We start from the raw sequence: 288,358 nt of genomic DNA on the forward strand, positions 1-288,358 counted from the left end.
AGATCTAACAACTGGCTTTCCACCAAAGATAAAATATTCCTTAAATCAGCCTCCCTAACTCATAAATGGTTACATATGGCCGCCCCGCAGTACCTTACTTCCAGATTCCGGAAACAATCTACTAATCGCCCTTCTAGGACAGCTAATACTAACTTACTTCAAGTGCCCAGATTCAAATGCTCGAAGTCTGGTGGTAGTAGCTTCCCGGTCAAAGCTGCCCAAAACTGGAACTCACTCCCACCTTCTCTAAGGGAAGACATGCCTTACTTGCGTTTCAGGTGCAACCTTATCCAACGGATTAAGGAGCACGACATCTGACCTTCCACCTTACCAACACACCACTGTCCACCTCTGTGCATAATTGTATATGTGTGTATATATATATATATATATATATATATATATATATATATCTGTATCTGCTCAATTGTATATTTTGCATTTAACTGTTGCTTGACTCCCTCGGTATCCTATGTTCACTTGTATGATTTCATTCAATCTTTTGTATGTTGTATGCCAACACTGCTTACCATTATTTTGCACTGTAACGCACAGCAATGTAACCCAAGCTGAACAATCCTCTTGTCCTTCCTTGCGCCCTAATACCCTTGGGTCTGGTGCGCATTAAAAATAAATAAACAAACAGTATATAGTATGGTTTGGAGTGCAGGGAACGTTTGAAAGTGCATATAACCCATCATATCACACCACCACGCTTACTCTCCTCTTTACACCACCACTCAACTAGAACACAGAGATACTATGACACCATTCGGTATAACTGTTCTCATACCAACATCTGCTGCACACTCCCCATCATTCTAAGTAAACACGGCTGGTTACACCCCCCCCCAGCCGGGCGTTCTCCTGAGGACTAACGCAGCCACATTCGGTCTGGATAAATCCTGCCAGAACGAACACATACTCCTGATCTCTCAACCGCCACACCTATCGCTAAGAAGCAGCTATCACACGAATACCGCACCAGCTGCACACATACCCGGTGCTCACACGCACCTTTGACTCTCTCTACTGATCTGAACTTCAGTTCCCAAGGGGGTTCAACCTACCAGCACCTTCAGACCATACCAATGGTATATAAGGCGCTATATAAATGCAAAATAACATATCTGGTGGTGATAGGGAAACGCGCACTAAGAGAAGTGTGCTTAGCACACTGGAATTATTAAACACGGTCGGGGAAGGAGTAGATCTGCCCTCAGAAAATATATGGTATGGGGGAAAGGAAGAAAGTGGGATATTGCTGTCTGTGCTCACTGATTCCACACCTCACAGGAGTGCCAAAGCAATTCTTGCCACAAGAGGTGACAGCAGAAGAGGGAGGGTGTCTGGTACATCTGGCCTTGTGCAGAACCAGGGGCATGTTCCAGGGACACAAGGTAGAAGTAAAGTGGATTGATGAGGGGGGAGAGGTATGCAAGGACAACTTTATACAACAGCAAAGCATGGCCCAGGAGTACAAAAAAAAGCACATGTTCTGGAATTTGTAACAGAGGGGGCCCAAAAGGGAAATCATGTGGCCACTGTCCACAAAAGAAAATATACCTCCACATGGTATCTATGTTTTAGGGTCAACAGATCAATAATGCTGGGGATGAATACTGGCTTCAGGAGGACAATGGACATCACATTGTTGCAGAAGGAGACCGCTGCTATTACTGACACTTGGTGGGCGTGCAGAACATACGCCCAACTACCACCATATCAGAAGGTAATTTGTGCATTGGTGACTCTTCATAAACCGACATTAGTGATGCCCCGTGCAGACTTGATACCGCTCAATCGCTGTCCATAGCTAAGGAGAAAATGGAAGCAGAAAAACAAACAAACCAACATAAGGTAACAAGGAAGAAAAGGTCCAGTAGTAACTCCATCTCGGCAGAGTCCACCAAGAGCTTAGAGAACATTCCATCTCATTTGAAACTGTTCAGTTCAGCATCTGTTTTCTTGTCTTCTCTTCTGGTACCTGGGGTGCAAGCTGCAGTCAATGCAAAATGTCTGCAGATCCCCCGCTACAAACTGCTCCAACTGGCAAATGCAACTGAAAATGGACTCAATGTGGTGATGGAAGAACTACAGGCTCTACGGTTGATGACCCTCCAAAACCGTTTTGTTCTCAATCTTATGACGGCAATGGAGGGAGGGGTGGATCATAAGATAGGCAGTTCATGCTGTACTGCAATTCCCACCACAAATGGAACCATCACTGAGGCGGTAGAGGAAATAAGAAGAGTATGCGAGAGAATGACAAATGAGACGCATGACATTTTATCAGAATCCTGGTTGCATTCATTGTTCGCCTGGGCACACAACTGGCTTGTGGCTATGTTTTAGATAACTGTTCCTCTGCTCGTCACGATCCTCATCGTGACCTGCATTGGTCGTCTGATCATCCAGTGGTGTAAATGGCACCAGCACAAGAAAGGGTATGCAATGGCAATGCATAAAATGCAGGTCAAAGAGGTATTGGGTGAGGAACACGCCAGCGTGAATGAGAGTGAAGAAGAAATTATATTCAGCACCACCACTAGAGTTGGTGAATTATCATGCATTATTGGGGGAGTGTTCACCTGACAGACCAAACATATTCATTTTAGCGTAATACTTGGATGGGTATGAGGAAGAAGGGGACATGACCAGGGTAACAAGGGTGTGGGTGTGTAAAGAAAAGGAGATGAAAGTGACAGAAGTATCGATCGAGAGATCGATCTATGGGGGAAATGTGTTAAAGATGTTAATTCAGCGCCAGATAGGCAGAGGCACCCATCAACTGTGGGAGTAAAGAAGATGCACAGTAGGGGTAGCCATATGGGGAATAACACAAATATTCTGAGTCAAAGACACAGTGCATACAGGACTTCACCTGGAACAGTAGGGGGTAATGATACAGTGGATGTACACTTGGTCCAACACACTGCTCTATGATTAGCTAAAGGAGGGGAGAGACAAAAAAAAAACACAATCACAAATACGCATAATGGGAAATCCCTTGCGGCTGGGCTCGGTCTGGGAACATTTCAATTTAAAACACAGGACCACAACAACAGGGATGTGCAAAGGGGGAGGAGACTGAAGTTACTTGTTATATGGGAATTAGATCAACCGGAAATGGGTGATGCAACCGCAGGGTGGTCAACCAAACAAGCTGCCCTGCAAAGTAGCGGGGAGGTTCTGTTCCAGTATGCTGGTCACATGACCACTGATGCCTATCAGCAGGCGGCAGTGGGAAGGGAACACTGGACGGAGTGGTGTTCGTGGGAGGACCAATCGAATAGTACGTTCCAGCCCTCAAAGTATCTACCACAGAGTCAGTGAAGGTCATTATCTAACAGGTATTGTGTCAATGTCCCCCCCCTTCCCACCAGCTGCAGGGTGTCTTGTGTCCCATCCTCAATGGTGCTGACTAATATCAGTGTATTAAAGTTCTGGTGGTCAGCACAAATGTTGTTTCATTAATAGCAACATGTTCTGGGGTTGGTTGTGAATAAAATGTGGCACCACATGGGGAGGTGAGGTGATGGGGAAACTATTGAACTGTCCATTCTAATGACGCTGTCACTAATGAATGTTATTATCGCGGAAGAGGAGATTGAAAACCAATCAAATCCCTGGGAAGCACAGAAAGAACAAATCCTCCAACTTGCATGTGCTGCTCCTGACTTCTGACTATTGTATTTCTTGTTATAAAACTACTGTTCATAGTCCATTCAGATGTCCACCCCTCGATCAGAGCTAATCCACTGTTCTGTTTGATTTGTGCTAACCCTGCTGCAATAAACAGTGTTGCTTCTTGCCCGGTTTGTGCTCCATTTTTGAGTATGTGCTTTTTATTATGTACTAATTAGCGGACTGCCGACTACATTTTTGGAAGCCCCCAGCGAGATGTCTCAGTCCTCCCCAGACTTCTGAGGGTATCCTGACTGCAGACCTATTCACAGCGCATCATTGAGGAGGCCCTGCAGACGCAGAGTTCACAAAGGTCTGCCAGGTCCCGAAAGCCATTCCATGTTTCCGTGGATGCGAGCCTGTGGTGGAGGCTCAGTGCTGAGGGGACTCGAGAGTTCCCAAGACGCGAGTATAACCGTGCAAAAAGATGCTGCACAATAGGTGTAGCAGAAGGGGGAGGGATAGATTGTTTTTATGGTCTATAGGATGTATCCTTGTGAGAAAGGAGGACGATCGGCTGTAGTAGTGTAGATATTAGAGCATACCACCCAATAGGGAGTGGGTGCAGGTGTGGGCACACCTGCAGTAGAGCGGGAGGGGTGTGTGGCGAACTCCGTTAGACAGGAGTGGTGCGTAGTACAGGCAATTGCATAGTTGCATCATTGGGGTACGAGTTGTGTTGTATTTTTCTTGTAATAATGATTTGCATTTATATAGCACTAGGAACCCTCAGGCATCCCTCAAACCCCCTTGACTACAGACCCTAGACTGATAATCTTAGGGGACTCAGGCAATGAAGATATATGCACCAAATAAAGGGGCGTCTGCTAAAGTGTTTACACAGCTCTTGATGGCTGTCAAGCTGACCTTGGCCGCATAAGGGTAATTACCAGGGGGTCCCCCAATGGCAGGTTAGCGCATGGATAACGATAACCATGGAAAAAATAACTGCAATACTTGACAATTCGTTTCAAGCTTTTTGTGGTGCAGGGTTCCCAGTGATGCAATCCCTAACTGTCCGAGAACACTTGACCCTCAAACCGCAGCTGTTGAGAACTGTGGGTTTGCTGCAAGGTGTGTTGTTACAGCCACTGCAATATTGATGGTCACTATTTTGGACGTACTCTATGCCTCCTCGACCCTCGAGACGCTATATCCACCTCACTCTCCCATCTCGGCTGGCTCCCATTCCTCTCACAACTGAAATTCCAATTCCTCTGCCTTGTCTCCAAATCTCTCTACGACCTCGCCCCCCCTATCTTTCCTCGCTCCTCTCATTCTACTCACCCTCCCCCTCTCTTCGCTCAGCTGACCTATACCTTCTCATTGTACCCCCTGCACCTTGTGCCTCCTCACGCTTCTGCTCCTTCCAACTCCTGGCCCCCCCCTCCACTGGAACTCCCTACCTCTCCCCATCTTTCCACTCCTCCCTGAAAGCCCTTCTTCTACACTCTCCCCCCTGACTCTCCTTCCCTACCTCTTCCCCCCCAAAACCCCTCACCCCGATCCCCTTTTATTGGCTGCTGTAACTACCCGTGAGTGTCACAACCATCTGGAAACACCCCCCCCCCCCCCTCCGCTCCTTTTGAGTAAATTGTTCTTCCTTTGAGTAAATTGTTCTATGTACTGCTCCACTGGCTTGTTTCAAGTGTGTAAATATGCTTCTTTCTCTTGTATTGTTGTTGTTATATTGTAAAGCGCTATATAAACCTAATAAACATAACATAACTTATGCTTACGTGATGCGTTCGGGCTCTATGATATATTGATTTCCAGAAAATGCTAAAGTTTGGCAAACAACAAAAGGTTGAGATCCATTACTCTACACATCTACCAACAATGATTCTCAGTGACAGTACAATGCCTTCTGGGAGCTGGCAGTACCGTGCGCCCAAATATTAAAAAAGGCCAATTTTCCATGCTTGCACATTCACTTTTTTGTTGATTGTTTTTAGAGCTTCTACCAGGTTGGAAATACGTTCAAAAACTACTGATGAGCTCTTAGCTAAAAACAGTGTTTTTGTGACTACAGGATCCTCCTGTCTGTGGGCGAAATCTCCAACGTTAATGTAATCAAGGAGGACACAGCGGATGGAGAACTAGAATTACAAGCGACATTTCTTCACCATCGTATCTACTGTACTACTCACCCATAGTCTGCTCCATGTAATGCTGATAAAGGGGAGAGGGCCATGTATGCTGCACCCCCTTCCAATTCTGGAGTATGGATGAAAGGCGGCACACTAGGAGCACTGTAGAGTTCTTCTGCCCGCCTGCCCCCTCCCCTGATATCAAAGTGTCTCGTGTAAAAGGGCCCTGCCTCATTTCTGTTCAAAATGACACCCCAACACAATATAGTAAGGCAATTGGTCTTATAATTTCCGTAGCCTCTTCCTGCAGGGCCCTTGAAAGTGGGAGGTAAGGCTCGTGCTAATCCCGAAGTACCAGTTCCCTTTAGGGTGTTCGTTTCCTGGCGAGTGTGCATCCATAGTAACTTCTCATTTTAAAACTGACGTTCTGGACCAAACATCAGGCTTGTTTGCATATGTGGCCAAAGGTTTGGAGTTTGCATATTCTCACCTAACAGTTGAGGTGCTGGACCATTTCACGAAATGTTGTTCTTCAAAACACAATGTAGCCTACATATATCATTTTAGAAATGTTTGAATTCAGTTGAGTTCATGACCTTTTGTCCATGAGCGTTTAGCACCATGCAATGACAGCAGCTAATGATTGTGCAGTGAGCTTTCTAGAAGGAAAAACAGCCTGGGCCAATTTGAAAACATACTGTAATGAAAAGAACACTTGAAATCATGAAATGGTAGGACAATACACATAAGAAACCAATTTCTGAAAGCTGGCTAGTTTACATAAATAACAGTCTTTAACCAGCACAGTTTTTGCATATCCCCAAACCAGTGTGGCCAAAGCCTCAGGCCTCTTCCTGGCTTGAAATGACGAATAGGATGCCAAGAATTTGGCTGCACTCAGTTTCATTCGGGAGCCCCTGCGTCCATCTGCAGGTTCCTGAGGGCAGGGCATGGTGGCTCTGAATGGACTTCGCAGTGCTGGCTGGCATCCGTGTGAAAAATGGCATATTGCACCTTGGTAACAAAGGATCAGTGAACAGGTGTGTGCACCTGCCCGCAAAAAGATTGGCAACCACCTTCTCATGAGGCTACAATTTCTAGATTGTCCCAACAAACCTGTGCAGGGTTGTACAGGATTTTAGTTGCAGACTCTTAAATCGGGCAACCGACCTTGAGTTCTCTGGAGCTGTGAGTCTAGCAAGAGCCTTCAGAGCAGGAAAAACCTAATGGGTTTTCATCCCCAACATGTCAATTGCAGGTGATGGCTCTGTGCTTGCGACCTGTCGTAGATCTTGGAATGTAGGTTGCTCCCTACAGTCAGTCACCAATTATGTAAAATTGTTATCATGGCCAAGACAGAAACTGGCTGGACCCCACCAATGGGCCCTTGTGTCAAAACTGGATTGCCTCTTTCAATTCTACAGGAGAAAGATCAGCTGGAACAAGATTCACAGCCTTTAGAGGCCTCGCTAATTAAGATGCCCCCACAAGCCTTAATACTGTCATTCTGCACCCAATGCCATATGGTCCACTGGGACAGTAATACAATTATCTTGTACTCAATGAAATGTAATTCAGGACGTGCTCGAGAAAATAGGCCATCTCCCGGTCTTGGAATGAGCAGAAACATGGCAATAAAGGAGACATTCCATCAGTGTAACATGCCCGCACCCCTTTGGCAGGATATACACACGTGATGGCCCCCCTGATGACCACATTTAACCCCACTGCTACAGGAAAGCTTTTCCAGGCCCACTGCGTGATGGGCCCAGAGGCCAATAACCAGTGTAGTTTGCAGAGCCCTCCATCCAAAGCCCTCATTTCCCTGTAGGATACGATACCCTGGATATTAATGCAGGCAGATATTAGCCATGACCACTGGCAAGTTTACCACAGGGCAGGAATGTTCTGGGGCATTGTGTGAGTGTGTTGTCATCATAACACTAGACAATGGGGAGAGAAGCCCCAAAGAGGCCAAACTCAGATGGTCGCAGGCTACTTAAATGATAGTACATGTTACAGAGGCCATCGCGTCTCTAATCCCACTCCTGAGCATTGCGGAGGTTGGGGGGTGGGGTTAAAGAATAGGCCACACTCCATAACGAGGCAGTGCAATGGGTGCAGATGCAATCAGAACACATTGTATATACTTTGAAGCAAACTAAAAACAACTGTAACACAACAAAACATGAACTCTGAGTAGAACCTTGCAAGTTACACAACAATATACTAGTAAATGCAAAAGTAACTATCACTCAACATAGGAACTCTTGTACTGGTAAATTCTTGCCCCCCCTTCCTCCAGACTACTGGAATATCACACCCAAGGTACTGAAAACTGAGCATGCGTGCCAATCGTGAAAAGGAGAAAGCCTGTGTACATGTACAGCTTCACCAAGACTTGCCTGCACCTCCCCCTCCCATGTAGACAGGTTGTTCACCAAACCGCAGCGCTGGCTCCATCAATGCCTCCGAGAATGGGAGCATTGCAGCCGAGTGTTTACCTATTGGAGTCTTACCCGGTGGTTGGCGCCTATAGTTTTTTCTGGGAAGCAGTTGTGTCCCGACAGGAAGAGGAGGGGCACTACCATAAAAACCCCATTGAGCGCGGATCACACGCATGTGGTCTCTGGGAGGCGTTCTGTGCTGCGAGTGGAGGGTTTCATTTGCATCCGCTAGCTCAGCCCCCTCGCTATTTATATATCCATATTTGGCAGCTATAAGTGTTTCATTTAGGTGCTTCTGTATATTGTTATTGCCGGGCTTTCTAACTGATGTCTCCCCCCACCGCCTTCATATAATCTCTGCAGCTCCAACAACTCCTCTACCCCGGATCAGCCTCCAGCGATATCGGGAGAAGCCGTTACGGCTCCTCAGGAATTCTTGTCCCTACCTTCTGTGTCTGAGCCTCCATTTGATCCAGCTCAGGCAGTGATTGACAAAAATGGAAAAGCTCTGGTTTATGATCAAGGTTCCGACCCGGATCACCGCTATGGCATCTGTGCAAGTGGAACGGGATGATTCTATTGTGTTAGCTGAATCGTTTCTTCGTATGCATCGGGTACTGGGGTGGGGTAAAACTCTAGATCCATCATTTTCCCACCACCTATACAATCTGTTATATTACAGAATGGATCCTTGTCAATACAGGCCTCACCCCAAACTCCTTCCCACACACAATCTGCTAATTTAGACTAGTTCACGCCTAGAAACGTCCAGCTGTGTAGGGATTCCAGCATTCTTCCCGAATTGGGTACTCTGCAGTAGACCTAGTTTTAGAGACAATTCTGAGACTCTATGATAACATCAAAGGCAAGACATTATGCAAGAAAAATTAGTGGGAATTGACCGGAAGTTGGCAGCCGTATTGGAGTTTCTTCCTAAGTCTGTGAATAACAGGGAATGTGGAGGGGCCGCTTTTTAAAAAAAAAAAAAAACTCAGTGGTCAACCTAAATGAGGAGGGAGCGATGGACAGTCCTACTCCCTTACTAGCATGCCAATCTAAGCTAAATTGTTCACCTGACATATTTGGCACAACAACACTGGCGATTGTAGTCTCCCCTTGAATCAGTAATTCTATTGGCTCATTCTAATATGGCAGAGGAGGCGAAGGCTCCATTGAGAAGGAAAAACGAGAATGTAAAAACAAAAACGTCCCAAGCTGACAAAAAAAAAAGTCAAAAAATACATTGACTACTAATCTCAACAGGAAACTATCATCACGGAAATGTCTCTGCTCATTACCTTTAGTGGATGAAATTATTGATCTTAATACCCAGCTGGAAGGAACTACGGGTCCAGAGGACACTACAGAAGTATTAGAAGCAACTCTAGCTGTCCCATCCCCCAATACTCCCTTAAACCTGAAGAAAAACTAACTGGGCAATGAGGCCCAAAAAAAATCTCTTCTTTTAGGATCCAGCAAGATTTACATTACCAGCGTACATCTACCGCTACATCAGAGTTAGTGACGGTCATTTAGGCTCATATTTGCCCAATTCCTGCAAGGGCAGAACCGGTTGCTATGGGGAACATGGAAAGAATGGTGCCCGATGCATCTTGCCCACGAGTTTCTATTCATGGTTTGGACAGCAGGGGGAGCTTCTTTGGCAAACACGGATCTTGCATACCAACAGTCTCTTAAGCAAAGATCATTTGATGACAGAGTCATCGGTTTTGAGAATATGGAACAGATTAATGGCGAGATCCAACAGAACCGGTCAAAGCTACTGCACGTTTTCTCTAGCTAATACATTCAGGTGATATAGACTTGGTTGAAATCCCTGACAGTGTCTAGAACACATTAGTCATGATCTTCTCTTCTAGCTTGGGATCAGCAGAACATTTTTAGATCCATGGGGTTTGATATGATTTTCAAAAGTACAGGGCATACTAAATTATTTTTGTAGTCGATTTGCTGGCCCCGCTGGCATGGAACAGCTCCAACCTCCATTATTCATTTAAAAAAAGGGACTTTAATACCACGCTTAGATCTGTCTCCAACAACTGGTCCCATGACTTTACTTTGCGATTGGTCTTGTCTTGCAGCATCTTTAAAGTCAGTCCCTTGAGAGAAGGGCTTGTTTTCCAATCTTTAGCGCTCGTCAGCTTAATATTCTGTCGCGGAATTCCTGTGCTTTGATGAATAAAGCCAAAGCGTCATCAGTGTATTCTATCTTTGTAGAAAAACAAATGCTGTTTCTGCTGCTGCAGGAAACAATGTTGATGGTCCCTCTTAAAAATAGAGGTTTTTTTCCCCTATTCCAAAATAGCTACTAGAGGTGCCCCAGGCCAGCCATCATTGGCTGCCGGGGGGCAGGGGAGAGGGGTCTTGCCATTGCTATGGATTTGAACCTCAAAATACATTAATTTGCAATTACCTCATTGAGTGCAGGTTTGCTGGCGATGGGGTTACGTTTGGAAGATCCACCTACTCAGTTGTCGGTTATACACCTACACTGGAACGCAGATACAGCATCTGTTATGCCATTAGCATTAGATGAAATTATAGCGGAAGGGCTAGGCTTTGGATATGCAAATAACATCCTTATTGGAGGCTATTATAACGCTTCTTGCGCAGCAAGCTTGTGGTCTGATTTTGTGTCAGGGCGGTTGCCAGAGGTAAGCTTCGAGAGGATTTTATAAACACCCTTTGCTCCTCATGAATTGGTCTTATTGCCTTCCAGTTTTTACTTGGAAAAGGGGGGTTCTAGCTGCTATTGGACAGATCATATCCATGTATCAGCAGACCTTTTGACAAGTTGCTAAATGCTTACCATTTCCAACCTTCATTTTAGCTATCTAGCATTCTTTGATCTCGAGTACTATACACATTCGAATGTGAAAACAGGAGATTTAACCTGTGTTGGCGTTTGGGACTCCAGATTTTGGGGATGGAGGTAGAGGGGGGGGGAATTGCCCGTTAATCAGTTTTCTTGCAATAAGTGTACAGTTATAATATAGGGCACGCTGGTGCCTGCCAATTGTGAGAACTCCTACAAAGCCTTTTCTGCCAAGCTCTTTAATGAGACCACACTGAGCTGCTTTAAGAAAACAGTGGCTAAAGGATGGTTGATGGTATCTAAGCGACATCTAGACACTTGCGACAGCAGAGTGGTCGCTGCTAAGAGGACAGCTCAGGCAAGTTACTAATAGCACGGATTTAGGGTGAGGCTTATAACCATAGATGGAATAAGATTCTACAGAGATATAGATATTGTATGAAGGCCCTAATAGCCCAGCTACCTTGATTAACACTAACAGTTCCAGATTTTGGGAGCTGCCAAATAAGGTAACCGAGAAAAACAGCCAGAGTGATTGAGGAAAACGGGTTACATTTTATGGGGCACTATATGCAAAAACGGGGGAAAATAATCATCCGATAGATTTTCATTGTGTAAACTGTCAGAGTTTGAGGGGTGGCAGTAAGCTGCTCTTTCAGTTATTGTAAAGCCTCTAGGGGCCCGGGGCCCAGGGCCCGTCCTCTATAAGAGCAACCCAGAATGGTGGTCGCTTACCTTGCATCGTCTATTGACTACACTTGACCTTTCCGCTTCCTGGGTGTTATGGTACATCATTCCCATCTTTAAGAAAGGTGACCGTGCACATCCTGCCAATGAGAGGCTGGTCACCATTCCAGATGCTTCGTTCTTTTGGTTCTGAAAGGGTCGGGAGACTGGGCACGTTGTCCCCTTGCCAGGTCAGCTGTAGACAATCTTTGGGACCCTCTCTGAATGTCACTTTCTGCCATTTTCTTGCAGCAGCGAAGAGAGCTGCAATAGGCACAGGTTACATTTCACCCATGGACAGAGTACATTCGACCTTCCAAGCCCAAGTGTTGGGGTAGCCAATGCCCATGTTGGGGGGGGGGGGGGGGGGATTTGGCACTGTCATGGGCAATTCCTATACACAGGCTTCAATTTTAATATACGGTTTGCCAGGCATGCTCTGTTGGTGGTAGGTGTTGTACAGATATTCCAGCAGTTCCAAGGGTAAACAGGCCACCATTACATAGAACTAGTTCTTTCTGGCAACCATGCAGGCAGTAACACTGATGTGGTCTCCCATCCCCGCCCCCCCACACACATACACACAGCAGTGGGCTCCTCTATAAAGGACTTAAAAAAAATATACAAGATATTTACATTTAAATAGAAATTTGCCCTCTGAAGTTATCAAAATATATCTTTGCAACATTTGTTTTTAAAACCAGAAAATATGAAGGGGCACGTATGAAAGTTGAAGCTGGTCCTGAACACGCAAAGCAATCACACTCCAGGTGGTCTAAAACCACAGACTTTGCAGCTCGGCTCCTAGATGAACCGTCGACATCTCCGAATGCACTTGGCGATCCCACAGACTTAGACATCCAGAGCAAGTCCATATTGAAGTCGCTAGTAATGCACAGTGTCCTCTTTCCTGAATAAATACATTTGTGCGCAGACCCAGTCCTGAGAGTTTCTGTGCCCAGCTCACAAAACCTAGCCGCTCATGCTGCACACTGGTCACAGGCACACACTTCAGTGTCACATGCTACATAGACACCCACAACGCTGGTCATGTAGGTGGTCGAGTGATAAGCAATCAGGTCAGCGCCAAGAGCACAGCTCACAGTGGCTACAATACCACGCAGATGTCCTGGCATCAACTTTGGCAAATGAGTTATGGAAAGTGTTAAATTCACGTCTAGACTTCCAAGCAGGCTCCTAGAAGCTCGATCCTTCTCGTGATGAATTCCTGATGAAGTTCTCCTTTGCACTGGTCCTTTTTGGCTTACAAGATCTTTGCTTTTCATATGACAAATGAGGATTTGTGCCTAAAGTCACCCTGAAACAAGAAAGAGGTGTTAGAAAATCAGCAGGTAAAGCACTTACAACATGAGAGGGGGCAGAGGCACGTGACACAGGTGGGGAGACTGACAGCGCTGCAGAGTAGGGGAAGGATTATTCTAATTAAGGGCAATTTAGGGCTGGTGCGACTAACACTCCCATCCGCCCTAGCCAGCAGTCAATGGTTATGGATAGAGCCCCCCCACCACCTTACATATTATTTGAAACTAGCTAGGCATGTGAATCAGTGCAGGACACAACAGGTACTACCTTTCTGATTCAAGTTATTAGGTCACGATTCTCCCTCTTGCAAAACCTACATAGAACTCTACTCAGGCGAAATAGACACATGGTCTTCACATGAAAAAGAATGCATCATAGCACCTCCTTCCCTCCCCACCAACCCACCCACCGTTTGGTATCTTGAGCTAGGGTACACCTGGGCCATGCACCTTTTAGTCTGAATAGCGGGATTTATGGAATTTCTGGGCATTCCAGAGCAGGTCCATTGGACAAAGCCATAGTAGGCAGCTCATATAAAGCACCCAGGCTACATTTACAAAATGAAGGCCTACCAAAGGATCACAAGATTAGGGAAGAGTACTAGTCAGCCCATGCGGTCAATAGGAGGGCATCAGGTACAGGCCAGTACAGTGTAACACAGATCAAACATCAATGGATGCGGTCATTGTGTGGAACAGACCCTTGTCCTGGACGCGTTTACTTGCATGTTCTAATCCCTCCCATCAGCAACAAAACACATTGGCACTCAGCTTTGCAGGCTGGGGCCACTGCTCTTCTGGCAAGAGGTTTGCTGAAGCAGTAGAAAGAGCTGCCTGAATGGGAGACTAGTTTACCAGAATATAAACTTATTGGTTTGAGGGAGGAAAAGACATTCCCCCACTGATCTCAAATGTGGAGGAAAGGGCGGGGGAAGTGGAGCTCATTGAAGGAACCACGTTATTAGTGCAGCTAGTAAAAAATAAACATCGTCTTTGACAAGACGCCAGTTAAACTCAATCACAATGAGCTTAACAGGCGCGAGGGGTCAGCAAGCTTACATTAATGCATGAACTTCATGAAGTCCACTCCACTGCAGGCAGCAATCCAGCCTCCAGCGATGGAGGTGGTCCTGCTCAGAGCAAGGCTCACGCTTCAATAACACTTATGTCCACACACAAAGATTCCGACAGACCCACACACAATCCTTTTGTTCTTCCCCAAAAGTACTTTTAGGTGTTTTCACTCATCCCTGTGCCATGGAGGCAGAGCTGAAGGGCTGTCGTTCCATACGACGACAACCCCATTCAAGACATCCATCTTGCAGCTTCCTACAGACCAGCTACCAAACAGCTTACCCTCCCACCCTCATTTAAGGAGGTCTTTTTGTCTTGCAGAAGAAACCTCTTTATACACCTGTATTCCCCAGCCTCACTATGGCCCCTCCTCCGACTCCACCTCCTACAGTACCCATAAGGGAGCCACACTCTTCCCCCAACAAACCCCCGTCCCTCTGTCGTCTTTCCGAATGTGCAGGAATTGGAGCGCACAAACCCACAGCGAAAACCCAGCACCTGAAGCTAGTCACCCCCACAGGGGCCAGTGGGCGAATGCATAAAAGCCTCCACGGGCCCGTGTCCACTATGGAGCTCAAGGAAAGACTTTGAAAACTGGAACCAGTGGCACAGCTCTGGCCTGCTGCCACTGGAGACAAAACCCAATCTGAAAATGCAAGCTGGGATTGGCAGGGCAGGTAGCACTGTCCAGCTCACAGGCTGGGCCAGAGAACAGTGTGCAGGCAGAACCATATGTGAAAATGAACCAGTGCAGGCAAGAGCACTGCAAAGGAAACACCCTGCCACATGTGCGGGTTCAAATTTAGGCTTGTGTAGCGTTTCAGGCATTGGTGGTACTCCTTGGTACTCTAGTAAATGACAAGTGGCAGTGTGCTTGCAGGTTAGATGAGAGGCACAGAAGCATATGTTACTTACCCCTGGTAACGTTCTTTTGACTGGATGTTCCTCATTTTATGATATCTTCCAGCTTCAGAAATAGATTTTCACAGAGGGCGATGTGTGTCAATGCCCCGCCACCCCCCCTCACTCCTCACCATTCCTTGCTAGGGTGAGGTGACAGGTAGAAAGTAGGAAGCACCATTTGTTTTAGGCTAAATGGAAATGAGACAATCTTTAGTAAAAAAAAAAGAATGCTTAACCACAAGGACAACCGCATCCTAGTAAAAACTGGTAAATGGAGCTTACTAGATAGGGGCTGCAATTCACTCACCCTGCGGTCTGATGTTAACGCAACTAACAGAATGGGTTTAAATGTAAGCAGTCTGAACGGACATGAGTGAAGTGGCTCAAAAAGGAGCATACATCAGGAAATTTAATATCAGATTAGGATCCCAAACAGGGACTGGAAAAGGTTCAGGAGGGAACACATTAGTGAGCCCCTTAAGAAACTATGCTCAAATGGCATTTTTAAGTAAGATACCTCGTGCGAGGTGCAATTGAAAGCACTGCCAAGTATCCCTTAATGGTCCCAATCCAGAGCCCCAGATTAGCCAAATGTAACAACAACAAAAAAAGACAACACCATAGGTATACATTGCATTGCAAAGGGTCCACATCATTTTCCCCTACACCAGCTGCAGAATTTGTTCCAATGGCAGCAGTATAAGGATGTTGTTGCTGGCCTCCTGGCCAAAAGCAAAATCTCCATTACGTCGTCCAGGAGGTCCCAATCCTTATATCTCAACCTCTCAGAAACCACACGTAAAGGAGGATTGTCTTGACCTCTGGATGGAGAACCCAATACTGTTCTGTACTCTCTTTGCAGAAGACGTACCACATCCTCCTTGCCCAATCAGGACCATGAGTTTCCCGAACTTTCTCAACCGCCTGATCATGTGAGGAGCGACAGGAACTGAAGGAAACACATACAGGAGTGGAAACACACAGTCCACTACAAACGCATCGCCTGGAGGTCCTCTTGGGGGAAGATTCCCTGGAGCAGACCAGTTCGCAATTCCGGTTGACTCGGGTCACACCCAGATCGACTTGAGGGGTTCCCCAAAGGGTGAAGATCTCGTGAAGGACTTCCTGAGCTAGTTCCCACTCGTAGGAGACTGTGCTCTGCCTGCTCAGAGCGTCTGCCGCTGTGTTCTCCTCTCCGGCTAGGTGAACTACGGATAGGGAGATTCCTTCTTTATTTGTCCAGAACCAGAGCTGCATCACCTCTCTGCACAGTGCCAGTGAACCTACACCTCCTCTCTTGTTGAGGTAGTACATGGCCACTGTGTTGTCATTATCAGGACATTTTTTTCCCCATATAGAGGGCAGAATGGCTTCCAGCGGTAGCCTGATAGCCCTCAGATCCAAACGATGGATGTATAGTTTAGACTCCCATGGAGACAAACTACCACGGTTTGTCAATCATTGTCATTGGCTCCCCACCCCATGAGTGAGGCGTCCGTCACTACTGTCATCTACAGTCATGGTTGCCAAAAGATTTCTCCCTTCAGATTGTTGTGCTTGCAGGCCCACCAGAGAAGATCCTGAATGACCCTGCTCGGAACCTGAAGGTGGTCTAACATCTTGCCTGAGAATTGGGACCACTGTGTCCCAAGAGCCCCTTGGAGGGATCTCGAGAAGTGAGCCTCTGCCACTAGGAAAATGTAGGATGCCATGAGACCAAGCAACCTCAAAAAAGTTGAAGGCCGGAAGACGCTGGGCACTCTGGAACTTGGCGACCATCTGCAGAATGTGTTGAGCCCTCACCTCAGGTGGCGAGACATTGCCCAAGGAAGCATCCAGGAATCACTCTGATAAACTGGAGTCTTTGAGATGGTATCACGTGGGACGTCTTGTAATTGGGGGAGAAGCCCAGCCTTTGGATGGAGTGGCAAGTTATGCTGAGGTGTTCCAGGGTCTGTTCAGGAGAATGTGCTTGGACCAGCCAATCGTCCAGGTACAAGTAGACATGAATCCACCCCCGCTCCTCTACTCTCCTGAGAATCACTATCACCATCAGCTTGGTGAAAACCCTTGGGGCGGAGGTCAGCCCGAATGGCAGAACTCGAAACTGATAACGAGAATCACCAACAGCAAACCTCAGGTACTTCCTGTGCTTCTGATGGATAGGCACATGAAAGTAAACACCCTGAAATTCCAAAGACAGCATCCAATCCTGGAGCTGGAGGGCCTGAAAAAGTGTGACCATCTTGAACTTGTCCTTTCTGAAGAACTTGTTCAAGCATCTCAAGTCCAAGATGGGTCTCAACTTCATCTTTGGGGGGGGGGGGGATTAGATAATAGGGATAGTAACCATCCTTTGACAGGGACAATAGCACCTTTCTCAAGCAGGCTCAAAATGTCTTGCACAAGGAACAGATCTGGAACCTTGAAATAGTGGCTCTCCGGTAGATGCTCCTGAGGCCTTTATAAAAGGGGAGGCAGTAACCCTGGGCTACTTTTTCCAATGCCACACCATTCTTGCAGATGCAGTGAGTCTGCCTCCCACCGAGGTCTTGTGGCTCAAAACCTCAGGTTTTGAGGCAGCTGAAGCAGCAGCTGATGCTAAAGTAGCAATTGGTTTAGCAGCCTTTGCACCTCTCCCTCGTCCACCATGATCAAATCTTCTCCAACTCCTTTGACAAGCCCGTCCTCTCACCTTTCCAACTGAGGAGTAGAAGCAAAAGGACTTACCCATCCAAGATGATCCACTGGGGTGAGGGTTGGTTCTATGTAATTCCACCCATTGTTTTCACAAACAGTTTTTGCCGAAAACACATTTAAAAATTATTTTTGGGGAGGGAATCCTCCCTCAAAACCCCTCCTCCGCTACCTATTTTTTGTTATTACCAACCCCCCCAACCCTTTACATACCCTTTCCCCACCCCCCAAAAAATTCCAATTAGTTTTTTCAGCAAAAACACCAGTCGAAAAAACAGATGTTGATGAAAGGGCGTTGTACACAATGGTTGTGGCTGTGATGGCGGCTAAAGGGATTTGGCTGCTACCTTTGAGGTCTACAGCTCCTGCAGGCTTTCATCAGCCTTGCTGCCAAACAGCTGGGTGTCATCATAGGGCATGTTGAGGAGCCTGGACTGCACGTCCGGTGCAAATTCTGAATCTCAACCACACAAACCTTCGTATTACCTTGCTCGCTGCCATCGCTCTGCTAATGCTATCAGCTGAGTCCAATCGTTATCGCAGTCGCATATAGCTTGCCATCTCTTTCAATGTTTCTTTGCTCGAGCCACTGACCATTCCTCCCCCCCTACCCCGAGCTGTAAACTGGAGAAGATGGGCTCCCCATCCTAAGAGGGATGCATCTTTGGTAGGAGTGGCCTGAACTGTGGGGGTGGTAAAGGATTTCCCTTGCAGGAGGTTTCCCTTTGACCACCATTGCAGTGATTGAACTCGGTTTTGCAAAATTATCACTAAATCATCCCACTGCCCGCTTGCCCGAGACCAGCGTTTCGCTAGCCACTTGCATAGGATGCATGCGCAGCCGGGCGTGAAGTACTATGTAAATGCAGGAAGCTATCATGCCTAGAAGGCACATGGGCCTTCCGTACAGTTATCGACCGCCTACATATTGTGGAATTTGCATCTGGAAATTTAGCACCCTCTCATTGGAGGGGGAAGACTAAAGTGCCTTTTGTCCAAATTTGGGCCCCAAGAAACTGTTTTGTTTGTTCTGGGGTGAGACCCGATTTGTTCTCATTGATTGAGAAAACTAGACTGAAGAGTAGGTCGATGGTATTTTTGGGCGTGAAGAAGACATTCCTGAGGAGTCTTTCCCGTGATTAGTCAGTCGTCTAGATAAGGGTATACCGGGATGGACTGCCTGTGCAGGTGAGCTACTGCCACCACCAGTACGTCGGCGAATACCCTTAGCACACACCAAAGGGCAGCACTTTGAACTGGTAGTGGGCTTTCCCCACTTAAAATCGGAAGAACTGAGTGTTTGTCATTCGAAACTTTTTGACACTGTTTGTCAGACAAGGTCTTTTATTAAAACTGTTTTTATTGGCATTTCAAACAGAAATCAAACACATTACAACTGAAAGTAGGGCAGTCACGCCCACATCGTATGCACCCATATCCCCCGTAAAGACAGCATAGGCCATTAATATGAAGCTACATCCACTTCACCACATGAGACAGTCTCTGTTTTGGGGCATAGACCTCAGCTTCAGGGTATCTGTGCAGGTACAGTATCATTTATTACAGATGGATAATCATTAACATCCTGTAACATTTATTAGGTGCTCCTTGTAATGCTTCACAGGGACGTGATTCAATAAATACCAAACGTCGGGAGCGTGAATCGCCACCAGGTCACCACAACAGTGTAGCAATAGATCAATTCTAGGGCACACTCTGTAGGGGCATGGGAGTTCTCTGCTCCTGTGAGCATATATGATCAAAAAGGGCCCAGATAACCAGTGGTCTGCTGTTGGCAAGAGGGGGGGGGGGGGGGGGGGGGTGTTCTGCGCATATTGTGTTTCCTTCTTCTTGCACATCAACATGTAGTTGAGCCATTCGTGGTAGCTAGGGGCCCTGGCCCTTCCCCATGTATTAGTGATCTGCCCACAAAAGTTACCATTCCTACTAGGCGTTTCTCGGCACAGGACCCTTGTTCCTCCACCAGCACCAAACAGCCACAAATCAGGGAATAACGTACTTGAGTATTCAACATTTGGGAGAGTAGCTGGGCAACTTATTCCAGAGAGCCTGCACTCAGGGGAAAGACCAGGCCACACGATAGAAGTCTGCCACGTTCTCACAGCATCTTTTACAACTATGGAACCTTTCCGTGTAAGAACTATGCAGGCGGGCTGGGGAATAATACATCTGGTCAAAAATGTAAAATGTATCAAATGAAACAGATTATTCATCGATATGGATCGGGTTTGTGTACATACAGTTTTCCACTGTTCCGTGGTCAGTGTCTTTCCTAGGGTGGTTTCCCACGTACTCGTATTTGCCAGCATGGGTGCGTCGTGACTGGATCATTTTATATAAAGAGGAGAACAGCTTGCCTGTGGTTGCAGGAGAGGTGACCTGTGCCAACAGCCTCCCTCCTAATGCTGTGTTTGGAAAGTCGGGCCATTTGGATCGTAGTACCTCACGGAGCTGGAAGTACAGAAGCATAGTAACCAGTGTTCACTCTCTATCCTTTAGGTCCTCCTCCCATGAGATAAACTGCCCGTTCGGACCAGTCCCCCAGAGTGTGGACCTTCAGTTTTACAAAATGTTGTTGGAAAATCTCCTCGTGAGTGTTATACCGCTGACTCGGTATATAGCCATCAGAGGGGAGTACTATTGCTCCAATCCCTCTCAACACCCCAGTTGATCCCAGACTCTGCGTGTGACAGCAAGGGGTTGCACCTCATTACTTGAATGTCTCTCCAGAGTGCTCCACAACAGCCCTCTTACGTCATCAGGTTGTAAGGTCTCTTTCTCGAGGAGGGCGTGCGGGAGGGCCACTGAGGAGGACCACCACCAGATTGAATATTGAATCTGCACTGCCATCAAGTACCTGTATAGGTCCGGCAAATCTAGTGCCTGCCCCCCCTCCCCCCTCCCCTATCATACGATATCCAGGCCTGTCCGCCAGCCCATATTAACAGCATCATTAGGCTCCTGAGCCGTGACCAGAAGCCCGGCTGAGGACACATCGGGAAATTATTGAAAACATCAAAAGTTTGGTAGGATCACCATCTAACCAGCAAGATCCTGGCTGCCTGAGCAGTGAGCAGGCGGATCCACGCGTCCACCTGGTGCTCCAGCACAACCACATTTTTGTCCCCGTACAACGCCACTGGGGGATCAGGACACCCGTATACTCAGGTACCGAATACCATGCAGGCACCATCCGAAGGCCTCACCAATGTCATGTCGATCAACACTGGGCGTCGGGGAGAGGACCTTCGATTTAGCCCGGTTGATCCGTAAGCCTAAGAGTTCTCCAAAGTCAGAAATCTCTTCCACCATAGAGGTTGTGCATTTTTTTTTAAATTTAGGTTTTTGACATATAGCATTCAGCGAAATAATGGAGTTGTGGGAATTAATCTTCACACCTCTATGGGCGTGTTATACCACTGCTGTGCGTTTTATAAAGGTTAATTATAAATTCACAGGCCAAAGGTTCGGCTGCAAGAGCAAACACTATGGGGAGAAGGGGCAGCCCTGCCCGTACCTCGTGACGGATATATAGCTTCCAATTGGTGTACGCTATGGCTTTGGGGGCAGTGTATAGGAGACAAATCCACTGTAGGTAGGAGGTGCCTATACCCGTACAACGAAGGACTTCGAATAGGAATGGCCATTCCACTGACTCAAAGGCCTTCTCGGCAGCTACTACAATCGGGATCACTAGGTTCACGTTGTGCATTACCATGAACAGTCTGCGTAGATTATTTTGGGTGGCGCGCCCAGGAATAAAGCCGGCCTGATCGGGGAGAACCAGGCTAGGCATATAAGGTAGAAGCCTATCTGCCAGGATTTTAGCTAGGATCTTATTATCAGCATTAAAGAGAAGGGCCTATATGAGGAACATTTACAAGAGTCCTTGTTGGGTTTCAACAGTACTGGCACTAGGGCAGTCCTAGTGGATTGCAGAGGTCCTAGCCACCTCGCACATGTCTCGTAGATATGGGGGGGGGGGGGGGGATCAGGGTACGCTTTGTATAGTTCGGCCGTGATCCCATCGGTACCCAGGGCCTTACCATTAGGAGGGGGAAGGATCACTCTACTGAACTGCTCGTCGGAGAGGCAGGGGGAGGGGGTCATTCAGAGATGCACCCTGGGCTGGGTCCAGCCACCCCAGGGCTAACCTGTCCAGGTATTGTGTTATCGAATCGTGGCCTGCAGTTGTCGGGGTGGTATGTAGCCAGGCATAGAACTTACAAAAGATTGTGCTGATCTTTTCGCTGTCCCTGGTGGACCCCTCCCCCTCTCATCTTCAACCTTTACTATAGTGTCTAATCATCACTCTTGTTTAATGGCCCAGGCCAGTGTCCGGCTTGGGCAATCTCCCTCCCCATATGTAGGTGTTGCTATGTGCCGCCCCCCCCCAGAAATCTCTCCTCCCTGGCGGTTAGAAGGCCCATTTCTTCCAGTTTTTCCTCACAGTAGGGTCTGCACTTCCAGGAACTCTTGGAGGCCTTGTTGGACCTTCAACTTCTTGAGGTTAACTTCTAGGGTAGAGACGGGCCTACAGATGCATTTCAGGACACCCTCATTCCTTAGCCATGCAGCAGCCCCAAACGTAGACCTTAAAAGGCCTCCCACACTACCCTTGGGTCAGGGACCAATCCCACATTAATTTGAAATAAAGTTGAGATGTCTTGTCGGATATCTTCCCAAAAGACTGCATCCTCTAGGGATGGCTCAGGCCCCTGACGTGTACTAAGACTAGGGAGTGATCAGATAAGGTCCTAGGGAGGATCTGGGTGTTTACAGAGTGACAGGGCCAACATGACAATCTATTCTGGAGGAGCCGCCATGTACTCCGAATAAAAGATGAATTCCCTGCAAGTGGGATGTAAGAAACACCAGGTGTCGATGAGATCATGATACTCTGCTATGGCTGCCCACTTAAGGGCCACCCTCGAGAGAGAGCAAGCTGGGTGGAGGAGGATCTATCCAGAGCTAACGAGAGCGCCATGTTAAATCCCCCAGCCCACACCACCTCAATTCGGGAAGGTGCACAGATGGTCGGCACAGCACTGGAAGAAGTCTGGACAATAAATATTCGGAGCATACACGTTGATAAAAAGAACCCACCATCCCACTAGTTCCTGTGCCACCAAAAGGTATCGCCCATCAGATTCCCCAATCTGATCATGGAGCTTGAACTCCAAGGAGCGATGAATATACATAGCCACCCCATGGGAGTGTGTGAATAGGAGGAGCAATGCCTATGGATCCTCCACCCTCCTAGGTTGGGGAGCCAGCCGCCCTTGTCCAAGTGTGTTTCATGCAGGCACAGAACATTTACCTTACGATTCCTAGCGTAGTTCGAGATCAGGCAGGCCTTTTTACCATTTGTGAACCCCTGAATGTTCTGTGATGCCACAGTCCAGATCACTCGCTCTCCCCTGCGCACCCATTGCGTACAGTAGAAGTCCTTTCGAGAAGAAGTACTTGTGGTACCCTTGGTGACTGTGGTATCATGTGCGGGACAAAAAAGCCCCTCTTCAAGGCCTTGGTGTGTATATTCTGAGCCTATCGTGTCTTGATGTAACAGAAACCCCTGAACCCGAACAACATTTCAGGTACCATTAACCCCAACAGACCCATATGTCCCATTAAAACCCACACTAGAAACCATAACATACCAGCCATATAACTATAACCCTCTCCCCTCCCTTTAATACAAAACAGTGTCTTTTGTCTTTGTAGCCACGGGGGGAGAAGGGTTTGAGGGGGTCATCAGGCTCCAGGATATCCATGGCAAACTGTTCTGCAGTCTCTGGTGTCGTGAAGATTATATTTTTGACTGTCTGAAATGTTTTCCTCTGATCCTGGACCCGAGGACTGAAGTCAGGGACCAGGCATATAGGGAATCTATTTTTGCCCCAGATTGTCAATACTGGATTTGAGAGACAAAAGTGTCTGGTCTAAGACAGATGTCTAGCTGAGTTGGTTCCTGCATCAACTCAGGTGGGGTTGGATTATGATCGATCTTTGCAAACTGGTCCATCTTGGCTTGCTTTTTTTAACGTTGCCCATGATGGTACGTGGGGGCGGGAATTAGAGCTCCTTTTTCCCCCCGGTGTCATGGCACACCCCACTGGAGTCTCCGCAAATATGGGTTCAATACTAGTTATTTGGATGCCCAGTATGAGCCACAGGGTGCTGGGTAGGAGGCCCCGCAGAGAGTGGACAATGCTGTGTCTTCCCCAGTTGGTATCAGCAGGCCTCATCGTCGCCAGTGTCAGTCGAGGCATCTCCGTGTCGTTGAATCGTTGGGATCCTTCGTTGCGTCGAGATGATGGTTGTTTGTCAAGCGCGGTAAAGACTAAATGAAATGGTCTATGACAAATATTTTGAAGACCGAAGTGAAGACTCTACGCATGAAGGACCATGGGTACGACGGAAGTCACAAAGGGGGTAGTATAACAAACACACCTAGTCAACTTCCCTTTTCAACTTTCGAAAACAAGCTTTGCAATACTCACACATACCACTAGATGGCGGCCTATAAAAAGCATGTGATTCAAAGTAGATTCAAAAGCCTCAGAAGTACAGACATATAGACACAGACTTTTATTCAAAGTACCCAACTCCCAAGAGCCTAGTTCATCAGGCAGCCTTTGCAGGAGCAAAACTGACAACCTTTCAAACATTTGCCCTCGCTAAAGACAGGAAGGCGATGAACACTATAGTGAAAGGTTTTTTGCCTCAGGGAGCAAAGTCTCCAAACCATTAACACATACCGAACCCCTTCCAAGTATTCATATATTTTGTGGGCAGCGATTTGCAAGGCTAAATTGCATATACCTGAAGCAGACAGACATTAAACCAGACTTAATGGCCGATGGGAAAGTCTCCAGGCGGGGCTGGATGCTACAGATTGCACTACCAGATCTATGGGCACAAGTTCAGTAGCCAGGAGGTTCTTTTGGCTTAGGGTATCAGGGTTTGCCCCAGATGTCAGGTAAATCTCTGACATGCTCATCAATGGGGAGCACTCATTCAGCCAAAAGGAGGAGGACTGCCTCGATATATCTGGCTGGAGAAAGAAGACAACGCTATTACAAAGTCACTTGGAGGGAACCTTGCTGCATTATACCTCAAACAGATGGCCACTGGTCACATTGCATATTCAAGGTGAAAGGAGTAGACCCCATGTCGTGTCCCACCTTTTTGTTGGCCACAGCCAAATCAGGCCTGCATCTCGGCACGGTGAAGGGGTATCTGACGGCTCTTTCACCTTTTTAAAAAAGTAAGCCAGAACAAGGTTCCTTCTTTACCATTCTGGTGGTGGCCCCAACTCTTTCCCTCCTCCACCTTTTGTGGTCCCTGGTGGGGATCTGAACTTGGTTCTCACCTTTCTGATAGCGGCACTATTTGAGCCTTTCCATTCAGGTCACATCAGACTTGTTACATTGAAGTAGCAATCCCGTGCACTAGAAGGGTCCGTGAATTGCAGGCATGCTCCCTGAAAGTGTGCCCTACATTTTTTTGACGTGGTGTCAGAATTTCATCTGGGACAGAGCATCAACCTACCAGCGTTTCACCCTCCAACTCCATGCTTCAAAGGACGAGGAGAGGCTCCACAGACTGGATCCCAAGAGGGCGCTGAGTTTTTACCTGGCAAGAACGGGCTCCATCAGGAAGGATGACCAGTTTATTGTTTGTTCACAATCCAGGTTGGGCGAGCAGTTACTAAGCAAACTAACTCTTGCTGGACAGTGCTATGCATTTCTGAATGCTCCCAGACTGTGGGCAAGGAGGTTCCAGCACAGCTTGGGCTCACTTTACCAGAGGGGTTGCGCCCTCCTCGGCTCCTCAGATGGGGGTGCCGGTTAGAGATATTAGTCACGCGTCTTCTTTGCACATGTTTGCCAAGCATTACACTTGGACTTGACTCATGGGGCTGACACACGCTTTGGTTTTTCTGCGCGATTTCCAACCCTCCTGCAGCATGGTTACTGCTTGTATCAAGATGCAGAATCTGTGGGAGAATACAATCTATTGAAGGACGCATCACTTACCAGTAATGTTCCTTCTACGGACTGCAGGGGTTCCGGAAAGTGGGCAAAGTATCTACTAAGTTGAAGTTTTATAGGCCCATTAGTCAACTACTCAGGAAAAGGAGAAACTACACGCCCCCATGCCGCCTATCCCCCTGTGTCGTCTATTGTTGAAAGATCCACCTGTTGTGTAAGAATACAAATCAAGGTTCTCGCTCACTTGCGATACTTGAGCCAGAACACTTACAGCATTGGCTAGAGAGTTATGGTTTCCCGTTAAGTAGAAGACTTTCACAGCTATTCTCCTTGACCCACGCAACCATGTACTCTTGTGGAAGCGAAGATATGCCAAACCTCCCACTCTCCCCCATCATGTATGGTCTATGGGTCGTTGCTGTGATGCCACACAGAACCAGCACATTCACCTTTTTGTTTGCATAGAGAAAATACTATAGCTAAATGGGTGGAGTTCAGTTCTAGAAGCCGAATATAAGGCAGTTAACCCTTGTCAAAGCGCAGCATTCACTAGCACTGCTACAAATCGGTCTCGATGTGACGCAAGCTAGCTAATGACAATTCTGTCTCGATGTGACGCAAGCTAGCTAATAATGACAAATCTGACTAGCTAGATCAGTTAGAGTGCCGGCCAACTAGATGTTAGATGCCGCTAGCTAACAGTTCTCCTGGATGTGAGACATGGCCAGACCACACAGTTCACAACTTGGTGCGTCTATATGGCGGGGGTGTTGCGGAGGGGCAGTTGCTAAATGAAAATGGGTACATGCCCAGTTTGTCGTTGCTGGATGACGGCTGGCTGATTGCCGCTTCACTAGCAGACACCATGTGGAGCTGCTTCTGTAGATCACATCGCTCGAGGGTGGTGGGGAGGAGGGATGGCGGCAGCAACATGGGAGACGGGAGTCAGAAGTGCGCGCTGTAGCGCGGGAAGGAGCCAAAGCGAATATATAGATTTTAAACAAAGGCGACGCCAGAAATCCCAGCCTTCACAGCTTGAAGAGACATTTTAACACCTCAACAACAGGTAAGCTCTTCACCAAACATCTCCAACTGGAGTCAGAAAATAGTAACCACTACGAAAAATGGTCCCCATTCACAGATTGCAACATGTGTCTCTTCACAATAAAGGGCAGTCATTTTAGGGAAAGTTAATATTGGTTAAAACTGGAGAATGCAAAGTAGGTCATAAAGTGCCCATATTGGCACAGAAAACTGACCAGTTGGACAGGCCCTTGGGGCATTACTGTATAGTCCAGCCCGAGACAGTCTACAACAGAAAAGTTCTTAGCCACTACATCTCCAAGACGGAACATGTGTGTTGAATATTTAAAATCGAATACGGTGGGACCAGTCACCCAACCAACCACATCTCACTGGATCAATTCATGCGCTATAAGAAGAGTCCGAAACTAGGGCGTCGAGCATCAGACAATTGCTCCTCCAGCAACTACTGCTCCGTTCCAGGAAATGGACATGAAGTCTATAGATCAGCATGGCGTGGTCTGACCATATGAGTGGGCGAGGTGGTTATGCGGTCAGGTGATCAGCATGGTCTTCCAGACTTCCTTTTACAAGACAGGTTTTAACAGACTCAGGTCACATTTAGCACTGCTCAATATTTTCATGCCAGCTTTCTCTCACTCCTCCCAATCCAACTCTAAGGGACCGCTTGGGTAGAGACGGAAATTACCCATTACAAGACTTCGCTGCTTGCTGATGGCTAGTACGCTACCGCTGCCGGTACTTTAAGCCACCCTATATCCTCTGAAACCCTGGAAAATGTGTTATCATGCAGTTGGGATTAAAGAGTCAGGTAAAAAGGAGGGTGCCCCAATTGCAACACAGATAATGGGCCAGATAATGCCGCGCCACAGCGTACCACCTGAACTAGTTCTAGATAAATTACATTTCTAGAATTCCACATTACCATGTTGGGAGACATGCAAGAAAGACAACACTTAAGAAACTTCAATTCTTTTGCAAATCTTTCATGGAGTGAAACGCGTCTAATAGTCGCCGTCGCCAGTATCCGTGAATCCAGAGCATCGATTTACCAATGCACTAAAAAAAGAACTGCAGCATCTCATTTCAAACACTCACCCTGCTCCCAATGAGGCAGCAAGACCTTAGCTCTACCCCTGCAGGTCATCCTTGCATTCCTTATTGCACATCATAGGAAGGGTGTCCTCAGGACACTGTCCCATTGCATACTTGTCAACATGACCCATTCCAATCTGTAGGTGCTCATCTAGTACTGTTTTTTTCTTTGCAATCTGGGACTTGTAGTCTGAGTTTTATAATGGGAAAAGTGAAACTATTAAAAACAGGCAAAGATAAAAACAGGACTGGCCAAGGGACGATTTTGAATCAGTTTCTAGAGCTATAGAAGAGAAACATCAGAGAATACTTGCATTATAAGAGGCTGTGGAGCGGTTTACTGCCAGGGGTGGACTGCCCACTTCTGGATAGTGGTCACAACCTCCCCTTGTACCGCCTCCTGCAATATTGGTGGGAGTTGGGACTGCTACTGCTATGGATGTACTTGTAGACAGTGTCATCAATTACTTCACTTTTAGAGGCTCAAAGACCATCACACGTGATTGCGACCCCCCCCCCCTCGCTTTCGTTACCTCATCCTCTGTCCGCAGATAATTTACGCAATCTGGTTTTGCTGGCGTCTTGTAGCTGCAACAAAGGAAGGACAATAGGATTATCTGATGGAATTAACAAGAAAAGCCAACGTTGACAATATCTTCCTTTGATACGGACATATTTTAGAGGTGGGCCAAGGGCAGGGTGTGCTCTAGACTAATAGCCACTGCATCCAAGGCCCCCACTCATTTTGAAGGCGGTGTGGTTTTACTGGTAAAACATTTAGGGTCACTTATTTTTTCATAAGCAATAGTATGGCACCAATGCGCAATAGGAGTACGCCACAGCCGAGCTGACTCCTACCTTCACAAACATATCTGGTAGAAGCCTTTACATTTAGGTGTTTGGAGCGCAAAAGGGGTTGGGGCACCTCTGGGAGTGGCATAGTGCAGAGGAGTGTATGGTGCAGGTAGGTACATATAAAAACCCTGAGGCAATATCATCAGGTGGGGGAAAAAAAAAAAATAGGCCGTAAGCTTTATTTTATCAAACATAATAATCATAAGAAGAAAATTAGCAATAAAAGAAAATGTGCTTTTGGACATCATGGGATCAGGGGCCCTGCTCCATCGTAGGGCCAACTCGAGGCTGATCCATGCCGTTGTCCCATCCGCGTACGATTGTTGCACATCGTTGAGCTGTGTATTCCATTTCACCCCCCCCCCCCATTGGACCCCTCCAGGCTTTTTGGGTAGGGTGGGTGTTTTTCCTGATCCTTTATCCATCCAGGTGCTGCCTCCCTGGGCTGCAGAGGCAGAAGAGATGTTTGGGATGCCTTGCACCCTACATTCGTATAGACAAAAAGGTTGCCCGAGGGCAGTGAGATACCTTGGCGCACTAAATTGGGAGACTAGTGGTACCAACCTGTCCATTTGGCGGCCATCGTTTGGTCTCTTGTTCTGGGGATGTGTGAACCCCATACAGGTAACATCAGCTGTTCAGAGCACTGCCGTAGCACCAGAGTGCTCGATTATGCCCCTCAGGTCCATTACATGCCACGAGGTCCAAGGAGAGCCTAAGATGGCCGCCGCCGTGGTTGCCATAGGAACCAGGAATCAACCTACAACTGAGGCCCGCAATTGGTCCCTTGGCCCAGTCAGCCCCTCCCCTCCTGCCTTTAATGGAGGGGAGATACACCGCCAGGCGAAGCCGCAGAGGAGCAAAGGCCAGGAGAAAAGGCCAAGCTCACTCTCTGCAGCTCTCCGTTGCTCGAAGGCGCAGAAGGCCACCAACCCATCCCCATCACTAGGTAAGCACAACCCGAAAGCCCTTGATGCCTGTATCCCTAGCATAACCCTGCAAAACGACCGACTGCGTGCGCACACGATCCAGTCACCAGCTAGTACATTCTGCCCGAGCAGTCTGCTAAGACTATACCGCCTCAGGGAAAGACTTGATAACCATTCAGGGCCATGCCTACCCCCCTCCTCCCCCAGTCGCTAGATAACACTTGCCTGTACTTCTCTGCACGTACAGCGCTCACCAAGGCCACCCACACTCACCCCTGGACTCCACCTCCCACCAAAGGCTACACCCCCCTCAACCGGCTCCTTCCCACGCCCAACAGGCCGGAGCACAATAGGGTAGGCATCCGCCCGGCTGCCCTCAACATACCGTTGCTCCGCCCATGGGTGAATCTTTAGCACCGCCTGTAAACTGGCCGCCTCAACACTCCATCACTGACCTCCTGGAAGACACGGAAGCACCCAACATCACTCAAGCAGAAATCAACTATTCTGCCCGTAATTATGTATCTCTTACCTGTAATACACCCACCAGTGGCTTGCGCGCCACACATCTGTGTCCTCTAACACTTCCCTGCCTACTTTCATTATGCCATGTACCATTGCCACTTTCACTGCCTTACCATCTATTGCTGCTAACACCACTTGCAATGTACCCACACCTACCTCAAGCGCCCCACTGCTATGCAATGCTCATCACGCTATCCTGCCTACTGCTAAGGTGCCCTGTATTGTTCAGCCTCCATGCACTGATGTTCCCTGTATTAAACATGCCACTATGCACTGATGTGGAAACTGCCTGCAATGTACTCCCACTTGTCTCACACGCCACGTAACAACTTCGACCCCTTAAGTACTACTGCTCTGTCTTCTCCCAGCTCATCCTCCCTTTTCCCACACCCTGAAGCCAACCTCAAATCTGTCCCGATTAACTCTCGATCCCTACCTACCCATGCACTAGATATACATGACTTGGTCACCAGCAACAAGCTTGACCTCCTCTTCCTTAGCGAAACATGGCTGTCAGAGTCCTCCGGACCAGCCCTCACCTTGGCAGTACCCGAGGTGTACATTAGCTACAGACAAGACCGCTCCTCCCACAGAGGGGGTGGTGTTGCCGGCATCGCCAAGGATTCCCTATCCATCATGACCATTGAGAACGATTATCTCCTACTCAAACTCAAGCGCTCGGACAACTGCACCTATACCATCCACCTCATTTACCGTCCGCCCGGGCCCCTCAAATGACTTTCAATATGCTCTAACCCACTCCCTCTCTAAAGACCCAGAAGCCAAAAACCTCAACAAATCACTGCGCACCTTGGGGTTCATGCAAGCCATCTCCAGCCCCACTCATATCAAAGGACGCACCCTAGATTGGATTGCCCACCATAACTGTTTGCTAAGCCACCCTGTGATCACCCCACAACCCTGGTCTGATCACCACTGTATTCTGTTCCACATCCTCACCTCCAGAGGTCCTCCACCGCCCACCATCACTCTTCCTGCATCCATCGCCCGCAGCTCCAAACTGCTCACCCACGACAACCTATCTAAGCACCTCAGGGTACCTGCTCTACTACCTCCCTTCACTGACGACCCTGATCACTTTGCCAATGACTTCAAGAAAAGTCATCACCCAGGCTGTTGACCTGGTGGCACCTCTCACCCCCAAAAAAGCTATGAAATCCAAACATTCTAACACCTGGTTCACTAAGGATCTCCTAAAATTATGTGGTGAAAAAAGGACTGCTCTCAATACATGGATGAACAACCCCACCGAGGCCAGTAGAATCGCCTTCAAATCCATCTCAAAACAATACAAAATTGGCATCACCAATGCTAAAGCCTCTTCCTATAATACCAGGATAGCTAATGCTAAATCTGGAAGTAGAGAAATATTTGCTATTTTCAGAGAACTCGAGACTCCCCCATCTCCAATAGTGAAGGATGAAGTCTGGTGTAACGCCATTCAGTCTGCCATGCTAAGCAAACTGGAAAACTTGCAAGCCAAAATCCTCACACCAAGAACTCACTAAACTGAAGCACTCAAGTTGACCTCACACCAGGAGACAAGCCCACCTCCCCCTCCCCTTCACGACCTTGCCCTTGCCCCTCCACCCCCCCTTACTTATCATGCAGAATCACCAAACCCGCCACCCTCAGACCGTCCAGATCCCCTTACTCTAACCTATCGGTTCCCAGAACCCGTAAGGTACGGGGAGGCAGCTCCAGCTTCCCTGCTGTCGCCCCCCCTACTCTGGAACTCCCTACCGCCCTCACATCAGGATCATCGAATCCCATTCAGCATTTTGCAAAGCCATCAAACCTAACCCCTTCGTCTGACTGCTTTAACTTGGATTCTTTGACAAATTGCACCTGGATGTATTCTGTGATACTCTGTAAACACTTTCTCTGAACTGTAACAAGCACTCTTGGACGGCTTCCTTGTAACCCTTAATCAAGCCTTCTTAAGCTCTGATATAGCGCCTCGAGGCCTGCGGGCTGTAGTGCACTCTACAAATTAAAATACATTTCCACTCTTCCAGGTCTGGGTGCCAGTAGTCTGCTACCTCCGTTCATGCCCAGCAATCTCCCTGCATATTTTAAAGCCCAAAGGAACTGGGCCATCTGTAAAACCCCTTCCCTTTGTAATGGGAGCAGAGAACACCACCCTTCATTTCCCCTGCCAGGCTTAATTGCCCGGGCTCTTTACCTACGGGTCCCAGCGAATTACTGTAGATACTCTTATGTCCTGTCCCCTTTCCTCCACACTCTTGGGATGGCTCCTGGAACAGGACTTGAGTGTGATGTTAGGCAGCAACTCCAGTTTACTCCGCATGCGGGAACGACCTTAGACAGACCCCCATCGACGCCCCCTCTCTTCTGCGCAACCGTCAGTCTCTTTCTCTGAATCAGACAGGACAGCTGCACGCTGCATCTTGGTAAAACTTCAAGGTATATATATACCCAACTGCACATAGTTTCTCCTCCGCGGACCTGCAGACTTTGCTTGCTTTGTTTGGGGGCAGGCCCATGTGTGGCTCCCTCTCACTTCGGGCTCTCCTTAGTAGGCAATCGTCACAGTGGGGGAAGTTTTGGGCGAGGGACTTCCAGCAGAGGAAGAAGACTTAATCACATCGAGTAAGTGACTTACTCTTTGAAAGGCCACGTTATGCAAGGGATACCTTACTGGGCATCACCCAGCAGGGGAAGGGTGCAAGAGGCCCTTTTCCCCTCCCCATTAGAGGGACATACCGGGCACGGCAGCACCCCACTCTGCAGCACCAATGGCCCACCAGACCGGGAAACCCCTAGTAGCGCCAAAAATTCACTGGCATCCTGTGCCTGTTCAGACTAGTTTGAACACAGGATATGATATGGTATTCATAACGCACCTATACACAAGTGTTTCAAGGTGCAACGAGGCAAGGGAGGGGGACAAAGGGAAGACAGACAATCTTACTAGGCCAGGTGACATTGAGATTGCGCAAGTGCAGGGGAGGGGGCAGTGCAATACACAGGATCAACAGTAAAATAAATAAAAACAATAGGTAAAAGTGCCACCAGCTTGTGCCAAGTGCAGGGCGACAACCAAGGTACCCAGTGTGAAAACGGCAGGGACAGAGAACCTAACCAATGTCCATGGTATGGGAATTATTCCCTGTGTGCACACTGTAAGACACAAAAGGGTACAACACGTGGAGGCCCGTGGACTAAGCCACTGTGCACACGACATCTGGAGACCCCCCCCCCCCTACTACCACAGGCACTGGCAGCATTTAAAAAAAAAACTAATGTTATGTTACTTGGCATTTATATAGCGCCTTTTGTAGAGAGAGCGAGAACCGGATATGTGTGCAGCTGGTGTGGGTGTTGCATGATAGCCGCTTCTTAGCAGTAGGTGTGGTGCTGAGGAAATCAGTTGGATGTGTTCAGTCTGGAGGGTGGACACCCAGACTGAGTTCTGACTGCGTCAGGTCTGAGGAGATGCCTAAGCTAGCCGGTATGTGCGCAGCTAGCTGGGTTTTATTAGGATGATGGGTTCTTGTTAGTATGAGAACAGCTAGGCCAAATGTCTCATAGCATAGCTGTGTTCTAGTTGAATGATGGTGTATAGGAGATAGTAAGCGTAGTAGTTTGATATGGTGGTTATCAGTAAAGCGCTTGTGACCAAACACGAGAGCAGGACGAGGGTGTACATAGCGGCATACGTATATAAAGCGACAGGATGGATAGGGTAAACATGTGATACATGTACATAGCATAAATAGGAGATACAGAGATTCAACTATACTACAGTGACGCTATTTTGGGGACGGCTTGGCAACGAGACGACCATAAGGGGCCAAAGGGGACTTCACTGGCCTGTGCCTGGTACGGGCCTCCCCGTTTGGTTCACCACAATGTTAAAACCACCCAGGAAGGAGAGCACTAGGACACAATACAGAAGTAAATTGTCATTGGTGCTGAGAGAGTGGCCCTTGCAAGGCGATACAGGATGAAATATAGCTTTCGGGCCTTGGTGAGGGTTGGGTGTTACCTGCCTTGGCCGCTCCCCAACGCGGGGGTGAAAGCCATTCACACCCCGGGGTTTATCCGGGGTGCCAATTGTATCTTTGTGGTGGCAGATTGGCTGCACTTACTGTGTGATGCCAAACTCCAGAGGAAAGAAAGAAAAGAAACATTCAATGGTCGGCGCCATAGGGATAAGGAAGCAAGTAAATATTCCATTTCTATGGTGGCGGCCAGGACGGGAGCGGTAAGTGGGGAGGAGGTGGGGGAAGGGGTTTTGTTTGTTTGGGGTGGAGGTGGACACAACTGGGAGACTCCCTGTTGCCTCCCCACAAACAATTTTTTTTTTTAATAAAACACTGCTGTAGAAGAGGTCCCAAGTACGGCATGCACTCCAACCATCCATTTTGAAGTACCAGGAACGTTCACGTCGAAGTATGTGATGTATGATGAGCAAATAAACCAGCAGAGCCGCAGTGGGGACCTGTCCAGTACCCATCAGAAGAACAGCACCTATTGAAGTACTGACACCAAAGAAAACATGGACAGCAAGGTATCCATTGAGAAAACCATATCAACAAATGAAACGGAATGAAGATCATCCGAGTACAGTCCCTGAAGAAGCCAAAAAGGTCTTAATGGAAGATGAATGGTGATGCCACAAGAACCCAGACTGACTCACATATAGAACATATGACGACCTGAGAATGATAAAAAGACGAAACACCATGAATAAGGAACATCACGAACCTAAAGTAAAAGGACAATGCCAAATGTAAGAAGCTTATGCCATGCGACCAGCTTATGCATGTACATATGCTTGGAACCACAAGAAAGCTAAGAAAATCATGCGGCTTGCTATGCTTAGTAGTAAGATAGATTGCGGCAAGCGCCACCTATACATATCTACCTCAAAATAAGCATGTTATAGAAGTATACTTCCACTATGCAAAAGAGCAGAATCAACCAAAGGTTACTAGAGGCCGCATGTGGAGAGCTTCATATTTAACAAATCAAGAATAAAAAGGCAGAAGCGAAACTCAGCAGAGACACATTGTGCCAAAAAGCCAAGGTCTTATCAGCTAAAATAGATGAACAGTAGCTACAATTAATGAAGCAAGAAACAGAATATCCTGCTCAGAAAGGTCAAGATAAGAAGCAGAAGGCAGGTGGTGGGCAAAACTAAAATCAAATACATGAATTACATGGAGAAGGCGGCAAATTTACGGTGTCTGAATCACGTGACCAGCCGAGCGAGAAGAAGTGAGACATTCACACCTACCCATGGCAGAGTGTCATACAAAGATATCAGAACTTTTTCCAGACAGAGATGCAGTCTCAAGGCCAACCACACTGAAATAATTGACACATGACCCCTGAAGTGAGGATTGATTTTAGCAATAATTCGAAGAAGGCCGGGGGAGCTGAAGGGCACCCTGCACCTGGCCGACTATTCTGCATGCTGCTAGGCAAAATGGAAAAGTATGAGTGGGACCATTTAGTGGACCAAGTAATCTAGGGTCCTATAGTTAGTAGAACCAATGGGATGTCGTACTTTTAGTGACGTCTACAGTAGCCATTTTTAAAGGTAGGGCTTGGATGTCCCACCTGACAGTTTTTACCCAATCCCCTTACTCCGTTACCATATACAGATATAGTACCTATATTAAAGTTACCTTCCTAGAACAAATAGAATTTCATGCAACAGTTTAAGCGTTACACATCAGTGATGAGTTTTTAGTATAAATGATGTGTTTTTTTATGAAGCTCGTTGAGTTGTGAAGCGAGAAGGAAGATCACGCAACCGCGGATATTCATGAAACGCCCCGTTTTTTTGTACTCGTCATTAAACCGACTCCCTTTGCCAAACCAGTTGTCATTATTGATTAGATGCTCAAGTATTAATCTGCATCCCGATCCATCTCACGGGTGCAGATATTCCATCTTAAAGTGCTATTGGGCAACCACCAGCTTTATGGGCCGGTTGGGATCCTGGTGCACACTGCCACTCTGGGAAGCGCCCTGGGTGCCTGGGAAAAGCGGACAAAGAACGCAGATTCTAATCTGCTGTTCCAGCTAGCCGATTGGCTGGGCGGCCTTCCCTAGGTGTGAATATCTTATTGCAGCCCTGGGTTAATCATGGGTATCAATTGACTCCAGCAGAACATACAGCAGTCATACATGCCTTTCTGAACAAGGAAGACAGTAGTATGTTCATGGGCAACCCTATGGTGAAAAGGAGTTTCAATGGAGTTCTGAGGCTCTGTACCCAGAGGAGAAGAACTCATATTCTTTGGGATCTCAACATTGCTTTATCAGCACTCGTGCACAAGCCTCTCAAGCCACTGGGCTCAGATTTAAAGAGGGTAACCCTGGAAATAGAGACGCCAGACCATAGGCATCTTCCACAAGGACAGGGCATGGTTGTGATAAAAAACAAACCCTGGATGCTTCCCAAAGATCCTAAGCAGCTGCAACATAAATGAGGAACTTTCACTTCCTGTCTTGTTCCCTTCTATAAACACAGAGCCAGAAACTTCCCTGCACACCTTGGATGTGGCCAGGTCATTGGCATTCTAGTTGGATAGGCAAAGGGCATGTACTGTGGCATCAAAGGCATCCATATCATGCTGGAGGGTCTCAACTGTTTTGGAGGCATACAGGTTGCAGGGGAAAATCTCCCCTCAAGGGGCTACATGCTCATATATGAAAAGATGCATCTTGAGCAAACCCACACTCTTCTGTAAGTATTACACCCACGACCACAGCACGAGAAGCGATGCAGCTTTTGGCAAAGCCGCATTGATGACTTTATGCAATTCAACTTCCAGGGTAACCCCCCTGCCCCCGCACACCCAAAAAACGAATACAAAAACAGGGACGAAAACAGCAAATTTCTTTGATTGAATAGTTCGATGTTTTGGCACCTCTTTACACAAAAAATAAATGGGGGGGGGGTTGGGTTAGGGTATTAAAAACGGTGGGGGATCTTGAGGGGGCAGGGGAGGTCTACCCCAGCATTACAAAAAGTGCACAAAAGGAAAACGTTTTACGAAATTCAACCAAAACACATAGTATTTCAATGTAGAACAAACTTCCAGACGCTCTTTTTCTAGGGTGCTTTGAGTTCTCCCAGAGTATGGGGAAGGGGATGGGGCGTAAGAGTACTGAAATGTTACTCACTGTAGTGACACTTCGTCCATATGCCCTCCAGCATTGCCCACTCACGAGGTGTTAAGTCTTGACTTAATGAACGGACTGGTGCCTGGGTGAGGTGCGCGTAGGAGCTGCCATGCAGGTCGTGTACTGGAACATTCTATTTATACTGGTTTGCAACACGCTCCGGTCCTGTCCCCAGATCCATGGGACATCCCAAGAGTATGAAGGAAAGGAGACTATGGATTAAGAGTGCCAGTGTCCCTTCAGGACTATTTCCCAATTTGAATGTGGGAATTCCAGATTAGTCGATCAACCAAGTGCCTGGCTGTGGTGCATTTAGTCCACCAATGCAGCATGGCTAGTCTCATACTGCCCATCAGTGACAAAGGTTGCAGCGATGGGGGGGTTAGAGGGGGGGTAAGAGATAAGCTTAAGGTTGGGGCCAGAATCAGTTTGGCAGCAGAAAGGGGGGGGGCATGGGAGGTGACCCCCCCCCAATTAAACAAGGAGGGGTGTGGGGGCAGGGGAAGGTAGGTGGGTGGGTGGTTATGAGGGTCAGAAAGGTATTGGGAGAACCTATCCCCAAATCCCCTCACCCTCTCAAGAGAATGGGAAGATACATGTTTAGGGGGTCAGCAGCACCTGGTAAGCGGACAATTCGGGACAGTGTAACCAGGCAAAGGGGTGCTTGATATGAAAAGCTGGCAGGTTGGGGAGCAGGAACACGGCTAGAAACCGGCCCAGGGAGGGTGTGTTTCAGGGAGATCATGGTCTCTCACACCAGACTGAAGCTAGAGTTGCTCTTACCTTGTGCTCGGTTTGCTGTTTGCAAAGTAACCTTTTCGGTACGCAAAGCACAGCCCCATTATGATCAGGGCCAGGATCAACACCACAACAATAACACCGCCCACGATTGCTGCAATGTTCAGGTCATCTGGAAAAGAGTGAGCAGTGTTAGCAAAAATTAAAGAGTCAAAGATCATAACCGGACAAGGGACAATATATGTAAACCTTCTTCTCACCATAATGAGGAGCCTCCAAGTAGGAGTACTGAAGGCCCCTGCAGCACATTAATTCAAACAGTAATGAACCGGCTAGACTGGGGGAAAGTAACAGAACAGCAGGAGGGACATTGGAGACAGTCTAGGATGAGTGTAAAGAGAAGGAACATTCATCTGGAGATCCTTCACCTCATGAAGTCTAGGCTTCCATTTTACAGCAGGAGCTTTGGTCCATCTCTAAATGGCGGTCCTGCTCAGAGCAGGACCAACACATCCTCTCTTCCACGTCGGGTAACACAGGAATGGCATGAGACGGATCTCTGTACAGTCATTGTTCAGGGGATTCAGACCCCGACCACTCATCTAATCAATGGATCTGAACATAAGCCTCCGTTTGCTGCTCCCAGAAAGTAAGACGTGTGGAAAAACCCTGCAGTCATCGCATCAAGGATAAAGAGAATCTAGCTAGCAGTATGGCACCACCTTGACAAACATGATCCTGGTACTAAGTGAAGCGCTCCCCTGGTTCTAGATTACAAACGCGCAATTATCAGCGACACCGAGCGAAGAGTGGCCCCCACCAGACCTTGACTTGCGAGCCAGACCCAAAGTCTTACAACTTTTGAGAAAATGTATCTTGCACCAGATCCAGTCCTTTCAATCATGTCACCCACTGCCCCCTTTAAAGCCTCTCTAATGAATAACCGAGTTTGGGCATTGCTACGCCATTCGTGCATCAACCCTGTAGGCATTCACACTAGATTCCTTAAATCCACACGCATTAACAAACGATGCAGAGACACTTACAGACTTCCATTGAGTGACCTTCACATTTGGCCGATCCTGCTTGGTTTGTTGCGATGCAGTAGTAAACTCCTGTGTCTGCTTTTACCACAGATGTGAACGTCTGTACAAATGGAGAAATTGATCAGGCAGGCAGTATAGCAAATGCAAAGACATCAGAGATGGAGACCGCCAGGCAACAGGGCACATGGCGTGCAGTAGAAATCTGAGCAAATTTACCAGCGTGCCAGATTTGGGATCCACTTTGAAAGAAGAGTTCACGTATTTGGGATGGCTCTTGGATTCCTCTGGCAGGGGCTCGCTATTCCAATACCATCGGTATGTGGGATTCGGGAAGCCCTCCTTCTCGTCGCAGTAAAGAGCAGCAGCACTGCCCACAGGCACTGATTTGGGCACAATACATCTTGGAACTACTGGCTTCACTGGAGATGGAAGAGACACAGTGATGGGTTATTCTGGGCTTTTTCAGTTCAAATCACACCTGATACTGCCAGAAATCCATACACAGACGAATCCACCACTTTTTCACTAACAATAGTCCACCCCAGATTTTCCACTTGCGACAGCGATGCCAAAGACATTTCAATGGTGTTCCGAAATAGATCAATTAATCAAAGTATGTAGTCACTCGTCTCGTACTGCAGAGGTGTTTCATGGCATTGGGAGTAGTTTCATTAGCCCTGAGTTTTGGGTGCGATAAAAGCCCCCCTACAAGCATGCAAAAGGGTTAGCCTCCCCAACTCTCCCTCCCCCCCGACCCTCCCAATGGAAACATGACTGAGCAGCCAAGGCTAAACTTTGAGCTGTGCAGTTAAAGGTACAGAAAAGCACTTCATAGCATTAAATAAGGGAGTGGACATGCAACATATCTGTCGAAATATAGCCATACCACTAAGCAGGGCGGAAAAAAGCAATGCAGGTTTTTATAGGCAAGTAACTTTTTAAAACAGATGTTGGCATAGTGTCCTCCCAGATTCGTCTTCAGATATCTCCCGACTGGTGCACCCATTATCAGGAACGATGTTGGAGACGAGGAGTCCTCGGCGCAGAGCAGGTCCAGTGGTCAATTTAGCCTCTGGAAGGGACAGTAGCCATTGCACATATGGGGCATTTTATGTTTGTTTGTTTATTTGGTATAGCGCAGAACCAAACCCAAAGGGGTAGCTGGGCGCAGACAATACAAGGATACTTGAGAACTTGGTTACAGGAAAAATACAGTTATACAGTTCACATTAGTAACAAGGTGCATGTACAAGAAAATGCGACACTACAGTTCAAGCTAGTTAACCAGAAATCAATGTATCTAGTTACAGTCATCTAGGGTCTCTAGAGCAGGTGGCAATGGGACGGTCGAGCTAAGTGTCATTGGAACGTATCCAGGTGAGGACTTTCCGCCTGAAGCTAGGGTAAGGTTGGTCCATTCTGAGATCCAGAGGGAGTTTGTTCCAAGTTTGCGCAGCTATGACCGGAAAACTGGAACCGCCAGCTGTACTCTTTTTGTATCTAGGCACCACTAAAGTATAGGCATTGGTAATTCTAGTGGGACGGTTTGAGGTTCTCTTGTTGACTCTGTTTGCCAGGTAAGGGGGAGCTATGTTGTTAAGACATTTGGAGGTGAGGGAGAGTATTTTGAGGGCAATCCTGTCTTTGATTTTTAGCCAGTGGATATTTTTCCTCGAGGTGGAGATATGAGCTCTATTAGGAATATTTAAAGCTACTCTAATAGCGTTATTTTGGAGAGTTTGGAATTTATCAAGGATATACTTGTTCGATCCTGCATATAGAGCATTACAGTTTATGACCCGTGACCTCGGTTCTGTTTCCATGAGCTCATCACACTGCCTTGGGAAGATGTCTCTACCTCAAAATTGTCCTCTGCGTCATTTCAATTACAATGCCAAGTTCTTCTAAAGCTTTGGGTTCCAAACAGATTGCCAACCCCCATACGATATGCGTATGGTGTTTGGGGATGGACCACAATGTCTTATTGTGTGGTTCCTCTCAGGCAATTTATCCCCAAGATGCTCAGGGATAGTGTCTCCCACCTAAATCTAGAGAGACCACCTCCAGAAGGCGATCTTTGGTGGAGGGGTGTTTTCCACAACTAAAAAATGTCCTTCACGAGAAACGGATGTTAGGATGAAAGGGAAAACCACAAGAAACACCACAAAAGATCCTACTCAAGGGACAGGTTGTGCTAATCTTGTTCCTCTTCAGACTCCTCAAGAAATTCCGGATGGCAGCTTTAACAACCAAAGAGGTAGAGAACTTTAGGCTGAAAAGGCTTCAGATTTTAATCCCAGGCATCAGTGGCCCGTACACCTTGATGCAGACTGGTACAGAGGGTCCCTCCGCACCTACACGTGCAGACAAAGAACCCAAGAAGAGCAGTGTCCACACGCCTCAGTACTTGACACCGTACCAGGAAAGAAAAAGCACTGCTGCTTGAGGTTTTGACATGGGCCACCAGAATTTCAATAAACAAACCGCCTGCAGTTGGGGCAGAGGCACATCGGCCTTGTTGTGATACCCTCCGATTTGGTGTGCTGTGCTCCGGCCTCCAAAAGCCAGCATTTGCAGGTCATGCAAAGAATTTATGGGGAAAGTGACCAGATACTTTTTCACCTCAAATCCTTGGGGTGGGCCCGCAAGTGAGAAGTGACCATAGGCCTACAAGATTTGGCACGCAATCTGATCTTCGCAGAACCAGATCTCTTGGACCTTGTGGCCAATATTTAGAGATGTAAGCAGACTCAGCACATCCACAGACCGAGACATAGCAGAGACCTCAACATATAATCATCCAAACGCAGCGGTCCGGGAAACTATCCAAATGTTGGTTGATGGGGATTTGAGCACCATCTAAGCCAGTTCAACACTTAGCTCACAGACATCTTGGAATATCGCCACAAAGAGAAACTGAACTTCCATTTAGGCTGGCTGTCGCCGACCCGGTAATCGCCTTGTGGCAAACCCATTATTCAGCACCAACTGTTAACAGACCATGCAGAAAAAATATAAGCCAGCCTAGACTGACCAGATACACCTCTACATGCATCGTACTCATGAGAGCCTGGTGGTTCGAACAGCGACGCTCGGCTACAAAAGGAACAGTGTTTGCTTTGCTTACCCTGGACACAGTAAAACATTTGACGCCTTTGGTAAGAAGATCTGTGGGGCAGGTAGTATGCCCCTCAAGGCTAGTAACTAACTTGCGTTGGCAACATTCTTGCACTGTCTGTGGAAGTTGGTGTCAGAGGCAGCAAGCTATCTTCGAGGTCACGATAAGAGACTGGTTCAAGGAGGTAGCATGTCCGGTGTTGCCAAGAAGGCTGGACATGGCACATTTCGTGGCCAGGGCCACGGGGACTCCCCACAATTAACAGGCATTCATGGACGAGGACCGCCGGCTTTGGTGATGTTCAGTTATTTGGAGCGAAACCAATGAATCTTGGGAAAAGATTAAAGTTTCGAAAGCCACAGCCAAATCTTCAGGGTTGGCAGCAGTGCTCCAGATAATATTTTGGAGTGGGAGTATTTAACTCCCTATTTTGGGCGTAAAATACTTTTCTGTGGAGTAATAATGCAAGTACTTCCCATTGGGAGTATTTTATAAGCGGGTAACAATGTTTTAACTGGAGGAAAAAAACGATGTTTGTAATAATGGTTTCATCTCACCTAGTTATTCATGCCCATTAACAGATCCACGTGTACTTCTTCCGATTAGGCAATAAGTGCAGCTTCTTCCTGTGGCACCACATGCACCACTGGTCCAAACATATCCATGAGCCGTCTGGGTGCAAGCAGGGGCGAGTCGCTTTTCTCTTTTGTTGTGAACATTTTTAATCCCTTTTTTATTTTATTTTTTTATTTATTTATTTTTTTTTATTGGGACTAAAAGTGGCCAATACACCCCTTATCTGTAGGGCTGGTTGGCGGTGCTGCAGCCAACAAGTCAACCCTTTGCCTTCACTGCCTCGGCTTCCAAAAGAGGTTTTGACTTTAGACCTTTGCAACCTTTCGCACAGCGAGGAAAATCTTGCATTAGAACATCTACAGGGGTCCAGCGACTACACAAGACCAGGAAGGAGCATGCAAATCTCTCACAGTTGAGGACCTTTAGCATTTGGGTCAACCCCACAACCTGCCCCAGAAACCTCTGCAACTGGTGGGTGATTTGGTGTGGAGGGGGTCTCTTGGTTTGTGTGCACTTGGGAAGGCATTACATCGGACTCCCGGGTCATTGAGGTTGTTTCTTCCGGGTATTGCTTCCATTACATTCGAAGGTGCCCCAGGTCGCCTCCATCCCAAGAACCGTTGCTGATTGAGTTAGTTTGGGTCCCGCTCCTAAATGCAGTGATGTAACTGGTCCCAGAAAAGGAATGGGGAAAGGGATGCACTCTCCCCATTGTCTGGTGCCCAAGAAAGAGGAATACATTTGCCCTATTTTGGATAAGATTTATCAACACATTTCTGAGAAATGACAAGCACAAGATGGTGACATTGGTCCAGGTCCTAGAGGCCCTGGCTGATGGCCTTAGACCTCCATGACGCTTACTGCCACCGAAACCAAGCACTAAACCAACAGTCCATAAAACAAACAAAAATACAAAAATACTGCAAACCAGTAAGGGGACTTGGAGCTTGCAAAAGGAGTCAAAACCGAGTTTCTGACCCAACAGCTGGGGTTACATATTTCCATGGTTTCCTTGGCTTGAAAGGCCCCCCCATTTTTCACAGAATCACTTGGGATTTGGTGCTTTGCTGCACCATATAGTGCATGAACCTATGAGCTGCTGCTCCATTCCTCATGCCCTGCATTCTACCGCTCTTTATTGGGCGTTTTCATTTTGCAATATCAGCTTTCCTCCTCCCTGGTTGGTTTATGGGAAATGGAGTGCAACACGGTTCAACGTGAAAATCTAATGGACATTGCCCTTAGCGAAAGGGCCCTTCCTAAAGTTACAATACATGAGACCAAGGCCCATCCCTCCCACACTACTATGCCTCTTGCTGGGCATTGATCTGCAACCACTACCTTTCATAACCATTCCGGGGGATCAGTTATCCCTTTACATTCTGGGGCCAATTTTCCCGTTACAAAAAGGTGCCCCTTAGGAGGATGACAGTACCTTTATGTACATTGGGCCTTTCCTCCCACCCAACGCAAGAGTGATTACCAGGTTACAGAGACGTGTGGCTCGCCATATATGCCAAGCTCCAAATCACACCAGGTCACCTACCTTGGACTGTGAGTACAATTTTGATCTCATCAATGGTCTTCTCATCACTTTTGGCGACCACCTCACATCGGTAAGTGGCCGTATCTGTGCGAGTTGCGTTTTTGATCATAAGAGAGGCTCGATTCAAAAGATCAGCACGATTCTCGAAGGCACCTGAAAATAGAAATAAAGTAGACAGGTGAACCGGCATCAAAGCAGGTCTCGGTGCTGCCATGGTGGCCAAGAGACTCTGGCAAGGCTTCCCACTTCCCTTTAGCTCTAGTAAAATAAGGAGCCTTCCACTAGATACTGGCATAAACGATTGAACAAGTGTGACAGAAAGGGCCTATGGCGTACCGAGACCAAAACTAATAAGAAGGCGCCCCCAGCCCCTCAGAGGGACAAGGGATGAATAAAGGAACCCAGAACTGGACAGGGCCATGTGTCAGTTACCTGTACGCTCCATAACTAATCATTATGCCCGCAACGGTTTGCTGCATCTGGCTCATTTTTCAGCCTGAGCTATGAAGCCCTCCCTCAGTGATCTGCTCACGTTAGTTAGGCCACGGTTATTGAGCTCAGCCCACACTATCTATTGCACACTGCCAAAACAAACAGTAAATAGAGATCCGTTTGCTCTCCGCACTCTTGCATTCCATTTTGACTTAGTGTGGTGCAATTGTTCGAGGGCAGTGACTGCGACCAGTGTTGGGCTTTTGGGGAAAGTAAACTCTGGGAAGATAAAGCTTACGTAACGTATAATACCAAAAGCAAAACTTAGTGCTACATCTTGGCTCGCCCCGTTAGAATCTGCAGAAATTCTAAAACATTTTAGGCAAAATCTCTGATGACCAGGATTGATTCACCAGCTGTACTTGGAACAGACTAATCATTACTTACCCATAATACCCCTCAGTCATTCACTACTACCACCGTTTCATCTCCAAAACCACACACAACGGTGGAGACTCAATGGGGGGGGGAGGGGGGGGAGATGATATACTTCATGTATGCAAAAACTTGGAAAGAGGCCGGCCTCAGTCCAGCGGGCTCTCTAAACCCACCAGAATTATTGGATACATCCTCCCCCAAATCTAAAAATGGAACATTGACATATGGGAACAATCTTGAATGGACCAAGTAAAGATAGTTTAGATTCTTCATGAAATAACTTTTCACATTTGTAACAGGAATTAAATTAGATAATATTCTGTTATCAGGCAGCTCTGGGTCCTAACGAGCTCCGCATTAAACTTAGTATTAGTCTCTAACCATGACGGCATCAGTTGGAGACTAAATCACATTAATAGATTAAAAAAAAATAAAAAATAAAAAAAACAAGAAAAAAGACTAATTAAAGAAAACACAGCAATTTAATCACTCCTTTTAAGTCAAGGTTCAAATATGATGGTTTTTTTTTTAGATGTATTTATTGCATTTTGTAACAATACAACCAGCAGGGCCTCAAGGCGGCCTCATATAACTCCCTTAGAACACCCTCCCACCCTTCTTTACCTCCCTCCCACCCTCCCGCCCATCAAGACCGTTGCAAACTACACCATAAGTTATATATGTTTTTTCAATCTGGAATGATCGTGCTTTCACCCGAGGAGTCCACCATTTTGGGGCTGAATAGCGTCACTGTGAGCTCCACCCATTGCAGTAGATCGTCGGAGGAATCCTGTCCTTGTTGACGTTGGGCGATCTCCCAGGCCCCTGTTTCAGCCTGTGTCCATTTGCGGAGGTCTTCCCACCACGTTGCTAAGCTCGGGGCCTGGGGGCGTTTCCAACTCATGGCGATGCGTCGTTTCGCAAGTATATACATTAGGTCCTTTAGACTATTCAGTGGCCTATTTTTCCTCTTCCTGGGGTATCTGCCCAGAATACATGCTGTGGGTGTTTGCACCTCCAGGGTGATGTCGGCCTCGGCAACTTTGGTTTTGATTTGTGCCCAAAAGGACAGTATAGTGGGGCACCCACAGAACATATGGGTCATGTTCGCCTGGGGTTCGTTACACTTGGGGCATCCCGTGGTGCTGGCTCCGCTGAATCTATAGATGATATCTGGGGTGAGGTATGCTCTGTTCATTATGTAGAATTGTATTAGCTGGAACCTGGCGTTTCTAGATACTTTTTTGTGGTATCTAGTGATGGTTTCCCACTCTGTGTCCTCGAATTGCTGTCCGAGTTCCGTTTCCCACTTCGCCTTGCACTTGAGGTCGTGCTGTGCAGTGTTGTAAAGCAGTGTTTCGTAGATCCTAGAGGTCTCATGGCCCCCCCTTCTGCTGCCGCTAGTAGGCTTTCGATCCCTTTGTGTCCGGTGTCTAAGTTTTCCGTTGATGGCCAGCGGGCAGCTAAACTTTTTACCACAGCGTTGTGTAGTAGGAACTGTCCCGTGTGTATTCCCGAGGCTTCATGTAGTTCAGCAAAGGTCAAGATGCCCTGTTCATCCACCAGGTCCCCCAGGGTGGCAACGCCGCATAGCTCCCATGTGTCCCTTATTATTTTCCGACTCCCCGGTCTGTTTGCCATGATTGCAGCTATCGGAATCTGTGGGGAGTAAGGGTCTTTTAGGTCCATAGCTTTGCAGGCTCTTTTCCAAATCTCGATTCCGAGTTGGATCAAATGCGGATACCGGTGTTTTTGGCCTGACTCAGCCCATAGCAGGTCTCTTAGCAGCATTTGGGTGATTCCTGGCTGCAGCAGGCGGGTGTCAGTGGAGGCGTCGTCTGCCATCCATTGAATCACATGTTTCAGCTGTCCAGCCAGATAGTAAAGTTCAAAGTTGGGGACCTTTAGGCCGCCTTTGTCATAGGGTCTCTGCATCGTGTCCAGGGCGACTGTGCCTTCCTTCTTGCCATAGGAATTTCCTGCAGAGCTTATGCAGGTCGTTAAAGAATTGACGTGGTATATTGTATGGCACGTTGGTGAAATGATAGAGCAGCCTGGGTAATGCTACCATTTTGAGCAGTCCCACTCTGCCAGCCACCGATAGCGGGAGCCTGCCCCAGAAGTCCATTGATTTCACTAGGCCTTCCTTAGCTCTGAGTGTGTTAAGAGCGTGTTCCATATTGGGGTCTCGATGGATCGTGATACCCAGATATTTGAAGGAGGTGGGTTCCCATTTTAAGGCTAGTGTGGGGAGCTCTTTGGCCCCAAGCCCGCTCAGGGCCGCTTGGGGGAACAGGCAGGATTTACTGTGGTTGATTTGGATCCCCGTAACTCTGTGAAACCCTTCTAAAGTCTCCAATATATAAGGCAGTATGTGTTCGGGGTTTTTCAGATAGAGGAGCATGTCATCTGCATACATAGAGAGTAAATGGGTTACCCCGTCTATCTCGATGCCCGCGTCTCCATATTCCTGCCTAATGTATGCTGCAACAGGTTCGATGGCAATAATGTACAGCATAGGTGATAGGGGGCAGCCCTGTCTAGTGCCTCGGGATAACCTCCATTTGTCTGAAAAGGTGTTGTTGATGCGCACCCTGGCCGCTGGGTCGGTGTAGATGAGTGTGACCCATTTAATGAAACTGGGCCCCATTCCCATTTTGGACAGGGTAGCTAGTAGCCATTTCCAGCGCACCAAGTCAAATGCTCTGGAGGCGTCTAGAGACGCTACCGCACATTTCTCTTGTCTACCTTCGGTGCTGTGAATGACATGGTGCAGTTTCTGTAAATTTTCAGTGATAGTCCTGCCTGGCACGTACCCCGTTTGGTCTTGGTGGATTAGGATCGGGATGGCCCTGCACAGCCTCATAGCTAGCATTGCCGTCAGGATCTTGCTGTCTGCGTTTAGTAGGGACAGGGGTCTATATGATCCACATTCTGTGGTATCCTTATTAGGCTTTAGCAGTGGGATGATGGTTGCTTCGCCCATGGTGTCCGGGAGGTGGCCTAATTCATATGCCTCATTGAACACTTGGGACAATAACGGGGCCAGTATGTCTACATAAGTCTTGAACTCTCCTGGGAGTCCATCTGGTCCTGGTGCCTTCCCGGTGGGTAGTGATCTGATGACGACTGCCACTTCCTCTGGGGTGAGGGGGCCTTCTAGGGACTCTGCTATTTGTTCCTCCAGGTGTGGTAGCCTTATGATATCTAACACGTCCTCTATTGCCATGTCAGTGGGCGGCAAGGAGTCTGCGTAGAGGGCTTGGTAGTACGCTGTAAAGGTGCGGTTTATGTCTACTTGTGAGTGTATGTCTAGACCGTCTGCATCCCGGATGTGGCAGATGGGTTGTCTAGGGGCTTCTCGCTTATACAGCCACGCTAACAACTTTCCGGGTTTGTCACCTAGGGCATGGCTTCTTTCGATGTGTTTGGCGTAGCTGAGCCTACCGAGCGCCTCCCAGTGTTGCAGGCAAGCCTGCTTTAGTTCGACCGTTCTGCGTATGTGGGCAGGGTCCGATGAGGCGGCAGCTTCTAAGTGTTTTAGCTCGTCTTCAACAGGGAAGTGATGGATTTTTGGGCTCCCCCTGCGGCGGCTATCATTTCCCCTCTGATCACCACTTTATATGCCTCCCATGCAGTGCTGATACGCTGGACATTATCAATATTTATCTGCCAGTAGGCGGATGTACATTGTCGTATTTGTTCGCAAAAAGTATTGTCTAGCAACGCCTCGCTTCGGAGCCTCCATGTGGGTATAGGGGGCCTGGGTGCGGTTAAGGACCATGTGGTTGTCAAGGGGGAGTGGTCCGATAGACACGTTTGAGGACACACAATATTTGGCTAGAGTGCTAAGTGTTCATCACTGACTAGTATGCCATCTATTCTGGTGTGTACTGCGTGCAGTGGTGAGTAAAAAGAGTAAACTCTACCTTCAGGGTGCTGTGCTCTCCAGAGGTCGCTTAGGGCGTATTGTTGTGTGAGGGCCTTTAGTATTTTTGCAGGAGGGGAGGGCTGAGAATGTTTACTGTCCGATCTATCTACACATGGATCCAGGGTGCAGTTGTGATCTCCTCCCCATATTAATGGGGCATTCCGGCATGGACTCAGCCGGGTGTACAATGAGCGAAAGAAGACGGTGGCGTCATAGGTGTTGACCAGGCAGAGTTCTCTACCCTCTATGGTGCATCGTATCAGGACCATTCTACCTTCGTCATCAATGTTGGTGTGTATCACCTTTATGGGAATGGTGGGGGCTATCCATATTAGCACTCCCCTAGCATAGCTAGAGTATGTGGTACCTATTAAGGTTCCTCTCCACGCTCTGTCCAACACTGCTAATTTCCGTGCGTTCAGGTGGGTCTCTTGTAATAGGGCGATGCCTATCTTGTGGCGTTTAAGGAAGGTGTGGACTCTGTGCTGTTTGATGTAGCTGCTCAGCCCTCTGACATTCCATGTCATTATCTTGATCGTAGTAGCCATGAGTGTGGATTGGGTAAAAGTTTCTGGGTGGGTCGCGCAGTGGTGCCGGGCCCCGAGTCTGTTAGTCTGCCATGCGGCGAGCGGTCATGGTGGGTTCTCTTGGCATCTTTTGCGCGGATTAGTGGTGTGTAGTGGCTTTGTCGGTCCTGATATTCCCTGTCCCAACAAACAATAACCTTCAACTGAACTTGTAACATAACACGTCTAGCGGGGTATCCCCCGTTCTGACATTCCCGTTTCTGCCCCATGGGACTGAGTCCCTTGGTGCCCTACGGGCGGGAAATTACCCAAAAAAAAGATAGTCTTAGGGCGGGTGTGGCTTCACTCCTGATGTACGAATGTAAGGTATTCCGTAGTTGGCGTGGCTCCGGTTGCATCTGAGTTACCGCATATTGTCCAGTAGTTTGACTGAGCGGTAATGGCCGCCTGGGGGTGGTGTAAGCGAGCCCCTATGGCTCTGGCTGTTTTGGCTTGCACTGTTTTGGTACCCAATCAGGGATCTGTGCTCTGTCCATCCACTCGGTCACTTCAGCAGGAGTTTCGAATAGATGGGTTTTATTATTGTGTAGAACCTTTAATCTGGCCGGGTATAGAATCATGTATCGCAACCCTGCATTTTTTAATCTGGCTTTGGTGTGTTTAAACATGGCCCTGCTTCTTTGGACCTGCAGGGTGTAGTCGGGATAAATGGCGATCTTAGCGGAGTCTCTTTGTATGGAGCCGCCCAGCCTAGAGAAGGTTAGGATAGCTTCTCTGTCCTTGTAATTCAACACTTTTGCTATGATGGGCCTGGGTGGATTTCCTGGGGGCGGTCGTCTGGCCAGGGATCGGTGGGCTCTTTCAATAGTAAAACTTTGTGATAGCTTCCCCGCGCCAATTTCTTGTATGAGTAGGTCTTAGTTCGTGGGGTCATTGCCTTCAATTCCCTCAGGTAGGCCGACGATTCTTATATTACTTCTGCGGGCCCTTTCTTCGGCCTCCTCGGCTCTATCCTCAAGGTTCTTTACCTTCTGTGCTAGGGCAGCCACTTCTTTTGTGAGCTTCGCTTTTGACTCAGTGTTCTCGGATTTGGGTCTCAAGGGTGTCTGTCCTATTGGCGATGGCACGCACATCCTGCCGCAGCAGATTCAGGTCTATGGCTACCGCATCTATCTTGTGTTCCATGGTTTTCTGGAGCGTCTTGATGGCCTCCAGAAGTTGTGAGTTAGCTGGTTCGGGTGCTTCTGCATTAAGTGCCTCGCTGCTGACGTCTCCGTTAGCGTGGGTGGCATCTCTCCCAGGAGCGCTCGTGGCGGTAAAGGATTTCTATGGTGTTCTGCCTGTGCTTGCTTCTAGCGTTTTGGCTGACATTGCTAAAGTGGTGATGGCAATCCACCGTGGCCCTTAGAGTCCCCTTGTGTTGATAGGGGTGGTGTGTCTCTTGTGGGTGCAGTGTTGAGTGGATCGCGGTCCGATGTGGTCCGAATGCGTTGTCCACACACCCCTGGGGCCATGCAGGGCAGGTTGCGTTAATCCAGGGCGGAGGGCCGCCACGGCGCCAAGGTCCGGCAGGGAGGACTTTCTGCAGGCGTGTTTTTTAGCGCTGCTCAGAAGTTGTGGCCGACTTATTGAGCTGTGTGCTTGTATCCAAGATGCAGAGTGTCCCTGCGCCCCGTTAAGCTCGGGGTGCGAGGGGGAAGTTCGCTTGAACTGGGTCCATTTGGCAGGGCACTGAGGGGGGCGTCGCCTCTTGTGTGATGCGTAGGAGCTGTTATGGTTGCTGGACCCTACCCTGCTGGTCGCTTCCGCCCTGGACGCAGGCCTCAGGAGCGGTGTAGGCCCTCCGGGTTGTCTCGGCGGGTTGCTTTTGGTTCTGGGTGCCGACTATGGAGGCCCCAGCAGGTGCCCCGAGCCTCGTAGTGCTGGAGTGAGTGTGGCTCTCCACCTGGCGCGGGCGAGTCCGGCCGGGGGGGGGGGGGGGGGTGGGGGATTACTGGGTGTCAGAGTGCTGTGGTACCTCAATGGAATGAAGCGACCCCCGAGCCCCCGCCCCCCGGCTCCTTACCGTCCGATTTCTGGCTGGCCCGCCCGCTCCTCCACGTTCTCAGTCCGGGCCGCCCCGGCGCTCGATGCCCCCCGGTCGAGTCCGGCCTCGGCAGTCGCTGCAGTCCGCGCGCAGCCCAGCGCCAGCACGGCCCCCGGCCCGAGAGTGTGCGCGTGTGTTTGGCCTATGCTCCACGCGGGCAGCGCCGCTCAATTGTCCGTCAGTGGGGTGATGGGCGCAGAGGTTTTGGTGGCGCCTTCCGTCTCCCTGGCCCTCGGTCTCACTGGGGGGGGGGGGGGCTTGCTGGAACTCCCCCCCCAGGGCTGCAGGGGGAGCTGCGCCGCACTGTCAAGGTGAGCCAAGTCGGCGCCGGGCCCCTTTCACTTCACTCCCGGCATGTAATACGCGGGGTCAGCAACTCGCCCGCTGCCTTCTGTCCGCGGTCGTCCCCACCTGCGCCGACCCAGGGCACCAGGGCGCAGGACACAGCCTTCGTCTGCGCGGGTTGCTTTCATCCACCCGGATCACATCACCCGGCTCTCTCAGCTGTGGCAGGGCGCTTCACGTCTCAGCTGTCCCTCGTCGTCGCTGTTCAGCCTACAACGAGGAGACGGGTCTCGCAGTGGCCGCCATTTTCTGGATGTAGTGTTTTCCTTGTCTGCGTCGTGGTGGCAGAGCGGGCGGACGAAGCTACTCCAAACTTAAGCTTCGGGTGCCCCAGGCAATCATTGTCGGTTGAGGCGAATTTCAGTCGTTAGAATGCTTAAGGGCTAAAGTTAGCGGCGGATCACTAGGCGTATCATACGGAGCTGCTGGAAACACGGCTTTCCTACATGGCGGTTAGCCACGCCCCCCCGGTTCAAATATGATGTTATGTTCGGGAGAGTTGCATGCTTATTTTTCATGGGGAAATCAGATAATGTTTTGCAAGATGCCCCATGTGATCTGGAATTGGAACCCAACACGACAGCGATTGAGGTACAACATCTTCAACGTAATGAAGCAAGCTAAGGAGTTGTGGAAACATGCAACGAGAAGTCAAAGCAAAATAAATAAAAATACATTTCACGACTGGTCAAGGAAAGATCGCTACATTTATAATCGAACTACATAATGATTATACCCTAGAAAAAAAAAGTATCGGAAGAGCTGGCAGGTGAAGAAAAGTCTCTAAACAGAAAAAGAGCATAAGATTCAGGAGACATGTAAACAAAAGCACTAGCGAACTAATGTAAAAATTGAACTTTAGTACCCTTTTTCTTAAAAATCTAAAAAAATGCAGTGCTATGTCTTACTGTTTCAGGAAGAAGTTGAAAATGTGCTGAAGGACCAATCTCAAATGTATGAACTGGAAGATGCAGATTTAAAGAATTAAAATCACGGAACACGAAATGCTTGTGGAGTAATACAAAGATTGGTTAAAATCACAAGATTGTAGTGAATCTCAGAGATACGTATGTTAAGAAATATTAGTTCAAGACATTCATGAAACTGTTGGAAGTGTATAAATGGCACAGAATTGTTTCAATAAAGTATTTCAGGGCAAACTTCGGTGAAACACTTTTAATGTCATAGTGTTAAGAATACAGAAGCTACTTTTGAGCATAAGACTAACAGTTTAGCAGGGGACTTTTACCAGAGACTATTGAAGAAAAAGCACTGAAAGGGGCAATTGTGCCGATAGGCGGCCCTGTTTTATGGGCAGATATTCTTAGTGCTTTATTTATAGATATACATCTACGTGGTGCCAATAAACCAGAAGGAACAAGTTACTTGCCTGTAACTGTTCTCCAGCATGGGTCTGGCATGGATTCACATGCTCATGAATATTCCCCGTCGTCAGGCTGGGAATCCTCGGTAAAGAAAAAACCAGTATCTGTTTCGTTTCTGATCTGTCTTTCGTAGTAGTAACCAATCACTGATCTCTGCGTCATACTGACCACAGCCAATGACTGCCCTCTACCTAAGCCCCGCCTCTGGCAGCCATCTTCAGATTTGGTAGCACGTGAAGTGGCAGTATGACCAAGTGAAGAGCCGCAGAGGGGTAGGCGGGAGGGTTCGCATGTGAATCCATGCCAGACCCATGCTGGAGAACAACAGTTACAGGTAAGTAACTTGTTCCTTCTCCAGCATGGGGTCTGGCATGGATTCACATGCTCATGAATAAAGAATACATAGCAGTACACACATGCACAACCACGGGAGGTGGCAAAGGCTCAACATTAAGCATTATATCAACATTAAGCAATTCTTACCTCCTCACCAGGCTCACCTTAGGCGAACAGGTTGCGCAGCACTGCTCGGCCGACCCTGGACTCCTCCCTGGAATCCCGATCGACGCAGTAGAATTTCGTGAAGGTGTGCGTCGACCTAAGGGCACACCAGATAGGAACGCCGTGGTAGCTGCGATCGCTCTGGTGGAATGGGCTCTCGGACGGCCAGGCAGCGGTCGGTTTGCCAACCGATGACAGTACATGATACAGCCGGAGAGCCATCTGGAAATGGAGGCCTTTGAGAGAGCCTTCCCCTGATTGACAGGTCCAAAGTTCACAAAAAGTTGTGACGTCTTCCGAAAACTCTTCGTGCGGTCCACGTAGAACTTCAGCGCTCTAGCCACATCCAGCGAGTGCAAAGTCCTTTTGGCCTGCGACAAAGGCGACGGGAAGAAAACAGGCAACACCAAGGTTTCGTTGAGGTGGAAGTCCGACGGCACCTTGGGCATGAAGGAGGGGTGCGTCCTGAGCACTACCCTCGTGTCGTGAAAAGTCAAGTACGGGGGCTTGCAGGAAAGGGCCTGGATCTCTCCCACTCTTCGTGCGGAGGTGATGGCCACAAGAAACACTGTTTTCCACGACAAGAACTTCAACGGAGCCGAGTGCAGAGGCTCGAACGGAGGTCCCATGAGCTTGGTCAGCACCACGTTGAGCTCCCACGCCGGGGCCGGAGCCTTCACCGACGGGAACGATCTGAACAGTCCCTTCATGAATTCTTTCACCAGACGATGAGACCACAAAGACGTCCGCCCCGTGGTTCTGGTGTATCGGGAGATCGCAGCAAGATGAATCTTGATGGACGCGTGCGCCAGTCCAGCCTTGGCCAGCGTCAGAAGGTACGACAGTACCTGGGGAGCCGTAATCCGTAGAGGGTGAATCTTCTGTGCGTGGCACCAGACAGAGAACCTCTTCCATTTGTGTCCATAGCATTTAAGAGTTGGACGCCCTGGCCTTTGCAAGAACCTCTCTGCAGTCGGCCGGTATGTCGTATCCTCCAAACTCTAACGCTGCAGGAGCCAGGCCTGCAAGTTCAGCGACTTCGGGTCGTGATGGAGGATGGCGCCTCCTTCCCTGGAGAGAAGATCCGTGTCCACTGGCAGCTTGATTGACGGGAACGCTGACAAGTCCAGAAGGTCCGGGAACCATATCTGTCTCGGCCACGCAGGTGCGACGAGGATCATCCTGCACCGTGACCTCTTGAGCTGGTTGATGAGCCGGATCAGCAATGGCAATGGAGGGAACGCGTATAGAAACAGGCCCTCCCAGGGGACGAGAAAGCATCGCCCATGCTCCTCGGCTGGGGAAACCTGCTGGCGAACCTCCTGCACTTGAGTTCGTCGCCGTCGCGAACAGATCGATCTGGGGTGTGCCCCACCGTCGGAAGAGGCGGTCCACTAGATCCTGTCGTAGTTCCCACTCGTGGCACGAGCGCAGTTCTCTGCTGAGCGAGTCGGCGATGGTGTTTTTTATCCCTGCCAGATGAAACGGCACCAGAAACATCCTTTGGGCCTCCTTGGACAGGGCTGGGGATCTGGTCCCGCCCTGCTTCCTGATGTAGAACATGGTGGTGGTGTTGTCGGTGAAGATCCTCACCACCTTGCCCTTGAGGGACGGAAGAAAGGACCTGAGGGCCCAAAACACTGCACGGAGCTCCAGGACGTTGATATGGAGGGACTTCTCCGTCGGAAGCCAAAGGCCTCTCGCGTGCAGATTTTCGGTGTGCGCTCCCCACCCTTCCAGGGAGGCATCCGTGGTCACTGTCTCCTGGTGGCCTGGGGTCTGGAAGTCCATGCCCGCCGTCAGATGCGCGCGGGTGCCCCACCACCAGATTGCTCGTCGGAAACTCTCGTCGAGTGTGATCCTCTCCTCGAAGCTGCCCGTCGTCTGGATCCAACGCGCGTCCAGGAACTCCTGCAACGGGCGCATCTGGAGCCTGCACAGGCGGATGAGATAAATGCAAGAAGACATCATTCCGAGGAGGGACTTGATGGACCTCACCCTGGCCGCGTCCGCAGCCAGCATCCGCTGCGCCTTGCCCAAGATGGCCCTCGTCCTTTCCTCCGACGGAGAGGCCAGAAGCGACACTGTCGAGCTTCGCTCCCAGAAACAGTGCGTCTTGCACGGGCACCAGGTGGGACATGGCGTAGTTTATGGAGAATCCCAGATCCGTGAGTAGTTGGACGGTCCTTGCCGTGTGCTCCACGGCAAGCTCCTTCGTCTTTGCTCGGATGAGCCAGTCGTCCAGGTAGGGGTAGACGTGGATCCCCTCTCGGCGCAGCTGCGCCGCCACCGGTGCGAGGCACTTGGTGAACACCCTTGGTGGCAACCTCAATCCGAAGGGAAGGGCTTTGAACTGGTAGTGACGCCCTTGGACCACGAACCTGAGAAACTTTCGGTGTCCCTTTAGGATGGGAATATGGAAGTAGGCATCCTCCAAATCCAACGACGACAGGAAATCGCCCTCCTCCAGTTGACCCAGGACGTGTTGGAGGGTGACCATCCGGAACTTCTGTGCCTTGATGAATTTGTTCAGTCGTCGTAGGTCCAGGATGGGACGCCATCCTCCCGTCTTCTTCACGAGGAAGTATCTTGAGTAAACTCCGGAGCCCCGAAGCCTCTTTGGGACGAGCTCGATGGTGCCCTTCTTGAGCATCGCCTTTACCTCCAAGAGAAGTTGAGGGACGTGATGTTCTTTCCTGGCCACAGGGGGGACGCGCGGGCACTTCTTTAGAAACTCGAGCGCGTGACCCTGAGCTAGGGCGTCCAGCACCCAACGGTCGGAGATGGACTCCCACACGCTGACGAAGATCGCCAGCCGGCCTCCCACCGGGGTGCTTCGGTGGGGGCCCGACCCCACGGCCAGTTCAGTCCTGCTTCGACGAAGCTTTGCCGCCTTGTCCTCCTTGGCGACGACGGCGGGGTCTGCCTGACTTGCCTCGTCCCCTCTAAGCTTCCTGTGACGACGAACGGGCCGCTTGACGGTAGGTGGAAAATCCACCGCTGGAACCTTTGGAGGCACCCTGTTTGCCTCCGCCGCTCCGAAAGGGCGGCCGCCGCTGCTGGAGAACCCCAAGAGCCCGGGCCGTCTCCGTGTCCGCCTTGATGGCTTGAAGGGAATCGTCCACTGTTTTCCCAAACAGGTTGTTTCCGTCGAACGGCATGTCCAAGACTCTGGTCTGCACGTCCTGACGGAAGTCAGTAGCCTTGAGCCATCCACGCCGCCTAAGGCACACGCCGTTGCCCAACTGGCGAAATCCAGTGTCAGCAATGTCCGTCGCAATCGTAATGGCGTGGTCCGACGCCACCTCTCCTTCCTGCAAGATCTCTAGGGCTTCCGCCCTCTTGTCGTCTGGTAGGAAGTCCAGCAGGGGGGCCAGTTTGTACCACAACTCCCTGTCGTAGCGGGCTACGATAGCCAAGGCGTTGGCCGCCTTAATCGTCGTCGCTGCCGACGAGATGACTCTGCGTCCCATCGTGTCTAATTTCTTTCCCTCGCCGTCCGGCGGGGAGGTCGATGTAGAGGCCGCGCCCCCCCCCCCCGCTTTCTTCCTGGCCGCCGCGGAGACGACCGAGTCCGGGGTCGGCTGTGCCCGGAGGCACAAGGGGGCCGCGTCCGGGATCCGGTACTTCTTCTCGTACAGATCCCTTCTAGCCGGCGTTGTGGATGGGTTCTTGAGGAGGGCGAGGCCCTCATCCCAAATATCGTCTAGTAGAGGTACAGCGAGGACAGTCTTCCTCTTGGCCTCGCGCTGTTGATAAAGGAAACCTTCCTTCTCTTCCGGGCAGAGCTGGAAAAGCTCGGATGCCCTGGCGATCATGGAGTGAAGCGATCCAATCTCGTCGGGCGGGGAAGCCCGGGTGGGAGGTGACGATGGGAGATCCTCGTCGTAAACCTCGACGTCTGTACCCGTCGCGGCCGTGTCAGTCCCCGTATCATCCCCACGTGTCGTGGAGGAGTGCTGAACAGGGCGCGATGGCTGAAAAGGAGGTGGAGGATGAATCCTTCTCTTAGGGGGAGGGCTCCCAGAAGGGCCTGGCTCCGGGTCCCCCGTCGGGAGCGGTTCCTCCGTTGGTGGTAACGGCAGTCTCGTCCTTATCTCAGAGCATAAGGACTGTATAGCCAACAAAATGGCCGCCGAGTTGTCTTGCAGCACTGGTTGAGGGGAGTCCGACGGGCGGTCAGGAGCCCCGTCGGCACCCTCGACATTCTCATCATCTCCTACGTCGGGGTCCCTCCCGACGGGCTGGTCTTCCATGCCAATGCCGTGGCTTAAGACTTCGATCAGCTCCTCCTCAGAGGTTGAGGCCGAATCCACGACGACCTCCTGCCCCCCCCCCCCTTTTTCTTCTCCGGAGGTTTCACGGGGGTCCTGTCGATGGGCATGAAAGAGGACTCCCTCCGCAGGGAGACTCTGGGCCCCGAGGTCGCCACCACTGGTGTAGCCTCCACAGGCTGAGCCAGGGCCGCCGCGACGGTCTCGATAGAGGCCTTGGCCGGGTGGATTAAGGCTTTCACCACCTTAGGTGCACTCACCGCCTTCTCCTTGGGGAGGGGGGGGGGGAAGGGTCACCGCCTCGCTCCCCCTCCGATGGGGCCTTCGAGCTCGACCGGGGTCTCTCCAGGAGCTTCGCCGGGTGCTCGGCCTTCCTCTTACCCGAGCCAGAGCGTTGGCTCGTGGTTGATGGCGCCGGGGAGGAAGCGCCCTGTCTGGCGCCCCGTAGAGCCCGACCGTTCGGCGCTCCCGGTGCCAGCGGACTCGCGGTGCTTGGCCTTCTGTTGGACCCCCGTCGCCGGGGCGCCCTCAAAGGTCTTCGAAGACCGCTCGGACTTCTTCTCGCCTGACGGGCTCTTTCCTTCCAGCCAGTTGGCGAGACGTTGATGGCGGTCCTTCATGGTCCGCTCCGACATATTGCCGCAAAACGCACAGTCCTTCTCCACGTGCGTCTTGTCCTCATGTAGGCAGTAAAGGCAAAGGGAGTGTTCGTCCTCCTTAAAGACATTCTGAAGCTGGCATCCAGGGCAGACCTTGAACAGCTTTCCGGGCGTCGAGCTTCCCTTCTCCTGGGCCATGTCCGAGATGGGCCTGAGAAACTTCTGGAGTCCTCCAAAAGCGTGGCTCGACGAAATCTTCACCCTTGAGGGGCGTAGATGAATCCGACACGGGTCCCCGTTAATCGGATGAAGAAACGGTGGAGCTTGAGGCTCTTTTGACCGAAAAAAAGAGAAATTTTTCTGAGAAAACACGTGAAAAAAAGCACCAACGCTCGAGAGCAATAGCACGAGGATCCCAACACTTGAACATGCGGTAAAAATCCGAAGATGGCTGCCAGAGGCGGGGCTTAGGTAGAGGGCAGTCATTGGCTGTGGTCAGTATGACGCAGAGATCAGTGATTGGTTACTACTACGAAAGACAGATCAGAAACGAAACTGATACTGATTTTTTCTTTACGAGGATTCCCAGAGCCTGACGACGGGGAATATTCATGAGCATGTGAATCCATGCCAGACCCCATGCTGGAGAAAGGAGATACCACTAGTCCCTGCAATTCTCCGGAGAAGGAGGAACGAGCACGTCCCAGATCAACACGTGCATTTTATCCATGACAAATGGATCCATTTCAGCCCAGACACTGGTCTTAATTTGAAAAGAGTTGCAAAAATACCAAGTTGGTATAATATAAACGGTATTCAGTAGAAAACAATAAATAAGTCTCCATGGTTCTGATAAGCAGCTCCATCCACATAAACCACCACCTCTTAGAAAAGATATCCACCCTTCATGAAATCCTTCTCCAGAATGCAAATACTATACAATAGTTTTGCAATTGTACTTTATTCTTCTAACACATTTAGGTCTGTTTGTATTGAAAATACTTAAACACGCATTGCTGCACAAAAACGTGCAGCTATGGGTGGTCTCCACACTAAACGGGTAGCCCCCAACAGGAATCATACTTCGTGGATCGGTCTCAATCAGCATGAAATGTAGGCCTCTATTGTGTGCCTATAATGGACTTTTTGGGACTTCAAACACACACGTGAAATGGCTTCTTCCATCTCCATACTTTGTGCATTGTGTAACCACAAATGGAACTTCTCAAAATGTCCCCTTGTACCTCCCTAGGAACTCCAACAATGCTCCTTTCTAGGGTCACTGGGAACATTTCAAAATGCTTTTCTTGCATCTCGTTAAATAATTATTATTAACTTGAGTTGAACGTTAAGTTATGTTAAAGGTACTTATGTAGCCCACCGTCACAAACGGAATTGGTCCCCAGGCGCTCTGGTGGATCTGTAAACGAGAAGGTGGGAAGGGTTAGTAAGGTGAGGCAGTAGGATAGTAAGAGGGGTGGTATACTGTTGGCAGCTTCAACTCGGTGGACACTGGGTGCTGAGCTTTGGTGCAAGTATTGAATAGGTGTCAGTCCGCGTGTGCTGTTGGTGCAGCTTGTGTGTTGAGGTGTGGTGAAGTGTGTGCAGCTTGTTGTGCGAGAGATGGTTGGGTGAGTTTCAGTGATATAAGTATGTGCAGAGTTTGAGCTTATGTTAGTGGGTTGTATGAGATTTAACATGTTGGTCTACATAGTTCCATCTAAGTGTGGCACATGCTAACATTCACAATCCCATCTAGCTACGGCGCAGGCTAATGTTCGCAATTCTAAGTGTGCACATGCTAACATTCAAGTTCCATCCAGATATGGCGGGGGCTAATGTTCTAAATGTCCTCCATCTGTGACACTTGTTAACATGGATTAGTATTCTAGTGTGCAATGCAAAGCAACATTTTTAATACTGTCATGGAGGGATTTGGGTTGGTGGTCCCCGACCATTTCAAGTATGCATGGGCCAAGTCTATGGCAGTCTATGTCATGGAAATGTAAGGTAGAGTGGCGGGGGCTTTCTGGTGCAGAGTAATTGCTCTACACTCCACCCATGCCACACTTACGTTTTTTGTTGGTGTCTAGTAACTGCTGGTTTCTCAGGCTTCCCCTTCCGACACCTGCAGACACTCTGGAGCAGCCCTTTGCCCTGGGCCCTTAGCTGCAGGGCTGCACGGGCAGAGGGCTGCCCTGGGATTGTCACTTATGGCCAGGTAGGTTGGGGAGAGAACGGGGGGTGCCGGGAGCGGGTAAGGGGGCTCAAAGGCCACAAAAATAATCCCAGGAGGGTCCTGCGCTCGATCTTACTCACCCGGGTCACCAGAGATAATAGCACTTGCGCATCCAAACCAACAATTCAAGTTATGAATTTCTCTTTTGGCTTGGCTTGCCATTGCCTAGCTCTTCACTTGCTGGCAGTTGGCATTCGGCATTCTTTTCTTGGGTGTTTCAGCTGCCTCCAGATCTGGGCACTGGGCATTCCCCCTCTCTGGATCTGGGCATCCTTTTCTCTGCATGTCTATGGGGGCTCTCTGCATGCCTGCCTGCCTGTCTGTGGGGCAGCACCTCCTCGGATTGAGTTCTTCCGAGGCTGATCTTGTGGCCCCTTTATATACTATTTTTGGAGCTCATTATATGACATATCGATTGCCAATTGCTAAGGGCCAATTAAATGTAATCAAGTGCAAATGCGGAGGCTTACATTTCTTCATCAGGTGCCAACGAGTTCCCCTAGCTTATTTATTTGGTCATTGAAAATGTGCCGACATTAATTGATGCTTACATTACCTCAGACTCCCGTCAGCCATCTTATTTGATCAAACTTTCCTTTCATTATTTGCAACCTTGTTCTTCCCTTATCCATCTAAAGCCTTGCCATATGTGGCATCTTGCTTTGTACAATGTGTCCATGAGGTAAGAGCAGGGACTTGATCAGATGTGGCATTTCCTGACGGTGCACCGGCAGATTGGAGAAAAAAAAAATAACTTTTGGGCCTTTTAATTACAGTTTGTGGCGTCACTGTGCTGCCTCCACGCTAAAGTCTTAAGCACATGGAGGTAGGGTGTCTCCCGGCCTGGAAGAGTGTTGAATCACCACTGCTATGCTTTAGCCCAGTCTTGGCTGGTTCCATCTATTGCACCAATTATAGGACCATTCTTGGCTGGCTGGGTGTTTACTGTAAGGAAGGCATGGCATCAACAGTAAGACAGACACGTGACCACAGTTCAAGGGCGTTTATTGAACTTCAAAAAAGGGTATAATAAATGGCTATCTAATTCTAAATCTAGGATGGGAGCAAGCTACGACCATCAAATAATAACGCAGTCCTAGTGGTGTCTTGTCAAAATAAAAAGGGCCTATCCAAAAGAAAATATTGCCAATCATTACCTCTAAATATAAAGAGTGTGGGGGTAGGGTTTATGAAAAAGAAAAGTGTTCACAAAAATATGTCCGGATGTTCCGGCAGTTGGCCTCCCTTACTTACGTTTTCAGCATGGGGCAAGGCGGTGCACTCGAGCGTAGCACAATCGTTGGCTTCTTTGGCACGAGGATACAGTTCAATCATTAGCATCAGGGCCTTCTGTGCCCAAGTCGCTTTGCCTATCAAAGTCTCTTGATTCAGAGGGCCTGATGCAACAAAACAAAAGGACTCCTTTTACAAGTACTCAATTCAGGTAATTCACTATTCACCCTGGATCCCCTCAGGCAGGTTCAGATCCCCTTCATACGATGATTGTCATTTTGGATTCACCTCTTCCGGGCTCTTTCACAATGTTCCTAGAATATTCTTTTTTGGGCAGCTCGTGGTTCACCCTGGATCCCCCTTAGCCTTCCTTTTATACAATTAGTCTCCCTCAGCCGGGTTCGGACCAATTTCAGTTAGCATCAACTTGTGCATAGGGATTGGCTTGACCCGTTGCAGGACCACTTCGATTTCACAATTCCTTTTTACATTTGCCATCTTTCAGTTGTATACCTAACCGCCCTTTCGAATGAGCACCCACGTGATAGGATAGGTTATTTATAACGTGGCGGTGGAGCACTCTGCTTACGGCATCTGTCTTGGCTTCAAAGGTTCAGTCACTCATCTCCTGTTTAATTATATTAGCGTTGCTCATCACATACGCTTCACACGCTTTCTTTATACAATGTTGCGGCTTGCAACCTTGGCTTCAACACAAACAGGTCTGGTATGAGTCTCCCCAACTCTCTGGCTGAGCTGACTTTAATGGTGCCATTTTGTTGTATAAACCAAGGACAGTACCATGGCGGCAGACAATCCTCCCCACCTTTGCTATCGACGCTGTAGATCCCTGGTTACCTCCGGCACACAATGCAGGTTTCTTCAGCTTTGATTCTGGGTCTCGTGTTTCTTATTCTCGAAAACTTGTGAAAGTAACGGCCTTTCTCTGAAAAGGTCAATGGCACTCTCCCCCCCCCCACCCCCTTGCAACCCTCTATGGTTTTGCAGTCTCTCTCCTTGTATTAAACTGCCATCTTGGAACCACTGCTTCCTCGTGTGCTTTGCCTCGCTCAGTGTGCTTTCGTGCTCCACCTTTTATCCGTGTGGGGAAGCGTAATGAAGTCGGGGGTATTGCTCAGTAATTGCCAGACCCTGCCTGACCATTATATTGGGACATGTCAGGTATACAGCTCGGGTGTTAGTCCGTTTTCTCTCACAGTGACCGGTCTGTGAGAATGTGTGTAGGAAAAGGGGGCGGGCGGAGTTCCTAAGTATCCAACCTGGTAGGCGGGGGGGAGGAGTGGGGGGGGGGGCGGGGAGTTGTTACATGGAAGGGGATAACGTGTCTTGCCGTCCGGTGTCTCACTTCCACGCCCCGAAGTCCCCCATCCAGGTGATTCTACCGCACTGGTCCACCCCCAGGAACTGAATCTAAAAATGATGGCCATGTCCTGGCAGCTGAATCACAGATCCCCGGGGACTAGTGGATGAGACACCTTCAGGTTTCTCACACTACTCTTGTTATGTAGCATTTATATAGCACCTACTACCATTGGCACAGTGACTTGGTTTTTTTTTTGGAATATCAACCATCTGTGTCCTGCGCTGAAAGCAACGTGGCTGCTGGTCAGTGGAGTAACGGAGTGAATTTCCCCCTACTCCGGTAAGTACAAGAAGGTTTTGGGGCTCAGAGAGACCCACACTCCACTTGAGGTTGAGCGCCACAAAGCTAAATGACAAACACACAGGTTTGTTGCAATTTTGTGAGGTGTATTTGAATAAGGTAAGTGCCCTATATAAGACGTGTTTCGGCGAGTCTTTCGCCTTTTTCAATCAGGGCGATGATGAGTTATGGGTCAGATTTCAAATTTGGTGGTACATTTCTCAGGATAAATCCTGCCTCGCAAGAGGTGGTCTCCTTCACGAGCGTCGCTTCCAGACAAGAAAGCCAGCCACTCCAGAAACAAAGCCATATGTCCACAGCGTACATTTAAAAGAAAAAAAAAGGAGACTTTTTTTTATTAAAGAGTAGCAAGTGAGAACACAGGGGTAGCAATGGAGACATCAGGGGTTTGACCAATTACCACCGGCAAAACCAAGCTGCAACCCCCAAATGACGTCCCTGTAACTAACTGGCAGCCAACTAGATAATCCACAAGCAAGAACCCAAACAAACCTGGATCCAATCAGGACTACAAACCAAATACACCAAAATCAAAATAGCAACTTGGAAAACACCTTTGAAAAACCTCCAATAAGAATCAGAGGCATACTTGAGTCCATAACCATTAACACGCCCTACATTACCATAGAGTGGAAAAAGGCGCCCACACAACAACCGACCGGCACAAACCAGAACTAAGCAACCCTGCCATCAACCGAATTAGACTACTCAATGAAGAGACGGACCACCCAAGAACAATCCCAACAAACACCCCACCCAGGATGGAAACTCTAGTAATGGAAACCCGACAAACCACACCGGTTTGGACCCACAAGGGAAAACAGACATTCTTTACTGCAGCTTACTCAACGTAAGATCTATGGATAAACACAAAACAAAAATATATGACCTTAGCGAGGGAGGCACACATGCACTTTTCCTCACAGAAACATGGCAGACAACTACAAAACAATTGTGCACAAAGCCATAGCAGACAACTTAAAGCTAATAACTGCCAACAGAGAAAACAGAAGGTGCCGGAATCGCAATGGCAGACAATGAGCATATCTGTGCCACGCCACTCCTCCCAAATGACATGAGACTGTGAATCCCTCCTTGTCAACATCAAACTCAACCGCCAAGCCAACAATGTTCCTTCTGATCTATAGGCGGCCATCTTACAACGCAAACTATACAACGAAACTCACCGACTCCATCGCTAGCCTTTTCACCTTCTATAACCTAATCATCCTGGGAGACTAACATCTGTCTGAAAGAAACAAAACCTATAGCGAACTCACCCTGTGCCCTTCTGGAAATACTTCACAAATAGTGAACTGATCCACCCACAATGCCAGACACCTTGGGTGAAATATTGTGCAGAGAAGGACTCCACCCCACCGATACCAATGGTATGGAGGGATCACTATCTGATCCCACTCTGTCAAACGTTAAACCCGCATACTGCCCGATAAGGAATATTACATGCCACAAGGAAAAGAAACTGGAAGAGTCTTCTCTTGGAATCCTCAGCAGATCTCCTGGAACCTCGCCTCAACCGAACATCACCAAGCTGAACAGAATAACCCCAGACTTGGGTAACACAATCTCCTGGGTCACCGAGGTCATAGACCAATTACCACCGGCAAAACCATTCAAAGCAACAGCAAACAAATATAGCAGCAAGGTGGGCTGACAGAACTAAAAAAAAAAAAAAAATAAATAAACAAACCACAAACTGGAAAAAATATGGCACCACATCAATCCACCGGATTAAATAAAATACAAAGACAACTCAATATACAAATCGGCAGCCCTCAAGGCAAGAGAGACGCTGTACGCACAAGAATCCAATCAGCAACAAATATGCAAAAATAACTTCAAAATAAAAACTCTACATCCTGCAACAAAGGCATCACACGTTATGTTGATTTATACCATGCACCGCTACCACCCAAAGGTATTCTCTAGGTGCTCATGTTCTAATGTATTTTTGTTGTCAGCATCCATATAGCCCCTTTCACGATTACTATAGTTAATGCGCTTGTGGAGGGAACGCCATCGGAGACCGCAACATCAGCAACTACCTTGGAACAAAAATTGAAACGATCCAACAGACCATTGAAGCAAGCTGTGCTATAAACACCAACCACCAACAATTGGCGATCCACCAACCAGAGCAAGACTCGTCCAATTTGAACCAATAGATGAAGTTTTCTCCACACTAACAAAGGAGATCAACCTCACCATATCTCCAAGCGAACCTTGCCCCCCAGGCATCTACAAAGAAGTCCTCAACCACAACACCATAGCATCACACTTCCGGCTTCTAATGAACCGAACCCTAAACACAGGAATGGTACCAAAATCATTCAAATCGGCTTACATCAAGCCAATGATATAAAATGCAACGGAAAGTGCAGAAGAACCCAGTAATTACAGACCTATATCCAACTTGCCCTACCCTGCAAAAATATTACTACTTCGCTATGTAGACAAGAATGGAATACTCGACCACTCGCAAGTCGGCTTCAGACCCCATGAGAGGAACACAATTGGCACTCCTATCCATATGGGACTAATTACAAATAAATGTAGGCAACAGCACCCAATTTGCCCTCCTACTACTGGTCATATCAGCGAGAAGACTGGAGGAATGCAGTGTAAAAGACTATGCATTAAAATGGCTAAAATCATTCCTCATAAATCGAATAGAATGAACCCACCTACTGCCCTTTATCTTAAACACCAAATTCCTCTTGTGGAGTGCCACAAGGCTCCAGCCTCTCTCCTCTCCAACATCTGCATGTCCCCCCTGATGGAAATCATTTGAAATCATGGACTGACCGCCTACAACTACGCAGATAACTATCAAGATAGCCACGACCCAATACCCAAGTAACACCCTCTACAATTGCCTCAACGACATACAAAGCTGGATGACAGCAAACAACCTCAGATTAAACCAGGCCAAAACTGAAATATGGATGTCTCCCCTGCAGGAAAACAAAAAAACGACTCACAACTGTACTGGCCGCCTGCCATGGGAACCCAACCAGAGACATTGAACGTGGTAAAAACTAGACATACATGAACGGACTCTCACTGGAATCACAAGTCAACGCCATTACAAAGAAAAGCTTCTATATCCAGAGACTACTTGGGGGAGTTGCTCTTCTACCTCTCCTTCCCACCCTGAACCCTCGCAATCATCTCCTTAGTATTACTGAGAATAGACTATGCAAACAGCCTCTACTTTGGAACGCCACACCAAAAACTTCAACGCATCCAAAACACTGCAGCAAAGAGACTACTGAGATTAAATGGAAGAGACCATATCACACCAGCTCTTAGAAGCATACATTGGCTCCCAGTAAAAAAAACATTCAATTCAAAGCCCTCTGCATTGCCCACATATTACATGTCAAGGAGCCAAATTCATCCAGGCCAATATCAACCACTACCAACCAGGAAGAGACCCAAGATCAAGTGAGGACCCACAAATCAAAACAATACGAAAAAAGGAAATTTGCAAGAACTGCATTCTCACGTCCAATTGCTAATCTTTGGAACACAATACTGAAGGAAATTAGGACAGAAGACCACATCAGCTTCAGAGAACGACTGAAAACAAGGCTAATCAACTTCCAATGACCAGCTCAAAATGGACACTGCCAGCAATACCAATGGGGACCGAAGAAAAACCACCAACTACTAACCTACCTCCCCCACCACCCCCAACAACCCCTTCATTTCCAACTCCTCTCCAGCATACCCACACTTAGCTCACACGATCCTTGGATCAGTCTAATTCACACTGGAACACAGTTAACAATCCTCCACCCACGCACCCGGCAGATGTACGCGCAGCCGTGTTCCTTCACCTCCCATTTTTCACTCTAGCTTTCACTCCCCCTTTGAGGATACCGAGCCTACAGCCGTGCGAATTAGACGAGATTTCTGCATGCCCTGGAACTGAGGTGTACTCCAGGATTTGGCTGCCACCTTTAGAACCCTCCCGCTTCCTCATCTGCCATTCTAGATATGGCAAGCCAAGTCACCCGGAAACTTCCAACAAGCTTTTGCAATCTAGGACCCTGCCCCTGGGGACTCTTACCCTTAGCATAGGACGCGCAGTTATTAGGACACTTGCTTAACGTCCGTAGACTAATTGGTCCTATACTTCTTCTGTGTCTTATTTGGCCTCTTCTAGGACCAGTCCCCTGTGATCACCATTTCTCATTGTGAAGCGCTCGGACATCCAATGAGGCCTGACCCGCATTATATAAAAAGTGAAAATGAAGGACGGACAAGGCACTAGACTCGAGACTTAGGACAGGTGGGCTTCCTGAGACAATGGAGAAGAACAGAAGGGGGGGGGGGCAATGAGAATTGGGAAAGGGCAGGCTGGGGTTAAATGGAGAGAAGAACGGGAAGAGAGAACAAATAAAGGCTCCCTCCCTCCAATACACACCTGTTACTTCATCGTCGAAGTACACGTAGGTGGTCTCGTCGTTTCGAATCTTCTTCCATTCAATGCGGGGGTTGGGGGTTTTCGTAGATTTAATGATGCAGGAGAGCTCAACACCTGGAAAAGGAGGATGAAAATTAGCATCCGGGCGAGGCCATGTGCCCTCCAAGAGACCCAAAGGTGACAAGAGAACCAGTGCAGAGGTCCCGTCTCGGTCACAGCTACTGAAAGCAGCTTTCATTGACTGGCTGCAGCTGAATAAGGCAATAACTGAAACAAATCCATCCCACAACCAACCTTCTTGGGGGATATTCTGGGGAGTCGTTCTAATTCCAGCACCAGGAAGTAGCGCCGTGGGTTAAATGAGACGCTAGTTTAAGAAAAGGCTCCATGATCATAAGCACCAAATATTCCAACTGACGAAATAAGTCATTTACCGCTACATGTGAAGTACACGCAAAAGCACGTTTCATTTTGGGTGTCTTGAACCCCCAAAAGCAATGAAAAGATGACCAGTCAGTCTTTCCTCAAACACCATAGTGAAACACCCCAGCCCCCCTCCCCAAGTAGGAGGCTGGTATCTGGACCCCAAGGCAGTGGTTTGTCCCCCAACACTCGGTGCAAATAGATTTTTGGCCAATCACTCATTTGCACTGTGCACCCTTTAGCTACACAAGGCCCGTCCCAGGTACATGTAAACTCATTGAACTAAACGGACTGAGCAGATGTGCTCTATAGTGCTGCATTGGGCTGGAAGGGCTGAGCAGATGTGCCCTATAGTGCTGCATTGGGCTGGAAGGGCTGAGCAGATGTGCCCTATAGTGCTGCATTGGGCTGGAAGGGCTGAGCAGATGTGCCCTATAGTGCTGCATTGGGCTGGAAGGGCTGAGCAGATGTGCCCTATAGTGCTGCCTTGAGCTGAAAGGACTGAGCAGATGTGCCCTATAGTGTACTGCCTTGAGCTGAAATGACTGAGCAGATGTGCCCTATAGTGCTGCATTGGGCTGGAAGGACTGAGCAGATGTGCCCTATAGTGTGCTGCATTGGGCTGGAAGGGCTGAGCAGATGTGCCCTATAGTGTGCTGCATTGGGCTGGAAGGGCTGAGCAGATGTGCCCTAAAGTGTACTGCCTTGAGCTGGAAGGACTGAGCAGATGTGCCCTATAGTGCTGCATTGGGCTGGAAGGACTGAGCAAATGTGCCCTATAGTGCTGCATTGGGCTGGAAGGGCTGAGCAGCTGTGCCCTATAGTGTACTGCCTTGAGCTGGAAGGACTGAGCAGATGTGCCCTATAGTGCTGCATTGGGCTGGAAGGACTGAGCAGATGTGGCCTATAGTGTACTGCCTTGAGCTGAAAGGACTGAGCAGATGTGCCCTATAGTGCTGCATTGGGCTGGAAGGGCTCAGCAGATGTGCCCTATAGTGTACTGCCTTGAGCTGAAAGGACTGAGATGTGCCCGATAGTGCTGCATTGGGCTGGAAGGGCTGAGCAGATGTGCCCTATAGTGCTGCATTGGGCTGGAAGGGCTGAGCAGCTGTGCCCTAAAGTGTACTGCCTTGAGCTGGAAGGACTGAGCAGATGTGCCCTATAGTGCTGCATTGGGCTGGAAGGACTGAGCAGATGTGCCCTATAGTGTACTGCCTTGAGCTGAAAGGACTGAGCAGATGTGCCCTATAGTGCTGCATTGGGCTGGAAGGGCTCAGCAGATGTGCCCTATAGTGTACTGCCTTGAGCTGGAAGGACTGAGCAGATGTGCCCTATAGTGCTGCATTGGGCTGGAAGGACTGAGCAGATGTGCCCTATAGTGTGCTGCATTGGGCTGGAAGGGCTGAGCAGATGTGCCCTATAGTGCTGCATTGGGCTGGAAGGGCTGAGCAGATGTGCCCTATAGTGCTGCATTGGGCTGGAAGGACTGAGCAGATGTGCCCTATAGTGTACTGCCTTGAGCTGAAAGGACTGAGCAGATGTGCCCTATAGTGTACTGCCTTGAGCTGGAAGGGCTGAGCAGATGTGCCCTACAGTGCTGCATTGGGCTGGAAGGGCTGAGCAGATGTGCCCTATAGTGCTGCATTGGGCTGGAAGGGCTGAGCAGATGTGCCCTATAGTGCTGCATTGGGCTGGAAGGGCTGAGCAGATGTGCCCTAAAGTGTACTGCCTTGAGCTGGAAGGGCTGAGCAGATGTGCCCTACAGTGCTGCATTGGGCTGGAAGGGCTGAGCAGATGTGCCCTATAGTGCTGCATTGGGCTGGAAGGGCTGAGCAGATGTGCCCTATAGTGCTGCATTGGGCTGGAAGGGCTGAGCAGATGTGCCCTACAGTGCTGCATTGGGCTGGAAGGGCTGAGCAGATGTGCCCTAGAGTGCTGCATTGGGCTGGAAGGGCTGAAAGGAATGCACAGATTCCTACATACAGCCATTCTCTCCTATGGACTCGCTCTGTGGGGCTGTCATTTTCCAGTATTGCAGCGCTGCTGCCCAGCCCATCTTCCAGATCCTGTGCCCCTTCATTTTGACAGTCTGAAAATGATGCGTTCCACTCTCCCTATAGCTAAAATGACAGAAGGTCCTAGGCGGCCTCCACCTTTGGAAGAGACAGCCCACCTGTGACTAACTGTAGGATGGCAGATTTTATTAACTCAAAGTGATGTGCGATATCATTAATAGTTGACTTAATTGCATCATTGAATTCTTAATAGTGTTGTAATGCGCGTCATTCAGTTGGCTCTTTAAGTGCAGATCGGATGTTGCTACGCCATTTTAGTATTTGGCACCCGCCCGGGGACCGCTCGCTACCACCCCCACTTCAGCTGCCCCTTTGGTTCTTTTAGCGCAAGTCCCTGGGCTTGGTTTTGCTTTTGCCCTGGAGACCACCCGGTGTTCTGCTGTTAGGTCTGCCGGAGACCTGTGCTCCATGCTGTTGGGGGAAGTGCTCCCCTGACAGACCCAGAGACCTCCTGTGTACTGCCTTGCTGCTCCTCCCCTCGCATTGCTTGCGCCACACAGCAGGTGTGGTGGTCTCTGAACCGTCTTGCCATCCCCCAGCCACATGGGGGAGCTGCTCCCAGCAACATATACTTACCAGTATTCTCCCGTTCCTGGGTAGACTGCTTTTTTGCATGCCCCCTGCCTTGCCTGGTGCCCCCTGGCATCTTCCCTTTCTATCTAGTGCGTTAGCCGGAGCTTTGAGTTATGTGCTTTGCTGAACACTGGTGCGTTAACCTCAGCCTTTAAAAGGTGGTCCCTATGATCATTTTTCCAACCAACCCATTGTGTGATTGATGTCTAATATTTAGTTTATGTGCAGTACCTCAAACCACATCTAGAGGTCCCCCTCGGCTTTGCCATGGAATGTTTGCATGTATGCCCCTGTTTCTAATGTGCTGAATACTGTTTGGGGGGTTTTAAACATGTCCCCTGAAGGTGGGAACTGTTGGGCATGTATTTAAACGATGTGTGACCCTCTCAAATGTGAGTCATGCTGTAAATACGTTCACTCTGCTGTGAATTCTGGGTTTGTACGCCACTTCCTGGACTCTTAAAGCTCATGGATTATGCGTCAGCTTGGCCCCATTGATTTGGGGGTGGGGAGGGTAGTGCAGGAGTCCTGAAAGTTACACAAAGTGCCATGTTGATGAAAAACCCGAGGTGTGCCCGTATCTTACAGTCCTGGACCGTTCATTGTGTTGCATTTGCCAAATTCCTGGGAGTCAGCTCTGCCAGAGAGAGTTCTGGCCCTGCATGAGCACAACAGCCCCAAGAGCTGCGTGCTTTGGAGAAAGGGGGAATAAAGGGTGCTAAACCGTGTGCAAAATCCATTCGTTACATGTACATAACATTCATAATTACAGAAAAAGTTGAACCTCTGCGTTTAAGCTGCCATGATGGAAAAACCTGCCAGTGTTTATTTTGTATTGCAACTGGACATTGCACTGTAAAATGCACGTGAAACACTCCATGTCCTGCTTGTGGATCCCTCCTGTGTCTGAATGCAAATCTACCCACTCTGTTGTAGTGTTACCGCTCTTATTGTTTTGTGCAAACCAGTCACTAAAAGTTGTTCTGATTTCTATGATTTGCCGAAATGTGTGTTGTGACCAGCGTTCCGGCCACTCGGGATTTACTTCCCAGTCTATATACTAGTTGGCCTCATCCCATTGTGTCAAGAACTCGGGTCAAGAATCCCAGGTGACCCATGCATCGCTTCCCCCATCACTGAGCTAGTGCAGGCACCCTCCAAGTCCACTTACTCTGGAATTCCATCACCGTGGGAGTGAGGTTGTCCGAGCTCAGTTTGACCGCCTGGATTCTGCAGGCTGAAAACAGAGAGGGGAGAAAGTTAAGGGGGAAAGGGCCGATCATATAGGAAAGCCCTTCGGGGTATGTTTCCTCAGGGCAGCAGTCTATGCGCCTATATCCTTGCAAACAGGGGTTATATATCTTTTTTTATATATTTTATTTACTGTGTCAGGTTGGTTAAATATAACCTATAAAACTTTTCACATATCAAGTTATTAACTTGCATTGTATTTCCATTAGACAGTATTATAAAGAGTCTGGTTTCTTTACATGTCACACATCTTAAACATCTAATCTATGAATACAAAGTTGTGATTCGTTTAAAACCGTCATGATTTCCTGCCACATAAAATAAAGTTCATGATTAAGCTGGAACTCTGTGGCCCAGAATTGGTCAGTACTAAAAGTTCATATCCCTTTTCATAAACCAAGGTCTATTTACAGAAGTCAGTTAATAAGTGTCTGGCGGTCTCAGGGCCCAGGGCACGTGGCCTACACAAGCACTCGTTGAAAGGAATCTTGATCCACGCCCCTCGATTGGCCAAAGTAAGGACTACAAGTTTTAAATGCCAGATCATATAGGTACAGATGTAGTTAACCACAAAAGCTTGCCTTGAAAATATCTTCCGATTAGATTTCTCTGCCAGATGCATCATATGCTTATTGCGGTCCCAAATACCAGCCTTTTTTTATTTTGGCAAATTTAGAGGCCACATTTTCCTCTGGTTGGCAGGTGCAGCCAATCTCTTCCAGAAACGTTATAATCTCATCATGCCATTGACTTAAAGCAGGAGAGCAACGTAAATTACCATTCCCGCCCAAGAAGGGTGCATAGGGTGATTCCCGATTGCCGCTACTCATTAATTTTACATTGAAGATACATGTGCAACTATTTTGCCCAATTGAAAGCAAAGCGCTTCCATCAGGACCAATCAAGACAAACCTAGAGCATTCTTCCACAGCCTCCCTTCAAGCCTGGGTGCGCCCGCTTCTAAAAAAAACCACCCTCGACCCTGAAGTAGCTACCAACTACAGGCCCATCACCACTGTGCCTTTCCTGCTCAAGATTCTGGATAAAATGGCCTACACACAAATCCAGGATTATCTCGAAACCAACCATATCCTAGGAAAAAGACAGTCAGGCTTCCGACCAGGTCACGGAACAGAGTCAGCCCTACTTGATCTGAAAATACAGCTTGCAGACACTATGGATAAAGGCAAACCGGCACTCCTTCTCCTACTGGATCTATCTGCCGCCTTTGACCTTGTCAACCACGATATCCTAGGCATGCACCTAAAAAATGAAGCACACTTCTCCCCGGAAGCCATTGCATGGGTGGCCTCATTCCTAAATGGCAGACTCATGAAAGTCTTCTCAGACACTGCCTCGGCAACCCCTACCACCATCCACTGCGGCGTCCCACAAGGCTCCTGCACCGCCCCCACTCTCTACAATATATTCACCCTTCCTCTCTTCAAGGACCTCGACTGTCGTAACATAGCGTACACCAACTATGCAGACGATACGCAGGTACTACTCCCTCTAACTGGGACCTACGAAGAAGATGCTACTGCATTAACCAAAATCTACACAGCCATCCAAACCTGGATGGCGGCCAACGGCCTCTGCCTAAACGGGGACAAAACCGAAATCCTCATAGTAGGGACCAATGAAATTCTCAACAAACTCCCCCCCCAATACAAATCCTTCAACATTGACAACTCCACCATCTCAGTCTCCAAGTCTGTTAAAACCTTAGGCGTTCACCTAGATGCCTCACTATCTATGTCTCGCCAAGTCAACGCCATAGCCTCTTCCTCAGCACTTACCACCAAGATGATAAATGCTGTCAAGCCGTTTCTCTCCGCCAAAAACTGCCTGTCCATCGCCAGAGCCACTATAGGTACAAAACTAGACTACTGCAATGCACTGTTCCTAGGCACCTCCGCCCACAACCTAAAAAAACTCCAAATCACGCAAAACAATGCGCTCCGGGCAGCACTGTCCATTCCAAAAAGAGAACACATCTCGCAAGCAAGGAGAGATGCCCACTGGCTACCTGTGAAGGAACGCATACTGTTCAAAGCCATGACCATCACACACAGATGCCTATCCCTGGATGCCCCACCCTATCTCGCAGAAAGAATCACACCGAAAGCCTCCATCAGACCCACCAGAGCTCACCGCACCAACATGATTGATGTCCCCACGTTTCAAAGATCCAGGGCGGGAGGAACCAGCTTCCAACACCTCGCACCAAAAAACTGGAACTCCCTACCTACCTCACTAAGGAACGAAAAATCATACCATACCTTCCGTAAAAACCTCAAAACCCTCCTATTCCGCTAAAGTCTGCCACATTCACTCTCATGCTTGCATTGTAACCACAGCATAGCATAACCTTTAAGCTCAATGTTTATTACCAATGTGAAATGTACTATGTAACTCGGTTACATCTGTAAACACATTCCTATGCTTGTGTTCATGACTAAGTCTGCTGTAACAGCGCCACGATGCCCCAGGGCAGCTCTGTGCGCTTTATAAATGCAAATAAATAAATAAATAAAGAATGTCAAGCCATGCGGTCTCCGCGACAGTGAAAACCTCTAAACCATACAATATGCTGGGGACAATGCATGCATTATATAGCTTTACCGGCTCTTCCATTGAATAACCACCCACGCTTCAGATAAAAGTCTTGGCATTAAATTTGGCCATTGCTTTTGCCACAACAAATTTCGAAAGGCACTTTTAATCCAATTTGTTGGTAATTCGGGTTCCCAAAAATAAGTCGTTTGGTACTTCTTTTAGGAGGTTCATTTTGGATAGAGTTATCTTTTTATATTCTTTCAATTGGCTTTGACTATCATAATTTAAGTTTTATTTAGGTTGTATTGCAGATTAGGAGTTATAGAGTAGCTCTCCAAGGCAGTGAGGCCGTGTTGTAAACCTATAGCAGTTTGGTCCAAGAGGATAATATCAGCATATGGTAACCAGGTATTAGGATAGGTTTGCACACACAGAGGATTACTACTACAATTTCTAAAGGCCTTTTCCAGTCCGGCAATATAGATGTTAAAATAAGTGGTTGCCAAAGTGCAGCCTTGTTTCAGGCCAAAATTAACTGCCACCTTCTCACTGAGTGTGGCTCTTCATATGTGTCTAAACTTTTGGTCTCCAGGAGCTCGAGACTCAAGTCTCTCTCATGCACTCCTTAGAAAGGTACATTATTCCTTTCTTTCTTTGCAATGTAAACCCCTTTACTTCTGGAATTTTCTTTTCCTCTCTCTTGGGGCCTCTCATACCCTTTCCCACTGTTTGAAAACCCACCTCCTGGGGCCTTTCCTCTCGTTTTTGTTTCAAATGTCTAACTTATAACAGCAGTTTGGGCTTAACTCAGTATCTTTATCAAATTCTTTCATCCAAGAATGCCAGTAATCACAACAAGTTATACTATACAACTCTCTTGCTTTCTTCCAATATGGGGCTTCCCGTTCCCTTCGGCTTTCTACCATTAATTTCATTGGTATCTCTTCAGTGAAGTTCATGCAGTCCTCGTCGCCTCCCCCTTATTGGAATCACCGGGCTACCTTTAGTCAGCGCGGGTGGACACACCGGGCCCAGTGATGGATGGGATGCACTACTTTGTCTTCTTTTCGTCTCCGGTTTCGAGGCGCTCTTCCTAGCTCATCCTGCTCGCTCTGTTATCTTGCAGTTGGCGGCGCAACTTGGTCGATGGAGGATTCGGTCCTTCACCTGGTAGGGTCTTGGCGTTGTTAGGCGGGTCCTTGACCCACCACACTCTTCTCATGGTCATGCCACCCTTCGGGTGGTCTCCTGGACACCGTCCATACAACAGTTGCTCTGCTGTTTGCTATGCCGGGCCTTCCAGCGTTCTACTTCTCTCAAGTTGCTGCTGACTCTGCGGCTCAATCCTGCTACGGCTCTCCAATGTGTGCGTATGTCGAGGCCTTCCCGAGAGTATGCTTCTCGCTCCGCCTCCATGATTCGTTCAATCCTTTTGCAAGCTGTTAGGTATTTCCAGAAACGTTACATTTCTCTTCAGGTGTCGTACTCTGTCTAGAATTACTTGAAGCCAATACAAGGGAAACCATGTTATTGCTGTTTAAAGGTAATCCCATATATGCAGAGTTTTGCTTTTGTAGGGAGATCCTCGTGGGAATGGAGTCCTTGTCCCCTAGAGGGGAGTCACTCCCAGTGTGGTCCCATTTGCCCAGACCCCTAGGGAGGTTCTTGATGAGCAGGCTCATCTCACTAGTCTCAAAGGGGGTGGGCTCCCCTTTAGGGAGAAGGTACCAACACCCTAGATTCGTCACAATAGACCAATATTCTTTGGTGACTTTATCCTGCCATTCCCAAGCATTTGCTTAGGATTGTGGATCCGAGTACCTTGAATATGGATTCAGTGTAAGGTAAGTAATCAGTATCCTGCTACAACATAGTGTTTCAGATAATGCAGCCTTTCTTGACATCATTTCTGTTTAGTTGCCTTGTGATGCTTGTGACCTAGTGCGGATGGATGGTGAAGTTAAAAGGAGTTAATCTACAACATGGACCAATACAGACTCTGAAGTGCTTTATATCATCCAAGTCTTTCTTCAACAGTTGGGGAAATAGAGTGGTGAGCTCTGTGTATCCCTGAGGAAAGTGGATCCATGTGTACTGGGAGCCACTAAGTAAACGCAAACAGGTAACAGCTGTCGGGGCACACAGGGATAGTGAAGAAGGCAGAGAAAAGGCTGAGGACAGTAAAATCGATAACTGATGGTTGAATGCATGGCAATACAGTGGGGATGCATAGCAACACAATGGCATTCACTGCAAAGAGGTCATATACAAACTGATAAGTGTGGTTTCTGAGCTTCTTCACAGGGAGAATGGGAGTGTCACAAAGACTATTCAATGGAACGATTATTCCTGGATTCAAGAGCGACTGTATAATGGGGGAATCCCCTCTTCTGCATCAGGTCATAACTGGTAATGAGCAATCATAGCTAATCGTGCGGATGGATCAATTAAAAGACGGGTTCTGTAGCCTTCTTGTGTCATGTACCCTTAGAAGACAATTGCAAAGCAGCTGCATTGATGACATGAAGTCTCAGGGCAAATGCAGAATTTGCGCAAACGTTTTTCATGATATCGTGCATCACATTTAGATAGAATCATGAAGATTAGCAACCGAGAAAAACTTTGAGTACCCAACGTAGTAGCGACCCCCCCCCCCCCCCCCCCCCCCAACTACACATCCCTTGTACTATACACGCCCATGGGCTAGCCAAACCACACAACACACCCAACATAACCAACACTAGCATACAACAACACTCCCAGGCACTGGACTCTACCCCTACGGAAACAAGTCAGTGTGCACAACTATAACCATAATGTTTGCAATATTTGGTTCATTACATACTTTTTTGCATTTCCAAAGTTGATCCAAACCATCAAAACGTACATATGAAACATCAACCAATCCTGTAAAGCACAACTACCAAAAAATAAACACAAACTTCCTGTCAATTTCATCCCCTTAATCTTTTAAGATTTAAAAATAACGTCTAAAAAGAATCCGGAGGCCAACGCTAGGGAGGTATAACGCTAGGGAGGTATAACGCTAGGGAGGTATTATCACCCACTCCTCGGCAGATAAAGGGCTTCGGGAGTCCAAAGAGGCTTGATCTCGGTGCTGTCCAAGATGTGCGTTTTAAAGTTTGAGCCGCCCCCTGTACTTTACAGTAATCGCATTTCACTATCAACGGCCTCCTCAGTCTCAAAGACAGCATCTCTTGTTGGCATGAGATTTCATGAGATTTAATCGGATCCTCATGACCCGATATCTAAAATAACTGTTGGGGAATTTACTTAAATACGTTGGCAACAAGCCAAAAGCTCTTGCTGCATGGCCCAAATGATGGAATCATTTTAAATTGTTGGCTTCCTCTGAGGTGGAAATCAGTCCACTCACCATAGTTTTAATTTCACTTTCTCTGGGTTTCTCCAACACCAGAATTTGTTTTCCCCGACGTATTCTTCTAGTTCCCTTAACAATCTTTGCAATCCGATTGCTGTCCGATCTATTAAGATAAGATCATCGGCATATAGCAGTTAACTAATCTTGGGGTTTCCTATTGTGGGTGGAAAGTTTGTATCCTCGGATAGGCGGTCACCAAAACGCTGAACAATGCGGGAGCCACCACAGTTTCAACCCTCTCAGTGTCGGAATCTCCTCCGATAGAGATCCCTCCCTATTCAACCCAACTCGCATCAAGGTCCTAGTATAGAGTGCCTGTAGGCCATCTGGATAATTTCACTTGCCGAGTTCCCCCCTCCCCCCCGCCCTTAATGTTGGGAAGGAAACAGTCCTGAGCCCCCCCCCCTTCCCCCAGGTAAGAGGAATAAGCAACTCGTACATGGAGGACGAACCCCCCACCACCACTGCATGAAAAAGAGCCTCCTAATAGAGAATTTGGTGGATAACACCCCCCACGCCTCATTGTTAGGACTCCATTTTGTATTAGGCACAAACGCCACGTTTTGCTAGGCCCCACTCTACCACTAAGATCAGGGTCACTGTGGCCGGTATCCAAGAATCCGGGAGTTGTCTCTGCCACTCCGTTTATCCCAGGCACTGGACCTTATGGCCCTACGGACACAAGCCAGTGTGCACAACCATAACCTTAGACACTAGCCAATGTACACAATAAACACATGCACCCAACATAAGAGACATTTACATACAACAACCCACACATTGGGCCTCACCCTTACGGATACAGGCCCAACATGCCAGTGCATGCAATCAACCCAACGCGCACAGACGCCAGTTTCTCCTGGTACTGGACCTATCCTATCCCTCAGCCCTCACTAACCAACCCTGTCCTCTTTCTTGCATAGCCACGTGAGTGCCTGGAGTCTGCCCCTGGGTGGTGGTAGTAGTGCACGGTGGCATAAGTCGACATAACAACCTGTATTTATTTGAATGCAGACAAGGGAGAGGGAGGCGCAAGGGTATACTTGTACCAGATGTTCGGTACAAAAGGCATTTTGAGCCAGAGTGATGCCATTGCTGGGGCGAGTAAACAATAAATGGGGCCATTACAAGGTAGAAAGATTCCAAGGTGTTTATAAGGTGTGCTGGGGGTGGGAGGGATTGCCCCAGACACAGTAGCCTGTCTGGAGACATGGTGCGCTACTGGAGAAGCAGGCATACCATTTCACTGGGGAAGATTATAGCCCAGTCCTGGTTATAACTTTGGCTGCAGTGACATTTAATCCTGGGCTTATAATGCAGAAATCCAGCAGTACAAGGCCCAGAATGCAACGGTAAAAAGGAGCGAATCTGCATCTACCGAGTGAAACGGGGCATGTAAGGAGAAGAGATGTTATATGTGCAAGCGATCCAACTTCCCTGGTGAAACATCCTCCCTCCCCACCACCTGCCCCCTTGGGGGATTTATATTTCAGAGGCCCTTCTGCAATGAATTACCAGGAGCAGGGCTCGAAATCTGCACTCACAAGTAGCCATTCGCAAGTGAGAATGGAGTCTTGGTGAGTAAGAAATGGTGTGCTATGTGTATGTGTAGAATTGCGGTGGCCACTGGGCAGGAGGATCCATTGGCTAGTGAGAATGGAGTCTTGGTGAGTAAGAAATGGTGTGCTATGTGTATGTGTAGAATTGCGGTGGCCACTGGGCAGGAGGATCCATTGGCTAGTGAGAATGGAGTCTTGGTGAGTAAGAAATGGTGTGCTATGTGTATGTGTAGAATTGCGGTGGCCACTGGGCAGGAGGATCCATTGGCTAGTGAGAATGGAGTCTTGCTGAGTAAGAAATGGTGTGCTATGTCTATGTGTAGAATTGCGGTGGCCACTGGGTAAGAGGATCCATTGGCTAGTGAGAATGGAGTCTTGGTGAGTAAGAAATGGTGTGCTATGTGTATGTGTAGAATTGCGGTGGCCACTGGGCAGGAGGATCCATTGGCTAGTGAGAATGGAGTCTTGGTGAGTAAGAAATGGTGTGCTATGTGTATGTGTAGAATTGCGGTGGCCACTGGGCAGGAGGATCCATTGGCTAGTGAGAATGGAGTCTTGCTGAGTAAGAAATGGTGTGCTATGTGTATGTGTAGAATTGCGGTGGCCACTGGGCAAGAGGATCCATTGGCTAGTGAGAATGGAGTCTTGGTGAGTAAGAAATGGTGTGCTATGTGTATGTGTAGAATTGCGGTGGCCACTGGGTAAGAGGATCCATTGGCTAGTGAGAATGGAGTCTTGCTGAGTAAGAAATGGTGTGCTATGTGTATGTGTAGAGTTGCGGTGGCCACTGGGTAGGAGGATCCATTGGCTAGTGAGAATGGACTCTTGGTGAGTAAGAAATGGTGTCCTATGTGTATGTGTAGAATTGCGGTGGCCACTGGGCAGGAGGATCCATTGCCACTGGCTTCATTTTTCTTCGAGTCTGTGCCTAAACAGAGGCTCCATGCACCCACGTAATTAATGATCTACACTGATTTTCAACAGTTTACGAGTGCCATCATGTCGGTCTACAGAAACCGCGAGGAGTATGGGCACTTTTTGCTAGTAGAGTAATCCATTTCTAACTTGAATTAAACGTAGCATATATCATCTACTGATCACTACGTGGAGAGTGCAGACGCGGCAAGTTCATGCATCTACATGAATATGTGCTCCACTGTCCAGGGAAGGAGATATAATTTGGGATATGTCAGTAATGGCAGCTGCGCCATCTAAAAATATTCTGCTGCGATTGGCGAACGAAGCTGTGAGGCATGGGAAAGGCCATTAGTGTGCCAACATTTTGGGGGAGTCCATTTAAATGGTGGAGTAACAGCCATTTCCTTGAGTCGCCATTAGACAGGGGGGCAAAGCAATTCCTACTTAGTACACAGAGTGCGGATGGATCGGTTGGAACCATCTTCGCTTCATTTGGTGATATTCTGCATTTGGGGCACAGTTTAGATTTCTCGGACGATTAAAACCATTCCGTTATCGTACATGCAGACAAAGCACTAGATAGGAGCTTAGGACCATGCAATCGCCTACCTTCACTAGATGGGCAGGGGTTTGTACAAACGGGGAAGGCTCACGTTCACCAGTGGGTTGAGCCAGGATTGGAAGGATTTGTGCACCTTTGTTACCAGTCACCCTGGTAAAGTTGCGAAGAGATCTTCGTACTAAGCCAGAAGAGGATCTGAAAAGAACCGAACAATCACTGCCAGCCCCGCCAGTAGACCAGCTTGCATGGTGGCCCCAAAACCCGAGGTGGACCGCAAGCTTTAAGCCTCTGCATGTATTAATATGAGCAGCAGGTGATTCCAAGTGGTCTTGAGTTGATGCCAAACCCAAGGTATTCAACTCAAGATGCCCAAGTAGGAATGACTTTGGACAGAAACTAAAGAATGACACGATTGAAGGGGTGTTGGACATGAAGACCCTTTGCAGCCATCTCACATCTTTAGGATGGCCGAGTGTGACGATGTGGATATTGCCAACTGAGAAAGACCAGGGAAACCTAAACCACTCCACATGCACAAGGCCAGGATTTGAAGCAGTGCCCCCGTGCCCCCATGAAAGGGTGTCAAGTGCAAGCTGGTACCCAAGTGACTTAACATCCAGACTTCAAAGGGGATATTGGTGCTCACCACCGGTACAGGACCTACCGCCATTGCACCAGCTAGCCACCTAGCAGGCTGGGTCATTCAGGCACACATGCCTGTAGGAGACAGGGGCCCGGTCTACAAACCACGGATATTAGTAGGTCCTGCTTGCCTCCCTTTTAGAAAGTCAGTCTAGAGGGGGGAAGAAGCCAAGCTTCCCCACATTAAAAGCAGGACGACTTTGGCGTATGTTCCTTTGCAACGGTTACTTTTTGGGGGATAATTAAAATACTTCCAAGGGGGCAAGGGTTTGGACATTGGCTAGCCGTCACGTCTATTCTACACTGACCTCCCTCCTCCAAGCACAGAGGACTTTGCCTGCTAGTAAACCAGCCAAGGGAGGCAGCAGCCCACTAAGCCTCCAACCTGCCAACACCCCTCAACCTAAAATCTCCACCCACCAACCCCCCTGCGCCCCCAATCACAAACTCACCCCTCAGGACCCAGAACACCACAGCATTCAGGGCAGTCATGGACTAGAAAGTGGGCTGGGGGGAGGGGGGGGTGAAGCGGCAATGGTGGACCTTCCATTCTAGCCATCCCCTTAACTAGGCAGCGCCTTTGCCCCGTGGCATGTCTGACCTCAGCCCCCTGCTCCATCGCCTCTCTGAAGAGAGACAGTTGGCAGCGATTCTCTCCCTCTCTGCCCCATGTTGCACCCAACAAATGCCATTCACTGGCCACACAGGCAAAAGGTCCCAGCCATCGCACAAAGCAGAACCACAGAGTTCGGGTTGAGATGCATATGTCAGACATCTTTCTCTCCAAACCAAGAGTCCGTGCCCCTCAGAATGCTTGGCACCGCTTACGGCATGGCGTGAGTCTACAGACTCTCCCCTCATCTGCCAGTTCCCACATCCTTGTATGTACTTGTAAGAGAAGGGGGGGGGCACTGGCAGAGCTTGACAGCAGCGGAGTGGGAAAGCGGCTGCCAGCGGCAGGTGGGGGGGGGGGGGGTGGGACCAGGTGGTCTTGCCTCGTTCAGCCTGGCCCATGCTTTCCCCGACACACAGTGTGTTACTCCTTTGATGTCTTGCGCTATATGTGGATTCAACATTGCCTGCACCCCTCAACAACTTGCCCAACGAGATCTCGAATGACTGCGGCCCCACACAAGCATACTCCCATTCTATGATCCAACACACTAAGCATACCACAGCTAAGCCACCAACACACAACCCTCCCAACAGACATGAGAACACTGTACACTCAAGTTACACACTGCAGCCTTGGTGACTGCTAGCACCGCGGGCCCTGGGCTCCCCATGCCGGCACACTAGCTGCCTCCCCCCACTCAAGACTCAATCATTTAGAGACGGCACGGAGTTCCCTCCGATCCTCCCAGGGTTTGTCTGCCCTTCGGCGCGGCCAGACGTCCCGTAGTGGGGTAAACGGAGCCCATAAGAGGTTCCCAGGCATCAGCTCTGGCATCCCCCATAGCCCCGGCCCCCATGCCCCCAGGAATACACCAGCTATTACGGCTCTGGTTTTCCCAGCTGCCCGATACGCGTGGCTACTGGGGTCATTAGGCGCGACTCTATCTAGATTGTATGTAATTCCTATCTGGGCACCCCGAATGCCTGCGGCGAATCCGGGCAGGGGACTGAAGCTGGACGGTCCAGAGCCAGGAGCAGGTGGGCATGTGTAATGGGCGACTGCTCTAATCGCTGGAAGCCGGCCCTGCCAGACACAGACACAGACAGCAGCCAGGGGAGAGAGCGGGGTGGGGGCGACTGCCCTGGACAGACAGCTGATAGATTCCTTCCAAGGGCCCGAATGCTTCCCGGGCTCACATTATTAGGGAGGAATGCAGCATGCCCCCTCCCCATTACTATTATGTGGGTGCTTACTGGCAGCCTAGTGGGCGCCCCCCAATGGAAGCTTATTTTAGGGTGCGCCTCCATAAACGTATGCTATTCTGCAAGTCCATGGGAGGCCACGGGGGGGGGGCGCAGAGCTATACAGACCAGCGCGGAGGAGACCCGCGAAGTCTCCAAGAGATTTCATTTACAGCGAGGGGGGGGGGGGGCTTCCCTCCTGTTGCTGTGGATGTTTGGGATGCTGCGAGAAGGTCGTCGGCTCGAGGGAGCCGGACACAGAGAGGGGGTGCCGGTGGATGTCCCCCAAGAGCCTTACCCGTATGTGTTCTACTAGTGTCCTCATGTACCGGTCCCGAAGACGTCTCCCTGTGAGCAGAGACCCCGCCCATACCTGCGGTCCTGCTCATCTCCCAATGCAGCCGAGTCACACGTGTGTCACACGTGTGTCACACGTGTGTCACCGCCTCAGCCAGTAGCCGTCACTGGAAGGCCGCTGCACTTCTAGGCCCTGAACGATGCGAACATATTACCCCGGCAGGCCAGAGCCCACACGGGCACCCACCCTCTATTGCCCATAGTCTGCCATGGCAGAGGCCCACTGCAAAGCATCCCATACACGCCTGGCAGGGTGCTTTGCCTCAGTAATGCGGCTGCAGAAACAGCCCCAGGCTATCGCAGGAAATGCAAGGGGTGGGGGATAACTTTCCCCTTTAGTTCTACCTAACACTTCTAGCAGAAGTAAAGTGATCCACCCACACCGCGTGGAAATGAGGGCGACCCTGCACTTACGAGGACTGCAGAACTTGCAGGAAATGCCCGAAGACCTGGCTATCCATGAAAGCTAGGGCACCAGGGCTGACGGATGCAGAGACCAGACCCCAATCTAGTCTGCTCGCCTGCGCACCACACCCAGCACACATGCAACAGCAAGACCTTTCACGAGCACCAACCAGGAGGACCACCAGCCACAGGGGCAAGGCAGGGCCTCAGCCTGGCCAGCACCCCCAAACCAGGAACCTTGGGATAGTCCCTCCCCACCGTGTACAGGACCCACTGTTCACCACACACACCATGCTGAAGAACGCCTGCTAGCACCAGTCAGCAGGTCACATCAACTCTGCCACACAGCTCACAGCCCTCTATCCACTCCGCTCCACCACACCCCACAAGCCCCAGACCCAACCCCTTCCTTGACATACCTCGCTGGGCGGAGGTGCTGAGGGGGGATTCTAACACTCCTGGGGCCCCCCCCCCACCCTCTTCAGTGTTCCCGCTAAGGGAAGACTCATCTCAACTGGCACAGCATGTAGTTTGAGTTTTGTGTTCTGTCTATCAAAAGACTATATAGGAAGAATTCTGATAAAGTCCCTGTTCTGAGCCTCCTCGGAACGGGAGGCAGCCATCTTCTCTCACCAGGACCGGGGTAAGTACTCCCGGTGTCCCCTGCCTCCCCACCACCACCCTTTCCAACATATTTTTTTTTATTTTTTATTGTAATTTCTAGTTTTTTTTTACAAACTTTTATTACACTTGTCAACTTTCTTCATGAATTTCTTCACTTCACTTCCTTATTAATTTCATGGACTGGAAGCTTTTAATTTAACATTTTTTCCAGAAAGTTTATAGCTGCAACGGTCAAGTGAATTGAGGACCCACTTAAAATTCGCGTCCACAAATCGTCCATATTGTCAGTTAGTGGGGCGAACTTCAGCAGGTATAAGCTTCTTACATCTTTAAGCAACTGACATTCAGTAAGTATGTGTTTTGTCGTTTCCAGGTTGTTAGCGCAAAACCTACATTTAGGATCTTTTACATTGTCAATGTGGCGGACAAAGCAGGCTTGCCTGGTCTTATAGATGTTTGTTCTTAGTCGTAAGAAAGTGTCTCTGTGATATCTAGACGGGAATTTACTCAAGTACTTAGGCAATTGGTCCATTTTGTTCAAGGTTAGGCTCATATCCAGGGTAGTCTTTAGACCTTGATATTTTTCTAAGTTGTCGATCCAGAGCCATTCTCTCACTTTTTTCTTGGCAGTCAGAGGACGTTCCAGGAGCATCTCCATAGTGATATTTGCGGCCTGCATGATTGCTTTTACTTTCCCAAACCACAGGTCTTGTAATGTTTCTGTGTTACAGTTTTTAGAGGGTATGAACAGTTCAAATGCTGGTTGTGGATTCATCATTGACATCTTTCGCAACAGTGCCATCGATTTCCAAATGACGGCTCCGTGCAAGGGCTCCAAGCCTAATTCATAACGAATTACTATCGTTGATAAGTATTTGGGCAGTCTTAGTACGCGTCGCCAGAACAGTCCTTCTAGTTTAGACCAGATCTTATAGTCAATGTTCCAGCCTGACTCTGTTCCAAACGTAATTGCTGGTATTACCTTTTGTAGGTAGAAAGATCGTACCGGGATCAAGGAAAATTTTCCATATTGTGAATTGATTTTAGCTCCTTGGAGAGCTAGTGTTTTAATTTTTTTTTCGATTTCTGTAACCCAACTCCATTCGCTTATTGAGGTGCTAAAGGGTATGCCCAAATAGCGGATCTCGTTCACTTCCTCAATCTTGACGTTGTTTATTGTCCAATTGAAGTTCTTGTTTCTCTGGCCCTCAACAAGGCCAAATTTCAGTATCTTGGATTTTTCCACATTGATCCTTAGATCATTTTCGACCATGTAAATGTTCAACGTATTCAATAGCCTCTGTAGGCCTATTTGTGTCTGGATCGTCTGCGTAAATCAAACAGCTTACAGGATTTCCGTTGACTCTAGGGGGGAAACAAAGCGTTTTGGCTAGTGTTCCTGACACATCCGCAATATAGAGTTTGAATAATACCGCTGCCAACGGGCAGCCCTGCTTCACTCCCTTATTTGTGGCAATTGGTTGAGAAAGGTCGCCATTTTCGTTTAGTCGTATTCTTATCGTGGTTGACTTATGCAGGGCCTTTATGGGATTTAGTATATTATCGGGGCATTTCCATCTTTCCAGCTTTCCAGCTTTCCCCAAAGCCTTGCTCGATCTATTCCATCAAAAGCTTGTTGCAAGTCGATAAATGCCAGGAACAATTTTTCTTTCTTTCGCAAGGCTTCTAGTTTCAAGAGGTTCAGTATGGAAAGGTTGTTTTCTGTGCCAACTCCCTTAGTGAAGCCAGTTTGTCTTACATCGTTTAGCCCAGACTGGAAGGCCCAAGCTGAAATCTTTTCCTGTAAGAAGGAGGCAAATACCTTTCCAATAGTGTCTAATAAAGCAATAGGTCGATAATTGCTAGGGATGTCCCTGCTGCCTTTCTTATAATTTGGGACAATTATTGCCTCAGACCAAGATGATGGAATTTTCTTGGCTTTTGCTATTGTCGTAAACAGTTCAGCTATGAATTTGGCCCATTCACGAGAGTGATGTTTTAGCATAATATTCGTGATGCCGTCCGGGCCAGCTGCTCTGGAGTTTTTTAGCTTAGCTATAGCGTGAGCTATATCATCCACCGTCTCTGTTGTGTCCCAGCACGGGGCAACAGAGTTGTTTTCTTCATCTGGTGATTGCAGGTTGCAGAAAAATACTTTCTGGAAGTGGGTCACCCAGGCACCTTCCGGGACTCCGTTCGCCATTATTGCAGCTTGATTTTGATGATCGTGATTTAAAATTTTCCAGATATCGCTGGTGTTGTGTGTTCTTATCAAGGAGAGCATCGTCTCGCCGCGTTCTTGGTCTCGCTGGTTTGCAAATGCTATTAGCCAATTTCGATACCTTTGTTTGCGTTGTTTGATTTCTCGTGCTCTGTTGGTGCCAGCTCTTGATCGTAGTTCTTTTAAGTCTTTTCTCAATTTCTTTTTTTCACTATTCAACCTGTTACTCCACGTGTGTTTGTGGTTTAGTACTGGAAGAGGCGGTCTTAAGGGGTGCGTGCTCAAGTTTAGAAGAATTGCCGGGTAGTTGGTGAATTCGGAGCTTCCTTTATTTTCTGACTGGAACGTAGACGTTAGTTGCTGTATTTGTTTGGTGTTCAGTCTTAGTCTATTTCTGCCAGAATTTACTTCTAGGTTGGTGCAAGCCGTTCCACTCATGCGTTTACACTTTGGTTGCCAGGACATTTTCAGAGGGTAGTGGTCACTGGTCGTTGTCGGTGTTATCTGCAGATGCGTTATTGTATGCATCAGATTTTCTGAGACCCAAATGTAGTCTAATGTTTTCTTTATCCCCATGTTTAGCCACGTAATTTGTGGTGGGCAATCGCCGGGGACGTTTCCATTAACCATGGTACAGTCCCTGGATTCCATGGCGTCAGACCAACGTGCTCTTCTGGAAGAATCCCTGCTTTCTTCGTGTGCGCGGGGGTTGTTTTTCTGTTGGTTTGCATTAAACCAAGAAGTGTTTAGATCGCCGCACACAATGATCCAAAGATTTTGGAGACTCCTCACGTTTTTGTCAATTATTGTTGTTATTGATTGAATGAATGTTCCTGCCGAGATTTTTGCTGGGTTCCAGTATACATTAAGTAACAATAAGTATAGAGATGTATAATGCTCTTTTCCTGTTCCACTACTTTTCCTTTCAAGCAGGGTCGATTGGACGTAATTGTTTGGGTTAGATGAGTCCACCACTTCCCAACTTGTTCCTGTTTTTATCATCGTCAATAGCCCCGAGAAAGGACGACCTTTCGTGCCTTTGCCTGCAGAATTTATTAGGATCTGGTATCCATCTTTTACCGGGGGTTGACGCATCCAAGTTTCCTGTAGGCAAATTATAAAATTGTCTGATAGATCCACCGGAAAGTTGTTATATAGATGGCTAAAACCTCTGGTGTTCCATGAGATCAAGGTGTTAACGGAATCTCGTTCATCATTACCTAGTTAATGTTTTTTGCCAGAATGGTAAGTGGGCCTTATATTCGTAGCAGACATTGAGTTTGGATTCGGGTACTTGCAAGTCAAGTCGTGCCGATTTCTCGGGGGGCTCTTTGAGACTCGCATTTCTGCGTCATCAACTCCTTTTTGTCTGTTCGGTTGGTGATCCTCCGAGATCTCAAACCCAAGACTTAGTATGTCGTCCCTTGCGCCTATCAATAGCCTTCTGACTGCTTGGGAGCTGACATGAAGTAATACATTATCAACTCGAGCTTCTGAGATATATTCAACAATTTGTATGTCTTCAGATGTAATTGTCCTTAACAATGGCACTGAATGCAGCAGGCGCATGACGTTTCCACGGTTCAGATTTACATCGATATCGTCGCTCAGCACATTTGCCAGTTTGATTTTTTTTGGTAATGTGCGATTTTGTGCGTTGTTGTCAGTCTTTGATTTGAATTCTCCGGTTTTTTTATTGTAGGCAGCTGTGCACTTTGGATTTAATTCGATGACTCGCTTTCCCGTGCAATTTCGGGGGTGAACCGTCTTTCCTTCATCCTTTTGGTTATCAAACGTCATGGGAGTCGTAGCACAGTTCCCTCCCATTTTTTGGCAAGGAGGTAGTGTTAGTTTCGACCTGTTTTGATGGCTGTGGGTTTGGACTTCTTGAGAACTCATTCTTTGTTCTTTAAGAGTGACGTGGGATTTACAGCTGCCTGTTTCACTTTCATCATATGAGTAAGTTGACAAATTACATAGTTCTTCAAGTCCATCGCTGGTCGAATCACAGCTAGAGTCTAAGGCGACTCTCCTTCGTTTGTTTGAATTTGATCTTGATGGTTTAGACGCTGTCCTTGTGTCTTTTTCATTTGCAGTCGAATCACTAAGTGTTTTTTTCTTTTCATTTTCCTTATCGTATTCTTTTGGTGGTTCCATGGTGGTAAATAACGATAATTTATTAGTCGTTTTCCCTAGGGGTTTTTCACTTGAAGATGCCTTAAGTTTGGGAGGAGTTGTTAAATTTCTTATGAATTTCCTCGAATTTGTAGTTTGCTTCCTAACAGCTGTATTTTTTGTCTTTTCTTTCCTCTTTGTGTGTGGTACATTTCTTGCTGCCTCTCCTTGTCCTTCGACTTGGATGGTGCCTAGATTCTTTCTACTCTGGAGGTTTTTTGCTCCCCCGAGAAAAATGCCGAAAGACGCCTTTGAGTTGGAACTGCTTGGTATCATGGGCGGCAGGTCCCAAATGCTCGGTGGAAGTAGGCTTTTTAAGCCATCACTTGATAATTTTCCATCGTGCGGAATAGGGACCCCTAATCCATGGGAATGACTTTGCGCTGGATTGGCACCGTTTATGACCATTTCTTTCGTTTTTGTGACTTCCTTTATTGCGCTTGTGTCGGGACTCTCCTGGTGGAGTGTACTGAGTGAAGCGCAGGCTCGAATGTTATTGTCAGTTGGTAATCCTTGTGAAATGGATGGCTCTCCAGGGCTTGTGTCTGGCCGAGTGCCACTTCCTGGGTTTCCTGGAATTGGAAGTACTGAATTCTGATTCATGAAGACCTTTTTCATGAAGTTAGACAAATCGTCCATTTGGGTCCTGGCTTCGTTTGAATTTTTTTCAATTAGCCGAACTATTCCTTTGAATCCATCTTCCATCTCATTGTGTTCGTTTATCCTTTGCTGTTGTTGAGTAGTAAAGTTGAGTTCCATCAATGATAGTTTTTCAGCTAATTGTCCAATGGTTGCTCCATTGGTATGTAATGCTTCATTGACACTTTCGTATAATTTTATAAAAGGTAGTAGGGCTTGCGATGTCGCAGCTAGCACGTTGTTGTGTATCTGTATAGCTGCTGCGACGGACAAATTTGCTTTGGCTTCTGTAATTGACTCCATCAGACTTGCCCTCTTGTCCTTGCAGTGGCAAGTCATTTCTCGATGTTCTGGTTGTCTGGGCGAAAGTTGCTTCCCGCAGCGTGATTCTGGAGTTTTTCCCATGTGTGTGATTAAAGGAGTGGAACAGGTTGGAGCATTGTCATCTTTTTTTGTCAAATACTTGACACGTGGTGTTACCCCTCGTGACTTTTCGGGACATCCATCGCCGAAATCGTGGGGTCGATAAGATCCTGAGGCGTCCTTCTCCCATCTTGGCAAGATGCCAACTTCATTCTCCTTTTGCACCTGGTGTCTTATTTTTTTTAGGTGATTCCCACACCCTAGTTCCATGGCACTACGTTGTTCTGAGGTCATAATTTCTCTGGCACATAGGCCGTGACTATATTTGTCTTTAGAGAAACTTTTGACTAGCTTCTCTTTCATGGATTCGTAATCGGCTTCTAGCCTCGTTGAGAGTCTGGCTTCTCGGCCAGATAAGTCAAATTCGTTTGTATTCGATGTTGTCGTTTTCTTTTTCGTTGTAGACACTGAGGTGTCAATGTTTATTGTGTCCACATTCGATGTTATATTGCTCGCTAACTGGGTGATTAGTGGATGACTCATCTGAGTCGGTGACAGTGGTTCTGAGTTGGCATCAGTTTGGTCTGAGACCTGCTTCCGGAAGTGGAATCTTAACGTTTTGATACTTTTTTGGCTGCTAGGTGCGTCCGAATTCAAGAGTTCAGCATCTGTCACATCAAACGGAGAATAAAATAAGTCTTCGCCTTCCTCATTGAGCTCGTCTTGCATGCCACATTGTGGCTGTATTTTACTTGAGGCTTCACAGTTTGTTTTAGAGACAGAATGAACATCTCCTTCAGTCTTTGATGTGATATCATGTTTGTTCATAGGGTTTACAGAGTATTCCTCTCTGCCCGTGGCGAATGGTGTATCGGATTGGATGTTACATTTGCGCCCATCTACGTTGTTAGTTGGAGGCTTTGCCTCGGATTGTCCCGCTGAAGCGGCAGCTTCTATGACTAGGCTAAGCTTGTTATTTGACGCTGCAGACTGTATACAAGCCCCCCTCGGGGGCCGTACCCTCGGCTCTTCGACGGATTGTGTTTGTTGTACTTTAGTCACGTCAGAGGACGGAGGGGGGGTTTGAGAGGGCTCGCGATGTTCAGGCGTTAAATGATCCAGACTCGCCGGACCCCGTGTAGCGGGGCTCAACGGGATAGACTCAGGTCCCTCCTTCCCCGCACCCAGGCTACATAAATTATGAGCTGCCTCAGGCTCGGCCACCAGAATATTTTCCTCTGAATCGGCGGTCGGCGTGATCTGAGGCATTTCCCCCCCAGCACAATAATTTGTTTGTTTTACTTTCAAACGGGCTTGGGAACGTGTGTCCATAGTCAAAAGGTCTTACCTGACAGCTGGCTACCTGCCGCGGACTGCAGCTGATTGAGACTCCGCGCGCGCTCGGCGCTAACCAGACCTTTTTATGGTAGGTTAAGTGTTTTACTGAGGTCAAGATCTGAAGTTCTTATGCGCACCTCCGCGCAACAACCGCTTAACAGCCCAAGGCCTTTACCCCTGTCGGGCTTAACGCCGCAAGGGTGCCTCGCTGATGTTGAAGTAGCTCTGAAGGGTCACGTGATCCTCCACGTGACTGCCACAAGCCACGCCTCCTCCAGGAAGCGTGGAACGGGAAGAGCTGAGACTGCTCGCAGTGCCGTGCAGGTCCTTGGGAAAAATAGCGCCCTGGAAGCAGCGTTCACACTCGATTCAAGGTTCCCACATATTTAACCTCTCCCCAGCCCACTTACGTGGCGCTCCCTTGATGCTCGCTGGCTGCGCATCCCTTGGCAATGGCCTCCATGGAAAGGGAGATCTTACATGGTGGCCATCTTGGATTGTAGTTTTTTTTGTTTTCATTGAGTAATGGACGCGTTTGTCGTTTCTCAACTTGAAAAGGAAAAAAATAACGATTAGCATGCCGGTAAGACATGCAGTGATGCGAATAGCAGTAAACCTCTCGCGGGGGGGGGGGGGGTCATGAGTGTTCTTATGGGCTGCCAAATGGGGAGGGTCAAAAGGTGGTGCAGTTTCCAACACTTGCTCCATTTCAAGGCTTGTGTTAAACCATCACCTTAACATCACTTCACTTTCAGGGCTGGGTTCTACCCAATTGCACACCCCTTGCAGTATTAAGGTCTTCCCATTTGATGGATGTATGTTTGAAAGCTATACACACTATGTGGCCAACTGGACACCACTCCCCTTCTCTCCTCTCCCCTGTCAAGCCTGAGGTCGTCTGTAGACAAGTCTAGTCTATGAAAGCTTCTTCCAAACAGGTGAATCCCTGCCCCTCCAAAACCATCAAGGACAACATGGATTCCCTAGCTCCAGCCTCGGCAGACGTCTGCAAGCCCTCCTTCACCACTTGAGTTTTCCCCACTTCTCTCGAGCATTCTCTTGTGCACCCTCTGCTCAAAAACCCTCTGTCGACCCGACTATTCCGGCAAACTTATCGTCCGATCTCCATCACTCCGTCCTGAACAAACTCCTGAAGAATTTGGCTATAGCTCAGCTTCCCCTCCACACTGAATCTGTTGGTTGTCTCCATGACCATCAGTCTGGCTTTAGAACCGCCGGAGGCACGGAAACTGCTCTTCTGAACACCTGTGAAGACCTGCTCTCAAACCTTGATTCAAACTCTCCTTCTGCCCTCATTCTTCTTGACCTCTCCTCTGCTTTAAATACAGTAAACCACAACATCCTGATCTCATGTCCGTGAGACCCTGGGCATCACTGATCAGGCCCTAGCATGGCTCGCCTCTCTTCTCTCAGATAGCCCTTCCTAGGTTGAACTTGGGTCCTTTCTCTCCGCTATCCCCCTCTCTCCCCCTGGTTCTTCAATGTCTACATGCCCCCCTTTGCCCACAGGATATCTACCTTTACCTCCAACTTTCAGTGTTATGCGGATGAGACACAGCTCTCCTGCAGGCTACCCTCGGCCTCTTCCTCCTGCTCCTGCTCGCTCATCCCGGACTATCTGCACTTCAGTCCTGGTGTGCGGCTTATTATCTCTGCCTTAATGCCAGTAAGAGATCGTCCTCATTGGGACCACTGCTCTCGCAGTCCCACTTTCACTCTGGCCAGCCACCCTTGGTCCTGCACCCTCACCCACTAGTGAGGCAAAAGATCTGGGGGTCACCTTCACCTCCACTCTCTCCTCCTCTTCACACATTTCAGACATGTCAAAAAAGTCCCACCACCACTGCACCTCCTCAGGTATTCTGCCTTTTCTCACCTACCCACTGAGGCTCACTGTCTCCAGAGCCCTGGTTCTCTCCAGACTGGACTACTGCAACAGTCTTTCTAAATCTTCCTACTTCTACTCTCTGACCTCTTAAACTTATCCAGATCAGAACCTCAAGACTTATCCTTGGCCTCAAGCCCAGGGACCGCATCTCTTTCTGGTGCTGAAATCCCTCCACTGGCTCCCCGTGGCTGCAAGGATCAAGTTCCAGTCCCTCTGTATAGTCCACAAGGATTTCTGGGGCTGGGACCCTTACCAACTACAACGCTCTCCTGCTAAATACTCTTCCAGAGCCATCCGCTCAGCCTCCTCCAACTCTCTGCGTGGGAGATTTGGGCGTAAATCCTCATCCTCTGCAGGTGCCTCCCTCTAACAGCTGACCTGCCTCTTTCAGTCTTGAACCAGACCTCCTAAAGTTCCGGAAACTCCTCAAGACCATTCTCTTCTCCTCTTTCCTTGCTAACCTCTTTTCTCTCCTGCTTCCATCCTTTCTCTTCCCCAATCTGCTCAGCTGACTGGCTGCCTGGTGCACCTCCAGAGCCCCACAGGTCCCAGGCTCCCCCGCCAGTCCTGCACATGCCTCCGGGCCTCTGCACTCTGCCTTGAACTACTGCACTCAATACGTTCCATGAGTGTGACAACCGCTCTGCACTTAACCCTGGCCCCTGCTGGGCTGGGCGCACTGCCCCCCCTCCCCTCCCTTGCACTTCCTGTCTGTGCACTTGCACGACCTAGAATGTACTGGGTTTAGCAGGTTTGTCCTGTCCTCTATTGCCCCTCCGTAGCTTGGTTGTGCCTGCCTGCATGGGCGCATTGATGAACCTTTTCTGTCTTTGTATGTTCCTTCTCCCCACCCCACTACTCCCCTCCCACACATCTATACTAGTAGATATGCCTCTGGCCTAGTATGCTAGTTTTTGCTGTTAAATCATTCAGAATCTCCAAGGGCCAAGAATTACGATCTACCTTGTCCCCTTCCCGCCTTGAAGCGCTTTGAAGCCCTTCACATGTGTATAAGCGCTTTACAAATAAACAATTACAATTGTCCACAGTCCGGAATAGACACAAACTTCCGATATAGATTTAAAAAATGGAGTTCAACTGCCTTTCCATTCGGGATGACATTGCATAGAATCTGGGCTGCATTGGTTCGTTAATGAGGGTACAGGAGTTGCAGGAGTTCTTGGACAAGACTACGTGTCTTTCGGTCTCATTTTGCCATTGCACCCGGCGGTGAGATTGTATCCAGTTCTTATAGGACAACTTTAATTTCTTTGCCCTCAGCGTGTACTCTCGAGACGTCCCTCTAGTTTTACCTAGTAATCTCAGCTCTCGCCCAGGTACTTTTTTCCTGTTCTGCACTTCTGGTGCCAGTGGGTGCTTCAATGGCCCTGTGCCCTTAACTCAGGAGTCACGATATTTATCGTTTCCAGATTTAACAAAAGGACATTGGTCGGGGCTCAGAGTGGCGTTTAGTTCTAAACAGTGGTCAAAGTGAGCGGTAGCGGTCGGGAGCGGTGCTCCTCTACTTTTTTAAATTACCTTTCACAGCTCCTATACATTTATTTTAAAAAGAAACCGTTCTGGAATGGTTCCGTTTTAAAACAAAAGTGTAGGAAGAAGTTGAAATTTGCATTTTCAGTGCACTGCAATGAACGTTCCCTTAAACAGCAGGTGCAGTGCCTGGGTGTGTGTATTGTGTGTGGGAGGGGACGTGAAGATGGGGTTTGTGGGGAGTGGGTGCAGGGCAGCAGGGAACATAGTTCCACTACTTCTTTTCGTACACTTCGACCACTGGTTCTAAAGCACACACATTATGGAGCACCATGGCTGCCCCGGGCGCCTTGTAGTGAAGAGTACGATCACTTGGTGTAACATGGGTCCTTGAGGAGCTGGTACATTGAGCAGACACACCAGAACGCTGCGCTCACTAGAACCCGAGCCCAGAACCAGGTCAAGGGCAGATCATCGATGCGAGGCGCTTTAGAAGCACTCTCCCAAGCGTCCCTGGCTGGCACCCAGGGACGTCATTTGGGGGTCACCAGGGGTCGCAACTGCGACCTCTGTGGTGTCCCTTGCGACCTCTGTGGTGTCCCTTGCGACCTCTACTAAAAAAAAAAAAAAATTTTTTTTTTATTTTTTAAGTTATGCAAGCTCCTGGGCTGTGGCTCTTTACTTCTGGGGTGGCTGGCTTTCTTGTTCAGGCCCCTTAAAAAAAAAAACTTGAGGCACTTGTTCTTATTTTTCTTCTAACACTTTCAGCACTGACCCTAAATAAGAAAGAATAGGTATACCAAATAATGTGTCTTTCTGGAATTCTATACAGTAATTGCTGGCCTCATTAAATGTTTATTTCAGGCACACTTCAGGGGGTGAGTCACTGATTTAGTCTGTTCTTATACGCCTCACTAAGCCTAAGCCGTTCATCCTTCTGAGGTCGATAAATGAGTACCAACACAGGTTGGGTGATATTGGGTGTATATTTTTTCTATATAAAGCGCTTAATGATGTGTTATTATATAGCACTTACGCTTATCATTTGGTCATGGACGTCTGCTTGCATACACAGTCATTTGGTAATACGGGCCAATAAACACTGAACTTAATGATACATATGGCGATCCATTCTTGTATGAATGTACATCATATAGTGATATCATAACTATATTTTTCATAGTTTACAATGCTATGTGATGCCACTTCCTGTTTTTTCAACGGGTGAAATGTCGTGTACCATCGCTACCCGCTATATCACTTTGGGGCGGGGTCTAATGACATCACTTCCTGTGATGTCATCAGAGGGTCAAGGGTCGGGTGATGTCACTTCCGCTACCCCTGGCATTTTGGTGAAATGACGTCCCTGCTGGCACCCCCGCCCCCCTTCCACGCTCCCGTTCACTTGGACCATGCGCCATCCCTGAACCTCGTGCGGCCCCGACACACAGCATCTAGTCTGCAGTAATGCGGTTTCAAAGTCCCAAAAAAACCACCACCCTTTCCAAGTCCTGAATGCAAGTTGCTCTCATCTGAAAAGCACATGCTTTGACCAGGACAAAGCACCCTTCGCCTGGGCGAACATTTAAACTGTGCAAAGATTGGGCGGGAGGGAGGGTCATTGTGCTACGATGGCACCGGGGTCCACAGGAAGCGCCATTGGCCAGGAGTGAATGACTCCTATGCCAGTGCTGCTCCGCTCCCATTCACGGGCGTGCCAGCCCCTCGTGCACAGAAGGGTGGGGGACCTGGCAGGCCCATGTAGAACAATGACAAAGCCCCCAAAAGAATGGCAACACGAGTGCGCGCGTCGTGTCCAAATTAAGCACCATACCCAGCTCCCTCCCCTTCCAGGCGCTGCTGGGCGCTGATAGCAGCCAGGCACAAAGCAAGAGGCCGTGCCAAGGCCTGGGCAATCGTGCGTGCCCGCTGCCCTGCCAGAAAGGCTTGCTTTATGTCAGAGCCCACGCACGCCAAGGTGGCCCTCCGTAAAACCGAGTCAAGCTCTTATTTTAATTCATTATTTTAATTATATGTTATTGTTTAAAGCACAGACCTAGCTTGAGAACAGCAGAGCTTTGCACAGAGTGCGGGCAGCCAGCATTTTGGCTGGCATCTTTTAACAATAGATTAGTACTGTGAGGTCTGTGCGTCCGTGTGCGCTCCCATTAGAATTTGCCCTTGGTCAGGTGTTGTTGAAAGAGCCATGTTTCGAGAGATTTGCAAAATTGGAGAATTGTGGGGGCATTCTGAGCCGACCCATAGGGTGGTTGCATCGCAAGAGTAGGATTGTTTGCAGGTCCTCTTTTTGCAGACGAGTTGAGATTCAAGCCGGCTGGTGGATTTGCTGCACGAGGCGCGTGTGCCACCAGATATGTGGAGCTTAGCGGCAAGGTACGCCGATGTGCTACTTGTGACTGCTTTGTAGATGATGCATGCTGTCTTGAGCAGTATCCTGGCTTGCAGTGGAAGCCAATGTCGTTCACGTAGGATGGGGGTAATTCGGTCAACTTTCCGTGCTCCGTTAATAAGACATACTGCAGTGTGGTGGACTGCTTTTAGGGGAGCTATGAGCCCTGTCAGGCTAGCATGTCACCCATCGATAAGTGAGACCACAAAGGCCTGCACTCCAATCCAGTAGTCCTGCATTGGGTTGAAAGGTTTGATTTTTTTCAAATGGTGGAGATTCTGAGCTAGGCTATTTGGACCTTCTTGGCTAGGTGTTTCTGGAAGGACAGATTGCAGTCAAAGATTTTTCTGAGTCAGAGCTGTGGATCAAATCTTTCTAGGCACTTATCTCAGCCATTTTTGGACGAGTTGTTTTTTAGCGGCCGGACCGATGAGGACGAATTCAGTCTTAAAATATGGTATTGGGCATTTGTATAGCACCTTTTACCATTTGTATGATTTCTGAGTACTGTGCATTGAACGCCTTCGTAGACCATAGTCCAGGTCAGTGGAGAGAGTAGGGTAGCAAATAGTGCTTGGGGGCACTTAGGTGTGCAGCCAGGGCGGATTGCGAGGTGTGTAGCGGCTTCTAATGCTAGGCGTGGTGATGTGGTTGTGTGATATCAGTATGATGCGTGCAGCAAGTCCAAGTAGACTTGGGTAGCTGCATTCTGGTGGAGCTTGTGAATGGGATGGTGTGTGCAGCTAGGCTGATTTTTTTGTGAGGTATAGCTGCATTCAAAGACTGCTAATGTGCTCATGGGGTTGTGCAAGTGTGTGTGTGCAGCTAGGCCGAATTAACCGAGGGGTACATCTGCCTTCTATTGTTAGTTGGTGCAGAGGAGCATATTGAGTGTGTCCATATTGGAGGGAGCCCCTGTTCCTGATAACCATCTCCCTTTTGAGGTTCAGGTTCTTAGTTCAAGCGATTGCAGGTCTATGGTCATCCCCGTGTTTTGTTGAGTTTGCAATTGCTTATTGGAGTCACCTTCTCAGAGTGCAGTTGCATCCAGTTCTGTTCCATCGGACGTACGACTACATCCTAGAAATGACTGGTGGCCAGTGAACCTGAAAGGTCCAGAATCAGCATCTCTGGTCATACCCGTGTCATGTTGAGTCCAATTCCTTTTTGGAGTCACCTTCTCAGAGTGCAGTTGCATCCAGTTCTGTTCCATCGGACGTACGACTACATCCTGGACTTCTTGTGGGCGCTGTTAATATTATGTGCAGCAGATGTGTGTGGTCTGATCGATAGATCGGCTTCTACGGCTTTCAGTTCATCATATTCTTTCTCTTTATTAGCTTCAGCTTAAGGTGACAACACATCGATGTCCCTTGCCAGTGCTTTCCTTGCCAGATTTTTAGACTAATTGAAGAGCATATTCCCTGGAGGATGGAACGGAGACAGCCCATTTTAGTGACAGAATATGAGTGCAATTGGGTCCAGGGTGTCTGTTTACAGCGGGTGGTCGGATATTCCCGTCCTAGTTTATGGTGTGAAATTATGAAGTTACACTGCATCAATGTCCCTTGCGCTAGTGTGCTAGAGAGCACAATCGCTCATCTGATACAGTGCATATCAGGAGCGTAGTGCATATCAGCAACAGACAGAGCAAGCCCATCAAAGCATCAGAGCAAAGGTGATACTGTGCCCGGGTGAAAGGAGTACAGGGGGACGATACCCAGAACGATCAGGATAAGCATCGCCTGATCAGAGAACATTACATATCTTTTGGATGGCAATGGCCAGATCAGGCCCAAGCATATTGTTTGAATGCAAGTGCTAGTAGGATCTGGGTATGTAGTTCTGCTCGATATCTGCTGGACTGATAGCGTAGTGCACGCCTGGAGGAAGGCAATGATCAAACTCAGTCATGGCTTAAGTACTAAGTGCTAGTAGGCCTCGGGATTCCAGTCTAGGGCAATAGCTCAATATAATCCGAGATATCTCCCAGTATGAGAATGCAGTGTCAACCTGGATGAAGGACAACGAACAAACAGCAAGCACCTCATCCGGTGGACGGGTACAAGCCAAGCTCTTACAATGCAACTCATCCGCTGCTGTGGTATGAGATGTCAAAGTGGGCTCCTTCCGCAAATGCCACAATTCACAAAACACTGTATACAAAGTCAACGAGACGGCTAAGAAACAATGTCTTGCATCACTTTCCAAGCAGCATAGTGCATCAATAAGCAAGTCTATCCATACAGTACCACCAGTTCTGTGGTTGGTGCATCAATAAGCAAGTCTATCCATACAGTGCCACCGGTTCCGTGCTTACTGCATCAATAAGCACGTCTATCCATACAGTGCCACCAGTTATGAGCTTACAGCATCAATAAGCAAGTCTATCCATACAGAGCCACCGGTTCCGTGCTTACTGCATCAATAAGCACGTCTATCCATACAGTGCCACCAGTTCCGTGCATCAATAAGCAAGTCTATCCATACAGTACCACCAGTTCCGTGGTTGGTGCATCAATAAGCAAGTCTATCCATACAGTGCCACCAGTACCGTGCATCAATAAGCAAGTCTATCCCTACAGTACCACCAGTTCCGTGGTTGGTGCATCAATAAGCAAGTCTATCCATACAGTACCACCAGTTCCGTGATTGGTGCATCAATAAGCAAGTCTATCCATACAGTGCCACCAGTTCTGTGCTTGGTGCATCAATAAGCACGCCTGTCCATACAGTGCCACCAGTTATGAGCTTACTGCATCAATAAGCAAGTCTATCCATACAGTGCCACCAGTTAGGAGCTTACTGCATCAATAAGCAAGTCTATCCATACAGTGCCACCAGTTCCATGCTTGGTGTATCAATAAGCAAGTCTATCCATACAGTGCCACCGGTTCCGTGCTTAGTGCATCAATAAGCATGTATATCCATACAGTGCCACCAGTTCTGTGTATCAATAAGGGAATAGTTTCTTACCCGTAACTCCATTTCTCCACCGTTGGTATCTTTCATGGATTCACATGCTGTGAATATTCCCCGTCAGGCTGGGAACCTCGGTCACTTTAACCTAGCGTTTTCCTATGGAAAACTTCGACACTAAAGTGTCTTATCAATGTCCTTTTTGGGTGCTTTAGTCCCCACCAATAGGACGTAGGCTATAAATAGCCCTGCCCCAGCGGCTTCCCTTCAGATTTTAACCTCCAAAGTAGAGGGAACCCGAACCAGGTTTGCCTGCAGGGGCGGCCGGAAGGCGTGTGTGAATCCATGAAGGATAACAACGCTGGAGAAATGGAGTTGCAGGTAAGAAACTACTCCCTTCTCCAGCATTGGATCTTTCATGGATTCACATGCTGTGAATAGATTACATAGCAGTACCAATCATGCATGGTGGAGTGTAAAGGCAAACCAATACAGAAACAGAATCCCAGGACAACTAAAACCATCCAGTGATCAAGTCGAAAAATAAACACCCCGAAGCTGCGGGGCTTACCTTATTGAAATAGGAGTTGCAGGACCGCCCGTCCCACCTGCACATCACCATGCTGCTGCCCCAAACAGTAATGTCGGGTAAAGGTATGCGGCACCACCCAGGAGGCCAACTGGAAAATCAGCGGAATCCCCGACCATAATGCCGCCGACGAAGCCGTAGACCTCGTCGAGTGTGCCTTCGGAGTCCTTCCCAAAGGCTTCCCAGCTTTAGTGTGGTAGAACGCAATAGCAGAGGACACCCAACGAGACCGTCCTTGTTTGGAGATTGCCCGTCCCTTGATGGACGGCCCATAAGCCACAAATAGCCGTTTAGATTTTCTGAAATCATGAGTACGATTCAAATAAAACTTCAACACCCTCTTTACGTCCAGAAAATGCAGAGCCCGTTCTGCAGGCATGGATGCTGAAGCAAAAACCGAGGGCAAAACAATAGAAAAGAGTTTGTGAAATGTCGTTGGCACTTTAGGCATAAAGTGCGGATTGGTAGCCAACACAACCTTGTCCTTCAAGAACCTCAAGTATGGGGGGTCCACAACCAATGCTTGCAACTCCGATATCCTTCTGGCTGAAGTAATGGCCACCAGAAAAGCCACCTTCCATGACAAACTGCAAAGGAGTCATCAACAGCGGCTCAAAAGGCGGTCTTATCAGACCCGAAAGTACCACATTAGGCTCCACACCGGCGCAAACTTCTTGACCGGAGGAAAAGTACGAAACAAACCCTTCAAGAAATGCTTGATTAGGGGATCACTAAATAGAGGAGCCGCATGTCGCCTCCGAGTAAATCTAGAAATTGCTGACAAGTGTACCTTTAGCCAGGCCCCTTTCCGCCAACTGCAACAGGTAGGGGAGAACTTGTTCAGGGGAAATGTTCAAAGGGTCCACCCCCGGCTGGCCCTTACAGCAGACACAAAACCTTTCCATTTACATGCATAGGAGACATTCGTGGACGGTGCTCTTGCTGCCTCCAAAATTCGGGGATGGACACTGGAAAGCCTTAGCAGGCCAAACTCTGAGTAGTCCGGAGCCGAGCCATCAGGCTGAGAGATCCCCGATTGTGGTGCCACACAGCGCCCTTGTCCTGAGACAGAAGGTCCGGCATCGCTTTCAACCGCATCGGCTTCGCCACAGGCAGGTGACGGAGATACGAGAACCATGGCTGCCTGGCCCAGAACCGAGCCACCAGAATCACACGGCATGGGTATCTCCGAATCCACTGGGGTCCGTCGGATAAGCGGCAATGGAGGAAATGCATACGCAAACCGTCCCGTCCACGGGAACGCAAACGCATCCCCCAGACACTCAGGGTGAGCCCACCTGCTGGCAAACTCCCTGCACTGTTTGTTCTCCATCGTTGGAGAGATTCGACGGAGGATGGCCCCACTTCCTGAAGATCATGGACACCTGTTGCTCCTTCAGCTGCCATTCGTGCAGCTGACCTAGATCCCTGCTTAGCGCATCTGCCTGCACATTCAACACTCCCGGCAAATGAAAAGCCACAATGCCAATGTCGTGCAAAAGAGCCCAATGCCAAAGTTCCTGCGCTTCCTTCAACAGCACCCTGGAATGCGTGCCCCACCCACCCCCCCCCCCCCCGTTTCCTGAGATAAAACATAGTGGTGGTATTGTCCGTCAACCCCCTCACCACCGAACTGCGTATGCGCAGCAGAAACGATTTGAGGGCCCAATGAACCGCTCTCAACTCGAGCACATTTATGTGGAAGCGAGACTCCACCCGAGACCACAGGCCTTGAACTTGTGAGCCGCCGAGATGTGCCCCCCCCCCCCCATCCCGTCTGAGGCATCCGCCACAATCATAAATTGGAACTCCGGTTCCAGCAACGGCATGCTCCAAACCAGATTGGCCGAGCACCGCCACCAGAAACGAGCTTCCACCAGAGTGCCGTTGATCAACAACCTGTCTGACCAAGAGCTGCAACTCTGAGCCCACCAGTCCACGAGGAACTCCTGCACCTGCCTCATGAAGAGGTTACAGTTTGGCAACAGCGGAATGCAAAACGCCATGGCCCCCAGCAGCGACATGTAGGTCAGGACCGACACCCTTGCAACGATCTTCCACTCTGCCACCCTTTGCAGGAGCTTCATGACCCTCTTGCCCGAGGGCTTCACAGGTCCCAGTTGAGTCTGAAACTCCACCCCCAAAAACACCAAGTCCTTGGAAGGGGACAGAAAGGATTTCTCAAAGTTTATGGCGAAACCTAGCCGTTGCAACAGCTGCATGGTAGCACCGAGACTTTCCTGCGCCTGCCCTGGCGACGAACCTCGCACCAGCCAATCGTCCAAGTACGGGTATACATGATGACTCTCCCGTCGGAGCCACGCTGCCACTGGTGCCCAACATTTCATAAACGTCTTTGGGGATAACTTTAAACCAAACGGGAGTACCCGAAACTGGTAATGATCTTCTCCCATGACAAACCGCAGAAACTTGCGGTGCCGACGACGCATGGGAATGTGAAAGTATGCGTCCTGTAAATCCAAAGTCACCAGAAACTCGTTTGGCTGTACCGACCGGATGACTTCCTGAAGAGTGAGCATCTTGAACTTCAGGCGTTGCAGTCTTGTTCAACACCCGAAGATCCAGGATGGGTCGCCACTTGCCGTTGGGTTTCTTCACTACAAAGTAGTGGGAATGAACCCCTTGGCCGCCCTCTGCCACAAGAACCAGTTCTATAGCCCCTTTCTGTAGCATAGGAACTACCTCCTGCCGAAGGATGGGAAGGTGTGGTTGCAAGGCATACACTAAAAGGAATGGAAACCGGGGAACTCCAGCGAGTAACCTGAAGGCAGTCATTGTGGTTTAGCCTGCCTCCCCTTAGAGGTGGAGGGCTGCGCACCCCTTTTCCACTGGGCCTGAAAGCCCTGACTCTTCTGTGCCAATCTCCGATACTCCTGGGAGGAATAACCTGACCGACTGCAACCCCGGTTCTCTGGTGGAAGCAAACCGGGCATTACCGGAAGCCCCCCAGAACGGGCAAAAGGATCACCCACTCTGTAAAGCCCCAAATGATTTAGCAGTCTCAGTGTCTTCCTTCATCCCTTTCAGGGCCTCATCAATTTTCTCGCCAAACAAATGCTCCCCATCACAGGGCATGTCGATAACCTTATAATGCACCTCTGGGCGAAAGTCTGTGCACTTAAGCCAGACTTGGCGACGCAGCACTACCCCATTGTTAATCTGCTTAAAGCCAGACTCCGCTAGGTCAATGGCAATATCAATACTGTGATTGGAAGCTTCCTCCCCTTCACACACCAAGAGCATGGCGGTCTTGCGGTGCTCCTCCGGCAGATGTTCCAAAATAGGTGCGAGCCGATGCCACATCTCACGATTATAGCGTGCCATGATCGCTAAGGAATTGGCCGCTTTCACCGTCGTCGCCCCAACAGTCAAAACCCTCTTCCCGAAGGCATCCTGTCTCCTGGCTTCACTGTCCGGAGGAGTAACACTTGTGCTGACTCCAGGCCTTACGGCTGGCCGCCGCTAACACCATAGACTCAGGGGTGGGCTGTGACATCAAGCACTTCGGGGTAGATTCCGGGGCCTTGAACTTTTTCTCCAGTCTACCTTTGACAGCCGGTTCCATAAAGGGATGCTGTATAGTGCGCAGGCCCTCCTGCCACACGTGGTCCAGAATAGGCACGGAGAATACAGCGGTCTCTTGCCCATGTGATCGAACAGGAAGCACTCCTTCCGTTCTTTCTCAGGTGTCAGCCCAAATTCCATACACGCCTTAGCCATCATGTCGTGGAACGCCCCTACATCGGGAGGGGAAGGCTGCGCCATACTCGGGCTGTTCCACCTCCCTGTCCGTATCCCACACATCGGCCCTCGTCAGCGACGATGAACCAGTAGACATGGTGTCGCGAGGCACACTGTCCGACTCCGGCAGTTCACCCTCCTCAGGGTACGAACGTGGACGATCTCTCACCAGCAACCCAGCCGTGGCAGATGAACGCAGAGGAACACCAGCAGCGTCCATGACAGGCCCCACCGGGACCACATTCGGAGGGGGCAACCTCGCATCCAGCTGGCCTAACAATGATTGCAGCATGGACAGAACCTGGAGCGACAACAGACTGCGGGTTCACCAGTGGTTAACTAGCAGGACCAGCACCCACACCCACTGACGTCGAAGGTCCAACACTCTGCAGTCCCAAGGCAGACGGCCCCAACACCGCTCCCGGTCGTCGTACACCTCCGAGGACACCGAAAAAGATGCTGTCTCCCGATGTAGAATGGTGTCATGCATAAGCGAGTCAAAGGCGGAAGACTGCCAAGGCCCACTCGTCTGCAACAATCCTTCCCTGTCCATCCTCTGGCGAGAAAAGCATCAGGCCTTTATCAAACACGGTTGTCACCAGAGCCGATAACCGACAACAGAATCCCCGTCGACGAGCACATCATCTGAACCGCCACCTGCGGTGTAGATTTCCCCAGGAGACCCCGGCCTGCTTGGCAGCGCAGGACCAGTGCTTAGAGGACTCCCTGCTAGAGGATGACCTGGGATGGTCCCCTGAAGAGGAGCGCTTCGACGACGAGTCCTTCTTGGCCTTCTGCCACGCCAACTTCTCGGGCCTACCACCAGACCCTCGGGAAGAAGCACCCTTTGACAGCTGCTTACTCAAAGAGGATCTACCGCTCTTCCCCACCTCTGACAAGGGAGCAGGATGAGGTTTCTTAGCCGGAGGCTCGGCCGACGCCGCCCGGCGATGATCCGCCGACTGCAGAGGATAGGCTCCGGACCGACACCGGGTAGGTGACCTCATTAAGCCAACAAACCAACCGCCGATTGCGGTCTTTAAGAGTGTTTTGCGAAAACCCTCTACAAATCTTGCAAGAGTCTGCTGAGTAATGGGGTAAAGGCAGTAGAAGCAATCCATATGTCCGTCACCCTCATACACCTTCAACCCACAAGTCGCACAGGGCCGGAACAGACTTCTTCGGAGCCCCAGAAGCCATCTCAATACGCAAATAGCATACGCACGCGAACAAACAACGAACACAAGGTGATCCCAACAGTTTGGAGAAGGTTGAAATCTAAAGGGAAGCCGCGGGGGCAGCGCTATTTATAGCCTACGTCCTATTGGTGGGGACTAAAGCACCCAAAATGGACATTGATAGGACACTAAAGTGTCAAAGTTTTCCATAGGAAAATGCTATGTTAAAGTGACCGAGGTTCCCAGCCTGACGACGGGGAATATTCACAGCATGTGAATCCATGAAAGATCCAATGCTGGAGCAGCAAGTCTATCCATACAGTGCCACCAGTTCCATGCTCGGTGCATCAATAAGCAAGTCTATGCATACCGTACCACCAGTTCCGTGCATCAATAAGCAAGTCTATGCATACCGTACCACCAGTTCCGTGCATCAATAAGCAAGTCTATGCATACCGTACCACCAGTTCCATGCATCAATCAGCAAGTCTATGCATACCGTACCACCAGTTCCGTGCATCAATAAGGAAGTCTATGCATACCGTACCACCAGTTCCGTGCATCAATAAGCATGCCCATCCATACAGAGCCACAGTTTCAAGAGAAACCAAAACAATGCTCATTACTCTACAATATCCACTGCGTGAGATTAGGAGCAAACATTTCCAGGGCACAGAGGAGGCCCAATCATTAGGAATTTACAGGGGCAAACGCCCCTTTTTCATTTTTTATTTTGTTTTATTTAATGCTTTTGGCTAATGTTATCCTTTTGCATGCCGTGCAGGATTCTAAATAAAAGGATATTCTCTACATTTAATAACCTGAAAGAAAAATCAAACATTTATGACACTAAAAAAATATATATACTAACCCCATTCAGTCGATTCATTTACTACCATATGATAGTCGACATTTAATCTTTAAAAAACCTATTCACTTAAAAAATAAAGTAAACATTTCCATGTAACCCTTTTTGTGAAACGCAATAGATTAAGGAATCCAGCAAAAGAAGCCATCTACTGAAAATGTGTGATATTCATTGCCTAAAAAATAAAAAACAATCCAGTTTGCTATTTTTTTAGTAAGCCTTTGTGCCAACTAACGATTCGCATCATGCTGTTGCCAGCCCCGATGCTCTTAAGAGAAGATTTACCAACTAAGTTAAAGACCTTACTGCACGAGATTTCCTTTTTAGACGTTTCTTTCTGGTCATACTCCATGTTCACCACCCATTTTCCTTTCCGCATGTGGGCATTTTTGGCACTCAGGAGCAGCAGCCAAGGAATGCTCCTGGCAGGGGGTGGTATTCACATGATTTCTGCAGTCAGTCCTAAGGGCATTCCTGTACAAGATAAGGTCAGGCATCCCTGAAAGCCGAGACCAACGCAAGCTTCCTGTAATCTAGCTGCACACCTTGGGTTCTCAGTCTCCTACAAAACAATATTTGAACTCCGTGGTTGTGGAAAACATGGCAGCTCTCCTGGCATCGGACCTCGGCAGTTTTCAACACAATTGCAGCGGCTCCACAGCTAGTTCAGCATCACAGGAACACAGGCGATTTGGTATGGGCGCAGAATCCAATCCTCCTTTCTCCCAGAGAGTAACTCCCCAAGGAGGCCCACATTCATTGTAATTGGTTATTTATTACGTGGTTTCTAGGTGCGAATCAGTGATCGAACCTGTGTTGCTCCACGTCATCTTGCTTCCAAAGCAAGCGTGTTGCCCCTGAGCTATCCTCCCACATCACCCCCCAGGAGCCCCCCCACAGTCACAAACCCCAGGAGCCCCTCCCACCCCATTACCACCACCCCCAGCAGGAAAATTCCATGCGATATTGAAGGTCTATATTAATGGAGGAATCACAGGTCACACAGTAGGCACTTTCAACATACTGCCAGTAGTCATTTGTGTAGTGCCTTTTCCCATTAATATGGTTGAAGGCGCTAGTGGTGGGGACGCCCTTGGGGACCCGAGTCCAGAGTGTGGGAACATTCTCTGAAAGGCTTAGAATGAGTGGGTGTATTTGGGCAAGATAAGGAATTCGGTGGGCTGGCTGGGCTCCAGTAAGCAACCAGGTCAGGCATGTGGACGGGTGCCGAGGGAGGTCAGGAGAGTGCCCGAGTGCAAGAGTGCCCCCAGCTGGTCAAAATGTGTCATAGGTCGGCACTGCATGCTGATGCGTGCGTGTGGGTAGCCACGCCTGTGGCAGATGTCCACTGTGCGCGTTTATACGCACCTTGGGGCTCGGATGTTGACGCCGCTGTTTGATCAGGACGTCCGTGTGAGAGCCCTCTAGGCACATTTGCTGATTTGCCATAATTGGTCTAAGCGTCATAAACAAGTTATCATAATGCATCTTCGAAGCTCGATTTAGCAGTGCAGGTAAAATGATAGGAACCAGTCACAAGTTCATGTCTTTATATTTTAGAAGCCCAACCATAAAATGCGTGGGTCCAGTGCCCAAGTCACAGGTTTCAACACAAGGTTTCTCACAGGAAGCTGCTCTCCAAAGGGATGCAAAGGACTTGGGGTGGCTAAGCAAAAGAGCTCAAAACTGAAGACAAGCAAGTTCTCTCCAAGCCAGAGCCCAACCCAGGGGCAGGACACTCGACCCACATTCAACCGGTATCCAGTTAATATGTCGAAAACATTTTTTCGAAATGTTGTATCATTTTTTAAGTTAAAAAAGGGTTTAAAAAAGGGGGGTTGAGGGGAACCCCCGTTGCAAACAAACAAAAAAAAAAACGACATTTGAAATGTTTTTTTTTTCTTTTTTCGGTGAAATGTTTGACCTTATGGCATTCGAAAAAATGTTATTTGAAATACTCACTAGGAACCCATTCAACCGCCAGAGGCAAGTAAGAATGAGCTCGGATAGTAAGTGCTTTGCACCCAATGTTAATCCTATGAAGGACAGGGAGGTGGAGGGGGTTGGGGGTAGATGGCACAGGTATGCTTACTTACCCGACTAAGATACTGCCCAGTTATCTCAATGAATTGTCGGGGAGGTGGGGGTTTGCAGGGAGCCAGATCCTCTGCCCCCTCCGTTCAGCCCAGAGGCACCCAGGGGCTGCAGGTTTGAGTGCTCCCCTGGTCGGGTGCAGCTGCAAGATGCAAGCCCAGTCGAGGAAAAAGCAGATTTCAAAGATGCAGACCCACTCAGGGCACTCGCATGGCATGCAAGACCCTAGCAACCACCAAAGTACACAGGCAACAGGCGTCCCTCCAGTCACAGAAGCTGCGCCGTTCCAGGACAGGATCCCCTGAAGATGGGAAGCAGACACCATGGAAGGAGACTTCTGGCACAAGCGGACAACCACCAAAGCTCCAGGCTCAAACGCGGAACTGCGACTATTCCAGAAGGGAAACATACGAGCGAGTTGGTCAGTCTACCGAGCAGTCCAGTGATATTTCCCAAGGCTCCAGAGGCATGCAACCTCATGATGGTGACCCACCAGCTGAAGCCCCGACAGAGACCCTCAGCGATCAGGCAGAGGAACAGGGCCTCACCAGGCTGGCCACTGGAGAGGCCGCTGGTCCACTGCAGAAGCCGTCCACGGGCCATCAGCGGATGCACTTCGAAGGATTCTTGTCTCCAACGTAGATCCCAAGCAAGGCCGCAGGAGTCCTCGCATCCAAAACGGGAGTCGGAAACGAGCTCAAAGCCCACCAATGGCAGGGATCTGCAGCACCCAAACAGCCAGCAGTTTCCTATCAGGGACGACCACTAGCCCCATCCTAGCAAGAGAATCTCAAGCACCAGGGACGTGCACCGGGACAAGCCAGCCCCAGCACCCCCTCCCGATCCTCACACAAAGGCAGCAGCTCTCCAGGGCAAGTGCACAACCCTACAGGGGATTCTTTGGCTTGCACTGGGTGCAGATTGCCTGTAAGAGAAGAGTCGACCCCAATCTGATTAACTGGGGAAGGCATGTGGAGCTGGAAACCTTGGAAACTGATGACCCAAGGGTCTCTGGTAACGACGTATCCATCTATTCAATGAAGGAAGAGCCACAACCAACTGGAGTCTGGTGGAGCATGTGTTGTGCATCAGAGCCTTTTGCCTATATGGTGGAAGAGGAGTGTACAGAGAGGAACCCATTGGGGAAGTTCTTGCTAGTACAGGAGGTCTCCGCTTCCTTTCCTTAAAGCTATGGAATCCTCCCAAGACTTGCCTAGGGGCTCTGGAGAAGGAGGTTTGATGAAAGGGCTGCTGGTTAGGCGTAGTGAGGACAGCAAGAGACAGTCTGAATAGATGTATTCAGTCATCTGAGGAGTGGAAGATGTAAGGACTGTTAGAGTAGATTTCCCTTTTAGTATGAAATTCTCTCCACCAGCGAGCCCCACCAGAACCTTTTGCTGGACTACTGGATTTTTTACCAGTTTTCCTGAGTGGGAACCTTTTTCCACACTCCTTTTACTCTGATCCTGGGAACCTTCAACCACCTCTTTTTGGAGCCGCTTTCCTCCAGCTTCTCTGGCATCTACCTTTTACTACTATTGCAGCCCACAAAATTTTCTGTGCAGTGTTGCGGGGAGCCCCTGCTCTATTTTCCTTGGGTTAACAGATGCTACTAAGGACAGGGGGATACTTTTTATCCTACCTGTATTTTTTTTTTTGCGATGTGGTTTGTTACTGAAAAGGCCATTTTAATGCAACTACAACTGTGGTTTATGTCTTGAAGAATATTGCAAGTGTTCTATTGTTTTACTGGGTTGTACTACTTGAAAGTTACAACGGTGTGCCTTGGTGTAGGTATTAAATAACTATTTTGTATATAACTTCGAAGTGCATCAGTGCATGCTCTGGGTTCTTTGTGCCTCACTACAGCCCTCCTCCCTCCTTAGGCTAAGTGTGGCTGCTTGCCACTCTACCAAGCCCACATGTGGTCCAGGCTAAACCTAACTAGTGTAACCCTGTTCACCCAAGGTGGGCTTTCCGCAAGCGCGGTCTCAGACATTACTTGTGAAAAAACCTTACAGCAACTTTCTCTTCATATTCGATGGACCCCCAAACGTTTTGCTTTTGAACCGGTCCTGAATGTTTACAGTTAGTGAAGCCTTCCCAGCTTCAATCTTCTAACATTTTGCTCATTTTCTCCAGGGGAAACTGAACAGTCCTTCAGAGGCTCAGTACTTTTTGGTAATTGCGCACAGCATCTTTTGAAGCACCCTACACAAGTGTGGTGAAAGACAAGCCCATGGCAGAAGTGACCCTTTGACCCTTTGACCCTGTTTAGCCATATGGCCACTAAATGTGGCTAGTGCCCTGAAATGTCTGTCATGACATTTGCTTGGTTTGGCTAGATTGTTTGACCTTCTTGCCAGCTCAGGTCAGGACATCCCTTATAAGGCCAAGCACTTGGCAGGAAATCTGCTGCTTTTGTAGGCTAGTGATGGTAGTGTGTGAGCTTGGCCCAGGAAAGGGTGAGACTGTCTGGCCCCACTCCACATCCATGCTACTAGAAAGTCCGAGGTTAGGACATGAGTGAAACCCACAGTGGTCCGCGGTTGGACCACTGCTGTCAGTTTTGAATGGTGCAGAACCTTAATGTTGGCTGGCTTTGACTTGCTTCCAGCCAGGATTTATGTTAAGAGGACTCTTGCAGCCATTTCTTGAGATCAGCGTTGGAGCCCAGTATTCTGTGTAGAAGAGCAGCCGACAGACCCGTGGACTCCCACAGAAGCCCAGCTTACCCTTCCTGCGTTTGGCCCGATGAATCCCTACAGGACTAGCTGATCAGCAAAGGCACTGAGCAGTGCTTCAATCCTTGGACTAGTGGGACAACCAGTCTGGATCCAAAGATCCAGCCATCGGAAGTGTCCTATCCTGGACCACCCAGTGGGCTACCTCGGTAGAATAGAAGCCAATCGGCATTAGTCACGGGACTTCGGTGGTCGCCAGCTTGTGGGATAAGCCACCTTCCTGCTGAATATCATGCCAGTATCAAGGGATCCTGCTCTGAAAGGTCTTCAACCGCGACTGGGGAATAGCCATCGTCTGAGTATGGTGGTCAGCGTTGGAACTTTCCTTGCCCCGTCAGGTGAAGTGTCCGGAGGTCTGCATCAGTGCCTCCTGTTTTTCTTCACAAATGATAGCTAGATACCATTAAACAGGTCTTCTACCACGGACATGGCCACGTTCACCACACAACCCGCAGATCAGTCCTTTCTGGTGCCCATCAGTGTGGCCATTCATTCACTGTATGCAGGGATCCTGGCTTGGCAGAACATGGCAAATCCAGCACAGGCGCAGGAGCTTTGGCAATCCAGCACAGGAGCTTTGGCAATCCAGCACAGGCGCGGGAGCTTTGGCACAACACAACAAACCCAAGACGCAAGACTGGATTGCAGAGCACAAGCAACATGTTGGTCTTTTAGATCTGCCCAACCAGATGGCAGGGACAGAAACAGATGTTGGCGGCACTGCTAGAACTTTCCCCATAGCCCGTTTGATGCTCCTTTTGCCACCGACCCAGCATTGTCTCCAGCCTTACTCTTTCCTCAATTCAAACTTCACCCCAGAAATAGTTCCTGGAAATTTGCTCCACCCTCTCTCGAATTGGTCCAAATCCCTGAACCACTACTTGCATTCCCAATGTTTACACTCTGAAGAGGCGTTTCCTAGCTTTACTACTGGAACCACAAAAATGGGTGGGCCTGGACCTGGTTACGTATTTACAAGCCGGGAGGGTGGTCTGCCAGCACCCAGCGTTTCCTCAGCACCCTAGTTTATTTGCCACTGCGCCCGTGGGAAGCCTGGTAACGGGAGGGTGGTCTGCCAGCACCCAGCGTTTCCTCAGCACCCTAGTGTATTTGCCACTGCGCCCGTGGGAAGCCTGGTAACGGGAGGGTGGTCTGCCAGCACCCAGCGTTTCCTCAGCACCCTAGTGTATTTGCCACTGAGCCTGTGGGAAGCCTGGTAACGGGAGGGTGGTCTGCCAGCACCCAGCGTTTCCTCAGCACCCTAGTGTATTTGCCACTGCGCCCGTGGGAAGCCTGGTAACGGGAGGGTGGTCTGCCAGCACCCAGCGTTTCCTCAGCACCCTAGTGTATTTGCCACTGCGCCCGTGGGAAGCCTGGTAACGGGAGGGTGGTCTGCCAGCACCCAGCGTTTCCTCAGCACCCTAGTGTATTTGCCACTGAGCCTGTGGGAAGCCTGGTAACGGGAGGGTGGTCTGCCAGCACCCAGCGTTTCCTCAGCACCCTAGTGTATTTGCCACTGCGCCCGTGGGAAGCCTGGTAACGGGAGGGTGGTCTGCCAGCACCCAGCGTTTCCTCAGCACCCTAGTGTATTTGCCACTGCGCCCGTGGGAAGCCTGGTAACGGGAGGGTGGTCTGCCAGCACCCAGCGTTTCCTCAGCACCCTAGTGTATTTGCCACTGAGCCTGTGGGAAGCCTGGTAACGGGAGGGTGGTCTGCCAGCCCCCAGTGTTTCCTCAGCACCCTAGTGTATTTGCCACTGCGCACGTGGGAAGCCTGGTAACGGGAGGGTGGTCTGCCAGCCCCCAGTGTTTCCTCAGCACCCTAGTGTATTTGCCACTGCGCCCGTGGGAAGCCTGGTAACGGGAGGGTGGTCTGCCAGCACCCAGCTATCCTCAGCACCCTAGTGTATTTGCCACTGAGCCTGTGGGAAGCCTGGTAACGGGAGGGTGGTCTGCCAGCCCCCAGTGTTTCCTCAGCACCCTAGTGTATTTGCCACTGAGCCTGTGGGAAGCCTGGTAACGGGAGGGTGGTCTGCCAGCCCCCAGCGTTTCCTCAGCACCCTAGTGTATTTGCCACTGCGCCCGTGGGAAGCCTGGTAACGGGAGGGTGGTCTGCCAGCACCCAGTGTTTCCTCAGCACCCTAGTGTATTTGCCACTGAGCCTGTGGGAAGCCTGGTAACGGGAGGGTGGTCTGCCAGCCCCCAGTGTTTCCTCAGCACCCTAGTGTATTTGCCACTGAGCCTGTGGGAATCCTGGTAACGGGAGGGTGGTCTGCCAGCCCCCAGTGTTTCCTCAGCACCCTAGTGTATTTGCCACTGCGCCCGTGGGAAGCCTGGTAACGGGAGGGTGGTCTGCCAGCACCCAGCGTTTCCTCAGCACCCTAGTGTATTTGCCACTGAGCCTGTGGGAAGCCTGGTAACGGGAGGGTGGTCTGCCAGCACCCAGCGTTTCCTCAGCACCCTAGTGTATTTGCCACTGAGCCTGTGGGAAGCCTGGTAACGGGAGGGTGGTCTGCCAGCACCCAGCGTTTCCTCAGCACCCTAGTGTATTTGCCACTGCGCCCGTGGGAAGCCTGGTAACGGGAGGGTGGTCTGCCAGCACCCAGTGTTTCCTCAGCACCCTAGTGTATTTGCCACTGAGCCTGTGGGAAGCCTGGTAACGGGAGGGTGGTCTGCCAGCCCCCAGTGTTTCCTCAGCACCCTAGTGTATTTGCCACTGCGCCCGTGGGAAGCCTGGTAACGGGAGGGTGGTCTGCCAGCACCCAGCGTTTCCTCAGCACCCTAGTGTATTTGCCACTGAGCCTGTGGGAAGCCTGGTAACGGGAGGGTGGTCTGCCAGCACCCAGCGTTTCCTCAGCACCCTAGTGTATTTGCCACTGAGCCCGTGGGAAGCCTGGTAACGGGAGGGTGGTCTGCCAGCACCCAGCGTTTCCTCAGCACCCTAGTGTATTTGCCACTGAGCCTGTGGGAAGCCTGGTAACGGGAGGGTGGTCTGCCAGCACCCAGCGTTTCCTCAGCACCCTAGTGTATTTGCCACTGAGCCTGTGGGAAGCCTGGTAACGGGAGGGTGGTCTGCCAGCACCCAGAGTTTCCTCAGCACCCTAGTGTATTTGCCACTGAGCCTGTGGGAAGCCTGGTAACGGGAGGGTGGTCTGCCAGCACCCAGCGTTTCCTCAGCACCCTAGTGTATTTGCCACTGAGCCTGTGGGAAGCCTGGTAACGGGAGGGTGGTCTGCCAGCACCCAGCGTTTCCTCAGCACCCTAGTGTATTTGCCACTGAGCCTGTGGGAAGCCTGGTAACGGGAGGGTGGTCTGCCAGCACCCAGCGTTTCCTCAGCACCCTAGTGTATTTGCCACTGCGCCCTTGGGAAGCCTGGTAACGGGAGGGTGGTCTGCCAGCACCCAGTGTTTCCTCAGCACCCTAGTGTATTTGCCACTGAGCCTGTGGGAAGCCTGGTAACGGGAGGGTGGTCTGCCAGCCCCCAGTGTTTCCTCAGCACCCTAGTGTATTTGCCACTGCGCCCGTGGGAAGCCTGGTAACGGGAGGGTGGTCTGCCAGCACCCAGCGTTTCCTCAGCACCCTAGTGTATTTGCCACTGAGCCTGTGGGAAGCCTGGTAACGGGAGGGTGGTCTGCCAGCACCCAGCGTTTCCTCAGCACCCTAGTGTATTTGCCACTGCGCCCGTGGGAAGCCTGGTAACGGGAGGGTGGTCTGCCAGCACCCAGTGTTTCCTCAGCACCCTAGTGTATTTGCCACTGAGCCTGTGGGAAGCCTGGTAACGGGAGGGTGGTCTGCCAGCCCCCAGTGTTTCCTCAGCACCCTAGTGTATTTGCCACTGCGCCCGTGGGAAGCCTGGTAACGGGAGGGTGGTCTGCCAGCACCCAGCGTTTCCTCAGCACCCTAGTGTATTTGCCACTGAGCCTGTGGGAAGCCTGGTAACGGGAGGGTGGTCTGCCAGCACCCAGCGTTTCCTCAGCACCCTAGTGTATTTGCCACTGAGCCCGTGGGAAGCCTGGTAACGGGAGGGTGGTCTGCCAGCACCCAGCGTTTCCTCAGCACCTTAGTGTATTTGCCACTGAGCCTGTGGGAAGCCTGGTAATGGGAGGGTGGTCTGCCAGCACCCAGCGTTTCCTCAGCACCCTAGTGTATTTGCCACTGAGCCTGTGGGAAGCCTGGTAACGGGAGGGTGGTCTGCCAGCACCCAGTGTTTCCTCAGCACCCTAGTGTATTTGCCACTGAGCCTGTGGGAAGCCTGGTAACGGGAGGGTGGTCTGCCAGCACCCAGCGTTTCCTCAGCACCCTAGTGTATTTGCCACTGAGCCTGTGGGAAGCCTGGTAACGGGAGGGTGGTCTGCCAGCACCCAGCGTTTCCTCAGCACCCTAGTGTATTTGCCACTGAGCCTGTGGGAAGCCTGGTAACGGGAGGGTGGTCTGCCAGCACCCAGCGTTTCCTCAGCACCCCTAGTGTATTTGCCACCGAGCCTGTGGGAAGCCTGGTAACGGGAGGGTGGTCTGCCAGCACCCAGCGTTTCCTCAGCACCCTAGTGTATTTGCCACTGCGCCCGTGGGAAGCCTGGTAACGGGAGGGTGGTCTGCCAGCACCCAGTGTTTCCTCAGCACCCTAGTGTATTTGCCACTGAGCCTGTGGGAAGCCTGGTAACGGGAGGGTGGTCTGCCAGCACCCAGCGTTTCCTCAGCACCCTAGTGTATTTGCCACTGAGCCTGTGGGAAGCCTGGTAACGGGAGGGTGGTCTGCCAGCACCCAGCGTTTCCTCAACACCCTAGTGTATTTGCCACTGAGCCTGTGGGAAGCCTGGTAACGGGAGGATGGTCTGCCAGCACCCAGCGTTTCCTCAGCACCCCAGTGTATTTGGAAAGGCATCCCACACAGAGTGGATAAGGATCCCCCGTCATTCTTTTGATAGACTGCTTAGCACCCCAATGGACTCCGCTGGCGGAAGTGGGTCGGGCAGGACAGCACCAGGAAACGGCCTCCTCCGCCCGAGAACTGAGGATGCACGTGTCCTCATTTCCTCGCAATCGCCGGCATCCACCACGCCTGTTCGGGATTCGCTTCCTTCCTGTTCAAAGGAGCTATATTAAGAGCTGGCTTTCTCCCCAAATAAGAACCGCTCCACAAAGTCACGAAACGAATCAAAAAGGGAAAAGAAAGCAGAAAAAAAAACGAGAATTGGGAGACAAAAGAGGGGAAGGACCCGCAAAATAATTACACACGCCAATGTCTTTGTACAACACTAGGCCTCGTGTGCAAACTCCCATGAAGGCCTGGGAAGGCCGGCAACCTTAACCACACCCCCACGTCCATTCCCGGATTCCTAGACAGGGAGACCGCTCCCAGTCTGTGGCCCCGCTCCCCTGGCCACTGCAGTCCTTGGTCACCCTATCATGGCAAGTTCACCAGGTGACCCCAATTTATTTATTTGGATTTGTAGAGCGCATGTCAGCCCAGGGGCATCGTGGCGCTTGTTACAGAAGTATCTTAGCTGCATATACACAAGTAATATATAATTTACAGGAGCAGGTATGACATTTGTACAAATTTACAGTGCAGTATATTTACATAGGTTAGCGAGTGTCACATTATTGTGCAAGGAAGGTCGTCTTAAGTTTCCTACGAAAAATCGGGAGCGAGTTCTCCGCTCTAATGTCTGCAGGTAGAGCGTTCCAGGACTTGGCAGCAATGTAGGGAAAGCAGGCCACCGGCTTTGGCTCTTTTGATGCGTGGGATAAGTTGGTGTATTGCGTCCTGGTGGGATGTGAGGAGGAGGGTTTGGAGATGGTCTGATAGGTAGGACTGGGCGGAAAGAGAGGCATTTGTGTGAGGGTGAGGATTTTGAGTGTGATCCGCTCTTTGACTGGGAGCCATTGGGCTGAGTGTCTGTCCTGGGAGATATGCTCTCTTCTTGGGATACTAAGAGCAGCCCGGAGAGCATTGTTCGGTGTGACTTGTAGTCGGTTAAGGTTTTTTGCCGATGTGCCTGCTAGGAGGGCATTGCAATAGTCCAGTTTGGCTCCAATGGTTGCTCTGGCTATTGAAAGGCAGTTAGGTTTTGAGAGGTATGGCTTGATGGCGTTTAAATTTGGTGGTGTGCGCAGATGAGGAAGTGATTGCGCCGACTTGTCTGGTCATTGATAGTGAGGAGTCTAGGTATACTCCCAGTGTCTTGTGGATACGGGGATGGAGTTGTCAATGGAGAAGTTGGCGTACAGTTTGTCCAGGGTGCTCTGTTGACCTAGTATCATGATCTCAGTCTTGTCTCCATTAAGGCAGAGGCCATTAACTGCCATCCAAGCCTGGATGATGGAGTAGATCGTGTGGAGTGCCTTGGCGTCTTCGTGGTATGATCCCAAGAGAGGTAGAAGTACTTGTGTGTCGTCTGCGTAGTTCGTGTACGTGATATCATGTGAGTCGAGTTTGTCAAAGAGAGGCTTAGTGAACAAGTTGTAAAGTGTGGGTGCAGTGCAGGATCGTTGAGGGACCCCGCAATGGATTGTAGTGGGTGTGGTGTTAGCAGTGTCCAAGAAGACTTTCAGAGTTTTGTGGTTTTTAGTGATGGGAACAGAGAATTTGATACAGTTGTGGTCGGTCCAGGGCAGTGAGGTGTTAGAGGTGATAGTAGCGAGGCAATTATGGTCCGCGATCCAATCTAGAATGCGGCCTTTGGAATGAGTTGGACTTTCTACTTTCTGGGTGAAGCCTAAGTCATTAAGTTCCTTGGTGAGGGAGACCGCAGGTTTGTCTTTAGTATCATTGAATCCCAGATTGAGGTCTCCTAATAGAAGAGTTTTTGTGGAGATTTTGATATTGTTGCTGAAAATGTGGATGTTTTCCTGAGCGTCTAGGGTGAGGCCTGGGGGACGGTATAGTAAGTGAATATTGATGGTGCTGTTGGGTGACAGTGTGAGGTTGGCCGATAAGAGGTCAGAGTTGCTGGTCGAGGAGTGACTGACAGGTCAGAGCTGGAGGTTCTCCTTGTAGATGAAGGCTACTCCGCCTCCTACTCGTTCAGGTCTGTCTTGTTTGAGTATGGTGAAGCCAGGTGGTAGTGCAAGTGCAATGCCGGGGCCTGATGCTTCATGTAACCATGTTTCTGTGATGGCTAATAGGTCAATGTTATTGCTGGTTATGAGGTCATGAATATCTGATGCATGAGCTGGGAGGAAGCGGACATTGAGGAGGGCACATTTGATGTGAGGTGTGTGTGTAGTTTGTTAGTGGAGGCGTGGGTTTTGGATGTGTCTAATATGTTATGTGTGGTGACATTGTGGGGTATGGTTTGGTTAGTGGGTGGTTGTTTGGAGGGATGTGGAAGTTCAGTGCGAGGGATGTGTTTGGAAGTGGTGCGGGAGCTCAATCTATAGTTGTGTGTTCTATGGGAGGGGGTTGTGTGCTGATTTCTGCTGTCAGTGTGCAAGCTCCAAGTCTTTCTAGTCTATACATTGTGATGCAGGGTGTGCGTCTGCGAGGTATCCAGGGCAGTGGGTTGAGTGGGATTGGGGAAAGGGCTTTGTGGAGTGGGTGTGATGGGGTGGAGTGAGGTGTAAAGTTGGAGGGCAGTGAGTGTTGCAAGGAGAGTGAGCAGTGTGGTGGTAGCAGCAGCAAGTTCGCAGGAAGCTATGGCCAATATTGTATACTGGGAGGGCTGTGGGTAGTGGTGGGCACAAGCAAATTGGGTCGGGTGGCCCGGGCCAGTGGCGGCAGGAACAGATCGGTTCAGAGTGGGCTAAAAAGCATGCTATGGTACAGAGAAATGTCAATGTGGCCTACGAACCGGAAGAGGCACAGTCAAGAGGGCAAATATGGCGTATAAGCGACCATAGGTGCATTCAAAATGGCAGATGTGGCCTAGGACAGAGCAACATAGGCATACCATATAGTTCAGCTGTGGGAGTGCAGAAAAACCGTTCTAGCAGGGGGGGCTGAATGCGGTTTGCCAAATGTTAAACAAAATACAGTTTCATGACGTGCATACAAGGCAGGCATAATATGCAAATAGGTTACAGTGAATATTATGAGAAACCTTACTCGGATAGGCTATGTGGGAGGCAGTGCTAGTATAGAAGCAGGTTCAAACAGGGTAGATACTGGAGCATAGGTAAAACAAGGCAGTGTAGCACAAGTAATGAATAATAAAATGACTAGACTTACGGCGACATGTTTGTATCAAAGAGTCAGTGGCAGTTGTCTTGGCGGGGGCTCAGCACACGGTGCTCATGGTCACAGGGGTAGTGGACCAGAAAAAGGGCTGGGGTTCTGGGCTAACTGCGAGGAAGGCTGAGGACAGGTATTGGCCTTGTTTCCCTGGGCCTCGGTAGGAGTGGGCTGGCTTTGCCTACCGGCTCACGATAGGTGGCTAAGATCAGATCAATAGCCAATCGGTGCTCAGCATAGTCTGCTGGGCTCAGTTAAGCACTAGAGGTCGGTGAAAGATTGCAAGCGGCCATCTTTGAAGGTGCAAAAACTCCCTAATGCCGGCCCCAAGCCTCACGGCCAGCCCTAGGGCATCACCCCAAAGCCTCAGCCCTAGGACCAGCCACAAGCCTCAAAAGAGGGAAGAGTGCCCGTCCCTCTCCTCTTTAAACTCCTAGACTCTTGCGCCACCTGATGACATCAACCAGGCGCACGGCCAAGCCCACCCACCATCACGACATTCGGCCACCGACCACATGAAAACGTGCTACTATCAGCATAGCAATTGGGCCAGAACAAGACAGAGCAGCGATCCAAAGTTGGTCTTGCTTGAGGGCTGCCGGAGCTCCGAGGCCTAGGAAACTCCCAGCTCGGCTCCTCGGACCCTCTTCAGAAGCGGTCAAAAATTGCTACATAGGCCTTGCAATTTACAGACCAGAACAGATTCCAACTTGCTCCATTATTCACTGAAAATAGTTTGATTAATCACCATTCCAGACGACTTTCCAATGTAGAATTGTGGGCATTCTTATGTTCCACCAGGCTTGGTATCCACAAAGCAATTCTGTAATGCATGGCCTCGCTCCAGAGTTCCGCCCGCCCCTCCCTGCCAGCCGGATCGCCCCGTCCCCCATGGAGGAGAGGGTTCCCAGAGGACTGCAAAGTGTAAGCAGCTTCATGTTTTTACTACAGGTAAGGCGTGGGCCAGGAAGGGGACATCTGGCACATGGTGCACTGCTCACACACACCACCATCCCAACCAGTACAGAAGCAACACCCCGTGTACAGACGTCACAAAGCATCCCCCAAGGAAACCACACTCAAGGTGGCAGAGAAGATACAAGCAGTTTAGGGCCTGGTTCACAGAAGCATTTTATAACAGTGCAGTCCCATTGGAAAAGGCTCTGTGAATCAGGCCCTTAGTCTCATCACATTCTGTCACTCAAAAACACCACAACCATATCCAGAAGCTCTGCGCCTGGACTATGGGGAAGAAGTTGTCAACACCCACGGCCTATTTCTGCAATCACTCCTTTGCCACTGCAACTTCCCCTCCCCCTTGAGCCCTCCCTTCTAAAGAAGCCCTCGGGCAATCCTTCCTCGCAAGCTAACTATTGTCCAATCTCCATCACTCCTTTCCTGGGCAAACTCTTGGAAAAGCTGGCCATCTTCCAGCTTAATGTATATACTGATTCTGTTGGTTGGTTCCATGACCACCAGAAACACGGATTTTTTTTTCGCCCCTCTCCCCTCCCCCTCCCAGATTAACTAGAACAATCACCAATCTCAGAGGCTGGTGGGCAGCAGTAGATCGTCAGTAACGAGGGAAAGGCAGAGACTGGTAGAGCAAACTGAGGTGGCAAAAGCAAAGTGAGGTGGCATGGTTGGGCGCACAAACAGCACTCAAAACAAAATGCGGGACTAGGAAAGGGCAAAATCAGGAGATGAGAGGATGCGGTGGAGGGATGGGATGAGCTGGGCTTTAAACAGAGGAGCAAGACCTTAGGCTAGCAGAGGAGTGGGGGGTGCCAGGAGAGGCATGGAAAGGCAGTGCAGGAAAAGGCCTCTCCACCCCCCCCCCCCACAGACACCAATTAATTGTGCATTTTAGTGACTGTTACCCCCCCAATCACATCTTGGCTGCTGTAGGACCTCCTCTCCACACCCTCACCCCCCTCGTATAGACCTTATGAGGGGATGCTGCGACAATAAAATCCCCTCTGCAAAGCGCTCCAAGGCTTCTAGGGAGCAAGTCAGCACAATATGAAATTAGAAAAGGCTAGGACGAGGAAAGAGGCAATCAGGGATGGCCCAGTGTGCAATAAAATCAACCAGAGGGCTATGGACAGGAAGAGGTGGGAGGGCTTTAAGTGGGCCAGGGCCAGCCGGGGCCGAGCCCAGGCAGGCTTTGAAATCCCGTTTGGTGGCGGGGCCCTGTCGGGGCTAACTAATCTACCCTGGCAGCCCCGGCCACTACATGACAAGTATTTTTTTATAAAGCCCGATGGTCTCGCTCATGTGTGAGAGCTTCGGAATAAAATGCCTTTCATTCATAATGGTGGCGCTGCACCTGCAAGGCATCCCTTCAAGCCGGAGATGCCCGTGGGCCAGTGCCAAGATTATGGAGAGAAACACGAGGACGCTGGAAGCAGAGGCCTTGTTTTCTAAATTTCGTGGGAGTTGGTCTTTAGGAAAAAGCCTCCGCTTCCAGCGGCCTCACCCTTCAGCGTTAATGGAGATGCTGCCCCTCCCCAGCTGGCGAGGGGCAGCGCCACCATTAAGGCTGAATAGGCGAGGCGCCGTCCCCTGCCAGGCAAGCCCATAGAAAATAAATGCAGAGATTAGCACCCTCGCCCCCCACTGGGGCATGGCAGGGTTGCCTGTAGCCCATTGAGCTGGGGCCGTCCGGGGGCGTGGCCTAATGCCTCCCTGCTAGGCCACGCCCCTTGATGAGCCCTGGCTCATTTTGCTGTGCCACTTAAGGCATAGGGTAGCACTCAAACACAGGGCAGTGCACAAGTGTTTGGTCAAGCCACGCCTGCCTAACCTCCGGGTTCATCCCGGAGATGCAGGGTTATCATGCTCTCTGGGGAAGAGCGTGGAGTCTCGGGTTTACCCCTGCAGACCCATTGTTTAATAAACAATACACATCTGCAGGCATTTCCCGTCAATTCTTAGCTGGGGCAAGATTTGCTGTGGTGTGGAGATAGGCAAAGAGGCAAAGAGCAGGTGGCCCTGTTTAAGAGATAGAAATCTGCGACACCCTGTGATTATAAGCAGCTGCCAGACACAATGCCCTGTGATTATCTGCTCAGTCACATGGAAAACCGATGCCAACGACGGACACAGCAGACCAGATTCAGTAAAAGGACTCAACGCACCAAAAAGAGGACAAGCGCTTTAGAAGTGAAATGCTGAGAGTGCAGGGAAACAGCGCAGACCCATGATAAAAAGAGAATTTAAAAAATGTATTCGTATTTTCTCATTTTTTATAAATTTTTTTTACATGCCAACATACAAATGTAATTCACTTCAGGGAGACAAAATTAAGATCCAGGAACCCAGGGAGGCCTTTTGCAGCTTCTATTCGCATTACAGCAGTCCGTTTGCCTCAGCAGTCATAGTGGGTCCAAACATGCAAGCCACTGACACAGTAGACGATTGCGGCGGCTCCGCTGGCACCGAAAGGCTACCGCATTCAGGGGCACACCGACGGTAAGCGCGAGGATAGATCATCGGAAATAGCATAAATACTAACTCGCACACTTGCCTCCAGATACCGACAGGGCACTGGCAGATGGGCAACTTTAGGACCACGGCATTACGACCGCCGCTAGAACACGCAGGGTCAGGACACTCGCCGTGCATAACAGTATGGAACACTACTACAATACGCATCATTTCTTACAACACGTGCACTTTCCCAACGGAGCTGGTGCCCATTGACACGAGAGAACGAGTGAACATTGGTGTGTATGTATATATACACAGCGACCACCACCTAGTACGCTGCCGATTAGCATGGCTAGTTATTTTACGAATCATTAGCACTGAAATAGTTAACAGTGAACTTCAAACTAGAATATTCTTATTTCAGGACCCTCCATGCCCTTTACATTAACCTGAAAAGTGTTGTCATTTAAATGACTCGGAGATCTACTCAAGACACACGACATCTTCAAACCATTATCAGGTAATTGGGTCATTAGCACTTACCATATCTATATAATAAAACGTTACAGCACATTTTAGATTATTAAGACCCTATTAATGTATATTTCATAGGTGAATCTTCAGATAGTCATCTTACCAGCTATGCAATTAATTTAAGACTTGAAGGAAAAGGACCCATCAACTCACAATGGGAACAGCAGCTGATATACCAGACACATGAATGAACTACTGTCACGAACGCATTAGAAATGTGTACCTTATTTGATTACTAAAGATTGAAAATTATTTTTTTTGCTCCTGAAGAGAGAACACTTGGTAGAGCTTCACTCCTTTTGTTGAGATTTTTCCTTGATATGCATCTATTTAACAATTTCTTTTTATGTGAACAAATATGTAAAAGGAATTCATGAATAGGATGTTTTACAAATCAAGCAAAGGTTACATTTGACTGGTTACATTTGATTTGTACTTGATGAATTGATATGACATATGATTGAAATAAGCAACGTTTTGAATAAATTACCATAATTGGTAATGTACGATTTATGAAATTGGTTCATTATTGAACTTCTAGAAAGGATTGTTACACCAGATGGAAAGTACCTGTGAAATTCCGACGGAAAGATTCCTTTCAGTACTTCAAGGTGTGCAGGGGATGGGAGGGGCCATAAAATATAAACACTTTGTTTCCCATATGCGCTACGGACGTCCGATACCAGTCAGCGTATTCTCCCCCTTAACATACATGAATATAGGTAGAGCCACTGTTGGGCTCTTAATTAATCAAATAATACCACTTCCTAGACACAGGTGTGCTTTACCACTCTTCTATTGTGCTCTGCACCAACAAACAATAGAAAGCAGCTGCGCCATTCGAGTCATTTGGCGTAACTGCACACATATACACACATCGCCACGTTCACCTCAACAGTCTTTAGAACGCAGCTATACGTCACGAAATCGGCCTAGCTGCCCACACGTCATTCTCAAACACCAGCGCCACCAGAATGCAGATATCACAGTCCATTGGTCTTGCTGCACACATTCAACTGATCTCACACAACCCCCGCATCACACCTAGCACTAGTGTGCAGCTACACAGCACCCATTGCACTCTGATGCACACATGCACCTTGTACTACGCCACCCTCTCCTACTGACCTGGAATACGATCCCAGAGGGCTTTCAAGCTACAGCGCTTCGAGTCAATACAATGGTACAAGAGGCTATACAAATGCCCAATAAAATAATGTCCTCCGGCTCCCCCCCCCCCCCCCACCACACCCCCCCCCCCAGGACAAGCCAGCAACTAACCCGATCTACGCATAGCGACTCATCTAGGCGAGTCCTTGGGACACCCAAGTGTCCCTTCAACATCCCAGATTTGCTCCTGCAGCCCCCCCCTCCCCCAGTCCTGTCCTGCTTACAACCAGCCCCCACCCGCTTCTTTCAGAGGTAAGGAGGCCACCAAAATGGCAAAGGTGTGATATACAAGAGCACTATCTGGACGGGCTCTCCCCAGAGCTCTCCGCCGGGCGGGCTCTCCCCCGGGCGGGCTCTCCCCGGAGCTCTCCGCCGGGCACGCTCTCCCCAGAGCTCTCCGCCGGGCTCGCTCTCCCCAGAGCTCTCCGCCGGGCTCGCTCTCCCCAGAGCTCTCCGCCGGGCTCGCTCTCCCCAGAGCTCTCCGCCGGGCTCGCTCTCCCCAGAGCTCTCCGCCGGGCTCGCTCTCCCCAGAGCTCTCCGCCGGGCTCGCTCTCCCCAGAGCTCTCCGCCGGGCTCGCTCTCCCCAGAGCTCTCCGCCGGGCTCGCTCTCCCCAGAGCTCTCCGCCGGGCTCGCTCTCCCCAGAGCTCTCCCCGGAGCTCTCCACCAGGCCCACCACAGTAATGGGAGCTTCAGTGCGGTCCTCTTGTCATGCCATGGAGGTTATTAGGGCATTTAAGGTGCCCACACGGGTTTATCATTCCACCTAAAACACCTGGCCATAAAGTCAGCAGGGGTGCTGCCAGCCAAGCTCCTCTGTGCGCGCAACTAGATAGCGCCCGGGCACACGGCAGCTCACGTGTGAGGGGCCACCTGTGCCGTAGCTATAGCCCACTCCCATGATTCGGGACCAGTCCAGCAGACCGGACTGAAGAGCCATTGAAAGGTAATAGGTGGGCAGCCACATCTGAAGTCGGCCAAGGCAGGAAGAGAACTTGGAGAACATGTCTGCAGCCTGGATGATCACCTCTTTCCAGGGAAGGTTCCGGATGAGGTTCACTGAAAGATGCAAATGGTACCCCCTCTTCTTCCCTTTGGAAAATGCACGAGAGGTGCCACCAGTTCACAAGCGCCAAAAGAAAACAGGCAAAGAGCGCCATCCAAACAAAGGCAGATACCCGCGCCAATGACCATAGAGTCACTAGACGGGAAAAGACCACAATGGAGTCTGCACGGGTTACAGGTGCCTTCATAATAAATCGCAGTGCCCTCTGGAATGGGGTAGAAATCTGGCCACAGTATGGGCCTGCTCAGGACTTCCTTCATTCCATGCTGAAGAAACCACGGCAGCCCCAAAGTGAGTCAGCAACCGGCGACTGCCCCCGGGGGTCAGCTCTGCCCCCCCCCCCACCCCCATGCAAGCAGCAGGCAGCCCAGAGGGTTCCAGGGCACTGCCCACGCCGCGAGAGTCCAATTGAAAGACCATGTCCTTGCGGACTGAATCCCTCAGGCCACAGGAAAAAGCTTTCAAATGTAAACTGCATGGAACCCCGGGAACAAAGCTTTAAGACCCGCTTATTCTGGCCCTAAAGCATCCCAAAGATGTAGAGCCCCGTAGCTCATCGCCATGGATTCCAGGATCCACCTCTCGGCATCGATACCGAGGCTGGGGCAGCCCAGCAGACCATCGTGGAATGGGGCCACAAGCTTACCCACAAGTACGTACCTGTGTGAAGAACACGCCAAGTCTACCCTTCACACCCCGGCCCAGCGCAGGGCACATCCTAAAGCATGCCACGCCAAGACCGACTAGAAAGAAACGTGCAAGGGGCGTGCTTCCCTGCCCCTCTTCATGTCCGGGCTGGAGGAGGCGAGACGCCCCAGTGCCAGCCGGACATCATGCATGCAGAGCTCTGGGGTGGTGGAGGGCGGGGTTCATGTCTTCACCGCCTAATCAATACACAGATCCATAGCCTGGACTGGCCGCGGTTCAGAGGTCAAGAGAGGCCAGTGGGCAGGAACGATATTGAGGGCCACACTGTTCCCGCAACGAGGGAAGGTGACGGAGTTGCAGTGTCTCCTGCTAGTAGCAAGTTGTAGGCTGGACGCTGCAAGAGCAGCACTACACTCTTCTGAGAGCACGTTTGTAAACGGCGGCTATTTTGCGTGCAAGGACCTTCGCTCGGAAGGGAACAGCAACAGTGTTTGAAGAGTTACTGCAAAGTAGCTGCGTCTGAGGGCCACTCACGTCTAGATCAGATACAGCCCTGGGAGCAGAAGGGAAGGCAGACGTGCCCTGGGCTCCAAGTAGAAAAAGCGACTGTAGTGGCGTTTATCACTGGGGAAGAACGCAGAGGGCCCGGATGGGAAGATCAGAAAGTCGACGATTGCTGGGGTCTGCATTTTCCATGCCCGGGGTCCATATGTTGGGTCTATTTTTTGTGGCGGATCCTTTTAAAGGCTCTCTCCCAGAAGACGTCCGTCCACCCTAGTCTGCCACCCAGAGCCCACCCATTCAGCATTACCTCCGTGCACGAGGGACGCCTGCATTTACTAGGGCGAATAGCTCCTAACCTGTACATACTGGCTGCCAAAACACACCAGCAACACGCGCTCCATGGGTGCGAGTAGCAGGAGGGCGATTCAGCCCCACATGCTCCCGAGGCCACCGTTATATTGGGAAATAACGCCCGCCACGGAGCCTAAAAGGAGAGAAACTGGCATGAAGCGCTAGATAAAAAACAGCACAGGACGACTTTTGGTGCAAGTATATACACGCTGCCCATGATCAAGTAGTGGCCGAGGAAGCGGAGGGTGCACACTGCATGGGGGGGGTGGGGGATACGCACCCCCAGAAGTCCTGGGCGCCAGAGAATGGTGCAGCCACGCCACTGGAGAGGCGTCTCTCTCCTCCTGGCAGGAGAAGGCTGGCGAACAGCATGCACGGGAGGACTAAGCGCCTATACCGCTCGTACCCGGTGGAGATTAAACCCCGGCAGAGGAACGCAAAGACACCTCCCTCCGGGATTTACAAGCAAGCGCCCGGCAGATCCGGACTGAGCAAGAGCCGCTTCCTAAAGGCCGTGTGCTCCGGTTATCCCCCAGCTCGGACCACCCAGCCACCTGCAGAACCCTTAACTAGCACTGCTTCCCCTCCATGTCTCGAGTTTGACCAACTCCTGATAACATTACAAATAACTGCACACATTTGCGAATCAAGAAGGTGTGTCTGGTAAGCAACTGGCGAACTCTGCTAATCACGTGTTTCCAAGTGCCTCCGTTGGCACGCAGGCCCCCTATCCTGCTGCCTCTGCACCCTCGTCCATCACGTGGCCTCTTGGCTGAGGCGGTCCACTCTGGAGGTGTAGTGGGGTAGAAAGATCAAAAGGTCACCTCACCACGTTAGCTGTTCACAGGGTAGAGAAGGCTCTGTACCTTACATATATTTATAGCGATTTGAGAGATGTTGACACGAGAGAGGGCACAGGCGGCCAGAGGCCGAAAGGCTTCTGGGAAACCCTTATCCTTCCAGAAAAACAAGTGAGTAATCCGCACTAATTGCTGTGCTTAGAGCTCCTGGCAATCCACGGGGATGGACATTCGTCTGGCGGGGGTAGAGGGGTGGCAGGGTAATCTTTCAAGTCCTACTGCTGTGGAATAATGTAGGAAGAAAGAGAGCTTATTTCACTCCATCAAACTGCCGCAGCGGACCTCACAATTCCGGATGCGAGTTAGTCTCTGCATCAGGAAACGAACATTGGCAAAGCCAACAGTTTGGGCTTTTATGTAGACATTTTCCAGGCACCTCTATATTAGTAATGGCTACAGTTGGAAAATGGTGAGATTACCTGGGCAAACCATGGCAGTGCCAATCTAATGCATCTAACGGGGCCAAAACATATTGGCTTTGAGCATGCCGGTTACCAGGTATTCAGGCGAAAAACAATTCCAATAATCAACGGGCTGAAGGCACACATTGTTACATTATTAGACTAGGAGCTAATTTACAGCTCCTATTGAGCCATTAGCTCTCACGGTGGCACTCCCCACCCACAAAAACAATCCCAAACGATAAGCACTCAAGGAAGACAGCAGCCTTTGCTGTAGCACACCCGCAACATCCTCACCGCAGCCCCCGCCCACATGAGAGAGCAGGAATAATGAGATCAGTAGCACAGGCTAGCACACACCCATCACTAAGGAATCACTATGATTGTTAACCAGTGTCTCTCACTCAGGGAATTCTCAATGCTAGCAATCGCCCACTACACATGTACTCTCAACCTAGAGGTAACAAACCATTGGTGACTTCTATTACGGATACCTACAGTACTATAGGCTGAAACCTACGGCCTTGTGAAGCCTAGACCCCTTCCCCACCATACAGGAGCCTCGAATTCAGGTGTAGCCTCCTTCTCCGTTTTATGACGATACATACTGCATTGTAAACATAGGCCTCTCTCCCACTATACAGGATTCTCAAATCTAGGTTCAGCCTTAGTCTTTGTTTCATGTATGCTGAAATCTGCTACATTGCAAAATCTAGGCCCATTGTTATAGGACTCCCAACTCAAGACCATGACAAATATCACCCCAGTCATCGCAGCTCATGGTACGTATAGCTCACAAGACTACTGTGGACACAGGCCGCAGGCACGGCCAAGCATCCATGCACTATAGAATACGCCTAGGCTATGCATATCCGGTTCAGCATCACACATAGCCGCCCAGACTGAAACACCGGACGTACCGCAACACCTCTGCCACTAGCATACAGCAACTACCACCCAAAAGGAACCCGGTGTAGCTGGCCTCACATAGACACTCTCTCAACAACAGCACCCACCCACGTGTCTGACCTCTCTTGGGCTGCTTAGTCGAGCCCTGCCAGCCACCCAAGTCTTAGAACGGCAACATGCACACATGCACCTCCTAAGCCAAACTCCCTAGAATTTCCAACCAACCACATCGACTACGGTCACCAAGGGCGTTCTAACCGAGAAGTGCATTGAGGCCACACAAGTGGGAAAAGAGCACTATATAAAATAACCAAATACAATACAAGAGTGCTTAAAAATAACATTGTCATTCCCTTAACAGTACAGAGCAACCGCAAAGAAATACTGGGGAATAGGAGATTTTGGGTAGAAATGGGTAGGTTTTGGATGGAATGGCGATCGGGACCACCACAGCCATGAGTGGTCAATAGGTTGGTAAACAGACTGCCTTTCACCCCCTCGCATATCCCCATCGCTCCATCTTCACCTCCAATGACAATAGTTCTGGCTTACAGGCAGCACCACCCAATAACCAAAACTAAAAAGACAAACACTGTCAGCATACTTACAGGAGTGTAAATTACAACAAAAATATTCTACAAATAAAAAAAGTTCACAAACAAAGATCAGCTCAACTGGTTTTATTCCAGTCCTAAATCTTGGCAAAGCTAGAACAGAAAAATACAATCTTCTAAAAGAAAAGGAAAAAAAAAAAAATGAATAAAGAAGTTGCCTTTTTTTAAGCAAAGTAGTAGCACCAAACATGTACATGCACGATTGCAGGAAGTCCTAGCCTAGCAAGAGCCCTCATCTTTTCTAGCAAGGAAGCAGAGACCCTCTCCGCAACTCAACACGTGCTAGCCTGGGCTCCCTCAACGTTAGCCTGGCTCATTTTCAAAATCGACAATGTACACTTCTATGCCAACGCCTGCCTACTTTACCACAGTCAAGACTAGCTTAACTGAGGGGGGGTGGGGGCGGCCTCCTCGTCGCCGCCTAACCTAAGAAAATGTCGGAGGTTGTAGTGCATACATGGTGGTCGGGTATCTTCAGGTGTACAAGGCCGAGCATTACACATTAAAACGTCTAGGCTAATCACAGGATAATTGCATTCAAATACTGCAAGGATCTCTGGGTGAAGCCACAAGATTAGTGCGGCTCTGTCGCAATTGGGGCATGGCACCCAACAATCCCAGAAAAGACAAAATGGCCGTCTTGGGGAAACTAGCTCTTGCCAGCTGCTTCTATCCGGCCTCCTTTCTGTTGGGCCAGTTCACATGTGCAACGTCCAGTCACAAACGTACAAGTGTGCAGCAGCAGCAGCAGCTGGAACGCCATTCCAAAGCAGTTCCGAAACTCTACTGTTCAAAACACTGTAGACGCAGCGGCAAGAGACGGCCACGCAAACCCAGTAAGGCAGACGGCCCCCAAGTCTGGCCTTGCTGTGCTGCACGGGTGGACCGAATTATCCAGTTTGCACAATTCTTCAAAAAGGCCACTTCCCATTTAGTGCAGTTGGGGGTCCCTTAAATACTAGGACGACTCTGGGCAATGACCTTATGGTCACTGAAGTACCAGTCTCATAAATACTAGAAAGCGGGTCTAAAAAGATTCCCAAAGCAGAGGTTGCTGCAGACTTCCATCACCATACCGGCAGTGCCATGGGCCATTGGTCAAACCTACTACCTGGGCTAAAATAGCAAGGCTTTAGAGTTTACTGGGCGGCCAGAGATGCAATCCACGCTAACGCGCAGGATTACGGCATCACGGGCGCACCCTGGGGCTGATAGGACATATATTTCCCCCTCCTATTTCTGATGAACCGCAAGGTCACCGTTCCGGTGAAATTGGAAGACAACCAGGAGATTGCACCTAAAGTGTGCCGCAGGGAATGTGGCAAACCTGGGCATAGCTGTTCTGGTGCCACTGGATCCCCAGAAGGGAATCAACGGTTTGTGATCAGTGACTAGAAAAAGCTCCGTGCCCACACCCCCCTCTCAATTGTGGCACAGCTTTGTTCTCTTGTATTTAAAGATTATGGCAAATGCTACTCATTTCTCCTAGCTCCTTTCTTTGGAGCGAGGGCCGCTCCCACACTATATGCACTAGCACCTGTAGTACCGCAAGTGGTCCATTATGGATTGACAGTGTTTTGCAGCATTCCCTAATCAGTTATAACTTTCTAAAATTCTTCCTGGTGCCAACAGGCTAAGGATATTCTGAACCTTGCTTGACCACCTCATGTGGCCGGTCCCTTGCGTAATAAGACCCAATTGGACCCAAGTTCCTCATTTCTGGTCACAGCTGCTTTAGTTATTACATTAGGAAGATTTAATTTCTGTTTTAAGCACTAGATCATGGCATATCACAAGTACTCCACAGTATTAACCTTGAAATCGCATCTCATGCTAGTGTCGAATGCCTACGTTCCCCAATCCTCACGGGACCCTCTCCAATGCCCATGAGTTTCTTCATGCTAGCCATATACCAGCATGGAGTTTAGAAAGTACCATACATGTTCTTCTCCAACAAGTATGGAGTCCATCATACGTTGAAATATTGAGGCCAACAACAATAACCCGGAAGGCACGAGAGAAAAGTGAAACACCCCGTAGGATGTTGTGAGTGAGGCTTCAATTCCTTACATAATTTGATCTAGGGCTGGGCGATCTTTCAAGTGTCAGATATATCGATACATATTAAAAAAAAAATTATAGTACACAGCCATGGCAAAGTTATTTAAGTTGCTGTTTCCATAGGAAGAGCACCTTTTGGGCAGCCTATAACTCCGCTCCCCCTGGACGAATCCTCACCAAACTTTGCAAAAAAAGGTATATGGGCCACTCTGAATTTTTTTTGCAAAGTTTGGTGAGGATTCGTCTTGGGGGGGTTGCAAAAGGTCTTTTTTTCCCCATAGACTGAATGGGGGGGAAAAAAAAACTTTGTGCACGGCTACAGGCCAAACCGCTGGACGGATTTTCACCAAATTTGCGGCAGGGGCTTGGTCCCGAAAGTGTGCTTTTGTAAATTTGGTAACAATCCGGCGAGTAGTTTCCTTAAAAACGATCAAAGTAGGTCTCTAAAAATAGTGATATGTCCGCTCCGTGGTCACACTTCCCTGTTCGCTCCGTGGAACAGATTTCAATTGGTTATTCCGTGGCGTGCTGCCCGCGACCATGTTGCGCTTTCACCGATTGGTTGTGCCACAGCGTGAAGTGCGTCATAATCTTTCGATACGGCCGCCATGTTTACTATCTTTTTCTGTTGTACGCGCTCATTGCCGCTAAGATACATTAACGAAGAAGACACTAATGCACTTGTTACACTTATGGAACACTGTTTCAAAAGGTGAGCGTTAATGAGATGTGGCACTACAAAGTCATACATTGATGTGTTCTTGTTACCACCGTCATACGGTACAGTGGGACTTGCTACTCATTGTACAAAACGTCCATGTTAAAATACATAAACAACACATTACTGCGGTCAGACTGGCGGTTACAGTTTAAAATCTAAGCCAGCCATCTGCACTATTTCATACACACAGCACTTCTGCACGTTTACAGGAGTAGCTGTTCTCATGAATAGCTGCTGATATGTTGCAAAATGGGAATGTATTTCCATTCAGAGTGAAGGTCACTTGATTTTCTCTTTTCAATACGAGCTCAGTACGGCCACATATTTGTCGGCACCCATAAGGGTCACTTGTTTTTTTAACCTTGAGCTACAGGGAAAAAGCAGAAAGAATGCAGGGAGTAAAAGTTAGAAAAACATATCGTTTGATAAGGTTATGCTTCAAAAATGTTTGTACCGAACATGAAATACCAGTTCCCGAAGAGGCACTCTTCCAAATATACTACTGGCTGACTGTTCTGAACGCAATGGAGGCGGTCCACATAATGTAAGTTTATTTTTGATGCCTATATACCGAACTGACTTTAAATTTAATTTCCCTAAATACAAGGTTTCTGTGCCGTTGAATTTTTCCCAATATGGACATTGCACATTGTCACCGTTTGTAGGGTTCCACTACATTTCCACAAATTAAATTCATATTTAGTAAAAAAATGGTATTTGTTACAACTTTGTTTGTGCAGAGGTTGCGTATTGATTGTAACGCTCACCTGGTTCCCACGGGGGCGCTGGTCTAGTCTGGATTGCTGTGGCCTCTTCTAGCGTGATGCGCAGGACCCGGAACACCGATTGGACAGGACCTCCAAATCGTGCTTGCCTGGCCTGTAGGAATATCCTTCTGCAGATGAGAAAGGGGATTAACAGTCTGCAGACTAGTGTGCTAGCTCCCCCCTTTCCCCCCTTCGTTCCTCTCTAACTTCCTTCAAACCCCGGTTTAAGCTCACCCTATGGTTTGGAAGGATGAACTCTCCATCCTGCTTCTGGTGCAGGGGCGCACGTTCGTCCAGTTACTTCACTGGTTTTCAGAATGGTGCTGGCAAAATCCACTTGACTTTCCTGAGCGATGCGCCGTAAGTATGAAAGTTCAAAGTTCAAGTGAGGCCCCCTTTATGTTGTCTTTCTAACCTGTGATCTGTCCTTTATTTCAGGTGCAGAATGAAGGCGATGCGTCGAGGGGTTAAACTGCCGAGGTGAGTAGTGATGAGGGCGATCCCTCTAAATGTCCTTATCATTCCCCAGAAATGTCTCTTGTCCTTTCCCCATAGGGGACGGGGTACGGTACCTGCCAACGGGGCGGCGCCGACCCGAAATGTGGAAGAAAAGCCGGTAAGTATTATGGCTGTTAATCAGGCGTGTTCCTTCTGCTCACCTTTTGTTTCTTCCTCTCTCCCCTAGGTGCAGAGATGTGGCGTCCGATGCCGACAGCCGCGATGGAGCCGGGAGATGTCTCGAGGACAGGTGAGTGAAGCGTGGCGCTGCAGCGAGCAACGCAATGCTTTTAAATGGAAGTCTTTCTTCAGGGATGCTGGCGAGAAGATTCCGGATGCAGGTAAGAAGTTTGAAATAGTCCTTGGTTTTCACCTTTCTCTTCTCTTCCTTCCTTGCAGGTCTTCCAGGTTCGAGGCAGGCGTGGCTGGAGTCCAGGAGCAGGAGCAGACACTGAGCGTTAAGCTGCAGGAAGCAGAACAACGCGAAGCATGAGCTGCTGTCTGGGCGTGGCTTAAATAGCCTCCAAAGAAGTCCAAGCTATGTATCCTTCCCCAACTAGGTATGTATCCTTCCCTGGCCACGCCCGAGTGAAAAAAATAGTCCCTATGAAAAAATAGTCCCTTTCAGGTCTCAGGGAGGCCTGAAGCGTGCAGCATGGTCTGCATCAGGTAAGTGCACAAAACACCTCCCTTTATGAGCCTGGCGCCTGTGGCGCCAGGACTGATGTCCAACATGAGCCTGGCGCCAAAGGCGCCAGGACTGAGTCCAAAGAGCCCCTATAAGGGGCCGCTGGGCTTTTACCCGAGGGCATGATGCCTGCTTCTGGGGGTGCTGGGCCTGGCCTGGTGCTCCAGGGGTAGGCATCATGACAGCACTCCCCCCCCCCTCCCCCCCAAGGCCCCTCCCAAGGTCGTTCCTTCTGGAGGTTTCGGTTTGTTTGGGAAATTCCGATGGAACCTTTTTACCAGCCGAGGTGCATGTACGTGATCACTGGGTTCCCAAGACCTTTCCTGAGGCCCGTACCCTTTCCAATCAATTAGATAGAAAAGTTTTGATTTTGAGATCTTAGAATCCAAAATGTTCTTCACCTCGAATTCAGGCTCCCCATCTATCTGAATCGGTTCTGGTGGCTTTGTTAATCTGGTTCCTTGGTGCACTGGTTTCAAAAGTGACACATGAAAAACGGGGTGAATCCGCATGTTAGCTGGTAGATCGAGCTTGACTGCCACTGGGTTGATTATAGCTTTGATCGAGTAAGGGCCTAAATACCTTGGATTAAAAGTTCGAGGCCCCTTGAGTGATAGGTGTTTGGTAGCCAACCATACTTGATCCCCTATTTGGTATGGAGGCGCCTCTCTTCGATGCAGATCCGCATTCTTTTTGCATTTCCCTTTCGCATGTTGCAAATGTGCAGTTGCATCCTTGAAGGCTTGAGTAATCGTAGAATGCAAATGGTCCACTGCGGGCATTTCAAGGCTCAGAGGCGAGTCCAAGTCTGAAGTACGAGGGTGATGTCCATATAGGGTATAAAAGGGGCTCTGACCAGTTCCAGAGTGTATCGAGTTATTGTATGCATATTCAGCCACCCATAAAATGTCCTTCCAATTACCCTCCGATTGGTGCAACATACATCGTAGATATTGTTCAAGGGTCTGGTTCGTTCTCTCCGTCTGACCATCGGTCTGTGGGTGGTGGCTGGTCGAGAGTCTTACGTCGATTGGTGCCAGTTAACACTTTTTCCAAAAATGAGAAATAAACTGGCTTCCCCGATCGGAGACTAGTATGGACGGGAATCCATGCAAACGGATGATATTTTCGAGGAATTCCTTGGCAAGAACAAAGGCTGAAGGTAATCCTTTCAACGGAATAAAGTGGGCCATTTTGGAAAATAAATCCACCACGACCAGAATAGTATTGTAACCATTACAAGAGGGCAGGTCCGTGATAAAATCTAGTGACAGGGTGTGCGCCAAGGTGCTGGTGGAATGTCTAAGGGCTGAAGAAGACCGGCGGGTCTTGTCTTTTGACCTTTGTTTTGGGCACAAACTCCACAGGACATCACGAAAGATTTAATATCCTTTCGCCAGGAAGGCCACCAGAATTGTCGTTTAACCTTTTCCTCTGTTTTGGCAATGCCAGGATGTCCTTCCATCAGGGTATCATGATGACGGGAAATAACCAGTTCTTGCAATTCCTTTTCTGGCAAAAATAAGCGTCCTTGGAAGTAAGGTAAGCCATCCTTGACTGAAAAGTTAGACCCCCTTTTGATCCAATCCTGCAAGGCTAAGAGTCCAGGAATTGTTTCACTCGTGCTTGAATGTCTTCAAGGGTTTGTAAAGTGGTTATCCCCAAAATTCTTTGTTCGGGAATTATCGGCACAGGTTCTGAGTTTGTGTCTATTTCTTCCATTCCAATTCAGGATAGAGCGTCCGCCTTACCATTCTTATAGCCGGGGCGGTAGGTGATTACAAAATCGAACTCAGCAAAGAACAAAGCCCATCGGAGCTGTCGAGACGATTGAGCCTTGGCAGTTTTTAAATATTGTAAATTTCGGTGATCAGTGATCACGGTGATGGTATGCCGGGCGCAGAGGAGATAATGCCGCCAAGCCTTAAAGGCGGACTTAATGGCTAATAGTTCCTTATCAGTGATCGCATAATTTATCTCCGGCGGCGAGAACTTTCTGGACCAAAATGCTACGGGGTGCAGTTGGTTGGTTTCAGGGTCTCTCTGAGACAGGACAGCTCCCATGGCGAAGCTGGACGCGTCGGTTTCGATTATATATGGGAGATCAGGACGCGGGTGCTTCAAAATAGGTGTGGACGTGAACTTAGCTTTCAACTCCTGAAAGGCCTGTTCGGCTTCCTCGGTCCATTCAAAACGTTTATTTTTTCGCAAGAGTGCAGTGATGGGTTGCACCACACGTGAAAACTCCGGGATAAACCTGCGATAAAAGTTGGCAAAACCAAGCATGCTTTGGACACCTTTCACCGAACGAGGTGATGGCCATTTGAGGATGGCATCCACTTTCCGTGAATCCATTCGGACCCCTTTAGGTGTCAGGATGAATCCGAGAAACTCAACCTCGGTGGTATGGAAAACACATTTTTCCAGCTTGGCAAACAGTTTGTGCTGGCGCAGTTTCTCTAGGATGGCCCTGACATGCTTTCTGTGATCAGATTCCGAAGAGGAGTACACAAGAATGTCATCGATATACACGACAACACAGACATCGATGAGTTCCCGAAGGACATCGTTCATGAAGAATTGGAAGGCTGCAGGCGCGTTGCACAACCCGAAAGGCATCACATGGTATTTGAATAGTCCATATTTTGTACGGAGGGCCGTTTTCCATTCGTCGCCTTCTTTTACTCGTACCAGATAAGCCCCCCGGAGATCTAACTTGGTGTATACGCAAGCGTCCTTCACCTGGTCAAGGAGTTCAGGGATCAGAGGCAGAGGGTAACGATTTTTAACAGTTATCTGGTTCAATGCGCGGTAATCGATACAAGTTCTAAGGTCGCCTTCTTTTTTTAGGCACGAAGAACAAAGCTGAGGATGCCGGGGACTTTGACGGGCGAATGAAACCATTGGCGAGGTATTGATCTAAATATTGTCTCAAATGCAGATTCTCTGGTTCAGTTAGGGCGTAAATCCTGCTACAAGGGGGTTGTGCACCGGGCACCAGATCGATTTGGCAATCGTACGCTCTGTGGGGAGGTAACGTGTTGGCCTGTTCCTTTTGGAAGACGTCCTGAAAGTCTTGGTACTCTGGAGGTAGTTGCACGGGGACAGAGGTTACTGATGCTAGATTAATCTTTGGATTTTCTGGGTAGCAGGTTTGTGCACAATCCGGGAAGGTTATTCTCTTCGCTCGCCAATCAATTCGAGGATTATGTGTCTCTAACCAAGGGATTCCGAGAATAAGCTGAAACTCTGGAGCCTTGATTACATCAAACACAACTGCCTCCCGATGGCCATCCGGACCTACAAGTGTCACCTCAGCTGTGGAATGCGTTACCGGTCCAGAGGCAATTTCGGTTCCATCTACTGTGGTGATGACATCTTTGTTGGTTTTAGGATGCAGAGGGAGGTTTATCCTAGAGACCAATTCTCGATCCACATAGTTTCCTATAGCCCCGCTATCAATGTATGCCTTTATAGCATGCAACCGTTTAGGCTGTTCCGGATCTACGAGGACCATTGGCACAATGAAATGCGAGGTCTGAGAGTTAGTTTTCAAGCTCGGCAAGCGGACCCCTACGAACAGCCGCTGAGATATGACAACACAAAGGCTACCTTGGTCTGATCATTAGGGAAGGCCCCAGGTCTGCAGAGGAAGTGCAAACGACACTGATTCATGAATACGGCGAATCATTTGGGGTCCCCAGCAAAGCGTTCAGGTGGGGCCAGCAGCATGTTTCCAGGTAGATTAATCTGCACCGGGTTACTGGAAACCACAGGAGCGGGGTTCCCCCCGGAACCGGGTAAAGGAGTTTGTCCAGCTTGACCTTGCAAAAGCTGTCTAGCCAGGTCATCAGCTCTATCCTTTATTACAATCACTTCCCTCCTGAGGGCACTAGTCTCTTGACGAGCGGCGTGTACTTCGGCCCGTAATTCCCCCAGTAATTGGGCCAACTGGTCAGTTTCGGAAGTTTCCATAGCCCCTGGGTGGGAATTTGTAGGAAGGCTTCACGTTCTGTAACGCTCACCTGGTTCCCACGGGGGCGCTGGTCTAGTCTGGATTGCTGTGGCCTCTTCTAGCGTGATGCGCAGGACCCGGAACACCGATTGGACAGGACCTCCAAATCGTGCTTGACTGGCCCGTAGGAATATCCTTCTGCAGATGAGAAAGGGGATTAACAGTCTGCAGAATAGTGTGCTAGCTCCCCCCCCCCTTCCCCCTTCGTTCCTCTCTAACTTCCTCCAAACCCCGGTTTAAGCTCACCTTATGGTTTGGAAGGATGAACTCTCCATCCTGCTTCTGGTGCAGGGGCGCACATTCGTCCAGTTACTTCACTGGTTTTCAGAATGGCGCTGGCAAAATCCACTTGACTTTCCTGAGCGATGCGCCGTAAGTATGAAAGTTCAAGTGAGGCCCCCTTTATGTTGTCTTTCTAACCTGTGATCTGTCCTTTATTTCAGGTGCAGAATGAAGGTGATGCGTCGAGGGGTTAAACTGCCGAGGTGAGTAGTGATGAGGGCGATCCCTCTAAATGTCCTCATCATTCCCCAGAAATGTCTCTTGTCCTTTTCCCCATAGGGGCCGGGGTACGGTACCTGCCAACGGGGCGGCGCCGACCCGAAATGTGGAAGAAAAGCCGGTAAGTATTATGGCTGTTAATCAGGCGTGTTCCTTCTGCTCACCTTTTGTTTCTTCCTCTCCCCCCCTAGGTGCAGAGATGTGGCGTCCGATGCCGACAGCCGCGATGGAGCCGGGAGATGTCTCGAGGACAGGTGAGTGAAGCGTGGCGCTGCAGCGAGCAACGCAATGCTTTTAAATGGAAGTCTTTCTTCAGGGATGCTGGCGAGAAGATTCCGGATGCAGGTAAGAAGTTTGAAATAGTCCTTGGTTTTCACCTTTCTCTTCTCTTCCTACCTTGCAGGTCTTCCAGGTTCGAGACGGGCGTGGCTGGAGTCCAGGAGCAGGAGCAGACACGGTGAGCGTTAAGCTGCAGGAAGCAGAACAATGCGAAGCATGAGCTGCTGTCTGGGCGTGGCTTAAATAGCCCCCAAAGAAGTCCCAGGTATGTATCCTTCCCCAACTAGGTATGTATCCTTCCCTGGCCACGCCCAAGTGAAAAAAATAGTCCCTATGAAAAAATAGTCCCTTTCAGGTCTCAGGGAGGCCTGAAGCGTGCAGCATGGTCTGCATCAGGTAAGTGCACAAAACACTTCCCTTTATGAGCCTGGCGCCAGGACCGATCTCCAACATGAGCCTGGCGCCAAAGGCGCCAGGACTGAGTCCAAAGAGCCCCTATAAGGGGCCGCTGGGCTTTTACCCGAGGGCATGATGCCTGCTTCCGGGGGTGCTGGGCCTGGCCTGGTGCTCCGGGGGTAGGCATCATGACATTGATTTCCCCTTTTACCGCTCAGCTACTTCCAAACAAAAATTGTATTATTCCAGCTTTCTGTGCCGTTGAAATGTCCCCCCCCCCCCCATTATGGAGATTGCACATTGTCGCCGTCCATAGGGTCCCACAACATTTCCTCCTATTGCAATAATTATTACTGAAAATGTTATTTATTACAACTTTGTTTTGTTCAAAGGTTGCGTATCGATACCCGTTTTATTTCCCTTTTCCCCCTTCAGCTACTTCCTTCCCTATTGCGATTGTCACGGATTGCAGCTGCCGAGTGACTGCTTTTTTAACCGTCAAATGCAACTGTTCGTCATCGGTTGTCTGTGCGTTATAATTCAGTGGGATGACCGTGTCGGACCTCTATGCCCTTAAGCTGCTGTCGCAATAAGGAGTAACATTCCATCCTTTCTGGTGGTGTAGATCACAGCCATTGGCGTCGTTTTGCAAATCAATGTGCAATGAAAACGACTACTGTGCCGGCAACGCTTACTTTGTGTGGGAAAACAACAACGTGGCCATTACCATTAACATTTTCATTGTCGACCAAAGAGGAAAACGTACTACTTTTATGGAAATGTGAATAGGGCGGTCATTTCGCAGTTTATTGTGAAACAAACCTACTTTACTAATTCCATAGGGCGATGATTTCGCTCAGTTTATTGTGAAATAAAACTACTTTACTAATTCTTAAATGTTAGTGTTTTTTTAACAAATCTACTCTATTTCAAAATGTGGCGTGCTACGTTGCAGGTCCTAATGTGTTCTTTTGTAGGTGATGCATCATGGCACGCAAGTCCTTATGGACGCATTTGGTTTACGGTGCCAAGGAACGTTATGGAGAAAGGTATTGCATACCACTTGCTTTGACTACGGGAGGGTCAGGCCAATCTCATATGCTTTAGTGCCGTCAGGCCAATTTCTGTCACCGTCAGGCCACTTTCTGTCACCCAGATGCCCCATTAACCAACATTAGTTCAGAATGATTAATATCTTTCTAAAAGAGGAAAACTGAGGTAAGGTACACTCAAAGTGTTTGCTGTACAGAAATGTTTGTACAATAATACACGGTTACACCCTCCCAATACACATTTTCACACCTTTCGACCTGTGCCACTTACGAAATTATGTGTCGAAAGGTGAGTGGTAATGTTGTTGCTTGCAGTATTTGACGTGATTGTGCTTGCCATCACAGAGTTTGGGATTTTGTGCAGACGTAATAAGACTAATCCTTTGCGTTTTGTACACATTTTTATAGACAAAAATTACTGCATGTACAGCACATGTATGTAAAGGTCATTGACAGCGACCGAAAAGCTTTGTGTTGTGCATGTGGTAGTGTTTTGCTCTTTAACAAGTGTCGTCATGTACCTAACAAATCAACGGTATAGCGTCTGTCTCGGAGGGGTAGGTTCTATGTATAGTTAGTGGCCACAATGTCGGACTGGCCATTACTGTAAGGGACAAAATATTGCTTTGAAGTCGCCATGTCCACCAGGGACTCTTTCTGCTAAAGGTCTTGCTCATAACGACATTTCTCAAGGAACAAAAATGTGGTGCTGCCATTACGGTCACACAGTTTCATTTTTGCTTTCTGCAGGCTATAATGGAAAGCGAAGAAGGGTTTCTATCCAACACCCTTCTTCCCTTTCTATGGTGGCCATCTTGGAAAAGGATTTGTTTTCTTCAGCCGGGAACGCCAGACACGTTCCGGTTGAAGACAAATAAAGTCCTCATTTTGGTACCACGGGTTACTGCTGTAAAATCTCGATTGCTAATGGCATTCATCCCCCATTTTTTGGGGAGGAATGGTGGTCAATGATCCAGAGACGTCGTTATGCACTCTTGCTTCTATTGTACTGCAAACTTGCCCTGTGAAGTTCTGCGCCGGAAATTTTGAAGTTACAAGTTCCTACAAGAATATACAATGTACTTCCGCACTATCAACCAGGCACACGTTATTGTGAAGTGTGTATGAGTTTTCGAACATGCCCTCGTGCTGTGCGCCAGCATATGATAATGTGCCATTCTTCGGAAGGTGGGCAGCTACTTCAAATGTAGTATGCTTATTTGTTACTATTAGAACCCTCAAATGCAGTAGAAAAATGTTGCTAACGTAAAGTTATGATTCAATTACACTACTAAAAACCTATGCAATTCACTGAAAAAAACTGTCAAAGGGACGTTATGGTTATGTTGCCCTACGAAAAACACGTAAAAGTCACTACAAAAAAAGACTTTGTTAAGGGGACGTTATGATTAAGTTGACCTACCAAAAACGTATCCTCTTCACTAAAAAAACACTTTTCCAGCCTGCCATTACGGATCACATTACAACCTAAAAACCCCTGAAATTCGCCCGTTATGGTAGGCCAAGCACCCACTCCTGCCATTAGCACTGTGCACTGCTACCGATATCCCCCAGAACATGAAGGATGCCATTACAAATGTCATTGATGACACCACTGACGACATGACATGTTTCGCCCCTTTGTTTTTCTTCACTGATGTGAAAAAAGTTTGTTACTGGGCCGTTATAGTTCACAGTAAAACCGAAAAACAATTGACAATCCCTAAATATGGGACGCTAAACAACCATAACTCGCACCACCTATGTGCATTCCTAACACTAACACCCAGAACATCAAAGATGACATCAGAAATGTCATTGATGACATCACATGTGCTCTTAATTTTCATGCAGAGTCCCCACAAGGGATTGTCATTACAATATTGGCAGCAAATTGTCAGATTATTGCAGAACTATTTTATGCTAAAAAGTTCATTACCTAATCCATTGATCAACAATTCCATTCCAACACTGACTTTTTCCTTGCATGAACGACCTCATAAAGTCACGTACACACTGTCTACAGCCTGTGCTATAGAGGTGCAATATTCTAAATCTTCCCATTTTAGCTACTAAATTGATATAACCTTTCAGTACAGAATTTTTCAAAACTGTGAAACATAAGCATCTACGCATGCTTACCTTTCTGTACAATTGCACTATTAAACAAAGAACAAAGAAACCACAATGCATACAAATATAAGCATATACAGGGAACGCCAAGTAAGCAAACACATATGCAGTATTACCACAAACTGTTCATACCTGACTTCATTACCTTCATGCACAGTAAAAATTATTATATCTCAGGAGTTTACGTTTGCTATCATGTAAATGTCCCCTAAGGAAAGTATTGCAAGAACATATCACAAGGGTTGGGGCTACAAATATAGCCATTTTTACTTTTTACTGACTGACTGAAGAAATGCACCTGCCTTAGATAGGTCAGGGAACAACAATAGAGGCAGGTAGAAGTGATGCCATCAGTGTTGTCATCAATGACATTTCTGAGGTCATCTTTGAGGTTCTGGGTGTTAGTGTTAGGAATGCACGTAGGTGGTGCGTGTTATGGTTGTTAAGCGTCCCATATTTAGGGATTGTCAATTGTTTTTCGGTTTTACTGTGAACTAGAACGGCCCAGTAACAAACTTTTTTCACCGATATATATATATATTATATGGCAGTGAAGAAAAACAAAGGGGCCAAACATGTCATGTCGTCAGTGGTGTCATCAATGATATTTGTAATGGCATCCTTCATGTTCTGGGGGATAGTGGTAGCAGTGCACAGTTTTAATGGCAGGAGTGGGTGCTTGGCCTACCATAACTGGCGAATTTCAGGGGTTTTTAGGTTGTAATGTGATCCGTAATGGCAGGCTGGAAAAGTTTTTTTAGTGAAGAGGACAGGTTTTTGGTAGGTCAACTTAACCATAACGTCCCCTTAACAAATATACATATACACACATACTCCCATATTTTATTTACATTTTGATATTTACACAGCTGTGTATTCTCATACAGGAAGAGGAACCCTGTAATTTGCACTTTATTCTGATCAAGGTTTTATGAATAAAGGCGTTTGTAACATCTCACATGTAGTTGGCAGATTGCAACTGAGCATTGAAACCACAAACAATAGAGATATATTGTATATCGCCATCCAGCCCAAACATATCGAGATATGACTTTTGGTCCATATGGCCCAGCCCTAGTTTGATCCAATAGGAGTGTCACATTCGTCTTTGAAAACATGTTTTGCACCCTTTGGCATTCGGCTCAATTATCGATTCTCCATTTAAACCTCTGAAGTCGACGCATATGCATAGAGCTCATGATTGGTGCTTCTTAATGAGAACCACTGGGCTTAGCCACGCTGAAGATTCAACTGCTTCTATGGTTGCTTCTTTAGCTTACTTTACTTTTCCACCTGAGCTTTTAAAGCCATACATGCCATTGCTGGTGCTGAACACACATTATGCTTTACTTGTAAGGAATTTCACTCGAGTGAATGCAGCAGTGCCCACACCCCTTTACAGAAACCACAGTGTTGTAGAAAAGCATGCCATATTTCCTTTTCACATCAATGATACAGGGGTACTACTTGCTCTTCTCCATTGGGGCCAAGCTTTATCTTGGGCGACACATACTCGTCCCAGTCCAATCCTAGCTGTCCATTTTCTACAGAGTAAACCCAGGTTTGTGCAGTCCGTCCTTTCAGCTCTTGGGCATTTGCGATAACTTAGTAAGGCCACTGTCACTGCTTGATCTTCCACACAACTACATCTCAGTAACCTTCATCTGTGTCTGTGCCGATTGGAATTCAGGTCACGTCTGAACTAGAGTCGGACATTATTCTGTTCAGCATGCCATCTTTTTTTCTGTTTTAATGTGTGTGAGGAATTCAACCATCCACACAGTGGGTGTGCGCTCCCCTGGGCTTTTTGAAATTTTAAAAGAAATTGAATGATGGAAGATCAACCTCTGGAAAATGTGTGGGGCTAATCCGCACACATTTTCCTATGCTCACCGCACAACATACACAGACTGGTTTACTCTGGATGGAAACGGACTGTAGGCGGCACCCAACCTGTCATATTTAGTTGGGATATGACAGCCAGGATTACACCATGTCCTATCAGAAAGGGGCGGGGAAAAACATTCCCTCTGCCATGGCAAGCCTAATTCTTTTTTTTAAAACAATTTTTATTTTATAACCCACCAAACATTACAATAATTGAGACTTCCATATTCAGGTTTAACAGCATAACATTACAAACTACGTTCTTCAGTCCCCGCTCCCTCCCACCCCCCTAACTTGAGCCGATATGTCCATGTCATCAGCCTGCGATTCTTCATGTAGGTTTATCGTCATCTCGTTATCCGTATCAGCATCACTCTGATCGGACTGGGCCCCCCCCCCCCATAGTAGCCACCAGCTGCCTCCATTCAATTAGGGGTCCTACCTCCTCCTCCCCTCCCCTACAAACCGCGTCAAACCAAGCAGCTGTTTCTGCCTCTGCCCATTTCAAGAGGTCAGCCCACCACAACTCTATCCTTGGCCTCTGGGTATATTCCAAACAGGCCCACATGGGTCGTGGCTGCAGAGGTTAACGAAGGAGACAGGAAACCCCAAATATTTGATGTGCACCATCAACCTGAAGCCAGCTCCCAACCTTCGTATTAATCAACAGTGAAAGGTCATGTCTGGGACTGCATGTTTACAGTGGTCATCCCCGGAGGGATGCCCCATTCAGAAGGTACAAGTATGTGGTATGACAGTCTGTTCTCACCGCAGCTTCAAGGGAGACCTGCCGCTTTAATCAGGAACCACAGAGAGCTTCATTAACCAGAGAGACCCTTTGATCCACAACAGAAAGGAATATGGGTGGGACCGAGTATTACATGTTTTCACCCCTTTACCTTTTCTGTTGCAAAGCACTTATGACCTCACACATACAGGAGATTGTTGGCGGGGGCCCAGGATTGGTTAATAAAAAGGTAGGCTTAACCTACACCAATCACGGGGGCTATTTGGCAGATCTGAAGACTACACAAGAAGCAGGAAAGAAGAACTCAGCATTGGACCCTAGCTGAAGGTACAGTCTGACCTACATCTTCCACCAGTGAAGGACGGTCAGGACTTCCAAGAGGGAAGCAAGATCACTCCCCTAAATATCTCACGGGGAAGAGAGGGAGACATTGAATCCAGAGGACCCTCCAGCAGCTACAGAACTGGTACCCAGCCAGTATACAGCGTGCCCTGCTAGGCTCTGCAGCAAGCTTCCTAGGTGGGAAGTGCCAGATACTGCAGCTCTCCCCTCAGCTTTGGGTGAACCGCCTTAAAGGACAACACAAGCCCAGTGAAGAAGCTAGAAGTGCCTCTACAAGCATCTACAGACGTCTGCCTTAAAAGGACATTTTTGAGCCAGTCGAGCCCTTCAAGCTGCAACCGACTGCACCGCTGACTGTCCAGCCTCGCTAACCGAACTGCTTGCCGCCTCATACCCGCCGCAGTCCCCAGTCTTAAACTGTCGCAGAAGCTGCAAAGCGCCCTGAAACTGACTGGAGTGTGTCGAGCACCAAGAACATCTACAGCACAAGGTACATTGTGGTTCGGTCCCCCTGGTCCTTGTCTGAAGGCCCCTAGAGACTATGACCCATTGCTCACTTTGTGCTGAAATCACGTATCTGTTGCGACTACCCTCCTGTCAGTATCCAGAGGGCATCCCTTTTCCTTCTTTGAAACGGTCTGTCCCTTCTGATGTACTAGATGTGTGGGACTGATTGATGGTTTAGAAACGGATATTCATCCCTGGACCACAGGTGCCCCGGAAGTTGATTTGTCATAATGTGCTTTTTCGTGTTAATTTGACACAGTGCTGATGGCGCCCTTTATCGGATGAGCACTCTCCCCGATGGCGCTCGCTGCCTACTATGGTCACCTTTTTACTCTTTCGATGACCCTGGCCCTTGCTGGTCGCCCATCCTAGGCTACATGTCTCATACTTCTGCGCCCGTAGCATTTCAGCAATGCTGTGGCCCCAATGTGCGAGTTTTGTACAGTATGTGTGTTCCGAGTATTGCACGTTTGCACGTTTGCACTTCATGGCGATCGCTCCCCTAGCTTCCTTGCATCTACTGATGGCCTCCTCAGAGGCAGTGCACTCTGGTGGCCCTGGCGTCTCTGGAAGGTCACGAGTCATGCTTTGTACATTACTCCCAGCTCACATAGGCTAGGGCCGACATAATCACCCATGGTACACCAGGTTCCCGCTTCCTGGTGTAGAAACACACATGATGCAGCATTAGGCTTCTCGCCCGGATGCTCCTCACCGCCAAAGCCTATACGTTCTCATCCGCAGACGGCGGCTCTCAGGGGCTCAGCAATGCCAAGAGCCTTTGCACTTCCAAGGCAAACACCTTGCATCCCCCCACCTCTACAGATGTTGCGAGCTATGGAAACCAGGGTCTGCACTGCAATACCGGCCTACCTACCTGGCCTTGGCAGGCTCGGTGGGTGTGGCACGTGGGCGAATGTATGTGGAAACTCCCCTTGCGTGGAAGGGGGCCACAAACCAGAGATCCACATGAAAGCTTGGCATTAGTGGAGCGAGCGAGAGGGTCCCGTGCGTCGTGCAGAGCTCTCTGCAATTCTGTGGGCTCGAGACTCGCAATGCCACAGGGATCGGGTGTGGGCAGAGGGTTAAATTCAGTGAATGCCACTCTGGTTTTAGCCCCGAGCAATGCTTTGGGTGGGGCTACAAAAAAAAAAATACATACTCAAAAGGAAAAATAGAGCAGTTTGATCTATGCTTCCCCGTCCCCCCCCAAATCCCAGCCATCTCGAGCTGTCCCGGCGCACCCCCACTTTCCATCAAGGCCTGGCGTGTAGAACGCAGCACTAACAGACGCTCAGACTGGCCCAAGACTGCACAGCACACCTCAGACCCGAGTCAACGGTGGGGTGAGTCAGTGCAGTATTCTATGGCCTGGAGGATGAGTGGGCAGAAAAATGCACCCCAATGGTGCTTGCCGAAATCCACCTCCCCTCTTTCTAGGAGGCTTTCTGGATAATACAGACATACGTTTTCCCATCCCCCCCCCCCCCCCCACATTCCGGCCCCGAACGCCCTTTCTGATACTCCTAGACATTTTTTTTCTGAACCCCCTTTCTATTCCCACTCACTTCCATCGCCCCCACCATAAAGCCTTCGACTGCACCTCCACTCCCTCCTTGCGACAGCCTCTTCTGTAATGCGCCCACAAGACACGGAACATACATACACCCCCAGTAGTGTGCCACCAAATCCAGGACGCCTGGCAGGTGCCTTTTAGTCCAGGGATATGAGGGGTGCAGGGGATGGGCGCCCCATGCCCTTTTGGCAGTCTGCTGCAGGCCGGGCAGCCACCTTCTGGTACACCAGCAGCAGCAGGTGGGCCTGGCGAGTCTTCCTAGCCAGCCAGGCCTCTTCCTGCCAGAGTCACGTGACGGGGGAGGGGGCTTCTCTGGCAACCATCAGGCAGGGTTCCTCCCTCGGCTGGCACTTTAGCAGGCCAGGGCCAACAGCAAGCTGGGCCACGGAGTCCGCTCCCCAACCAACCGTCCTCAGCCCGCCCCCCCCACCCCCCACAAGGCACATCATTCTGGATATACGTCATGACCCCCCCCCCCCCAACGCCCTCACATGGCCCCCCGACTATACGCGCTACACGGCCCCTACACTCAATTACACCTCACTGGCGAGACCAAAGCATGCACGCCCCACACGCACACGATGCCCCGCTCTGGACACACGCGCCTAGGATGGCGGCACAGGGCAGCTCGGGTACTGCCTGAAGGCAGAGGGAGCAGCTGCCCCCCAAGGTGCCCAGTGCAGCCCCAGCCTCCCCATTATCCGCCCTACAGGCACTGAAAGGGGTCCCCGCTACGGTCTGCAGGCAAAGAAAGCCATCTGGCATGGGCTTCCTCTCCTGCTAACCTAAACCAGCCCCCCACTTTCAGATCCACCAGAGCAGAAGAGAACTGGGGGCGTCGACCCATGGGAGGTTAATGCTCAAACATGAGGCCGGCCCGCGGACGCGGCCAAGCGCTTCCCCAGCCTGGGACTGGGAGGGCTCAGGCTTACAAACGTTTCCTACAAAATTCAGGGGGCAAACGAACGGCTAACTCTGAAGACGTGCAGGGCCCGGAGAATTTCAGAAGTCTTTCCAGACTGTGTTTGGAAGGGAGATTAAACCATAATCCGGATGGGAGCCAGCAGTGCGAGTGCACCCTGGGTAATCGCTCACTGCAGACTTCAGGATGTGCAGAGACAAGCCAGAACCTGACAAGCCAGACAGTCCCAAAGCTCTGGCTTCCATACGCATGACACATTCGAGACGTGAGGACACGGGCTCCAAGGCTGACAACACTACGATCCAGTCGCCTGCCACATGCCTGGGTCTGCCCGATAGTGTTCTCCAGGTATGCAGGTGTGTTCAAATCTCAAAAGTGCGGCAAGACCCGATTAGGGACCTTTCCTTCCTCGGGCACAACTAGCTCTAGAAGGGGAGACGTTTGAGAACAACAAGTAACAGACTAGTTATCAAGAATGATTACTATTGGTCTAGAGCAGACCCACCTGGTCCACGGACAGATCACCAGCTGAATGAGGCCCATGTAGCAATCGCATGATCCCGATCCCGTGGAGAGCATCACACGAGCCGCCCAGCCCGTGCAGAGCATCACACGAGCCGCCCAGCCCGTGCAGAGCATCACACGAGCCGCCCAGCCCGTGCAGAGCATCACACGAGCCGCCCAGCCCGTGCAGAGCATCACACGAGCCGCTGGATGCCGATGAAATGGCAGGGCTGGGCTTGGGAGGACAGGCCCAGCAGTGGATCAAGGAAAGCCCAGGTCAGAAAGTATGGAGGGGGGGGCAAGGCTATAAAAGCATTCACTACGGGGGCTAGTAATGGAAGGGAGCGGCTTAACATTCTCTTGAACGAGGCAGATGTGGCTCACAGACTACCCCCTCCATATCATCAATGAACAGAGCGACCACGATACACACTGATCAATCAATGGGAAAAGCCAAGGTAAACATCCCACGACATACTAAAGGACCAACCAAACGGGAGACAGCCGCAATACGACCAAAGACAGTAGACATAGCAAACTAAGACAAAGACTAGAACAAATCTTCAAGAGGACCAGAACCCTAACTATTACCTCCCCAACAGCCCTAAGGACAAAATACAGAGGGGGAAAGGAAGCACTGCACCACGGGCCCCAATGCAATGGGTGAGAAACAGAATGTTTCATCACTACACACTGTCCACCACCAATACATAGCAGGAAGCCCAATACCCCACCACACAAAACCACAACTAAACAATAGTCCCAAGCATGGTCACCCCACGGAAACCAAAGAACCAGTCAGGATAGAAGGATATGAAGGTCTGAATACACAGGCTCACCAAGATGGATCCACCAGGACAACACATGAACACGACTCCGACCCTGAACCATTCAAAGCCTTAACCGACCAGGGTCACTCTAGATAACCTGAGAATAGATATTACATACCCAGTCACACACCTGAAGATTAGGTTCAGACGCACCTACCAATCCAAACTATACTCAATAGGATAAAGTTGGATCAGTGCAACATAACCAAAACGAGTCGGCCCACGAGGAACCAGCAACACTCCAACCCCCAGGTATACAACTGTAATGGAACCATAAGTACCTGAATCAGGACACAGACCCCACTAACCCAGCCATCAATCTTCTGCATACTTAAACCCACACAAAGCCACCCAACCATCTCTCTCCCAGCAATCCGCACACACTTTACCACACTGCATCAACACAAACATCACCTACAGCACTTGAGGTCTCGTCCGATCTGATACTAGCACCAAAGTTCAGCACTCCGTGTATACTGAGCTGAAGCTGCCAACAGAACACCACTTCTTCCACTCTCCTTCTCCCCTCCTCCCGACTAACCTTACTCAACCTTCCTGTTTACAGAAACGCCAGAGCGTCTGGGGACCAATTCCGTTGGCGACTGTGCACTATACAAGTCCTGCTAACATAACAGAACATAACATATGGCCCCTGGAAAGGGCTCACATTCTGGGACTGGCTGGAGAGGTCAGTGATTGGCCCATCCAGGGTGGTGGGAGTATGAGGCAGTGCCGTCCTGCCTCATACTCGGTCTCACTCGCAATATACATGGAGGCCCAGGCACTCTGGTCCAGTGTGCATGGCCATAATGTCCCTGCGGGGAAGGGGCACTGCAAGCCAGGTTTCCCGGAGCGTGCCCTGTCCACAGGCTATCACACCAGCAGGTCCAGTGTAGGGGGTATCACAGTGTGTTGCAGGAGCACCGGCCGGGCCGCCCCTCCCTCCCTAGGTGCAAGCCCGGTGGTTGCTGTGGTTAGCCCATCTGCTAAGCATTCACTTATTTGCGGTGGGTTGGCATCGAGACCTTGCGCGCAGAAGCCAGGCCCTGCGTCACTTCTGCACCAGGCGCAGCTTGCGCACCTCTCCACTCAGGCCTTGCGCTTCCCTCTGCTGTTTATGAGCTGCAGTGGAAACTTTGCGCACGGTCGTCAGCCTGGAGCCTTCCGGGGCCTGGCCGGACCGGATCCCCCTGGCCCTGGGATGCATCACAGAGCGCGGAGAGGCGCAGCCCCTTCCAGGGAAGCGGCACCGCCTTGCACGGAGGCGGGGGTGCAGGAATGGCATGTAGTAGCCACTCCCTCCCCCACGCCACGAGCCCGTCTTCTTAGGTTCTGTAGCCAGCAGGGGAGTGAGTTGGGAGGCGGGGCGAATTTGTTTATTAGGTCCTCGTTTTAGGAGCAGATTAAAAAGCGCGGTGGGCAGTTTCCAGTTAGTCCTTGTGCCACAGGAGTGCGCAGTGTCAGATGAGAGTGGGCACTGCCCTCCTACCGGGCTGCTTATAAGGTTTGGGGAGGGCTTACTGTAACTGCCTGCCCGGGGCCCTTGCACCCAAGCACAACTGCTGCCAGTGGTGGACTGGCCTAACTCCTAGGGGCCAGCTCATCGCCGCCGTGTTTTCCCTTATTCTATAGCTTTGATTTTCCAAAGATAGTGAGTGTTTGGGGAAGGGATAGAAGGGGGGGGGGGGCGTGCACGGTTTTCTGTTCCACCCTACATGGACTTTGCTATGACGCCTTCAGTCGGTTATTCCTCCCCTCACTCAAACGTGAGATGCCAGTTTTCTGTTATGGTGAACTACTTTTTAACCCATATATTGGGACCATGTGCTTTCAAATTCACTACTTGGCCCCATTTTTCCCCCAAAACGGGAGTCCAAATGCTAAAAAGGTGGGATAGAGACAATATATATATTTAAAGTGATACTGGGGGGATTTTGAGCACTTGTAAAGCTGAGAAAATTAAACTGATAAGAATTTGCCAAGGGGGAAAAGAAGGCAATACAGAGAATGTTTATTTTTACTGAACTGTGCCAATATATTCAAAAGGAAGGTTGAGACTGAAAATAAGGCATCTATGAGTTGGGCCAGGCAGAAGCGCCCATCGAAGCCTCCCCTTTCTTACAGTGGTCGGGCCAGTTCAGTAGGAATGGACTCAAGACTATTTATTTTGGACTTCGAAGAGCACCCTCAGTTTTGTTTTAGCAGGCAGGGAAGTTCCCTCATGAGCAGCCTTAGTTTTGTTGTAGGAGGCAGGGACCTTCCCTCATGACCAGCCTTCGTTTTGTTTTAGCAGGCAGGCAACTTCCCTCATGACCAGCCTTAGTTTTGTTTTAGCAGACAGGGAACTTCCCTCATAGTGATGGGGCTGGATAGGCATTTTTATTTAAATAAGCACACTTGAATCACGGCCCACTGTAGTCAGTCCGTCTTCTGGATCACCACATACTTCATTTTTTTCTAATCTGGATATCAAGATTTCACATGGTACCAAATTAAGATTAATTGAGCAGGAGCTAAAGCCAACTACTGGGTGTCGGCATCACCCAGTAGGCAGGTGTTACCCCTGAGGAAATGGCATACCTCGATAATCTAAATTCCAAAAGGAGAGGCAAAACTTTCTGCCCATCATACTTACATGTGTACCAGATGTGTCCCAATTTAAATTCTCAAATACTCAAAGTTAACATGACTACAAGAGCCATCAAGGTTTCAACCTTGTCGCATGAGCCAGCCAGCCACTTCTTTTCCAGCACATCCCATTTTGTTGGCTACTGATTTCAGAGTGGTGGCCAGAGTGGAGAACACCAGCAGGCCACCAGTGGATGATCGGCATCAATAGGGGGGGAGCGGGGGGGGGGGGTCGCCTTCACTTACAGATCTCCATTCACCATCATCTAAACAGGACTTGCATCCCTCCACCATTTTGAACGAAGTATATTTCTTTCTAAACAAATCATTTTTGACAGGGGGCAGTAGGGCTGGTCCGAGGCACAAATATGCCACCTGACCAGTGCTCTGGAGGGTGCCATGAAAGACCTGGAAGAAGCCAATTCAGGTGTAGCACACGGTGAGGGGTGGCGAGCGGTACCCCGATATTGGCATGAGCAGGCACTGCCACCATCTGCCAAGTACAGGCGCAAGTGGGCCAATGATGCCATCATATGTCAGGTAGTAAGCTCTTGCCCCTCCCATGGCACGGGTCCGATCAAATTCCAGCAAGGGCAACTCACCCCTTTATTGCATACTCTGAGTAATGGCAGCCACGTTTGCAACACTTCAAAACAGGTGGTGCTGGGCATGAACCGGATATCATCACACGCCTGGGGGTGGGGGGGCATCAAAAAGACACTTCAAGGGGTGGGGGGGGATAGGTCTCTTGCACATTTGGCCCCATCGAACAGAAAAAGTGGGCAGCTGCAGCTGAGACAGTTCCCATGAAGAGCAACAGCATAAACGAGTCTTCAGAAAATGTTCAGTGCAGAGCCTGGAATGGCCACAAATCCCCTGGACTCGGAATCAGTGTAAACTACGACCTCTCACTCCCCGCCCCCTCCCCAATTTTCTATTTAATTTAAAAATAAAGCCACTTAAAAAAATAAAATAAACCCCATTTACAACGATGCAAATGTCAACAACGGTTTGTTCTCGATGTAAAGAGGTCTCTACCCAGAGCACGGATAGGCAGGTAGATGGCAAAGCAGAGGCACCGATGCCCCCTGGTCTGAAAATTCCCTCCTCCACACGTGGCTCACACTATGTGGCACTTGCAAATATTGCCAATCAATAGAACCCATTGCAGTCTTCATTTTACCAAAATGACCACCCAGGTATCAACGCAAACATGAATCAGCGTGAAAGTTCAAGCCACTGGCTTTGCGAATGCTTGAGGGCTACTAAGCGAACAAGCCCCCAATTCACAGCAATGGCCGTAAAGACAAGACAACGTTCAGGAAAAGGAGGAGACAAACAGTTCTCAGCCAGGATATGGGGGATGGCAAGGGGTCCATGCAATGAAGGGTAAAGCTGGAGACCCTAGTTGTGTGCCAGGAGAAGGCAGGGCAACGGGCCAACTGAAGGGGCCCGGCTGTCCCATTCCACAGGAGTCCAAGTGCTTTGAAAAGACCTGTGCATAATACGTGAGCTTCAAACAATGGAAGAGGTTAAAATGAGGCCACAGGTGGGCCACACAGTGACAAGTACAAAGAAAACGTACAACTAAACACGCGAGGAGAAAATGTGGAGTACACCGCCGCCGACCTATGGCCTGGCCATGCAGCAAAGTACAGGGTTCGAAATTAAGGTTGGATAAAAGCAGCTCTTGGGTTCCAGCATTACCCGTTGACCAGGAGCTGCCACTGGGCAACAAGGAGCCAATTGAACTTCCACATAAGATTCAAACTTATCATTATGTACAATATTTAGGACTCCTTCTGCTTTCACAGTTGTTTAGAAGTGTCCTAATGATAGTCCCAAAAGCACAGAATTAAATTCAAATAGGCATGTTTGTTCGGCAGGAGTTTGCCTGGGGAGCCAAAAGTAGCTCCTCGTAGCTCTCGGCTTCAAGCTAACCCAGCTCTTCTAGGCTCCCAGCAGGCGCTAAATAGCTCCCAGTTCCCCTCCATTTCAAATCCTGGAAATAGGTTGGCAAACCTCTGAGGGGGCGAGTTCTCTTTTTTTTTTAACCTTTAGCTACAGAGTATCATTCTTTCCAATTTTTAGTTTTGAGAACTGATTGAGACTATTGATATGAATACTGCGATTAACAGAATTAGATGGAACACATCTAATATAGAGAGAAAAAAAAATCTTCTCATAACCAGCGTGGACCCGGATAGGATGGGCCTGAATGTGGCATTAGGCTGCCTTTTCATTTCATTGGGCTTTGAAGACCCTGAATGTGACATTAGGCTGCCTTTTCATTTCATTGGGCCTGGAGCACCCTGAATGTGACATTAGGCTGCCTTTTCATTTCATTGGGCCTTGAAGACCCTGAATGTGACATTAGGCTGCCTTTTCATTTCATTGGGCCTGGAACACCCTGAATGTGGCATTAGGCTGCCTTTTCATTTCATTGGGCTTTGAAGACCCTGAATGTGGCATTAGGCTGCCTTTTCATTTCATTGGGCTTTGAAGACCCTGAATCTAGCATTAGGCTGCCTTTTCATTTCATTGGGCCTTGAAGACCCTGAATGTAGCATTAGGCTGCCTTTTCATTTCATTGGGCCTTGAAGACCCTGAATGTAGCATTAGGCTGCCTTTTCATTTCATTGGGCCTTGAAGACCCTGAATCTAGCATTAGGCTGCCTTTTCATTTCATTGGGCCTGGAAGACCCGGAATGTGGCATTAGGCTGCCTTTTCATTTCATTGGGCCTTGAAGACCCTGAATGTGGCATTAGGCTGCCTTTTCATTTCATTGGGCCTTGAAGACCCTGAATGTGGCATTAGGCTGCCTTTTCATTTCATTGGGCCTGGAAGACCCGGAATGTGGCATTAGGCTGCCTTTTCATTTCATTGGGCCTTGAAGACCCTGAATGTGGCATTAGGCTGCCTTTTCATTTCATTGGGCCTTGAAGACCCTGAATGTAGCATTAGGCTGCCTTTTCATTTCATTGGGCCTTGAAGACCCTGAATGTGGCATTAGGCTGCCTTTTCATTTCATTGGGCCTGGAACACCCTGAATGTAACATTAGGCTGCCTTTTCATTTAATTGGGCTTTGAAGACCCTGAATGTAACATTAGGCTGCCTTTTCATTTCATTGTGCCTGGAACACCATGAATGTAACATTAGGCTGCCTTTTCATTGGGCCTTGAAGACCCTGAATGTAACATTAGGCTGCCTTTTCATTTCATTGTGCCTGGAACACCATGAATGTAACATTAGGCTGCCTTTTCATTGGGCCTGGAACACCCTGAATGTGACATTAGGCTGCCTTTTCATTTCATTGGGCCTGGAACACCCTGAATGTAGCATTAGGCTGCCTTTTCATTTCATTGGGCCTTGAAGACCCTGAATGTGGCATTAGGCTGCCTTTTCATTTCATTGTGCCTGGAGCACCCTGAATGTGACATTAGGCTGCCTTTTCATTTCATTGGGCCTGGAAGACCCGGAATGTGGCATTAGGCTGCCTTTTCATTTCATTGGGCCTGGAACACCCTGAATGTAGCATTAGGCTGCCTTTTCATTTCATTGGGCCTTGAAGACCCTGAATGTGACATTAGGCTGCCTTTTCATTTCATTGGGCCTTGAAGACCCTGAATGTGGCATTAGGCTGCCTTTTCATTTCATTGGGCCTTGAAGACCCTGAATGTGGCATTAGGCTGCCTTTTCATTTCATTGGGCCTTGAAGACCCTGAATGTGACATTAGGCTGCCTTTTCATTTCATTGGGCCTTGAAGACCCTGAATGTGGCATTAGGCTGCCTTTTCATTTCATTGGGCCTTGAAGACCCTGAATGTGACATTAGGCTGCCTTTTCATTTCATTGGGCTTTGAAGACCCTGAATGTGGCATTAGGCTGCCTTTTCATTTCATTGGGCCTGGAACACCCTGAATGTAGCATTAGGCTGCCTTTTCATTTCATTGGGCCTGGAACACCATGAATGTGACATTAGGCTGCCTTTTCATTTCATTGGGCTTTGAAGACCCTGAATGTGGCATTAGGCTGCCTTTTCATTTCATTGGGCCTGGAACACCCTGAATGTAGCATTAGGCTGCCTTTTCATTTCATTGGGCCTTGAAGACCCTGAATGTGGCATTAGGCTGCCTTTTCATTTCATTGTGCCTGGAGCACCCTGAATGTGACATTAGGCTGCCTTTTCATTTCATTGGGCCTTGAAGACCCTGAATGTGGCATTAGGCTGCCTTTTCATTTCATTGGGCCTGGAACACCATGAATGTGACATTAGGCTGCCTTTTCATTTCATTGGGCTTTGAAGACCCTGAATGTGGCATTAGGCTGCCTTTTCATTTCATTGGGCCTGGAACACCCTGAATGTAGCATTAGGCTGCCTTTTCATTTCATTGGGCCTTGAAGACCCTGAATGTGGCATTAGGCTGCCTTTTCATTTCATTGTGCCTGGAGCACCCTGAATGTGACATTAGGCTGCCTTTTCATTTCATTGGGCCTTGAAGACCCTGAATGTGGCATTAGGCTGCCTTTTCATTTCATTGGGCCTGGAACACCCTGAATGTAGCATTAGGCTGCCTTTTCATTTCATTGGGCTTTGAAGACCCTGAATGTGGCATTAGGCTGCCTTTTCATTTCATTGGGCCTGGAACACCCTGAATGTAGCATTAGGCTGCCTTTTCATTTCATTGGGCCTTGAAGACCCTGAATGTGGCATTAGGCTGCCTTTTCATTTCATTGTGCCTGGAGCACCCTGAATGTGACATTAGGCTGCCTTTTCATTTCATTGGGCTTTGAAGACCCTGAATGTGGCATTAGGCTGCCTTTTCATTTCATTGGGCCTGGAACACCCTGAATGTAGCATTAGGCTGCCTTTTCATTTCATTGGGCCTTGAAGACCCTGAATGTGGCATTAGGCTGCCTTTTCATTTCATTGGGCCTGGAACACCCTGAATGTAGCATTAGGCTGCCTTTTCATTTCATTGGGCCTTGAAGACCCTGAATGTGGCATTAGGCTGCCTTTTCATTTCATTGGGCCTTGAAGACCCTGAATGTGGCATTAGGCTGCCTTTTCATTTCATTGGGCCTGGAACACCCTGAATGTAGCATTAGGCTGCCTTTTCATTTCATTGGGCCTGGAACACCCTGAATGTGACATTAGGCTGCCTTTTCATTTCATTGGGCCTTGAAGACCCTGAATGTAGCCTTAGGCTGCCTTTTCATTTCATTGGGCCTGGAAGACCCTGAATGTAGCATTAGGCTGCCTTTTCATTTCATTGGGCCTGGAACACCCTGAATGTGACATTAGGCTGCCTTTTCATTTCATTGGGCCTTGAAGACCCTGAATGTGGCATTAGGCTGCCTTTTCATTTCATTGGGCCTTGAAAACCCTGAATGTAGCCTTAGGCTGCCTTTTCATTTCATTGGGCCTGGAACACCCTGAATGTAGCATTAGGCTGCCTTTTCATTTCATTGTGCCTGGAACACCCTGAATGTGACATTAGGCTGCCTTTTCATTTCATTGGGCCTGGAACACCATGAATGTAGCATTAGGCTGCCTTTTCATTTCATTGGGCCTTGAAGACCCTGAATGTGGCATTAGGCTGCCTTTTCATTTCATTGGGCCTGGAACACCCTGAATGTAACATTAGGCTGCCTTTTCATTTCATTGGGCTTTGAAGACCCTGAATGTAACATTAGGCTGCCTTTTCATTTCATTGGGCCTTGAAGACCCTGAATGTAACATTAGGCTGCCTTTTCATTTCATTGGGCTTTGAAGACCCTGAATGTGGCATTAGGCTGCCTTTTCATTTCATTGGGCCTGGAACACCATGAATGTGACATTAGGCTGCCTTTTCATTTCATTGGGCCTTGAAGACCCTGAATGTAGCCTTAGGCTGCCTTTTCATTTCATTGGGCCTTGAAGACCCTGAATGTGGCATTAGGCTGCCTTTTCATTTCATTGTGCCTGGAACACCCTGAATGTAGCATTAGGCTGCCTTTTCATTTCATTGGGCCTTGAAGACCCTGAATGTGGCATTAGGCTGCCTTTTCATTTCATTGGGCCTGGAACACCATGAATGTGACATTAGGCTGCCTTTTCATTTCATTGGGCCTTGAAGACCCTGAATGTAGCCTTAGGCTGCCTTTTCATTTCATTGGGCCTGGAAGACCCTGAATGTAGCATTAGGCTGCCTTTTCATTTCATTGGGCCTTGAAGACCCTGAATGTGGCATTAGGCTGCCTTTTCATTTCATTGTGCCTGGAGCACCCTGAATGTGACATTAGGCTGCCTTTTCATTTCATTGGGCCTTGAAGACCCTGAATGTAGCCTTAGGCTGCCTTTTCATTTCATTGGGCCTGGAACACCCTGAATGTAGCATTAGGCTGCCTTTTCATTTCATTGGGTCTTGAAGACCCTGAATGTAGCATTAGGCTGCCTTTTCATTTCATTGGGCCTTGAAGACCCTGAATGTGACATTAGGCTGCCTTTTCATTTCATTGGGCCTGGAACACCCTGAATGTAGCATTAGGCTGCCTTTTCATTTCATTGGGCCTTGAAGACCCTGAATGTGACATTAGGCTGCCTTTTCATTTCATTGGGCTTTGAAGACCCTGAATGTGGCATTAGGCTGCCTTTTCATTTCATTGGGCCTTGAAGACCCTGAATGTGGCATTAGGCTGCCTTTTCATTTCATTGGGCCTGGAACACCCTGAATGTAGCATTAGGCTGCCTTTTCATTTCATTGGGCCTTGAAGACCCTGAATGTGGCATTAGGCTGCCTTTTCATTTCATTGTGCCTGGAGCACCCTGAATGTGACATTAGGCTGCCTTTTCATTTCATTGGGCTTTGAAGACCCTGAATGTGGCATTAGGCTGCCTTTTCATTTCATTGGGCCTGGAACACCCTGAATGTAGCATTAGGCTGCCTTTTCATTTCATTGGGCCTTGAAGACCCTGAATGTGGCATTAGGCTGCCTTTTCATTTCATTGTGCCTGGAGCACCCTGAATGTGGCATTAGGCTGCCTTTTCATTTCATTGGGCCTTGAAGACCCTGAATGTAGCCTTAGGCTGCCTTTTCATTTCATTGGGCCTTGAAGACCCTGAATGTGACATTAGGCTGCCTTTTCATTTCATTGGGCCTGGAACACCCTGAATGTGACATTAGGCTGCCTTTTCATTTCATTGTGCCTGGAACACCATGAATGTAGCATTAGGCTGCCTTTTTATTTCATTGGGCCTGGAACACCCTGAATGTAGCATTAGGCTGCCTTTTCATTTCATTGGGCCTTGAAGACCCTGAATGTAGCATTAGGCTGCCTTTTCATTTCATTGGGCCTGGAACACCCTGAATGTGACATTAGGCTGCCTTTTCATTTCATTGGGCCTTGAAGACCCTGAATGTGGCATTAGGCTGCCTTTTCATTTCATTGGGCCTTGAAGACCCTGAATGTAGCATTAGGCTGCCTTTTCATTTCATTGGGCCTGGAACACCCTGAATGTAGCATTAGGCTGCCTTTTCATTTCATTGTGCCTGGAACACCCTGAATGTGACATTAGGCTGCCTTTTCATTTCATTGGGCCTGGAACACCCTGAATGTAACATTAGGCTGCCTTTTCATTTCATTGGGCTTTGAAGACCCTGAATGTAACATTAGGCTGCCTTTTCATTTCATTGGGCCTTGAAGACCCTGAATGTAACATTAGGCTGCCTTTTCATTTCATTGGGCTTTGAAGACCCTGAATGTGGCATTAGGCTGCCTTTTCATTTCATTGGGCCTGGAACACCATGAATGTGACATTAGGCTGCCTTTTCATTTCATTGGGCCTTGAAGACCCTGAATGTAGCCTTAGGCTGCCTTTTCATTTCATTGGGCCTGGAACACCATGAATGTGACATTAGGCTGCCTTTTCATTTCATTGGGCCTGGAGCACCCTGAATGTGACATTAGGCTGCCTTTTCATTTCATTGGGCCTGGAACACCCTGAATGTAGCATTAGGCTGCCTTTTCATTTCATTGGGCCTTGAAGACCCTGAATGTGGCATTAGGCTGCCTTTTCATTTCATTGTGCCTGGAGCACCCTGAACGTGACATTAGGCTGCCTTTTCATTTCATTGGGCTTTGAAGACCCTGAATGTGGCATTAGGCTGCCTTTTCATTTCATTGGGCCTGGAACACCCTGAATGTAGCATTAGGCTGCCTTTTCATTTCATTGGGCCTTGAAGACCCTGAATGTGGCATTAGGCTGCCTTTTCATTTCATTGTGCCTGGAGCACCCTGAATGTGACATTAGGCTGCCTTTTCATTTCATTGGGCCTTGAAGACCCTGAATGTGACATTAGGCTGCCTTTTCATTTCATTGGGCCTGGAACACCCTGAATGTGACATTAGGCTGCCTTTTCATTTCATTGGGCTTTGAAGACCCTGAATGTGGCATTAGGCTGCCTTTTCATTTCATTGGGCCTGGAACACCCTGAATGTGACATTAGGCTGCCTTTTCATTTCATTGTGCCTGGAACACCATGAATGTAGCATTAGGCTGCCTTTTCATTTCATTGGGCCTGGAACACCCTGAATGTAGCATTAGGCTGCCTTTTCATTTCATTGGGCCTTGAAGACCCTGAATGTGACATTAGGCTGCCTTTTCATTTCATTGGGCCTTGAAGACCCTGAATGTGGCCTTAGGCTGCCTTTTCATTTCATTGGGCCTTGAAGACCCTGAATGTGACATTAGGCTGCCTTTTCATTTCATTGGGCCTTGAAGACCCTGAATGTAGCATTAGGCTGCCTTTTCATTTCATTGGGCCTGGAACACCCTGAATGTAACATTAGGCTGCCTTTTCATTTCATTGGGCCTGGAACACCATGAATGTAGCATTAGGCTGCCTTTTCATTTCATTGGGCTTTGAAGACCCTGAATGTAGCATTAGGCTGCCTTTTCATTTCATTGGGCCTTGAAGACCCTGAATGTAGCATTAGGCTGCCTTTTCATTTCATTGTGCCTGGAACACCATGAATGTAGCATTAGGCTGCCTTTTCATTTCATTGGGTCTTGAAGACCCTGAATGTAGCATTAGGCTGCCTTTTCATTGGGCCTTGAAGACTCTTTTTATATTTTGGGACTCCATTAGGTCTGATCTTACCTCGCTAGCCTCAGCAGCAAGATGCCCTGGCCTTCTGTGGCGCTATACAAGTGCCATTAAGATAAATCAGACCCACCCACTCCCAACTAGCTACGAATCCGCTCTTGATCACATTGGGATTAAGAAGGACACACATCGATACATTGAATATTCTATAGCAGTCAATATCCAGTTCCTGGCGAGTTCCTTAATACATTTCTAATTGTTTTGTTTAGAGGATAGATTAGTTGTCAAGCAAAAGATTATTTATCCCTTTTGTTGTGGCTGCTACATAACTAAAAATTGAAAATAATGCAGGTTTGGGAGAAATGTTTTTTTGCACCAACTTAAATTGTTTTGGTCCCCTTGTTTGTTTTCAACTTGAAAGAAAAAATTAATGCAAATTGAAGCTTGTGTCACAAGTTTATTTGTCTCTCAGTTTGCCTCTCGACACGCGTTTCACCGTTCCTATTCAGTTTGGAAGGGATCACAGGTAAATTGAAATTAAGAATATCTTAATTAATAAGAAGGTGATTGCTCCTTAAATCAGAAAAAAATATTTTTCCATATAGTTTACAAATTCACACACTTTCCTTTGCTTGGCTAGCAATTTCTTATTAGTGTGTTAAATTCAGTTTGCCTGAAGGATTAAAAATGAAAACTAAGTTTAGGGCTCAAAATTCCGCCTTAATTCTTATTGGTAGATTTAAAGGCTCTGGGTCCGCCTGATGCTGCCTGTAGGATACAATGTTAATAAGAAATGGTCCCGCCACCACCAACACTACGGCTACTTCATCACAGCCAACCACTGCGGCAAGAACTAAGGCGGCAGCTCAGGGGACATAGATGGCAAATAGAAAAGGCTGGCAAGCGCTGGCACACTCGTCCATCTGGCAGATCCTAGTACGGACTTCAAGCCAATGGTTGCCCTAGGTAACGGAGCATCTATTAATGCTTGGACCCCACATCTTCTAAATACCATTGGACTATGTCCTCCCAATATGGAAAGTGACCACCGCTTAAGCCCTGCGCGGTCCATTACATCAGATAGATGATTGTTATCAAAAGCACAAAGCAGTCCCGGGCACCGGGACCAAATGGCGCCTCCAACCTATTTCTTAAAAAGAACCCTGTATAGTGGGCCAACATATTACATCGACTGATATTTTAGGTAATTAGCATTTTGGGGAAATTGCCAAAGTCCTGGGCAAATGGTGTCATCAAGAGGCAGGGCGATGATCCCCTTCCAGAAAAGCATTGATTTTTTAGCAGAGCTAGATTAACCTGCTAAGATCGTTGCACGAGTGCTTAACATCTGGATCTCAGCAAATTATATCATACTCGTGAATCAAACAGACTTCTGAACAAATCCAGCACGGTTGACAATATATTGACCCTAGTGACCATCTTGCAGTCTGCCTGGGCGTCATGTACCCCGGAGCGTGGAAACTTTGGACGAAATGGACGAAGGGCCGCCGCCATTGAACGTGCCTTTACGTTGTGCACGTTGTATATGGCAACGGTCTAGTGTTTGCTTCTCAGTGATCGGAGCCGCCGAATTTATACACTTCCTTCCGGTGGCCCTGGTGCGTTGCAACTGCAGTGTCTTTCAGACTGCCACCTCAACGCTTAGCACCTACTCTTTGAAGCGCTTTCCTTCATTCGCTAATGCAAACTTTCTCTTACAGCACCGCCTTGCTGCTTTTTCCTATTTCTTTTTCCGTTCTGTTAGGCTTTCCCTTTTTCTTTGTTGCCTCCGTTTACTTTCTCCGCCTGTTCCTTTTTGGCTCCTCCCCCGCTTTTGCTAAGGCTTCCTTTCGTCCTCCGCCTCCTTTTCACTAACCGTTGGGGACCCCGTTTGCTCCTGCCTTCCTTCCGCTGGACCTTGCATACGAACATCGTGGAGATTCCATTACCTTCTGCATTACGTTCTTTTCCATAAGGCAACCACCGGACTGGACTCCAATTCTACTTTGGGTTTTTTGCCTCTTGGCTTTTTCCCCCCCTTCCGGCTGTCCCGGAAGGGGGTCTCCATCAGAACCTGGAAATTGTGATTGCGGCTTCTTTCCGTGACGAGCCACTGCTCCTAAAAAACTAAAAAATAAAAACACACCCCGGAAGATCCCCACACTTTGCGTAAGGACCTACAGAACGTCTTCTCTACGGACTCATCCGACACAGGTGAGGAGAGCGGGAATAGTGATTCTGAGAAATCGGAGAGTGGCGACACTGGGGTAATCACCAGCAACCCGTTCAGGTCACCTGTTCGATTTCAGCTCGGCTTTCGACACGGAGGGATTTGCTCTGGTGTAAAATAATGGACTGGAACATAACAGGGACTGCTATACACGATTAGGGCTCTACACACAAATACCAATGTGAAAATAAGATTCAACGTAAAGGATACAGTGAATGATTGGATACCGACTCACGACTGTCTCAAACAAGGGTGCATATTGGCCAAACCCTTTCCAATCCTTACCTAGCACAGCTTCCTGTGGCCTTGACTGTCGAAATTGTCCTCGAAATTGTCCTCAAACCGATGGACGCTGGAGGATGCTTGTGTGGCACTCCTCTTAGTTTCTTCGCAGGGCTTGTGTCCTTTCAAAGTGGACGGTCCAAAGCTCAGGAGGGTGTTAGCAGGCAACAGCCCTGTCCTTTACTTCCCATCTAGGAAGCTTGCTGTTGGAACCTAACAGAGCATGCTGTGTGCTGGCTGGGTAACGGTTCTGGAGCTGCTGGACAGGTCCTCAGAGTCCGGTATCTCCCTCTGTTCCCTGGGAGATGTTAAGGGGAGAGATCTTGCTTCCCTTTTGGAACTCCTAGCATTCCTTCACTGGCGTAAGATGTAAGGTAGACTGTACCTTCAGCTCAGGTCCAAATGAGTCCTCCTTATTCCTTGCGAAGTCTTCAGATCTGATCAGTGAGGGGGCTCAACCCTCATTTTTTTTTTTTTTTTTAAAGGTTTATTTAACAATTTCAATTACAACAATGTGAACCCCAGGCCGTTCCCCAACTCCCACCCCCCTCCCACCCCGGAAGGATCTCGTTAGTTCTTCATTTCTGTGCAGGTTTATGTTCTCATTAAGTCCGATATTCTTATATTAGGAGGGCACCATTGCTCCATGTAATCTGATTGTAAATATTCAAGTATTTCTCCCCATTCCTTTGTGAAGGTCTCTTTCGTTCCTTGTAGAGTATGTGTTAGCTTCTCCATGGTCAGTTGTGACCATACTTTCTGGAGCCAAGTAAACATAAGTGGGGGCTCTCGTTTTTTCCAGTTTTGGGCTATTGACGCCCAGGCGGGTATTAGTAGGCCCATGAAACCCCGCCATTGTGATTTCCTGAATTTCTTAGCTGCCTGATCTTTGAATCCGCAAAGCCATACTTTTTCGCCTAGGTGTTCTCAACCCTCTTTTAAAGCCAAACAGGGGCCAGGGATTGGTGTAGGTCATTCCCAACTTAAGTAAGCTAATCCTGGATCTCCACCAACAAACTTCAGTGATGCTTCAGGTCAGAATGACAACATATACTTCTATGTCCCACCCATCTTCCTGTCTGCTGCACATCAAAGTGGCTCCCTAATTAACTGAGCCTATGAGCGATGGTGCCAAACTAAGGACTTTCTTTCCAATAGCCCATAAAGGCATTGTAGATCTGAAAATCTCCCGGTAGAAAAGCTCTATGTAGAATTCAATGTGTGCAAAACCAGCTCAACTTTGGTCTCACGTAGGCTCAACTATCATTGGAAGATGACCCATTCCTGCGGCTGGCTAGGAGCCAAACCCCCACCTTCCTTCGAAGCAGTGCTGTTTAACATATCTTTAATACAGCCAGCACGTGGGCCCCATACCGTGCAGAGGCTACGGAGCTGAATCAACAGGTTTTAAATCTTGCCTAAAGAAACCGCCAATGACCTACATACAGCGCAACATATTGTTAATTTGGCAACAAAAGTCAACCACGAACTCCTGGGTAAATGTACCCACCCCCATTCTTTGTGTGCGCATTCCCAAATAACAGAATACTGCGTGGCTGGATGAAGATCACGTTTCACATTGCAGGCCTTAGGAGCTAGGATAGGGGCAACTAGATCTACAAGAACATGTTGATTGGGTGGCGAGGATGTGTTAGAAACCACAATGCACCGGATGATGGAAAGTGGCAGTCTAGCATATCTTCGTCGAACTGGTTAGCTAGCATATGGTAATACAGTAGCAAGGAGGAAATATGGAACAGCTATATGTAGGGTAATGATTGGAATTTGATTTCCTTTGACTGTTTTAGAACGACATACGTGAACTATGGACTGCGATGAGGACTAGGACCATCCGCATGGTGGGTGTGCGCTCGCCTGGCCTTTTTTTAAATGTTCAATGAAATTGAATGATGGTAGATCAACCGACGGAAAAATGTGTGCGGCTAATCCGCACACATTTTCCTATGCTCACTGCACGGCATACACATAGACCTGTGTACTCTGGGTGGACACAGCCTACAGGCGCAGTCCCTCCCCCATGTCATATTTAGTTGGGATATGACAGCTAAGAGTACACCATGTTATCTCAGACCAGGGAGGGCAAAACCTTCCTCCTGCCATGGCCGACCTAATTAACTAACAAAGGTCCCATGGATCTGCACTGTCCTTTTGTTTAGATCTGTAGGTGGGGGCAGCAATTAACATACTAATGGAGTGTACTTCAAGCAGGCCCACATGGGGCCTGGCTGCAGAGGCTAGTGCATCGACAAGCATCTACCGACGTCCACCTTAAAAAGGACATTTTTGAGCCAGACGAGTCCCTAGAAACTGCCAACCAAATGCAGCGCTGACCGTTAAGCCGGGGACGCTAAAGCCATCCAAGACGCCTCGGCCAGTGCTTCAGAACAGCCAACCAGAACCGAGAACGATTCCTGACCCCAAGCCGCTGCGTAGGCCAGCCTGCATTCATCTGTCCAGCCTCGCTTGCTGAACTGCCGGCCGCTTGATACCTGCAGCCGTCTTCCGCCTTGAACTCCATCGCAGAAGCTTCAAAGTGCCCTGAAAATGACAACGCTGTAGAGCACCAAGAACATCTACAAGCGCAAGGTACATTGTGATTCTGTCCCTCTGGTCCTTCTCTGAAGGTCCCATGTGACATTTTACAACCCATTGCTCCCTTTGTGTTGAAAGCAAGTATCCTTGAACTATTGTGATTAATTACTTTACAGACTACCCTCCTGTCAGTATCCAGAGTGCATCCCTTTTCCTTCTTGAAACTGTCTGTCCTCTGCATTCCTTTACAGGCTGGATTGTATTTTGTAGTGTGCTAAAACTGACTGTTTAATAATAAAGTAGCTATTTTATACAACCTTGACTGGACAGTCCCTTTGATCACTGGGTTATAATTGCACTTCACTGTGTTGCAACTAAACAACGATCCACGACCTTGCGGAGATAAGCCTGCCATTCCATCCACGTTACCAAAATTGAACAAGGTGGTTTATAATTTGCTTGTGTTTCCAACCTGTTCGGATCCCTTCTGGTGTATTAGAGGTGTGGGGCCGATTGATGGTTTAGAAACCGATATTCACCCCCTGGACCACTGGTGCCCAGGAAGTTGATTCGTCACAATTGTAACTATTTATAATTGAATTATTTGAGGACTATGTTAACATACGTGATAATTCAATTCTTTACTTGTTGAGTTGTGCATGTGATTTGTCATTTTCATTCTCGTATGTGCATTTGTGTAAAAAAAAGTCTTAATTGACTATTATACATTTTAATACAATTTTAGTTCTGACTGTGGTGCAGCTAGGTGGGATATGACAGGAAAGGAGGGGCAAACAGCTGGGGGTGGGGGTTATTTCCTCAGCCATTGACTACCCATGGCCCTGCTCATCCCTATGGCCCACTACCTGCCCATCCCTGCCCAAAACACCTCTTCCTGGGATTTCTTGGAGCTAGCTTTAGCAGGCATTAACATACTTTGGCATGCCATTGTTATTTAGAGTGAATGGCTTAATTGCAGCTGCAAATCCGACACTGGCTGAATAAAAAGGTCTTCGCCAAGAGTGCTTGGATCTGTTCCTGGCACTGAGCTCATGTTAAAAGCAAGACTTGACCAAGCCAACGGTTTGGGCTTGTGTATTCTGCATTTTCCCGGCCCTGCTATTATATGCCTTGATAATCGCACCATTTCCAGCGGTTGCCATTTTATGGCCTGGTAGTGCCACTATGGCAGTGCCTGGCAAGTTCTAATCCCTTGCCTACATTGCCTACACAAAAGCCAGAACAGGTGGCCTGCCAATGCTCTTCGGTGTATTATAGCGCTTTGGAACCATCTAGTAAGATACTATTGGTTTAGAGTGTGCAGATGTGGGAGCAGAAGTGTCATTTGGTGGCTTAGAGCCACCTGGCGAGGGCCTTTAGCGCTGCACCGCTACTGATGTTAGCTCGTAGGCGGCGCTTTGCCCTGAAGGAGCCGGGAATATTCATCAAGAGACAGGAGGTGGGGTCTGCTGCCGACACTGCACACTGAAAGGTTCTGGACCGGGGATGTGGGCGGGCAGTGCAGGGCTGCCACATAACCCTCTCCTGGTGGTGCCGCTACAACCATGCAGGCCACCTTCCGGGGGGCCCGAACAGTCGAAGCACTTCCTGTCAGGAAAGAAACACTTGCTTTGCCAAAGTTCATTTAACTGTCAAGGTATATATAAAAAAAATGCCTTCCTGACTTGAACAGAGGGATGTAGACCCCGAGGCTGCTGGAAAAGTCCTCTACTGAAGTAAGGGACGTGTACTCCAAGCGCCAAGAACCCCCCCCCCCCCCGCCACACACTGACCAACACCACCTCCATATGCTGCGAGCCGATGACAGCACCGTCTGCTTCTGCCACATGCCTGCGCTTGGGAGAATGGCATCCCAACAGGCTGTTCTCTAAAGCTGCCACACGTGGCCTTGGGCGACCATCTTGCACCATGGCAGAGTCACACATCCAGCTCACTGTGAGCTATGTAGTGCTGGGTCTTGTTCTGGCACTTCAGCAGTACTGGATTCCAGGTGCTGGCACAGTACACATCTGCAGGGGATGGGACTAGGCATGACCCTTTCAGCGACACCCGTTTTTACGACGGGTGTTATTCCGCGGAATTTTTGCCGGAAGAAAAAGAAAAAAAAAATTCTACATTTTTTGCGGTGGGAAAGGCCATATGAAGGGTTGGGGGGGCTTGGTGGGGGATCCCCCAAACAAAGTGTGTGAGGAGAGGGAGGGAGGGAGAAGCCACTGCGACACAGTGCGAGAGAATGTATTTAGGAGGTAAGAATCAATGTAAAATACCGCATGGAAGCAGGCGAACTAGGTGCAAGGAGACCGTCAGATGAAGGGCAAGCGCCCCTATACGTTCTGTATGGCCTTCCTTGTCCTTTGTTCAGATACTCTCTGGCACTTCCCACCTAGGAAGCTTGCTGGCAGAACCTAGCAGGGCACATTGTATGCTGTCTGGGTACCGATTCTTGAGCTGCTGGATGGGTCCTCCGAGTCCGGTATCTCCCGCGGTTCCCTGGGAGAGGTTTAGGGGAGGGACCTTGTTTCCCTCTTGGAACTCCTGGCCTTCCTACACTGGCGAAGATGTAAGGTAGACTGTACCTTCAGCTTCGGTCCAAACACGTTGTTTTTCTTAGTCCTTTCAAAGTCTTAAGATGATCTGCTAAGTGAGGTGTTCAGCCCTCTTAAAGCCAAATGAGCCCCATTGATTGGTGCAGGCTAAGCCCACCTTAATGAACCAATCATGGGTCCCCACCAACATTCTTGATATGTATGAGGTCAGGATCAGAGTGCTCTGCAACAGGAAAGGTAAGGGGTGACAACATATACCCAAGTCCCACCCATCTTCCTGTCTGTTGTAGATAAAAGTGTCTCTCTGGTTAAATAAGCTCTCTGACTCTCGATTAAAGCATACCTCTCCATTGAAGTTTGTGACAAGAGCAGACTTATCTCACACAATTCTACCCTCTGAAAGGGGTCCATTCTGCAGGGGTACCTATGGTAACTGAAGTACCCATAATATAACCCAAGATTTTTGACCCACATGGTGGGTATAACAACAACCTAATGGGATGACTACATCACATAAAATTTCAACAGACAACATTTGGAATACACTATGCATTTGAACAGAGTGCCATTTAACAATAACCATATCCCGACATGTTTCAGTTCTTCATAGCTTCTTAATGCTTGAACTTTCTTCAGGGGAAAAAACCTTTCTACATTAGTTTTCACCACCATGTAATCCCGGGTTAGGAATAAAACGATCCAATGAGTAGGGTCACCTGCATAGGACAACAACCAACACCACAAGAAGACAGCGAGTCACGTTCTCCAAATAACTCCACCACACCGGTGTCTGGAGGACTAAGGTACAGGTCTCAACTAGGCCTTCCCTTAAAAGAAGACTACTATACCTCTGAATGCGACTTTAGCAGTGCTAATGCCAACGTCCCAACAATAGCAAAAAACTTCGTGAATCAAGTTTATGTTTTTAAATATGGGTTCTCAAAGTAACCCTTGCTCGCTCCGAGATCTGTACAGACAAAAAGGGAAACAAGTCCGACATACCACCACGTTACAAATATATATAACGTTAAAGCCACATGCTAACTACACCTTATATCCCAACAAGCTGTATTAGTCATATCACCTTCAATTAATAGCCATTATACAACAGGTCATGTATTGTCTTCTAATACACACCACAACCAATCACCTTGAGTGTGCCAGTGCTATTAAGAATCCAGATTACCACCATAGAATGTCTAACAAACACCAAAAACCATCACCTTTGTATTAGAAAAAGGGGTAATGTGATCATTACCTCAATTCGGTTGGTAAAATAATTACCAGTATTCACTGCGAGTTACGCTTCCGTATCTCACACGAGGAAATTTCATCAATGAAGTCCTATACGTTCTCTAGTATCTATGAAATCAAAGATGCAAAGGATAAGGCGTGGCCCAAACAAAACAAAATGCTAATTCCAATTTCATAAATGACAGCATTGTTCACGCGTGGTCGAATTACCCAACCGTGCCACTGAACGAGTTTCCTAACCTCAATCCCTGAGAGTGTTAAGGAGCATCGACATTCGCTGTGCGTGTTGTAAATAAAGCATGTAGAACACAAACAACGGACTCACGCCATCAATCAAACCCGGCGCACAATCAATAGAGCACAAGGAAGGACTAACCCCTAACTCAGCTCATACACAAAGCCACAATGAGCCGATCTGGCCACTCATTATCATGAAAGTAAAACACCCAAAGTATTCAATAAAAAACAGTGTTAAATAAAAACAGAGTGAAACTACAGCGATGGATGGTCTAGGCACATGTCTAGCGGTGCCGTCCATGAAAGACTTGTAAATTATACGAGCGCCATCTTGGAATGGAGCACATATACAGGGTTCCATGGTGGTAAAACCTGTGGATGTACACTGATGTGTCCAATGTACGCTTGATAAACAAGATTACGGAACAAACTAACAGCACACCCCATGTCTACAATCTTCAAACCCACTGAAGACATATTAGCATCCTATAGAGCAAATTAAATGCCTTTGTTTTAAATAGTCATCGCAATTAAAAGAATATAGCAATTTTTACAATTTGTCAGTCAAAGCAATTTAAAGAAGCAATGCAATTTCGAAACATTAGTGTATAACATATCCAGAAGGGATACCATATACGGGCAACTCATAAATTGCCATGGTGCCATTCCACTTCTTCATTGTGCCCTCTAATATGGCTCTGACACTTATCATTTTTTGTACAAAATTAGAGAGTCTCTGATCCGTTTCTTGTTTCGCGGAGCCTTGGATCTTTTTAAGAATGACCCATCTAAAATCTTCATGTGTATGCTTCATTTCTAAGAAATGTTTTACCATGGGGGCTGCAATTACTTTATTCTTAATGCAACTACAATGTTCTATCATTCGTGTTTTGCATTTCCTATTGGTTTTTCCTATGTATGTGTACCCAGCCATGCCATTCACTGCCTTTCATATAGAGGGGTGGGAACTAGCTTCAAGTTGACACATCATATATCAAAGAGGTGTTAGCCCCACCTTCCTGTTGTCTGTTCGGTAACCAAGCCCCTTACCCTGGCTTACCTCAATTATCTCTCATTAGCATGCACTGCCACCAGCCGAACTAAACAATAGGAAAGCAGATCCATGGAGCCTTTGATATTTCAATTAGGCTGCCCATGGCCGGAGGAAGGTATGCCTTCCCCAGTCTTGAGATGCTTTATGACGTACCCGTGACTGTTGCATTCCAGCTGAACATGTCAGGGGAGCCTGTAGGCTGTGTCCTCCCAGAGTACACATGACTATGCGTTTCATGTACTGAGGAGAGAACATGTGTGGAATGGCCAGGCATTTTCAGAGGATGATCTTGAATCATTCATTTTCATTATCAATAAATAAACAAATACAAAAATTAAATAAAAGCCCAGGTGGGTACCCACTCCCCGTGCGGATGGTCCAATTCCTCACAGTAGGTGTGTAACAAACCTCCCTCTAGGCACAAAGTAACTTCATTAGCTTCAGGACCAGTCAGAAGCCACTAACTACACCTGAACCCTACACCTGAACACTGAGAAGGTTTACAGGTTATTCATGATAAGTGTTAGGGAGAATTTTCATGTCTGTGCCTATTCCCTTCAACCTTAGAGACTCCCAGCTTTTTTGCTTAACTTAGGACTTTTTAATTTTAACCCCCCCCCCCCCCCCCCCCCCGAGTGGGTGGGACCCTTTTCTCACCCTCTGTGTTTTTACCCGATTTGGAGTTTGTGTTTTCACTGTTTTTGGAGTCTGACAAACTCCATAGGCATCTGCTTTTTGTATGGCGACACACAGCACCTTGTGCAGGGTCACTGAGAAATCATTTAGATTCCTCATAAGGTTTAAATACCTTTTCTTGTGTGAACTACAGTTCCCAAGAATAGTAAAGTGAAATTGACTTTACTAAACTTTTCTCTTTCTAGGTCCAGCACACACCATCTTATGTGGAATGCGGGGGGTTCCTTAGTAGCCCCTTATCCTACTTTCCCCATGTAACATTTTTATGTTAACCTCAATACTTTAAATGGCTGATGGCAGTGGTTTACATTTTTCCTACCATTGCACTTTTCTACCGCAGGCTGAACCCTCAGCAGCAGTACAGCACCCATGGGTGACCATTTTGTCAAAATGGGCAGTCTTATTTTTTTCACCATTTTCTGTTTGTGAGCCCTTTGACTTGCCTTTGGCGGGCTTCAGCCCTGAAGCCCACCCCTGACTCCAGTGTGTCAGGAAGGACAGGATGTGAGGGAGGGTCCCGAAACTTCCCTGTCCTTTTTCTCTAGGAATGCCTGAATTAAACTAGTCCCGATTGGTGGGCTGTCCTTTTAGGACAGCCATCCTTCTGTGTGAATGACAGCCAGCCTGTGCATGAATGGGAGAAACCTGCTAAAAAAGGCGAGGTTTTTGTGACTACAGGCAGAGTCGACCACTGGAAGAACATCCCAAGAAGAAACCGCGAACGAAGCTTGCTGCAACCTCCTGGACCTTCAATTGCCCAGTGAAGCCCTGCTGCTGTGCAGACCTCCTTTTTAACCTCGGCAGACAAGCTCCTCAGGAACTTCTCCCTTTGGGTTAGTGGGACCAACTAACCCCGAGAGGAACTCACTTGGCGCCCTTCCCGACTTGCTGTGCCTCTCCGTTGCTGCAGAAGCCCAATGCCCAGGGTCAAGGGACCAGAATCGAGCGCAACATCTGCTGCGGAACGACTCCGTCCAAAAGCTCCAGGAGCCTCCCAAGGACCCTCCAGAAGCAGGACATCCCGATTCAGAGTCCCTTCACCAGCGTGCGGGACTGAGGGAGCATGGAAAGTCCAACCAGTGTCCACGATCCACATCAGTGCTGTTTTACTAAATCGCTGAAACCGCAAAGTGCCACTGAAGTGAAAAGAGCCTGTAGCTGCTGACGACCTTCCAGAGTACTGCCACAGGAGCCCTCCAGACATCCTCCCTCTTGTCCCAACAACTGAGGCTCAGGAAAGAAGGTCTGCTTGCCTGTAGCAAGATGGAATCCAGCTGGACAACCCTTTCTTCTAACCAGAGGTACTGTTTGGGCTTGGAGGTACTTACCTTAAGTTGTGCTGTCTCACTTGAGGCCGGCACCTACTTACTGAGTTGATTTCAACTGCCTTTTAACAGTCTTAACAGCTAGTGGCCCTACAAGGAGATTTTTTCTGAACCATCTAACTTTGTGCAAGACTCTTATCCAAGAAGTGCATCAGATCCATAGACTGTGTCCTGGCTCCCCGAAGGCACTCTTAATCCATGGACTTTGATATTGCTGGTCTCGTTACTGCTGGGCAAGGCTTGCCTAGACTTCATTGGAGGATTCAGTAGTCCTCACATATTCCAAGAATCTGTTCTAAACGTTTTGCTTCTTTAACCTTTCCTTTCTGCAACTCTGAATGTGCAAAGTATACTGGTGTAAAATATAAATGCAAATACTATCCTTGTGATTGAAGTCACCTCCGGGTGCACAGGAAGTGTATGAAGCATATCCAAAGATTATTCGCTGGCTTGTTTGATTCTCAAAGGTAATTTCAAAGTTTATTTGTATTGTGACAATCTGTTGCCTTTTTAAAGTACGCTTATTTAAAACTGATGAGTAAATAACTGTTTATAACTGAAACCTCGAGTGGAAGTGTTACTTGGCTACTTGTATTTACGGATTTTAATTGTACAGCTCACATTTTACCCCTCTTGAGATAGGCCTGGTTGCTCAGTCACCCCACCAACTTGTGTAGTACAGACCTATACCAAAAGGTGGGTTACCCAATACCAAGCAGATACGTCTTGTGAGCAAGCGGGAGAGAGACAACATTCCATTCTCTCCAATGTCCATCTCCAAGCACAACTTTAACATTGCACTGCGTGGCACTACCTCTCCCCGCTTTCCTGGCCGAAAGGTAATCCACTCACCTGGGAGCCACACCAGAGAGTCCGGAGGGCCATGACCTTCTCTGTGATGGAGTGACTTCTCGGAGGATAACTTGCTTCTCAGAACCATCCTCGGGCTGCCTTTACTGAGGTTCTCCTATCTGACTGCGCTCAAAGTAACTTGCTCTGCATATCTACTGCACTAACCCTACCCAACTACTGTTGCCAAGAACCTTCTCCCTCAAAAGAATAGGTGAAAAGGATCCTTTAGTCGTGCCCTTCGTAATCTGGTGGCACCAACCCTCACAGAACTCACTCCTTCAAAAAGGAGCGCTTGCAAAGAATAAGGGACTACTCACCACCGTGGCAATGAAGGGAAAGGAAAGCATGCCTGATGAGAGCCTCACAGACGCCCACCTAACAGTGCGAGAAGCTCACAAAGTAAGCAGCCAAGGGCTGGAAGAGGGAAACAGTGTTGGGAAGTTCTCCAGCACCCACATAAGGACATGCATATTTAGCAGGGAGGAACTCTCAAAGTGTACCAGCTTCACCATCAAACGAATGAACTCGCAGCGACAATCTAGATTTGGGAGATCCCCACCTCGGCTTCCAAGGCTGCGCTCAGACCAATGGAAATGAGGCTTTTGGACTTGCCGCATTACAGAGAAGGTGAAACACCCCGAAAGAAGCGCTGAAATAGGACCACTTCTGGAACAGAGGACTGATTTTTAATGAAAATTATCAAACAAGTGTTCTCGGGCACAAGGTCAGTTGAAATGCAACGCTGAAGTCAAAAACATTCCAATACCTAGAAAACGGCTTCCAGCAATCCTCTATATTTCCAAGAGACCCTGGACGCACCAATACTGAAAGGTGCTGTAGTCTGTAAAAGTACATATCTAGGGATCACAACTGAACATACTATTCACACAGCAACCCCTCTAATCTATTCCTACAGGTTTGTACTAAACCTCTGCATGGACACGGGTGCAGCTAGACTCCAAGAAAGCAACCCTCTTCCTGTCTCATGATAGGCAGGGCCTTCCAACTTTGGGCAGAAACAAGGAGCAACTCTTCTGGACATCAGGGGAGAAAACGGTCCATGTACCAAGACAATGCGACAAGTGTGCTTTGAATCTCGCCGTGGCCTTTGATAGCGTAGCCCACTGTGCTTACCTTAGACAGATAAGAACCCATGGCAAACCACGTTCTATGCCTCTCTCACAAATGGCAGTCAGCGCTTTACAACTAGGAGCTTTCTTTTCAGCACCCTCCAACACCAGCTGTCGAGTACCCCCCAAAGGTCCCTGCTTTCCCCCAATTGTATTAAACATGTATAGGGCTCCACTCTCCAAAGTCGTCATCCATAACAGTAGGTATCATATGTATGCAGAGGATACTCCGTGGTATATCAAACTCTCAAAAGGTTCCCGAGGCCACCATCTTGAATTGCCTCAACGCCCAACGAATTAAACCAGGCAATCATGGTGTCAATAACCCAAACACCTTTTTTTCGCCATATGATTGAATGTCTCGAGAGGATAGCTCAGGGGCAACATGTTCACCTTGGAAGCAAGATGACACGGAACACCACAGGTTCGATCCCCGTGTCCGCGCTTAGAAACCTCTGGGTATTAAGCGCGTTATAAATAACCCATCATATATCAATGCCACCATTGGGCTCTACTCCTACCAACACACAAAATTCACAGCGACTATGATCTACAGTGCTGCAAAGGGAGGGTCAAGAGCCAAACCACCTGCTCAGCACCACACTACTTCTAAACCAGCGGTTATGCAGACACAGCCCGACGAGTACACCACCTTCACCTTTTCTGGTAGTGCAGACCAAGGGCAGGCTACACACTCTTCAGGAGGGTCGTGACAGTGACCCAGACACAGCCCGACGGGCACACCACCTTCACCTTTTCTGGTAGTGCAGACCAAGGGCAGGCTACACACTCTTCAGGAGGGTCGTGACAGTGACCCAGACACAGCCCGACGGGCACACCACCTTCACCTTTTCTGGTAGTGCAGACCAAGGGCAGGCTACACACTCTTCAGGAGGGGCGTGACAGTGACCCAGACACAGCCCGACGGGCACACCACCTTCACCTTTTCTGGTAGTGCAGACCAAGGGCAAGCTACACACTCAGGAGGGGCGTGAGGCGACACTATTAGCAGCAATCTAAAAGACATGCAAAAAATTCCAATAGTCCAGCATAAAAGAATGCTCAATCAAGATTCATTTAACCCAAACAAAATGCAAAACAACTAACCAGAAAACATTAGGAAAGCCCACCCCGGGAAAAAACTGAATGCAGACAGGTGAAAAGGGCACCGTGTAGATGAGCAGAGGTGCTCAGACAAAAGATTGTCACAATGACAGAGTTCAAAGTATGTATATAAGAACGTGTTAGAAAAGCAGGGTTTAAAAGTCACTACAGATCCAAAAGGGGGCCAGTAGGAAAGGGCCTCTTCACAGTACTTTGTGTTCTCGTCTTTAGGGGCCAAGAGCATTGACCCAGGCTTTTCACCAACAAACCCGGAGTCTAGGTTCTTCCCGTGCTGTGCCGATCTCGAGCATGGAGCAGTGGGGCCGGACCCAACGCAGTGCTATTCAGCGGCAGCAACAGCTAGTGGGTCAAAGACGCTGGGGGCTGCAGACAATGTAGGTTGTGGGTGCTCAAAGACTAGACTGCGGACAAGTGACGACTGGCCTTCGGCAGCGAATTGGTTCAGCTGGCACAACAAAGCATCAGGGTACTGCAGCAGCCTCTCCTTGGAGCTCAAAGTAGCTGATTAACCAGGCAGCAGTGTCGAGTTGGGGATGCTAGAGGTCTCGTGGGTCTCAAATGTGGAGATGGCAAAACGTGTCGCTCGTTGGTGTGGAGGTTGGAGGACTCCAGCGGTTTCCATGCAGCAGTTTTTTAAAGTGTCAAAGGTGCCCAAACTGTGTCCATGCAAGGAGAGCCAGGGGTCAGGCACTTTGTTCTGTGGTTGCTGAGTCCCAATACAGAGTCTTCAGGACAAAGTAAGCCCCTCTGCACACCCACTCCAGGGAGTTTGGCTTACACCTACCGGTGATCCTTCACCTACAGTGCACAGGAGCCTGGTTCCAGCGCATCCAGTATAGACGCCTTGCGCCAACAGCCATCATCCAATTGTTTCCTGTGGCTGGCTAGAGGATCAAGCTCTCCTCTACCTTGGATGGCGTCCATTTCCCCCTGCTTGGCAGAGAATTTGGGCAGACTGTACCTCCCAAAACAGATGCAGCTGAATCCTTCTTACATATTCCAAAGTGAATCAAAGAATGAGGAGGTGCCCCCTCACCTTATAAAATGCCAAACGACACAAGGGATTGGTCCAAAACAAGTGCATTTGCCTTAGGACATCACACCCAGAGTACGTTGCCCACAGGAAATGGAGTGGACAGTAAAAGTAAGAGACCCAACAGAAATTAAGACAGTGGGTCTCCGCTCCTAGCTACTCTAACTGGTATCAGGTAATATTATCCCCACCAATAATATCGCCATATATATGGTCGTCGGGAACAGCCATAGGCGATATTATTAGTGGGGATAATTTAGGGGGTAAATGGGAGCAGGGGTGTTCCCCGCAGGTTCAATGCGTTAATATTGCCGCAAAAATATGGCAACATTCTTGTGTTATATCCCTGCAAAAATATCAACATACATGGAACCCTCCAACTCTGCCCCCCTTCCTATGCCGGCTGACTTCAAAGGCACTCCAGTAGTCCGCACCATGGTGCGAGTGGCTCAGTTATGCCTGTGCTGCCTCTGAAGCACAGTTTCCCAGGAGACCTCCTGGGAACAAGTTCCTATGCACTGGGTGAAGGGGTTACCCTTCCTGCAGGAGAATCGAAGAGGCAGCATCCTGGCAATTATTCAATATGGCTGTAGTGGAGACAGTCAGACCCCAAAACCAATTCACATCAGTTTGGTCATAGCTGACTACGGTCAGAGCGGACATTGTGCGATATCAAATGGCTGTGGCCGTATAATTGTGTGCTCTTATTAGTCACCACACCACAACCAGGCAGGACTTCTATTTACAAGCTTTACATGTCACCAGATTAAGGTATACAATTAAGATCAGAATTGTATAAAATCAAAAAGCCACCCTGCCTGTGGGAACTTTGTGTCCCAGTAGCCGTCAGTGATGCACATGTGACCTGTGAACTGGACCTGCACCACTACAGAGATGGTGCTGAGGCCGTTTGTAGACTATATTTGCACTATGGTTTTGGCATGGAGCATTTATGAAAAGGAGGTCTGATGAGTAGACCTCCCTTTCAACATAATTACCTGAATCCTTTTATGGGATTAAAAATAAAGGCGGCTCAGGGTATCCCGCCCTTGCGCATGGCAGTCCTTCACACCCACAAGCTGGGTGCAATCGTTTGACGGCTCTGTAAAATTAGGAAAGGAAGATGGCCTACTTCATCATCCCCTCAGATTCCTTAAAAGACTGCCTCACCTCGGACAGTTCCCAAAACGACTCCAAGGACACCTTGAACAGCCCTTTAGGCAAGACTTTATCCAAGGAGTACAAAACCATGCATATTCGCTATTTCCAGTACAACTCTACACTCGCCTGCCCCTAAATTACAGCTTTGGCTGCCTATCAAACAAGAATTGAAAAAGCCATGCCCTGTACTCTGCAAACTATTTCTAAATTGCAAGTTAACCAGACAACGGAGGAACCGGAAAGCACCCTCGAGCCCCTTTCAACAATGAATCCTCTCCCCCCAAAGAACGCTCTTCCTTCACAGCACCGATGGGAGAACATGTTTATAAAGTTATTTATAGAAATCAAAACCTTTTACAAGAAACATATAGCTCATACCTCACTCCTCCAAAACATTGTAAAAACCAATGCCCCATGCCAACCTTCAGGAAAAAGGCAGGGTACAGGGTACGGAAGATAAAGGTATAATACCAAATGTTATTAAAAAAGACGATATCCAACACAAATGTTTGCATTATATTCTTAAACGAAAAGTACCCTTTATTTAATTTTTTTTATAACACCAATACCATACCAGAGTTGGGTTTCTAAATGCGGATCCGGGATTCGAACCTCTGTTGCTCTGTGTTGCCCCTGTGCTATCTGCCATTCACAATATAACTGCCTCCTTGAGCCTTTCTTACTCACAAACGTTTGGCCGAGATATGCAAAATTCTACCACTGTAGTTTTTTCTTTTAGAAAGCGTACATTTATCTTGCAACTAGCCATAGTATCGGGTGGGTGCACTCCCAAATATCCTTCGGACCCCTCCCCCAGTCTCTCTGCATCCTATTCACAGCAGCCCTGAGAAATCCCAGTTAGTCCTACTAAGCGTTACAGACACCGCAGTGGGACGGCCCATTAGGTTTGCCAGAGAGAAGCTAATAATACAGTGAGAATTCCCCAAAAGGAAGTGGTCCAATATCATCTGGCCGTTCTTTCCTCCTGAGATGAAATGAAAGAATAAAACAAGTAAAAAAAGTAAAATACCAAAAAAAATAATAATAGTTATCCTCATGGTCCTGTAAAGATTGAAAAAAATGCTCACTTTGCCCGACCAGAAAGAGGACCGAGCCAGCCAACTCTTTTCAGTCTTCTTGCCGTCAATGGCTTTCTCGGGCTTGAAAGAAGAACATCAATGAATCATGGGAGGTCTCAAAGCCCTCACCTGTCCTCGCCATGGCCACTTACCTGCTCTTGCTCTCCTCATCTGCCAATTTTACTGATTAACACAGAAACCGAGACTCTATTATGGGGCCAAACGTGCACCAGAAGCTGCAGGCTCTTTAGTGACTGATGAATAGCTTGGGAGCTACTAGGATCACCGGAGGGAAAATATCCTGGGGAACCTACCATAAACACTATGTGCAGACTCCGCTTCCCGGCCAATAGAGCCATGAACCAGAACTTTCTTGGGTCCCCATTAAACCACCTTTACGTGGCCCACCGCCACGGTTACTCACAGACACTCGGGGGGCAAGTGCAGGTCATATCAACTACTAGGCCAATGATTCATAGGACTCCAGCATAACTGATCCACAGTGGGAACCCAGTGACTCCCAAGGGTAGGGAGGAATGGAAAGTGGATTGTCCTCGAGTTCCCGAAGGAGCAACAGATCAGCACAATGAGACGCAGGACGGAGCCTAGCACTGCAGTCAGGTCGCTGGTCACATTTCTACCACTTTCCAGTATCCATCTCATTATAGGTTGGACAAGTGGCTGGGGTCCAAGCAACATGCTGGGGCTCCCAACAGCAGCCTCACTGAAACACGCAATACTTCACCAATCACTCAACATGGTTGAAGATGAGATCTACAACAACTGTCGAATTTCCAAGTGACTCTTGCTTATTCATGTATGGCAAATACGGTCCCACTCATCAGCCGTCAGTCTATTCTGCCACAGTGCGCAGGTCCCCCCACGGAAGGGTTTGGCACCAGTTCACTGGTTCCAGTCTCCAAGCGCCGGGCCTGGTAACTGTACTAAAAAGCCTAAGCCCAACAGTGAACGCTATGTCCACCCCTCTTGCAGCTCTGGAGTTCACGCACACCCAGTGGCTCGTGCCACTATTTGCCCGTCCCATTGGGAACACTGGTAAGGTTACCAACCACACAAACGCTTCCCACCGCACTGAACCCTTCTAAAGATACTGCTCTGCATCGTTTCTTCATCCGTGGACATCATCCAGTGCATAGCATGCACCGTTCACAAGGTCAACCACCTGCAGCTGGTAGAGATGTTGGACCGGGGGCTGCCTCCGCCCACTTCCATATCACCTTTCTGAGGAACTGGGCAAGGCTTTCTTCTGCTCCTCAAAGGCTGAAATCTAGAAGCATTACCCTGATCCATGATGATCACGCTGCCCCTCTCGTTAACCACTCGTTAGGTTGAGGCCTCGGATGCCTAGTTGGCAAAGAAACCCCACCCAGTCAAGTGACCGTGATCCAACACATGGGCAGATTTGAAAGAATAATTTTCCCATGGCTCGTTCCCATTCACTGGCAATCGTATTTACTAATCAATATGTGGAAGAGGAGGGTGCGGAGGTGTTCAATAATCCGATAAAAGACACATGCCCAGGACTAGCTGCAGATACTTCAAATGACCTAGAAAAGACTAAAGGTACTAGGGTGGAGAGACAAGTTTGACATAGCATTGTTAAACGAAAAAACACCCAATCAGGTAGACCTATTAGGGACCAGTTACCTATAGAAGATCTGGTCACTTGGAAAAGGGGGTGGGGCAGGGGAGGCAGGCACAATGCAGAAGAAGTATTCATGCGTTTCAAGGGTTGACCATTAGGTAGAAGCGCCACCTGTAAACTAAAATTATTGCATTTGAGTACCGAAAAGGGAAACAGGATGCGAGATGACACTGCCGGTTGCCGTTGTATGGTTATTTATCCACCCAATGAATGCCTATGGTCATGCTAATCACAATGGCCAATCCCACCCGCTGCCTACCTCTCCCTACTGGGAGCTCCTTGGACTGGCTCTACCAAATTTTGTGCTATAAAAGCCCGTCAGTGTTTTTTCTAACCGCTCTTTGTGACGTTGGTGGCTCAATGGCTACTGTAAATGAGCTCCTGGTGCAATAAGATCAGTCAAGTGTGCCTTCAGCCAATCAATGTACTACTGCGTGCCCTGGCATCAGCTTCTTGCAGCAAAGCCTTGAAAAAACCAAGAGTTTCAGCCTCTGCATAGTTTCTGCCCAGGCACTTGCACCACATGCCCCAGTACTCACGCCATTTGCCAGCTGTTGTGCTTTTATGGCCAGGTAGTACCATTGAGGCAGTCTCAGGAAAATGCCTACACAAAAGCCAAAACTGTTGGCTTTGCAAAGCTGGTTTTCTAAAAGGTGTTAGAAAGCAGTTTAGGTACCTAAATAAAAAACATCTGCAGAAAATAGACCCCGTTTTGTGTGCGTGTAGCCACCCTTCAATGGAATCAGAGACCGGGCCTTGTGCCAGGAACAAATTATAAAAAGCAGTTGGTCATTCAAAAAGTTCGACAACAAAAATAAAAAATGAGAAGAGAGAACGACCACGCAGATCAGATTTGAGACCAATAGGACATTGGCCAGTGACTGCTGTACAGGACCTTGCACAGGGGGCATGAATTCACATTGCAAGCTACTAGCCGGCCAGAAAAAGTGCCACCTCAATTCTACACATGTACTTACGAGGTGTCAAAGATCACTAGGCAATGGCTAGTGCCGAGTGCAAAGCAAGCAGCCTGGCTGTAGCATTTACATCATAGAAAGCTTTGCTAATGATCTTGGGGCCTCTTTAGAAGCGTGGTCTTTGCACCCTAACAAACTGGAGCAGCGCCATCCTCGCCACTCACTCCCCACCAAAAGAACATGCTTTGAGATGGAGCGTGAGAGCATCTCAGCAGACACCGGGGTACTGCGGCCATGGGCAGGCCTTAAAGCCATTGTATTGGCCCTTCATAAGCTCCCTCCTCAGTAGGTTTCCCTCCATTGGGTCACTTGGATGTGCACTGGTGGACGATGCGCCACCAGAATGTGTGCGGCTTGCAGAAGGTGCAATCTTCCATATATGTACCATAGATCTTCAGGAGCTTAGTGTTAGGAAAGACTTCATAGTTGTATGCAATTTTCCCTCCATGTGTCAACCCCCAAACATTTTGCTGCTGTGTAGACACCATTGACTGACTTTGCCAGAGAAGCACAACCCTCAGCTGCACTCCTCTGGGCTTTCCCTCACTTTTTATGGGGAAACTGGCAAGCCCTTAAGACAGTCAGTACTGGGAGACTTTGTTTCCCTTAGTCCTTTCCTCATGTTGCAACTTTTGTGCAACATGTAACAAGTGTGCAATGTATCTTACCATACAGCACACTTGGGTCTATAGTCATTTCAAAAGGCCCTAGATACTTGCTGGACTTTTTATGAACTGTGCAGATGTGTCATGGACAGGACTGGTGGCAGACTGGTGGCAGCTATCGTTTTGCTTTATTTTTAACCATTTCCTACCATGTTAACCGTGTTTGGCACGAAAAGGGTGGCCTGGCTCCAAAATGGCCATGCCACGAGGTTCTTTGTCCTGTCCTTCGGCCATCTTGCCCCTTCATCTTCCCCAGGTCGAGGCGACCCAGGCCAATCCTTATTTGGTCATGCATTTTCCGGCAAATCCCAATGCTTTCGTGGGCTTCTGCGTGCCTTGTGTGTGTCTCCAGGATGTGGGCTGGGATATCTGGTCCCAATACACATCCTGGGTGCCAGAGAGTCTGGAGTGTCCTGAATGCATGAGACCACCGTGGTCTGTGATTGGTCCATGTATGGAGGGAGTGTTTGTGAGCAGATCTCCCATTGGGTCCTCTCCGTTTTGGCGCGAAGGGAACTTTGGATAAGAGGAGGCTGGAAACACTACTACCATTTCGACCTAAGTTCTCACTGAACAAAGGATAGGATCCAAGTATCCTGCAACTACGAAGCTGAGTCGAGGAACCGCTGGAAGGTTTGGCACCCTGAGCCCGCTGTCGTCCTGTGGGACCCCTCTGCATCTGGTCATCCTAGAAGGTCTGCGAAGACGCGTCGACCCATTGGAATAGCGGGACCAACTATTCTCGGCACCTTCACCAAAACCTGCAAGTTAAGCTTTCTCAGAAGTGTCCCTGGGCCAACCAGTGGCCTGACCATCTTACGTAGGACCTTTGCTCTGTCGCCGTCGTTTCAAGGTGGCCCTCGAAACTTGGTACACCGCTAGCTCTGTGTCCACAGCACCCTCACACCGAATTTCGTACGCTTGGCATTCCCAGGTCAGAAGTGAGACGAGTGCGCCCGGACCGGAGTAAACGTGGTTACCGTGTTGCGGCAACGTCCTTTGCAAGTCTGCTGCATTTGTGACCCTCTTGCCCCTGAAGCCTGCTGCAGTGAAACTGGGGCGATTCATCCACCTGGAGCAGAGAAATCGCCAATGTCCCGTTTGAGAATCCTCGCTGGATCTCAGGAACTAAAAGGGTGCCGAGACGTCCTTTTTGCCGCCTTCGAACCTGCCACCGAATTGGACTAACCTGCCGAAGTTTGGGTCTCCTTGCCTCAGGGACCGGTGAGCATGAGCAGAGTCCATCTTTACGCATGAGTGGCCCCTGGGGGCCCCTCTCCTGTCCACGCCTATTGCGAAATAAGGACTCCATCCCGAACTCTCGAACTGCCTCTGCCTTCAAGTGGAGGTCCTTCTTGAATAGTGGGAACTTATTCTTCATCGCCTTATCAACCTTCCCGAGCTGCTAGAGACCCCTGAAGAGACTGGACAACCGCGTGCATTGGCATACATGTACTATTGAGCACAAGTATCCCCTCTTCTTAGGGCTTGGACTGCCTCTTAGTTAGGTGAATGAATTGGGCCTAAAGATTAACTGAACTGCCCGTTTCCTTCCCCTCTAGGTTGTTAACATATTTCGTGCAGTCACCCTTTTAGACCCCCCACTGGTCGTGTGTGTGTGTGTGTGTAATATATATATATATATATATATATATATATATATATATATATATATATATATATATATATATATAGTATCAAGTGTGATGTATTGGTTTACTTAATGTCACTGATTCTTTGCTATGGTCTATGTTACAAAGGCCTTGTAATGAATGTGTCTTTAGTTTTAATATAAAACCTGTCTGGAGTAATTTGTAAGTGTCCTTGCTCTGTATGCTCACTGAGGTCCTTCAGTCACCCTCACCCCTCCTGAGACTTAGTCTTGACTGCCTGCCATAGCTACCCTGACTGGTCTGGCTTGTCCAGAGGCTACCCTGTTCCTAGAGGACAGAGTTTGGAAATCATTCTTAACACTTATTTTCACAAAGTTACTGTTCTTGACCCAAGCTTCATTTTCTGGGGCATTGCCAAACTTCTATGAGTAAAAGAAGGTCCTATTGAACGAAGCTTTACATACGCCGCTACTCCTGCACTGAAACTGCAGTAAGTGGAAAGGGTATTGAAAATCTTCATTGCTGCCCATTTGTGATAGCCGTCAAGGTTGAGACTCTCGTTGTGGTGCCCTTGGCCTTTACATCATACCTTAAGACTAATGGTTTCATGGTGGCCAGCGAGATGACACCCAACATTCGAGCCTACCTGGCAATCGAGGCAGGGTTGAAACATACAGCAAACACCACTCATTTGCAGGATCGACCCCACTTCCACAGACAGTTATCCCACGGAACAGACATACAACAGGTTAAAGTCACTGCTCTCTGTGCCCCCAAGACTCTGGAACCTCCTCCCCATAAACATCCGACTCACCCCCTTGCTTCTAAAGTTCAGGAAGGAGCTCAAGACCCACCTCTTCAAGGAACATCTCCTTCCTAACATCTAGGTCCACACACCATCCGCTCCCCACCATACCCTAGACTGGGTGATCTGATCCCCACCATGTTACTTGTAGATCGGGTGCCAACAATTGCCCTCCCTCCCCTGTTGTACGAGCCCCACTCCCTTGTTCCTCTGCTCCCTAACCTTGTTCTTCCCCAGATGATGGTAAAGCGCTCCCGTGCTTCCCGAAGCCAGGCCTCTGCTCAATAAATATCCTAATAATTATAACAGTAACTCATCTAGAAAGTACGCATTTGACTCCCTCTAGGCCACGGGTGCACAACATACGGCCCGCGGGCCAGTTGCGGCCGCCATGCTGTTTTGTCCGGCCCGCCCTCCATTAGGAAAGTCTTTGAAACTCTTCTGGGCAGGACAAAACACTGGCCCTCATTGGCTCAGCACACACGCACCATGTAGCTCCTGCGAGCCACGTAGTGCGTGTGTGCTGCACCAATGGAGGGCCAGCACTACGGCTGGTGTGGCCAGTAAGGCTTGATTCTGGACGGCATTTCAGCCTTCCATGCCCACGCCAGCCGTAGTGCCAGAGACCTCGCCAGCGTTCCAGCACGTCCGGTAAGTGGTCTGTTTGGGTGTCGGGTCTGCATGAATGTTTGTTTTTAAGTGCAAATGCAGCGTATGCTGAGATGCGGGGTGTCGGGTCTAGGGGTGTCATGGTATTATTTTTATGACTGTACGATAACCTTCTTGCCAAATGACTGTATATCATGGTTATCGCGGTATAGAAGGTGGAGTTAACTAATCTTAACAAATATTTTCTAAAAGGTCATAAATTGCCAGATCAAACACAAAACTAGGCACCCAAGGCATGAATTGGGATTTTCAACATACTTTCCACTGAAATGCCACCCCTTGCTTCCACCAAACACAAACACATGTGAGGAGAATAGCTTTTCTTAAGTGGTCATTTAGGCTTTTAGCTCGGCTACTGGTGAAGATGAACATGTTGCCATCTTGATAGCATGCATGCCACAGATCAATGGAGGCTGATTATAGTATATGCTTGTGCGCATACACACACGCACTCTTTACGTTACAGCCTTTCCAAATCAGATTGAAAAGCACACTTAACGATATACCGGTATAAACATGTGACGGTTATTATTGCTCAATTAAGTGGTTCACGATATCTTTAACGTTATACCGTTACATTTCTAGTCGTGTCTGCTTGAATGTTTGTTTTTGAGTGTAAGTGCGGTGTATGTTGAGATGAGGGGTGAGGGGGGGGGGGTCAGGTCTGTATGGGTGCATGCTTGAGAGTGTGAATGCCGAGTTGTGGGGGTGGGGGCTTTGGGTCTGTATGGGTGCATGCTTGAGAGTTTGTGTGCCGAGTTGGGACCCGCCCTCCCCCCCATTTACTTTTCGGCCCTCTATAGGTGGCATGTAAGTTGGTTGAGGGGTGGGGGCCAATGTGGCATAGTGCTGCACTCCAAGAGTGAACTCAATAATAAAGCTAAAACAGGCACAGTTAGGAGATGTACATCCTTTGCTTTTTTGAGGAAACCTGACTCAACGAAGGCCATACTCCTCTTGGGCAACCCAAACAGCAAAGTATAGCAGTCCAAAATAATGGAATGTCCAATCAAGGGTCAATACAATATATATTATTTAATTAAACAGACAATATACAATAGAAATAAATTATAACAATGGAAAATGTGTAGTACAAAATGTAAGTTTGAAATACAAATAAAAATCGCTACACTTCAAAAACGTATTCTTTTTCCATGTGTTTAATACAAATTGGGGGTTGAAAAAGCCTCCTGCCACTCCCCTCCTACATTTACTTTTCGGCCCACTATAGTAGGGGTGTCACGGTATTAGTTTTATGACGGTATGATAACCTTCTTGCCAAATTACGGTACATCATGGTTCTCGTGGTATAGCAGTTGGAGTTAACCAATCTTAACAAATATTTTCTAAAAGGTCATAAATTGTCAGATTTATCATCACAAACAAAACCAGGCACCCAGGGCCAGAATTGGGCTTTTCAACATACTTTCCACTGAAATGCCACCCCTTGCTTCCACCAAACACAAACACACGTGTGGAGAGGAGGAGGGGGGGGGAGCCCTGCTGCGACTGGCAAAGCAAACTAAATAGCTTTTCTTAAGTGGTCATTTTGGATTTTAGCTCCTCCACTGTCTACTGGTGAAGATGAACATGTTGCCATCTTTATAACCTGCATGCCACAGATCAATGGAGGCTGACGGTAGTATAAGCTTGTGCGCATATACACACACACACACACACGCTCTCTTTACGTTACAGCCTTTAGTTTACTTGCGGGCCAAAAGGTGTTCATGTAATCAAAGACATGTTACCCTTTGGTATGGCAGCAGGGAATACCCATAGAGATGAGTGAATTTCGCAGTGTGACTTATTATATGTAAATTCAATGATAGAACCAGGCAAATACCCCATTGTCATATGTTTAGCAAACATTATCCATTATAAATATATAAACCCCAAAGTCGCCAACCCAAAGTAAACCCTTTCCCTTCTTGGCACTGTATTTATTCTTCCTATTGCTAACATATTGATTTTGTGTCAGGCACGTGTGGTTTATGCAATGGCATTAAAAACTGCTCCAACTGTAACCACTTGGCAGATGGCACATAAACAGTGCAAGAACAAGACTGCGCAGCACTTGCTTACTGCAGCCTTTCCCAATCAGATTGAAAAGCACACTTAACGGTATGAACGGTATACCGGTATAAACAATGTGACGGTTATTATTGTTCAGTTAAGTGGTTCACGGTATCTTTAACGTTATACTGTTACATCCCTACACTATAGCCATTATGTAAGGTACTTTCGGCCCTCTGTCAGAATCAGTTGTGCCCCCCCTGCACTAGGCCATTCTTCTACTTGCCCCCAAACCTCTCTGCATATCCAGAGTCGAGCAATGAAAATCTAAAAATAAAAGCACAGGTGTGTACACACATTAAGCACTGTGGTCACCCAGGCCGACCACCTGTCGGTACGGATGTGCCTAACACATGGTGTGTGGAAGGGTCAGCAGCCGAGTCTAGGCCCAGCTGCCCACGAGTTCATACTATTGACTGGGCCTACATAACAAGGCCAGCTGCGACCCAGCCAGGAAGTACCAATGAGCGAGCAAAGGATGTCCGCCTAAGGGAAGCATGGAGTAACCTCGCAGGAGCTCCAGAATGGCCAGAAATGAGTCACTCCTGCACAGCGAGGCCAAAGGCCAACAGCAACTTCCTATAAACAGCGAGGAGGCGGCGCGCGGAGGGGCCAGGGATAACCCCCTCCCCCAGCCATGGAAGCTTAGGAAAGATTAAAAAGATTCCATTCCAGTGAGCGCACCCTGGCGTGGTCCACCGCAGCAGAGCACGCCAGGCACATAACGCGGAGGCTGACCTGCACAGGGTGCAGCGCACCACCACTCAAAACACGCATCTGGAAAGCTCCGGGGTTGGTCCTTAAGGGAATAGTCACATATGTTTATCGCCGTACTGTCATGCTTTCTTACTAATTGTCAGGCCTCTCGTAGGTACACAAAGGCTATGCAGTCAAAGAGCACAGTGCAGTGATGTCTTGAGGTGGTGGAATGTATTGTCAGGAATGCGTGCTCGTTAAGGAGTCGAGAGTGCTGGGTGGGCGTGGGCAATCCCGGTGTGTTCCCTACCATCCCGGATGTACAAGAGTGCGCGGGACTGGTCATGAAAGAGCCCAACCTAGCAAGCAACCGAGTGCTCTACAAACACGGATTGGCAAAGCCAGCTATTTTGGCTTTCGTGTAGTCGTGGGACAGGCATTTTCCAGTTACTGCGGTAAGGACCAGGCCATAAGAAGGGTAAAGCTGGGCAGTGTCAGCTTTCTGGGCATAAGTTAGCAGTTTCCCGTCAAAACCTATACAAGAGGCAAAACAGTTGGCTTTGCCAATGCTCGTTTTTGACAGGACTCCAGTGCAAGGACACGCACTTGGCTTATACAATCAAGCGGCTCAAGGCGCTATTACACCAGGAGTAGCTTTACAGTGGCATTTAAGCCATCCCCTCCAGAAGGCAGCATGGAAATAACATGGCTGTCCCTATGAAAGAGCAGAGCTAAATCAGTAGGCAGTGGGCATGTAGCGGGTGGCAATGGGCATTGTGACTAGCATGGCGTGGCGGTGAGGGGGGCTGTCAAGTGATGGCTGAAAAGCCAAATACTAACCGAACGCTGTGTATCCCTCCTGACCTCGCGTGCCAAAAGAGTCTCAGTTCAGCTAATAGCCAAAACCAAAAGGGAGAGACTTCAGAGGGGGGACAAAGCTGTCGATGGCAAGGGGCTAGAGGCAGGAGGAGCGGTTATCGGGGAGTCCAAAAGCGTCAAGCGCCCCCCCCCCCCGCCTCAACCAGCCCCCCTACATGGAGGAAGCCATGGTTTGCTTATTTGCAGGGTACTTGGAACCGGCTAGAGTACCACACCGATATTTGGTTCAACAAGTAAACCTTTCACAATAAGCAACGTAGAAGAAACAGTTACAGAAAACGAGAACGAAAAGTAAAATATAAAAACAAGATAGTGTAATACAGTGCCCACATAGTGACATGTGGTTATATCCTATTTTAAATGAATCGCTTAAACACCTCAGTTAAAAGCAATGTCACGAAGAAAAACGAGCTTAAAAACCCAAGAGAAGCTGGTTTCAGTGAAATCTGAAGAGCAGCCAGCGCCTTATGGCAGAATTCTCCCAGTGAAATCACTTGGAAGTCGCCCAAAGCTTTCCCGAGTACAACACTCCACCCTAAGGCACTCGAGCGTTTCCACCTTGTTTGAGGTTCAGCACAGGGAATACGCTCCCCATCGAGAGTCCGGAAGTTATTCCAAGTTATCAGGCACCGTGCGGTGGCTTCTCCTCTGAGCAACATAGGAAAAGATGCAGGAATTCTTACAATCCTTAGTCGATATCCAACCGTCTATCCATCGTTTTCGTCTTCATTGTGCTTCTTTATTTAATTTGACTTGTAAAGCGCGAACAAGCCCCCAGGCATCCAGGCGCTAACGAACCAGTTACATGGGGCACAGCGGCATAAGGTTACAGAGGAGCAGTCAGCGTACATCGTGCAACAAGTGGGGGGAGGGGGGGAAAGCAGACTTGGAGATACATTTATGAGTGATGACGAGTCTTAAAAGTGATTCTTTCTGTGATAGGAAGTCAGTGGACCTTTCTGAGGGCAGTTGAGATCTGCTCTGAACTGGGAAAATTCAGAGCCAAGCGAAGAGCATCGTTTTGTATAGTCTGGAGTTTCAGGACATTGCAGTAGTGTAGTCTGGCACGCGCCACTAGCGAGCAATGGTTAGACCATTGTCATTGGTGAGGCAGGGTCTATCAGCATTGATATGTTTGGTGGAGGAAGCTGCTGCTGAGGAGATGGCGTTGACTTGGCGGGTGAGGGATAAGGTTGAGTCAAGATACACTCCTAGGGTTTTCACGGAGGCAGAGACTGGGAACACAGCCATCACTGTTGAAGGCGGAGTACAGAGGGAGGGTTTAGTTGCTTCAGTGCTGAAGTTGAACCAATGGTGAGAAGTTCCGTTTTCTCCTCATTGAAGCAGAATCCATGGGTGGGATGGTGGCATAGGTGGAGTTTAGTGTGGCAGGATCATCGTAGGAGGATCCAGATAGGGGAAGGAGGATTTGTGCGTCATCAGTATAGTTTGTGTAGGCGATGCCAAGGGAGTCTAGGAGATCGAAGAGGGGCTTTGCGAAGATGTTTTATAGCGAGGGGGACACGCAGGACTCTTGTGGCACCCCGCAGTTAATGGGGAGGGTGATGAACAGGCATTTTCTGCAAAGACTTTCAGAACTCCACCCTCGAGAAAGGAGGCAATCCAGAAGGCAGCTTCCATAGAAAAAAAGGCTGAGGAGATGAGATGTTGGCATAAGATGCCATGATCAGCCAGGTCAAAAGCAGCAGGCAGATCAAGAAGGAGGAATAAGGCTAACTTTCCCCCCTGTCTCCGATTTCATATAGCTGGATTTTCAGGTCCACGAGCACCGATGCCGTGCCATGTCCTAGACGGAAAACAGATTGATGCATGCCAAGGATTTGCTTAGACGCAAGATGTTGAATTTGGATGTAGGCCGCCCTGTCGAGAATTTTGAGGAGGAAGGGAATCGTAGTGATGGACCGGTAGTTGTTGGGTGAGTTAGGAGGAAGGGTGTTTTAATTTGTATTTTTTTTATTATTTTTTTTTTTTAGATGCAGGAGGACCCAGGCTTCCTTTTAGCAAGCCGGATCAGCCCAGAGGTGAAGAAGTGTTAATGAAAGTAGTGATGAAGGGGGCTAATGTTTCGGCACATTCTTTGTTCAAGGGGGCAGGGCAGACATCACCTTTATAGCATGACCGCTCGAGGCATAGGAGAATGCGCAGCGATTCCTGTAAGGTAATTTTGTTGAATGTGAACAGGGGGACTCTAGACTTATTTAGGATGGGGCAAAAACAAAGAGGTAATGGCTGGAAGGTTTAGAATGAATCTTAACCTCTGGCATTACTCTGGGCAACCCTCCAGACCATAGTTCTTTGACTGCCAAGCCATTACAGAAGGGGAAAGACCATATGCAAATCAGGTTTGGGCCCAACCCAAAAGGGGCAGTCCAGCCCAAACTGCTATGTTACATCCCTTCCGCACGAGACCACATGCATCCCCAAACATTTTCAGCCTTTTTGAGCCTCATCAGTGAGGAGTAGGTTGGGTCTCTAGGCCCAGCAGGCACAAGACCCACGTCTGAGCATACCTGTCCCACTCGGGGTGACAAAGCAAATACAAAGAGGTGATGGCTGGAAGGTTTAGAATGAATCTTACCCTCTGGGCAACCCTCCAGACCATCGTTCATTGCCTGCCAAGCCCTTATAGAAGGGGAAAGACCATATGCAAATCAGGCTTGGTTCCACCCCAAAAGGAGCAGTCCAGCCCAAACTGCTAGGTCAGTTTGGGGAGCGCTCAGTGAGCTCCCTCATATTATGCTCACGGGTTAGAGAAAAGGACCACAAGCGTGGCAGCCACCTTGGTTAACATATCTCAACAATAACGCTGCAGCCTGCACAAGCAGGGAATCTTCATTGTGTGGCATATCTTGCTTGTCGCAGTACCAGAGCAACATAGGATGCACAGGACACCTTCCTTGTCGCAGTACTTTTGGCACTGGCATCGAGAGAACTTTTCAGTGCAGTTTATCAGCACAGTGGAGTGTAAGTGGTTTACTGGCCTAGTGCATTAAGCCCCCTGTAACAGTTTCTCAGAGCAGGAGTGAAGACTGCTTAGCGAATAAGGGCAAGGTTTTTGACTGTTGCAGAGGTGGGAGGAGGTCAGTGACAGTGCACCCTCCCAAAACCTTCCTGCCGAAAGCAGGGGCACCGACTACTCCCTGGAGAGATTGGAGGCAATATTGGGAGTATGAAGGAATGGCTCCCAAGAAGAAAAATGTGTTTGCTCTGAACTCTTGGGCGGGATGTTCAAAAGAAATATATAGAAATGCTGCAAATAATCGACGCTCGTGTATGTGGAGACTTGGACGAGTACCAGAAGACTTTAACTGAATGCCTACTATACACCCAAGACACATATAGCAATAAACCATTATAACTTTTAACCTCGAAAGCAAGATGACAACCAGTCAGTGGAGGACGATGTCAGCAGCTTGAGGACATTAGCAAGTATGTGTGAATTCACTGTCAGATTGGGGGAGAGATCAAGGTACAAAGGATTTGCGGATGTGTGGGAATCCTACCTTGGAGGAAGCAATAGAGATTGCCAAAAAAGAAAAGCGACATGGCAGAACAGAGCAAAGCAGAGAAGTATTGAACATGGGGTCAGGTGAAATTGGTCACCAAAAGAAACAAGACAAGGCAGTTCAAAGAAGGTGGATCCCAACAAAGAAATCGAAGTTAGAGGGGAGAAGAAGAAAGCTTTGGGGTTGCGAGATGGCGAGAAAGGGAAATTAAACGGTGTGGTCAAACAGATCACTTCGCCAGCTCCAAGTTGTGCCCTGCCAGCAATCAGAAGTGTTCGAATTGTGGCCTTAAGGGTCATATGTCAGTGACGTGGCGGCGGAAGAAGAAGAAAGTAATGAGTTCAGGAAGGTAAGGAGGATGAGAGCTAAGATGACGAAGACTATGTAGTAGCTGTGCAGGAGGCCAAGAAGACTTCCCATATGAAATGTCCCAGCTGCAAGATTAGAATTGAAGGTGGATAGTTGCTCACCTTATTCGATCTTGCCCAAGAACAGATGGAAGAGGCTGCAGGAGGCTGGCCTTAGGAGTCCATGTAAACGTTCGAACATCAAGGCCCCTGGAGGATATGAGGGTTCCGGAATTGTCATGAAGGGGATGGTTCAGGGCGCGGTGGAATATAAAGGAAGGTTGCCTGAGATTAACGTGTAGGAGGCAAATAAAGGAGTAGACATACTAGGGTGGCGTGATCAAGACGTTTTGGAGATCAGGCTTTAGCCCAAAAGCGATATACCAGTGTTTGTAGACAACAATGCCACCAAAGAACAATTTCCAGGAGGTATGTAACGAGAAGGTGGGTTGTTTGCAAGGATTTGCTCACAAGATTGTGTTGAAGTCTGAATAGAGACCTGTATGCCACAAGCTGAGGCACATTCTGATGTCGATCAGAGAGGAAGTAGAAACTGAACTGGAGGGACTCCTTGAAGGGGGCCTAATTAAGTGAGTGGGTCAGTCCTCAAGACGAATGGCAAAATCAGGATGCGTGTAGACCTCAGTGGCATCTATAACTTTATGGTGGACACATTTTCGCTGCCTATGATCGCCGAAATGCTGAACACTGTCAGAGATGCTGTAATGTTCACGAGCCTTGACTTGGCAGCGGATTGGATACAACTTATGGAGGATTACCAAACCCTGGCGATGCTCATTATGCTATTTGAACTTTTCTGCCATTGTAGCAAGCCGTTTGGTTTAGCTTCAGCAGGGTCCCAGAGAGGGATGAATAAGATACTCAAATGGGTTGATGGTACACTGGTGTACCCAGGTGACATGTTGGTGTATGGGAGGAATACCTTTGAGCATGATAGGAGGCTGCGTGAGGTATTGAGCCGAGAGACAAAGGGTTGATAATTGAGCCAAGTAAAGGTCAGAGTGAAAGAAGTGGAATATCTTGGACATGTGGCAAGTGGAGACGGGCATCGTCCAAAGGTGGACACCATTCAAGCTTTTAGAGAGGCACCAGTATCCAGGAACAAGGAAAATATCAGGGCATTTTTAGGTCTTACAGAGTTTTATAATAAATCCGTTACAAATGTTGCTGTGTTGCCAGAACCTATTTGTAGGTCCGGCAAAACAGCCCCATGCCCGCCTCCTCCTTGAGAGGGGCAGAGCCAATGAAGCCAATGGGAGGAAACCATGATTTTATGTGCCACTCAGACATGATCCTGAAATGCCACAGGAGTAGAACACTTCCTCAAGATAAAGCTGCCAAGAAAGATTCTCCCCCACGGTAGAACCACAGGTGTGGACCCCAGACCTGGACAAACTTGGAGTAGGATTTGCAAAGTGGCCAGAAATCTAATCAGCCACCATCTGAAAATCCAGTCGGACTTGAGCAGAGTCAGTCACCCAGGCCCGCCCGCCAGCCTTGGCAGTGCTTTTCTATCCATTATATCCAACTAAAACGTATTGAAAGGCAAAGTAGGAAGGAAGAGAGGAAAAGGGGCAGTGGTACTGTAGAAACACGGAGGCAGAAAAGCCTAAAATTGGGAGGAGTTGCTTAATGACTTGCTTCCGATGGGATCTTCTGGGGGAAGGCGGTGGGAGAATAACAGGAGAACCCACTGGTCTTCCTTTCTCATAGTAGCAGGCAGCAAGGGCTACTCCAGGACTTAGCAATGCAGTTATTGGAAATGCATGGAAAGCTAGCTTCAACAGTAAATGACTGATGTGCCCGCAGCTGGAGTCAGGCAATCCGCTCTACAGAATCACCCACTTCATTTAGCAAAACCACCGAAAAACATGTCTTGTGCGTGCACCCCGTCCCTCTGCTTTCTCCCAGCATGCACTGGTGGAAGCACAGGTCTGTGCCCAGCAAAGATCAGAGGGAAGGGAGTCAGTCGGTCGGACTGTGGAATCCACAAGCAGAGCCAAGAAACCTCCCATCAGGCACTAGGGGCAGTCCTCGCTTTATTCGTATTGACTTCTCAGCAACAGTGCCCCCATGGTGCTTGAACTTTGGCAAGGGCGCTGCATACCTGAACCAAAGTGGACGGGGGCAGCAGATTCCAGGCGCTCCGTGAGACTCAGACTGCCCCCACACCCCCTGTGTGATAAACAGGTCTGTAAGGGGCACACTGCCAAGGACCCCCCCCCCGGGGCTGGTCGGGGTTCCTTCTCACACGTCTTGCGTTTCACTCCCGAGTCTTTCTTGAGGGAGAATGCGCTGGGCTGGCATGTCTTGGACAGCTGGGCCAGGCCGCACCTCCCGATGCAGCGGTCCGTTTGTGGCAATGCCAGCGAGCCCACCACAAGCCACCCTGTTCTGCTCAGCACCCAGATAGCAGTTCACAGGAGATGCGCCGGGCATGACAGCCGGCGCCAGGCATGGTAGCTCAGCTGCCTGCTCAGGACCGTGCCCGCTTCTCTGTGTGTGACAGATGGCAGCCTGTGCCGGTGTGTGGAACCTGCCAACTGACTCGGCTCTCACCCACAACGGGCTCTCTTGCATAATGGACATTCCTCGCGGCCAGTGCACAGAAGGCAATACCAGGGGCCACGGCCATTTCCACCCATTGACGTCTCACAACACATTGCCCACATTCCTGAGCGGCTGAGCACTCCACGCGAGAGCACCAGGGCCACAGCTGAAACAGGGCTTGCACCACAAGCGAAGAGCGCGCCATCGTTCATGGCAGGCCAACAGCATCTCCCCAATGAGCCCCCGAACACTCGGCACTCCCTGCCCCAAAGGCCACCCACCTTACGAGGTACAGACACCATACAAGCAAGTCACACAAGTGGAGAACATTTTCAGCCAAGTCTGCTTGGACTGGGCACAAACCATGATTAAAGAGTGCCCACCCCCCCTTCCACTCAACTGGGTTAGTATTCAGGGATCCTTCTCAAAAGCACGAGAGCTACACAGTATATGCCCAAATTCTTGGGCATAAACCCCATGTGATGAGAAAGGCGGGGAGTGTCAAACTGTACTGAGTACAAACCCCATGTGATGAGAAAGGCGGGGAGTGTCAAACTGTACTGAGTACTCCACTTGCAGATATACTTAGTAACTAGGTAGGCGTAGGCCAACACTGGTATCGGGCTCTGCTTCCAAGAGTCTTAAGAAGCTATTTTATATCATGATTTGACAATGGTGAACAGGTCCAAGGTTGGTGGTAAGTATGGTGGGCTGGCACCACGCACAGCTTACCACTAGGGGGCGAACCTCCGCACACAACCAATGTCCTAGGTGATGTCATGGATAGGCACATCACAGACACGTCGCACTAGCTAGGCCTCGGTTTCCCTAAGTCAATCTGTGTTGTAAAGCGAGTTGGCCTTCTTCTGTCTCACTGGCCACCAAGGCATGCTGATGTTGCTGTACCCATCATGGACAGCTCAAGAGGATGTGTATGTGTGTGGGAGTGTTCTGTGAATGGCAGTTGGGGGCCTGAGCAATCTTAACCACCTTAGTAATAGAAAGCCCTGCCCAAAAGGACGTCATGGCGTGGGGACCCTGGTACATTGCTCGGCCTTCTGAAGTTACGCCACTTCCCCTGCTGAATTTCATTTTTTCAGATCAACCCTTATTCCCCCCCCCCCCTTAGCCCCAAGGAGGCAAACCCAGAGAATACAAAATCCGGAATGTAATGTTACGGTTCTTGATTTAGTTGATGCACCTCCGGCAGCAATCTGTGTGCAAGCTGCAGGCCACAGCATATGCACCCTTCATGTGCCTGCAAATAGTCCTTATAGGGCCGATACACTGAGTATCAGTGAGTATCAGCGGGTCGCATAGCCACCAGTGGGCGGAAGCCCCAGGTGAGCCTTCACCAGCAGGTGGATCCCAGAGGTCCAGGATGGTGGCATGCGCAGAAGGAAGCAAGCCTCTGGATTAGGCAAGCAGCCCCTCAACTCCCCACACCTAAAAGCAGACTGGCATTGCCTTTGCAAACCATGTTTGAGCAAGGCTTTTGTGCAGTGATAAACAATAGGATCCATTCAGGTAGAACAATTTGCCCAGGAACACACAGATTAGTGTTACTGGGAAACCAAGCTGTGTGCACAGGTTTTCCAGCTGCAGCAGCTTTTGTTCCGAGTAAAGGATGGATTCTTGGCAAGCTCTGGCTTTTCGTCTCCCACCACACTGCATTCGTATACAGTGCAAGCATAAAACCAGAGAACAATCCGGCGTGAGCCTCTGGCATGGCCAGTGCAGCGGTCTTTCAAATGCACGCGTCATAACATCATCAGCTCGGACCCTAAACGGCTGACCCAATGACCCAAAGGGGGCTTTCTGATTCATGAACTAAATGCTTATGAAGTCTTCAACACAGGAGTTGGTTTTTCGCTGGTCTAGTGAAGCCATTAACACTGTTATATAATTCAGAATGATTCTGCTACACATTTGAGCAAATAAGTATTCTGCAGTCTCTCTAGAAACCTATTACAGAGAGACCGTTCAGGTTATACCTACCATCTAGGGTAGTATATTGATTAAGTTTGGTATAATCTGTTTTTCTCCCCTACATCTTTCCTTTTTTACTACCTGTGACCTACTTTGGAGGCACGTTTTTCTCCCTTCACATCACACTTAACTTTTACCTTTCTTTTTCCAAACCAAGATTGGGGTTTTGTTGACCACTGATCTGAGAAATTTCAGCCCCAAGTGGGGGAACCTTGTATTTTCATGTGCTCGTTATAGTGGGCTGTACACTAGAGATTGTGTGTCGACAGTGTTTTCTTAGATTTATTTTCTTTGTATCATTGCTCTCTCGTTGTATTGTTTAAATACAGAACAATCATAATTCATGATCTATTTAAATGTTATGATTTGTTGTTTCATTGAACAAGTTACATACCAAATGAGGTGATAAGGGTCTGACTCAGCCCAGGCCCGATGAGGGATATTTCACCAACATTGCATTCGTTCACATAGTTTAGTGTGCCCAGCTGCTTGCGAACATATAAACATACAGCAAGTTGTATCAACAGAAGTTCTAAGAAAACGCTCCTTCGGTGTAACTGCCGGTAGAGAAGTGGTAATTTGTTTTCAACACAAACACGTGCTCTGCTTGAAGTGCAGCAGGTGACAGCGGGTAGGGGGGGTGTCCCCCTTCTCACAGTTGCTGATCCTGCTTTGCCAGCCCTCAGGGGACAATAATTACCGGGCAAACACAGGCGGGGTTTAAGACTATTTCGGGCAGCTTGCTAGCCCTCGGCATCAATGATCCCCAACAGGTTGCTGTCACCCCCACGGATTTTTTCAGTAGTCCGTCCATCTGGGGGAAGAGTGCCAGTCTCACACATGTATCCAGTGCAGCAGCGTATTAACAGGCTTAGAGGGCTGTGAGCGAGGTCAAAGTTCATAGGTAGGAAGGCTTATGTGGCCAGACCCTCGGGCGCCTTCCTAACACCCAGCCCTTGAGGCCAGCCAGAACAATGGGCCGCAAACTCACTAATGCAACAAAGGCCGAGTCTGACACAGGCCCAGCTGGAGGGCACAATGATCGAAAGCTCGGGGGATGGGCTGCGCCTGGCACCAGCGGCGCGAGGGGAGCGCATTCATGCCCCCGACCAAGTGGGATCGACTCAACAAAACAGGCTTGTTCACACACGTGCATCAGAGCGCCCCACGCACTGGCCGCCCATTCCGTCCTGACCCACGCGTCCTCCTGCCAGCCGCACGCTCTCCAATTATTATACACCCAACATCTCGTGCCCACCCCGCCACTCCATCCCCCTGGCCTCACTATGCCCTACCCTCCACCGCTTCTGCCCCATGACCCCTTTCTGCTAACACCATCCCTTTCTAAATACCCCCTCCCCTCCCTTACTGTTCTTCCCAATCTCCTCCTGCACTGCCCCCCCGAGCCCCTTCTGCCAAGCTCACCTTCCTCTTGCACTGCCCTTCTTTTACTGTCCACCACACAGCAATGACGCCCGAGCCACTTTCTTCCCTGAAAACGGACCCCCTGGCCCAACCAAATTACCTTTGCTTCCCTCACATTTGTGCACCCCATTACAGGACTAATGCCCCCTACTGCAATGTTTGCATATCCCGGCCTAATGCCCCCGTGTCTGTTAGCACCCGCATCTTGTGCCATGATGCGCTAGTATTAATGTGGTAACACCTAGCCAGACACGCCCATACTAAAACTTCTCCCCGCTTCCTAACGCACACCTCATCTCGCTCCCAACTCAATCACCCCTTCACAGAGCCCTCCACCTCTCTATCCACCCTTCTTCCTACCCAGAACTCACGTTGCCCCGCCCCTCTCTAGCCACCACTTTCGCCCTGCCCACCACTCCTGCAAGGGCATCCTTCCATTCTGCCCCGCACCACAGATCCCCCTAACCATATTGGACTGCCCGAACGCCCCTCCCCCCTCCCATCTGCTATCACGGGTGGCGGGGCTCCGCGGAAGGGACTGGAGTGAACAGGGAGCATTTCCTAATGTCCCCATTTCCTGCCCCGCTGTGGAGACTTTGCCAGGATATGTCATTAAGGAGCATTGTGTGTAAGGAGGAAGCGCTGCCAGGAGTAAACATTCATTACATCGGGGGCTCCACGAATCATATGTTTGGTCCAAATACTAACGAGTGTGGAGAACGTTCATCAAAACCACCACATAGGAAACCTACAAGCGGGTGTGCGCCCCCAGGGGGCGATGAAATGCTGGCGGGGATTCCCCCCAAATACCCGGAGGCCCCCTCAGTAGCCAGATTCCAATGGGGGGCGGGGGTTGTGTGGCGTCAAGAGTAATGTCAATGCACAGATGCTTAAAGGGGTGCGCTCACCAACAGGAGATGTGGGGTTAAGCACCCACAATATCATGGCACTGAACTGTGTGTGGGATTACACAATAAAATGCAAACTCACACGATCCAAATGAGATATAAAGCACACTCACTTGATGACACTCGCCCCCCCACCACCAAGGAAGCCAGCGCGCCCCCCAACCACCAAGGTGGCCGGGCGAGCGCAACGCTCGCCCTCCACCACCACCAAGGTGGCCGGGCGAGCGCAATGCTCGCCCTCCACCACCACCACCAAGGTGGCCGGGCGAGCGCAACGCTCGCCCTCCACCACCACCACCAAGGTGGCCGGGCGAGCGCAACGCTCGCGTACCACCACCACCAAGGTGGCCGGGTGAGCACAACGCTCGCGTACCACCACCACCAAGGGTGGCCGGGTGAGCACAACGCTCGCGTACCACCACCACCAAGGGTGGCCGGGCGAGCACGATCTAGTGTCAGTGGGACATGTCCCTCACAATAGCAGGGTATGAGGGACCTTTTCATAGCTGTGAGGTAGGCACCCTCTCCATTGGGGTGGGGTGGGGTGGGGGGGGGGGGGAGTCTTCCACAGACTCTAATGTACTTAAACCCTGCACTCATCATCTCTTAAGTAGAACTCCATCAGTGTGTGCAATGAGTCGTCAGAATCTACACCCCCCCCCAAATCGTCACCTTGCTCAGACAGCACCTCCCAGCAACAGGCTCAGCCCCCCCTGGGCCCCCAGGCTCACCTCCCAGCAGCGGGCTGAGCCCCCCCCTGGGCCCCCAGGCTCACCTCCCAGCAGCAGACTCAGCCCCCCCTGGGCCCCCAGGCTCACCTCCCAGCAGCAGGCTCAGCCCCCCCCACTCTCTCACCTCCCAGCAGCAGGCTCAGCCCCCCTTGGGGCCCCAGGCTCAGCCCCCCCCACTCTCTCCCCTCCCAGCAGCCGCAGGCTCAGCCCCCCCTGGGCCCCCAGGCTCACCTCCCAGCAGCAGACTCAGCCCCCCCCACTCTCTCACCTCCCAGCAGCAGGCTCAGCCCCCCTGGGCCCCCAGGCTCACCTCCCAGCAGCAGGCTCAGCCCCCCCTGGGCCCCCAGGCTCACCTCCCAGCAGCAGGCTCAGCCCCCCCCCCCCACTCTCTCACCTCCCAGCAGCAGGCTCAGCCCCCCTTGGGGCCCCAGGCTCACCTCCCAGCGGCAGGCTCAGCCCCCCCCACACTCTCCCCTCCCAGCAGCCGCAGGCTCAGCCCCCCCTGGGCCCCCAGGCTCACCTCCCAGCAGCAGGCTCAGCCCCCCACTCTCTCACCTCCCCCCACTCTCTCACCTCCCAGCAGCAGGCTCAGCCCCCCACTCTCTCACCTCCCCCCACCTCCCAGCAGTGGGCTGAGCCCCCCCTGGGCCCCCAGGCTCACCTCCCAGCAGCAGACTCAGCTCCCCCCCAGGCCCCCAGGTTCACCTCCCAGCAGCAGGCTCAGCCCCCCCCCGGGCCCCCAGGCTCACCTCCCAGCAGCAGGCTCAGCCCCCCCAGACCCCCAGGCTCACCTCCCAGCAGCAGGCTCAGCCCCCCCACTCTCCCACCTCCTAGCAGCAGGCTCAGCCCCCCCGGGCCCCCAGGCTCACCTCCCAGCAGCAGGCTCAGCCCCCCCGGGCCCCCAGGCTCACCTCCCAGCAGCAGGCTCAGCCCCCCCACTCTCCCACCTCCAAGCAGCAGGCTCAGCCCCCCCCCCGGCCCGCAGGCTCACCTCCCAGCAGCAGGCTCAGCCCCCCCACTCTCCCACCTCCTAGCAGCAGGCTCAGCCACCCCACTCTCTCTCCCCCCCCTAGGCCACCAGGCTCACCTCCCAGCAGCAGGCTCAGCCCCCCCACTCTCCCACCTCCCAGCAGCAGGCTCACCCCCCCTGGGCCCCCAGGCTCCCCTCCCAGCAGCAGGCTCAGCCCCCAGGCTCACCTCCCAGCAGCAGGCTCAGCCCCCCACTCTCCCACCTCCCAGCAGCAGGCTCAGCCCCCCCACTCTCCCACCTCCCAGCAGCAGGCTCAGCCCCCCCCACTCTCCCACCTCCCAGCAGCAGGCTCAGCCCCCCCCTCTCCCACCTCCCAGCAGCAGGCTCAGCCCCCCCCACTCTCCCACCTCCCAGCAGCAGGCTCACCCCCCCTGGGCCCCCAGGCTCCCCTCCCAGCAGCAGGCTCAGCCCCCAGGCTCACCTCCCAGCAGCAGGCTCAGCCCCCCCTGGGCCCCCAGGCTCACCTCCCAGCAGCAGGCTCAGCCCCCCCGGGCCCCCAGGCTCACCTCCCAGCAGCAGGCTCAGCCCCCCCCTGGGCCCCCAGGCTCACCTCCCAGCAGCAGGCTCACCCCCCCCTGGGCCCCCAGGCTCACCTCCCAGCAGCAGGCTCAGCCCCCCCACTCTCCCACCTCCCAGCAGCAGGCTCAGCCCCCCCTGGGCCCCCAGGCTCACCTCCCAGTAGCAGGCTCAGGCTGAGCCCCAGCACCGCTCCGCTCTGCGCCGGCGCCATCTTGACTCTGGCCTCCGAGGCTCGGACACCGGCGGTTGCCAGGGCGCGAGGAAAGCAAGCTAGACGCCCCTTCAAAACAAGCCCAAAACTAGCTGACTCCCATCCCAGCAAGCCGAGCCAGCACATGCACACCGACAACGAAGTGGATAGCGCACAAAAGTAAGAAACAGCATAACAACATACACAGAAGTACACAGACATAGTTGGCTCAAATACAAATACTTCATTATAATTGCATTTCTTTGACAATTAGTATCTCTTTTATTTTAATTCACTTTAATTTCTTGTATGCATACAAAGGCTCTATAAAGATCATTATTAGTGGTGCAAAACTAGGTGACACAAATATGGGGGGGGGGGGGGGCGGGTCCCCAAACAAGTCAGGGTTGAAATGCTCAACCGGTGTAAGTAAGCATTTATTTTTTACCAAGCGGTTTGCATTAATGAAAAAGATGACATTATGCAAGTTTCAGAGAAGGTTTATCCCAAAAAAGGTTTGCATTAAGTTATCGAACACCCTGAAAAAATAATATGTTAAACGGTTCCAAAACAGCTCGCAAAAACTTCCAAAGACACGTTTTTTGCTGTGTGATTTTCTTTGAGTACATTTCATCATCCTTTGTTGCTATAGCTTAAAATCAATTGATTAAAAAAACACATAGAAAGGAAATAGTCTGCTAGCACACAACCCCCCCCCCCCCCACCACCCCCTCATCGGCACACTCACACATTGCAATATTCCAACATGACAGTTCTGCGGTCTTCCTTAAAGTGTCCACTCAGAACTTTAAACAGATAACTATAACAATGTTCTACTTAACCCTTCTCCATTAATTAAAGTTTAACAATAATAATATTATCACGTTTTTATCTAGCACTTCGTGGCAGATACTGCCAGGGCTGAACTGGCCCACCGGATTTACTTCCCTTATCTAAGAGCTGTAGTAAGTGTTAACACTTCCCAACTTCATGTTCTTAATGGCAAGGTAGTCAGGACATATATCCATTTTGCCCGCTAATGCACCCCTCTCTCCTTCTTGAGGCTGGGCTTAGAATATATGACAGTGCATCTTCCCCGGAGCCTAGACTACATACATATCTCAAGTCAAGGAGAAATTGAATCCAACGTGGGAAAGATCCTTTGCCGAGGCTCTAGTTGATGCAGAACAGTGATGCAGAGTGCCAAAAGACATCAATATAGAAGTTGCCAAGTTCAAAAACTGCCTGATTCGACAAGAAGAAAAGAAGGGTGCATTAGCAGGCAAGAATCTATATATGTCCTGAAGAAGGCCAACATTTGAATAATTGGGAAGTAATTTCTATGACTATACCAGTTCAAGGGTCTGAAACACAGATGTGTCGACAGATAGATGTTTGTGAGGCTTGTGGGTGTTATTGTTTGACAGTCGGATTAAGGGTATCTGTTATAGTGCAGAGCACTTTATGGCTGCTCTAAATGATTCAGTTGATGTGTCTAAAAATATAGAACTTAGAACAGCGATAGGACAGATATCATTGGAACTCTATTAACTTTCAGGGATACCAATCCTTTGTGGGAAGAATTTTCAATCGTATCATGCAAGTACACTTGAGATGGTGAGAAGGAAAGATGTATAGATTCACTTATTAACCCCTATCACTTTAAAATGAAGGCTTCATTCTATTTTTATGTGATTTTAGTGAAATGTGATGTGCACAACTTGCTGTAATGAATACAAATTGGATTTGAATTCATTTTAGAGCACCCTGATGCATTTGACCTAATTAGCGATATCATCACTCACTTGTTCCTATTAGCTGGTTGGTAGTGCATGCAAGCAAGAGACAACATACCTTTATTGAGAAGACATCACTCATAGTTCAACTACCTAATTGTACGCACTTAGCATGAGAGGGGGTGCTTTTATCTTCAAAAGACATCAATCCCAGCTCAGCTTCAAACATTTTGTTGTCAAATACAGTCTGTTCAACAGGAGAGATATCACCCACAGGCGCAGAGTGCAGGGGTAGAAAATAGGCAAATTCCCACTCAGTGCTTTGGCAAAGGGGGCAAGAACATCACTTTGCCACCGTAGATGTGTTTATAGGTTTCATTTTTCTGATTCTATATCAAGACGGAGACGAGCATTATGCTTCATCTTCACTTTATTTCTGTCTCCAGCAGTTTCAACAATAAACACATTTTTTATAACTTCCCATATGGGAACGAACATTTTTTTATTATTATTTTTTAACTTATTCAACCAAAAAACGACATTTCCCTTTTTTGTCCCAGGCCAACTGTAGTCAATGTCCGGACCACGTGATCCTAGTCCTTCAACTTCCTGTTCTCTCCCTCTTCTTTCCTGCTCTCTATGCAGATAAGTAGCATTTCTTATAGCTGCGTAGTGTATGCTTAAAGGATAGTTCCGGGACTTTTTTTTTATTGTCCCTACGGGTCGGCCATGTGTTTGTAAGCATAAATCGGTAGATCGTAGGAAACTTTCCTATGGACCTTACCCTACTTTTCGCCCATTATCGCACTCGAAATCAGCCTCCATTTTGTGATAATCCTATCATTTCGCCCCATCGACCTGGCTCACCTGCCTTTGCGGCACTAAATCAAATCCCCCGCCCCTGAGCCTGACATCAGCAGACGCGTACTGCCCATTTCAAGCACGTCTCGTGTCAACAATCGCTGCGCCTCAGCTATTGACGTGTTGCCATGGAAATGGCAGGACGCCTCTTTCCCCAATAAGTATAAACAGACCGTTTCACAACATACAGCAGCAGATTTTCGATTCCATTCCTCTCTCTGTGTTACTTTGAGTATTCTGTGACTCGTTTCAGTGCTCTGGTCAGCTACCTTCGCCGCTTGTAGCCCGTGTGAACACCTGTACCATCTCTGTAAATTATTTTACTATCTTTACCGCACAATGGCCACAATAATGCCGTATATGTACGAGCCCGAGTACACCGAGGAGGAACTACTGGAAAGGCAAGCACGCGAAAACGATGGGGATTCGGACGGCAGTTGGGAGGACCAGTCAACGGATGAAGAGCCTGGACCATGTCGCATGGACGGCGTCTCCACCTGGTGCACGTGCAATCGGTGCGAGCTAATGCCAACTGAGGAGGAGAACTGCTGCTGCCGTGAAAATTCCGGGTGCTTGGCCTACATTTCGGAAAGCGAGCAAAGTCTGCAGGAAGGCGAGCAAAGTCCGCAATGCATCACCGAGCTGCCAGAGTTCAGGGAAGCCTGCCTCTCACGGACAGTGTTGAGGATGATGATGGTGCTTATGCACGAACTTCGTGGCACTGTTCGTCCGCGTAATCCGAGTAACGAGTAAGTATACTCTGTTTGTGATGTCAGTGATGCCACCACTATTTCATGGTCGTCTCCCACATATAAAATTACATTTACATATCATTCGAACGCATGTAAATTGGTTCCATATAGTGCATTTTCTAGATATAATTTTTTTCTAAGAAAAATGACATGTGTTACCTGAATCGACATTGATAAGAAAGTTTGGTCAGTTTAATACAGTTTGCATCTTTTTTTTTCACAGGTGGTACAGGCTGGTGGCCTATCGTTGCTTCACTTGGTGGCTTCACGGGAGGCTCGGACACCCCGTTCGGAGAGTAATACCTGCCTGTGCGGTACTTGCCATTAGACAACATTTCCCCAGTGACAGTGGACAATACCGCGGATTTTCCCTCGATGTGCTGCAACCTCAACTTTACAATGTGTAATGTTTATTATTTATGTTTAATTAAAATCTAAAATAAAGCCCAACATATATTTTAACAATGGTTGTTTTGATTTTTTAAATGAATCTAGTGTGTCTCCGTTGAATAGCCTTCCAGTGCCTTGTCTTGTCACACCACATGTCTCCGGCCAGCATCCTCCCTCACGCTGGCCGCACACCTTCAATCCACATAACCGTTGAACCCATATATGCAGCAGTCATACATATATTATTTTGTGGGTTGGCATCAAGCGTTGGCAATAAAAAGCTGTTGGATTTTATTGATACAAAACATGGTTATAGGTAAATGATAAATATGGTTGATCATAATAAATCCTCTTTTTGGGCACCGGGTACAGAGATGACCCCCATATATTCTCCTGGGAGGGTGAGTTATTTATAAACTCACCCCCCTGCCTTCCATGTAGTAGATCCTGCAGCCATCCTCTTACATTCAGTTAGATGGCCTCTCCTTGGTGAGGCCCTGCGGCAAACGGGTCTTGTCTGCACGACCACCGCCCCGATCCACCCCCCGCCCTATCAAAGGCAGTTCGCACCAGGGTACTTGTGCTGGCAAGTGGAGCTGTCAGGGAGCGATAAAGGCCAAGAGGTGCCAAAGACCATGTACACTTCAAAGTGGTCTATAGAGCATGGGTTGTTGTTCCCATGTCTACCTCCAGACCCCGTGTCTCCTGCCAAGCATCCCCCCTCACGCTGGACGGCCCCCTGCAATCCACATAAGTGTGTCTCCATTCACGAGTCTTCCTGTGTCTTGTCTGCACGACCACCGCCCCGATCCACCCCCCGCCCTATCAAAGGCAGTTCGCACCGGGGTACTTGCGCTGCTGGCAAGTGGAGCTGTCAGGGAGCGATAAAGGCCAAGAGGTGCCAAAGACCATGTACACTTCAAAGTGGTCTATAGAGCATGGGTTGTTGTTCCCATGTCTACCTCCAGACCCCGTGTCTCCTGCCAAGCATCCCCCCTCACGCTGGACGCCCCCCTGCAATCCACATAAGTGTGTCTCCATTCACGAGTCTTCCTGTGTCTTGTCTGCACGACCACCGCCCCGATCCACCCCCCGCCCTATCAAAGGCAGTTCGCACCAGGGTACTTGCGCTGCTGGCAAGTGGAGCTGTCAGGGAGCGATAAAGGCCAAGAGGTGCCAAAGACCATGTACACTTCAAAGTGGTCTATAGAGCATGGGTTGTTGTTCCCATGTCTACCTCCAGACCCCGTGTCTCCTGCCAAGCATCCCCCCTCACGCTGGACGCCCCCCTGCAATCCGCATAATGCCACGACATATACACGTCATTCATTCACAAACACACCCCTGTTTCGAATTCTTTATAACCCACTTCATATTTCTAATGAGAACTTCTTTGCGCTTTGCTAGTCAACCCGTGAAGGTGCTGGTTATCTGCTCTTCGTCTCTGTGAACTTCCGTGACCACTTTGAGCAAACTCGTCAGTTTGCAACCTGTGAACTGCTACCTGTTCTACGACAAGAAACTACTCTGATCCCTGCATCTAACTGTTTGTTCGTCAAGGTAAGTCCATGTACCATAATCATTTTGCGTCCAATTTTTTAATTTATATCTATTTGCTAGTAGTCATCAAATTGCATCCATGTTTTCTTTTCGTTCACGACAGTACATGCAAGGAACTAGTCACATGTTCTGAGTTTAGTCAAATTACTTTTTCTATTTTTTGAAAGTTATTGAAATACTTATCCGCATGTGAATAACGTGTATAGTTCCAAGAACCAAAACGGACCTTGCATTGAACCTTTTATGTGTCATTTAATGTTTTAACACATTGGTATTCATAGAGAATTGTTGATCTTTACTTTTCAGAACTTTCCATAATGCCTGCCTGTTCCATTGGCGGTTGCCCTTCGAAGACCCATAACAAATCTGAAGGTACTATAATGCATGTTTTCCCTAAGACAATAGATCAGATAAGAGAATGGGTCCGATATTGCGGATATCCAGCCTCTGAGCTAGAAAGTAGAGTCCTAGAAGTCTTTGCGGACAAGAGGGGTGATCGATACCGCATCTGCAGCAGGCACTTTAGCCCAGACATGTACTCCACATCATTGCTAATAAAGAAGAAAACACCGCGAGCGAGGCGAAAATTGCTCTCAACCGCTATTCCCACTCTATTCGTCCACATCCCTCCACTGGTGAGTCAAGTTTACGTATTTATCTCTCGGCATTGCGGTAGTGTGTAGCATTAGCTAACAATAATTTCCCCATTTATGTATCCACTCAATATGAAGGCGGAAGATTCTCCATCCGTGTCGTTATTGCAGTCATCAGCCACTTCAAGCGCCTATCGGGTAATCTTACTTAGCTATTCTGACACTGACTTGTTTTAGGCATGTAAATCAATAGTTTTAATTGATCGTGTAATTATTTTACCTAATGGTACACCACAGTACTCGTCCTCTAGTCTTTCTTTTCAGTTATAATTATTGTTATCCAAAATAATGCAAGTACTGTCTTTCAGGGAGATGCTGAGGAGTCCAACGCATTGACGACAACCGTAGATGTCACTCAGATGCTCGAGGTACGTTTCCGGACAGTTCCATCGATGGAGATCATCAGATCTTGCATTCTTGTAGCGTGATTGTTACACACAATGTTTCTTTCGTTTTTAGCCATTTCGTCCTTCTGTCGTCGCCCTCCTATGTGTCTTCTTTTTTCAATATTGTGTTCATTACTAATGAAAGTCCTATGTTTCAGGGAGTCGATGGAGCATTAGTCCAAGAAGAAGGGGGAGCATGCAGTTACGGGTCGGCGCAACAGCTTGCAGAAGTGTGCACCGCAGTTACAGCGTCCCTTGATGTTCTTATGCATTTCGAGGTATGGATACTGACAGATCAATCATGCGAGATCAAATGACGTGATTACATCCGCTATACTTCCTTCTTTATTAACGCAAGTACTATGTTTCAGGGAGCTGACGGAGCTTCTTCAACAAGAACATCACCCCTAGTAGTTGATGCAGATCTCTGGGTGGTGACACTTCCAACGATGGAGCAAATCGAATAATATTTAGATATCCATTATTTATTTTAGACAACTGATCATTTGTGCAGGTCTATTTAGATGAGCCGTTGACGCCTGCAGAAAGTTTATGTTCTTTTAAACAAAATAGAAAACCATACTAATGCAATTACTGTGTTTCAGGGAGTTGCTGAAGCGTCATCTTCAATAATATCATCAATGGAAGTCTATGCGGAGCCCGAGGTATGGATCTTGACAGTTCAATCTAACTAGATCAACAATGCGTGAACTATTGTCGTTTGAATGTTCTACACAATGCGTTCATTCGTGTTTTGCTATTGAGATGTACGTATGGGTATTGGTCCCCAAGTACATTTTGTGTTTTCAATATTATTATACATACTAATGAAAGTTCTATGTTTCAGGGAGTCGATGGAGCCTCAGTGAGTGATGGATGTGCTTATCATGAAAATATAGTCGTTGCAGCGCGAGAGGAAGTGGAGACCTGCACACACGAGTCGGAGCAACAGCGTCCAGATGTTGAAGTTCGAGGCAAGAAAGTTTCAAAGAAAAGAAAGCAAAAGAAGGTTAGTGTCCTGTTCACTATATTATGTTGTCTTTCACTGTCAATAGTTCAATACTGTAAGTTGTGTTTAAACTGAACATCCCTTTTCTAATCTGTCCTCTAGTTGCGAGTGGGTGTAAGAACTAGATCTACACAGACAGTGAAGCGAACGAGAGATGTTGCTTGTCAAACCTTTTGGCAGGGACTTGAGACTGGAGATGCATCGTGCCAATGGGAAGAATATGAAGTGATTGACAACGGAGCTATACCACCACCAGCCATTGATAGCGAATGTCCTCCTGGTAGTTTGGATGCAGTCGGAGATCAATTCACAGAATCCACACCCGCAAAAAATAAGAGCGCGCGAAAGTTGAAGACATTGTTTTTTTCTCCCATCTCCGGACAAGGAACAGTTGTTGCAGTGGAAGAGAATGACATGGACGACAATGAAACACCATCAATATCACTCAGCATAGCGGAAGACGATATCAGAGATTGTACCTTTCATGCGAGTGACATGTCCTCAACGTTACAGGCCGAACCAGCTGGGATGCAGAGTGACAGTATAAGGAAAGAGGCCAAATTCATTGTATTCGATAGCTGTTTGATGGATATTATTATGATGATGAAATGTGGGCATTGGGTTGGTGGGGAAGTATGTGGGGAGCCATTGATTAATGTGACTCGTGCAATTCGAGGCACTAACCTTAAAATACATGCCACCTGTACACAATATCATCCGTTCGCATGGTCTGCACAACCCATGCTGGGGCAACTGCCAGCAGGCAATCTACTTTGTGCAGCGGCCGCACTTTTTAGTGGTTCAAGTTTTAAAAAGTTACAGTATTTCTTTCAGTTTGTGGGAATCCATTTCATTGAGAAAACTCAGTTCTACAAATACCAAACCGATTATCTATTTCCAGCCATCAGCGAAGCTTGGAGAATGGAAAAAATGTCAATGGAAAGTACATTCGCGGGCAAACGCTTCAGGCTAGCCGGTGATGGACAGTGCGACAGCCCAGGATTTTCAGCCAAGTACTGCACCTACCACTTTCAGGACATGGAAAGTAAGAAAATTGTGAGTTCGGTGGTCGTGCAGGTGTCACAAAGTACATCCTCAGTGGCCATGGAGAAAGTTGGCTTTGTAGCATCATTGCAAGAACTACAATCGCGGGGAATGGTGATCGACCTGATAGCCACGGACAGACACGTTTCAATTGCCAAGACAATGAGAGAAGAGTACAAAAATATAAATCACCAATTTGACGTATGGCATCTTGCAAAAACAATCAATAAAAAATTGTCGGCTGCAGGAAAAAAAAAAGATATGCAAGGTATTTCACAGTGGTCCAAGTCAATCAGCAACCATCTTTGGTGGAGCTCAAAAACATGTGAAGGGTCGTTGGAAATTCTACTGGAAAAATGGCGGTCAGTAATGTTGCACTGTAGCAACGTACATCGATGGTCGACAAATGAACATTTCCACAAATGTGAACATGGCCATTTGTCCACAGAGGAGGCACGGAAGAAGAAGTGGTTGATTCCTTCATCACCCACTCACAAGGCCATTGAAAAGATTGTATTTGATAAAACTATAACAAGAGATTTGAGGGGACTCACGGAATTCTGCCACACAGGAGATTTGGAGGTGTTCCACAATATGTGCCTAAAGTACAGGCCCAAAAGATTGCATTTTGGCATGGAAGGCATGATAAATCGGACTCTTCTAGCGGTCTTGGCACATAACCATAATGTTGGCCGTCAACAAAGTAGGACGACCGGAACTTTAGGGACGCTTCGCTACAATAAGGCCTTCACTAAAAGAAGTAAACAATGGGTGATCAAACCAGTGTTTGAGGATATGCAATATGAGTTTATTGAGAGACTTATCGTAGATGTCCTCGATAGGCACATACATGGAGTGGTGAACGAACCTATGCAGGGGACAACTGCATTGCCACCCAACATTGCCTCTGTTCCATGTCCACCTAAAGCAGAGCTCATTGAGAAATACACATCACGGTTTAAATGATTGTAATTTGATTGTCTGTTCTCTCGAGTCTCCTCATGTTGCAGGCCCAAACTAGAAATGTGTGCTCGCTCAAAGTGAAGGTCAGCTGCTTTGATGTTTTGCTCGGGTGGCAGAACGGCCCACGACCCAGTATAAGGTTCTATGCTGATTTGACCTTGACAGGCCGGGACCATCCCGAAAGACTAAGAAAAGATAATGAATAAAATTTCAGAAACGAAACGATGAGCCACGTTCATTAGAAGAAGTAACGTCGGCAAAGAAGGAGTGGTGTTTCGGGTCTGCCCTACACAGAGACACAATGGAAAATGCAAATATAATGTAAGTAACTTTTGATGAGTTTATACCGCAATTTCATTACTATACAGTGGCTTTAAAGACGGGTTCAGTTGTACTTGTTCGTTCTATGTGGCATATTGTTTTCTACCGCGCACTATCTTGAGGAGAAACATCTGCTTTTACTGAAGTACCTCAAAACCTTCCTCTTTGCTTCTGCTTTCTCTCTCCCTCTCCCCTGCTACAACTGGTCCACTGTCTGCGACCTCGGTCCTGGGCCCTTCCACTCTCCACCTGCACTGCCTCCCTGTCAACCCCTGCACTGGGGGACTGTCTCAGTATCCTACAGCCCTCCCCTTCCCAGCACTTGTTCTGCACTTACCTTGCACTTGCCACCAGCTGGCCCTATTTATTTATTATTTTATGCTACTTACCTTGTACTCCACTCCCCCCCCCCCCTCCATGCCTCGCCACGCCTTTAAACACTTGTGTACACCCAGTAGCGCTGTCCTCGCTATGAAATGAATAATTTTAATAAGGATCTGATGGTGAGACTAATTTCATTTTTTATGTTTTTAGGTACATCATTCACTACTGTCTGTGTCACGAGTACCAGACACCGGCGGACGGCTTCTACAGCCGCCAGTTGCTTCTCCGCGTGAACAACGTTACCACCCTGACCATTTTATGGGACGATCGCCAAGTACAAGTATGCCCTTACGCGGTACTAACGGTTAGATGCAACATACCTACCGTTGTGGTGGCCTAGTGCCTCGTTGTTGGAACAGCCATGCGATTATCAGTGCGACCGAAGAGCTTATTTTTATCGTAAACCAACACCCTGTGTACTGCACACGAACATCGCTTCCCTCAATACGAACTTTTTGGAACATGAGCAAATAAAAATGCAAATCGCTGAATATTCTCTAAACATTTGATGTCAAATAAATGTACTTTACCACATTTACAATCTTGCGGTTTGATTTCAAAGTACAGTTTCATATTCCGAATTGTGGTGCGCTGTATTGTGAGCTGATCTGTGTTGATTTCCGGGGTCTGTGTGGAGTCGCGTAGAAGACGCCTGGGCGCGTTTGCCTACGCAGCTCAGTCACGTCACGGATAGAGGCGGGGAATATGAATGTTTTGATAAAGTCTGTTTCAGGGGCGGGGGATTTGATTTAGTGCCGCAAAGGCAGGTGAGCCAGGTCGATGGGGCGAAATGATAGGATTATCACAAAATGGAGGCTGATTTCGAGTGCGATAATGGGCGAAAAGTCGGGTAAGGTCCATAGGAAAGTTTCCTACGATCTACCGATTTATGCTTACAAACACATGGCCGACCCGTAGGGACAATAAAAAAAAAGTCCCGGAACTATCCTTTAAGTAAATACAGCTTATTAGAAACGCACAGTCAACAGAAAGCCTTGACAGATTTAAAAGTGACATGATTAAGTGCGCGTGACGTATTGCCAGATAGCGATATTTCTGTTTTGGTAATTAGTTTAGAGACGGCGGCCACGTGCCACACTCACGGCATACTTGGGGATCGCCGTCCTCCGCATACACTGTGTAGGAGCACCCTCCCTTGGAAAGGAGGAGTAAAGCTTATTCGGCAAGCGCGATGCCTAGCAGCCCCCACCCTTGGGGGGGGCAGGGCTAGGCTTGTGCGCCATAGCTGACACGCAACATGAGAGAGCAATTCGCTCACTGGTCAGGGAGGAGCCCCCCCCTCTGGAAGGAGGGGCCTCTTTCCAGCAAACGCATTGTGATTCTAGAAGGTACACGCTTTGCTACAGAGAGCGTAATAGTACAGTGAATACTGTAAATTTCACCCGCTGAAGCGGACAGGGAACACTGGAGTCCCTAACAGCAGCTGCAGGAGAGAAATAACACTCCCAGAACACCCGACAAAGGCTGCTCATAGAGCCCACAGCAAATATTAGCTGTGCAACGTTAGACATAAGAATGTTGTATTGAAGCCTGCTCTGCAGGCCAGAGGGTGCAGCCTCACAGTAAGATATACAGTGAGTCAGTGGACGTGCCACTACACCTGAGCAGGTATTGTAAGGCACAATCAGCACAACATGACAGAGTTCGAGTGGAGCGAAGAGGATCTGGAGGCATTCTATTCAGAAGATCTGGCCTATAGTTTCAAATAAGTGCTTGGAGACTCACTTGTAGAGGCAGTGGCTCAATGGGTGAGGCCCCTACAAGAAAGACTAGAAACAATTGAGACATATCTGAGCCAGAAAGAGATGAGCACCATATCCAAAGAAAGCACACCCACAAGGGTCACGCCAGAGGACCCATGGGTGTTTAATAAGACCCGGAAGAGAAAGAACTCTTCTGACCCCCAGGGTCATTCAGACAGGGCAGAACTGAAGGTCGCACTCCTCTGATAATGGAATTCCTTGTGAATAGCTCTTCTGATCCATCACTCCTTTGGTGTTGAGTCTCTGGCAAGTCACTGTTAAGACGGATTTCTGAACTCTGTCCTGGCGGCGCAGAAGTTCAGAAGGCCAACCTAATTAACCTCTGGACAAGCCAGACCAATCAGGGTAGCGATCGCAGCGGTCAAGACTAGGTCTCAAGAGGGGTGAGGGTGACTGAAAGCCCGCAATGAGCACACAAAGCAAGGACACTTACAAACTACTCCAAACAGGTGTTATATTCAAAATATATACACATTTATTCCAAGGCCTTTAAAACAATGACCGTAGCGAGAAATCACAATACAACTCTAGTAAACCAACACATACCAAACCAATACAATATATATACAAATACAAACAAGTCTGAAGCGTTAGATGCACAAAATGTGTAGTCCACCTAGAAGGGAAGGAAAACAGGCAGTGCGAAATAATGCTTAGACCCAGTCCGCCTTCAGAGGCACCTAACTAAAAGGAAGTCCGAGCCCTAGGAAGAGTGGAGCCTTGTGCTCAAAAGTACCTGCACACTCTGGTGCCAACGGGCAAAAAGGGGAGTCTCTTCGAGGGAATCAGGCAGTTCAGTTTAGTGCACAAATGAAGAAGAACAGAGTTCCGCGACTCAAGCGCAGCCTCCACTGTGGGAGAAGCAGAGCGCGAGTACGGAAAGGCGTGCTGTTTTGACACAGCGGGGAAAAGCTATGGGCTCCTGCAGGAGGGCGACCAGTTCCTAGCTATGCTACTCACCGGTCCCCGATGCAAGCAGACCCAGGCTTCTCCGCGTCAGTTTCAGTGCTGGCAGGTTCAGGAGAGCAGGGGACGTCTCGTCGTCGTGTAGATTCTGCAGCAGCAGAGTTGAGTTAAAGATGTCCCAAACGAAGTGAAGCCGCACAGTTTGTTACCACAGCAAGGCAACGGAGCGGCCGTGTGTATCTCAGCCAAATGTACACTACTGACTTCAGACCTGGGAACGCCAAGTGTACGAATCGTGTGAGAGTGACAAGGACTAGAAATACAACACAACCTGGCGGCGGTTACAGAGCAAGACTCCTGTGTAGGCTGGTCAGTCTGCTGGATGGCCCAGAGACACTTCCGAAGGCTTATGTGCAGGAGATGGTGAAGATGCCGAGAATAGCTGTTCCCGCTATTCCAAGGGTCGAAGTACCAGTACAGGCCTTCTGGTTCGATCAGAGGTAAAAAGGGTTTCACAAGGCGACAGCAGTGCAGAGGAGCAGTCCTTCAGCGGGTCACCAGCGATTCCTCGGTTCAGCCTCGTGGTTGCAGGATACTTGGCTCCTGTATTCCTTCGTTCGTGAGAACTCAGGAGATCGACATGGTAGTGGCGTTTCCAGCCCCTTCTTATCCACGGTTCCCTTCGCGCCAAAATGGAGGGGACCCAATGGGAGATCCGCTCATCAACACTCACACCATACGTGGACCTATCACGGACCACGATGGCCCCAGGCATTCACACCACCCTAGACTCTCTGGCACCCAGGATGTGTATTGGGACCAGACATCCCAGCCCACATCCTGGAGGCACACACAAGGCCTATAGAAGCCCGCGAAAGCATCCGTGTTTCGCGGGAAAGTACATGCCCAAACAAGGAAGGCCCCGGGTCGGCTCGACCTGGGGAAGGTGAAGGGAGCAAGACGGTCAGCGGACAGGACAAAGGAGCCTCGTGGTCTGGCCATTTTGGGAGCCAGGCCACCATTTTGGGCTAAGCGCGAGAAACGCGCTTAAAACGCCAAAAGGAGCTCAAAACACAAGAAACGATCGCTGCCACCATTCCCGTCCGTGATTCACTTGCACCGATCAGTTACAATCCAAAAATAGTATCTAGGGCCTGTAGAAGGCTAGAGACCCAAGAGAGCAGTAACTTAGCTTACAGTGCCCTCTTGTGTCATGTTGCACGAAAGCAGCAACATGATAAAGAAACTACGGAAAACAGCGTTTCCCGGTACTGACTGTCTTAAGGGCATGTCAGTTTCCCCGTAAGAATGGAGCGAAAGCCCAGAGGAGTGCGGCAGAAGGCTGCACTTCTCTGGCAAAGTCTAGATTATGGTGAAAAACAACAGCAAAAAGTTTAGGGGTTGCCACATGGAAGGAAAATTACCCACAATTACGAAATCTTTCCTAACACTCGGCCTTCCCAGACTATGGACAAGGGGAACTAATCCACCCCTGGATGAGTCTCTTGTTCAGGTCGGTTAAACATTCTGGACAACCCATCAGCATTGCTATGTTGGACACCTGGCCTATGCTCAATAGTGAAGTCGAAGCCTTGTAGACTTATGGACCACCTAAGCAACTTTGGATTCTCCCCCTTCATGTTCATTAGCCACTTTAAGGGCTTATGGTCAGTTTGCACAGTGAAGTGGGTCCCATAGAGGTAGGGCCTCAGCTTCCGTAGGGCCCACACAACAGAGAAACATTCTTTCTCTACCGTGGACCATCTGAGCTCTCTGTCCTTAAGCTGGCGGCTAATAAAACCAATAGGGTGTTCCTTACCCTTCTCATCTACTTGCGATAGTACAGCTCCTATCCCAGTGTCAGAGGCGTCCGTCTGCACAATAAAAGGTCTTTGATAATCCGGGGCCCTGAGGACAGGGGCCTGGCACAAAGATTCTTTTAAGCCATTGAAGGCCTTCTCACACTCGTCAGTCCAAGTTACGTTCTTGGGTTTCTTCGGAGTGGTGAGGGCAGTCAGAGGGGCAGCTATGGTGCCATAATCTGCCACGAAGTTGCGGTAATACCCCGTGAGTCCTAAGAAGGCTCTCACTTGGGTCTGCGTAGTGGGGGTAAGCCAGTCTTGTACTGCTTGTACTTTACTGGGAAGAGGCTGTATCATCCCGCCACCTACTTCATGTCCAAGGTAAACCACTGAGCCTTGTCCAATCTGGCATTTACTAGCCTTTATGGTCAAGTGTGCTTTCTGAAGAGCCTGGAGCACAATCCCGAGGTGTTTCACATGGTCTTCCCAGGTGGCACTGAAAACTGCTATATCGTCCAGATATGCAAGACAGAATTCGTCCAACCCATTCAACACATGATTCACAAGCCTCTGGAAAGTGGCAGGTGCATTTTTCAACCCGAACGGCATTACCCGGAATTGGTAAAGGCCGTCTGGAGTCGAAAACGCTGTCTTCTCCTTGGCACGTTCTGCTAAAGCTATTTGCCAATAGCCAGCAGTGAGGTCAAACGTGCTGAGGTACTTGGAGGCACCCAAAGTATCCACCAGCTCATCTGTTCGAGGCAAGGGGTGTGCATCTGTCTTGGTGACAGCATTCAGAGCCCTGTAATCCATGCAGAACCTCAATTCAGAAGTGCCTGCCTTTGGAACCAAAACCACAGGGCTGGACCAAGGACTACTAGAGGGTTCAATCACCCCAAGGTCTAACATCTTGTTGACCTCGGTCTTGATATAAGACCGTACTTTGTCTGACATCCTGTATCCCCTACTTTTGGTAGGTACACTGTCTCCTGTGTCTATGTTATGTTTGTACCAAGGTGTCAAACCAGGCGACTGTGAAAACAGGGGGGAAAACTGCCTAAGCAAACTTTTCACCTCAGCCTGCTGATCAGAAGTCAGGTGAGGGGCCACCCGGACACCCTCAAAGGAGCTATCTGAAGGACCGCTTTGGAACAGGTCGGGGAGAGGTTCAGACTCCTCTTCCTCAACATCGGAAGCCAGTAGCAGTGCTGCGATTTCGACTCTTGGGATGAAAGCCTTCAGCCTATTTACGTGAAACACTTTTGGAGCCTGTCCAGGCCTTCCAAGGTCCACTAAATAGTTAACCTCAGCCAGGGGCTCCACCACTGTGTAAGGGCCTGACCATTTGTCCTGTAAAGCTCGAGGCCTTATAGGATTCATGATCAGGACTTGCTGACCAGGTGTAAAGTTGATGAGGGAAGCTTTCTGGTCGTACCAATGTTTCACCAGCGCTTGTCCTGTCTTCAATTTATCACTAGCCAAGCCCATCAGAAGTACTTTCCGTTTTCTGAGCCCCAGCACATAATCTACTACGTTGGTAGTAACAGGGGGAGTGGACATCTCCCATCCCTCTTTGACTATGGCTAAGGGTCCCCGTACAGGATGACCGAACAGAAGTTCGAAGGGGCTGAAGCCAACCCCCTCCTGTGGTACCTCTCGGTTGGCAAACAGTAAGCATGGTAAAAGAAGATCCCATTTTCTTCTCTGAGGTTCTTCCAGAGCCCCAATCATGCTTTTTAACGTTCTGTTGAAACGTTCCACCAGACCATTGGTCTGGGGGTGGTATGCAGAAGAGAACTTGTAGGTGGCCCCACGTTCTTTCCACATAGCCTGTATATACTTCGACATAAAGTTGCTGCCACGATCCAACACAACTTCTTTAGGGAAGCCAACCCTAGTAAATATGCCAAGTAACGCTTTTGCAACTCACTTGGCAGTTACAGTTTTCAATGGGATGGCCTCAGGATATCTGGTTGCATGGTCGACCAGCACCAGGATAAACCTATTGCCTGAGGATGTTTGCGGGTCAAGGGGACCAACGATGTCGATCCCTACCCTTTCGAATGGTATTCCCACAACTGGGAGTGGTACCAATGGAGCTTGGATTGTCGAGCCAACCTTCCCAGGTAACTGGCAGGAGGCACAACTCCTGCAGTGACTTTCTACTTGCACCCCCATCTTGGGCCAGTAGAAGTGCATGGATAACCTTTGCTTGGTCCTCTTAATACCAGGGTGACCAGCAAGGGGCACTTCATGCGCCAACTGCAGGAGGAAGGGTCTTACAGCAAGGGGAACCACCAACCTCCTATGGTCTCCTTCTGTTGGCCTTTACTGAATTCGTCTCTATCAGGACCACCTTCTACTAACAAGTCTTTTAGTTCAGGATGGTCGTTGGGGTCAAATACTTCAGGCATCGCCACCTCCTCGTCAGGCCCGGGCGATTGACCAACTTCCTTCACCGCAGTGGTAGGCGAGCTCGGGGGAATATTCTCTTTCCCTCGACTTGACTTGTTTACTCCTTTCGCCTTGGGTTTCCCCTTCGGCTGGGGCGGCGTGTTGGTCTTGGCCAATGCTGCCCGTGCTTGAGACCGTGTGTAGGGTCTTTCGGCAGTGTCTCCTACGAGCCCTAAAGCTCTGAGATCATTACCTAACAAGACCTTTCCGGGGATGTTTCTCTGAATGCTCACTGGAATCCTGACTGCTGTACCATTTAAAGTAAGATTTACAGGTATTACTGGGAACATACGGAGTGGGCCGTCAGCCAACTTAGTGGGCATCAGAGTAGCTCTGGCAACTTCCTCTGAGTCTACCAAGGTAGAATCCACTACAGTTCGACTGCACCCACTATCCCTAAGAGCTGGAGTATCTACTCCATTGATCAGCACACTGTCTTTAAAGTAGTGCTTGGTATTATCTGGAATCCTAGCATAAGCCTCTGCGACTTTAGGCTCCCAGGAACCCAGGGAAACTAAAACTACCTCAGCTTCTATCCCGCTGGGAAATGAGTCTGAGGAGAAGGATGCTCCTGTAATCTCTTCTTCCTCGTAGGAGGAGAAGGCCAGATTAGCGGAGTGGACCCCCAAAGGTCTAACCTTACACCGGGGATCCCCCTTCACGTGGTCAGTTGCCCCACAAGCAAAACAAGATCCATTGGGTCTGTTTACATAGGGAGGCTTATTGTACCCAGAGTTCTGTTTCGGAGGCTGACCTCCACTACCCTGTGAGTTCTCTTGTGTCTTACCCTTATTTTTCTTTCTGTGGCCCTTTTGAGAAGAAGATTTATCAGATTCTCCACCCTCCTTATCTTTGGACTTTTTCCCTTCCTCCTGCTTACCAGGATGAGTTTTGTCCTTATGGGACACTCGATGTGACACCCATAAGTCTGCTGCAATGGCCAGCTTCTTAGGATCTATCTCCTTCGAATTGGCCAAATGCTGCTTAAGCTCCGGGGAAGAAGATGCAAAAATGTGTTCCAGCATGACAAGATTTATCATGCCTTCAAAGGTAGAAACCTTATAACCTTCGACCCAGCCAGTCAAGTTTTTTAAAGATTCGGTTACATAAGATACCCAAGTACAAAAAACCCAGATCGAAGTCCTGAAGGACAAGGGCAAATTAGCAATGCTATTACTCCTCGACCTTTCCGCCGCATTTGATTTGGTTAACCACCATATCCTTTGCAGGCACCTCCACTCTGCTGCCAACTTCTCTCCCTCCGCAGCGGCCTGGATCAAATCGTTCCTGAGCAACAGATCTATGAGGGTCTATGCACCTTCCGCTGCCGCAGTTCCCTCCCCTATTCATTGCGGTGTTCCTCAGGGTTCTTGCGTGTCACCTACTCTTTACAATATCTTTACGAAACCACTCTTTTATGTGCTTGATTATCTGGGTGTCTCCTACACCAACTATGCGGACGACACCCAGATACTCATTCCCATCTCTGGTGATTATCTTGCTGACACCAAGGCCCTCAATGACGTCTACTTGGTCATCCAAGCCTGGATGGCCCAGCACCAGCTATGTCTGAACGACGATAAGACGGAGCTACTTATCCTGGGTACATCACAACGCCTGAGCAAACTTGAGCCATCCTATCAGTCCTTCATCATAGACGGCAACTCCAGACAAGTCTCGAAAGACACTAAAACACTAGGCTTTTACCTGGATTCCACCTTATCCTTGTCAAGACAAACTAATGCAGTCAGGTCCACCTCCGCCTACACGTGCAAACTCATTTCAGCCTGCAGACCATTCCTCACCACCCACAATAGCGTCACACTAGCGAGAACACTTATCATGGCAAAAATAGATTACTGCAGTGCTCTATATTTAGGCACCAGCCAAGAAAACCTGTCCAAACTCCAAACCACCCAGAACAATGCAATTCGAGCGGCCCTGAACATCCCTCGTAACCACCACATCTCAGAAGCCAGATCTAGCCTTAAGTGGTTACCCGTGAAGCAGAGAATTTCCCTAAAAACGCTTGCCCTCACGCACAAATGCCTAGCCAACAAGGCTCCGATCTATCTCTGCAGTCGGCTTTCGTACCACTCCACTGCCCGACCACTAAGAATTGCTCAGACTCACTGCCTTACTATCCCTAGGTTTAAGCTCCAAAAAGCGGGAGGCACTAGCTTCCCTGTCCTAGCCTCCAAACTTTGGAACACCCTCCCCGCTGCCATCAGAGCTGAAGACTCCTTCAACACCTTCAAGAATAAAACCAAATCTTGGCTCTTTGACCAGCAATAGTTGTGTTAGACATCTGTCCTACTTACCCAGCCCGCCTGTTCCCCTGCACGATTTCCGGTCTGCTACCTTCCCAACTACCTCAGGGATACTTCCTCTGCGGAGCCTAGGGACACTGTACCATGTGTAATATTTGTAATTATTAAGATTGTTATTATGCTGTATTGGTATACTTTTATTGTAATTTATCTCCCTGTATGTTCTTTTCTTGCAACCCTGTACAAATTGCGCCCTGATGCCCCCGTCCTGATGGTCTGCGCGTTATAAATAAACAAATACAAATACCACCTTCTTTTTTCTTGTACTCTCGGAATCGTTTTAAATATTGGGCCAGAGTCTTTCCAAACTTTAAAATGAGAGTTTGCTTTAACATTGCGAAATCAGCTCGCTCAGCCTTCTACATTTCCATAATGGCACTACAGCCAGAATGGGGCAGTCTGCTGAGTAACCAGGCAATTTTATCAGCATTGTCAACTTGTTGAACTTCGCATGCATACTCAAACGCATTCAGCCAGTCCATAATGTCATTCCTTTCCTCATACACACTGAGCAGATCTTTCGGAAACCGTGGATGAGAGGAGGCCCCAGACCCATGTCCAGCACCCTTGGACCCATTTGCAACCTGAAGCTTGGCCAGTTCCAACTGGTGATCCCTGTCTTTCTGTTTTTCTGCCTGTTCGATTTTTAGCTTGACCCTATTGAACTCAAGCTCTTCCTGTAGTTTGGCCGTATTGAACTCAAGCTCCTTCTGCCTAAACAGCAGCTCTTGCTTCTTGAATTCAAGCATGGCCTTCCCATCGACACTGGCAGAGGAAACATTAGACATCACATCCTCCCTGTCCTCGTGATCGCGGTGGATCAGTGCAGCGGCAGAACCGTCGGTTCTACCAGTGAGAGCAGCCCCACCTCCTTCCGCACTGTCCTCAGAAGTTATAGCGTCAAGCTGCGCTTCTTGCCACGCCACGATTCTTTGGATCATATCCAATTTAGTGCCTTGAGAGGAAACACCTCTCTCCGCACACCTCTTTTTCAATGTTTCTGATTTGGAAGCATTTAAAGTTAACAAGGTATTTGTTTCCATACTGTTAGATAGGACTATGGCCTTTTTAAAGTTAAACTATAATAATTCACTACGTGTCCTGGTAGGAATAACTTGAAATGCCTTAGTTCGTGCGCAACATTGGATACCTTCAGTCGTATCCCACCGCTGTACACCAATTTGTTAAGACGGATTTCTGAACTCTGTCCTGGCGGCGCAGAAGTTCAGAAGGCCAACCTAATTACTTGGAACAGGGTAACCTCTGGACAAGCCAGACCAATCAGGGTAGCGATCGCGGCGGTCAAGACTAGGTCTCAAGAGGGGTGAGGGTGACTGAAAGCCCGCAATGAGCACACAAAGCAAGGACACTTACAAACTACTCCAAACAGGTGTTATATTCAAAATATATACACATTTATTCAAGGCCTTTAAAACAATGACCGTAGCGAGAAATCACAATACAACTCTAGTAAACCAACACATACCAAACCAATACAATATATATACAAATACAAACAAGTCTAAAGTGTTAGATGCACGAAATGTGTAGTCCACCTAGAAGGGAAGGAAAACAGGCAGTGCGAAATAATGCTTAGACCCAGTCCGCCTTCAGAGGCACCTAACTAAAAGGAAGTCCGAGCCCTACGAAGAGTGGAGCCTTGTGCTCAAAAGTACCTGCACACGCTGGTGCCAACGGGCAAAAAGGGGAGTCTCTTCGAGGGAATCAGGCAGTTCAGTTTAGTGCACAAATGAAGAAGAACAGAGTTCTGCGACTGAAGCGCAGCCTCCACTGTGGGCAGAAGCAGAGCGCGAGTACGGAAAGGCGTGCTGATTTGACACAGCGGGGAAAAGCTATGGGCTCCTGCAGGAGGGCGACCAGTTCCTAGCTATGCTACTCACCGGTCCCCGATGCAAGCAGACCCAGGCTTCTCCGCGTCAGTTTCAGTGCTGGCAGGTTCAGGAGAGCAAGGGACGTCTCGTCGGCGTGTAGATTCTGCAGCAGCAGAGTTGAGTTAAAGATGTCCCAAACGAAGTGAACCCGCACAGTTTGTTACCACAGCAGGGCAACGGAGCGGCAGTGTGTATCTCAGCCAAATGTACACTACTCATTTCAGACCTGGGAACGCCAAGTGTACGAATCGTGTGAGAGTGACAAGGACTAGAAATACAACACAACCTGGCGGCGGTTACAGAGCAAGACTCCTGTGTAGGCTGGTCAGTCTGCTGGATGGCCCAGAGACACTTCCGAAGGCTTACGTGCAGGAGATGGTGAAGATGCCGAGAATAGCTGTTCCCGCTATTCCAAGGGTCGAAGTACCAGTACAGGCCTTCTGGTTCGATCAGAGGTAAAAAGGGTTTCACAAGGCGACAGCAGTGCAGAGGAGCAGTCCTTCAGCGGGTCACCAGCGATTCCTCGGTTCAGCCTCGTGGTTGCAGGATACTTGGCTCCTGTATTCCTTCGTTCGTGAGAACTCAGGAGATCGACATGGTAGTGGCGTTTCCAGTCCCCTCTTATCCATGGTTCCCTTTGCGCCAAAACGGAGGGGACCCAATGGGAGATCTGCTCATCAACACTCACACCATATGTGGACCTATCACGGACCACGGTGGTCCCAGGCATTCACACCACCCTAGACTCTCTGGCACCCAGGATGTGTATTGGGACCAGACATCCCAGCCCACATCCTGGAGGCACACACAAGGCCTGTAGAAGCCCACGAAAGCATCCGTGTTTCGCGGGAAAGTACATGCCCAAATAAGGAAGGCCCCGGGTCGGCTCGACCTGGGGAAGGTGAAGGGAGCAAGACGGTCAGCGGACAGGACAAAGGAGCCTCGTGGTCTGGCCATTTTGGGAGCCAGGCCACCATTTTGGGCTAAGCGCGAGAAACGCGCTTAAAACGCCAAAAGGAGCTCAAAACACAAGAAACGATCGCTGCCACCATTCCCGTCCGTGATTCACTTGCACCGATCAGTTACAATCCAAAAAGAGTATCTAGGGCCTGTAGAAGGCTAGAGACCCAAGAGAGCAGTAACTTAGCTTACAGTGCCCTCTTGTGTCATGTTGCACGAAAGCCGCAACATGATAAAGAAACTACGGAAAACAGCGTTTCCCGGTACTGACTGTCTTAAGGGCATGTCAGTTTCCCCGTAAGAATGGAGCGAAAGCCCAGAGGAGTGCGGCAGAAGGCTGCACTTCTCTGGCAAAGTCTAGATCATGGTGAAAAACAACAGCAAAAAGTTTAGGGGTTGCCACATGGAAGGAAAATTACCCACAATTACGAAATCTTTCCTAACAGTCACTCTCCTCCGGTCAGTCATGCCTCTGGTCCTTGGTTTCCTGGTGGGTCGCTCACCTCTGATCCATCAGCCTTCTGGTCATTGGCTCCCTTGTGAGTTACTCCTCTGGTCCTTGGTTTGCTGGTGGGCCGGCCGCTCTCCTCTGATACATCAGCCTTCTGGTCATTGGCTCCCTTCTGAGTTGCTCTTCTGGTCTTTGGCTCCCTTGTAGCTTGATCTTCTCTGGTCCATCAGCCTTCTGGTCATTGTCTCCCTTGTGAGTTGCTCCTCTGGTCCTTGGTTTCCTGGTGGGCCGCTCTCCTCTGATCCGCCAGCCTTCTGGTCATTGGCTCCCTTGTGAGTTGCTCCTCTGGTCCTTGGCTCCCTGGTGGGTCGCTCTTCTCTGGTCTATCAGTCCTCTGGTCATGGGCTTCCTTCTGAGTAGCTCCTCTGGTACATCACTCCTCTGGTGTTGGCTCCCTGGTGAGTCACTCTCCTCTGTTCCATCACGCCTCTGGTCCTTGGTTTCCTGGTGGGTCGTTCCCCTCTGATCCATCAGCCGTCTGGTCATTGGCTCCCTTGTGAGTTGCTCCTCTGGTCCTTGACTCCCTGGTGGGTTGCTCTTCTCTGGTATCAATCCTGTGGTCATGGGCTTCTTTGTGAGTAGGTCCTCGAGTAGGTCCTCTGGTCCATCACTCCTCTGGTGTTGGCTCCCTGGCGAATCACTCTCCTCTGTACAGTCACCCCTCTGGTCCTTGGTTTCCTGGTGGGTCGTTCTCCTCTGATCCGTCAGCCTTCTGGTCTTTGGCTCCCTTGTGAGTTTCTCCTCTGGTCCTTGGTTTCCTGGTTGGCCGCTCTCCTCTGATCTGTCAGCCTTCTGGTCATTGGCTCCCTTGTGAGTTGCTCCTCTGGTCCTTGGCTCCCTGGTGGGTCGCTCCTCTCTGGTCTATCAATTCTCTGGTCATGGACTTCCATGTGAGTAGCTCCTCTGGTCCATCACTCCTCTGGTGTTTGCTCCCTGGCGAGTCACTCTCCTCTGGTCAGTCATGCCTACCTATGGTCCTTGTCTTCCTGGTGGGTGGTTCTCCTCGGAACCGTCAGCCTTCTGGTCATTGGCTCCCTTGTGAGTTGATCCTCTGGCATTGGCTCCCAGGTGGGTCACTCTTCTCTGGTCCATCAGCCTTCTGGTCATTGGCTCGCTTGTGATTTGGTCCCCTGGTCCTTGGTTTCATGGTGGGTTGCTCTCCTTTGGTCTAGCACTCCTCTAGTCATGGGCTTCATTGTGAGTAGCTCCTTCACTCCTCTGGTGTTGGATCCCTGGCAAGTCACTCTCCTCTGGTCAGTCACACCTCTGGTCCTTCATTTCCTGGTGGGTCTCTCTCCTTTGATCCGTCAGCCTTTTGGTCATTGGCTCCTGTGTGAGTTGCTCCTCCGGTCCTTGGTTTGCTGGTGGGTCACTCTTCTCTGGTCCATCAGCCTTCTGGTCATTGGCTCATTTGTGAGTTGCTCCTCTGGTCCTTGGCTCCCTCGTCGGTCTCTCTTCTCTGTTCCATCAGCCTTCTCGTCATTGGCTCCCTTGTGACTTGCTCCTCTGACTCTGGCTCCTTGGTGGGTCACTCTTCTCTGCTACATCAGCTTTCTGGTCATTGGCTCCCTAGTGAGTTGCTCTTCTGGTCCTTGGTTTCTGGTGGGCCGTTCTCCTCTGATCTGTCAGCCTTCTGGTTTTTGGCTCCCTTATGAGTTACTCCTCTGGCCCTAGGTTTCCTGGTGGGTCACTCTTCTCTGGTACATCAGCCTTCTGGCCATTGGCTCCCTTGTGCATTGCTCTTCTCTGGACCATCAGCCTTTTGGTCATTGGCTCCCTTGTGAGCTGCTCCTCTGGTCCTGGGTTTCCTGGTTGGAGGTGCTCCTCTGATCTGTCAGCCTTCTGGTCATTGCCTCCTATGAGAAACCAGAAGGTGTCTCACCTGCTAGTCCCTGGGGATCTCTCTCTCAGGTAGCCAGGGAACAGCCATCACCTTTGGATCCAGACCCTGGGGGTGGACCACTGCGGGAGGATCACCTGGGTGGACTTCGGGTTGTGGGATTGGGACACCAGATGGCGAAACACGGTATCCCTCCCCCTGTAACACCTTTACCCCATCCTACCAGGTAGGATACGTGGAAACTTTGCCCCCCCCCTCTCCCCTCTTTTCCCTTAACAAACACTTCCACATGGACAGCCCACTCTGGGAGAAAATAGATTCACACCCGAGCAGTGTACCTGAGATGTCACGCTACTATGGTCAGACGAAGTCAGGAAATTACTGACAATCACTCACACCAGACTTCCATTAAACTTCCCCACATGGATAAAAGGCGGAGCATGAGAGGGTGTCCAGCCAAAGGATTGAAAAAAAAGGATCGAATGCACTTTTTTTTAATCCAAAAGGACCTAAAAAAAGGGTGGTATGCTTTTCTATTTATTTATTTATATATTTTTAGTTTGGTATGCAAAAAAAAGTTTTTTTAAAAAAGGAAACAGGGGTTGAGGGGGGAACCCCCCCATAAAAAAAATAAAAATAAAATTCGACCCTTTTTTCGGTCCTTTTGGTGTCGAAAAAAAGGCATTCGATCCTTTTGTTTTAGATCCTATCACCTATAACTGCATGAGAGCACACTCTGAGCGAGGCAAAGCACATGAAGGAACAGCAGTTTCGAGTCGGCAGCTGAGCGAGGGGAGAAAGACGGGAAACCAAGAAAGGTTTGCAAGGAGGGAAATACCCTTCACCTTTTCGGCAAGACACCGTTACTTTCCATGAAACCTTCCAAGCAGAAAGCAAAAGGCCAGGAAAACAGACTGAAGACTCCTGCAGTGTGTGCCGGAGATACCGGAGGCTACACCACGTAACTAACCAAAGTGGGGATGAGCGGCAGCCGCTGGAGTATCGTCCTTGGCTCCAACAACAAAGAAGCATCAGAGAAATCAACACAGCCAGTGAGTTGTGGAGACTGATTCAAGACCGGTCTGTGTTGAAGTCAAGGATGCAAGCGGCAATATTGTATAACGAACGGTGGAATGAACATTGTTAAATGCGTGTGATAAATTTCATTCGAATACAAGGTTGGCTTCGGCCGGAAGTTTGGTCAATGCCAAAACAAGCTCGACCACGGTTATTGAGTGGGTCAATATTCCGCAGTTGATGTGGGCGGTGGGTGGGACAAAGTTGGGGCAGATGTTGTGGGTTCCTGATGTCAGATCGGGATGGTTTGGGGAGTTTCTGTTTAAAGGAGTTTGATTGTTAAAATCAGAGAGCGGTTACATGGCAGAATGGCCGTATCACTTGCGACAGGGGCGAGGCTACGGACAGATGATCTTTACAACATGCGGGTATGTAGTGATACACAAAATTGCAACTTTGCCAATCAGGGCTTTAGATGACAGCATTAGCCGCTGAAAGCCAATAGTTTATTCAAAGTGTGTGCCAAAAATGCTGACAGTAGTCTGTTGTAGCACTTCCATTATGCAGTAGTGAGCTACAAGGAATATGCAGGCCTAGTATGAGTGATAGGTCACATTATGCATTGTTGATAGACAGGCAGGGCGAAGGCCCCAGCTCTGTAGCTAATAGACAATATTGGAGTGTTTGGAACATTATGGCACCTATATAGCGCTTAGATAGCCAGTCTTAAGCGCTATGAACACTAAACTATGAGTGCATGCCTTTTAGAGCTTGCTCTAATAGGGTTAATACATCTCGGCTTCCCTTAGAATATTCTGCCTCTCTAACGGTAGCCCTGTAAACTAATCTCCCTTTCTCTGGGAAGGCACTGATAAGACATTCCTGAGCTTTCGCGCAGATGGGCTCCAGGGAGGGGCACAGAAAAAGGAGCACAGTGGAAATTCACAGAGCTGGGTTTTTCCATGAGCCAGCCTATATTTTGCACAGGGAAAGTTCTGGAACTGTGCGTCATGGACGGACAGCACGAGATTATAAAATATGCATGCTCACATGACTCAGGTGGGAGATCGACCTGTGGACTTGGTTCGAGCAAGATCAAGTGCCCGGAATTTGGAGCTCTGACGGCACCCAGCAGCGCTGTCCTCTGAGCGGGGCTTGTTACAGCTAGCTTATGAGGGCCATGGTCTCCCAGTGCTGATTGAAGGGGCGTAAGACCGTGTTTCTCTATGTTTCTCTATGTTTTTCTAAGTTCTATGTTTCTCTATATTTTGCATTTCTCTAAGTTTTGTGCTTTGTAATCTTCTCTAACTTGAATCCCAAAATGTAAATGAAATTCACTGTTTAGAATAAATACTAAAACTTATTGAAGGTGTCATTTGTCACTAGCATGAGTTCACTGCTCAGCACAATAGAACCTGTATTTTGGGCTGAATTGGGTATTTTTTGCTCTCAAAGGGCTGGCCCCGAGGAAGATTTTGCCCATATCAAGACATTTGGTGGCAGCTTGGTGGGATTTGTGAAGAGCAGTGCCTTGCTGTGAAATGACAAATTGTGTGAGAGAACACAGTGCAGAGTGATGAGCAGGCTGTCGCATTTCCTTGGTGGTCTCACTGCAGCTCTGAGACTTCAAAAGACAGCAGCATTGTGTCGGCCTGCCGTGGCCGATAGCTTGTGTGGTTAAGACTCCCTTCAGTAAATCAGTCGTGACTGACTTATTGCTTGGGAATGGAGCCAGGGAGTACAAGGCGATAAACAAGCGGGAAATGGCTTTGTTTAAAGCGCTCCGATGAATGGTCAAGAAAGATGTATGTTCAATTAGGAAAGAATTCTATCATGCGGTTTCCCCAGTTTAAAGTTGTAATTTGAAATGCAAAGTGAGACGGAGTTCTCAACTCTATTCTGTCATGAGGGCAGGAAAAATAGTTGCAAGGATTTGACATGCAAATTGTGAATAGTAATTCTAATCATTGATTCAGCCCCAGTGTGCTAGCGAGTGGGGGGCTGTAATGTACGGAGGCGAAGGTTCGCTTTTTTAAATGTATTCTTTTGAAGTGTTGACATTCCTGAAGATAACGTAGGGAATGAGCCGTGTTTAGGAGAAAGAGTAATGAAAGAAGACGTCGCACTCATTCATTTGTCTAAGATTTAATGATACGGAGCTCGCCAGTCGCCCCTCTCACATCAGGCCACCAAATTCCTTTCTCCCTCTCTAACCGCCGTTCCTCGCTGCGGTCACGCGGCGCTCATTAGAATCTAGCACAAGAGCACGCGCGACCGCCGCGAGGACACAGCGGTGCTTTACATTCTCTACATATCTTCCCCCTCAAACAGGGCAAAAACACTTTATATAATACTTATAACTGTAATGTAAAACTTAATAATGGGGTACAATTTGTGTCTGGGGCAATGAAGAAGTTTCTTGCAGGATATAGTATAAAACACACAAGGACCGCTCTGTATAATCCTAAAGCAAATGGACTTGTTGAAAGAGTTAACAGGTATATAAAAGGGGGACTGCAGATGGCCATGAAATCGAGGCAACCATGGAGGGAAGTATTAAAGATGCTGACGTGGGGTTCCACCTCTGCTGAAGTTTTAATGTCCCGAACACACCCCTCTTATGCTGTCTTCCATGACTCTGAATTTTTCCTTTACTGCCCCTCCTCCCTGGCTATGCCCCCAGCCCCCCCTCTCCCTGCTCCTCACCTTCGTGTCCAATGAGAGGGGGAGTGGGCGGCATCCACCAGGACAAACAGCCTTTCCTTGAGTGGCCGTTCTAGTGAGAGTGGGGAGAATGTCCCCCTGCAGCGCCACGCTCCAAGGCACTGCGGAGACAGCTGCTCTTTAGGCCCCCACCTCTCCACAGGCTTCCTCCTGTCTTCGTTTAATCACAACACGTTCCGCTTCAAAGGAAACGTTGCTGGGCTCCTTGGCAAGCTCCGTAATCCCATCCTCGTCGCCACTTGAAAGAAGACGTCGCACTCATTCATTTGTCTAAGATTTAATGATACGGAGCTCGCCAGTCGCCCCTCTCACATCAGGCCACCAAATTCCTTTCTCCCTCTCTAACCGCCGTTCCTCGCTGCGGTCACGCGGCGCTCATTAGAATCTAGCACAAGAGCACGCGCGACCGCTGCGAGGACACAGCGGTGCTTTACATTCTCTACAAGTAACATCTGTGCTGAGAGCCTAAAGGGTTTGTTTTTCTTTTGGCAACTGTAAATTCCATGTGCTGGTGGTGCATTCTGTTTAAAGGAAACACACTAAAATGACTATATTGCATTTTAGTTGTGCCATGTTTATAATGGGTGAGAGACTCACTTAAAAAAGAAAGTGAGTGAATGGTATTTGGATTTTCGATTTTTGTGTATTGATTTGAAATTGCAGAATCAGTTTGCAATGGTTTGGGGGAAAAAACAATTTATATTTTTCTAAATTGCCCCTGGAGTATTTTTGACTGTTCCCACGCTATGCCATGGATTTGTACTGTTGCGTTATAAGTGATGTATGTTTTTGGAAATAGTGACCTGTTGACTGTGGTACATGGTGAAAAATGTTGTTGACACATTTAACAGCCCACAAGCAATATAGAGTGTGGGTTGCTCTTGCAGAGAAAAAAAACGTGCAGGGAGCTGCACTACACATGGCATTTTTTTTTTAATGCACTGAAATAAGTGGTTATATTCTGGCAATGGTACAACAGAATGAAAAATCTGTGTGTGATAAGATAGCACAAAGATTTAGTGGGTTGCGGGTTCTTTTGAAAGATCGCACATTGCATTGGAGTGAGCTTGTGAAGCCAAACTACAAGGTTATGAGGAAAAAGAAAAAAAAACGTATGCCTTTTAAATGGGACATTGATCAGTTTAAAACAGGCTAAAAGACGCTTTGACATTTTGCAAAATTACATGGAGTAGAATCTGATGACAAAAAAGTGCCTCTTTTGAAAATAAGAGTCTTGCTGTGTGTGCAGAGCTTGTGCCTTGAAAATAACTTGCACTGTCTTGGGAGAGGTGCGCGAAGGAAAAAAAAAACTGTTGGAGGAAGGCAGAAAAAAGCAGAATACTGCGCTCCTGTTTAGTGAAATGGTGTTTACAGAAGCTGGTAGATATGGGAGCTTTTCTGAGTTGCTGGAACAGGGCAGGAAAGAGTTAATCTGGATGAGCTGTCTGAAAAGAGTGCCTTTCATGGAAGCCGCCACAGTTTAAGAGTTATAGAGCAAAGAGATAAGCTTGCTGCGCGAAAGATAAACAATGATATTCCTGCATTCCATCCCCTGTGAGAGACACCGTCAGTGTGAGCAAAAACTGAGGAGGGGGTGCAAAGACAGAAATGCTTAAACAGAACTGAAGGCAATAATTGCTGTGAGTGAGAAAATAAAAAAGAGCACAATCTACCGTACACATGCTGATGTACGCATGCTTTCTAACACCGGCATGCAAAAACATAGCTGAGCAGAAGTAAAGAATTTGCCCAGTATCAACACTGGAAGGAAAACAAATGCTGCATGCAGAATGGCAGATGGACACATCACATCTGAACATTTGGGGAACCTGTGCATCTGTGAATGGGCTAAGAAAAGACAGCTGCCCATTTCAAGAGACATTGCCGTGCAAGCTGCATTCCCATGCGCCATGTGATGTGATGTGAAGTGAAGAGACATTGCTGTGCAAGCTGCATTCCAGTGCTCCATGTGATGTGAACTGAAGTAAAGTGCTGTGCACTGGAGAAGAAACCTCTAGGCGCTTTGAGAAGAGAAAATACACAGCTGGCAAAATGCAAGCTACATTGCCAGGGCTGGAGTAACTGACAAAGACATTATGGCATTCCAGATGGAAGCAAAACTGACAAAGGTAGCCGTTTTGCAAGAGACAACATGCAGAGCGGGGCTTTGGAGTACAACATGAACACTGCACATTAGCCATGATCCAGAAGCCTCACGGCTTAGTGCAAGAATGAATGATTTGTTGAAGCAACAAAAGAAACTGACTTAGACTATCGCGCTCAAAGGGGTGGTCCAAGAAATCAGCAGACACCCTTTGAAAAAATAAATGACAAGTGGAAAACCAGAGGCTTGAAAGACACTAGCTGTATGGAGAAAAATAAACAAAGCTGCTTGTACAACTGCAGGCGGTATTGGACTGAAAGACTTTACCTTTGAAATATGGAGTGATGCCAGCAGGGCAAACTAAATCAAGATCATGAGACACTGGAAGCAAGTTGGCGCCTGGCATTCGTGATGGCTCTGATGACAAAGGAAAGCATTGATCCATTGAGAAGTGCGACCTGGGTACTTATTATATGGCTTTTGTAAAATCACAGATCAGTCTGAAGTACCATTGACCAACTATGATCGCATTGCACAAATGAGTTTGTGATTAGGCAGTTACACCCCGTATGGTTGAGTGTAAATAAGCCCCCAGAAACATGCAGAAGGGTGACAAATAATTGCAGTAGCAATGATAAAGTGTGTAGTTACCTGATGAGACTTCTGAAGGTGGGGGTGGTGTTAAGGGAAGGGGTGGATAACGCTGATATTGAAGTTTTGATGACATCCTAATGTGAAGAATAATGACATTGTACTTTTGATGAAATCCTAACATTTCTGTTTGTATTTTGCCTAGGCAAAAAAAGCAAGACAGTTGCGTGCCATGATTGAGGTAGATGTATGCAATTTGCGGGTGACACTGATCAGTCAAGCAGACGCATTCTCAGAGAAAGCGAGTCACTGCGTGATGAAATATGCGAGTCACGTTGAACGTGTCCTGCACCGCACTCAATGCTGCTAACATGCATGACGTATGAGGACATTTGTTCTGCAACCTGCGAAAGGTGTCCAACAGAGTAATAACTTTTGCTGAACTGGCATGGTGCAGACTTGGCTAGTTATCAAATATTTGATGCTGCACATTCAAATGATTCAGTTGCTGGAAATAACTTAATTGACATGTCTTGCCTTTCTTGTTTAAAGGACTGTGGACAATGGGTTGTGGACTGTAACATCATGCACCACAAACAGCTGTGTGACACAGCACTTGAATGCTAACACATTGAAAAATGGTTTTTAAATGCACTTTTTGAGATGAATCTGAAAAAACGAAATGGTTTTGCTCTTCCAACTGAATTGCTTTAACCAGAGATGCTTTGCTTTTTTGAAAAAAAAAAAAACTTCTACGTTGCACGTAGGCAGGAAAATGATTTATGAATTGTTGGGACAGCAGGATTATGCAAGCAGGAGTGTAATTTATTTTGAGATAAGATGAGTGCGCACATCAAAGTCACCTGTGCGTAGGTTAAGATTCTTAATTTGAAGTAACGCTGCCAAGTGTGTGAGCCCTAATTTGAGATGGTAACCTTTGAAACACTGGATACTTTTACAGCCAGCTTAAGGCAGGTAAATGAAACCATGACTGACTTGATATTTGATTTTATGACACAGTGTGTGACACGGTTTTTGTTAAACCAACCTGTTTCATGTTTTAGTGGGGGCAGCTGTCTCCAGCACACTAATGCAAAGAGTCACCTTTTTGATTGTAGACATTTGGAATAATTCTTTGGAAAAGCGCTACAAATGAGTATCCACATGGAATTGCTAGCGTACTGGCCTGGCACATTGTCAGACATCTTTTGTCACTGACTCATATGACTGGTGTCTATGAATTCCTAGGCCCAAATGTTTCAGTGAATGGATACAGCGATTTGTTTAATTTGTTTAATGTGATGTTTTTTCTGACCAAGAAATGCAGCGAGTGTTCTCGGCAAGATTTTATGGACTATAATTTGACTAAATGCATTTCACACAATGGTGTGATGAAACAGCCACTGCCGGATGGTAGTATGGTGTTTGTAGCTAAAACTAATATTGTATATGGTAGATATCCTACTTGAAGAAGGGTATTCTCCAAGTCACAATAGGTAGACACTGTGAACATGTTAGATTTTCCAGTAGTAAGGCAACATTTAAATTGTAGGCTGGTAATGCACACCTCTATTATTAGATTGATACACTTAGACATAGATTTATCATGAGGCAATGTTTCCTTAGTACTACCAAGCTGCTACAAATGGAGTCCATTTCTATGGCCCATCACTAGAGTGCGCGTAGCTAGGGAGCTAGATTCATTAATTGCAGGAGCAGCGGAGAGTAACAGGAGCTTTATATGCTTTTGACATAGAAACTGTGCACAATAAGCTAGCCACTATGGGTTCTGATGCCAGCTCTGCTATAGAACTTCTGACCTAGTGGTGCCCATTGATACGCCCAACACTGCTACAAGTATTGGCAACCACTGGAGATGGCAGAATTTTAGGTATGAAGACATTTTTTCTGCCATAGGGCAGGTCAACAAGACTGCTAAATACACATGATGCATTTTATGGCAAACATTGTTAAATCAGCAGGTGTTGGCTTTTTGCTGGGTGGGGGCGACCATCCTCAACACACTGGCACGCAGAGCTACAGTTACCAGCATACATATGGATCAAATTGCTTGCTTTTGATTGCATGAATAACACATGCCATGCTTTGATGCAAATTAATAGAATTGTTTTTATTTAGATAACCTGGTGCCCATGGGTTCACCTTGTTCACGAAATTAGATGGTTTCTGGTTGGGTTCCACATACATGGGGGAAGTGTCTAGTCACACAGCCCATAGTCACGTTTGAATGCCCTGGGATCAGGGGGAGGGTAGGCCCGTAGAGTGAAAGGCTGCCAGGTTTAGAATTGGTAACCATACATAAATGCAATAGTGCATTGTAGATTAGACTACACCGGATTGCCTTGACATTCTAACTGCATGCTGCTTTTTAACTGACAATCAGGTATACAATAATTATTTAGGTATTTTTTTTATGTAGGCCAGGTTTTGGCTAGAGTAAATGTCCATGTTCACTTTGTGTAGGTATTTTTGTGTAGGCCAGGTTTTGGCAAGGGTATATGTCACTGTTCACTTTGTGTACATTTTTGTTTAGGTAGTGTTTTTACTAACCTTGCATGCCACGCTGACTAACCGCTAAAAGATAGTTTGCTTAAACCTCTTGCAAAGCCCCAAGGTCTTTATCACTGCACTAAATACTATATTGATGTGTATTAGTCAGCATTGTCGCACACACGTTGAATAGGGGTGGAATGTAGTGATACACAAAATTGCAACTTTGCCAATCAGGGCTTTAGATGACAGCATTAGCCGCTGAAAGCCAATAGTTTATTCAAAGTCTGTGCCAAAAATGCTGACAGTAGTCTGTTGTAGCACTTCCATTATGCAGTAGTGAGCTACAAGGAATATGCAGGCCTAGTATGAGTGATAGGTCACATTATGCATTGTTGATAGACAGGCAGGGCGAAGGCCCCAGCTCTGTAGCTAATAGACAATATTGGAGTGTTTGGAACATTATGGCACCTATATAGCGCTTAGATAGCCAGTCTTAAGCGCTATGAACACTAAACTATGAGTGCATGCCTTTTAGAGCTTGCTCTAATAGGGTTAATACATCTCGGCTTCCCTTAGAATATTCTGCCTCTCTAACGGTAGCCCTGTAAACTAATCTCCCTTTCTCTGGGAAGGCACTGATAAGACATTCCTGAGCTTTCGCGCAGATGGGCTCCAGGGAGGGGCACAGAAAAAGGAGCACAGTGGAAATTCACAGAGCTGGGTTTTTCCATGAGCCAGCCTATATTTTGCACAGGGAAAGTTCTGGAACTGTGCGTCATGGACGGACAGCACGAGATTATAAAATATGCATGCTCACATGACTCAGGTGGGAGATCGACCTGTGGACTTGGTTCGAGCAAGATCAAGTGCCCGGAATTTGGAGCTCTGACGGCACCCAGCAGCGCTGTCCTCTGAGCGGGGCTTGTTACAGCTAGCTTATGAGGGCCATGGTCTCCCAGTGCTGATTGAAGGGACGTAAGACTGTGTTTCTCTATGTTTCTCTATGTTTTTCTAAGTTCTATGTTTCTCTATATTTTGCATTTCTCTAAGTTTTGTGCTTTGTAATCTTCTCTAACTTGAATCCCAAAATGTAAATGAAATTCACTGTTTAGAATAAATACTAAAACTTATTGAAGGTGTCATTTGTCACTAGCATGAGTTCACTGCTCAGCACAATAGAACCTGTATTTTGGGCTGAATTGGGTATTTTTTGCTCTCAAAGGGCTAGCCCCGAGGAAGATTTTGCCCATATCAAGACAGGGTATGGCACAGGCTGATAGGGGCTTAGAAGTCAAGCTACTCTCTTGGAATATTCACGGGCTTAACAACCCGGTGAAGGCGAGGAAGGTGTCAGCATATGTTACACGTCACGATCCTCATATTCTTTTCATTCAAGAGACGCACGCACTGGGTAATGTCAATTCTGCATTCCTGCCAAGATGGGGCCCCCAGAGATACTACACGGAATACTCAACACAGTCTAGGGGAGTGTTAACCCTCATACACCCCAAGCTGTGCTTTAAATACCACTCCACTAAAATAGATCCGCTTGGCAGATATGCAGTAGTCTGGGGGGAGTTGGCGGGATACCAATTAATACTTGTTAATACATATGGGCCAAATGTGGACGATCCACAGTTCTATTGTACGATACTTGATATGCTGACTACGTCAGGGGAGGCACTGATAATTTGGGGCAGCGATCTCAATACTAATTTCGACCATCCCTTGATCGGTCCTCTACTGCCCCCAGGTACCCCTCCAGAGCCACATTGGTTGTGCGGCAGTTATTGGAACAGATGGATGTGGTAGACGCTTGGCGCACACTGCACCCTACTGAGAGGAAATTCACCTTTTACTCTTCTGTCCATGATTCCCATTCACGTATCGATTACTGGTTCATCAGCTCACCCCTTGCCGGCATGGTCACCAGTTGTGAAATACACCCCCGAACCCTCTCTGACCACTCACCAGTAACACTTGGCATTCAGCTGGGTGATGCCCCTCCTCCAGTTAGACGGTGGAGAATGCTCCCCGCCATACTCAGGGACACTAATATTTGCGAAGCCCTCCATACTGAGATCACAGAATTTATTGAAATAAATGAGGGATTGGTAACCACTTATGCTACCCTCTGGGAGGCATTCAAGGTCTGGATCCGGGGTACTATCCTGGGCAAGTCCAGGGGTATGCTTAAAGCTGTAAAACGGGAGCTGGGCGTAGTTGAAACTAAAATAGGCCTGTTACAAACTAAATATGGCGCCACACAGGACAAGGCAACACTATCGTAAATGATCGAATTCGAATCGAATTCCTTCAACGCGTTAGCCAGCAGGGAAGTCTTATACATGGCTGCGCCTGCCAAGGCCCATAGATATGGGGAGAGTAATAAGGCCAGGAAATTCTTAGCCACCATGCTTAAAACAGATAGACATCGTAGTCCAATCCCTGGTATTCTGACACCCACTGGGGCTTTGGTTAATAAGGAGCAAGACATTAATTCCACCTTCGCTGAGTTTTATTCCTCCCTTTATTCCAATCATGACATCAAAAGTAAAGAAGACACGTTCCGGTATTTGGATAGCCTAGACCTCCCTACATTGACCACTGAGACCCGTAACATACTGGATCAGCCCATCACTATTGAAGAAATTGTAGAGGCCATTAAATCTCTGTCAGGGAGCCGCGCCCCCGGCTCGGATGGACTTAGCGCGGAACTATATAAGGAATTTAGGTCTGAACTAGCCCCACTACTGTTAAAAGTATGGGAGGAGGTGATGGATCAAGGGAACCTTCCAGAATCGATGCGCAAAGCTATTATTACTGTCCTCCTGAAACCCCGTAGACCTGCACATGACACAGGTCCGTATAGACCGCTCTCCTTGATTAATACCGGTGCAAACATTTTCGCCAAGGTGTTAGCCACCAGGCTCCTGCCGTACATGTCGATCCTTGTTCACTCAGACCAGGCGGGCTTTATACCAACTAGATCTACAGCTCTCAACCTGAGGCGCTTGTTTAACGTTATGGCACACATTGATCCCGCAACAAAGGCTGCCGTGGTGGCCCTTGATGCCGAGAAGGCCTTCGATTCTGTGTCCTGGTCTTATCTCTCCCTGGTGCTTGAATGGTTTGGCTTCGGCCGATACTTCATCAAATGCGTACAGCTACTATATACTCACCCGACTGCTAAGGTTCTGACCGACGCCAATTTGTCCCCCTCTTTTAGGCTCTACAGAGGTACCAGGCAGGGCTGTCCCTTTTCACCTATACTTTTTGCACTTACTATCGACCCGATGGTGGAATACATACGCCAGAACCACTCACATAGAGGGCTTAGGATGTCCGCCCCCCCCCCCCCAGATCATTTCACTATATGCAGACGACACCCTGCTATATGTCTGCGACCCAGAAGAGAATGTCCACCACATAATATCAGACATACATGAGTTCTCGGAATATTCAGGGTACAGAATCAATGTTCCCAAGTCCGAAATATTTCCCCTTACAGATTGTACGGGTAACATTGCTGCAATTGCTGGGCTTAGGCCCACCCCGACTCAAGTACGTTACTTGGGTATTATGGTGGCCAGGGACAAACAATTGTTATATACACAGAACCATGGTGAACTGTTACTGAGTGTGACGACCAAGTTCCAAACATGGGCTAGCCTTCCCTTGTCCTTGTATGGTAGAGTGGCTATTCTCAAAATGGTAGTCTTACCCAAACTCTTATATTATTTTAACAACATTCCGATATGGCCCGGCAAGTCCTTTTTCATGAAACTCAAGTCGCTCGCCTCTAATTTCATTTGGAATGGGAAGACGGCCAGATTGGGGTGGGATAAGATGGTGGAACCATTCTCACGGGGTGGCATTGCTGCGCCAGATTTTGAAATATATTATCTGGCTGCACAGGCTCAATTTGTTAAACACTGGTTTGACCCTGAGGACACATCTCCCCACATCCCCATGGAGAAACATGCTGATCGCCCCAATGACATCAGATCACTTCTTCTTAACCCTGTCTATGGAGACACATGCCCGTTTGACCCGGTATATACAACCATACGCGCCTGGGCCAAGATATAAAACAGATTAGGCCTTGAGACCCCCTATGACCCTGAGGTCCCCTTGTGGAACTTCGCGAGTATATCCCCAACATTTGATAAAGCCATTCAACAATCCTGGGATCCTAACAAGCTATTCACACTAAGGGACATGTTCCCAAATGGCACATTCTGTGAACTCATTGACTTCATCGGGATGGTGGGAGGAGGCCCACTTAAATGCTTTCAATATCATCGTATGAAAACTGCTTTTACGGCTAGATGGCCATCTTTCCCGTTGGAACCCCAGGTACACGAATGTATTAGGGCAATGGTATCCCCTAATAGTCACAATAAAGGGGTCTCGTTGGTATACTCGTTAGTACAAACCCACTCCCCGTCATATAATACGATAAGAGAGACCTGGGAGCGGGATACAGGCACTCAGATTGATGAAATACGGTGGTCACGCTTCTGTCAACTCACCAGATCCGTCTCTATGAACGCGGGGCTACGGCTGATCCAGTTTAAAGTTCTGAATCAGCTCCACTATGCCCCCGCCAGACTAGCCAAATTTGTTGAGGGTTGCACGGGAGCCTGCCCCAAGCGCAATGCACCAAACGCTAGCCCCTACCACATGTACTGGTCATGCCCTTTGATTATGGAATTCTGGCGGGAGGTGGCAGAACTCCTCTAAGACATAACGTCGATTCCGGCGACTCTGTCCCCCTTGAAGTACTTGCTTGGTGACATTGGTAAGGTGAAAGAAACTACGAGGCGCTTATTTAATATTTCATGTGTTGTCGCCAAGCGCTGTATCCTTAAGTCATGGAAGTCTACAACTGCACCATCCAGAGCCAATTTCTTAAAAGACTCATGTTTGGTAAACGGCGATGAAGAACTTTTTGTTTTATCGGTCCCGACACAGTGTCGGCCCAAAGATTTTTGGTCGCTGTTGCGTATTTATTTGTGTTCCCAGATACCGGACGAGGATGCTACGCCTCTCTCTTCACCATGATGCGGGATGTTTGTTGTGTTTTTCCTGCTACTCTGTATATATGTGCCAATACTGTACATGCCTCAATACCATGTCAAATTCTTTCTTTTGTGGACGGTCTGAATGCTAACCTGCTCTCTTAATAAAATAAATGTTTAAAAAAAAAATGCGTGTGATAAAAGATGTGAGTAAAGCTAAACTGCTGATGAATGTTTGAACTTGAGAAGGAAAGATACAATACCGTTAACAGAGTGGTCCGGCACTGTGAGTGTGCTCAATCGAAGGTCTCTGTAAGGTATCCCGCCCAGTGGTCGAAGTGTACTAAAAGAAGTAGTGGAACTATGTTCCCTGCTGGCCTGCCCGCGCTTCTCACAAAACCTATCGCTGCGCCCCCCCCCAACACTCAATCCAACTCCCAAACAAACACACCTGCTATTTAAGGGAATGTTCAGTGCAGTGCACTGAAGTGCAAGCTTCAACTTATTCCTACATTTTCATTTTAAAACTAAAGCATTCCAGAACGGTTTCATTTAAAAATAAAAGTATAGGAAAAGTGAAACTTAAAAATAAAAAGTATAGGAGCACCGCTCCCGACCGCTCCCCCCCACTTTGACCTCTGATCCCTCCAAGAGAAAAGAAAGCCAAAATATTGATGAGAATATTGTATGAAGTGAATCGAAGTGGTCCTGCGATGGTTTAAGCAAAACCCAATCGCACTTTTGAAAGTCATCAATTTTGATATTAAGAGGATCTGAGCCCGAACGAGAGATGCCCATGGTCTGAGCCCAAACGAGGGAGACCAAGAGTAAACATTGTGGTACAGAGGGTCCAAGCCTGAAGGAGGGAGGCACATGATAAATTCTGGAAGCGAGAACTTGTACATGTGAAGATCCTAATAGAAATGGAACTTTGATATTTGTTTGTTACGACAAGCCCTCTGCAGTAAGAGACTGTTAGTGGAAAAGAGACTTTGGCAGAAGGCCCTGATGTCTATGCTTTGAACTGTGTCCTCGTGGCAGAGAAGCCAGAGTGTGTGCGAACGTACCGCTTTGCCCCGTGCTGAAAACGTGGGTAAGAGAAGCCAACTGCTCAACCGTCCTGACATATTATTTCTTGAACACTTTTCTTTGTTTCATACATTATTGTCCCAAACCCTTTTGTATTTAGAAGTAAGGATTGGCAATAGGTTTATTAGTATAGGAGGCCCTTTTATTTTGACAGGGACTCGACTAGGACTGCATTATTATTATTTGATGGTCATAGCTTGCTCCCACCCTTAGATTTATGTTAGATAGGCGTTCAATCAACCCATTGGAGTCCAATAAACACTTTTGAACTGAGATCACTTGTGTCTGTCTTCACTGTTTGATTACGTGCCTTCCTCACATATGGTGTCAGGAGTGGGATGTGACTCAATTGAGACAAATTGGGGGAACCTAAAATTCCAGAAACATAGTCACAGAGCCTCAGATCCCTCTACCGCCATGAAAGAGTCCATAGGCTTTGACATTTGTAGTAGCAGAGACAATACTATTCCTCCACGGAAAAGAGGGTTGGTTCCCATGGACTTAGTCCTAATACCTGAGGGTTGTGTAAGGAAGTCATGGTGGCAACAGTAAACCCAGACACAAGTGATCACAGTTCAAGGGTGTTCATTGAACTTTATACTGATATGATATGGCATTTATAACGCACCTATACATAAGTGTTTCAAGGCGTGACGAGGCAAGGGAGAGGGAACAGAGGGAAGACGGAGACAGAGATCATACTAGGCCAGGTGTCATTCAGATTGTGCAAGTGCAGAGGAAGGGGGAAGGGGAACAGTGTGGGGGGGGAAGGAGAGGGGACAGTGCAATACATGGACTAAATAGAATAAATAAAACAATAAATAGAATAAATAAAAGCAATAAGTAAAAGTACGGCCATCTGATGGCAAGTGCAAGGTAAGTGCAGACATCAGCTGTCAAGTGCTGGTAGGGTACTGTAGGGATACAGAAAATAGTCCCCAAGTGCGGGAGTTGCCAGGGAGGCAGTGCAGGTATGCAACTGGTGGCAGAGGGGACCAGTGCAGTTTGGTGCAGTTTCAGTTTCAGCCAGAAGTTCAGCAGGGGAGTGGAGGAGAGACAGCAGAAGCAAAGAGGAATATTTTGAGGTGCTTCCAGAACCGGAGATGGTTCTCCCCAAGTTTCAAGGAGGCAGGGAGGCTGTTCCTAAGGGAGGCCCCAGCCGAAGAAAGAGATCTACCACAAACTTGTTGCTTGGATAAGCGACTGACCCTGAGGGAGTTGGAGGCAGATGAGTGAAGAGCTTGAGTAGGAAGATATTCAGGAAGAAGGAGTTGAAGGTATTTAGGCCCCAGGCCCCAGAAGGCCCTGTGGACTATGCAGAGGGTTATGAACTTAATCCTTGCAGCCACTGGGAGCCAGTGCAGGGATTTCAGGCCTGGAGAGATACGATCCCTGGGCTTGAGGCCAAGGACAAGTCTCGCAGTCCTGTTCTGGATGAGTTCCAGAGGAAGAAGAGTAGAACCAGACAGATTTAGAAAGAGGCTGTTGCAATAGTTCAGCCTAGAGAGAACCAGAGCTATGGAGACAGTGAGCTTCTGGGGGAAGGAGAGGAAAGGAAGAATACCTCTGAGGAGGTGCAGCTGGTAGTGCGACTTCTTAGAGACGTCAGAGATGTGAGGAGAGAAGGAGAATGTGGAGTCGAAGAGGAACCCGAGGTTTTTTGCTTTGCAGGTAGGAGCAGGAAGAGGGCCAAGAGAGGCCAGCCAGAGAGTGACATGAAAGGAGGGAGCGGGTGTGCCGATGAGGAGAATCTCAGTCTTACTGGCATTAAGGCAGAGGTCATTGGCGCACACCACTACTGGATAGCAGGCAGACAGTCAGAGATGAGAGAAGGAGAACAGGTGGCTGAAGGTAGCCTGAAAATGAGCTGAGTGTCATCCGCATAACACTGAAAGTTGGGGCAGAGAGCAGCAATACAGTGGACAAGAAGTGCCAGGTATTTGTTGAACAGCCAGAGAGAGAGGTTAGACCCCTGGGGTACACAACAGGTAGAGATAGAGATAGAGGAGAGGAAGGACCCAAGTTGGACATGGGAGGGTCGATCAGAGAGGAAAGAAGTCAGCCACGCCAGGGCCTGACCGATGATACCCAGGTTATCACGGTTGAGCAGGATGGCATGGTGGACCGTGTCAAAGACAGAAGAGAGATCAAGTAAGATGAGGACACAGGGGGGGTTGGAATCAAGGTTGGAGAGCAGGTCTTCACGGATGTTCAGGAGAGCAGTTTCGGTGCTTCTGGCAGCTCTGAAGCCAGACTGATGCTCATAAATAAAACCAACAGATTCAGTGTGAAGATTAAGCCGGGCAGGTCGGGTCGGAAGAGGGTTTCTTAAGAAGAGGGTGAACAATGGAGTGCTTCAGGGGGGGTGGGAAGACTCCAGCGGCGAAGGAGTTGTTGCAGAAGTTGGCCAGAGCAGGAACCAGGGAGTCAATGTGGTCCTTGATGGTTTTGGAGGAGCAGGGGTGAACCTGTTTTGATTAGACTTTCATAGATCAGACTTGTCTAGAAACCACATCTGGGGAGAACAGGGGAAAGGCAGAGAAGGAGGGAGGAGAGGAGGCCGAAGAAGGGCCAGAGGAAGAGCAGGGAGTAGAGGGAGGAAGGGGAGAGGAAGAGAGAGAGGACAGGATGTCCTGAGCTTTAGAGATTAAATGAGAAGCCAGAGCCGTGCAGAGGACCTGGGAGGGGACAGGAGAGGTAGAGACTGCAGCAGGATTGGCCAGTTCTTTGCAAATTTTAAAGAGTTCGGGTGAGTTGTTAGATGCTGCAGAGACGCAGGCTTGGATGTGAGCTCTCTTCTTGGTGCAGACAGAGAGCCGGTATTGCCTTTGGAGCAGGCGGCAAGCCAGTTTGTCAGAGGATGTACCAGAAGCACGTCATTTCCTCTCAGCCATCCTGCACTTGCATTTGAGGGTGACGAGGTCCTAGTCGTACCAGGAGTTGCACTTGGCTTTGGGCTTCAAGCGGATCCTCATGACAGAGGCAAGAACATCAAGAATATCAGATATAGCAGAGTGGTGCATGGAAAGGGCAGTGTCAGGGTGTGAGTCAGCCAAAGGTGGAGGGGCGGGGGGTGAGAAAGGGGCGGCGAAAGCCTCCGATGACACACGCTTCATGGGTCAAATAACCGAGAAGGTGGGTGGCAGTGCTGGAGTTGGCTTGGCCTGGGTGAGATAAACACCTAATTTAAACCTACATCTAAGATGGAAGCAAGCTACGACCATCAAAAAATAATAAGACAGACCTAGTGGCCTATACTAATGTATAGTGTTTCTCCCCTTTAGTCTTAGGGGTGATTAAGCAGCAACCTGTAGGAGACTTGAGCATCAGGGTCTAACCCCTTACGGCACACATGTGCACCAGAAAATTAAAACCCAGGGGGACGAATGATGGACCCTCATCCGGGCCTAGAGACGGTCAGCCCAGATGACAGACAGCTATACTAGTGCCCCTGAATAAATAAACAGACACAGCCTTATTTCTTATAGCAAGCCTGAACCGCTTTTGTTTATGTAATTGAAATCTGACAAACCCACTCTCAGTACACTTGAGTAATATTACATCACTGCGCTCCTAGCGGAGGCGCTCTCTGCTAGTACTTGCAAGAAACAAAACTTAAAAGTTCTCTTTCCTTCCGCTCATGGTATGAATAATTGCACTTTACTTACCATAATATTGAAACCGGTCCAGTGGGAACACCTGAGAACCAGTACATTCACCTTTGCTAAATATATGATCCACTAGACCAGTGGGATCACTTTTAGATCCAGAGCATTCACAGTTGGTAAATAAATAATGAAATAGATCAGTAGGGTCACCAGAGAACACATGCATTCAGCGCTGGTAAATAAATAATTACATAGATCAGTGGGATCACTTGAGAACAAATGCATTCACTGTTGGTAAATAAATAATTAAATAGATCAGTGGGATCACTTTTATATCTAGTGCATTCACAGTTGGTAAATAAATAATGAAATCGACCAGTAGGGTCACCTGAGAACAACTGCATTCACTGCTAGTAAATAAATAATTAAATAGGTCAGTGGGATCCCTTTTAGCTCTAGTGCATTCACAGTTGGTAAATAAATAATGAAATAGATCAGTAGGGTCACCTGAGAACAAATGCATTCACTGTTGGTAAATAAATAAATAAATAGATCAGTGGGATCACTTGAGAACAAAAGCATTCACTGTTGGTAAATAAATAATTTCTTGGTCGGACTAGTGTCTCATCACTACGATTGGCAGCAGGATGCCATTGGGACGTACAACACTTAATACGAACAGCCAACAATCACCCAGTCAGGACACACCGGGCCGCACTTCACCTCTGCACTGGGCTAGTCAAGCCCCTTCCGTTAGGTCCCAGCGGGACTCCTCAGATTGCCCACCCAGCTGGCTAGGGCCCAGTTCAGGACTGCGTAAATCACTGCTCCCAGTACGGATACAACTTCGGGGCGTGAAACAGTATCAAACATACCACACAGACCAAGACAGGCCTTTGGAAGATAAGCGGGGCGATTCCCCTACTCCAATGAACAAACCCTTGCAGGGCACCACTGGGTCTTACATGCCGTGTCCCCTGAGGCGGCCAAATCCACCTCTTTGTAAAGAGCGTTACCTCATCCCCACACCACCGCAGAGCGACTGAGTGTTAACAGCCTCTCAGCGTCACCTGGAACGGTGTGGAGAAACTTTACCTTCCGACTAAATCAACACTGCCCTCGTGTTCACCGAGTGCCAGCACATGCAGGGCACGATGTCCCTTTTCTCACTCTGCCCTTTCCTACCTGGCTCCTACGCCTCAGCGCGAGAACCGGCCCGCTCTCTCTCTCTCTCTCGCGGATGGCGGGCAGGGTATAGCACTGGCCGAGAGCTCCTTCAGATAATGAACCCCGGCACGCTCTCTCGACCCCTGGTGGGGGAGAGAGAAATGCTGTCCCCGACAGGCGGACGGCCCTGGGTTGGAGGGACGTCCCTGATACAAAGAGGGCCTGGAAGCCCGCTGCAACGGTCAGAAGCTCTCTTCTCTCACATCTCTCCCGGCGCTCTCCGCCTCTCGAGCCCCTCAGGGCTCTTAGGCTCCCCAGGGACTTTCCACTTCTTTCTGCCAGCAGGGGGGCTCGTGTCAGTCCTGAGGTGAAATCCCCTCACAGGCAGCCCCGCTCCCCCTGCTGTTGGAACCTACCATGTCTCTACTGACAAACTCGGCACGCCAAAAACGCGCAGCAACATGAAACTGACAACAGGACGGAAAGAAAGACAAGCATGCCCGTCAAACAAAGTGTGACACATAGCCCATGCACACATGGAAAACCCACAGGGAATGCGGGTTTACACACAAAAAAAACTATTGCCAATCCTTACTCCTAATTACAAAAAGTGTGGGATAACTTTCACCAGAAAAGAAGGAAGTGTTCACAAAATGATAAGTCAGGATGGTATGGCTGGGTATCTCTTCCCCACGTTTGAGGCACGGGACACTCCTGGGCCTCGACAGCACAAGGTTCTCAGTTCAGTTCATCGATATCAAAAACCCCTTCAGAGGCTAAGTCTCTTTCCTGCAAAAGTCTCTTGCCTTAGAAGGTTTGCTGATTAGAAGTAACAAACAAACATAAGTTCTCTCAGTGTTCTTGCACCTTCGGCAATTGCCCTTTAGCCCCTAGGATCTTCCACCGCCATGCTCGGATCCTCCTTCGCAAATCGGGGCTCCCTCCGTCATGTTCATTACAGCCTCTGGATACCGCACATAATCTTTAGGAGCTTTAATGTCCGTTTAGACAAACAAAAAAAATAACAACCCTCTACCGGGTTCACTCATGTTGACACACTGCTCTCGAGTGTATTCTTCTTCACCCCTTTTCATAAAATGGCAAACAAATAAACAACCAAAAGTTCTTTGGGCGATTGATCTTCACCCCTTAGGATCTCCCTCTGCCGGGGGTTTCTTTCTCTTTAGCTTTCTTTCAGCATCCCTCTGTCAGGTTCACTTTTGCCAATTATTACAATTCACAATCATAGTGGAAAGCGGGGTTCCCTTCCCCTAGCTTTCCTCTGGCAATGGGTCAGAGACCTTTGATTGTACAAGGGATTTGATGTGACCCTTGTAGGACCACTAACGCCTCATGCCACCCTTTCCTAGGACCTCCTGGTTGTTGTAGTTTCAGAATCAGGTCCCAGTCAGAGCCTTTCGAATGAGCACCCCTGTGGTGCTGGACCCCCCTGCACCTAGACCTCAACTGGACTTTCTTTAAAGTTCAAACATACACACAAGTCTTTTCTTCTTGCGTTAAAAATGTTGCTACTCGCAACCTTGGGCTTAACACAGTTCGGTTTGACATCAGCTTCCTCCGACTCATCGGCTGTGCTGAATCAGTTGGCTTCTTTGTTCACTGGAGTCAAGGATAGTACCACGGTAGCCAGCTTGCCTCTCCGCCTGCGTTATCAACGCGGGAGGCCCCCATGTACCATTAACATCTGTTGCTCCGCATGCCAGCTGTAACTCCCATTCTTATGATTACCCTTCTGGAGGCTTTGTGGGTCTTAGTTGAAAAGGGCAAGGGCGATTCCCCCTGCATCGTCCTTGCAGGTCTCACCGTTTTTCTTCTCCCTTTGTACTGCGGGTTTGGTGTAGCTGTCTCCTCGTGAGTTTGGCCTTGCTCTCTGCCTGCTTTTGTGCTCTGATTTTTATCGCTGTGGGGAAAGTAAAGGGTCATCAGGTTTGCATGGTTACTGTCAATTGCCTGACTCTGTCTGACCCTTGTGTTGGGACATGTCAGGTGAACGGTTTTGGTGTTAACACGTTGTCTGTCACAGTGTGAGAAAGTGTTAATGTCGGAAAAGGGGGGAGTTAGAGTTTCTAAGTATCCTGTGGGGCAGGATGGAGAAAAAGGGGTGCAAGAAGTTATCTCCCTCTTCCTAGGGGTTGTGGTGAACTCAGAAGGGTAGGTTTTGTAGGGTTTGTGAAATGAGTGAGAGGGATTGTAGGAGCTATAGTGTTTTGTTACAATCAACCGGGGACTCGGAAAATAATAATTAGAGGGACAGGGAGAAGAATGATTGGGAGTACTCGGGCAGGTAGCCGGAAAGTATGGACTCTGGGAGAAGTAGTTCCACATGATAACATTGTTCAGGTTCCTACTTTATTTCACAGACAAGGAGGGGCTGTTAGATTATGATAAGGGAGAATGATTGTGGGGCAGGGGGTTGACTTTGGAATAGCTTATAAAGGACTCAAGGACTTCGTCCTCCTCCCTGGTGTAATACCTCGCCTCATCTGGGGCATTTCCCTGAGCATAACCCCGGGTTCCCTCATTCAGGTGATCCTCCCCTGCTCGTCTGCCGCCAGGTTTGGGATCTGAGAGCGGTAGCCCTTCACTCACCACCAGAATAAGGGATTCTCGGGGTATGTTGGGGAGAATGCCCTCAGGTTTCTCACAGTTATGATATAAGACTGGCCCCAAAATCTGTCCTAGCAGGCGTCATAGATCCCAACTTCCGGGGAGACGTAAAGGTTCTCCTACAGAATGATGTCAAAACTCAATTTGAAATATATTGTGGGGGCAAGATTGCACAGGGAATTCTTGAGAAGGTTCTATTTCCCTGTTTTAAGGAAAAGAGTGAACCAGAGGAAGCTGAGAGAGGTAGCTTAGGCTTTGGATAGACTGATGAACCCCCCATCATTGAGGAAAAGAGGGAAGAAGAACCTACCATCCTTTCGATTTAACATTCACCCAGCAAAATGATCCAGCACTCGCAGAGGCTTTCATACAGGTAATTCCTGAGGGAGAAGAACAAGAAAAGGGGAGCCCCTTTTTCTTTCTGAAAAAGGGATTACTATATAGAAAGAAAACCTCCAGAGAAGGCCTAAGTAAAGTTCAAGTAGTAATCCCCAAAGCCCATCGTAAGATTGTGTTAGAGATTGCACATTGTTATTTGACAGGGGGACATTTAGGACAATCTAAGACCCAAGTTCACCTCAGTGGGAAATGCTACTGTCCTGGAATCCATGGAGACATAAAGAACTTCATCCAGACATGCGAAATATGCTAGAAAACCAGTGCACATATTCCATTACCTGCCACTCTAAATCACTTACCAATCATAGAAGTCCCTTTTCCCCGAATTGGGATGGATATCATTGGGCCGTTGGATACCTCTAGACCGGGTGATTAATATTTCCTTGCAATCGTTGATTATGTGACCCAATACCCAGAGGCATTCCCCATTTGGAACAATACAACCCAACAGATCTTAAAACATCTTTTACCACTCTTTTCTAGGGTTGGTTACCCCAGGGAAATTATAACGGATCAGGGATCCAATTTTATGAACAAATTGATGAGTGAAGTCAAGGAATTACTACATATCTCCACCTTAAGAAGCTCACTTTACCACCCCCGAATGGACAGATTGGTCGAGAGATTTAATAAAACTCTTAAGATGATTTTGAGAAACTGTTAGATCAGGATAGAAAGGACTGGCATAGCATCATTCCATGGGCCCTACGTGCAGTAAGAAAGACCCCTCAGGCATCCACAAGTTTCTCTCCTTTTGAATTACTTTACATTAGAGAACCAAGAGATGTCTTAAACATGCTCTGAGAGACCTGGGAAAAAAGGGAAGAGACCCCTATTCCCTTTTCACAAACAGCTACCCGATTATGAGAGCATATGAACTTTGTTTGAAATCTAATCTACACTCACATGTAAAAAGCTCAAGCCCAACAGAAGTTAATCTATGACAAGGAAGTACATTTAAGATCTTTTTCAGTAGGACAAAAGGTATTAGTCCTCTTACCTACCTTTGAAAATAATCTTGTCTCAAAGTGGCATTGGCCATATGAGGTACTAGAGCAAACCGGGACCTGTACCTATAAAATAGCCCAACCTGATAAGAAGCAAGAAACCCACCTTTACCATGTAAATTGCTTAAAGGAGTGGACAGAAAATCCTTCTGCTGGCTCAAACTGGATATTGTTTTGTTCAGAGGAGATAGACAATTCAGAGCTCATTCCCCAAGAACTATCTAGACAAAAGCAAGACGATTTAAATGACCTGGAAATGGCATTCTCTGATGTATTATGCGAAAAACCAGGGAGAGTACATGGTACTTATTATTATATCAAAACTCCAAAGGAAAAGTGTTCCATTTAAAATGCTAAAGACTCCCAGAAGCCCAGAAACAAATAGTGGTAGAGGAAGTGAAACAAATGCTAAAGTCAAACATTATTGTGCCTTCTTCTAGCCCTTGGTCCTCCTCTATTGTATTGGTAACACAACCTGATCATTCTTGGAGGTTTTGCAAAGAGTTCATACAGCCTAACGCCATCTCTGCCTTCGATGCCTATCCTATGCAATGTATCAATGAGTTAATAGATAAACTTGGAAGTACCATCTTGAATTGTGCCAACTCGTGAATTGGAAATCGTAAAACAAAGAAAGAAACGAACACAGACAGTGAATTGGGAAGCGCACGGAGAGACCGGTGTGTGTTAAAGAAAGTTTGAAGTGGCTACATATATCACAAGTGAAGGCTGCACATGTGTAGATGAGACGCAAAGAAAGGCAGACCTGTGAATGAACTTTCAAGTAAGGACAGCTGTGAAATCAGTGATACTGAGTAACGGAGTGGTCTGGAGCAAGGAAGTAGCCCACTCGAAAGTCTCTGTGAAAGGTCTATTGTTTGTAATGATACTGCAAAAGCGAAGTAAGCAAAATTGACCCTGAGAGAATGGGAGAGTGAAAAGCTGAACCTTGAATTTTGAGTTGAAGTGGTGACCTGCGGAGGTCTGTAAAGAGAGCCATGCACATTTGAAAATCTTCCACATCTGAAAGCGGTCTGAGCCAGACTAAGGGAGACCCAAAGTCTAAAAAGCTTGGGTAAGGGAGCGCCCTGCAAGTATTGTTGAACTTTGGTTTTGAAGAGGTGAAGTCTGAGCCAGACAGAGGGGGACCTACGTGAACTTTGTTGTGTAAGGTATGACCTTAGGTGTGCACTATTTGAAGGTCATCCAGATACTTTACGAACTCTCCCCTTTGGAATGGGGGCCCATTGTCACTTTTTATGGACTTGGGTAATCCATGCGTCACATACATCTTCTCCAGGGCCAGCAATACTGCTTCTGCTGCTAATGAGGGAACTACCTCCACTTCCAGGTATCGGGAGTACTCCTCGATGGCTACGAGGAGGTATGTTCCATCCTGCACCGTGCAGAAGTCAATGCTGACTGCCTCCCATCGTGAGGTGACTCTCTGGGTGGATTGGATTGGGTCTCAGTGGTGTTCCCGTGGCCTGGCACGGGGGGCATGAGGATATGATTGCTTCCACCTTTGCATCCACCTGCGGGAACCACACTCGGTTCCTTATCTGTGCTTTCATCCTGACGATGGCTTGATGGCCCTTGTACGTGAGGGCAACAATCCTGTCCTGCAGATTGAACGGCACCAGGTTGCGCGTGCCCCTCAGTATGAGACCCTCACTCGTGATGGACAATTCGCAGTTGTGATTGGTCTGTAGAAAATAGTTCCACTCTCCTGCCAGTATTGCATTCCTTACCAGGTTACAGCAGGGGTCACTGTTTGGGGCCCCCACTTTGTGTGACAGACTAACTGCCCTTGGTTTTTTTGCTTGAATGACAAGGCAGGTGCGTTACTCTGTTTCTGAGGACTCCGTTATTTCTGCTGCTGTGGTGGCGCGAGTTTGCCTGGATAGGAAGTCTGCAGGATTGTCCGCTCCTGCCCGGTAGATAATGTCAAAGTCATATTGTTGTAATTTCAGCAGCCACTTTCTAATCCGGGCCATGGGGTGAGGCCCTGAGCCGCCAGTAAAGATGTGAACCAATGCCTTGTGGTCAGTGTAGGTCTTACACTTCTGTCCGTTCAGGTACAGGTGAAAATGCTTGCCCCCTCTCAGGATGCCAATGGCTTCTTTCTCCGTGTGCGAGTAGCGTTCTTCTGTGGGGGTCAGAGCCCAGGACGTGTATGCCACTGGTTTAATCTCTCCTGTGGGGGTGTTCTGTGCTGTGACGGCTTCCAAGCCCACCGGGCTTGTGTCTGTTTGTAGGTGGGCATCATAGTACACCATGGTGGTACTGGCAGATAGCGACTTTTTTATGCCCTTGAATGCTTCTTGATATGACTTGCTCCACTCCAATTTGGTGCCCGATTCGGACAAGGCGCACAGCGGTTCTGATAGCGTAGCTAGGTTGTTCATAAACCTCCAGCAATACATGGCTAATCCCAGGAAGCTGCACACCTCGGTAGGCGTGTAGGTGACACTGCTCCCTTAATGTCGACAACCTTGAGGGGGTCTGCTGATGCACCCATGCCCTAGCCAAAGAAGGTTAGCTCTTTTTTGAGAAACTCGCACTTGTCCTTGTGGATGGTCAAACCAGCTTTATCTAGCTGGTCGAGGACTGCTGCCAATCGACGCATGTGTTCTGTTTGTCTTTTGTGTGGATGAGGATGTCATCACTGACATTCAGGACCCCGGGGAGGCCCTGCAGGACAGTCTGTATGATCTGCTGGAAGACGTCTGTTGTGGAAGAGATGCTGAAGTTTAACCGTTTGTACCTTCTCAGTCCCAGGTGCGTCTAGAACGCTGTGATGTACCTCAAGTCCTTATGTATCTTGAGCTCGTGGTAGCCTGCATTTAAGTCTATCTTTGAAAAGATTTTGGACTCTGTGAGGTCTGCAATGATCTGATCCATCGTTGGAGTCATGCGTCTCTCCTGGATGATGGCAGTATTCGAGAGGCGCATATCAATGCATATTTGGACCTTCCCTTGTTGTTTGGGCTTCTTAGTCACGACCATCAGGGAGACCCACGGTGTGGGGCCTGTCACTTCTTCAATTATCCCAGCTTTTTCCAGCTCATGCAGTTCTTTTGTGAATATGTCCCTTCTGTGGAAAGGCGTCATCGTGTGATATCACAGGATGACGCCTTTCCACAGAAGGGACATGGTCACAAAAGAACTGCAAGTCATAGTATGGGTGTGTCAATGTGTAGATTGACCTAGCAAAAACAAAGAGGTGATGGCTGGAAGGTTTAGACTTAATCTTAACCACTGGCAATGCTCTGGGCAACCCTCCAGACCACCGTTCTTCGCCTGCCAAGCCATTGCAGAAGGGAAAGACCATATGCAAATCAGGCTTGGCCCCACCCCAAAAGGGGCAGTCCAGCCCGAACTGCTAGGCCACATCCCTTCTGCACGAGACCACAAGCATCCCCAAACATGTTTCGACCAAACGAGTGAAACGACACGGAATGCCGCTGCCCCTTGGAGCAACACGTACACTAAATGCAGAATTGTTTGCAGGATACAGGAGGAGTGAAAATGTAATCTGAAATAGAGGATGAATTGGCAACTTTGATAATTTACAATCACCTAGAATCCCGAGGATGGCGTAGAGTACCTCGTATGCAGTTAAAAAAGAACACAGTTCAATTGGGCCCTTATGAAGAAGAGGTTACCCTCGAAACGCGTCGGCCACTCCACAATTGGACAGCATCACCTCTCCATCATTTATTGCTTCTTCGCAATTTGTTTTAATATGTTAAACGTCACGAATTACTTTGTACAACAGAATGTGCCTTTTGGCAAATTTTGTTTTCCTCTTTGCCAAATAAATTGTTATATGCTCAACTAACAAACTGCTGTTATATATCTATATCCATATATTTGAAGGCCCTATGTGGCATCAGTAAACAGTGTGCAGGGGACGGGAGGGCCCCACTTTTTGGGTCCTCTTCTATTTTCTCTTTTCTGATTTAGGCTTTGTGCCAAGGCCTTTTTTCCTCCCCCGCACCTTTAAATTCTTAAACCAGCTCTTCTGTACATATAATGATGATTTGAATTTCTATATCAATTGTTACCAGGTGTGCACCACTGTCAGCATTTTTGTTTTTTACACACACACTCTTTCCCTCCCCACGGAAGGATTCTCTCTCTGCATCTGACATTTCTTGTCCCCAACTAGTATGGCTCTCCTCCCTTTCACCCTTGTCTAAGGTTAGCCTACTTAAAACAGGGCTCTGTGCTCAGAACCAAATAATCTTCCCTCTTCATTTTGTGATTTGTAGATTATAAATCGACCTCCCTTTCCTCGGTTTCCCAATTCGCCTTTCTCTTAAATCCTGATATGTTTTATCGATCCTATCTTAATGCTGCCTACATCGAAATCATCATCGAATGTAACTTTAGATGCCCTGACGTTGCTCTCTGTAACGGGAGGAACTCTTCTATGTCACTCCACTGTATCAGTGAACTTGGCTCCATTAATTCATTCTGTATCCGATTAATCTCACGTTCGCGCTGTCTCCTTTTTCACTCTAATTCTTAATTTACTTCTCTCCGCTTTCTTGCCTCCCATCTAATTCTTTCTTCTTCTATTCTAATTCCTTCTCTCCTTTCCCCCGCTCTTCTTTCTTCCTCTTCCTTTCGTCCCTGTATCCTCTTATCTCTCAATTTCTGTTCTTCCTCTTCTTCTCTCTTCCTATCCTGTCTATCCCATTGTACCATTGCTTTCTGTATGTTATCATACTTCCTTTGTTCCTCTGCCCTTCCTTCTTTCTTTTGTTGCTCCTCCTGATACAGCTGTTCTCGCTGCTGTCGGCTCTTCCTTTTCTGCTCATCTTCATTTAATCTCCTTTCTGGTTCCCTGGCTTTCTTATCTTGCTCGTCTCGATCTTCCCTTTGCCTAACTTCCTCAATGCTTTTCCCATCTAACTTAAGCAATATCCGTCCTCCCATCCATTTGTTCTGTATGAGCGTTACCTTGTCAGCTTTATCCTTCTCTGCTTTCCATCTCATAATTTCTCTTTTTATATCTGTCGATACATTTGATCCCTCAACTTTCTCTTCCCTGTTTTGTAAGGCCTTAAAGTTCTCCTGTTTTCTCTTCATCTCCTCTGGACTATCGTCACTGCTATAAGCAGGAGGTTCGTATATCAGATTACTATACCCTATCGCCGCTTTCAGTTCCTTTAATGGATACAATCCTGTGCTTTCTATAGTAAATGCTTTTATATCTCAGATGAGGCAAGGGGAGCAGAAGGCTTAACACCTTCCTCTTTACACACTGATTAAGCATCCAATCCTCAGGTGGCGGATCCTCTCTCTCTTCCTGGTACATCTTCGAAAGCTCTAAAATAGCTAACCTCTTCTCCAATTTCGTTCCCGTGTACGCAGTGTGCAAGTATGTGGTCATGGGTTGCCGTATTGCCATTGTCAAGGATCCCCCTTGTGGCCACGGCATGAACATCTTATCTGCCGTGCCTTTCACCCATTCCACACTGTACTGTTTGAGCTTGGCTATGTGTTTTGGCAGAGTTTTAGACAAGTGCATCAAAGGTGTAACATCTTCCATTGTGACAAGTCTTAATTGACTGTCAATACTTACCAGTGCTCTATTTTTCAATAATCTCAGTTCAGCTTATGTCAGTACTGATAACTTTTATAGCTAGATGCTATGTCTTCTTAACCTCTCTTAATTTATTTTACAAATTTGTCGCTCTTCGACACCTCAACACAACACAAATACAAACAGACAGACTAGTCGACTCTTCACATTAATCCTCAGCACTTTTTCCTTATCTCTGCCCCTAAATATACCCCGATAGGGGTTTAAGTTGTTATCTTATAGGGATCTATCCTCTGCGTAGCCTAGATTACTTCGACTGAAGTTTATAACGACTTCTTCTGAAATTCCCTTGAACCATGACTTCTTGGGCTTATCTCCTTATCTCTTATCTATACACACAAAAAACAACTCATTACTTTTCTTACACTATTTTCTATGTTCCCGGTTACTTTTTAAACTACACAATCCCATCCCCCCAATTTGCCATTCCCCTTAGTCTATTTTGGTATCGACTCCCCTCTCCAATGGACCACTTCCGCAATGCTTCTGTGGAAACCAGAAGGGAATTTGTCAAAGAGGGACATGTCCTACCTGTATTGATCTTCTTACAAGAATTCTATATCGACCCCTCTCCACAGGAAACCTTGCAATCCTCCGTCTAGATGGCGAAGGGCACTCGATCGTTTGAAGCACTGGAGTATATCGGTCAATGGTTCTTTGCGGCAACCATCCGACATGCTACCACGTGAACCCTAGAGGCCCTTTTACTCAAGGTAACATGTCGTACTATGGATGATGTGAAATAAATGGGCGGAACCTTCTTATTTGGTAAAGGGGGCCTGACTCTTGAGGGTATGGAATACAATGAGAGAAAAGGTAGAGTCAAAGGCTACCCTAACCTGAGGCATGACATAGGGTCACAGAATTGCAGCGGAGCTAGGTGGTTACTAGCTCAGAAAAACAGATCACCCTGGGATACAGAAATATAAAAAAAAGGGGTTTATTTAGACTAACACAGAAGACATATTTACAGAAAGTGCCGTAGCACAGGTGATATGCAACGTTAAGCACATTATAGTTGCATAATCGTGGGTTAATAGGCAGAGTGACAATTTATTACATGTATTGTTTTAAGATAACAATACGTTAACATTGTCGACACACAAGTAGGTGTTTCTGGTTCGGTATTGATGGCAGAAGGCAGTGGCTGTGTAGAGTAAAGCAGCGCTGCTAGGTGGTACCGAACGGTCTTCAGGACAGAAATAAGTGGTCAGAACGATTTTGAGTAAGATGTGCGTCCACCTAGAGTTAAAAGGGGACTGGGTTAGTGGGGTGAAGGTGATGACAACTATTGGAGAAGAAGGCTGCAAAAACCGTGGACCTACCATGTACATGTAAGTAGACGCCTCGGTTTCTATCTTGTTACGCCAGTATGGGATTTCACTGGGGAGCAAACTGCATAAGTCAGATGCCAGGAGCTAAATAGTGTAGGAATGAATCAGGTAAGTACGTGGTGACCTTCGTGCAAAAAAGCAAAAGGTCTCTGGTGGCCTGCTAAATGGCATTTGAGACATAATGCATCGCAGTGAATATGGTGATGCGGCGGTGACAATGGCATATGGTAAATCATACTGTGTGCCATGGGTGCGAGTCAAGTATAGAATTGATTGTAATACCTCGAGATATTGGTGAGGTGAGGTGTCTCAATATACGTGGGTGAACCAGGGGAGTCTTGAGTACTTCAGGAGGTAATCACATCCACATAGTGGTGCGAGTAACATAGTTAAAAAACGAGGGTCCAAAATGGCTCCAGACGTCCTGGAGGTGCTCACTAATGGTGGTTGAGCTATGCCGTGTGCAGCGGTGTGGGCCGCTGCGGTGGCAGTGTTGGTGCATTTACCATTAAGTTAAAATTACAGTGGGGCTGGGGAACCCAGCCTGCCTAGGAGCCCTAATGTGGCAAGAATCGAGCTAGGGATTACCTGTTCAGTGGATGAGCTGTGCGGCTGCAGGGGCTCTATCCCGTCGCAAAATGAGCTGTGTCACTGCTTGGAAACGATTGTGCGCATGCGTTTTAGCAAAACGTATAAAGAGGAAAAAACCTGGTCAGTGCTTCGCATGTCACTGGGGAAAGTGTCTCCCAGACAATTCTCTAAACACCACCCTATACCGGAAACCAACATCCAAAAATACCCTCCTGGAGTACTCAAGTGCTCCAGGAGGGTATAATTCATATGGCCATCATCAGGACGGGTTCTGTGTGAAATGACGTCTGTGCTGCAGGGGAGGGAGACCACAATCAGACGGGTGTATGAGCAAAATAATTTAAAAAGAATAAATCAGAGGTATTGTGTAATCAATGTGATTAGAAAACACACAGGTTACCTATGGGGTAAATTCACAGGCACTGTATAAGAGATCCGCTAGCCGCGTTGGCTGGTCTCTAGGTAATCCTGTTATACAAAACAGAACAAGTACTATTGGTGGGGAGTTGAAAAACCCTCCAGTGTCATGTACATAATAGTTATAAAAGTACATGCTTTGTTGAATGTAAATGAGTCTTACCTCTCACCGGCAAAATCCAGGTAAGAAGGTCAAGGAGTGCTCTCTCAAAAAACAACAATCCGCCGTTGGGTGCACGGCTAAAAGATAAATATAAAGTAACAATGAGAGTCCAGAACTACAGGATCCTCGTTTTAGTCTAAGCTGGGGACTGTACAAGTAAAATTACCTCGGATCGTGTATCAGGCAGAACTGGTAGTCTGCAAGAAAAAGACAGCGGCAGCGGCTCCTATTTCCCTGAAACTACAGCACATATATTGCTGTCCACACATGCAAATTTCTCTTTTGTGTCCTTGCAAATGTTTTATGTTGTTTTAAGAATCTTGTTTTGTAACTTCACACCATTGAATTGTGCATTTTTGACAAACCCCCACACAGATTGGGTTTGTTATGCACACACTGTCTTCATTTTTGCCTGAAAAACGCCTTGATACAGTGTGTTGAAAACATATTCTTGTTTGTTCTGTTGTGGTCCAAGAAACCATTTTGATGTCTGTTTTCTCCCTGGAATTGTGCTTTTATGTATACCACTTACACAGTTCCAATATATAAAATAATTGTGTCTGAGAGATTTTTTTCTCTACGATATAACCTCTATGAGTATTGTCTCATTGAAGAAACGGCAGAGTTTACACAAACAATTGTGGGATTTCGCGTGTATGAGCAATAGTGTTCTTGAACCTATTCACTTGTGTGCTTTGTTCTTCAGTTAACCCTCCTGGGTAGAATAGGCTCCACACCACGAGCCCAATTGTTTGATTCTGTACATGGTAGGTCCATGGTTTTTGCAGCCTTCTTCTCCAATAGTTGTCATCACCTTCACCCCACCAACCCAGTCCCCTTTTAACACTAGGTGGACGCACATCTTACTCAACATCGTCCTGACCACTTATTACTGTCCTGAAGACCGTTTGGTACCACCTACCAGTGCTGCTTTACTCTACACAGCCACTGCCTTCTGCCATCAATACCGAACCAGAAACACCTACCTGTGTGTCGACAATGTTAACGTATTGTTATCTTAAAACAATACATGTAATAAATTGTCACTCTGCCTACTAACCCACGATTATGCAAACTATAATGTGCTTAACGTTGCATATCGCCTGTGCTACAGCACTTTCTGTAAATATGTCTTCTGTGTTAGTCTAAATAAACCCCTTTTTTGATATTTCTGTATCCCAAGGTGATCTGTTTTTCTGAGCTAGTAACCACCTAGCTCTGCTGCAATTCTGTGACCCTATGTCACGCCTCAGGTTAGGGTAGCCTATGACTCTACTTTTTCTCTCATTGTAATATGGATGAGACAGAGAATAACTTCTCAAACTAAATAATAAAACCGACTAAGGTAGTTGGCAAATAAGTCTGGTTTCATATCAATTGTCTAAAACAGGGAGTACAACGGACATCAACGGCATAATCTCAAAGTATCTCGTAAAAAATCACAGTTATATACTAAAGGTTTGTCATATGTGATGTCATACTACGCAGTGAACTAAGAAAACCTACGGGAAATTGTGGTTGGCTCAAAGGGGACATCTAAGTATACTCTCTTTATGGGATAGGATTGTGATTGGATTTCTACAGTCAGGTGGGCACTCATGCCTTCCCTCAGGCACTTAGCACTTTTTTTTGCATCCAGCACTTTATTTCCTGGTTAGCATTCGCTTGCAATTAGCACTCAATTATTAATTGGGTTTACAGCAATTCTATCTTTTGAATGCAACTTATAAATGAGACAGTGATGTTTTTATCTCGATCAATACAAGGTTATGAATTGTGGTAGTTTAATTGTGTCTGAATATTTCGAGGCATGAGATTTGACAACAATTTTATACAAAAATTAATTCTTCCTTTTCATTGATGTTTAGATGTTTATATATCATGCGATTTTACTATGATAATAAATTAAAAATTAAAATGTGAATATCTATGTCTGAGCTTCCTCCTCTTCTTTGCCTCTAGTTTTAATAATTGAGTACTCTGACTAATATAGTACTTTTCCATGTGAACTTCTTTCCCCCTACGGGGTTTTCTCGTGCTATTATATACTAAAGGTTTGTCATATGTGATGTCATACTACGCAGTGAACTAAGAAAACCTACGGGAAATTGTGGTTGGCTCAAAGGGGACATCTAAGTATACTCTCTTTATGGGATAGGATTGTGATTGGATTTCTACAGTCAGGTGGGCACTCATGCCTTCCCTCAGTGCAAGTCATAGTGCAAGACATCTTCAACAGTAATTAGAAACACAACACTTCATTGGCTCTTAAACTATAAGGCTCTTCGTTATACGGCCTTCTACAATTGGTTGGCAAACATTTAGCCTTCTGGAACATTCAGTGCTCTCTAGCAGCTCGTAAACTGGTACCCCACGTGCTGGTGGGTGAACTTGACTGTATCATTCCCTGACATCTCTCATCACTCATGCCTTCTGCCATTCACATTGTCTTTGAACTCGGCCTTCTAGTAGCTTTGCGTCTCCGGGAATATAAGCGAGTGTGAGTACTCGCCATCTTCAATCTGGTGCACCCTGCTCTCCATCTATTTTCATCCTCAGCTTACGTGATCAGAGACTGTGAATTTGCTCGTATTCTAGCATTTTATAATCCTTAATGAAGAAACTTGGCACTAATGGTGTTCTCTCTTTGCAACTTAACAAGGGATACCTCGGCTTCTCACGTATATTGTTCTTTGCAGCTGATAACCAGTTCTTGGCTGCTTCCAGTCTTTGACATGAATCCAGATAGAGTCTTTGGTCTTGCTTCAGATCCGAGCCTATTCTTTGCTGCAACACACATAGCTTCCAATCTGTCTTCTTCCATGGAGACTTGCTTACTGAAATTGTATCATCGAATGTCCAGAATTCTATATACATATATGTTGGCGGCACCGCCTGCAGTCTATAAACTACGTACAGCAAGCCTTATGAATACTTAATCTACTTGCGTTGGTGCGTCTGTACAGTTGTAAAACAGATTGTTTTTTCTGCAGTGCTTTTCGCACCTGCAATCTTTATTCCACGCATGAAAGTCTTCACGATTCTTTACTTAGCCATCAGATTCTATACCAGGTATGCATTCTCTTCTCGGGTCATCCTTCCCAGCGCTTCACTCTCATTTTTCGTGACGTCCCCAGCTTCTTCTTTTCACATCCTCACACTTCTTCAGGCGCTTCTCTCAGGAGACCATCAGTCTTTCGGGGATACTTCACATAGGGCTTTCTTAGTGGATATCTCATCTCAAAGATTCTTCGTGGTATAGATACCATTACTGGGGTTGCACATGTCGCAATTTATGGTTTCCAACATATAGGCAAAAAAGGGACCGGACTTCCTGTAGAGGCATTCGGCTGCTCCTCTACAGTAGATTAGGCATAGTGTAAAATGTAGGAGGAGGCAGTGTGAGGAAGTTCAGGAGAGAGTCTCTAATTTTGGAAATGTTTACAGAACGGTATTCAGCTAGGCTATTAGCCATGAGATGAGAGTTGATAGTCATTTGTTTAGAAGGAGTGAGGAGTGAGTTTAGAGTGCCCTGTAGCTGGTGAGGATGGTTGGAGTGAGAGTCGATGAAGGTGAGGTAGAATTCTCTTTTCACTCTATCAAAAGAGGACTTGAGAGAGTTCAGGGCAGAAAGGTAGAGTTACAGGTCCTCGTCTGAGTGGGCACGCCTTCATTTGCGCAGCAGCCAACACATATCTGTTCAGAGACTGCGTATGAATCGGGTAACCCATGGCTGAGGATGCTGTGATTTAGGGATGAATGGGGAAGCTGCTGGAGAAGTTGGCATTGCCCTAACTCAACTATCACACTGAACATGCTGATTGTCTCCAGGACCATCAATCTGGATTCGGAGCATCCAGAGGCATGGAAACTGCTCTTTTGCACACTTGTGAAGAACTGCTAACATCGCTGGACTCCAACTCCCCTGCTGTCTTCATCCTTCTCAATCTCTCCTCTGCCTTTGATACAGTCAACCATTCCATCTTCATACAAAGGCTCCACGATACCCTTGGTATCTCCGAATGGGCACTGGACTGGCTGACATCCTTCCTTACTGACTGCTCTTCCCAAGTCATCCTGGGCACCTTCTCCTCTCCTACTTCCTTCTCCCCCTGTGGTGTCCCCAGGGTTCTATCCTCTCCACATGGCTCTTTAACATCTACCTTGCTCTGCTTGCATGCCTCATCTCCTCCTTCTCCTCCAACTTCCAGTGTTACGCAGTTGACACACAGCTCTTTTTCAAACTTCCTGCTGACTCTCTTGCACCCTCCATCTTCCCCAAATGCCTATCTGCCATCCAGTCCTGGTGCACCTCCAACGATCTCTGCCTCAACGCCTGTAAAACTGTGAACCTTCCCATCAGGACCCCTGCTCCTTCCTTCATCCCTTCACTCTGGACTTCCTCATTGGGATCTCGCCCGGCTGCTTCTTCTGAAGCCAGAAATCTTGGAGTCATCTTCGACTCCTCTCTCCTTCCTCCCTCACACTCAGGAAATTGCCAAGAAGTCCCACTTTCAGCTCTTCCTTCTCAAAGGAATTCTCCCATTTCTCACTTTCCCCCAGAAGCTCAATGTTACCCGAGCCCTGGTTCTCTCTAGGCTTTACTATTGCAATAGCCTCCTCCTGAATCTACCTTCTTCCACTCTGCAACCCCTCCAGCTAATCCATAATAGGGCAGCAAGACTTATCCTTGGCCTTAAGCCCAGGGACCGCATCTCTCCTGCCCTATAAAGTCTTCACTGGCTCCCAGTTGCTCCACAGATTAAATTCAAATCCTCTGCATCATCCACAAGGCTGTCTGGGCCCGGGGACCACACTATCTTCAACTTTATCTTACTAAATACTCTCCCTCTAGACCACCAACTCTTTGTGTGTAAAGCGTTTTGCGAAACAGAGGGCAGGGGGTCAATCTCTTTCCTCAGCTGGCTCCCTCCTATGGAACAGCCTCCCCCTGCCTATGTGCCTTAAGCAGGGCTTCCTTAGATTCCGGAAACTCCTCAAGACTTTCCTCTTTACCTCCTCCTTCCCTTCTTCTCTTCACTGCTAATCCCACAGTTGCTGTGATTGGTGTCCGTGGCCCTTATACATCCTCAGAGCCCCTGACCTCCCGCACCCAATCGGCCCAGCTCCTGTCTACCCTCAACACTTGCCCTGGCACACCCTCCACACTGGAGGTTCTCCTAAATTGGCCCTGGCCATGTAGCACTCAACAACCCAAGCACTTCATCTGTGGTTCACCCATGAGCCCAGACTCCCCAGTACTTACGCCCTCTTCCCTCTTCCTTGCTGCACTTGCACATTCTGAATACTCACAAGGCATAGTAAGTTTGTCCTTCCTTCCTTTTCCCTCCACTGTTCTTCTTAAATATTGTGTTTTGTAATGTATTGCACTCCCTTGTTCCCTCTCCATACCCCGCGGGTGCTTTGAAATGGTATTTTACTTGCTATATACGCGCCTAACAAGCAAACAATACATAAATCAATAAATAAGCTGTGGGAAGTGCGAGGGAAATGAGTCATATAGGAGGAATTGTTTGTTTGTTTATTTATTTGTAGCGCGCGCCAGACCCGAAGGTATCCGGGCGCGTGGTCAAGAATATTTTAGGTTTACAAGTTGCAATACCAGATTAGAAGGTTACAAAGAGAATGGTTAACAGCATTAGGATATAGGTACAACACAGTAAATGTATACACAAATAGTCAATGTACAGGATAAGGTCAATACAATGGGGGAAATATATATACACACACAAGTATGACGAATGCAAAGCGAGTAACAAGGTTTTGTTTATGCATGGCTCAAGTGGTCAAGGAGGCTAGATTAATGGTTGTTTCCTTTGAGCCACTTGATGAAGTTTAATCTAAAGTGTAGGTAGGACTGGTCAGACCTTAGAGAGGTAGGCAGGGAGTTCCACAACTGGGCTGCTTTGACCGGGAAACTGTTTCCTCCGGCAGTAGTCAGTTTGAAAGATGGCACGGCTAGACGGGTGGTGTATGCTTCTCTAGTGGGTCTGTTAGTGGTTCTTCTTTTGAACCTTTCTGTTAAATATTTGGGTGCTAAGTCATTTATACTTTTGAAAGTTAATGAGGCTGTTTTAAGTTTAATTTTGTCGGCTGTGGAGAGCCAGTTAGATTGTCTTCTAACTTCTGATATGTGCTCTCTTTTTGGGATTCCTAAGGCGGTGCTAAGTGCATTATTTTGCAGTATTTGGAATTTTTTGCATAGTATGTTTATTGGACCCCAGGTATAGAGCGTTGCAATAATCCAGTTTGGATAGTACTAGTGCTCTTGCCAAAGTGAGATAGCTAGTAGTGGACAAGTAGGGTTTTGCTGCTCTGATCAACTTGCAAGGTTATGAGGTAGCAGAGGCCATCGCATTCACTTGCTTTGTTAGAGTAAGGCAGAAGTCGAGGTAAAAACCTAGGGCCTCATTCCGAGTTTGGCGCAAAGGGATACCGGTAATCCCTTTGCGCCCTATTCCGAGTACCCTTGCGCCCTATTCCGAGTACCCTTTGACCTATTGGGGCTCAAATGGGAATGGCTTTTTCAATGGGGATTTACCGGTCCTGCAAAGGTCGGAATAGACCGGTAAGTCCCCATTGAACGAGGGCAGACTTGGTACCGGTACTGGAGGTAGTCATGGCGCTAATAGCGCCATGATTACCTCCAAACTCGGAATGAGGCCCCTAGTGTTTTTACCTCTTTAGCTACTTTGATAGTGTGGCCGTCTATAACAAAGGAGGAGTAGTCTAGGTTCCGTTTTTTTATGTTTTGTGTAGTCCCCAGTATAATGTGTTCCGTTTTATCATCATTCAGGCATAGACCGTGACGGGACATCCATGCCTGGATGATGAGGTATATCTTATTCACCAAGGCCAAATCCTGTCCGTAATCCCCCGAAAGTGGGATGAGAATCTGGGTGTCATCTGCATAGTTAGTGTAGGTGACACCTAGAAGGTCTAGATCATCAAACAGTGGCTTGGTGAAAATGTTATACATAGTGGGAGAGACGCAGGAACCCTGTGGTACGCCATATGTAATGGGTACGGGGTCAGCTGCTGCTGAGGTAGAGAAAACCCTCATAGTTCTTTTGCTTGCTTAAGAATGATTTGATGCATGCTATGGCATGTGAAGATAAATGAGTGGCAGATTCTAGGTGAGTGCAGTCCAACGCTGCTGAGAGATCCAAAAGGAGGAGTAGGGCAGTTTTTCCTTGGTCTCTCAGCTCGTCGACTTGGGTTTTGAGGTCGATGAGTGCAGTTTCTGTATCATGCTGTGGTCTGAAACCTGACTGCCGGGTACCTTGGAGTTGATGCAGTTCCAAGAATTTTTGGATCTGTAGGTACGCCACTCTATCTAGTATTTTTAGTAGAAATGGAACCATTGTGATCGGCCTGTAGTTTGTAGGTATGGCCTGGTCTAGGGTTTGCTTCTTAAGGAGCGGTAGGACCCAAGATTGCTTAAGATTATTTGGTATCATGCCTTATGAAAAGGAAGCATTAATGAGTTTGGATATAAATGGTGATAGATCTCTCGCAGCATCTTTTATTAGTTGTGCTGGGCAGATGTCACTTCGGCAGTTTGAAGGTTTGAGCGAGAGTATTATTTTCTCAACCTCTAGGATGGTTACTTTAGTAAAGTTAAATCTTAGTTCAGGTTTTGGAGTAGTGGGTAGTTCGCCCCTATGATTGGTAGTGGGAGGCAGATTTTGTTTTGTTTGTCTATTTTGAGTTGGAGGGTAGCAATTTTATCATTCAGTGCTTTTTGGATGCTCGAGCACCACGTTTTATTTTTGTCATAGTTATCAGGTACTGGGATAGGGTTTTCTAGTTCCTTTAGTATAGTGAATAACTGTTTAGTCCCGGAGTTTGCCTGCATTATTCTGTTGTCAAAGCTATCTTTTTTAGCTCTCCGTATTTCGCTTTTGTATTTGTTGGAGACGTTGATAAGGGCTGCTTTATTAGTCTCTGATGGTGTCAGTCTCCAGGAAGATTCGCACCTGCGTTTTTCTTTCCTTAGTGATTTAAGGTATGGGGTGAACCAGGCATTTAGGTGTGCTCTAGGCTTGCTATTGCTATTGAATTGGAAGCTGGAGAAGGCAGTGTTGGTGGAAGAGGCATCAGGCGTGATGGATCACAGTGCGAAATGTAGGTCGGAGAGAAAGGGAGGAATGGCAAAGGATTACATTTCATTTTAGTAATAGGTTAGGAGAGGTCAGAGGGTGGAAAGGAGATGGTGGTGGAAACAATGGAGTGATCAGATATGGATTGCATGACAGTCGTATTAGTGGCTGAGAGAGGCGAAGATGAGCATGAGATCCAAAGAGTTACCCCTAGTGTGGGTACGTAGGTACGTAGGTTAGGGATAGAGTGGAGGGCGTGGTCACCAAGAAAAGACTGAAGTTCAGGTTTCTGAGGAGTAGTTGGCGAGGGAAGGTTAAAGTCACCTAAGAGAATGAGGTGATGTTTGGTGGAAAGAGAATCAAGAAGTTGCCCAAGTTTATTAAAGAATGGTCCAGTGGGACTTGGAGGGCGATAGATGGAGATGATGTGAAAAAGTAAGACAGAGCAATAGTAGAGATGGTGAATTCAAAAGAGGTAGGAGAGGATGTGGCACTGGAGATTTGTGAGGCATTGAGGAGGGAAAAGAGTAGGAGGTCTATGGGAGTTGAGCTGGAGTGAAAGTAGTCAGCGATAACGTTTTCTTGCATACAGACTGAGTATTCCAGAATGCAATGCTCAGTTGATGCTGTAAGGAAGAGTAGAGTTGAGTCTTAGAGGAAGAGGTGCATAGGTATTAGGGCTGGTGCGGTTTGCTGGTCGGCTTTGCTGGAAGTAGGTGGTGCAAGAGAGATGGAGTTGTGGGAGTTTCGAGATGCAGGTTTTATGACAGGGTGTGAAGATTATCGGGATCTCATTGCTTCTCCCCAGAGGGGTGCCCTTCCCTATGAGGCTAGGCAACAATCCGTCCAGGGGTGGCGGTAAGCAGGACCTCACAGGGAGAGTCTTCCCTCATGGAGACAATTACTTCAGTTACATGGTGGAACTCCGTAACCCCCTTACCTCTGAGACCATGAAATCCTTGAGGTCCTCCAAGAATCAACCTGAGAACACTGTACTGTTTGTTAGTGCAATACTACCTCTTTTTCCTACAATACCCAGACGAGGAGGAACACACAAAGGACTGAGAAGAGGAAGATTAAAGGAATGATGCAAACGACTCATTTTACAAGTCTAGACAGTACTGAGAAGAGGTGGCCCCAAGGAAGCATGAAGAATACTTCATCGATACAAAAGAAGGACTCTGGCATTCCGCTGAAATGGACCCAGCTACAGGACAAAAAAAACAAGAAGGGACTGAATGAGAGAAGAACCCTGGTGTGAAGCCTGTCAACCTCGGGAGATTCAAACCTGGGAACAAGGAAATTAGCAGGAGAAGCTGGTCCTTGGTCGTGAGGATGCCGTGGAAGGCACAGAAGAACTCTGTTGTGAAACAGGGAACTGACCTATGCAGAAGCTGGAGAAAGACATACGGAGGTGTGACCTCAGGGAGGTGGACCATGCAGTTCTTCAACTATGCAAAACCGAAAGGCCCAGTAAACCACAGAGCCAGTGCGGTGCAACAAGGTGCAGAGAGAGGGGAGCGGGAAGCGTTCAATGAAAAGACGTGAAACTAACATCCCGGGATGAACCAGTGACAAGTTGCCAGGGCTCTCCTGGGCATTTTTACCCGGGTTGGATTCCCTAAGGAGGTTGTCTCTGACAGAGGATCCAACTTCATGTCTAGTTACATGAAAACCATGTGGGAATTGTGTGGGGGAACCTACAAGTTCTCCACCTCTAACCATCCCCAGACCAATGGTCTGGTTGAGAGATTTAACAAAACTCTCAAGGGCATACTAGGCGCTTTGGAAGAGCCCCTAAGGAGGAAATGAGATCTCCTCCTGCCATGCCTGTTGTTTGCGTACATAGAGGTACCTCAGGTGGGTGTTGGTTTCAGCCCCTTTGAGTTACTCTTTGGACATCCTGTTAGGGGGCCCTTTGCCTTGATCAGAGAAGGTTTGGAGGTCACCCCTCCCGGTCCCGCCAAGCAAGTGGGGGACTATTGGTTAGGCCTCAGATGGAGGATGACACAGATGATGGGTCAGGCAACAGCAAATCTCAAGGCCATCCAGGAATTGAATAAGTACTGGCATGACCTTAAAGCCTCGCAGGTGGATTGGACTCCGGGACAGGAAATGCTTGTGATGGAGCCTACCAAGCCTAGAGCTTTGGCAGACAAGTGGACTGGACCCTTCAGGATCATCTCCAAGATGGGCGAACTCAATTATCTGGTTGACATGGGAGTCCCGGGGGTAGCCCCTCAGGTATTCCATGTTAACAGGCTCAAGCTTTTCCATAGGCGAGCAGAAGTCTCATGTCTCTTGCTAGCTTCAGAGCAAGAAGAGGAGGAGAGCGAGCCCCTTCCTGATTTGCTGCATAGCAACCCTCAGGATGGCTCAGTGGAGGGAGTACATCTCTCGCCAGATCTGAGGACAGAGCAGCAGAAGGCCTACAGGGGCTTTGCTCCGGCAGTATGCCTCTCTGTTTTCACTGACACCAGGCCTTACACTGTGGTGTAGGCACGAAATTGACACTGGTGACGGTGTGCCTGTCAAAAGCAGGTGCTACCGTATGTCAGATACCGTTAAGAACCACATCCATGTTGAGGTTGCCAAGATGTTTGATCTGGGTGTTATTGAACCCTCAACCAGTCCCTGGTCCAGCCCCGTGGTCCTTGTACCCAAGGCAAGTTCCCAGGCAGGTACCAAGGATTAGAGGTTCTGTGTGGACTACCGAGGAGTCAATGCCGTCACCAAAACTGACGCGCACCCATTGCCCAGGGCTGATGAACTTGTGGACACCATAGGTGCTGCCAAATTTGTGAGCACCTTTGACCTTACCTCAGGCTATTGGCATTTAGCTCTGACGGACCATGCCAAGGATAAGATGGCGTTCTCAACACCAGAGTGACTCTACCAGTTTAGGGTCATGCCTTTTGGGTTGAAGAATGACCTCGCCACCTTCCAGAGATTGGTCAATCATGCGCTCAATGGGCTGGAGGCCTTTTGTGTGGCCTACTTAGACGACATTGCCGTCTACAGTTCCACCTGGGAAGAGCATTTGACACATCTGGATAAAGTGTTGCAGGCCTTGAAAAGGGCTAACCTCACTATCAAGGCAACCAAGAGCCAGGTAACTCAGGGGAAAGTCACATATCTTGGTCATGGGGCAGGAGGGGGTCAAATCCAACCTCTCCCCAGTAAAGTACAGGATATACAGGACTGGGAGACGCCCACTACTCAAACCCAGGTGAGAGCCTTTTTGGGCCTCACTGGGTATTATCGCAATTTCATGGCAGGCTATGGAACCATAGCTGCACCCCTGACAGCTCTGACGTCACCCAAACAGCCTAGGAAGGTTAATTGGACTGAAGACTGTCGGAGGGCCTTTGATGGCTTCAAAGACAGGCCCTCCAGGTGCCTGCCGCTGTAAAATGCGACCCAAAAAATGCATTTTTATCCTGTTTGAGGAACAGAAATGCAAGCGACACAGCAGCAGTTCATACCCTAAAAGAAATTCATGACAGGGTCAGGAAGGACCCTGTCATGCAGTTGGCAGCCCCACATCCTGTGCGCGTAGGTTTGCCTATAATTTCTGCACATTTAAAAGTGCATCTTGCTTGGAAATGAGGGATGCGCTTTTAAATTGACAGAAACGCCACTTGATCAAGGAGGTGAAAAAGGCCATCTGAATGGGCACGCATATAAAATGTGCCCATTCATGTGTCCCTTGTGGATTGGGCTGCTATTTTTTGGGGCGCAAGTGATGAGATGTGTTAGTGCATTTCATTTCTTGTGTAAAGAAAGTTGAGAACCTGGCACCCTGAGTATTATTTTTTTTTAAACAGTAATTTTTTCAGATTACTTTAAAAAAAAGTTTAAAAAAATAACTTTTTTTTAAAGATAATGTTTTTGCACAAAATAGCCGTTTTTGCGGCATTTTGCGCAAAACGTCAGTTTTCGCTCATTTTGCGGGATCGCAAATTCGCTATAAACTGGAGGGTCTGGAAAGAAAGTCTGTGTAGGGCACCTGTGTTGTGTGCGCCCGATTACAGCAAGCCCTTTATTGTTCAAACTGATGCCTGCGACACTGGAATTGGAGCTGTCTTGTCCCAGTTAGATGACAAAGGGAGGGAACAACCTATCATATTCATCAGTAGACAACTCAAGGGTAGAGAACTTAGGTGGGCTACTGTTGAAAAGGAGTGTTTTAGCATAGTTTGGAGCCTTAGGCGTTTTAGACCTTAATTTACAGGGTCTACTTTCAAGGTCCAAACAGATCATAAGCCCCTGAAGTGACTTATGCAGATGAAGGGTGAGAACCCGAAACTGCTCAGATGGTCCATTAGCCTGCAAGGGCTAGACTTCACCATAGAGCATAGACCAGGGAAGAGTCACAATAATGCAGATGGCCTTTCCAGAAGGTATGTTGACCGTCTGGATGAGGGTGTCTATCTCGTGGGAGATTAAGCACCCTAACCTTAGTCTTGGGGGGGTGAATTTGATGCTGGAAAGCAATCGGAGGGACAGGGCCTCCGTATCCTTGTCCTTTGCTGCCTTTTATCGTGTGTTCTGTTGTGTTTTCCGTGCAGGTGTTCATGTGGGACTCCTGGCAGTGCAGCTCTCTCTTTTAGTTTGGTGTACAGACCCATGGGATACCCTTATGGCACCCATGGGTGGGGGTACAATCCTGTACCCCTAGTGTATGTTTTTGGGCACCTGTGTGTGGCCCACAGAGCAGAGTATGGGCTGGTGGCAGCTCCATGCTGAATTTGACAGGTGCTCTGAGTATCCTCCATTTTGGGATGCCCAGGCCCTGCCATTGGAATCAGTTGACTCCTGATAGGAAACAAGATGGCCACTGTGGCCTCTTGCTTTCTATTGCCTGTTAGCTTGTTTCCCAAAGTCCTGGGAAGCCCTGACTCTGTCCCTTCCCCGACTGGCTGTTTGGTGGAAGTTCCATATATGGTGTTGTTGTGAAGTCCAGGGCAGACTGGCTGGAGCCTTCACAGTGACTGTATGTTGTGGGTACACCCTGTGGGTGGGAGCTGAGTGAATGGAGTGTTGAACAAATAAGCATTCTGTGTTTTGTATGTCTAGTATCTGGTGTTTGATACAATGACTGAGACAGCCCTGGCCGAAACTGGTATGAATGCAGTGTGGAGTGTTGAATGGCTGGGTACTTGTCCCAATACACATAAATTGTTGTGAGTGTCTGGAGAGAAGTGAATGGCCTGAATGCACTATGTACCTGATTGGATGCCTGCCTGCACGAATGCCCTTCTGACCGATCGGTTGCCTGAGTGTGACCCAGCAGAATGAATGGGAGATCAACTAGTATATCTGGGGGACTCTCACTGCTAGAATTCATGTTCAGAAGCTGAAGAGAAACTGGAGTTGGAACTGAAGCTTAACCTTGAAGCCCTGCTGGAAGAGAAGTCTTGATGCTGCTCTACTTCATCAATCTGAAAGCTGCTGTGTCTCCAAGGGCTGACACAGAGAGGACCTGGTAAGGCGCCCTCTTCCCGAGCTACGAGAGACCATTGTGCACCAGCTGATCTTTGCCAAAGCTCACTGGTAGACAGACCTACCACAGGCTGCCGACCGGAGACGGGGACCGCCGTGGAATCACAAGGGGAAGCGCCCGGACACTGTTGTCCATCATCGTCGACGACCACAGTCGTCGACCGGAGCCGCTGTGCTCCCTTTGCCTAAGTAACATTTGATCCACGAACGCTCTCGCCTGCACCGTCGACCGCTTTGTCCTGCCGGAGAAAGTCAAGCCTCCTGATGCGCCGAGGAGCATCTGCCGGTGGGTTTCCCGCCACCTGATGACCGTAGAGACGCCGGACGACTCGACGCCCTTGCTGGCCCACAGTTCTTCACAATCCCTTTGCGGTCCGGAACTATTGTCATCGAGGTGCCCCGCATGCCTCTTCCTTGAAGGACGCCAACACTCCGTCGTCGCAGAGCACTGCTAGGAACGAAGCTGCTGCCTCGCCGTCATCAGTCACCCCTTTTTCCTCGTGGGATCTCGACGATCCGTGGCTCCTGCCTTAAAGGGAGCCGCTCAAGAAGGATCCGTTGACGACCCAACGACGAACTCTGCTATTCCAGGTACATTGGGGTTGTAGAACTATTTTAGAAAGAAATAAGACTCTTTTGAATAATATATGGACTGGGCTTGTATGATATATCTTTATTTACAGGTTGCCCAGGTGGGGAGAGCTCCACACAGAATTGTGGCTAGTTGGTAGGGGTCAATATTCTGCCAATTGTTCTAACCAACTGCTTTCCTCCTATATCTATTGTTGGTTACTTTTATTCCTTAATCTGTGTGAAATTTGACCAGAGTATAGTTGATGCACTTAAATGAGATCTTATAATAATTGTGGCACCACTTTAGAACTGTATATATTTGCCATTGTAGATTTTCTGAGCACAAAGTGAGTTATTGTGATAGTTTACATAACCTTGAATATTAATTATATAAAGACTGTGTTTTAACTAATACAGTGTGTGGACATTCCTTTGTGGGGGCTTGGGGACAACACTGTACTTAAGAACCAGCCTGCATCACCACCTGAGAAGCTTGGCCTTGGCGTGCACCGATCACCAGGGTTAGGCACTCACCCTGGACCCTCACCGACAGCCATTTGGTCACCCTGTACCCCTCAACAGGGAGCAGATTAACAAGGGGGGTCCTGGGAGTCCCTCTGCCAGACATTAGTCCTGGTTACGAGAGACTTACCCAGAGTCTTTAGCTCACTATCTTTCACAGAGAAGAAATATCCCAAACATATCAGTCTTTGTCCTGCCCTGGGGCAGTCCAGCACCGAAATTCTAGGCAATTCTCCTCTGAACAAGAGTACCAACAGAAACCCCAGACACGTGTTTCGGTCTGGTTGGACCTCATCAGTAGGGTGGATCTGTGCCTCTCTAAGAATAGTGAGCAAGGGATCCACGTCTGGATTCCCCTAGTAACTTAGGGTGAGACCCATGGGTCCACCCTAGAGAGGCACAGATCCACCCTACTGATGAGGCCCAACCAGACCGAAACACGTGTCTGGGGTTTCTGTTGGTACTCTTGTTCAGAGGAGAATTGCCTAGCATTTCGGTGCTGGACTGCCCCAGGGCAGGACAAAGACTGATATGTTTGGGATATTTCTTCTCTGTGAAAGATAGTGAGCTGAAGACTCTGGGTAAGTCTCTCGTAACCAGGACTAATGTCTGGCAGAGGGACTCCCAGGACCCCCTTTGTTAATCTGCATATTTAAGTAACTTTGGGTCTCACCCTAAGTTACTAGGGGAATCCAGACGTGGACCCCTTGCTCACTATTCTTAGAGAGGCACAGATCCACCCTACTGATGAGGTCCAACCAGACCAAAACATATGTCTGGAGTTTCTGTTGGTACTCTTGTTCAGAGGAGAATTGCCTAGCATTTCGGTGCTGGACTGCCCCAGGGCAGGACAAAGACTGATATGTTTGGGATATTTCTTCTCTGTGAAAGATAGTGAGCTAAAGACTCTGGGTAAGTCTCTCGTAACCAGGACTAATGTCTGGCAGAGGGACTCCCAGGACCCCCCTTGTTAATCCCCTCAACACGGAGACCATAACAGAGCTTATCACAATACAGGATGACATAGGGAGCAGGATCAAAATCCAGACAGATGTGCCTTTACTGCTGAAGCTAGTGTCCATCCTACAATTCCTTGGAACTGGCACTTTGAAGCAAATGTGATTGCTGTGCTGGACTGTACCCATGTTGCACTGGTGGCTCCCTAGGACCACAAAGCAGTGTACCATAACCACAAGCACTACCACTCCCTGAATGTGCAGGTGACCTGCGACCCCAACCTGTACATCATCCACTGCTGTGCTCGCTGCCCTGGTTTCATCCACAATGTCATGATCCTACGGAAACAGCACACTCTGAGGATACATGGAGAGGCACAGAGGACAACAGACCTGGATAGTGGGTGATTAGAAAAGCCAGCACACATGTTCTGTGAAGCACATGCCCAAATTGGGGGGAGGGTGCAAATAACTACACAAAGGCTGGCATGACAAGCAAATGTGAATTCCGTACTTGACCACCTCCCGCACCAATGTAACAGTACAGGCCAGGGAGCATGCACATGTCGGACTTACCTGCATGGAGAAGCTGATGTCCACATACATTAGCAACTATAAAAACCAACATGACTACAGGTACCACAATGCAACATGCACTTACCAAAGCAATGTTGACAAATGGCCACATCGACTCACACAAGAATAACCGTGCCAGTACCACAGCCATGCACCCATGTGTGGCCGGCTCACAATGCCCATTCGGTTGCACCAGATGCCCAGGGACGGCCCATGCGGAACCCAGCATGCCACATGCACGGTGTACATACACTATGAAAACAAAGTTCCCAAAGGCGTGGTTACTCTTGTCCCCTGCACACTATCAAGAGCCGAATATCACAGCCAAAAAATTACTCTATGTAAATCAAAATAATACATGGAAGCAATTTCAGGATTGAGTGTATAGTTAAACATTCCTCGTGAGAAAATGAATTTCAGAACTTTCTTTTCTTCTTCACAGTTTTAACTGTAATGGGAAGCCAAACGCGTTTCGAGCTACAATACTCCTCATCAGGAGCACTCTACTCTAAGATACGTTAACTCAGATTCACTATCAGCTTGATTGTATAATAGAAATCTATCTTCTGGTGTCGTGTATGATCTATTTATAGTTTCTAGATACATTCCATTTGGTGTAACAATGACCTGGAGAAAAACAAAAGGTGAAATCTAATTGGACCTCTATAATGGTATATAAACTAAAAAGGTCCCAGTCTAAGTGGGGGTCTAAATTGCGAAAAGAACAGTAAGGTAAGTCTATAATGATTTTCTTACCACTGTATTGATAAAGTCCAAATTAGTGCTGCATAATATTGTCAAACTGAGCACGTCTTTGCTTTTGGGTACAGTGTCCAGACTCTGTACGGGAGGGAACACAAGTCCTCCTTAGTCTAAACTAATATATCATTGTTCTGCACTCTGTCATTCACGTTAAGAAGCACACCATCATCTGTTGGGTGTCTTTCCCATTCGGTCTTATGCGCGTGCGTACAGAGCATATCTGGGATGTCTGGGAAGGGAGTATTCTTCCTGGGCCATGGCTGCAGCAAGGTCCTCTAATATCACGAGCCCGTGTCACTGGGGGAGGGAGACGAGACGCTCTCAATTCCACAAGTGGCAGAAAGGTGTGAGCTGTCACTTCATTCCAAATAGCCGGGAGAATAGGGACTCACCTGGGTGGAGGGCTGATGTTCACAGCTGCTAGAGAAGGAGTTGCAGTCTGGGCTGTGAACGCTCTGGGCTCACCAATCTAAAATACACGTCACAAGTATAACTCTACTTGCTGCTGTTCGTCACAAGGCCAGGCAAAGCAGCTATCAAAGGAGCTTTACACTAAATGTCTCTTACCCTTCTGGGAGTCTAATAATCCAGCTCCTGCAGTCTCTGCAGCAGTCTCTGCAGCCGCCCTCCCCCCCCGCGGGCTGAAAATGACAGGAAATGGCTGCCGCTGTATATGGAAAATGCACGAGACGCAACGACATTATTGCGCACGTTGCCGCATTGAATGTCATTTTTCACCCTAATAGCGCCGGGATCGGCAGCGGTAGCGCTATTAGTGCTGGTTTCTCGGCAGTAACCCTTATTTCGGCACAGTTTCTGCCGGGCGCTAAAAGCGTTACCGCTGGAGTCGGGGGCACTTTCAAGCCAGCTTGTGCTGCAACGCTAGTACCGCCGGACGACCTGCCAGTAACGCTATTTCTGCTGAGCGGAAATTGCTTTAGATTACTGCCCAACTTGTGATGAGGCCCATTGTCAGGTATCTGCCAGTGGCCCATACATCTAAGAACAAGCCTGAAGCAAGATATGGTATCACCAGGAACATGGCCAAAAGTGCCAGAGCTGCAGATGGGAAGAGGAAATCATACAGAAACCAGGGCCGCATAGGGACAAGGCAGGGTACATAGGAACAAGGCAGCCTGCAAAGGGACAAGGAAGACTGCACAGGGACAAGGCCGGCTGCACAGGGTAAAGGCAGACTGGATAGGGACAAGGAAGGCTGCATAGGGACAAGGCAGGCTGCCTAGAGACAAGGCAGGATCCATAGGGTGAAGGCAGGCTGCCTAGAGACAAGGCAGGATCCATAGGGTGAAGGCAGGCTGCATAGAGACAAGGCAGGATCCATAGGGTGAAGGCAGGCTGCATAGGGATAAGGCAGGCTGCCTAGAGGCAAGGCAGGATGCATAGGGATAAGGCAGGCTGCATAGAGACAAAGCAGGCTGCATAGGGTGAAGGCAGGCTGCATAGGGATAAGGCAGGCTGCCTAGAGGCAAGGCAGGCTGCATAGGGATAAGGCAGGCTGCCTAGAGACAAAGCAGGCTGCATAGGGTGAAGGCAGGCTGCATAGGGATAAGGCAGGCTGCCTAGAGACAAGGCAGGATCCATAGGGTGAAGGCAGGCTGCATAGGGATAAGGCAGGCTGCCTAGAGGCAAGGCAGGATGCATAGGGATAAGGCAGGCTGCATAGAGACAAAGCAGGCTGCATAGGGTGAAGGCAGGCTGCATAGGGATAAGGCAGGCTGCCTAGAGGCAAGGCAGGCTGCATAGGGATAAGGCAGGCTGCCTAGAGACAAGGCAGGATGCATAGGGTGAAGGCAGGCTGCATAGGGATAAGGCAGGCAAGGCAGGCTGCATAGGGTGAAGGCAGGCTGCATAGGGATAAAGCAGGCTGCCTAGAGGCAAGGCAGGATGCATAGGGTGAAGGCAGGCTGCATAGGGATAAGACAGGCTGCCTAGAGGCAAGGCAGGATGCATAGGGTGAAGGCAGGCTGCATAGGGATAAGGCAGGCTGCCTAGAGGCAAGGCAGGATGCATAGGGATAAGGCAGGCTGCATAGAGACAAAGCAGGCTGCATAGGGTGAAGGCAGGCTGCATAGGGATAAGGCAGGCTGCCTAGAGGCAAGGCAGGCTGCATAGGGATAAGGCAGGCTGCCTAGAGACAAGGCAGGATGCATAGGGTGAAGGCAGGCTGCATAGGGATAAGGCAGGCTGCCTAGAGGCAAGGCAGGCTGCATAGGGTGAAGGCAGGCTGCATAGGGATAAAGCAGGCTGCCTAGAGGCAAGGCAGGATGCATAGGGTGAAGGCAGGCTGCATAGGGATAAGGCAGGCTGTCTAGAGGCAAGGCAGGATGCATAGGGATAAGGCAGGCTGCATAGAGACAAAGCAGGCTGCATAGGGTGAAGGCAGGCTGCATAGGGATAAGACAGGCTGCCTAGAGGCAAGGCAGGATGCATAGGGTGAAGGCAGGCTGCATAGGGATAAGGCAGGCTGCCTAGAGGCAAGGCAGGATGCATAGGGATAAGGCAGGCTGCATAGAGACAAAGCAGGCTGCATAGGGTGAAGGCAGGCTGCATAGGGATAAGGCAGGCTGCCTAGAGGCAAGGCAGGCTGCATAGGGATAAGGCAGGCTGCCTAGAGACAAGGCAGGATGCATAGGGTGAAGGCAGGCTGCATAGGGATAAGGGAGGCTGCCTAGAGGCAAGGCAGGCTACATAGGGTGAAGGCAGGCTGCATAGGGTGAAGGCAGGCTGCATAGGGTGAAGGCAGGCTGCATAGGGATAAAGCAGGCTGCCTAGAGGCAAGGCAGGATGCATAGGGATAAGGCAGGCTGCCTAGAGACAAAGCAGGCTGCATAGGGTGAAGGCAGGTTGCATAGGGATAAGGCAGGCTGCCTAGAGGCAAGGCAGGCTGCATATGGATAAGGTAGGCTGCCTAGAGACAAGGCAGGATGCATAGGGTGAAGGGAGGCTGCATAGGGATAAGGCAGGCTGCCTAGAGGCAGGGCAGGATGCATAGGGTGAAGGCAGGCTGCATAGAGATAAGGCAGGCTGCCTAGAGGCAAGGCAGGCTGCATAGGGTGAAGGCAGGCTGCATAGGGATAAGGCAGGCTGCCTAGAGGCAAGGCAGGATGCATAGGGATAAGGCAGGCTGCATAGAGACAAAGCAGGCTGCATAGGGTGAAGGCAGGCTGCATAGGGATAAGACAGGCTGCCTAGAGGCAAGGCAGGCTGCATAGGGATAAGGCAGGCTGCCTAGAGACAAGGCAGGATGCATAGGGTGAAGGCAGGCTGCATAGAGATAAGGCAGGCTGCCTAGAGGCAAGGCAGGCTGCATAGGGTGAAGGCAGGCTGCATAGGGATAAGGCAGGCTGCCTAGAGGCAAGGCAGGATGCATAGGGATAAGGCAGGCTGCATAGAGACAAAGCAGGCTGCATAGGGTGAAGGCAGGCTGCATAGGGATAAGACAGGCTGCCTAGAGGCAAGGCAGGCTGCATAGGGATAAGGCAGGCTGCCTAGAGACAAGGCAGGATGCATAGGGTGAAGGCAGGCTGCATAGGGATAAGGCAGGCTGCCTAGAGGCAAGGCAGGCTGCATAGGGTGAAGGCAGGCTGCATAGGGATAAAGCAGGCTGCCTAGAGGCAAGGCAGGCTGCATAGGGATAAGGCAGGCTGCCTAGAGACAAGGCAGGATGCATAGGGTGAAGGCAGGCTGCATAGGGATAAGGCAGGCTGCTTAGCGGCAAGGCTGGCTACATAGGGAAAAGGCAGGCTGCCTAGAGACAAGGCAGCTGCATAGGGTGAAGTCAGGCTGCATAGAGACAAAGCAGGCTGCATAGGGTGAAGGCAGGCTGCATAGGGATAAGGCAGGCTGCCTAGAGGCAAGGCAGGCCGCATAGGGATAAGGCAGGCTGCCTAGAGACAAGGCAGGCTGCATAGGGTGAAGGCAGGCTGCATAGGATGAAGGCAGGCTGCATAGGGATAAGGCAGGCTGCCTAGAGACAAGGCAGGCTGCATAGGATGAAGGCAGGCTGCATAGGGTGAAGGCAGGCTGCATAGGGATAAAGCAAGCTGCCTAGAGACAAGGCAGGCTGCATAGGGTGAAGGCAGGCTGCATAGGGATAAGGCAGGCTGCATAGGGTGAAGGCAGGCTGCATAGGGTGAAGGCAGGCTGCATAGGGATAAGGCAGGCTGCCTAGAGGCAAGGCAGGCTGCATAGGGATAAGGCAGGCTGCCTAGAGACAAGGCAGGATGCATAGGGTGAAGGCAGGCTGCATAGGGATAAGGCAGGCTGCCTAGAGGCAAGGCAGGCTACATAGGGTGAAGGCAGGCTGCATAGGGTGAAGGCAGGCTGCATAGGGTGAAGGCAGGCTGCATAGGGATAAAGCAGGCTGCCTAGAGGCAAGGCAGGATGCATAGGGATAAGGCAGGCTGCCTAGAGACAAAGCAGGCTGCATAGGGTGAAGGCAGGTTGCATAGGGATAAGGCAGGCTGCCTAGAGGCAAGGCAGGCTGCATATGGATAAGGTAGGCTGCCTAGAGACAAGGCAGGATGCATAGGGTGAAGGGAGGCTGCATAGGGATAAGGCAGGCTGCCTAGAGGCAAGGCAGGCTGCATAGGGATAAGGCAGGCTGCCTAGAGGCAAGGCAAGCTGCATAGGGATAAGGCAGGCTGCCTAGAGACAAGGCAGGCTGCATAGGGTGAGGGCAGGCTGCATAGGGATAAGGCAGGCTGCCTGGAGGCAAGGCAGGCTGCATAGGGTGAAGGCAGGCTGCCTAGAGGCAAGGCAGGCTGCATAGGGTGAAGGCAGGCTGCATAGGGATAAGGCAGGCTGCATAGGGTGAAGGCAGGCTGCCTAGAGGCAAGGCAGGCTGCATAGGGTGAAGGCCGTATTTTGCAAGTCTGCCAAAGGGGCAAGAATAGAACAGAAATGCACAGGAAGGAACTGCGCAAAGGAAGCCCATTCATTGGCAAGGAAGCGCCAGTTGTCGGCACAGGGAACACTTAAATGTAGTGTACTTACACCCACATCAGGATGGAAATAATTAGCAATCTTCATCCGTGTCCCGGAGAGAGGCGCCCTGCAGACTGTTGCCACTTTCTGGGTCCCTGGGACCAGAGCCACCCGGAGCTGGAAAGACACAGTCCTAACGCAGCAGCGGTGCAGGGGGTTGTGCATGATACTGTTTGTAAATTCTGTGACATCACATGACCGTTGACCCCAGGGCATGACAGGGAGTGATAGCAGGCGTTTAAATGAAATGGATAAGGATTTCATATATTCTTACAATTAATTACTTAATAGTTACAGGTACCCTAAATCTCTCAGAATTTGGACGTATTAATCAAAATCCCACATTTTACATTTGTACAGAATAGAAAGCACTCATGATATGTGATTTGGGGGATAATCAGGCTTGCGACACTAAGGGGTGCTTTACAGCAAGATGTTATTTTGCTGGTTCTTGAGAAAGGGGACAACTTAAACCAACTCAGCTTACCTATTTCTTTACCCAGAATCCCCTCTGCCACCACTCCCAATGTTCCCTTCCCTGCAGGTCTAATGGAAACCGTCTTTAGATGCACGGGGTGTCACTCAGGTTTAGCAGAATGGAGATTCTTTGGAACAGGAGAAAAGGGGGGAAATAAAACAGTCTTCCCACAGGTGCCACTTGGGCAGTGTCCCCTTCAGGTGGACTTGATAATGTAACACAAAAGGAAGTCTCTTGAAGGGAAAAACGAAAAGGGACATGATGCTCTGCAAACAGCAAGAGGCCTCTTTCACTCATAGTTCCCGGGTTGGTTGGCCCTGACGGCCATATTGAAGTGAAGATGGAGGTGGAGAGCCAGTTGACTGCAGTCGGGGGACAAGCTCTCCTACCCAGCGGTCTTCGATCAGAGCCTTCGCCGCACATTCTGTGATCCATGTAGGACCAAGCTCAAATGTAACACACAGCTTATTGGTGGGAGATGGCGAAGGAGTGTGGGTACACCAAGGGGTTTTACCAGTGTCCCATAGCCTTCCATAGCCAGCCACAGCCTGCGTCCCTGAGTGGCATTAGTCGCCGGTGCGCCCCATACGTGCTGTTACCACCACCCTCGTTTGTGTGTCTTTCTCTTTTTCCTGCACAATGCTTAATTGTCGTGTTGTACACACACCCTGCTATTCATGAATACGCCTGCTCTTGATATTGTGGAGATTGAAATAACACCTAGGGCGGTCTTGCGCAGTGAATCACTAAAAAGTGTGAAACGAGCACAGATCCCTTTGAACTCCCGCAAAGGCCTTATAGATGCACCCAACACTAAACCGGGTAGAAATGAATGCGCAACTGCTGGAAAGCCCCTGTGACCAGACTGCATTTACTGGCTATTTTCAGGCCGTAAGTCAGCCCAGTTCACAAATCATAATGGCCTACCCACCATCACGTTGCTTGGTGCTCCTGCCATGAGATACAGTTATTTTCCCCCTTCCCGCCCAATCATAAATGGAATTGGCTCCATCACAGAAAGAATTTCACAGTTCATTGACATCCACCTTCAACCTTTAACCATGCAATTAGCCTCTTTTATTCGTGACACCAAACACATTATCCAACAACTTGATTCAATACCATGGCAAGAAGACTATCTCTTTGTGACACTAGGGGGGTAATTCATAGAATTCAGCGCACAAGTGGCGCACGTGGCTGGCGCACAGTGTGCGCGTGCAGCAGTCGGCGCCAGCCGCGTGCGCCAAAACCCATTTCAGCGCACAGCGTATTCATAGATTTTAACATCCAAAACCAGCTGTGGTGCAAAGTGGCCCAGCGACCCTGCAGCCGCGCCAGTTACGCCCCCAAGCCGGCCCCGTGCGCCATGAACAGCGCACAAATCCAGTACATGGTGCAAAGGCCAGTGGACCAGCATACAGCCCCCCCAACCCTGAAAACGCGTGGCAAACTCCCCGCGCACCCCTCAGAATACACGTACCCCTCTCGCACTAGCGAAATCGCGTGTAAAACTCCCAGCGCACTCCTCAGAATACAAGTACCCCTCTTGCGTTAGCGAAATCGCATGTAAAACTCCACCCTGTGGTGTGGGCAGCCAGTGGGACATGCACTGGGGTGATGGGCTGCCTGTGGGGAATGTTGAGGGTGGATGGGCTGCATGCGTGTATTCCTGGGGTGCGCGGGGAGTTTCGCACGCGATTTCGCTGGGCGAGCGTGGTACGTGTATTTCTGGGGGTGCGCGGGGAGTTTCACACGCGATTTTGCTGGGCGAGCGGGGTATGTGTATTTCTGGGGGTGCCTGGGAGTCTGACACGCGATTTCGCTGGGCGAGCGGGGTACGTGTATTTCTGGGGGTGCGCAGGGAGTTTCACACGCAATTTCGCTGGGCGAGGGGGGTACGTGTATTTCTGGGGGTGCGCGGGGAGTTTGACACGCGATTTCGCTGGGCGAGCGGGGTACGTGTATTCTGAGGGGTGCGCGGGGAGTTTCACATGTGATTTCGCTGGGCGAGTGGGGTATGTGTATTTCTGGGGGTGCACGGGGAGTTTCACATACGATTTCGCTGGGCGAGCGGGGTACGTGTATTTCTGGGGGTGCGCAAGGAGTTTCACACGCGATTTCACTGGGCGAGCGGGGTACGTGTATTTCTGGGGGTGCGCGGGAAGTTTCACACGTGATTTCACTGGGCGAGCGGGGTACGTGTATTTCTGGGGGTGAGCGGGGAGTTTCACACACAATTTCGCTGCGCGAGTGGGGTATGTGTATCCTGAGGGGTGCGCGGGGAGTGTCACACGCAATTTCGCTGGGCTAGCGGGGTACGTGTATTTCAGGGGGTGCGCGGGGAGTTTCACACGCGATTTCTCTAGCGCTTGAGGTGTACAAGTATTCTGAGGGGTGCGTGGGGAGTTTCACACGCGAATTGGCAGTGTGGTTCTTCCCAGGTGTGCCCTCTCCCCCCTCCCCAGGCCCTGCAGGCAGCCCATACCACAGGGGACTACCCTGCACCCCTGGGCATGCCCCGCAGGCAGCCCATCCACCCTGGCCATGCCCCGCAGGTAGCCTATCCACCCTGGGCATGCCCCCCAGCCGGCCCACATGTCACCATGCACTAGTGAGCACCGACTCAGGTCCCCCTGGACCCCCACCCACCAAGCAGTGACGGGCACCTGCCAGCAGGCCCCGACTCATGTCCCCCTGCAACCCCACCCACCCAGCAGTGACGGTCACCTGCCAGCAGCCCCCGACTCATGTCCCCCTGCACCTCCACCCACCCAGCAGTGACGGGCACCTGCCCGCAGGCCCCAACTCATGTCCCCCTGCACCCCCACCCACCCAGCAGTGACGGGCACCTGCCAGCAGGCCCCAACTCATGTCCCCCTGCACCCCCACCCACCCAGCAGTGACGGGCACCTGCCAGCAGGCCCCGACTCATGTCCCCCTGCACCCCCACCCACCCAGCAGTGACGGGCACCTACCAGCAGGCCCCGACTCATGTCCCCCTGCACACCCACCCAGCAGTGACGGGCACCTGCCAGCATTCCCCGACACATGTCCCCTGCACCCCCACCCACCCAGCAGTGACAGGCACCTGCCAGCAGGCCCAGACTCATGTCCCCCTGCACCCCCACCCACCCAGTAGTGATGGGCACCTACCAGCAGGCCCCGACTCATGTCGCGCCAACACGTCATCATGTTCCACAATCATTGCCCTTATGGCCACCAAATCCCACTGCACGCCACCCCTGCCCAAAGAACCAACCAAGTATTACATCCACCACACATTGAAATGCCCATTACATGATACAACCCAAATGGCAAGGATGTACATCAACACATGTCCGTCACACACACACAATGGGTGCCAGTGAATATGAAAACCCACATCGTGACATGCATGAAACCAATGAGAGAATACCACACATTGAAGTATGAAACGAAAATGTATTGAACACAAAATGAAGGTAATTAAATGAAAACACACAATAATGGAAATAAGAAATAAAATGCAGCATGTCCCAAAATGAAAAAAATATATGAAATCCGAATTCAAATAAATCCAAATGAAAATGTGTCCAAAGTCTCCGTCCAGCAAAGCAAATCCAAAGGGAAAGAAATAAGTAAAATCCACTGCTCCAAGGTCAAATAAAAAAAAATGATGATAAACCCACTGTTCAACTATATACAAATAACAAATCCAGGGTCCATGAGCCCAACTATTGAAATGAAACCTACCAAAAAGACTACCTAATAAAGAACTATCTACAAGAAGGTGGGGCATAGTCCAAGCGCCCCAAATGAAAGAAAAACATAAATGAAACCTAACACTAACTAACTATATACAATGGCGGCTGGCAAGTCCTACGGCTCACTAGTTGATTTCCCAGGCCAGGGCATCATCAAACTCCTGTTCAACGTCCTGGAGGCGGGCCTGTTGCCTGGCCCTGAGGTCTCGCAGGGATAACGCCATGTCCACCTCCAACTCCCTGCAAATTCCCTCGAGGCACTCAGCCCGCCTCAGCGCCCTGCGCATGGAGTTCTCCGCCCTGACCATAGTGAGCCGTGCCTCCTCCGCCTTCCGCCGCCCTGCATCTATCCGCTGGCCCAAACGCTGCCACACGGAAGACACTCCCATGCCAGGGTCCTCCTGTCCTCTGGCTGATG

At 48.6% G+C, this 288,358-nt stretch overlaps 1 protein-coding gene across 1 annotated transcript; it reads right to left on the reverse strand.

Moving 5' to 3' along the window:
* Positions 1–6,459: 6,459 nt before the first annotated feature.
* On the reverse strand, positions 6,460–205,256 carry JAM3 (junctional adhesion molecule 3). Its single transcript, XM_069614115.1, has 9 exons — positions 205,127–205,256; positions 72,830–72,895; positions 68,588–68,701; positions 44,461–44,613; positions 39,437–39,639; positions 39,221–39,320; positions 38,220–38,346; positions 28,473–28,527; positions 6,460–13,104 (listed from the first exon to the last, which is right to left on the reverse strand). The coding sequence occupies exons 1-9, from the start codon at positions 205,182–205,184 to the stop codon at positions 13,069–13,071; spliced, it is 912 nt and encodes a 303-aa protein (XP_069470216.1). The 5' UTR covers positions 205,185–205,256; the 3' UTR covers positions 6,460–13,068.
* Positions 205,257–288,358: the final 83,102 nt, after the last annotated feature.

Source organism: Ambystoma mexicanum, chromosome 9 (genome assembly GCF_040938575.1).
Source record: "Ambystoma mexicanum isolate Mex_15411 chromosome 9, UKY_AmexF1_1, whole genome shotgun sequence".
Lineage (NCBI taxonomy): Eukaryota > Metazoa > Chordata > Amphibia > Caudata > Ambystomatidae > Ambystoma > Ambystoma mexicanum.

What these genes read in the sequence shown, in the direction of transcription:
- JAM3 (XM_069614115.1), bottom strand. Translation starts at nt 205,184, where the DNA reads ATGGCGCCGGCGCAGAGCGGAGCGGTGCTGGGGCTCAGCCTGAGCCTG. An exon ending in AATTGTACTCACAGTCCAAG is followed by an intron (nt 39,640 to 44,460) that starts GTAGGTGACCTG and finishes TTCCATCTCCAG; the next exon opens with TGAAGCCAGTAGTTCCAAGA. An exon ending in ATCTGCGGACAGAGGATGAG is followed by an intron (nt 13,105 to 28,472) that starts GTAACGAAAGCG and finishes TTCTTGTTTCAG; the next exon opens with GGTGACTTTAGGCACAAATC.